Here is a 270,874-nt window from a genome sequence, read left to right on the forward strand (position 1 = left end):
AGGAAACAAAAAAATAAGAAGAAACGACTTAGTGGTTCAAGTAGCTAAAAAGCCCAGAGATGGTGTCAGCTTCAGGTATAGTTGGATCAAGGGCTCTAACTATGTTAATAGGACACAGCCTCTCTTCACCTCTTGGATCAGCTTCCTTCTACGTTTGCTCCCCTCCTCCCCTAGTGGCCAGCAGCAGCCCAGGCTTAGGGCCTGTCTACCCATCCCCAGATGAATGACAGCTTCTCTCCCTGACAGTCTGGCAAAGTCCATGGAATCTCATCAGCTGACTTGGGTATGTGCTATGGAGATGCCATGCTCTGGTTGGCCAAGCCTGAACTCTGGGATCCAGGGGTGGGGGTGACCCACCTGCCTAGGAGCAGGAAAGGACAGACTGCTGTGTACTTGCCGGGAGGAGGGAACACGCCAGGCCTGGGGTGTGGTCCCTGGGATGGGCAACTGTCACAGCTGCCCTCCAAGATGAGGCAAGAGGCCCAGAGAAGTCCGGAGACTGGACATTCACAGGCTGAGAACAGAACAGCCAAGCTGGTGGCGAGAGGGGCTGCCCATCCCCACCAGCCTTGTCTGGGCCTCTTGTCCCCCGCATGTATCCTTTCTCTCCCTGGGGGCATGGCCGGGGCAGGGACATGGGGGCATTGGGTGTGACCTTCAGGGCAGCACCTCCGTCTCTGAGGCCCTGCCCACTCTGAAGAATGGGGGTGAGCTAAGGCTACCTTTTGTCCTCTCACCCTGTGTCCCCCGTTTTTGCCTTGTGATCCCTTTCCGGTGGCCGCTGCCGCTCTCGGAGATAATAGCGAAATCTGCCACCGTCCAGGTTCCTCCGAGGGAGCTGGACGTGATGCTCCAGGCTGACTGCCAACCTGCTCAGAGCACTAGGCTCTCCCTGCTCTGGGTGTCTCGAGGCGGGGGCACCCCCAAAAGGCCTTTCTACCTGGGCATCTGCCTCCCTGCAGACGAAGCGGGGGGTGCAGGGAGAGGGGGTGAACCTGAGGCGTATGCACAGGTGCAGTGAGTGTACCTGAGTGCAGGTCCCAACACCTGCTGCGGTGCCCGGATCTGTGAGAGCAGGCCTGGCCCCAGCTCCCGGCTGCCTGCCGTCATCCAGAGAGGGATCTTACCCCCACTTTCTACCTGTCTGAACCCTGGGGCCCTGGACCAGCGGGCTGCCCCTCCTGAGCCTCACCCCTCACCTGTGAGGCCTGGCTTAGCCACCCAGCTGTGGATCCCGGGCTGAGAGGTCCCCAGGGAACCTTGGCTTCTGTGGACCCCTGGCTTCAGCCCCTCCTCTCCCAGCCCCTTGAGACAGAGCTGCTGGATCCCCCCACCTGACGCCTCAGACCCCATGTATCCCAAACCCCGAGATGGCCTTCCCCAATCACCCAGCCCCTCCTGAAAACCAGGATGCTGGCCGCAACTCCTCCCTCTGCCTCTGCCACCATCGACCCATCACCAAGCCTGCCCTTCTGCCTGCCGTGAGCCTCTCCGGATCGCTCACTCTGCTGCCTGCTAAGGCGTCTCAGCACCTGGGGTGCCCCTGCATGGTCACAGACCTCCCAGAGCCAGCATGAGCTCCTCCGATCCACAGCTCCCAGCAGCCAGCACGGGGTTCCCACCAGACAGACCCAGGGGCCCCTTCTCCAGGGCTCCAGGCTGTCGGCGAGAGGAAGTCCTGACCCCTCAGCTGGCGCGTCCCCGATCACTGCCTCATTTCCTGCGGCTCTCCTTCCAGTCTTTGCTCCCGCCGTCTCTGTCCCCATCCCGCCACTGCCTCCTTGTTCCCGGGACCCTTGTGGTCAGGCCTTTCCAAGGCCTTTCCCTCTGGGGGCCACCCACACGCTGCCCACCCCACACCCCTCCCCCCAGCCCGGGCCTCTCTCTGGCCGCCGCCTTGCCCTGCCGCCTGCCAGAGGGAGGGCCCAGGTCTGGGGCAAGAGAGGCAGGTGGGCGGGGCCCCCGGTCTGACAGACCTCGGCTGACAGATCGGAGGCCTCAGGCAAGCTCTGGCTTCATTCCCTCCGCTAACACTTGTGAGGAAGATAAGCTAGTGGGTCCCGATCCAGCTGGATGCTGGGGCCACAGAGAGGAACCCAGTGCGGCCCTGTCTGTGGTTCCTTCCACATGGGCCCCAGCCACTGTGCCCAAGCCCCACGCATGGCAGGGTGACCAGTGTTGGGGAACACAGGCCCCATGGCAGTAGCCCCTTGGCTGAGTGGGCACCCGGTTTACTCCTTCTGTCCCAACTCTGTCTAAACATGGCCTTGGCCCTGACCACCTGGGCCTGTCCTCAGCGTGCTGTAGGACGAGGCCCACCCTCCAGCGCCTCACCTGTTCCCTTTCTCCCCATTCCCTGGCGAACCCTTACCGTTCTGTTCTAATCTCAAATGTCACTTCTTCCAGGAAGCCTCCCAAGCTGCTCCGTGGCTTTGTCTGCTGCCTGGCTGCGTCCCAGCTCAAAGACAGTGACCATCGTCCCTCCTCCCAGCCCAGAGCTTGGTGCCAGGCTGAGCCTCAGCAAATGTCAGCTACGTGCCTGTGTTTTGGAAGCAGATCTCGGAGGCCAGCTAAACCCATCTCTCATTTCTCTACCAGAGGAAGCCGAGGCCCAGAGAGACAGAACGGTGTACTCTGGGTCACACAAGGAGGCAGTGCCAGGGGTGACTGTCACTTGCGTGGCCACGGCCCCCTCTGCAGCTGCTGTGTCCCCGGGGAGCAGGGCCCTGCTTTGTTTTCCTCTCCCTTACCCATTAATAATAGGATTAAGAGCAAGTTGTTGCCAAGGAGAGAGACTGACTTTAAAAAACCGACCCAAGCACACTTTAAGAGAATGAAAAACTTCAGCCATCAGCACATTTTTTTTAGACCCGAATTCATGAATTTTAACCAAATAGGCACTGGCACGTTAGGTATTAATATATGTGCAATTATGCAAAACCACTATTATGGCTGTAATGAAAATTAGATTCTGACTAGGTGGTGGCGTTCCAGGAGGGAGGCGTCCTCTGGATTCCAGCGCTGTGACCTCCGATCGCTGTTGCCATGGTAACGTGGCTGCCTTGGGACTCTGTGGACAGGAGGCTGGTCCTGCGGGGAAGGGCAGTTGACAAGGCTGGCCTGGCTGGGCTGGTTCGGACCTGCGGACCCCATATCTGGGCCAGGCCAGGGCTGCTCCGATCACCAGGGGGACGTGGTGGCGTGGGCAAGACCAGCCAACCCACAGTGCCCCCAGGCCACCCACATCCTCTGGTTCTCCTTCTTGACTGCCCCTCCAGGGAGGCGTCCCTTCCGTCTTTCCAAAGGTATTTGTTGAGCATATACTACGTGCTAGGCCTATGCCAGCTGCGAGGGTGTAGTGACAGGTCCCTGAACCCGTCAGCCTGCATCTCAGAGTGGGGGACATAAAGAGCCAAGAGACACATGGGTGAGGTCGTTTCAGAGCCTGCCAGTGCCAGGAAGGCTGTGGAGCGGGTGTATGTGTGTGACAGGGAGTGACCAGGGCAGGGGAGGGCCCTTCCATCAGGGTGGTCGGGGACGACCCCCTGGGAAGCCAGTCGTTTGAGCCAAGGCTTGAAGGAGGAGAGCGAGCCAGCCACGCAAACACATCAGCAGCCCTTCAAAGTCAGTAGGGTGGCCGGATAAAATAGGGCACACAGTTAAATTTGAATTTCACAATGAAATTTTCCACTGCAAATAATTTTTTAGTGAAAGTGTGCAGTATTGGGGACATTCTTACACTGAAAACACAATCTGTTGCTTATCTGATATCCAAATTTTTATTTGCTAAATCTGGCAAGCCCATCGGAGAGGGGAAGGGGTTGCAGGGGGCCGCGGGTGGTAGAGGTGGGCAGCTCCCTGCCCCGGTGGCCCTGGAAGGCTGCTCGTGGTCTCCCTGCCAGTTTCGACCCTATGTCATTCTGACCCTGAGCCGGGAATGCCCTCTGGTCCTGTCTCTGCCTGCCCCACCCGTGCGAGGGCCCCTGGGTGCTCTGGTCTTCACCCACCCACCAGCTCGGCTTCCCATTGGACTCCCCTCACTCCTGCCTCCTTCACCAGGCTCCTCGATCTTCAGCCTGCAAGCCTCAACTTGGACGTTGCCACCTTGGAAAATTTCCTGTGACTCCAGGCTGTCCCCACTCTTGGCTGATTCTCACTCAACACCTCGCTGTTTTGTTTGGTTTTGTTTTGTTTTAATTAGCCACGTATATTTTTATACTGTGGTAGCATACATCTAAAATTCACCATTGTAACCGTTTTGCAGTTTCTGCTTAAGCGGCGTTACCACTCACGATGTTGTGCAACTATCACCACCATCCATCTCCAAAATTTTTCGTTTTCCCAAACGGAAACGGCCCCCATGAAACAGCAACCCCCCACCCCTCCCCCACCCTCCATCCCACTTTCTGTCTCCGTGAATTCATCGCCACCAGGGACCTCATGTAAGTGAGATCATATGGGGTTCGTCCTTAAAAAAAAATTTTTTTTTTTAATGTTCATCTTTAAGAGAGAGAGCACACAAGTGGTTTGCACTGATACACCCATCCTGAGGTGGGAGGCAGCCCTGCTGGGCTGTGCCCTCTTCTGGGAGTCGGGTCTGATCTCCCCCTGCGCAGCTGCCTGGGGACCCCGAGCCAGCTTCTGTGCCCCTGGCTCAGGGCAGGGGACCAGGCTGGCAGCTTCGGGGGTGTCCTTATCGTCAAGCCAAGATGTAAGCACCTGGGGGATGTGGCTTTGAGCTTCTCTGGAAGCAGATGCCAGGTGCTGGAGGGAGGTCTCCCCTGGGTGCTGGAGCTGATGTTTTGGTTGGCTTCATTTCGTTCATTTCGGTTTCTTCCTGCCCTGGTCCTTCAGTCTTCCCTGCCGTTCACTCCTCCCTCTCTGTCTCTCTTTGCCTGTGTCTCTCTGTCCATCTGTCTCTCCGGCTGGTCTGATTTCCCTCCATCTCTGGTTCTCTGCTGCTCTCCTTGGCCATTTCCCTCAGATTTACAATGGAAGAAAGCACACCAGGGACAGAGCCCCCGGTCTGGGCTCACGGTCCCAGGCAGGCCAGGGGCGAGTCACGGCCTGGGCCGGCTTCTGTGCTCTCTGTCCTCATACGGTGAATTTGTGTGCCTGCATTTTTGCCTCCTGTGTCTCCTGGGAAGGTATGGGGTTCTTCCTGCCATCGGCCCACTGAGAGACCATGGCCCAGAGTCACCCTCCCTGGGCAAATGAGGGGACAAGCCTGCCGTGCTGGTGTTGAAAATGATGAGCAGTCTCCTGGTCACATAGAGCCATCAGGACTTGCTGGCTAAAAGTAAACCCAGGTAAGCTACTCACCCCCACCCAGGGCATCCTGATTGGGGTGTTCCCCACAAGCACTTCTTCCTGGGAGGATGGCAGAGGCAAAGGTCAGCTTTGGGTGAGGGAGGAGCATCTTCCTACCCAGGAGGCCAGGCTGAGGGTCACAGACCCAGGTCCGGCACCGTGGTCATCTCCCAGAACCAGATGAGCACCTGGATAAAGTCACCAGGAAGGCTGATCTGGCTGGTGATGGGCAGGCCATGGCGTCCCACAAGAGAGGGCTATAGGCAGCTTCCCAGGTGGTTCGCAATGATCCGGCCTCCCAGTCCGCAGGCCCCTGTGTCACCCCCTCCCTTTGCACACGGGCTGGACCTAGTGACTTCTTTCTAACGAATAGCAAATGTGACGCAAAGTCACTTCTTCAGCCTAATGCTCTCCCATCTGAGCTATTTCAGCCAGGTGGCAGGGGTCACTCCAGGGATGTCACATCTTTTTTTTTTTTTTTTATGTTTATTTATCTATTTATTTTGAGGGGGGAGGGGCAGAGAGAGAGAGAGAGAGAGAGAAGGAGAGAGAGAGAATCCCAAGCAGTCTCCACAATCAGCGTGGAGCCCGACGCAAGGCTCAATCTCACGAACCACAAAATCTTGAACCGGAGCTGAAATCAAGAGTCAGGTGTTTAGCCGACTGACCCACCCAGGCGTCCCCAGGAATGTCACTTCTGGGCCACAAAGAGCTTCTGGCTTTCACCTTGTAGGTCCTCTCTTGCCCCGCCTCACTTGCTTCCTCCAATGAGAACTGGTTACTGTGCGATGAGCCGCCCTATGGAGAGGCCACCTGACAAGGAATTGAAAGATGCCTCCTCCTGCCAACATCCACTGGGTGGGGGGGGCGCCCCAACGCCCTCCTGGGTGAGCTCGGAAGCAAGTCTCGTCAGTAGAGCCCGAAAGCAAGCCTGCAGCCCATGCCGACAAGTCGGTTGCAGCCGTGGGGACCGGAGGACCGAGTTAAGCCTTCAGAAACTGTGAAATCATAAATGTGTTGTTTTAAGCTGCTGAACTTTGCAGTAATTCGTTATGTAGCCATCGGCAGCCGAGACAAGTACATGCTGCCCTGCGTTACGAAATCATGTCTTCTATTATGTGAAATTCTACTACAGGCAAATTACTCTGGGAAAAAGTCAGAAGAGTGGTGGCCTCCTGGGAGCAGAGGCAGGACTGACTGGAAAGGGGCCTGAGAAGTCCTTCCGGGATGACGGCAATGTCTTCTGTTCTGACAGGGATATTTATGCTGTGTGGGTACACGCATTTGTCGAAATTCAGCAAATGGCTTTCAAGATGTGTGCATTTCAGTGTATGTACATTTCACACCCAAAGCAGTAAGTGCTAATGTATTTAGGGGGAACTGGACTGATGTCTTCAGTTTACTTTGAAATGCATCAAAAAATAAGATGGACCGATGGATGAATATTGATAAAGCATGTATTATGAAATGTAAGTGGTAGAATTTTACCGGTGTAGCATATGGGTGTTCACTAAAAATTCTTTTCACCTTTGCTGTGTGTTTGAAATTTTCATAGCAAAATGTTGGGAACGATCACTCGCTTAGCAAGTACGGAGTGCTCAATGGGAGAAAATTAGAAGGATAGCATTGTGGGGTGCATAGTAACTCTAATCGAGGTTTGTTTTGCGCTAGGCATCTGATGAGGCTCCTTCACGTGCATGATCTCATTTCATTCTTATGGCCAGTGTACAAGAAAGCGACGATGAGTCCAAATTTACAGATGGGGAAACTGAGGCATGGGGAGACACTCCCTCAAGGTTGTGCAGTGAGCAAGCGGCAGAGCTGGGATTTCCCCAGGTCTGAGTGCTCAGAAGGGTTGAACTGTGTCAGCCTGGGGGTGTCATGACTCTCTGTGCCTCAGTTTCCCAGTCTCCGAAGTAGAGATGCAAACTGCCTTGCGGGTGAAATCAGATAACCGTGGCTACGTCTTTTGAGGCTCTATCTGTGCAGGCTCCGTGCTGTAGCGGAGAGAAGCTTGTGGACGCTTAGGCACGTGGACTTCACCTCTGCGCCCCCTGCTACCCCCACCAGAACAGGTGCACAGTAGGTGTGGCTGCCGAGGCTGGGAGGTGTGGTCGGCTCAGCCTGCCCTCCCTGAGAGCCTGGACTCTTTTCTTCCGAGTCAGCGGCTCAGACACCTGCCCAGGGCTCCTGGGTGCCTCACTCTCACGTGGTGGGTCCCACATGTAGAGGTGAAGTTGCCTCACCACTGCTGGGCTCTGTGGGCCTCACCTCTACCCCTCCTTTCACAAGGGAGGAGGCTGCTCAGTCCATCAGCAGCCCTGGCCTGAGAGGAAAGCCTTCAGGGCCCTGCTCCTGCAAGTATCAGTGCGACACAGGGAGGACTTCCCTGAGTGCACCAGCACCCACAGATATGCATTTGCACAGGGGCTGGACCCAGGGACGGGATGCTGGCCGAGCACCGCCAGTGTACCCGGGGCTTCTCGGCCGTCACTCTCATGTCAGCCTGGAGAAGTGGGTGTTACTGTTCCCACTTCTGTGGTCAGGGATATGGAGACTCAGAGAGGCAAAGGCACCTGATCAGCCAGCTCTAGGGGCTGTGTTCTTTCTGGCTGGCCCCTCGGGTCCTAAGGAGAATGTAAGTGAAAGATAGACCATCCTCGGGGTGCCTGGGTGGCTCAGCCAGTTAAGCATCTGACTTCAGCTCAGGTCGTGATCTCATAGCTCGTGGGTTCGAGCCCCGCGTCGGGCTCTGTGCTGACAGCTCAGAGCCTGAAGCCTGCTTCGGATTCTGTGTCTCCTTCTGTCTCTCTCTGCCCCTCTTCCACTCACACTCTGTCTCTCAAGAACAAATAAACATTTTTTTTAAAAGTTGAAAAAAACAAAAAAAAAACCCCAAAGACTTTCAGGATCACCACAGGTAGTAAATGAAGCTGGAATTGAAATGCAGAGTCTGAATATTTGTTCTTTCCTCTGGCCAGTGTGCCATTGCCTGAAATGCATACAATGTTGGTATAGTCTCCTGCGTTTGGATTATTTTATAGGGTGTCAAAATTAGCATAAACTAGGGGCGCCTGGGTGGCTCAGTTGGTTAAGCATCCGACTTCGGCTCGGGTCATGATCTCGTGGTTCGTGGGTTCAAGCCCCGCATCAGGTTTTGTGCTGACAGCTCGGAGCCTGGAGCCTGCTTCCGATTCTGTGTCTCCCTCTCTCTCTGCCCCTCCCCTGCTCACACTCTGTCTTTCTCTCAAAAATAAATAAACATTAAACAATTTTTAAAAATTAGCATAAACTACATAATAATTTAGTAGTTAAGACAAAAATTTGAGGAATAAGAGATTAGGAGAGGGGCGCCTGGGTGGCTCAGTCGGTTGAACGTCCGACTTCGGCTCAGGTCATGATCTCGCGGTTTGTGAGTTCGAGCCCCACGTTGGGCTCTGTGTGCGTCTCTCTCTCTCTCTCTGCCCCTCCCCCCCCCCACTCTATCTCTTTCTCCTTTGAAAATAAACATTAAAAACAAATAATAAGGGGCACCTGGGTGACTCAGTCGGTTGAGCGTCTGACTTCGGCTCAGGTCACGATCTCGTGGTCCATGAGTTCGAGCCCCGCGTCAGGCTCTGGGCTGATGGCTCAGAGCCTGGAGCCTGTTTCCGATTCTGTGTCTCCCTCTCTCTCTGCCCCTCCCCCGTTCATGCTCTGTCTCTGTCCCAAAAATAAATGAACGTTAAAAAAAATTAAAAAAATAAATACATAAAAAATAAAAAGAAAAAAGAAAATAGAGGATCCTTCCCAGATGTCTGTGGGCTTCTAAGTACGGTAAAACCTCGGTTTGCACGCATAATTCATTCCAGAAACATGCTTGTCATCCAAAGCACTTGCGTATCAAAGCGAATTTCAAGAACCATTGGCTCAGTTGTGATCACATGACGTTCGGCGTCGCGTACGACTCGTGTTGCGGGACATCGCTCGTTTATCAAGTTAACATCTATTAGAAATGTTTGCTCGGCTTGGGTAACACTAAGCCACTCGCGGTCCAAGGTTTTACTGTGTCCTTCACAGCTAATTAACGGACTGACCTGTGTTCACAGCTTTCTCACTGCTCTTCAATCCCCAAAACCCAGACGCTCTACTCCAAACCGTGGTCGCCAGAGGACGGGCAATTTTTCTCTGGAGGACAGTGCGGTGACCAGAGTAGGTCCCCACGGAGGTCAGAGGGCTGGTCCAGGCTGAGGGAAATCGGGGGGTGGCAAGGACTCCATGGGCCCATGTGGCCCCGGGGGCGGTCCCTCGGTGGCAGTGGTTGGAGCGGGTCCGCGATTCCAGCCCGCAGCGCAGGCCTCCTCCTCCCTCTGGGATTCGTGTCCCGTGGATCCTGGGGCAGGACAGGAGGGGAGTCTGAGATGATGGGTTTTTAAGTGGCACTCTGTTTCCCCCAAACCTGGCCTCCTGGGTGGGTAGCCGTGGAGTGAATGCCGGTCGGGCACAATCCACCAGCTTTCTCTTTTCTGCTGCAGATGCGTGTGTGGGTCTCACCCAGAGACCCAGCTGCACAGCACCTTCCCTGAACCTGTCCGTGGCATCAGCCACGCCTGTGACTTTCCTTCTGTCCCCCTCTGGGACGCTCAGAGTTGGCGTCACGTATGAGTCTAACTCCCCTGAGAGACTGACGAAGGACTAAAAGACGGAGACTGTCCGTCAGACCTGTCAGCCTTTGGGAACTGAGAAGCTCTCAAAGCTGGGGTCTGGCGGAGGAGGCCGGGCAGCCTGTGAGAGAGGAGAGTGTGCCCGTTAGTTCCCAGCAGGGACCCTTCCTTGTCCCTGCGGGCAGTGACCCGTCACCCATCGAGGGAAGGGGCCCAGATGCCTGTCCTCTGCCCTGCCGAGTCGCTGTAGACCCTGACCTGGGAACGTCGCCAGCTGCCAGCCCTCGTTCCTGGAGGAGACTCGGCAGCGATTACAGGCTCGAGGCCTCTTGAGGACATGTTTGCACGGCAGGTGGCCCGAGCACGCCAGCAGCTGCCAAGCAAGGTGCCATCTGGGGAGCTGAGGTTTTCCAGCAGAGGGCAGGCCTCGAAGTGCTGTCTGCTGGGGCCCCTCCCTGCCAGGGGAGCCGGGGTCTCCCTAGAGTCTCACTTGCTGCACCCAGAGTGGGGCTCACTTTGTTCTCTGTCCCCAGTGTGCTGGTTGATGCAGCTGGTACAACCCAGCAGGCCCTGAACGGGCCGGGCCGTTGCCTGAGTCACCACAGCCTCTGCCCTCAGCCCCACCGCAGCTGTCGCGTCCTTGCCTGGGGTCACCTGTGTCTGCGTCTATGTCCTTGACGTCCAGGGCTTCCTTGAGAGCCGGGCCGCATCTAAGTGGTCTGGGGACTGCGGCGGCCAGCACAGGGTTGGGGGAGCGGGACACCCTCCTGCTACAAATCGCCTGAAAATGTAGGATCAGTTACCACAAACTTTATTCAGCACATAACTTAGTTTGCAAGGAAGGAAGGGAAAGTCCTGAGAGCCGGAAATGATGAGGGAGCTGACACCGGAAACAGAAGCAAACGCCGACCCTCTGGGGGTCCCAAAGCATTTGCCCATAACAGGAGACTCGGAACTTGAGTTTTAACCGCAACACGGGGAAGCGAAGACATTTTATCATGAGCTCTCGAAAGATTGAGAGTCAGAAGGGAGACCCTCCCCTCAAGCTGGAACCTTCAAAGTGGTATGCTCAGCGTGTGGCTAACCTACAAAGACCAAGCTGCCGGCCAAGAAAGACAACAAGGACACCCCTTTGTCCCGGCGTCTGCAACGTAGGAGATTTTACAGACGTTCCTTCCTGAGAATGTGTCAACTCAGATTGACCTTCACTGGGGATTGGGATCCAGATTTGTAAACTGAGTGGTCCAGAAAACCCCAAGCCAATTAGTGACATAAAGTGGTGTTGGGTTGGCCGGGCCGGGGCACACGGCTGGAGCGTCCCTCCACCCTCTTCTGGGTCCTCCTGGGTCCCCGAAGCACAGCATCAGGCTCATGGTCTCAAATCGCAAAACACAGGAGCAGACAATCCACGATGAGTCATAGTCAGCAGAAACCACGCATGCAAAACTAGATCAAAAGATTTCAGATGTTTGATCAGAACAGAATAAAAATAAGCAAGTTAAAAATGTTTAAAGAAAGAAGGATTGAGAACACAGACAAGGGGGGGAGGGAAGACTATAAAAGTTATCAGAGAGAGACGAGAAAGAGCCAAGTAGAACTTCTAGAGATGAAAAAATGGCATAACGGAGACATGAAACTCGACGGATGGACCGGGTCCCTAGCAGCAAATAGACCTAGTTCCGGAGGGAAAATTAGGGATGACAAGATGGGGCGGAAGCAATGACCAGGATGCGTAAAACAGGACAGAAGAAAATGACACAGGAAATATGAAACGGAGGACAGGAGGTGGGAGCGTTAGGGCAAAAAGAAATGGAACCTCTCTATTTGGAGTTCCAGAAGGAGAAGAGAATGGACGAGAGTCATTGTTCAAAGAGGTAATGGCTGAGAATTTCCTCGCATTGATAAAAGATGTGAATTTCAGTCCGGGAAGCATAATAAATCCCAAGCAAGGGATAAAGAAAAAATTCCACAGTTGGACCCATCGCGGGGATGCAGGCCAGCGCTTGACGAGAAGCCGGAGGGAAGAGACAAAACCACCCCTGAACGGCAGGTGCCTGACAGCACAGAGGCTAGATCTGGAAAGTCGTATCGCCAAATATGAAAATAAACGGAGCAGATCCTAGATCTGCATCAAGTAAAAATATCTTTCAAGAATGAGAAGAAGACACCATTAGACAAAGGCAGGCGGGTGCACAGTTCTCGCAGCCCCTCACGAGAGCCCCTCCTAAAGCACAGTGATGCCTGGAGGAAGGGGGTTCCCAGAGGCAAGAATGGGGGTGAGGATGGTGGGCAAACGGGGAGCGACTTTATAGAGCAATTCTGGTAACGTCCAACCTGGAGGATAAAACGGGTAAAATGTCCATAAGATCCTGGTATTTCCCGTCTTTGGATGCTCGTTGAAGAAATACCAAATATCTCATTCTTTCACAAATGTTTCTGCTTTGCCTGCTCCCCAGATGCACACTGTCAAACTGCGGAATGATAGAGCCATTCTGTGGGTCTCCTGTACCCCAGCCCAGTGGTTCTCACCGAATCATCACCTGGAGGGCTTGTAACCTGCCGGGGGGCCAGGCCCCACCCCAGAGTGACTGATGCAGCCTGAGAACCTGCATTTCCAACAAGTTCCCAAGCATTGCTTGTACTAGACCAAAGGCAGAGGACCTCTGCTCTAGCCTAATGGTCCCCAAGTCTCTCCAGCCTGTGGCAGGGTTAATAATCCTTACTCCTCCAGGAAGCCTTCTGGCATACACACTTTATCAAGCAAGGACTGTTATTTTCATCCGTACCTGCTCAGAATAGAGCAGACGTTAAATCAATTTTAGTTGAATACTTAACTTTGTGAATTTTTTTTAATGTTTATTTATTTTGGAGACAGAGAGAGACAGAACGTGAACGGGGGAGGGCCAGAGAGAGAGGGAGACACAGAATCCGAAACAGGCTCCGGGCTCTGAGCTGTCAGCACAGAGCCCGACGCGGGGCTCGAACTCACGGACCGCGAGATCATGACCTGAGCCGAAGTTGGACGCTTAACCGACTGAGCCACCCAGGCACCCCTTAACTTTGTGAATCTTAAAAAAAATCCCTCCATCAAGAAATTACTGACACACACACACACACACACACCTTTTCTCTTCACCAGAGTTAACACATCTCCTGTACTCTTAGGAAGCCTTCCTGAGTGCTGGCCGTGTGCCAGGCCTGGCCCTGGACCGTAGGTGATCCCACTGCCCCTTGAGTGGGCTAAGTAGGGTTCCCCAGGGGCTACAGTCCAGGTGCTTTTTTCTAAATATGGGGTCTTTGGCCCTGGGATGTTTCTAACTCCCCCTCCTCCTCAGACCCCCAGTGCACCCTGCTCCACTGTCCACACTGAAGGCCGTGCCCCTGAGGGGTTGGTTTAGGGTCCTGAGACAGTCCTTCCTGCCCCTCCTCTCCGCTGAAGCCGTCAGTTGCCTGGCAGGGGGATTAAGCGGAACGCCACGGGCAATTGATCCCAACAAGCTTAAGACGTCCCCGTTCCAGGAGAAGGCCCTGGTGACAGGAGCGGCTGCCGGCTGGCGGGACTCCTGCCCGAGCAGCTGCGAGCCCCTCGCCCGTCAGTGGGGAGGGAGGACGGTGCTGGGCATGTTGGGAGCACAATGCACCCCCACCCCCCACCCCGCGAGGGGCTGGAGTTTCTGGCGCTGCCCTGAGAAGTGCCCAGAGGATTCAGGGGTTGGGGGACAGCAGGGGAGCCTGGGGGTGCCCACGTGGCTGATTTATGAGGCCGGATTAAGAAGACGGATGGCCTGTCCCTTAGCCAAGAAATAAGTTGCTCTGCCAACCTCTGAAGGGCACAACCGTGGAGGAGGAGAACGTGCAGCCCGAGGTTCACGGCAGTAAGGAGGAGTGATGGGTTGAAGCAGCTGAGTATCAGGAAAGATACCTTGGCTGTGAAATCTGTTAAGGCTGGAAGCCAGCTCTGGCAGGAAGCGCCGGGCCTGCTTTCTTGGACGCGGAGAACTGACTGGCCTGGGTGTGGGAGGCACACGTGGGAGACGCGCTCGGCCCTGGGGAGGCTAATCGGATTCAGCCCGAGACCGTTTCTCTGAAGTCATAATTGGCAGTGCGATTGCCCTGCTCTCTCTGGGCCACCTCATCCCCATCGGGGCAGGGAGGGTTCCAGCCGGGGCATCAGGGGGCTGCCGGGGCCAGGAGCAGCTAGGAGGGGGTGCCCAGAGAGGGACACTGGTCTGATGGAGGTGAGCCGCAGTGCAGCTCGGGCCTCGCTCTCCCCTGGGGGCAGCGGTTTGTTCTCCTGACATCCGGGGGGGGGGGGGTGGGGTGGGGGACGGGCAGGCACCACAGCAGGTGCACAGCAGGGCGGGCCTTCCAACAACCTGCCCACCAAGCAGGTTGGTTCCAGAGCCCAGCTGTTTAGGGTCCCTGGCATTTTAGGAGACTGACCTGCGGGGTCGGGGGAAGCACTGGGAAGGCCGACCTCGCCACCCGGCCACGTTCCTGAAAGCACGTCCAGAGATCTCACCCCAGCGCCCTGGGGAAGCACGCTGCACCTTGGAACTTTCCTGAACTAATCACCAGGCTTCACAGGAACTCGGATCCCTGGGCGGCAGATGTCCCCACGCGGGGTCACTTGCTGAGTAACCGGACGGCGTGTGCCAAGGAGAGCTTCCTCGCTGGAGGAAGCAGCCCGTGACTCAGGCTCTGACTCAGTGCCCAGCCGGAGCGGGCACAGGCTGTGCCCGCTCGGGGGCGCCAGGGAGGAGGTGCGGGGACTTGGGGAGCGCGGCCCGCAGGGCCCTCCTCCCACCGGCCAGCCTCAGGCATGGCCTCCTGAGCCTTTGCTGTTTCACTTGGTTTTCATGAAGCCCCGGGAAGCAGGGACTGGTTCTCCCCATTTTGCCACGAGAAGGCCGAGTGTTCGGGGAGCTAAAGTTACGTAAAACACTTGGTCCACGTTAGCCCTTAGTGGGTGTTCTTATATGCCGCCTGCCTTCTGAGCACCGGCATGGGCTGTTTCCCTGGGTCCCGCTCAGGCCACTGGGCTGAAAAACACAAATGTCCTCACGCAAATGTCCCTCTCCGGGGAAGGTCTTTACGGGCCCCTGGCGCAACTCGCTTTGACCGCCGTCTCCCCGGACAGTCTGATCTGGCCTCCTGGACGCGGTCTGGGGTGTCCTGTCCACCTCCAGGCCCCTCCCAGACCAGCAGCTGGTGCCTGCGCCCCTCCCCTCGCTGCCCTCCCCTCCTCTTCCTGGCCTTCTGCTTCAGAACAACCTTGCTGTTGTCTTCGCAACTTTCTTGCTGGCTGAGAGCGGCTTTTGGAACGCGAACCATTCATTTGTGGGATTTTTTATTCACCCGTGAAAATTTGCATTCAACAACAGGGAACAGGGAGTAAGACAGAACTGCAAGTGTGAAGTCCGCCCCCAGAGCAGGTCCCCCGCAGGAGCAGCGGCCGGTCTCAGCCCCGGGCTCCTGGGGCAAGCTCGGGCTCCCCAGAGTCCTGCGCGGATCTGGGGTTAAAGCACCCAGCTGCAGAGGGGATGGGCACGCTAAGCGGCCCCGCACCCGGTAGATTTGTATTCAGGCAAGGCTCTGGGAGGAAGTAATAAAAAATGGGAGGCGGGGGGAGCCTGACACGTCCAAACAAGATTTCTCATTAGTTTGAAAGATGGTCTAGGACCTAGGTCTATAATCAAAAGGATGGATTGTGTCCTGATTAAGTTGTCTGGAACTTGGAAATAGCTCACAGCTTCTGTCCTGACCTTCACAGAGGTCCCCAAAGACACGAGGCTGGAGTCCAAAGTGACTCTGTCCAGTGTGAGGTGGCGTTAAGATCCCTCATTAGCCAGGGCGCCTGGGGGGCTCAGTCGGTTAAGCGTCCGACTTCGGCCCAGGTCATGATCTCACAGTTCGTGAGTTCGAGCCCCGCGTCGGGCTCTGTGCTGATGGCTCAGAGCTTGGAGCCTGCTTCGGATTCTGTCTCCTTCTCTCTTTCTCTCTGTCCCTCCCCCACTCACGCTCTGTCTCTCTCTCCTTCAAAAATAAACATTAGGAAAAAAAAAAAAAGTTCCCCCATTAGCCTCACCCAGCCAATTCCAGGCCCCTGGCCTTCCCAGCCCCTGGAAAGGACCGGAAGGACGGGAAGGTGCCAGGTGGAGGGGCCAGGGTGCCGCAGGGCCCGTGGCCAGTGTTGGGCCTGGCTTCTCCCTGGGCCTCAGGGTCCCCGCTGGGGGACAGCGATCATCATCCTGCCCGTGGAGTGGCCCTGAGGATTCTCTGTGAGATCAGGCCGCTGCTCTCAGCGGACCCCCCACTTCCTCTCTTGCCACCATTGGTGAGAGAGGCCGGCTGCCTGCTGAGCAGCTGAGTCCAGGATGCCTGCTTCCTGCAGGTGGGGGCATGGATGCCATCACCCCAGCCAGGCCAGGTGCCCAGTGCTCAGACAGGCCCTGCAGCTTTAATTGGAGCCGAGAGCATCTCTACCTGGATCCTGGGGAGTCGGACCACATTGAACGAGGAGTCATTTCTCAGCCCAGATGCGTCTTCCTCCTGGAGAAAGGTCTTGAAGTGCCTAATAAACAGTTCAAAAGCAGCTCAGTGTGGCTTTGTCAGTGACACCAGCTACATAAAAATGATAAGGGCCATTTATCTTCTGTGTTTAGAACCTGAAAGCAAGATTCTGAGGACTGAGGCTATATGTTAATAGAATTCCTGTTACCTGGAGCTCACTGGCAGCACCCTACCTTCCAGAAGCAAGGCCTCTGGGGACAGCCTGGAGCCATCATTAGCGAATGCTCCACAAGCTCTTCAATCAGTGACCAGGTTTAATAGCTGTGAGGGCCTCTCCCTCCCCAGGGCTGTCTGAGTGTAATAGCCTGCCTTGTTGCCTGCCTGCTGTCCCCAGGCCTCGTGCCCTTGACTTTTGTTATTGTTCCACCTGTAGGATGAAGCCCACTTCTGTTCTGGGACCTGCCCAGGCCTCTAGTTCTCTATGCTCAGGCCCTGAGCCAAAGGGAAGTGAGTTTCAAGCCCTGAGGACTTGGCTTCCTGTCTCCTGAATGCCTTCGGTGTCCTTCCTCCCTGACATCGGCTGCCCTCTGCCCACTCTCCCAGCCTTCTCTCTGCTCCCCGTCTCGAAAATTCACACTAGCTACAGTACCTCACACGCTCATGCTCCTCCTTCCACTTTTGCTAATGCCGATCCCTCGGCCTGGGTACCCTCCCCTCCCCAACTCCCTGGGCTTTGCTGGATGAGCGCCTACTGGTTTTACAAGACGTGTCTGTAGCATTTCCTCCTCCAGGAAGCCCTCTTGAAGCTGCAGGACGCTGCCTGCTCTCAGCACACTATGTTTTCTCATTGCTTGTTTTGGATCTGTCCCCCATGTCCCATCGCCCCAGGAAGCCAGCTGTACCCAAATACCAGCCCATGAGGCTCCCTGACCCTGTCACTCCCGGGGCACCTTCTCCAGAACAGACACTGACTTCCGTCCAGATGGAGCCTCAAAACTAGCGTGAGAGGTCCATCCTGTACCAGCTGGGACCCTGGGGGAAGGTGGGCGGTCTGGAGGGCTCCAGGGACCTGTTCTGCGGCCTCCCCCCTTGGAGACCAGCTGTCTCGAGGGAAGGAGGGGGCAGCCCTGGGCTCTCTGCTCCAGGGAAAGGGGACTGAAGCCCACCTTGGCTAACAGCCCTTCCTCCCAGATCCCCCTTGGTTATGGCTGCTCTCAGAGGTACCTTCTTACCCCCTGGAGAGGACCACTTGTCTCCGAGGGTCGCTGTCCCCCAGCAAACCCACCTGAGAGTCACGTCATCTTGGTTCTAGTCACATGTTCTTATCAGGGGCCTGAGAGAGGACCCAGGGGCACCAGCATGCGGGTCCATCTGGAACCCCCTTGGGCAAGTAGCTCCCAGAGCCTCAGAGCCCGTGAAGGGTGAAGACAAGGACCCAGATGGAGTCCCTGAGCGCAAGGGTCACATATGTGCCTTGAATGGAAGTCTCGCTTCTACTTGTCGTGGCGATGGGCGGGGACAGGGTTGGGAAATAGCCCACTGGGGGAAAACTTTTTTATTTTCCAACTGATACAAGCCGCAGCCACAATGTGTCCCTCCAAGGCGCACTGTTCCCTTTTCCCACAATGCAGAGCTTCAGAAGGGTAATAAACCACACCCATTCCCAAGCGAGGCAGGTCTGTCTGTCGTCTCTTCGTCATTACCCCGTGGCCTCAAGCTCCCAGCAGAGGACTGCGGTGCAGCCGCAGAGGTGATCTCAGGAGTCAGGGCGCGGCCAGCCCAGCAGCCCTTGGGGGACCCCAGAGAGACACGGTGGGGTGCAGCCTGGTCCTTGCTTGGGTTCCTTCCGTTTCTCAGAAGTGCTGCTGGTGCAACCCCAAACCTCCCCCCTGCCAAGACTCGGAGGGATCCAGGGTGCACACCTAGTTCAGGGAGTTGGGCTGGGGCTTCGACGTAACTTGGTACAAGTGGAGGGAACATGGGATTTGAGTCAGCAACATCGGTGTTGGAAGCCGCCGCACTGGACTCAGTCAGGACCCAATGTGAGACATGACCCTGTCATTTCTTGGCAAAGGATGGACCCTCTCGGCCTCAGTGTCCTGACTGCAAAGGGACAATGGGCTTAGTGCACCCTCACAGGGTCTGGGTGAGGCCCCTGTAAGGGCATCAGTCAGCATTTGCTGGGTGAGCAGAAGGGGACAGCCGGGTCTCTGTCCCAGGAGCCCACAGCCAGATGAGGGAAGCATCATCGTCACTGTGTTGGATCGGAAGGAGCAAACCTCTCTTGACCCAGTTTATTTTATTTTACTATTTTTAATTTTTTTTAATGTTTATTTATTATTGAGAGACAGAGAGACACAGAGTGTGAGCTGGGGAGGGGCAGAGGGAGGGGGAGACACAGAATCCAAAGCAGGCTCTGGGCTCCGAGCTGTCGGCACGGAGCCCGACGTGGGGCTCGAACCCACAAACCGTGAGATCATGTCCTGAGCCGAAGTCGGTCGCCCAACCGACTGAGCCACCAGGCGCCCCTCTTGACCCAGTTTAAATACAGTGAGCTTGTTGTCAGGATGAGGGGGATATCCCGGGACTTAACTGCCAGGAGAGAGGGCATCTCTCCCGGCCTCTCTCTGGGATATTTGCCCTCTGCCCCTCTCTGCGTGCCAGCCCCATGCCCAGGTGACAGGCAGTGCTGGGCCTGCTTTCCCATGACGTAGCCTCGTGGGTAGCTTTCATTCTCAGCCATACCCCCAAGCCCCCAGAACCAGAACCATCTGCCAGACGTCTCATCGTCCCCAGATTTCCAGGACAGGAGTCCCATTAGCCCTGGTCTGATTGGGGTGGACAGGGCCTGGTCTTCTGGAACGTAGGGGGGGACTCTTTTTACCACCAGGGGCAGAACAAGATGTCTTTGGAAGGTGTGTAGGTGCATCTCCAGTAGAGACAAAGAGACCTGCATCGTCGGCTGTGGGAGCCCACGAGGGGCAGAGGCCTTGTGTGTGTGTGTGTGTGTGTGTGTGTTCTAGGGGATCTCACAGAAGAGGAAGATTTAACCCAAGGTCACAAGCTTCCAGGGGCTGGACTAGGCCTTCTGTAGATCCCTACCTCCAGTACAAGGTCCGACTGGAGGAGATCATGAATGAATGAGTGAATGAACCACCATCAAAATATGGGTGGGTTTGGGGCATCTGGGTGGCTCAGTTGGTTGAGCATTTGACTCTTGATTTTGGTTCAGGTCATGATCCAAAGGGATCATGGGATCGAGCCCCACATTGGGCTCCTTGTGGAGCATGGAGCCTGCTTAAGCTTCTCTCTCTCCCTCTGCCCCTCCCCCATTTGCACGAGGGCTCTCTCTCTCTACAAAAATAAATAAGTAAAATAATAATTAAAAAAAAAAAAACCAACACGGGTGGGCTTGGTGGTGAGGCCTATATCAGAGCTCACAGGAAGGGTCCGTGGACAGGCCAGGCAGGGCCAAGGGGACCACCCAGCAGGCCGTGGGCTGACCCCACAGGGAGCAGAGAGCCCGGATGAACTTTGACCTAACAATTCACCTCTAGGACTTCATTCCAAGGAATTACTTGCACAAATACACAAAGCTATTTACTACAGCATGGAAGCAACCTAAATTTCCATCATAATGGGATTGAAACACTGCACACCATGGGGCCCCCCACAGCGGAATCCAGGCTCCATTAGAGAGGATAAAGTGGGTCTGTGCGCCTGGTGTGCAGAGGGCTGCCAGATGCATTGGGAAATGACACACAGTTTGTGTAAGGAAAATCAGGGACGGGCGGGCGGTGTGACCTCACACCGGGATGAAGAGGGTGGAGGGATAGAGGCTGCGAAGCCGGGAAGGGATTCTTACTCACTGTAAACCCTTTTGCTTTCCTCTTTTTTATGTCTGTTTCTGTTAGAAAGCAGTTATTAAACATGGAATATAACAACAGACAAAACTTGTGTGGTGCCTTTCTGGCAGGAAGGGAGCGTGTTATTGCCCTTGAACCTAGAGGTGGGTGACCTTGGTCTAGACTGGGGGCTCAGGCTGACTCCAGGGTAGGGGTTGCAGAGGGAGAGGGATGGGGAGGGTGTGGGAGGGTTGGTCCCCACAGGTGGATCCAGGAGGGAGCAGGGAGTGACAGCAGGCTCAGGGCAGGGGCTGAGGGAGGCAGGAACCCCGGCGGTCTGGCTGGGCCCCGGGCACGCAGATCAGCGCCACAGCAGAAATAATTGTGTGAACGCGAGCAGTCCGAATGGAATCCTGTAAAGATCACCACTGCTGTGATGGGCGGCGGGCCGCCCATCGTGTGTCTTGGGCGGTACTAGGCCATTTTCACATCTGATCTCCCTGACTCCTCTGAAGACGGCGGGTCATGAGCGCTGTGAGGACGCCCACTGTCCAGACGAGGAAGCTGGGGCTCGAGGGAGTGGGGCATGGGGTCTAGGGGACACAACGGGCAGCCGCAGAAGAGGGGACTTGGAACGCGGGACTGTCTGGTGCCAGGCTGTGCAAGTTTTCGGAGATGCTGAGGGCCCCAGACACGCAGCGGACACCAGGGCGAGCAGGCGCAGGCAGGGTCTCGTCTCAGGTCACCCCTGGGGGCTGGAGCCAGCTGCTGCGCGGACCTTGGCTGGTCCTGGTTCTGGCCCTGTGACTGGGTGGCCCGGAGCATGCTGAAACTCGACGGTGGCTCTGGTCGGTGATGGGGATGGTGACTCCTTGCCAAGGCCTGCTTGGTGGGATCTGTGTCTGGGCACCTGAACCCTAGGGGAATGTCCTGACGTCGTGTGGCCTGGGAGGTGGTGACTTTGCAGAAAAGATTCGCCGTTTCCTCTGAAGGTGCCCAAGCCGAGGCTAGGGGCACTGTGATCTTGACTGCTAGGTGCCCTTGAGGAAGGAGAGGTCCAAAGGAAGCAAGGGAGGGGCCTGGGGAGAAGGCCTGGGAGTTCTCTCCCTATGAAACTCTAACCTCCGCCCCACCCTGGGCCACCGAGTGGCTGTGGACATTGGCCTTTGTGTCCAACAGACACAATTGCAGGGAGGGGCTTGGGAACACATGCCTGAGCTGGGCATTTGCTGGGGAATGGGGTCAGAGCATGAGCTGGCAGGACTAGATTTATTTAGAAGAATTTGGTGAATTTGTGATTTTTAATAAAAGTAACTGCAAAGCGGAAAAACATGAGTTCCTCCTGTTCTCACGGTTACCTGCACAACAGTTACCGGCACAAACACCCAGGACCATCTCCCCCGCTCTCCCTGCCCATGGCCACCCCCACCGCCCTGAGATGCTTGGCCATAGTTAAGCAGAAATACGTAGGATTAATTTATTTTTGCTACATGGGCTTGGTGGGATTTACCACATTCAACTAACATTTCTTAAGTACCTACTGTGTGTTCGTACAGCCCGGCTGGGAGGATGGACACACATTGGGGCCTCGCTCCCGGTGCCACATCTCAAGTTCCTCCCGAGGCTTTGAGCACCTTCTCTCTTGTGAGTCCTGGGAGCTGACCCAGATGTCGCCATAGCCTGGGAAGTCCTGTGGCTGGGGCCCTGCCCCCTGCCCCCCCCCCCAACCCCTCGCCTCTCTGTGCTCCCTCCCCTCTCCCCTAACACGCAGGGCCCATCTAGCCCCCCAAGCATCCAGCTCTGCGATGGAAGAAAGCAGTTCAGACCCTGAGCCTGGGACTTCCTAGTGAGGTGAACCCCCAGCCTCAGCCTCGTCGTGTCTCAAATGAAGATAAGAAGAACCAATCATTGGGGGACATACTGGCCCTAAAGCGCCGAGGGCCGTGGAGTCCTTGTCGCTGTTATAAGTGATACGTGGGGAGTAGGGAGCCGAGCAATCTGCAAGCCGAGGCTCCCAGACACAGGCAGAGCGACATGACAGCGGCCCCCGGCCCTCGGCCACCATCCAGTCTTGCCCTCTTGTCCTCCCTCAACCTCTCAGGGGCCAAGCCCGAAGGCTCTCTCGGTCCGCTTGCCTGCCTCCTATGCCACCTTCCCTGCTGTGACTTTAAGAAGCAGTGCCCATCCCCCCAGCCCAGGGGCCTCCCAGCCCAGGATTTTGAAGACATGAGTGTGAATGATGGTACTGGGCCCGCCTGGCTGTCCGCGGGGGCAGGGGCTCCCTCTGGGGTCTCCGGATCCAGAATCAGTCTGGGCAGCTTCTGGAATGGACACCCTTGTTCCACAGTCAGCCCGTAGTCCACACACACCAGATCCTGTCCTTGAAGCCGGCGGGGAGGAGAGCAGGGAGCAGAAAAAGGAGACCCCGCCGTGCGGCTCCACAGCCCCGCCACACGCACTCTGGCAGCGAGGAAGGCCGGGGTGCTGTGGTGGACATTTGTCATTCACTTGGGCCACCCGAACCCAGTCCTGAGCTCCTGAGTCTCAGTGGGGCAGGAGTGGGGGGAGACCCCTTTCTCCTCTCTCCGGCGGCAATAGTCTTTGCTGCAGAAGTGGCCGTGGTGTGACTGCCGGGTCTCAGGATCACTGAGCTCGAGCTCCACATTGGACCAGCCCAATGGCACCATGCGGATGGTGTGGGCGGTGCTTCTGGAAGCTCCAGCCCTCCTACCCAGGTCCTTTCAACGAGACCATTTTTTGCTGACAGTGCAGACCCAGCTTCTGTGCTTATAGCCAAGAGCCCCGATTGGTAGTCGTACTGGGGTTGGCTCGTCCCTGTGCACGGTCCCTACTGACCCTTGTCCCAACCCGACGTGGAGCCTCGTACCTTTCAGTCCTTGACAAATACTTGGACTTGTTTGTTTGGTTTTCTTTTAGTTTTTTTCTTTTTAATGTTGCTTTATTTTTGAGAGAGAGACGGAGCATGGGCGGGGGAGGGGCAGAGAGAGGGAGACACAGAATCTGAAACAGGCTCCAGGCTCTGAGCTGTCAGCCCTGAGTTTGAGTTTGTCAGAACTCAAACCTTGAGATCATGACCTGAGCTAAAGTCTGAACTTAACAGACTGAGCCACCCAAGTGCCCCTGTTTGGTTTTCTTTTAAATGTTTATTTTTGAGAGACAGAGAGAGAGAAAGAAAGAGAGAGAGAGAGAGAAAATGCACGAGTGGGGGAGGAGCAGAGAGTAAGGGAGACAGTATCTGAAGCAGGCTCCCCACCGTCAGTGCAGAGCTCTACTCGGGACTTGAACTCACAAACCATGCGATCGTGACCTGAGCCCAAGTCTGATGCTCAATCGACTGAGCCACCCAGGCGCCCCATGATTTCTTTTCACATATGTGCACACCGCACACCCATGTAATCGTCACCTACATCAAGACGTGAAACAACACCCCACAAGGGCCACTCATGCACTTCCCAGTCAATCCCAGCTGCCCCCGTGCAGGGAACCACTATTCTGAATTCTATCACAATATACTAGTTTTGCCCATTCTTGAAGCTTACATAAAAGGAATCCAACAATGTGGTCTTTGTGTCTGACCTCTTTCACTCAACCTAATGTCTGTTGTGTGTCATTTATTGGTTCCTACTGTATTGTATTTTTAAATCCAAGATAGTGAACGTATAGTATAATAATGACTTCAGGAGTAGAATTTAGTGATTCATCACTTACATATAATACCCAGTGCTCATCCCAACAAGTGACCTCCTCAATACCCCTCACCCATTTAGCCCATTCCCCTACCGCTGCCCCTCCAGGAACCCTCAGTTTATTCTCTGCATTTAAGCGTCTCTTATGGTTTGCCTCCCTCTCTCTTATTGCCTTATTTTGTTGCTTCCTCTTAACCTCTGGGGTGTATTCCGTTGTCCAGGTAGAGCACAGTCTACCCTTTCTCCTATTGGTGGACATTAGACCATTTCTTCTGTCTTCCACAGATACAGTTGCCAGAACCTTCTTGCACTTGTCCTTTGGTAGATGTATGGACTCTTTCCTCTCAGGTATATATGCCGAGGGGGGATTGCTGGGTCATCGGGTAGGCACGTGACAGTAACCAGGGGTGTGCTGGTAAATGTTTCACCACCAGCTCTTTGGGGAGGAAAAAAATCGTGAGTTGTAGTGTTGGCCAGTTCCCACGGTGCAAATCATTTGGTGGCGGGTTTCAAGCTACGGACGGGAAGTCATTACACCCAGAATTAGAAAGAGACGCAGGTCGCCAGACCTCGGGGTCCACGTGAATTGGCTCAGGAATGCCACTGGGCCTCTTTTCCTCAGTAACTTGTTCAACTAGAACAGGGCCTATGATGCAAAGACTAGGATGTGTTGTGCCACCCGGTCCGTGCAGCGCATGTCACACGTTATACTTCCATTAGTTGCCAGCTGTCACCCCTGACCAGTCTTTGGATAGAAGGGTAAGTGTCCACATCTTACCTGAACATTAAAAAGGGAACGTACTGGGGCGCCTGGGTGGCGCAGTCGGTTAAGCGTCCGACTTCAGCCAGGTCACGATCTCGAGGTCCGTGAGTTCGAGCCCCGCGTCAGGCTCTGGGCTGATGGCTCGGAGCCTGGAGCCTGCTTCGGATTCTGTGTCTCCCTCTCTCTCTGCCCCTCCCCTGTTCATGCTCTGTCTCTGTCCCCAAAATAAATTAAAAAACGTTGAAAAAATAAAAAGGGAACGTCCTGAGGCCAGCGTGGCCATGGCAGTTAAGATCTTCAAGGTGAAGGGTGGTGAAGAGCTGGCCCCCACCCCAGAAGTGTCCTTCTGACGCCAACCTTGGAGGATCTAGGTTTTACCGCTATTATTACTTTTTTTAATGGTTATTTAGTTTTGAGAGAGAGAGAGAGGGCATGAATGGAAAAGGGCACACAGAGAGAGAGGGAGACACAGAATCTGAATCAGGCTCCAGGCTCTGAGCTGGCAGCCCAGAGCCCGACACAGGGCTTGAACTCACGAACCTTGAGATCATGACGCGAGCCGAAGTCGGACGCTTAACCGACTGAGCCACCCAGGCACCCCGAGGTCCTACCATTATTAAAGAAAATAGCAAATTCTTAATAGAAACCAAGGCTCAGAGAGCGGGGCCAAGTTGAATGCCACCTCTAAAGCTGGGTGTTTGGAAAGAAGATATCAAATGTCAGAGGAATGAGTCTCTAATGGTGGCATTTCAGTCTCCCCTGCAGGCTGGTCGGGGAGAGAATGGCTCTACACCCCTCAAATGACCCGAAGCTCTCCTGGAAGGCTGGGCCCCACCAGCCAGGCCTTTCTGCTTCATGTGAAAGCCTCCCAATCCCCCCACTGTGCATCGTGGATGGTATTTTATGGGCAATAAAGAGCCAGCCCTCATCAGCTGGAGTGCGTGGAGCCTTTCCAGCCCAGGCACGCCGAGGCTGTTAACCGACACACTGCGCTGAGGGCCCGAGGCCACCACCGAGGGCACATCTGTTCCCAAGAAGCACTCTGTGACAGCCTTTTGTCTCCTCGCCCGTCCTCTCTGCCCGCGGTGGTGGTGCGGCGGGGGGAGGGCTTGACGGAGTGTTCCCGTTCCTTCCCAGCCGCCGCCCCGAACTTCACCTCCTTCCCCATTCTCCTGTGGCTGGCCATCAGGTGCTGACGTGTCCCTTGACTCTCCCCCATTCCAGACATTTCCTGGCTCCCCACTGCCTGCCAGAGAAAGTCCCAGCTTCTGCGTATGTCTTCTTAAAGGCTCTCGCAGATGGTGGACGTGCCTGCTTTCCAGAACATCTCCTGTCACTCACCACCCGGCCCTTCCCTGCAGACGCTCTGCTCATCGATGCGTGCCCTGTGCGCTCCATCGAGTGCGCTGGCCCCACGTGTCACCTGGTGGAGCTTTGCCCGGAGGACTCGGCTCCAACGACGTCTCTTCCGTGAAGCCTTCCAGGACTTGCATGTCGTCTCCCTGTCTCTGGCAGAATTAGTCGCTCCACCCCAGCACGACACAGCTGCCTCCAGAATGGTCCGCTGTGGGGTCATGAGGAGGACCTGTCTCCAGTCTGTCTCCAGTCACAGACAGGTCACCTTCCTTTTGGTGTCCTCCATGCGGAGCGTTGACCCTGGCCCTTGGCGGAAGCACTAACGTCCCCGGTTTATTACATTCAGTGAAGAAACGTCGCTGTGCTTGGAATGACCGCCAATACGGCCCTACCTGAAAGTGGTCCGGGGGTGGGGAGCACACGGTGGGATGCCACTCAGCGTCTTGTCTCCGAGGACGGGTCCCCAGGCTCTCCCGTGGTGGCAGCAGTAAAAGGAGCCTGAGTCTGAGCTTTGCCTGTACCCCGAAGCTGGACTTCTAGAATGGCCTTATTTTTCTTTCTCCGTCCCACCTCCTCCAGTGGGGTGGCAGAGGGGCTGTGTGAAGAGTGACGAGGGAGCGTGGGGCAGGCGGAGGGCAGAGTGGAGCTAACAGCACAGCCCCACCCCCAATGCGGAATAAGTGTGATATTCCTCGAACACTCCCGGCTACCCAAGAACAAAGGAAAGGGGTTAAAGTGCTTGCCAGGGTGATGTGGAAAACTCAGGCAAATGAAAAATTAAATTCCCTCGCTGCCTCTAGCCCATTGCCAAGTCCTTGAAACCAGCAGAGTGACCTCCCTCTAGGAGCTCGGCTGCCTCCATGATGACACTTTGCCGGGGGCCAAAGGGAATCCTGGCTTAACATTATCCGGACGCCCCAGGATCCTGTAAGTCTACTTTAACAGATAAAAATTCCTTTGGAGGGGTGCCTGGGTGGCTCAGTTGGTTAAGCGCCCGACTTCCGCTCGGGTTGTGATTTTGCAGGTCGTGGGTTCGAGCCCCGCGTCGGGCTCTCTGCTGTCAGCACAGGGCCTGCTTCGGATCTTCTGTCCCCCTCTGTCTCTGCCCCTCCCCTGCTTGTGCTCTCTCTTTTTCTCTCTCAAAAATAAATAAGAGATTTCCTTCTGTCCCGCGGCCCTCGCGGTCATTCTGATCTCCTATAAAAAGACCAGAAGGAGATAGCCTTGGTGGTTCACAGCGGGGAGACTGGGATTGGGGTAGGTTTTGTTCCCTTCCTCTGTCTCAAAGTGGTTGTTTTTGCCAGGAGAGTCTGTCACTACCCTCATCTTAACTGAGCCCCGGCTAGAAGCTGGCAAACGCATACAGGAGGGGGGTGAAATCAAAAAGTGAACTTTAGCCTCAACGACGAGTAAGTTCTGCTTTCAGCATTTGGGACCAGGGTGTCATGGGAGCCAGGAGGAGGCCGGGGTTCTGGGGGGTTTGAGTCCTGCTCCCCGACTCGGGAGCGTGGCCTCGGCCGTCCCTCGGCTTCTCGGAGACCCGGCCTCTCACGGGTGACACGGGGCGATCATGCTTATTTCCAGATGTCGCCAGAGGACCAGATGAAGTAATGTGTGGGAAAAACACCGTCCCCACTGGAAAACTAGCGTGTCGCCACTAGTCGCTGAGGGTCTTCTACCCTTTCAACGTGCGCGAGACAGCCACACAATAGCATATCATCCAGCTTCAGGAAGAAGGAAATTCTGACACCTGCTAGGACACGGGTGAACCCTGAGGACGCTCTGCTCAGCGGAATAAGCCTTGTGGGAACAGACCAATGTTGCACAGTTCCACTTCTCTGAGGTCCCCGGAGTAATCAAAGTCACGGACACAGAAAGTAGAATGGTGGTCGCCGGGGGCCGGGGGAGGCGGGTGGGGAGTTCGAGTTGAAGGAGCAGTCCGTCTGGGCAGACGGACGGTGGGGATGGTCGCGCAACAGGAGTGAGGCAGGGAAACTGAAGGGACCCCTCGAAAGACTGCTTGTTTCGCTGCCTCTCCTCTTGCCGGCACCCGCACCCGCACCCACGCCTTACGCGTGGCTTGCGGAACCGCGTGTGCATCCTCCTCGAGAAGGCCGAGGATTTAATGAGCTCTTTGGAGTGTTCCAGCACAGTAGACAATACCTAAGGGGTGACCGGGCGGGCTCGTCACGAACGTTTTCCAAGAGGCCCGACTCACCCAGACCCCCGACTCCCTCCAGGGCATCAGTGACTTACGGAAAACCCCGTCTTTGCTCCCGGCTGCCTGAGAAGACATGTGCACAGGACCACCGTCCTGAACCAAACCCCCAGGCCCCCAGCAAAGACGAGACCCCCTCTCCTCTCCTTCCAGAGTCTCCCGGACACTCCGTCTGCATCTGTACTCTCTCTGCGTCTTCAATCTCTGCTCGCACTTCCTTTCGCCTTACATTTGATTTCTCTCCCGTGCGACGCCAAGGACCCTTTCGGCTGCTCCCGCGGGACCCCCTCTGGGTCCTCGGACCCGCCAGCCTGCATCGATATGAATGTACTTAATGCCACTGAACTGTACGTTTAAAAATGGCTAAAGTGGTAAGTTTTATGTTACGTACATTTTACCACAATACAAAAAAAAAAAAAAAAGTGTGACAGCTACTTTGGGAATAAAAAATGAAGGGATGGAAATACATACTTTATTTCCAGAAAAAAAAAGAGGCGGGGGGGGGGGGTTGGAAGGGTATGTGTCTGTGGGTTTCCTTTAAATAGATGACAAGTAAAATAAAAGGAAATGAGAGAAAACTTTAAAAGGAAGGTTGCCAGCTTACGAAGTTGTGGTTTTTATAGCCTCTAGGTCAATGTCCTTCATTTTGGAGAAAAGCTGATACTGCCTGTAACATTTTTAAAGGTCAAAACAAAGCGGCACGTCAACCCGCTGCCTAAATGCATGATAATAGCAAATTTAAAAATTAATTACAGGGTCTCTCCTGCTGACACCTGGTTCTGGCTCAGCCGGTGCGGGGCCCAGAGGGGCCCCTGAGGTGCCACCGTGTTCAGGAAGCCTTTCACTGCCTGCTTCTATTCTCAGGAGCAGCTCGGCTCCTCTTCACGCCATTGTCCCCGGACAACAATACGTTTTGAAATGAAAAATGTTCTAATTGGACACAAAGGAGACACCTTCCGGATTCCGAGCTCAGACGGGGAATAAAAACTCTACTTAGCTGAGGGCAGAAGGCAAAGCAATTCAGGGACGGTATCTGGGGAACCCTGAATCATCTTCAAATTTCCTAAGCTGCACGGGCACCTTTGAAACACGGCGTCGGTGAAGCAGGTAGAGCCCGGGGCTGGGGGAAAACGCACCGCGAGGCACCCGCGATACCCAAGGGCTTTCCATGTGTCACTCAAGTTCTCCCACCCACCCTGTGGGGCCTTACGGTCTTTGTTCTCCAGAGGCTCGCAGAACTTGCCCAAGGTCATCAGCTCTACCAGCTGGATTCAGCCCTCGCTCAGCCTGGTGCTAAGGAGCAGAGAGACCCAGGTTTCACTTGAAGCTTCTGTCTAGGAGGCCTTAGGTGTTCATTCGCTCGTTTTGCAAACGGGGACAGTTTCTGAATCGGTCAGGATGGCTAGGTTCTGCTGCAGTGACACCATCGGTGCCCGCCAAGCAACACATACCCAAGCTCCACGTCCCTTGCGGGCTTGCTGGGGACTCTGCTCCACGTCTCCTCCCTCTGGGACCGGCCCCCCCCCCCCCCCCCCCCCCCGCCCCGGCTTGGAACCTGGGACTCGTAACAGAGAAAGTCTTCAGCCATGTTTTCAGTGACGGGGCCACACCGAACTTCCGGGGGTGGGGTGGTACGCGTTTTGCCTCGTGCTGGGGAGGTGGGGAACCAAACGCATTTGGTTATCACGCTTATCACAACCTTGCCTCACGAGGTTGTGGTCGGGCTGGACAGAGGGCATGTAACGTGAGGCACTTTGTAAACATCAGGTTCTCTGCAGATGCAAATGACACATGTAAAATACTAATGCATTGTCATTGCTGTTGTTATGCGACACCAAAATCCTTTCCGTCTTTCACGCCATCCAAGAATCAGCCACGACCGCCAGCCCAAAGTCGTGGGAGCCCTTCTCTCCCCATCAGGATAGACGGCGCTGAGCAGCCCCCGGGGGCTGTGACCACGCTCACTGCATTTGACTTCTGCTGTGCTGGCTGTCATTATGTTTTTTTCTTCCTCTGCTGAAGTTTCTATCATTATCCAATCGCACAGCCACAGAAGCATCAGAATTTTAATAGACTCGGGCCCCAGAGCCTGATAGCAAAACATTATGATACACGGCTGCAGATGGAAAGTGCTGGGTCTTTACATTTCAACGGGAGCAGTGTGGATTTCACACCCTTCCATGGGGCCTCAGGGCCCCGCAGGGCGATTGGAAAGCCTCCCCTGGTGGGAGGCCCATTGCATTGGCCCTGTCTTGCTGTCCCTGGCCCTGTCCCAAAGTTATGCCACGGGCTGGATACCAGAGCTTTAGAAAAAACCATCAGGGAAGATTTTGACCACCCCTAACGGTTTCCGGACGTCCGTCCTAGAGCTTTGCGCGTGCGACTGTGTTTATTCTCTCCTTCCACACATTCCCCTTCCCATGCACTTTCCTTTACCTTTCCAGCTGACCGGGTCCCCTCTTTCTCACGGCTCTCCCCTGCCCACCCCACCGAGCTGCTTTCTCTGCGCCCCCACTGATAGCAAGTGCATGTGACGGGGCTGCAAGCACAGACCCTTGGCTTCAGGCCAACCCACATGCAGTTTCCGCCTCTGTCTCTTACCGGCCTTTTGCCTTTGGACAGTTCCTCAACCTCTCTCAGCCTGATTTCCTCAGCACAGCGAGGGGGAGGCGATGCTTAGCTCACAGAGCTGGGGGTGACTGCCAAGAACCTCTGCCTTCCTGCCCTTGGCCCCCACCTCCTTCCCCCTCCCCTGTCACCCCGTCATGGTCAGCCCCCTCACTCCTCGGAGTCTTTCTCCATCCAGCCCCAAGAGGGAGGAAGAAGATCCAGAGGCCAGCTCAGGACACAAGCTGCGTCAGCTTTACGAGTAATAAGGTAAAAATGATGGGGCGCCCGGGTGGCTCAGTCGGTTGAGCGTGGACTGCGGCTCAGGTCTTGATCTCGCAGTCCGAGAGTTCGAGCCCCGCGTCAGGCTCTGAGCTGAGCTGACAGCTCAGAGCCTGGAGCCTGCTTCGGATTCTGTGTCTCCCTCTCTCTCTGCTTCTCCCCTGCTCACACTCTTCTCTCTCTCTCTCTCAAAAAGAAATAATTTTAAAAAGAACATAAAGGTAAAAATGAGAATTCCTTTCTATTACTTGGGCTGCTTGGAATGGGCTTACTTGCCTGTGACTCATCAGAGGCTTGACCAGGTGGGCCCACGACTCAAGGAATTTTCCTTCATGTTGATGTTGAGTTCACTGTACCTGTTCAGCTCTGATCACCCTCTGAAATTTTTATTTAGTTATTTACCGTCCGAGCCTTACTAGCTGGAATGTATGGTCCACAAGAACAGGAATTTTGCTTGTCTTATTCTCCACTAGATCCTAAAAGCCATCCTAGAACCACGTCTCTGGGTGCAGGGTAGTTGATCAGTAAATATTCATTGATGACAAGAGTGCCACCAAGATCTCTCGAGCGTCTACTCTATTCCAGGCACTGTGCTAGGCGCTACGAAACTGTAAGGAAATTGACAATTTACTGCGGCCAGACAGACTGTATTTCACTTAATCTTTACAAGTACCTCATTAAGAGGGAACTGATATTATTTCCATATTGTAAACTAGAGAATGGAGATCGTACACATAGATAACCTGCTTTACTAGATTGTTGTTGCCATTATTTGCTGCCTTCACTTGAAAGCGTTGCTACTTTTCTGCCCCAGTGACAGCAGGCTTGGCCAGGTGGCTTACGAGGGAAGTAACCCTTGCCTGCAGTTTCAAAAGTCATCCTGTGTTTCCACTGTTGTTCTTTCCTTCTGCCACGAGAGCCTGTTCTGTTCTTTCAGCCTGGGTCTCAGAAAAAGGATGGCTTGAGTCAGCCTTGGCGGACTGGCAGCTGGTATTTAACCTGAACGATGTATAAATCGTGGCGGTTGTAAGCCACTGGGAACTGGGGTTGTTTGTTACCACAGCATAACTTAGCGAGCGCTGATCGATACACTGGCTGTAAAAGTTTTGAGAAGGGAAAGCTTTCTTCTTCTTCTTTTTTTTAATGTGTATTTATTTATGTTGAGAGACAGAGAAAGAGAGAGCACGATGAGCAGGGGAGGATCAGAGAGAGAGCGAGAATCCCAAGCAGTTTCCACACTGTCAGTGCAGACCCTGGGGGAGGGGGGTGGGGGTCTCACGAACTGTGAGATCATGACCTGAGCTGAAACCAAGAGTAGGACGCTTAACAGACTGAGCCACCCAGGCACCCAAGAAGGGAAAGCTTTCTACGGTGGGGCACATCTCTGGCTGGTTAGAGATGGCCTAATGAAGAGACGGGCAGACATATGCTACAGAGCTTTACCTGTGCAGGGGCTCTGGCCGCACCCCGTTTCCCCTTTCTGGGTTTATAGCCTCCAAGATGCTGGTGTATTGTTTTCCTGTGCCCACCACGAAAGCAGACATCTGGGAAAGTCACTTCATCTCCCCAGGCCCCGATTTCCCTGTCTGTAAGAGGGAGGATAAGGAGACCCTTGGGATTATTTTAAGGGTCAGATGAGCTAACGTGGGAGAGTGCCTCGCCCTCCATAGATGCTTGTTGGCTGAGTGAACGAATGAACAAATGAATAAATAAACACTTGCAGTCTGGTGCCAAAGAGTGATCTGGCTTATAAAAAACAGTCTCTCTCTTTCTCTTTTTTTTTTTTTGCTTATTACAAAGCAGTCTCCTCAGGGTTGAGCACCTCTGCAAAAGGCGATCAAGTGAGCGTTTCTGAACTTGTAAGATCGAGGCAGCGGGGACCTTGGCAAGGGGCAGCCTTCCCACGAGTGTCATTTTGCAGCAGGCAATAGCTTCATCCCCCTGAGGCAGGGGTGGAGGAGCAGGTGCCAGCCGGAGCCCCAGAAAAGAGAGAGGCATGCTCCAGAGCCCCCTTTTTCTTCTGAATGCTGCTCCTTGGGACGCAGGTTCTCAGGAACAGGGCAATTGATTTCTGTATGGCAGATACAAAGGCCCACACGACACGGGAGCTGGAGAGACACTACGACAGTCCATCAATGCCAGGCATGGTGTTCGACCTGCATCCTTTTCAAAGAAGGCAGCCTGCCAGTCGGCTTGGTACCCCTTGGTGAATTCTGAAAACCCCGGCACTGAAAAATACTTCTCCTTGTCAATTAATCGAGCCACATATTCAGCTCAAGGAGCACATATTTGCTGCAGAACTGCCTGTATAGCAATGTTAGGTCCACTGAACAGTCCCAGGACTATGTGAGATATGTGGGAAATGTGGAGAAGGGCTCATATTTACTAAGCATCTACTAGGTGCAAGGATCTTGTAGATGCATTTCCATTTATAATAACTGAGCAAGGTGGATGCTATCATGGCACAGGTGAAGGAACAGAGGCTTGGGAGCCTGAGGAACAGGCCTAGGGCTGCAGAGCCGGAGGGGCAGAGCCTAGACTCACATCAGCATTGTCTGATCCCCGGAACTGGATTTCCCACGGCCGCTGCTTCCCACGACCCTGCACGGCCGCCAAATGGCTAAACGGTAACACTAGGAGGCTGGCTTCATGTTCTGCTGCGTCGCTGTCTTGTGATGGGACTGGTTTGAGCCAGGTGGGTGCCTGGGGAAGGGGCCGCTTTTGTTGAAATGCTTCTTCACGTGTGAGTAGATGAGAGGCTGTTATGGGCTGAATTATGCCCCCTCGAACTAGATGTTGGAGTCTTCACCGTCAAGACCTCAGAATGTGAGCTTATTTGGAATTGGGGTCTTTGCAGAGGTAAGTCCATTAACATGAGGTCATCATGGCGGGCCCTAACCCAATATGACGGGTGTCCTTATCCAAAGGGGGAATTTGGACACAGACGGACATGCGAGAGGGGAGACGTGTGACGAGACGCAGGGAGGTGGAGGTGCAGGGCCGGAGGGAAGTGTCTGTAAGCTAAGGAATGTTGAGGACTGCAGGCTGGGAGGGAGGCCTGGGAGGAAGAGCCTCAGAAGGAACCCGACCTGCCGACACCTCGATCTCAGATCTCTGGCTTCCGGAATGGTGAGATAATACATTTCGGTTATTTTAAGGCACCAAGTTCCTGATACTTTGTTCTGGGAGCCCTCGGACACTAATAGAGAGACCACAGTAGTGGCTTCTGCTTCCTCTCTTTTGTCGGGGCATTCGGCTGAGACAGGCCGCTTCCTCAGCAAAACCAAAGCCCCGCTGCTTGCACAGCTTGACCTTCGTCACGGGGCTCTGGTGGCGGCTAGTCACACTGAAGATCCCCCTGCAACTCGCCCCACCCTGAGGGGGCTGTGCTGTCCCGGGGGTGCAGCAGGCTTTGCACGGAGCTAGGTGTAGAGACAGAGGAGGGAAACCACAGAAAGGCACATGTTCACCCTGAACGCTGTCCCGTCCCCCGAATTCTGTTAAAGTCTTTAAAATTAGGAATTTTAGGGGCACCTGGGTGGCTCAGTCAGTTAGGCTTCTGACTTCGTCTGACTTTGGCTCAGGTCATGATCTCGCAGTTCGTGGGTTCGAGCCCCGCATCGGGGTCTGTGCTGACAGCTCGGAGCCTGGAGCCTGCTTCGGATTCTGTGTCTCCCTCTCTCTCTCTGCTCCTCCCCCATTTGCACTCTGTCTGTCTCTCTCAAAAATGACTAAACAGTAAAAAATGTAAAATAATAAAATAAAATTAGGAATTTTAACGAATTAATCAATGGCTTATTACTATTCAAGTATCTCCATTTGCTTAAGTTTTCCATGTGGAAAAGGTGATGAGCTAAGGAGCTGGCACATTACTGCTTGTGTTCTAATGTTAAACGGCAGAAGGGGGCCGCCCGTGAACCTCAGCAGATTAGTCATTGAAATTCACCCTTTTAACGATTGTCATTTAGGTGTCTAGACAGAATCAGAGTGATAACCACCCTCTCCCCTTTCAGCTCATCTCAGCAATGTGAGGTGTTCTGGTCTTTGTGTAATATTGTTTCCAATAACTTTGGCTTTTTAGGGGAAGAAGCGGAGATTAATGAGCCACATGAAAACACCAATTTCTATACATTAGAGATGATGAAATATGTTAATGGCTTAAACGGAGCTAATCTACAAGATTAAGACTATAGAAGACAATTTTAAGGCCAGAGACTCCATACTGAGTTTTTGACAGCTGATTAGAATCGTGAACCTTCTCCGTGTTTTAGGGAAGAGGCTGAGGGCGGCATAGCTGGCGGGAGAGGGTACCTCTGGCATCGGAAACCTGGGGGAGGTGTCCCAGCCCCGCTGCTCAGAGCTGTGTGACCTTGAGCGGGTGACTCAGCCTCTCTGAGGCCCCCATTTCTCATCTGCCTAGCTCTCTCGAGCGCCGTGAGACTAAAGAGAGATGTTCAAGTGCTTGCCAACTGCAAAGTGCTCCACAAATGTTAGGAAACGCGAGGCCAAGGGGATTTGAACAGACTGAGCAGTAGAAACCCCCTGAGATAAATAACCCGTAAGCACAGCAAACTCGTGTGTTGTGTCCCTCCTCCTGTAGCTTCCTAAAATACTTTAAAAGAGGAGATCTATAGGCCTCAGGGTGAGGACTTGCCCGCAAACCCCTGTCCACATGGCAGGCGAGAGAGCCTTTGGATCTTTGGTTTCCTAAGCCGCCTGCCAATCCTGTCCCCGAAGGGGGCTGTGCTGGTTAGGGCCATCAGGGCTGCCCTCCCCTTCAAAAGAGCAGGGACAATTTAGAAGTTGGCAGGGCCTTGCTCAGCAGGTGCTGCTTAGCAAATAAGCTGGTGGGGATCTGGGCCGGCCACTCAGGAAGGGAGCAGAGCTCAGGGAGGGTCACCTCTGGCCCTGTCCCCTCCGCAGCTTTTGTGGAGAGGGCTGGGAAAGCCCGTCCTGCCCCTGCCCGCGGGGGTCTCATGGAATCGCAGGCTCCTGATTCTTTGGGGCACACACTAGGCTCGTGCATCTTCTGTCAGGCCCCTTGCCTCATGAACGTAGGACGTTTTGGCTTCAGGTCTCCTGAGAGCCCCGCTTTCAAAGCCTTGGCCTCTTTCACGGCTCCCACGACAGACAAAATGCGTGGGTATCTGCCTGCCGTCCTGCTGAGCTCCACCGACGCGGGCAGCCAGGCCTCCCTGCCTTCCTTGCAGACCTCCCACCCCTATGCCCGCCTCTCGGGCCTCAGATCAGTCCCATCCCTCCCGTCTCCAAAGGCTTTCAAAGTGCCAGCTGACGTGGGTCTGTCATTGACTCGCCCTTCTGCCCTCGTGAAATGGTCTGGCCGCTGTGCTACTTTCTCTCCGAATCGCTCGGCCGGTCTCTGTGGGTCAGGTGCACCGACGCCGTTTTTCCTTCCCTTTGCTGGTTCTCTTAATCTTTGAAATTTGTGCTTTTCAAGCTGTGTATTTATTCTCACGTTTGGCTTAATCTGGTGGGTTACTGTTTCGAGTTCAGAACTCTGTTTTTTGTTGTTGTTGTTGATTTTTGGAGAAATGGGGGGGGGGGGGGAGGAGTCCAGGTGGAACAGAACCAGTTCAGGGTTAATTAAAACCAGCTCCTCTGGGGTTGGTGGTGGCTGCTCCCTGGGACCCTTACCCCGGGGTGTGGGAGGAAAGCAAATACCCCATCTTCAGGGCCAGGGATAATGAAACTACGTCAAGTGCCCCCCACCACTTAAAAAAAAAAAGAGTATGAACACATTACTGTTATATGCAACCAAATACAAACCAGATTTTTTTCTAGAGTTCTTATTGGCTGTTTCTGGGGTGCTCTGCGTGGTTTTCAAGTGCGTGTTATGTACTCCGGAGGCAGAGACCCATGGTAGCCCTTGGAAGTTCTCCACGGCTAGGGTGAACCAGGGACCGGTCCCCACTTAAACCAGGGTGTGTGGCTACATGGCATTTCCCAGGTCTCATTAGGTAAGGAGAAGAGAAATTGGGACAGTCTCTTCATCTCCAAAGTGGGTCTTAACACGTTCTAGCTCCGCTGCAGCCTCCAGACGTGAAAGAAGGCGAGGACAGGCCGGGGAGCGTGGGTGGAGGCAGAGGGCTCTTCAGAAACAGGCAGATCAGCAAGAGAAGCTCCGGGGAGTGGGGTCTGGGGTGGCAGCTTCGGCCAAGTGGCCCTAAGAGTAGGGGGTGACCAGCTGGAGAGCAGGCTGCGGATGGGGAAGGCAAGGGCGGGAGTCAGGAGCTCCGCTCCCCCCAAAGCTGGGGACAAACGGGCTGGGGCTGCCATCCTCCCACACTCTCCTGTCCCAACCGAGGCAGCGCCACCCACCTGGCCACCCTCACCTTGACTTGCGAGGCAGTGCGGTCGCGTGCTTACACCCACCTGTACCCCGAGACGGACCAGGGCTCGAAGTGTGGCTTTGGCCGCTATGACTACCTATGTGACCCCAGGCAAGTTCCTTAGCTTTTCTTAGCCTCTGTGTTCTCCTATGCGACGTGACAACACTAGAACCTTCCTGATAGGGTTGCTGAATTAAAAAGTGCTTAGAACCTTGCCAACGTCCAATAAATGTCAACCATTGTCAGTGTTGTTATTATACCGCTATTAATGACAACAATATTAAACTAGAGTTCTGGAGCTCATCCTCGATGCGTTGCTCTGTCTCATGCCCTGCCTTTCACCACGGCAGGTCCTAGAATGTCTGCTTTCTGCATTTCGCTATGGGTGCTCTGTGTTGTAAGAGTGATGCAGTCACAGTACAGGGGACAATTTTCAACCACAGTGCAACCGCACACACAGATCTTGGTATTTTCTAATGGAATTTTGCTGTTTGAATGGCCGTGGACGCCTGAAGCCATAATTCTGCAGTAATTACCATATCTTTTGAGGACTTTCTGCACCATCAGTGAGAAAACAGAATTTGAAACTACCAAACAAAATCATCTTGAAAACCTAGTTTCTTCCCAGCCAATTTACTCTTTTCTAAGCCTGCCTGCTGATAAAAGGTGGCACATATCCTCTGGCATAACGCTAAGACGCTGGGCCTCCTCAAATTACTTCGTGTTCCGCAAGAAATAAAAATCTCTCAATCCCACGTATCTAAATCCTTTTATCACATCTCAGAATCCATTCTATTAAAAATACAGTGAGACCTCGGAAAAGCGTCCCCAGTATTCGAGCATGTAACTGACTCATCAGGCTGCTCTCAGGATTCACCTGCTCTTCAGAACGAAGGCGCAAGAAGAAGACATTCCTCGCACATCCAGAGCAAACCACTGTCACAACCATCCCATTTGTGGGGCAGATGAGTCACCGGAGTCTCCAAAAATCCCCTACGAAGTCGGTTTTTATCAAGTTAGTGGATGGATTTTGGAAGCCCTTTCGCCCCCAAATTTCCATGACACTTCATTTCCAACAAGATCCATTTACTTGTCATTCAGTCCTTTTCCGGTATTTAGTCAGTTACCGCTACCTAACCGTCACCTACTGTGTCGCTGCATGAAGCAAAACCGCGGCCCTCACCTCCGGCCTGCCAGCTTTGTCCCATCCTCAGGCTCACCTAGTTCATTCCTGCTCCCGCCTTTTGTACATGCTGTTGTCTCTGCCTAGAAAATTCTCTACCCTAACGCCCTCTGCTTGACCAACCCTTGCTCAACCTTCCGGACTCACTTTGGACTTCGTGTTCTCCAGGAAGCATTCCCTGACATCCCCAAATCAGAGCTGCCTCTCCCACTTTACCAGGCGCTCCCACACTATCCCCTGCTTCCTAAACTCAGAAGACTTACACATCACACTCCGCCCACGTCTCTCCCTGTACCTCCACGAAGCTGCGACGCTGAAGCCAGGACCCACACCCATCTTGTTCGCCATGGTGTCCCCAGTGTCTAGCAAATTGCCTACTCGTAACGAGTGCTTATTAAATATGTCAAGGATGAATACATAAGTAATTTGACAATAGGTAAACCGTAAAATATTTTTGTAACTGCCTTATAATAAGAGCCTCAAGTTTCAAGTAAAATACTTAATAGCATTTAATGAAGTATTTTTAATCTGAGATAATTACAAAGTCAATCAGAATATACCCGTTCCTAATTTAGGCCAGGTTTGTTCTAGTCACTTAATGGAGTTGGCTAAATAGAAACTCACGTAAGTGCTTGTTAATTATACTGATTTAAAAAAATGGTTGAATTAAAATATAGGAGCTATGTAAAACCTAGTTAAAACCTGGAGTTACTTTGTGCATGTAAGGCAGTTACTCAAAGGGATAGCTTTTGTTGCCTTAGTTATTTGTGGGGTGTATCTCTGAGTACATTTCAAGGTATCTGACGCAGCACCTCTTGGTAATGGAGGGAAGGAGAGAGGAGTGCTATATCTCTGGAGGGTTGTTTCTTCTCAGTTCTTAGCAATGTACAACTCAGAAATTTCAGAGCGAGTAAAAAAAAGGAGATACTGTATCCTACCATCCCTTAAGAATCCATTTGTGGGTCTCCCAGACATATGAAGCTGTACGTTTCCTTTCCCCAAACTATTCGATTTTTACAATAAAAGCCACCACCACAACAATTTGATTAACCTATCAAATTTCCCCATAACTCTAGGGCTCAGGGTCTGTGAGGACAGGAATGTCTGGTTTTGCTCACTAATGAATCTCCAGGGCCTGGAACAGTCTTACGAGTAATAGGTGCTCAAAAAAAAAAAAAAAAAAAAAAAAAAGCAACAGAGACCTGATAGGTAAATGATCATAGAAGCCACTTTTCTCTAAGGGCATATGTGGAACTGAATCGATTCCAACTTTCATTTTGATGGTGATAGGAGCAGAAATCACCTCACACAGGTGGGAAGTCTAACACGACACCACTCCTTACAACAAAGTGGAACCCAATGGCTACGCAATGAGAATGAATTAGAAATGAACCATCGTTTATGAGAAATTTAAGTCTAGGATTAACCTGGGGATTCTAGAAAACTTCAAGCCACGACCTTCATTTACCTAAGCGGTATGGTGGTGCAACAGCACCAGGCACTTGGCAGTAGTAAAAACAAATTCTTGTATTAATCATACAAATAAATGACCAACATATAATCGAAGATGATCAGGTACACAAGGAAACATACACCATGAGCACAAATCAGCAGGGCAACAGATAACAAAAACAGACCCCTAAAAACTTTAGATGTTAAAATTATTAGAGTACAAATGATGGGAAGTTAAGAAATAGACTTCTACGCTTCTTCATGACAGGAATTAGAATATTTTTTGAGCCAACGGACAACGAACATACCACATACCCATACTTGTGGTAAAATGGTGAGACTGCTTCAGAAAATAGCTTGGCAATTCCTTAAAAAGTTATATGTAAGAGTAACCGTACGACCCAGCAATTCTACTCCCGGGTATATACATCCAAGAGAACTGAAAACATATGTTCACACAAATATTCGTAGCAGCATTATTCACAGTAGCCAAAAAAGTGCAAACAACCGAAATGGCCATCAACTGATGAACCGGTAAACAAAATGTGGTATATCCTTACAATGCAAGATTATTCAGACATAAAACGGAATGAAGTACTCACACATGCTACAATGGTTGAAGCCCAAAAACATCATGCTAAGTGAAAGAAGTCAGACACAAAAAGCCATATAGGATTCCACTTATATGAAATACCCATTAAGAGGCAAATTAATGGAAACGGAAAGTAGATTGTGGGTTACCAGGAGCTTGAAGGAGAAGAAACTGGAGAGGAGCGGCTAATGAGTATGGAGTACCTTTTTGTGGTGATGAAACGGTTCTAGAATTAGATAGTAGTGATGGTTGTACAACCCTGTTAATAAAGTAAAACCACTGAACCATATTTAAAAGAGTAAATTTTATGGTATGTGAATTGTATTTCAAATTTTTAAAAATTGGCAGGTTGCAGTAAAGGGAAATTTATGGCCTTAAATGCATATATTCTTAATAGTTTGCTGGTCAGAACACTCTCTAGTTTACTTACTATATTTGCCAGTAAGAATTCTATACTAGTTTGCTTAATATTCTTACTTGAAAAGATCTGCAAGAAACATGGATGTGTGAAAAGTTTTTTTAAAGAATCTTTTAAAATATTTTAAAAGAACCAAGTAGAATTCTAGAAATGAAAAAGGAATAACTGAATTTAAAATGTAATGGGAGGAGTTAACAACAGATTAGACATAGCTGAAGAGAGGCCTCGTTAACTGGAAGGTAGGTTAGAGAAACATTACCCTGATTCATGTAGTAAGTATGTTGCAGTATCCTGTGGTGAAGTGTCATGATATCCGAACGTTTCTTTCAAATGGTTCAGCAAAATGTGTGTGTCTATTTACCTATCTACATAATGCATATATAGACATAAACATGTTTAGCAAGAGAGGGAGATAAAGCAAACATGGCAACTTGTTAACTATTAGTGAATCTAGACCGAGATTTAGATTTCTATCAACTGTTATGTTCCAAAATTTAAAAGCTGGCAACCCCCACCCCCCAACTCTTGCTCTCTCTCTCAAAAATAAATAGACATTAAAAATTTTTCCAAAAAAGGTGGGGGGGGGTGCCTGGGTGGCTCAGTTGGTTAAGCATCCGACTCTTGATTTCGGCTCAGGTCATGATCTCGTGGTTCGTGAGTTTGAGCCCCACAGCGGGCTTTGAGCTGACAGCGTGGAGCCTGCTTCTGATTCTCTATCTACCTCTCTCTCCCCCTCCCCAACTCTCTATCAAAAATAAACATTAAAAAAATTTTTTTTAAACTCGCAAAAAGGTAGCACTTACAATACACAAAAATATCAAGTATGAAAGGATTAAGTCTTTAAAAAAGAAATAGAAGCCCTCTGTGAGGGAGATTATGAGTTTACTGTGAAGCATTAAGAGAAGACATAGAACATAGAGAAATACCATGCTCATGGATTGGAAAGCTAAACATAAAATTTATGAAAGAAGATACAGATGTACGATGCTCCTAGATTAGAAGATTAAATTTGTAAAAATGCCCCAAATTCATGAGTAGATTTAATGCAACTTTCATCAAAATCTAATAGGGCTTTCAATCACTATATTGTACACCTGGAACTAGTATCACACTGTATGTTAATGAACTGAAATTGAAACAAAAACTTAAAAAAATCTAATAGGGTTTGGAAAGAACTCGGCAAGGTGCATATGCGTATGGAAGAGGTAAGGGTCGCGAAGAGAAACACACTCTGGGCTTCCAACCACTACACGCTGTGTGGTTTTGTTCTACCTCAGTGGTGGCTCCGTCTCGGCCTTATTCATTGATTCCCTAACTTCTTCCTGATCTTCTTAGGCCTGCCCCAGGGCTCAGGCCTTCAACTTCTCTCCACTATTATACTCGCTCCTTCGGCAATTTCATCCAGTCTCGTAGCTTTAAATAACCATCAATTACTAAACCCCACCGCCTCCGTTCCAATCTAGATCTCTCTCTCAGACTCAACTCTTATATCCAATTGCTTATTTGGTATCTCCACTTGGGTTATCTAATGGACATCTGAGATGTAACCTATCTCGAACTGAATGCCTCAAAACTTTTCTCCGTCTGCCACCCTCCTCGTTTCAGTTGATGAGCAATTTTAATTGCTCAGTCCAGTACTTTGGGTTCAGCTGTGACGCTTTTTCTCTTACATATTTTATCCAACCCATCAACCAATCCCTAATCACTTCTCATATACCCTCCTTTGATCCACCACCCGCTCTTATCTGGATAACTGCAATGGCCTTCCAATTGGCCTGCCTTCCTCATCCCGTGTCCCTGCATCCCTCTCTCCCCAGAACCAGTGTGATCATTTTAGAAGCCCAAGATCATTTTTCACCCTAAAACCTTGTCACAATTTTTTTTTAAATTTTTTAACGTTGATTTTTGAGACAGAGAGAGACAGAGCATGAACGGGGGAGGGGCAGAGAGAGAGGGAGACACAGAATCCGAAACAGGCTCCAGGCTCCGAGCCGTCAGCCCAGAGCCCAACGCGGGGCTCGAACTCACGGACCGCGAGATCATGACCTGGGCCGAAGTCGGCCGCTTAACCGACTGCGCCACCCAGGCGCCCCATCTTTGTCACAATTTTTATTGAGGAAAAGCCAAAATCTCTAACGACGGTCTTCTAGAACGTGTATCATCTGGCACTGCTCCTTGTTCTTTCCTCCAGGACCTCAGATCTCCTACCGTCGTGTCCTTCCCTCACTTCACGCCAGCCGCACTGGCTACCTTGCCCCTCCTCAAATATGCCAACCCCCCTCCCACATTACAGTCTTTGCACTAACACTCCCACTAGCATTTCCCTCTAGTTCTTACCCCAGTTAGCGTGATGAAAATCGGCGTGGGTTTGGCATTAGAATATATTTTAGATGTCCCATATTTCTTCAAAATAATCAGGAATTTATCTTAGCGCTTCGTTGGTAATTGTTGGAACTGAGCAATGGGTACACGGAGCCCTTACGCTGTCTTCTCAAATAAGTATAAAACAAAATGAAAGCGTCTCTGGTGGTTCCACTGTGCAGTAGGATGGAGAAGCACTGGTCTATGATCTCCCAACCAGATCATTTTCCCAGAAGTAAAAATTCTAGGGGGCGCCTGGGTGGCTCAGTCGGTTGAGTGACCAACTTTGGCTCAGGTCATGATCTCGTGGTTCGTGGGTCCAAGCCCCGTGTCGGGCTCTGTGCTGACAGCTCAGGGCCTGGAGCCTCCTTCGGATTCTGTGTCTCCTTCTCTCTCTGCCCCTCCCCCGCTACACTCTGTCTCTCTAAAAACAAATAAACGTTAAAACAATTTTTTTAAGTTTAAAAATAAATAAAAAATAAAAATCCTACTTGAAAGGCTGTCTTAATAAATTAAAAGGATACATAGAAGATGAAAAACATCAAGTTTATTTTCCAAATACAACCAAAGTATGCATTTGAATTCACTTTGCAATAAACATTAGCAATAAAAACACCTGTCCCGTGTCCCACCTGTCTCAGCTTAACCCCCCAACCAATGGTGGCAGCCACAGGAAGGGAAAGATTGCTGGTCCTTTGTTTGCAGAGGCTGAAACCTGGCACGAGAGCAGACGGAACAGCAACCCCAGGCTCTGAAGGCCTTCTTACCACCTGCTCATCCAAAGGCTCCGGAAGAGCCATTTGCAGTCTGAGGTCTTGCCACAGCTTCCACTAACGCTTAATATATTTTGAGGTGAAGTCCAGGGTGTGGAAGAAAGAAATTCTCTTCAGTGTCAAATGAAAAACAGTTTGTAGCTGAATCTGAAAATATTATCAAAGGTGATGCTTTTTCCTCTTTAAAAAAGAAACCACCCAAATGAGTTTAGTGGTTTGAAAGATATTCGTTAATAAGCCTGACAAGGAAAAATCCAACCACCACCCCATTTTTGCCAGAAGGATGAGAATCTACAAAAGGCTAACTTAGGTCTTCGGGAGGTGGAACCACATGAGTTCTACCGACAGGGGCTCTCGGGCTTGTTACATGTGATCTGAGGTCCCCTCGGAAGACTGGGGAAGCTGGGAAGACTTTAGCTGCAGACTATTCCCACTCATGCTCACCAGATGGCTATTGATGACGTTAAGTTCTCTTATCACCGTGCTCAGGTCTTCGTGTAGTTTCACTATGGCATTTTTCACCTCCCCTAGGAGAGTTTTAATGGAATCGTTTGTTTCAGGCTCCCCCGGCAGGCCGGCAGGTGTCTGAAAACTCAGACAGGACACAGAGGTGACGTGGTCTGCCCTGGGGGTGGAAGACTCTGCCCAATTACTGGCAGAAGCAGGACGTGTCTGCTCTTTAGCACACTCAGAGTTATCCGGAAGACTCTCCAGCAGATGGAGGTTGTCGTTCTCCTCTTCATCAGAAGACGCTCGGTCCCTAGGAGCAAAGGGGTGGTGAGCCCCGGCCGTCTCATCTTCATCTTTAAAGGAGGCGGAAGAACACCGTTGCTGGGCCAGAGACCGGAAGGAAGGTCCCGCCAAAATGCGGGGTAGGAGATGAACAGACGTCTCCAGAGAGGCTGAGTCGGGAGACGGCATGGATAAAGTAGAAAGGGAGGACGTTCCTTCAGAGGTGGTTGAAACTACAAGGGAGAGAGAGATTATGCAACATACAAACGAGAGTAATGGCTAAAATAATTTTTCAGTGTGAAATCCCCATCTGCAAGGTCTCAACATAAAGATACTACTGACAGTCTCATATGCTAAACAGTCATCATAAGCCTAGATAAACCCGAAGCAGGAAGCAGAGAAAATCTAAAGATGTATTATATACCAACGATGCCATGGAAATGAAACAAACATGGAAGTTATCAATAGTCACCTTGACTGTGAACCGTGCCCGATGTACTTTCACACCACACTTGCCAGAGAGAGCAGAAAAGTAAAGTATTACACCCTGTTCTACTGGCTGGTGGCATTTTAAGTTGGCATTTAAAGCAGAAAGTCTGAGAAAGCTGTAACTTAGATTCCTTCATCCTTTTTTTTTTTTTTTTTTTTTTGTCCCCTACAGAGACCATTATGGTAAAATGAACAACCAACTACAAGTACCTAAAAGCTGTCAAACGAATCTTTTTTCTCTAACTGTTCAAATACGGTCAAAACTGAACTCCAGCCCACCTGAGATCTGGGACACTTGAGCACACGTACGGAATTTTTTTTTTTTTTTTCACCAAGAAACAGTAAGTAAAATCAAAAGCATTCTAAACCAGTTTTCTGTAAAATATTTGATAACATTTTAATTCCCTTTCAGACAAAATCATACTCATTGCTTCTTGTGCACTTCATTTTAAATCGTTATTTCCCGGGGCGCCTGGGTGGCTCGGTCGGTTAAGCGGCCGACTTCGGCTCAGGTCATGATCTCACGGTCCGTGAGTTCGAGCCCCACGTCGGGCTCTGGGCTGATGGCTCAGAGCCTGGAGCCTGTTTCGGATTCTGTGTCTCCCTCTCTCTGACCCTCCCCTGTTCATGCTCTGTCTCTCTGTGTCTCAAAGATAAATAAACGTTAAAAAAAATAATAATAAATAAAAAATAAATCGTTATCTCCCAAACTGTGTGCTGAGGAACGCTGTGTTCCTGGAGATGTAACAAGAGGTTTTGTGAAAACAGTATTTCAAAGTCAAGCAAGACCAGGCGATTGCATGTTGGGCCTCTCGTTAGGAGGTTAACAACGAACATTAGCACATTTAAAGTTCCGAGAAGTCGTACACTAATTTATTCAAGGGTTTTCCAAACTTTCTCGGACACAACTTTCTCTTGTCTTCTTGGAGTATCTATTTACATTCATGCGTGCATTAGGTGGTACGGGTTGGCAGAATTCGGTTTCTTTTTTTTTTTTTTTTTTAATTTTTTTTTTTTCAACGTTTTACTTATTTTTTGGGGACAGAGAGAGACAGAGCATGAACGGGGGAGGGGCAGAGAGAGAGGGAGACACAGAATCGGAAACAGGCTCCAGGCTCTGAGCCATCAGCCCAGAGCCCGACGCGGGGCTCGAACTCACGGACCGCGAGATTGTGACCTGGCTGAAGTCGGACGCTTAACCGACTGCGCCACCCAGGCGCCCCGGCAGAATTCGGTTTCTAAAGTCTTGCAGCTAACTCTAGACTTGCTACTTTCACATAAAAAAAAAAGCTGAAGTCACAGAAAGGGAAATTACCGCTAAGCACACATGACTTCTTATCTTTCTATATTATTTTGTTTGCTTAGAGATGCATGTCCCTTTAAACGAAATTGAACCTCTCCTGTAAAAAACATGGCTGGGGCAGGCGGCTTCTATTTTCTGCTTCAAAGCTCTCTGAGGGCTATCTCCGTCCAGTTTTTAGGAAAAATTCCAATCACAAGACATTTTGGGGGTGACATGAGTATTCTCAGCCGATGGAGCAGCAGGACACGAAAAGGAAAATAGGGACTTCGTCGGCACATGGTCAAGGCAAGACAAGCGCACAGAAGAATCTAGGTCAGCCTTATCCTGACGTTCTGTCCTTGGGTTGAAGAGAGGGCATGGTGGTGACGGGCACGCTGAGGGTGAGAGAGCCTCCACACGTGTGCGTCCTGAGTCACGCCGCTGCTCTGCTCTGGGTGTGCTGTTTGGGTCACAGCTGTCACCTGACATGTCACCTGTCACCCCGCACCATCCTCCCGTGTTGGCTCTCCCGTTTCTATATCCCAAGTCTTTCTCTTTCTGGGTTTACCCTCACCTGGGGATAGCACATTCTCCAGCAGGTCACTGAAAAAGGGTAACACAGTTACGTGAGTCACATGGACGCGATGTGATTACCTGGTTTAGTTTTATGCCAGCGGTTCTCAAAGCGGGTGCCTGGGTGGCTTGGTTGGTTGAGCGTCTGACTTCCACTCAGGTCATGATCTCGCGGTACGTGAGTTCAAGCCCCACATGGGCTCGCTGCTCTCAGCACAGAGCCCGCTTTGGATCCTCTGTCCCCCTCTCTCCCTCTGCCCCTCCCCTCTCTCAAAAATAAATAAAACATTAACGACAACAAAGTGCGCCCCCTGAACAAGCAGCAGCAGCACCTGGGAATTTGTTAGAAGTAAAGTTCTTGGGCCCCATCTCTCTAAATCAGAAACTGGGACTGTGCCCAGGACATTGAGTTTTAACAAGCCTCCAAGGGTGTCTGATGCCTGCTAACGTCTCAGAATCACTGTTTTCTGCTGTGTGTCCACCTTTCTCTCGCTTTGTAGCTACAACTGCTGACTGAGTAGCTTATCATTGTTTACAGTTTGGCAGCTTTGATTCAGGGGCTTTTGCTCATAAAAAGCCACTTCAGCTCTAATTGCTGCGCGCCAATTTACTTTTGTTTCCAAACACGCCACAGCTGTAAGAGACACTTCAACGCTGCACTCCAGGGTGCCTCTCCTGCCCATTTCGTCACCCTGCTCCCACTCACTGCGGAAGGTACTGGACTATCTTGTTAGCAGCCATCCTCTTCATACAGTGCACCCACCAGAGCTGGAGCCAGCCGCGATAAATGGCTGAATTTAAACGATCTCCCCGGGTGATATACGCACGCCAATTAATGCTGCACTTGCTTCAAAATAGCACCGATAAAGCGATTCCAAATGCGGATGTGTTATCTCTGACTTTTTATGCTCGTGAAAACATCAGGCCCCTTAATTATTATATTGCAACTCGAAATTTAAAAAGCATTTAGAAGAACTGCGCTGCAAAAATATCATGACGAATACATTCCTAGAAATATTTTTAAACTCTCTTCGCCTGGAGCTGCAAATGTAAATTTTTCTGTTAGCAGTAGGTCCTTGTTCAGCTAAACACTTCAAACTGTTCACGATAAAACAGGAGCTTTTTATTCTTCTCTTTCAGTTTTCCTATCCGATATATAACGACTGTTAAGTTACCTGTACACATGAATTAAAACATTCTGATTTTAGGGGCGCCTGGGTGGCTCAGTCGGTTGGGCGTCCGACTTCGGTTCAGGTCATGATCTCACGGTTTGTGAGTTCGAGCCCCGCGTCGGGCTCCGTGCTGACAGCTCAGAGCCTGGAGCCTGCTTCGGATTCTGTATCTCCCTCTCTTTCTGCCCCTCCCCCACTTGTGCTGTGCCTCTCAAAAATAAATAAATGTAAAAGAAAAAACTAAAAAAAAAAAATTCTGATTTTGTTCTGTGTTGTAGAAAGTAACAAATGTCCGTAGTAATATTATTTGTAATAGCTAAAAAGACGAAACAACTCAAATATCCATCGGCTGATGGATAGATACATAAAATGTGTTTAAACAGTGGAGTATTAGCCATAAGGAGAGAAGTACTGATTCATGTGACAACATGGCTGAACCCTGGAAACGCTGTGCTACGTCAAAGAAGCCAGACACGAGAGGCACATAGTGTATGATTCCGTAACATGAAACGTCCAGAGTAGGCAAATGCACCGAGGCAGAAAGTAGATCACTGCTTAGGAGGAAGCGTTCGGGGGGAGGAAGGAATGGGGAGTGACTGTTAATGGATACGGGACTTTTTGGGGTAATGAAAATATCCTGGAATGAGTGGTGATGATGGCGCAATTCTGCGAATATACGAAAAGTACTGAATTGTACACTTTAATAGGGTGCATTTTCTGGTGCGTGAATTAGATCTTGTACTTAAAAAAATTTTTTTTAATGTTTATTTTTTTTTTTTGAAAGAGAGAGAGAGAGAGTATGAACAGGGGAGGGGCAGAGAGAGAGTCCCGAGCAGGTCCTGAACTGTCAGCACGGAGCCCAACACGGGGCTCGAACCCACGAACCATGAGATCATGACCTGAACCGAAGCTGGACACTCAACAGACTGAGCCACCCTGGCGTCCCAATCTTGTACTTTTAAAAGTACGATATTTGAAAATTTATTGTCATGATTATCAAGGAGCTACATGAAAAGAAACAGATTTAGGAATAACATAGGATTCGAGAGAAATGCTAATGACTCTGCCTCTAATCACTGATGCTAAACTGTTACTGGGATGACTGGACGATTGGATTAATGCTGAGTCTTCTCACTTACCTACGAAGTATAAATTTGGCTCACTGAATGTAAAAAATCAAATCAGTGTGTCTTTTTGTCTGCACGGAGGCAGGCGGGAGCTGTACAGCTGGAGGAGGTGTTGCTGGGTCCACAGAAACACCACTACTGAAACCCATGGTACAAAAATGGAATCAATGAGATATAAACAAAGGACAGAGCCAGTGAGAACGCTCACCACTAGCCCAGCATGCGAACATATGGATTTTTTTTTCCTACCCCCAAAATTAGAAAGAAAAGTCCAGGGCAGTCTAACACACTTACCCAAACTATGGCTCACGGATATAATGATCTGGCTTCTGTGCATCTTCTATCTTCTTTTTTTCTTTTTGGTATGCATGACAAATGATCTAATGACCTAAAGGAATAGTTTGACCTAGACATAAATAACTTAAAATTTAAACGAAGGGAGAGAAGGAATGGACTGTTCTAGGAACAGAGTTATCCAGTATCAAAAGGTCAAACGAGGCTGCTGCAAATCCATCATTCGGTGAAAATATTAGAACGAGAATATTAACCTATATTAGGTGGCTGAGATCTGCTACACCGTGAGGGTGCAAGTATTTTTAAGTTTACCAAGCTCATCATCTCCAAAGAGTTTTGTAACACCAGACCTGGACCCTTCATATAAACAAATACTTCTTAAAACAATAAAATAGAAAAAAAAAAACACCCCAGAAAGTAGACAGTGTCGTGTCTATCTTCCTTCACCTAGCGTCCCCGGAGACCAGCCATCGATCCTGCCTCATCGTTTCCCGAATTCCTCAACCGCAAGTTACCTGCAGCCATTCCTTTGAGCTGCCCTACTCTGAAATCTTGCTTTCCAAGATTACTTTCCTTCTCGATTCCTTCCAGCCTTCGCATTCCCTTTAACGCATCTACACTTTGGCCTCATCGAGACATCAGGTCCAATAATCTTTTTATTTTCTCGTTATCCGTCACTTGAACCACTTCCTTGCTCCCCTCCTCTCCCCCCACTGCCACGGTTTCTGCTTTATCTGCTGCTAATTCCTAATCCAGGAGTCAGGCAGACCTTTTCTGTCAAGGACCAAACTGTAAATATTTTAGGCTTTACGGGACCTACGGTTTCCATTACAACTTCTCAGCTCTGCTGCTGTAGCACAAAAGCATCCGAAGACTACACGGGGGCCAGTTAGTGTGGTTGTGTTCCAACAAAATTTTATTTGCAGAAACAGGGGGTGACCACATTTGGCCTCAAAGCTATGGTTTGCAACTTCCTGTCCAAATCCTATTTCGATTCAAATATGCTTTCTCATTCCTACCCCCAGGCTGCTCAGCGCTATTGGAGAAAGCACAGATCCTGCAAATTAGGACCCCCACAGATTCTGGCTCTGTCGCTCCATTGTACCAGTGTCTTACCAGCGTCTTCTTCCATTCTCTAGAGTGGCTATTCCTAAATCTCAGCAGACCTTCCACCGCCTTTATACCACTTCCCCTCAGTCTGGGCAGGTGACCTCAGACGATGAGATATGGAGGCCACAACATACAATGTGTGGCACATGAAGGCTCAATACATCGTAATTACTAAAGCCCACCAAACCCATCCCTCACACTCTGACACATCCCTTCCCCTCCTTCCTTACGGGCGCTCAGGGTAAGGTGAGTGTCTTTCTGTTCTGGATTCTAGCCCACTTGCCCCTGACTGTGCCCCATCTCAGGCTAGCCGCCCCCCCTCTCCCCCACCTCACCTGCTCTGCTCTCCAATCTCCCACTTGGTTTCCTTCCCAGCAACAGCCCCTGACGAGCTCCCTGCCCCAGCTTCACCCCTCTCCACATCAATCCTCCACACTCCCCCCACCATAGAAATCAGTAATTTTTCTATAACACATTCAAAAAGCCACTCACGTGGCTTAAGACTTTTAGTGACTTGCATTCTCTTCAAACGGAAGTCCAAACTTCTTAACCTGGCACACACAGCGCTTCGTCATCCGTCCTGGCGTCATTTTCCAGTGCTTTCCTCCATTATTTCTTCACGCACACTCTCCATGGCTGCTTTACTAAGCTGCTTTTGATTCACTTGTCGAATGTTGGGTACCTACCGTGTGCAAGGCACTGTGGTCGGTGCGGGGGCTTCAATAACCAACAGGCAGACGTGGTCCCTCCCTCAGGAAGGCACCATCCCACTCGGGGAGTGGGGGAGACATCAGACAACGTCACGGATATGCAATCACATCCCACTCGAATGGCGGTACGTGCTAGAAGGATAATTACGGGTACCAAGACAACACAGAGTGGGAGGGGGATCTGAAGTAATCAAGGGGGTCAGGGAATCCTGTGGAATCCTGTGGAAGCTGAGCCCTGAAGGAGGAATGCAGCGGGGAAGGGCTGGGTGGGAAGCGTTCTGGTCTGAGGGAACAACAGCGCCAAGCTGGTGAAGCGATTTGGTTTACTTGACAAGCGGAAGCATCACCAGGCTGCGGGGAGAGGCAGAAGCGAGACCGCGCAGGGCAGTGGAAGCCTAGCGACCTTCAGGAACAGGGCGACAGTCCGAGAGGTCTGCCGTCTCAGCGGGGGAGCAGCAGCCGTCAGGTCCTCTGGCCGCTCTGGGGAGAATGAACTGGAGCTCCCTAGGATCTCTTTGGTCCGTCCCAGCTGGGCTCTATTCCTCAGCCTGCAAGGCCCTTTCTGGAAGGATAGGAGTTTCCTTGCTCCTGAGAATAAGCGAGGAACTCCTGGGTCCTTTTGGAAATAACCGGAGTGGATGTGGAGGGTTGGGAGGGGGCTGGGGGCTCGGGGCTCTAAAAGCAGAACTAAAGGGGCGCCTGGGTGGCTCAGCCGGTTGAGCGTCCGACTTCGGCTCAGGTCATGATCTTACGGCTCGTGAGTTCGAGCCCCGTGTCGGGCTCTGTGCTGACGGCTCGGAGCCTGGAGCCTGCTTCGGATTCTGTCTCTCCCTCTCTCTCTGCCCCTAACCCATTCGCATTCTGTCTCTGTCTCTCTCAAAAATAAATAAACATTAAATAAATAAATAAAAGCAGAACTAAAAACATGGAAACTGGGGGTGCCTGGGTGGCTCAGTCGGTTAAGCGTCTGATTTCGGCTCAGGTCATGATCTCACGGTTCGTGGGTTCGAGCCCCACATCAGGCTCTGTGCTGACAGCTTGGAGCCTGGGGCCTGCTTCAGATTCTATGTCTCTCAATCTCTCTGCCCCTCCCCCACTTGTTCTCTCTCTCTCTCTCTCTCTCTCTCTCTCTCCCCCTCTCAAAAATAAACATTAAAAACAAAAACAAAAACACGGACACTGGAGTAAAAATAGCAAACTTTTCTACGGCACTGGCCAGGTCCACATCCTACCCTGAGCACCTGATGTTTGCGAATTCAGGGACCCCCTCCGGCGGCCCCATTCTGTAGATGAAGACAGCGCCACGCAGAGGCCACGCAGCCAGTGGCTGGGCTGAGATTATGAACCCAGGCAGTGTGATCCCAGAACCTGAGCCGCTAACAACTATGCAATCCAGCCATTCTTTGGCCTGTGTTGTGATATATATTACATCTACTGTTTTAAAACAAAATACAGTAGGAAAAGTTTGCTTTAAACAGTTACATGCATTTTAAGAGTGAGAATAAAAATAAAATATACCGCGTTTTATATTTACCCACGTATTTTAGGATTGCCCACATGACTTCCCAGCTCCTCTGCCAGTACCGAAGCTCTCTTTTGATAACCTCAGGCCATGTGACTGAACAGTGCCCTCAGGGCCTTAATTTTGGCTACTGTATTTTTCAGCCCTGGAACTTTGGTTTCATTCATTCACTCTTTTTAAAAAAAATTTTTTGGGGCGCCTGGGTGGCGCAGTCGGTTAAGCATCCGACTTCAGCCAGGTCACGATCTCGCGGTCCGTGAGTTCGAGCCCCGCGTCAGGCTCTGGGCTGATGGCTCAGAGCCTGGAGCCTGTTTCCGATTCCTCTCTCTCTGCCCCTCCCCCGTTCAGGCTCTGTCTCTCTCTATCCCAAAAATAAATAAACGTTGAAAAAAAAAATTTTTTTTTAAATCTTTTAATGTTTATTATTTACTTTTGAGAGAGACAGAGCATGAAGGGGGGAGGGGGAGAGGGAGACACAGAATCAGAAGCAGGCTCCAGGTTCCGAGCCATCAGCACAGAGCCCGGCACGGGGCTCGAACCCACGGACTGCGAGATCACGACCTGAGCCGAAGTCAGACGCTCAACCGACTGAGCCACCCAGGCGCCCCTCGTCTCATTCTTTCTTTGCAGATACTTGTATTCTGGTGAAATTCTCCCTCCTTCCCTCTGTGCTCTTGATCATATTAATCACAGCTATTTTAAAGTACTTATCTTACAATGTCAGTATCTAGCTTCTCTGTGGTTCTGCTTCTGTTGTCTGTTTTTCTCGTGTATTTTAAAAGCCAAAAACTTTGCATGAGAAATTATAGGAGCTCTTAAGCAAGGGCTTCATTGTCTTCTAGAAGACAGATGGAACGCAACACAATCCCTTTGCTCCACTTGGAGCTGGGTTTCGGCATTTGTGAGGGCTGTTCTAGTTCTGGTCTGGTCTCGCCCCTAGATGGGAGTTGTGATGCCTGGGGCGTGGCCTGTCGCAGGTCCCAGTTGAGAGCACGCTACTCACCAGAGCCGCTCCAGTTTGGCAGACCCTGAGCTCCACCCTCTGTCTGTCTCCCAGAGCCGTGAGATGATGAGAACCTTTGCCCTCTAGAAGCTGCCTCCCTTTAGCTTCTTGGCATCACATCCCTAATGTGTGCAACTTAGCAGGAGTAGGTATTTCAGTAAGAAATTGCACAAAGACTTCGGGGCTTTCTCCTCTGTGACTGCCTCTCTTCTGGCATATTCGCCCCTGGAGTCCCTGCCACCTGGGATGCCCCAAACTCCAATCCTATCTCTCAAGCTCAGTAAACAGTGGAGAGCCCAGGCCTCTGATTTTCCCTCAGTTTCCATCATCCTGCTCTGTGAATAGGCAAATGATCCATGGTGGGAAAACTGAGGTGAATGCGGGGCCAACTACAAGTAAACTAGTTTCTTACTTTGCTCACATCATTTCTGACACCAAATGTGGGTTCTGCACACCAAGGATTTCTCTAATTCTCTGGGGACACTAACTGGGTGTCCTATAATTTAACTCCATTCTGGCACTACCCAGAGTTAGTGCAAACACCACAGATGAGAGGCCCAATCCCTCAAGACCGTCCCCCACTTCAGTTGCCACTCACAAGTCTAGGCCTCACATATTTCTGACCTGCCGGCTATAAACTGAGGGATCCCATGATCCCCTCCTCGGGGCCGGTAATTTGCTACAACGGCTCACGGAACTCAGGAAAGTGCTTTGCTTCCTATTACTAGTTTGTTAGGAAGGATACAACTCAGGAACAGCCAAATGGAAAGATGCACCAGACAAGGTATGGGGAAGGGCCCAGAGCTTCCATGCCCTCTCTGGGTGCACCAACCTCCCAGAAACTTCACGTGTTCGCCAACCTGGAGGCCCTCTAAACCCCACTGTCTGGGGATTTTTATGGAGGTTCCGTTACAGAGACATGATTGATCAAATCATTGGCCATTGGTGATGAACTCAACTTCCTTAGAGGTCAGTGGGTGGGGCTGAAAGTTCCAGCCCTCCACTGGCCTGATTGGTTACTCTGGCAACGAGCCCCCATTCTCCAAGACGCACCTCAACATAAACCCAGGTATGGAAGGAAGGGGTTTATTACAAATAACAAAAAGACTCTTCTCACTCCTATCACTCAGGAAATTCCAAGGGTTTTTAGGGAGCTTAGTGCCGGGAACCAGGGATGAAGACCTTATATTTCATATTATATCACAGTGTCACAGTCCCCTTCCTAGGATCTTGACCCATCATGTGTTTTCTACCTCGGTTGTTTTACAGGACTTCAAACCAGCTTTTAATAGTTTTCCAGCTTTAACCAGTATTTTCGGTGGGAGGGTTAGAACAATACTACCTACTTCATTATAAATGGAAGCAAAAGTCCTCCTTGCTCACTGGCTTCAGAGGAACTTCCAGCTAATTTTTATAATTAAGTATACTTGGTACACAGGTAGTGGCCAAAACTATTTTCAATGATCTTTCTGTGGTATTTGTGAAAGAAATGAACTCATAGTAACAACATCCCGGGGGACAGCCAAGCACACAAACCGTCACAGTCATTGTAACCAGTACTAATTGGTTTCCACATCAACAGTCTCTGCAGAACAGCTAATTTGGTGACAGAAGTAAGAATCAGTTTATTTTTAGGCTATTCGATCCCCTAAAATTCTGGAAAGTGCAGCAAGGGGACTGTGCTATCATTCACTGACCTTACTGACACCAAAGTAAATTTCTTTAGCCTCAACATGTTGGCTTCCGTTGTTTGTACTTTTGACCCGAGATTGAGGCAGTTTAGAGTATTTATATTAAAAGCTTTATATTTATATGAGTTAGTAAGCATTATTGTACATAAGAACCAATAAAACGACTCAGTCTTGGAAAAGTGCACAAACAACTTATTCGTTTACTAATTAACTTTAAAGAAGAAAGCATAATTACGACGTAGGCTTTGGTAACTGATAGCCAACAATCTGGATTCCCAATTGGCTTTCTCCTTTACCATCAAGGCCCAAGAATACTGCAACCCTTTTAGTGTTTTATAGGACAGAATGAAGAAGAGATTCCCCACCATTTTGGGGGGGGGGGGGCAATCAGTACACAACACTTTAAAAAAAGGCCGCGTACCCACACATATATATTGTGTGTCTACACATCAATATACATAATAACTCATTTCTTTTTATAAAGTGTCTTCATAGGTAACCTAAACGCCTAACAGGAAGCTCTTATTTAATGCTAGTTCTTTCTAATTTACTCGGAATCAGAATTGCTCAGAACTGGTGCTTCAACAAGTACTTGCGACCCCCAGGGATGAACTGCCTTTCGGCTCTTTGATAAAAGGGGTGCTTTTTCCCAACTGAGAAGTCCCTCTCTCTGGCTTGTATGTTTTAACGCCACTGGATGGAGAGTGAAAGAAGGGAACCAGAAACAGAGACAGAAAGCACAGAAAAATAACAGAAGAACACTTCAGAAGAGCTGTGCGTGTGTGTGTGCGCGCGCGTGTGCGTGCACGCAGACTCACCCCATGTGGTTGCAGTCTTGAGGTTTTCCTCATCCACGTGAACAATGCTGGATCGTGTTGGCTTCTGGCAGTCCTTATTGCTTACCATCTCCTTCACTGGGTCCAATGTTTTGAATGAAGGAGAGACATAGAGCGTCTCTACAGAGGCCTGGTTACAGAAGGTAGAATCTGACTTTGACATCCTTAAATTAGGGCTGACAAACTCTTCCTTATTCGATGACCAGAACGATGGTGAAGTTGTCAATGTGTCAAAGCTTTCTGCAGCTGACTGCTTTTCCAGAGGCATTTGCAAAGGGCTTTCGGTTACGGTACTTGTGATGGTACTGCTGTCTGGTTTCTTGTCCAAACTCACATTTGTCTGCAGAGATGGGCTTTCTTCTGAGGGGGTAGGCACAGCGTCTGTAAAATAACAAGTAAGAACCACGATCAAAAAATACAACTGAAAACACTCTGTTTCAAATCCGTTGCAATTTTCTTTTTTCTTTTCCTTTTTACAAAATTTTTTTTTTTACGTTTATTTATTTTTGAGACAGAGAGAGACAGAGCATGAATGGGGGAGGGGCAGAGAGAGAGGGAGACACAGAATCCGAAGCAGGCTCCAGGCTCCGAGCCGTCAGCCCAGAGCCCGACGCGGGGCTCGAACTCACAGACTGTGAGATCGTAACCTGAGCTAAAGTCAGACGCCCAACCGACTGAGCCACCCAGGCGCCCCTCTTTTCCTTTTTTTAAAGTAAGCTCTACACCACGCATGTGGCTTGAACTCATGACCCTGAGATCAAGAGCCACATGCTCCACGGATAGAGCCAGCCGGGTGCCCCCAAATCCATTGTAATTTTAATAATGGATTTTTTTTTTTAATTTGAGAGAGAAAGAGAGAGAGAGCAAGCAGGAGAAGGGGTCTGGGTAGGGGGAGAGAGAGAGAAAGAGAGAGAGAGAAGCTTAAGCAGGCTCCACATTTGCCTGACATGGGCTCGATCTCTAACCCTGGGATCATGATCTGAGCTGAAATCAAGAGTTGGATGCTCAACTGACTGAGCCACCCAGGCGCTCCTAAATCGGATTTTTTGATGCTATAACAGGATTCTCTATTTAGTTGTTTCTACTTTCTTACTATATTTCTCTTCTGCCTATATAAAGTATACCCCAGCTATTACTGATGCATTAGTCATTTGGTGGCCGCTTCTCTCTCTCTCTCTCCTCACTGAAGCACAAGGAAAGGAAAGCTTCAAATAACTTGTCTTTAAATATTTTTCTCTTCACCCACTTATCTGTCTCTGAAACCACTATATTTTTAGAACCTTCAAACGTTCATCTTTTACAAGATAAACTAGAGAAAATATGCCATATCATACTGGTCTATCCCTACAGAACCCCCAGCTACCAAAAAAAAAAAAAAGGCCCTTTTCCCCTGTAATAAAAAAATGTCTTCTTGCCCTGGTGTCTACACAAAGCCCATGAAAGAAAACCCTGCTTTCGGTAGCAGCCTAATTTTAATAAATCCTTTGTCTATGTGGGAGAAAAGAAGCAATCTTTCAGAGCCGTTGTGATGATTACCAAAATGTAAGGTCCGTCAGGGCGGAATCTTTATCCATTTCATTCATTAACATCACCACAGTAACTAGAATATGACAAAGTACCTGGAGTATAAGGGACAAATAATATTTATTACCAATAGAAGGAATTGAAAGGAGCTGACATTTAAGGTAGGTCTGATATAGGAAGACCTACTGAATCTATGACTTATGAGCCTGGTCCAAATTTCTAGACGCAAACTGTTACCAACACTCCGTGCTAGGGCTTGCTCTGAAGTAGTTTTACCTGAAGTTGGATATGGAAAGAAAGAAAAGTATTTTAAGAGATACAGTTGATGAAGTTAGTGGCATCATGAGGGGGGAATGGGCAAAAGGAAGACTGAGCAGAAGCTCCCAGAAGAGGATACAGGCATTGTGTAATTCACTATCGAGTGTCTACGTATCACCATGCACACCACAACACAGCCTCACAATGCACATTTATACGCCATCATCACCGCTGTCAGGCCCTGAGTTATTACAGAAACACATTTTCATCCACAGTTGGAGGCCAGCCTGGGCGAAATGGCTGCTGGGACGCCATAGCATTAAACAATTCAGGACACGTACCTCACTCCCTCCGTGGGGAGTTCCATTTCTCTCCAACCCTCTCACCTCCAAGCTCTTCCATCTTTTCAAACTGATTCAAGCATCCTGTTCTCTTGCCCTCAACCTGTTCTTTCCTTTCCTTGCCCTCCCCTGTCATTGTCTTTCTCACCATACCTTGTCTGGGGCCCTGTACGTAGTCAGCCTTACACTTCCTCATTCTCACCAGTCCGGCCCCTCCCGGCAAACCGGCCCCCCCGAAGAGACCTTCTTAGGAGTTATCTTTGTGCCCCAGCACTGGAGAGTGTGACCCGTGGGAAGTGTTCAGTAAACGCTTGTTAAGGAGAAGGACAAATAGAAGCACAAGGATAAAGAAAGAGAAAAAGTAGTGCCTTTGTTTTTTAAAAAGTCAAATCAAGTTACTAAAGAATCATTAAAAGGAAGAGTAAATCGGTAGATGAAAATAACTTCTAAAATATCCCTAATTTGCATATGACTGAGTTGTAACTAGCTGGTAAAGGTTTCTGTTAAAGATGCGAATATAGGGGCGCATGGGTGGCGCAGTCGGTTAAGCGTCCGACTTCAGCCAGGTCACGATCTTGCGGTCCGTGAGTTCGAGCCCTGCGTCAGGCTCTGGGCTGATGGCTCAGAGCCTGGAGCCTGTTTCCGATTCTGTGTCTCCCTCTCTCTCTGCCCCTCCCCCATTCATGCTCTGTCTCTCTCTGTCCCAAAAATAAATAAACGTTGAAAAAAAAAAATTAAAAAAAAAAAAGATGTGAATAATTTCCCGGCAGAATGCTAGGCTGACTAGCGCCAAGCACATGTATACCTCACCATGTTTACATAAACACGTTTCTTCAGAGTGGATTTTTGTCAAATATTTTCGCATTGGCTTCTATTTTACATCTGAGAGAAATGGGGGGAAAAGCATTTTTCTATAGTAACAGAGTCACCTTAACACTTAGCAATACGGACAGTAAGATAATTCAGAATGACAATGACTCTCTGATGGAAATATTCATAATAACGCTCAATCTAAATCTCAAAACTGGGATGTATAAAGTCATCTAACAGCCATCATTTTATTTGCTTATTTTCTTATTTTTTTATTTTAAAGTAACCTCTATACCCAACATGTGGCTTGAACTCATGACCCCGAGATCAAGAGTCATATGCTCCTCTGACTAAGCCAGCCGGGTGTCCCTGGCTATTGTGTTAACGTTTAATACAAAAGCTTAACATTATAAAAGAAAAAATTATCTTCAAATTCAACGAAACAAACCAGACTGAAGTCTATCTATCCACTCTCTTTCCCATCTGTCCAGGAGGAACAGTCTTCTGGGTGCTTAGACTTTGGTTTTTAGACTGGTAATCTTTTCAATGAGTAAAACACTATGATCTAAAAGAAGAAAGCAGTATGGAAACCAATTTGTCAATAAATTTCATATAAAAAAATAAATAAAAGAAGAAAGCATGACAACAATTCAAAAATAATGATTTAAAAAAGATTTTTTGATAATGTTTATTTTTGAGAGAGAGAGAGAACGCGTGCGCGCAAGTACGAGCAGGGGAGGGGCAGAGAGAGAGGGAGACACAGAATCCGAAGCAGGCTCCAGGCTCCGAGCTGTCCGCACAGAGCCTGATGCGGGGCTTGAACTCACAAACTACGAGAACATGACCTGAGCTGAATGAAGTCAGTCGCCTAATGGACTGAGCCACACATGCACCCCTATTTTATTTTATTTTTTTTTAATGTTTTTATTTATTTTTGAGACAGAGAGAGACAGAGCATGAGCAGGGGAGGGGCAGAGAGAGAGGGAGACACAGAATCTGAAGCAGGCTCCAGGCTCCGAGCTGTCAGCACAGAGCCTGACACGGGGCTCCAACTTGAGGACCGTGAGATCATGACCTGAGCCGAAGTCAGATGCTTAACTAATTGAGCCACCCAAGTGCCCCTCAAGTTTCTTTACCTTTTTTTTTTTTTTTAAATTTTTTTTTTCAACGTTTATTTTTATTTTTGGGACAGAGAGAGACAGAGCATGAATGGGGGAGGGGTAGAGAGAGAGGGAGACACAGAACCGGAAGCAGGCTCCAGGCTCTGAGCCATCAGCCCAGAGCCCGACGCGGGGCTCGAACTCACGGACCGCGAGATCGTGACCTGGCTGAAGTCGGACGCTTAACCGACTGCGCCACCCAGGCGCCCCGTGTTTCTTTACCTTTATTACCATCTATTTCTCACCCTGCACCCCCAACACTGGACCACCCCCTCCGCTTCTCTATCTACTTAAATCCTATCAACTTCTCAAGGCCTCCACCTCGACTACTTCTGGAAACCATTTCCAATCACACCTACCTAATCCTTCCCTTCTCTCAATAATAAATATTAGTTTCTGTAAACTCATTTTTTTTCCACCTAACAATATGCTGTATACAGCCTATCACACATCGTACTAACTTCCCACATTCTGACTTTAGAGCCTCGACCATGCTTTAGCAGGTAGGAGGTGTGCAAAGGTGAGTTAAATAGGATAATTTATAACTTATCTAATATAAGTGTTATATGTGGATTTTGTGTATAATAATGTACAGTGCATGTAAAGGCTAAAAATTAAAATTAAAGATTAAAGATTTTAAAGAATAAAAATTAAAGATTAATCAAGAAACACTTGTTGAACATCTACTGTTCGCACTGGACTGTATTTAACTCTGCAGGCACATAAGTGGAAGTCATGGTTCCTACTGTCAACGAATGTTAAGATCAAGCATGGATTTCATTTAAAAAAAAATTTTTTTTTAACGTTTATTTATTTTTGAGACAGAGAGAGACAGAGCATGAACGGGGAGGGTCAGAGAGAGGGAGACACAGAATCTGAAACAGGCTCCAGGCTCCGAGCCATCAGCACAGAGCCCGATGCGGGGCTCGAACCCACGGACCGCGAGATTGTGACCTGAGCCGAAGTCGGCTGCTTAACCGACTGAGCCATCCAGGCGCCCCAAGCATGAATTTTATATAAGCAGATAGGTAGATAGGGAGAGAGAGAGAGAAAGAAGGAAGGAATATATATACATATACGTGTATACCTACAAAAGTATATGGACAATAAACACATAGAAATAACTAATGATACAAGTTACCAGTTAAATTTCACAGTGTCTAAGAGGTTGTAGTTTCTCAATAAATGAGTAAACGTGAAGAATAAATGTGTATAATACAGTAGATAATAATACAGTAAATTTGTATAATACAGTAAATATTCTGTATCTGTAGAATACAGTTTCAGATCGGGTTCCCCCAGAAGCAGACTTGGATGCAGGGAGCATCCTGCAAGTCTGAGAAAAAGACTTGGATGCAGGGAGCGGGTTTGGCCGTCGATCCCAAGGGCACGAGTGAAGGAGTGGGCATGGTGAAACAGAAAAGGGATCAAGTCAATAGAGCGTACTACTGACCAGATTACCATGGTGCGCAAATGAGGTTCGATCCTGCGGGGTGCTGCAGGGTTGTCCTTTCAGGAATGGGAAGGTGGAACACGAATGCAGAGACTCTCGCCTTCACTGGCTGAGGGTTGCGCTCACTAGTGCTAAATCTGGGGCATGTCTAGGCGGTCCCGCACTTACGCCGAACAGGTGGTGTCTGGGCTCCAGAGGAAACCCCGGTAGAGGACACTCGCGGTGGATAGGGGACCTGGTCACCAGGGCTGCCGCTGAACTCAGAGGTAGGCCAAGAGAATACGGGGTGGGGGCATTAACAGCATTTGCTACAAGACATATTCATTTCTCAGTTTTCCTTCCCCCATACCCACTGGAATGACAGAAGTGGCACAAAGAGGTACAGACCTAGGACGGCAAATAGAACAGGAGAGAAGAGAGGACAACAGAAGATGGGCGATGTCAACACTGTTGGAAAAGGAACCAGTGACGGAGCGAGGAAGCAAACCCCAAATACCTGCAGAGGGGAAGCCAGTGTGGAGGAGATCAGCTCTTACCACAGAGCTCCAGAAAGTCTCAGGAGTGGGAGGAGGGGGCGGCCTGGAAGGCTGGGACCTTGTGCCTCGTGATTTTGGGGAGAGGACCTTCTTTCGTACAAACAGTGGGAGGTGTTGTTGTTGCCTGGACGTTCAAATAACTGCAGAAGAGTGTGGATGGGCTGTGCTCGTTATTGAGCTATTGTCTCTTGGCTTTGTGATGCTGGGGACGGGGCACCACAAGGCACACCTCTGCTTTGCTGCTTCATTTTGAACTACGGTTTTTCCAGAACTATAGGACCCTACTATTCTTTCTTTCGGTTCTTCAAATTTGCCACGTTTCCTCCTTGCACCAAGCCTTCACCCATGCTGTTCTTTGTGCCCGAAATGCTCTTCTTCTTCTTTATACCCAACTGATTTCCAGTTTCCAAGGTTATGTCCATTAGGTGGACATAGCTCCGTGTTTTCGCTCGTGCTGCTCCCTCAGCCTAGAATGTCCTCCAGCCCTGCCCTTCTCCTCCATCAAAAATGGTTTCATTTGTCCAACCCCAATTGAAATACTACTGCTTTTGTTAAATACCTTTATCCTCCAAGTTAAAAACGAATCCCTCTTTTCTTTGCTTTTGCATAATTCAATGTGAATATTCATATTTTTCACTTAGTTCATTGTTTCAGAGATCAGTCACTCGTTTGACAAATATTTATTAAGTACAAGGACGTGGCAGGCACTCTTCTAAGCTTTGTAACACTAGTAAAAAATGTGTTGTTTATCACTCATTATAATTTGTTTACAGATCCATCGCCTCCAGGAGACTACAAACTCCTTCAGGGCAAACATCTTGATTTCAGCTCCGGTCATGAGGTCATGATCTCAGGGGTTCGTGAGTTGGAGCCCGCCTAGGCTCCTAGGGCTCGGGGCTGACAGCGGGGAGCCTGCTTGGGATTCTGTCTCCTGCTCTCTCTGCCCCTCCCCCACTTGCTCTCTACCTCTCTCAAAATAAATAAAAACAAACTAAAAAAAAAAAATAAATGAAAAGTCTGGTAGAACCTGCTGTACCAAGTGTACTGACAATTCTCATGGTTCATAAGTGTAAGTAACTGAAGTTTACCTTGGGGTCACTCCTCTCCTCCCTGGTGTCACTTTTAGAGATGCAGGGCCATGTGGAGGAGGACTGAGTCATTAAGTACACAACTGGCCCATTGTCTTTGCCTATCTGTCTCTTCCCAGAAGGGCTTCGGGGTAGATGTTTTCTTGGAGCCATATAAAGGATGCACAACATTTATGGAAAAATTTCTGAACTCCGCGGGAACTCCTGGGGATTTGCTGGAGAACAGCAATAAATATTAACTCTATATGGTTGAATACAAAGCACAGAAATGTATACCCTGCACACACTAAAACAATTGTTTCATGAGGGCCTCCCAACTTACTCTGGGAGAGAATTTCTCTAAATTCCACTAAAAAGCCGAGAGGACTACAGAGTGAATTAATTTGGTTGGCTTGCTTTATCAGGTTTCTCATTTTCTTTCAATTTAAAACCTGCATGTCAAAGAGCTTTGTTCTCAAGTATCTGTCTGGCAGACTCCGGGGTGAGAAGCTCAGTATTAAATTATGAGACTGTCCCCGGTTTTCTTTATTGTACAGTGTTTTACACCTGCCAATATACGTGATTAATGCAAAACAGGACCTCGACACATCGGTCATTGTAAAGCTGGTTTGATTACTCTTGATAGTTATCTTTAGGAAGAAGCTTATTCCCTGTGTAAGGCATCAGACTGCAAATTTAAATACAGACTATCACTAAGATGTCTGCAGTAAGGAAAAGGAAAAACAAACCAAACCAACCAAACAAACAAACAAATGCATCACCTCTCCATGCTCTGAGCCTAAGGACAAAAGAGAAGAGCTATGTTGGCGAAGGTACCGAAAATGTTTTTGCTCATTTGGAGACGATGATGAGATCATTTTTGAAAGGGAACATTGGATTTAATTCCGGGTTAAGAGACTTTGCCTACAGGTAGGAATATTCTGTACTGGTAACTCTTTTCTCAATTTTCAATAATTCCCCTGCCTCGTTTCAGGTACTGTAATCATTGCATATTATTTTATATTCCATTATATGGTGACTCTGATAATGGGTGTTAATTCCAGCCCAGCGATTGCTGTGATCAATTCTCCTGCTGGTCTGACGCACGGTATCCAATTACAGCTCCGAGGCGGAGAGCTGGCAAGCGTGACAAAAGGTGGATGCCAAAATAGGTCTTTCTGGAGCTTAAAAATGTGTAGCCGAAGGAGCTTCTACTTTTGCAATTATTTAATCAAAGGACATAGGATCTGACGATAATAGGTCTATTTTGCTAAGAGGCCACAGTTATAAATTATTAATATAGAGGAGTGATTTGAATTGCTCATTAATATATTGGTTTAAAGTAGACAAGCCACTAATTTTAAGGTGGATGTGAAACTTGAATAACATGTTTGACGTGAAAATCTTAATACAGTTTTCTTACAGTGTACGAGCGAAACCTCAAATCATCATAATACGTTAGAACAGCTATATTCTCCCTCTGACCCGTGTTAAGTGCGTGCGCACACACAGATGCAGGCTCTGAAAGTTTCACTTCATCATACATCACTGCGTTTAACTGCAGAATATAGTGTACCCAAGTTTTACAAACAGAAAATATTTTGGAAAGCATGGCTATGAAATACGGCAAGTATATTTACTACTTCTTTCAATATAAATTTGCGATAATGGTTTAACTTCTCATAAGAAAACAGAGACATGGCATATCTAAAGGTACTTTTCTTTAAAAGCCTCTTCAATAGACAACGTACAACTTACAGCTTCTCTTTTAAAACAGGCTCAATCCTTTTTTTTTTTAAAGTTTACCTTTTTAAAAAATTTTTTTTATTATTTTTTTTAACGTTTATTTATTTTTGAGACAGAGAGAGACAGAGCATGAACAGGGGAGGGGCTGAGAGAGAGGGAGACACAGAATTGGAAGCAGGCTCCAGGCTCCGAGCCATCAGCCCAGAACCCGACGCGGGGCTCGAACTCACGGACCGCGAGATCGTGACCTGAGCTGAAGTCGGCAGCTTCACCGACTGAGCCACCCAGGCGCCCCCAGGCTCAATTCTTTAAATCAAAACAAAAAGTTTAAAAAACGATTTAGAAGGCAAATCCTATTATTTCTTAGAGAATACGGTTAATACTGTTAGATTTGCTGAAGACATCTATTCTGTAAAACATATCATCAAATGAAATAAACGGATCATTCTTCAAAAATAAAAAAACGAAAAAATAAGTAGGCAGAAGACTCTCAGGCCATGAAAACGGATCACGGCAAATGGATTATGAAATAGGTACGGGGCGCTCATGATTACATTTTATGCCATAGTTACGGTTCCCCCCATAATAAAAATCCAAATTTCCCTTAATAGAGAATCATTATGGAAACTGAAGCTCAACAGGTCTTTGGGAAACTAGTGCTCATTACCTATCTCAGTGTTTCCTGCTGTTTGGGCTAGAGGTTAAATGGAAATTGGCCTGTGGCACACGAGGGTCTCCTGCTCTACAGAGCCCTCTCCAGGCAGGTGCTTGAAGACCTAAGTGTTTGTGACCATCAGACCGATCCATAGAATGCCAACAAAACCCCACAGGGCACCGGAGGAGAAAAAAAAAAAAAGAAAATAAATTGGTCAGAGGCTCAATTCTGACATGAATGAGATACATGAAACGCTCGAAGTGGTACCTGGCCCACAGATACTCTATATAGTTCCTGGCTGTTGTTATGATGGAGCGGTCTGAAGGCGTTCCCGCCATGGCCGTGACTAGAGGCAGATGGGACCTTGGATGTCCCAGGCACTCTCCCCGCCCCCCCCCGCCCCAAAATTCCTGTATAGGTAGACCACGGGCAGGATGCAGGTTCTCTGTGCCCACTGTTCTTAGAAGGTGGTATTTGAGACCAAGAGAACTGGTGTTCTGTGGAAAGATGATGATGAACAACTGTAATTCGCAAACGTTTTCCCTCGTTAGATGCACAGAACAATGAGAAACTTTTACTTCAATGCAGCGTAAAAATCTTGTCTAAGTCTGCAACACAGCAACGCACCTGAGAATATCATTTACGCTGTGAATTCAGATGAAGTATTATTTCTCCTGAAGTAAGGATGCTCTGTTTTCCACACTAAGCTGAGAAAAAAAAACCCTCACCTATTAAAACTTCGTATATTATAACATATACGTCCCTTTGGAACACACCTTCCCGAATACCTAAAAGGACACGTGCCATTTCTCTGTCCCCAGGCAGGATCGGAGTGTGGTCCTTGTTCTTAGAGCTCTTCGCTTATATTTTTATAATATGACTTACAGCACTATCCTGTAATTTACCTATTAATGTTTCATTTGCTCTTTTTATTCCAGCACCTTCCACATATTTTCATTTGTTCGTTTACGCAACAAATATTGGGGATGGTGCAGTGCCCGAAAATACAAAAGCCACCAGAATTATCCCAGCAAAACCTGTCACCATTGCAATTTGTTGGAATTACAAAACACAGAAGACATAACCATAGATACACTTAATACGTTTAAGGAAATAATACAAGCTTGAAAATATAAGCAAGGAATAAGATTATAAAAACAGACCCAAGCAGAAGATCCAAGTAGAGGTTGTAAAAGTGAAAACTAGAATGGCTGAAATTACAAAAATAGTTGGTTTTTTAAGCAGCGGGTTAACCCTAGCTGAAAAGAAAATTAGGAACTGGAAGATAGGGGCGAAGAAATTATTTAAAAATACGGCACAGAGATCAAAGTGAAAGAAAATCTGGGCGTGAGGGGAGGCGGTATGGCGGATGGAGTGTTCTCCCACTGATGCCATGTCTAGTCAGAGCGCAACCCTCCTTCCGGTCTCTGATGACCCCCCCCCCCCCCCCACTGCCACCACCGCATGTCAGCCATGCTGAATCCCTCAAAAGAGTCCCCACACACACCTGGTGCTATCACACCTCTGGGCTTTTGCACTGGCTGCTCTCCCTTCCTGGCCTACTCTTCTTCTCATCTGGAGGTTGAATTTGATCTACTGATGGGACAAAGCTCCCTCCTCCGAGCTCCGCTCTATTCAGTGTCAGAACAGAGGAAGGGCAATACGAGACAAGTGTCTATCTCTTCCTCATCTGGCCGCTGTTGTGATCATGTATCTCTTGGCAGCTGCCGTTTCTTTGGCTAATGTGGCCGTCCCCGGCCGCTCTACAGCAGGCACCCGAATGCTGGTTCTCTTGTGCAGTGAATATGAGAGGCTCTTCAGTGCACCCTGGGGAGCCCCCTAACCACACCGTTCCCTAATGCAGGACATCCAGGTCTGGTTCAACTTACTCGAACCACCTCCCTGCTGCGCCCTCCCTCCTGGGACTTCCGGTGTTTGCATCTAGCGCCTTGGGCCTGGAACACATTTGACTCCCCGGGGCCTCCGCTCCTCTCCTCTCCCGGGTGACTGACTGCTACTGTAGAGAGTTCACAACTGTTAAGTTCATGGTCTCCACGCCCCCCCGGGGTCCTCAGGAGTGTCCAGGAATCCTTTCTGCGTGTCCTTTCTCTCCCATTCCTCTCAGAGACAATTCCAAACTTTCCCTGCTCTCCTCAAAGCTCCCTTGTCAACTAGACCTTTCTCTTATTTTTAGTAGATGACCTTGTCCCCTCTTCGTCAAGATAAGAGAGGTTTTTCAACTGATTTGCTTCAGCTTCTCTCCCTCTCTTCAGCCAACTGAACCACAATCCACAACCACTCCTCACAGCCTTCCCTTCGGTCTTGAGGGTCTGAGACCCTTCTTATGCCTACTCAGGCCTGTCCTGCCATCTGTGTCACCGAAACACCCACTCAAGTGGAACCTAGTCTCCTTTATTTTAAATATTTCTCTGGGCCTTTCTGCTAGTGTCTCTCTGTCTTGCTCCCCGCAGCCAACGACACTGAAAAACAAATTTATCTTCTCCCTCTGAATTAATTTCCCTCTTTCCTGTTCAACTCCTCAAAACACCACAGTCTGGCTTCCATTCCTACTTCTTGACTGACGCTGTCCTGTCTGAGGACCACTGACCTTTTCCACCGCTAATTCCAATTTCCAGTCCTGGGTCACAGGACATCCCTGTGTCATTGAAGATTGGTTAGTCTCTCCCCACTCTGCACCCCTGGGAGCGATAACGGTGCACAGGACCAGGACCAGCAGCGGAGGTGACCAGTTTCTCTGGATGTACGCTGAACGAGAGCTGCTATGAAAGGAAGCTCGGGGGTGACGCCAAGGTTTGCAGGGATGACGCATCTCTATTCCGGCTGCCTGTTCGTGACACCGTCCTCTTTGCCATTCTACAGGTTCATTCTAATACGTGAGTTTGCAAGTGTTTGTAGTTCTTTATCCTATTTGGTATATATTATGCTCCCTGTATCTTTAAATTCGTGCCTTTCATCAGTTCTGGAAAAATGATCTCCTATTATCTCATCAAAGAGTGCCTCCCACTGGCTGTACAAGACTTCCCGACTTGCCATTTGTGCCTCAGCTTTAAAAAAAATACTTTCCATCTTCTTGGCCTCCTTGCAGCATTCTGGGGAATTTCTTCTGCTACACATTCCAAGTCACTACTTCTCACTTCGGTTTGATCAAATCTGGTGTTTAATCCATCCACATCCACTGAATTTTTACTTTCAAACAAGTTTATTTTTCCTTTCCAAAAGTTTTATTTGGTTATTTTTCAAATGTGTCTAGTCACCCGGCCCTTACTGATTCCATCTTTTTTTTTCCTTTAAACATTTCATACTCAGATAATATTCTATCGCCAATAGTTCAAATCTGAAATCCTCAGAGGCTAAACTTGCTGTCTGCCTCTTTGTAGACTCAGTCATGAAGGCTTATTCTCTTGTGTTTCCGGCGATCACTGATTGTGACATCAGGTTGAGGTTAATCTGTAAGAGTCTTGGGTCTCAGTGGGGCCTCCAGAAAGGATCTGTATTTTTGTCACACCTAAAGCCAGTGCAGCCCCCTTGGATGCTCCACTTAAAGCCAAGTTTGAGGCTCTGCTTCCTCCCTGCTGTGGGCTCCAGCCTGCGGTCTCTGATCTCTGATCGTGATGATGTCAGCATTCGCCTTCGGGGAAAACCTGCCTTTGGAGTCCTTCACACCCACAGCTCCCTGCTCCAATCAGGTTCCAGCTCTTGGGTTTAGACACGTGGGGTTTGTTCCAGTCTGCCCTCGAGATTTCCCTTAGTTCCCACGAACCCAACAATGTATTAAAAGGTAGCTTTTATCCAGAATCTAGGTTGGAGACTCTTCAGAGTATCTAGTCCACCACACTACTGAAAATGTAAGAAGTCAGGAGTATAGTTTTTATCCCATAGATGATGAAAAGCCACTAAAGGCTGTTTTGAAGATTTGTGTGTTATACAGATCTCTGTGGAGATTATGTGGCAGACAGGAGCGAGGCTCGGGCCAAAAGATCGGCGACAAAGGTGTCCTAATAGTGCAGGTGACAGATGACAAGAGCCCACAAACTAGGGACAGAGATGACAGTTAAGATAAGATTATCATAATTTAGTGATTGAATACTTCTGAATAATTGAGCTTTTTCCAAGTTTGTAGGTAGCAGAGGACTGGTAGCTATCATTATCAAAGTATTAAGGACTCCTTTCTGGGTTTTTCTTCTCTAAGTCAAATGAATCAAATACCTCCAAGGAAGCAAAACGCCCTTTTCATCTATATTTATTCAAAGCATTTGACCTTGGCAGGAGCCACACTAAGCTCTCGAGATTTGTAACTGCTGTAGCCCTTTGCTTGGCTTGTCTCAAGGCCATACTGCGTGCTGATCCAAAGTATAAAAGACACCTGCCGCAAACCCTGACTTCCAGAATATCTTCGTAGTGCACTAGTGCTGTCGTCCCTTTCCCATCCCCCCACCACACTAGCACAAGCACGTGCCTGTGCGCGCGCGCGCGCGCGCGCACACACACACACACACACACACACACACATCTTCCAAGAAGGAAACAAAGGACATTTACAGGAGTCTAATCAACCCATCAGAAACCAGGTCATTCATTGTCTACTTCACCCAGTCCTCTCAAGCATCCACACTCCGTTGTAAGGAGGACAGCAATATGAAGAGGAAAAAAATCAAGCGCCACTGTTCACATTTTGTTCAAACTGCTAACTTCAGGGAAACTGAAGCTGTGGTTTGAACGTGTTGGGCATGCTGGACTGTCATCAACAACAAGGGTAAAGAGATGAACCGCGAGATTGCTCTCGGGAGGGTATTAAGGGATTGGGCACGTCTGGTGATGACCTACATTTGAGGTTTGTGGTGCCTCTTTTTTTTTTTTTTTTAATAGTAATGGGATGCTCGGATATCTGATATGCACAGCAGACATACAACCACCATCCAGAAACCACAGTTAGAATTTTTAAAAAATTAGGTGTTTCAAGGAAAGAGAGACTGATTAAAGAAGTAGGAAAAACAATCATCTAAGTTCCAATTTAGTTACTTTAGTGTACTGATATCCAGGATTTCCAGCAGGCAGGGATTTAAATAGATGTCTCATAGGCACCTCAAATGTAACATATCCAAGATGCAGCCCTTAATATCCCCCAACCCGTTCTCTCCCCACCGCCTTTCCCTTCTCACTAAATGACATCACACACTCACTTCCCAAAGGCAGAAAACTAGGGGTCATCCTTGTTCCCAGACTCGTCCTCCCTCCAACAACCAGTCATCAGGAGTCCTGGGGACTGAACTCCAAAATGTATCTCAGATCTGCACACTCTTCTCCATGGCTGCTGCCTCCGCTCTCAGTCATGGTCACTTGGACAGTCTACCTAGGCTCTCCATCGATCTTTCTGTTTCTGTCTCCCCCGCCCCCCCCCCCCCCATAATGCATTCCCCAACAGTTTCTATTTAAGTAAGTAACAAATCAGATTACAGCATCCCTGTGCTTCAAATGTTCCCACTGTGCTCAGAATTCGGTCTGAAACTCCTCCCTCTGACTACACTGTGGTCCCCGGTGACGTGGCTCCTGTCTGCTTTTCTCTGATCTCCACAAGCACCCCCGTCCCCTCACTTGCTTGCAATTCTAGGAGCAAGCTAACCTTTCCTCCTGCCCCTGAGCCTTTGAACTCGCTGTTCCCTCTGCTTGAAATGATCCTTCCAGGCTGCTTCGTCCTTATTTCTCTGTGTAGGGGCTTTCTCTTGCTACCCTGACTAAAGCTTACACGCTCCCATCGCTTCACCGAAGCTCCTGTTCGTTTCCGTAACAGCACGTAGTACATTCTGTAATTACACCTTCACCAGAAGTTCCTTGAGGCAGACAGGGCCTGCCATGCTCGCGGCCACAGCTTCATGCCTACCGCCAGGGTCTGACCCATGCTACAAACTCGTTGAATTAAAACCTGTTGACTTAAAACCAAATTTCTCAATCTTCCCTCCTAGAATTTGACTACTGTTGAGCAACCAATACCTAGTTGCGAGCAGCCATTTTGGTTTCTGCTTCTAAAAAGCTGAACAATCTCTGGGGTTTTGCCCTAATTTAGAGAGTTAGCTTACTAAGTTGGGGTCCGGGGAACCTCCAGCTTTACAATCAATAAGAATTACAGCAATACTCCTGATCAGAATTAAGATTAACAGGGGCGCCTGGGTGGCTCAGTCGGTTGGGCGTCTGACTCCAGCTCAGGTCATGATCTGACAGTTCGTGGGTTTGAGTCCCGCGTCGGGCTGTGTGCTGACAGCTCAGAGCCTGGAGCCTGCTTCGGATTCTGTGTCTCCCTCTCTCTCTGCACCTCCCCTGCTCGTCTTCGATCTCTCTCTCAAAAATAAACAAACATTAAAAAAAAAAAAAAGATTAAAAAATCATGTGGCCTTATTGAATAGAATTCTGTTTCAACAGAGAATCAGCAATATTGAGCATTCCTTGTATGTCTCATTGCATCTTTACCCTGAGGACACCCTGAAGCCTCCACTCTTCTCCTGTCAGCATCTTACCAATTTCTGACTCATCCAGTATTCAGTTCAGTAAAGATGAACAGAGCGCCCACTCTGTGTTAGGCGCCGTGCTAGGAACCGGCGCTAGAGGTATAGTACTGGGAGTCAGAGTGTCCCTCCCCACAAATTGAATCCCCAAGGCCCTTCGCCAAGCATCGTCACCTAAACACGAAGCCATGATGCCCAAGAGGGAGTGTCATGATGGGTCAGAGATGAAGACTTAAATTAAAAGCAAAAGCCAGATAAGCCTGTCGCAGACGGAGTTTGGAGGGAATATTGGTTCAGCCTGTCTCTCCCTCCCTTACCCCTGTAGGCGTCTACCACAGACTAAAGAACCTCTGAGGGAGGAGACGAACGGAAGAAGCAGGAGTTGGATACTGGCAAGGAGGTCTTGTACCCTAAGCCCATGCCGGGCCCAGTCATGGGAGTTGGGGAGGCGAGGGAGAGGCCGGTCATCTATCTATCCAACAAGTAGTTCTCGAGCCCTTATGGTCACCTGGCCACCCTTCTAGGCCCTGGGCATCGGCATCAGCATCAGCATCAGCATCAGCATCGGCAGTGAAGAGAAGAGAAGAGAAGAAAATTCTTTCCCTCGTGCTGCTTTCATTCTGAGCACGAAGAGGGTTTCTGCTTGGGCCCCAGGTGGAGCCTGGAACAGCAAGCGACACTTAGAATCCCCCCATCTGTCTTTACTTCCCACCAGCGACACAGGATGGAAGCAGAAGAACAGAAATGCAGGTGGGGGGTGGGGGGCAACCGCCCAGAGGTCCCCACTACGCGCGAGAGAGGTGTGGGAAGCATCCAGCGGTGTGTCAAGGCTGCGGACTCAGCTGGGGGATCGAGAGAGAGGGAGAGTGGCAGAAGCGAAAGGGCCTCACCATCGGGGCAGCGAGGACGGCGAGTGCAGGGCCTAACAACTTAACTCCAGGGCACTGCTATTAAGATGCCCGCGGACACCGGCAGAACGAGACGTGGACAGAGAACGGTGGCTTCCCCTCAGCAGAAGGCAGTGTGAAGAGGTGCCCATCCCCAAAGCCGCGAGGCTGAGCTGGTCCCCGAAACTCGGATGCCGTCCTCGAGAAGAGGGAGGAGAAAGGGAAATCCTGAAGCGACCGAGTGTAAGGCAGAGATGGCTAAGAAAACAAAATAACCAAGGTTATCTTTTCTGTCATTGGAGAAATTTAAGATGATTTTCCGGCACACTGGAGGTCACAGCTTGAAAATACCGTGCCGATGGCTCAGGGGTGAATAAGAACCACCTCTGCCTTTGAGGGTCTCTTCCACCTCCCAGATGGCCCTCTGTCTTTCTTCACCAGCTCTTTAAACTCCCCACGAAGAAAGTCACTCAGCTCTCTCTGCCCTCCAGACTTTCCTCCCTCTGAAACTCACTAACCACCTTGAGTAACAGCATCTAGAAACCGGGGAGAAATCATCCATGCTGCGCCTCTGGGCTCCTGCCACACCAGAGACAGATCCTGGTTTCAGACCAGACTTGAAGTGATAGGAGAGGAAAAGCTAAATAAATACTCTCTGGACCAGCACCAGTGCTCATGCGCGAAGTTCCCTCTTGACGTCCTTGAGCATGATCGCGAGTTGTATGTGTTTTGAGCACTTCCTGCTAAAAGCAGGCATAAACAGACTTTCTTTAGCTAATGTTACAGTCAAGTGTCAACTAGGGATGAGGAAAATTCTACAAAATTTCAAATGTTTATTTATTTGACAGAGAGGGAGGGAGAGAGCGAGCATGCACATGCACACGTGAGTGGGGGAAGGGCAGAGAGAGAGACAGAGACAGAGACAGAGAGAGAGAGAGAAAATCCTAAGCAGGGTCTGTGCCCCAACATGGGACTCAATCCTACAAACCGTGAGCTCATGACCCGAGCCAAAATCGAGAGTCGGACGCTTAACTGACTGAGCCACCCAGGTGCCCTGAAAATTCCACAAAATTTCAAAAGATGACTCTGATGGTAGTGAACCTCATCAGTGAACTTGGAATACACCCATGGGCGGCTCGTGCTGCCCTTCTTTTGCAAAACTACGATAGCTCTTCTCTGAAGACACTTTTGAAGCGTATGCAAAAAATACAGGCAGAGAGCACTGCGAGGAGGACTGTATTCAACTTAGGAGCGTTTCAATGACCCTTATTTAGCCAACAAATATCTAGTGGACACTTACAATGTGCTAAGCACTGGGTTAGAGGCAGAGAATAAAATGATGAACAAGACACAGACTTCTCTCAAAAAAAAAAAAATCATAGTCAGATCGATAGAATAGAATAGAGAGCCCAGAAATAAACCCACGCATATAATGGTCAATTACTTTACTACAAAGTAGGGGCTCCTGGGTGGCTCAGTCGGTTAAGCGTCTAACTCTTGATTTCGGCTCAGGTCATGATCTCACGATTTGTGAGTTCAAGCCCCATGTTGGGCTCCACGCTGCCCGTGCAGAGCCTGCTTGGGATTCTCTGTCTCCCTCCCTCTCTCTCTCTCTCAAAATAAATAAGTAAACTTAAACAATTTTACTATAAAGCAGCCAAGCATATACAATGGGGAAAGGACAGTCTCTTCAGTATATGGTGCTGGGAAAACTGGACAGCAACGTGCAGAAGAATGAACCTGGACCAGTGTCTCACGCCATACACACACTAACTCAGGATGGCTCAGAGATTTCAACGTAAGACCTGAAACCATGGCACTCCTAAAAACCACGGCACGGCATGGCATTCCTAAAAGGAAACGTAGGTGGCAAGCTCCGTGACATCAGTCTTGGTGAGGATTTTTTAAATTTGACACTAAAAGCAAAGGCAACAAAAGCAAAAGACAAGAAGTAACAAGTGTTGGTGGAGATGTGGAGAAAAAGGAACCTTGTGCACCGTGAGTGGGAAATTAAATTGGCGACTGCACTGTGGAAAACGGTATGGAAGTTTCTCAAAAAAATTAAAAACGGAACTACTGTATGATTCAGCAATTCCACCTCTAGGTAGTTATCTGAAGAAAATGAAAACACTAATGCGAAAAGATATCTACGCCCCCATGTTCACTGCAACATTATTTACAATAGCTAAGCTATGGAAGCAACTTAAATGTCCATTGATGGATGAATGGATAAAGATAATGTCTACACACACACATACTCACACACACACACCATTATTCAGCCATAAGAAAGAAGGAAACCTTGCCATTTGCAACCCGGATGGAACTTGAGGGCATTATGCTAAGTGAAATAAGTCAGACAGGGAAAGACAAATACCATATGATCTCACTTATATGTACAATCTAAAAACCAAAACAAAACCAACAAAACCAGCAAACAAAACAAGCTCATGGATATACAGAACAGACTGGTGGTTGCCAGAGGTAGGGGGTAGGGGGTAGGGGGTGGGCAAAATGGGTGAAGGAGGTTAATAAGCACAAGCTCTCAGCTGTACAATAAGTCATGAGGATGTAACGTACGGCATGGGGGCTGTTAGTTAATAATGCTGTGTTGCATATTTGGAAGTTGCTAACAGAGTCAATCTGAAAGATCATCATCATATTCTCTGCACAAGAAAAAAATTTGTTAACTATGTATGGTGACGGACGTTAACTAGACTTAATGTGGTGATCATTTCGCAATACACACAAATATCGAATCATTATGCTGTACATCTGAAACTAATATAATGTTATACATCAATTACATCTAAATTTTAAACATCATCGTCTAGTTGGTTTGACAGCGGGGAGGAGTCACGGGCAATTGAAACACAGCATCGGCACCGGATCAGCCCAGATGAAAATCAACAACCCGTTTCTGGTGTGTCAGGAAAGGCTTCCTGGGAGACGCAACATCTTTGCTCAATCTTCAAGATTGAAGGATTGAAATCCACACAAATGGATTCGCACGCCAGGGGTGGGGCTTCCCGATGGAGGAAATGGCATATGCAATTCCTAGAGCCAACAAGGTGTTTGGGGCAAGTAGTTCCGCGTCCATAGCTAGACCATCGCGTGTGACGGGGGAGGACGGAGGTGACACGTAAAACTGGAGAGGAACCCAGCTTATCTGCCATGCTTCGGTGCCAGGACTCCATCCTAGGGGAGCTTCCCATTTTAGACATGTCTGAAGTCTCTAGTTCCGTTCTGACCTGACTGTTCTCTCTAACTTGCCTCCCCCAATCCTTTCTTTACCCTCCCTCCACAGTCACCTTCTTCAAGCAAGGTTATAGCACGGCCTTGCTTAAAACACTGCAGAGGCTCCTCACGGTTATTCAGGCACAACTGAACTCCCTCAACATAGATCAGGAGACCGGGCACACGTGCCGGTCTTAGTCTGTTCGGGCCGATATAACAAAATGCCACAGACTGGGTAGCTTATCAACAACAGAAACTGATTCCCCACAGTTCTGGGGACTGACATCCAAGACCAGGGTGCCAGCATAGTCAGGCCCCGGTGAAGGCCCTCTTCTCAGCAGCCGATTGCCAACGTCTCACGGTGTACTGACGTGGTGGAGGGGGCGCGGCAGCTCCGTGGGGTCCCTTATAAACCGTGAATTCCGTTCAAGAGGGCCCCACCCTCATGACCTAATCACCTCCCACAGGTCCCACCTCCTAATACCATCACCTTGGGCATTAAGTTTTCAACATATGAATGTGGGGAGGGGGGCACAAACATCCAGACCGTAGCAACGCCACTGTGCCCAAGGAGCTCCAGGTTTACACCTGTTACCCTGGCATCACTATCAATCGTGCCCCCTCGCGTATCAAAGTGTCTTGGTCTGGACAATAAATTACATGGTCACCTTTTTGATACGACTTTGCCTACCTTTCTCACTCCGTCTGTTACCTGTCCCGACATCCACTTGATCCTAAGACCCTGCTAAATTGCTTTCGGTTTTTCGAGCCCGCCAAGCTTCCTCTTACCCCACACCCTTGGTCTCTTACACAGTGTTCACTCTGCCTAAGATAGTCTCTTCTTTTCTCCTCACTTGGTCTGGTTCCTTCTGCATAGTGGGCAAAATAGTGTGGTGAGCTCTCTTTCAAACTGGGGGTTGTGACCCTTCAGTAGGTTGTGAAGTCAAATTGTGGGTCACGTCCAATATTTAAAAACAAAACAAAACAAAACAAAACTGCCTAGAATAAACTGCCTAGAATAAAATAGAATAGATCGGAGCACATTGCCAAAACTATTGTTTTGTGAAACTAGTGTGTGAGTCCATGGGTACTGGGTCATGGCATAAAAGGCATTTCTGCTTGATCACAGTCGAAAGGTCTGAAACACTCTGGCATAGGTTCTGGCATCAGACACTTTTGGTCTAGATCCTAACTCTGCTCTGTGACCTTAGGCAAGTTACTTAAACTCTCTGTGTGGGTTTTCCTCATCTATCTTGTAAGATGGTATGAAGGTGGAATGAATCGAAATGCTCACAAGGATACTCAGCACACACAAGGTAAGCGTTGGCCATGTTGTCATTACCTATCAGGTTCCAGTTTGGACATCACCTCTCCTAACACCCGAAGTCATGGGTAGATGCCCTCCTGTGTGTTTCTCCGTCCTCCCTATCCTAACATTTACCTCACTTGTCGGGTTGGACTCGATCGATCCCTCCACCGGGAGATCCGTAAAGGCAGGGATCTTGTCTATCATCGACTATCACACAGCACCATGGCTGGCACCTGGTAGGTATTTGGGAAATTTTTGTAGCAGGAACAATTTGCTCCTTTTTGGAAAATGATATACAGCCATTTGTTCCATTCAAATAAAGTCCACTTGGGACTGAGAGCTCAGTCATTCTGATGATGAACCTGTCACCGTACTTTAGATTAAGTCTGATTCTCCTAATTTGCGATGTGGGAGGGGTTATGTGACATATGTATAATACACACACTCGTTAGTAATGTAGAAAAGGATTTAGGCTGGATGGCTTTTTGACCTCAAAATTCCTAAACAATTCAAAAGTCAGCATCTCTTAATCTTTCCTTTCATCATCACAAGGATGAAAAAAATTGGCCACCGTGTGACAAATAAAAGGTGGCATCTTCGAATGTAGTTACATCCTTCCGGTCTTTCAATTATTTAACTGACTTCCACTGCAAATGATTGTGGATTTGCTCTATTCATTCACTTCAATGGAAGCCTTTAATACTTTCATTTATGTCCGTTCTACACGTGTGAATCATGTTTTCCTGTATTTTTGAAGTAAAAAAGAAGAAATGATTAAGTTTAAAAGGTTTTAATTGGATTTCTTAATACCGAGCATATAATGCACAGTTGCCATGTCGATAACCTCTCAAATTTCTATAGTCAGTTCTGTAATTCAAATCACGCGTTGTAATGCTCTGATGATATAAAGCCTCTTTCAGAAAAATGTGAAAGCATACAGCAACTGCCCTCAAAACAGAAGACACTAGTACAATGCATCCAATTCATGAGCAACACACAAAACCCGTATGCAACTGCTCACAAAGCATCGTATATACCTAGAAGTGGCAAAGAGCAGAGCCCAGAGTCAGAGCTCTGCTAATGGCGGACTCACTCTGATACCTGTGGGTGGTCTGGGGGACTCCTGTATCGGACAGTCTCTTACTGAATCAAATACGCACATGCTTCAGATGATGATTAGTGCTACTGAGGAAACAGAGCAGGGAAGAGGCATAGGGAGCGCCAATGGTGGTGGTGGCATGTCGATTTTTAAGAAAGCGTTCAGGAAAGCCTCCCTCGACTCTAACCTTTCAGCGGGACCAGGAAAAAGGGAGAGAGAGAGCGAGATCCACAGAGTGAGACAGCATCGTATACAGGACTACTCAGGCATGGCCTTCAGAACAAAGGGCACTTCTCTGACACCCTGTAAAGGAAGCTTCAAGGCTCCACAAGACGGGACTGGTGGGAGGGATCTATCACGTACAACACGCTCAGGCACCTTCTACTTGTCCTGGAGGGCAGTCCCTTCAGCACGGCATTAAAAAAATGTACCGTGATGGGACACCAGCCTCACTGAAGAGCTTGTAGCGGTTGTCATCTTTGGGTGGAGAGGATCACAGGGATGAGGCAGAGGTGACAGGATTGGTGACAAAGAAACACGTGGGTGGACCTCTTAGGATGTATATGCCAAGAGATTCATGCCCCATACAAATGCCTGCCGGGGGACGGGGAGACTCTCAAAAAGGGGGTGGGCAAGACAGTCTGCTTACTGGCCGTCAATCATCCTCTTTCCCTGGTCACTCCAGTGGCTGTTCAAGAGGCTTTGGCCACGTGACAGGGATGGAGGCCATGCGTGGGCTCCCCTGACATTAACTCTTCCTGACCAAGGTGATCTGGCTACCCAACTGCTGAATGCTCAAGCTGTCGACATTAGAGGTTCCTGCTACACCCCCCGCGCGGCGCCATTTTCTGGGGAAAACAGCCAGTTACCTGGTATCAGCTTCCCTGTACCGGAACTCTCCGCTCTAAAGGAAGCTGCACTTTGCCTTCACAGGGGGACGCACATATCCGGGTGCAGGGTTGCCTCCCCTGCCTGCAGCCCTTCTGGCAGCACCGTGAGTGAACACTGTCATCTCACAAACAACTCTACACAAACCGGAGTCTTAAAAAACAGCAAATGCTTTTCAACTCTTTTTAGGAGTCTAGCAAAATTTCGGTATCAAAACATGACAAAGAGAATATTAGAAAAGATAATCCCGGGTAACTTCACTCCTAGATGTAGAGGTAAAACTCAAACTAAACGTCAGCAAATCAAAGCCTGTGTCTTATCTATGAGATAGTAAGTCATGGCCAAATTGAGTTTATTCCAGGAATTCAAGGTTGTCTTAAGATTTGGAAATTAACTAATTTACAAAATTCACAGCTCAAAGGAGAAAAATCTATAACCATTAATATAGACGCTGAAAATGGAGAAAATTCAATATATACTCGTGATAAAACTGTTAACAAATGAGGAATGGAGATCTGCCAAAATACATATAGCCAACCCGTCTTAATGGCAAAATGTTGAAAGAATTCTCTGAAGAGAGAGACCAAGTATAGGAAGCCCATGATCACACTTTCATTCAACAGAGTGGTTCTACCGAGCATGGTGAAGTAAGAAAACAATACTTTGGCATATGGCTTATAAGTAAAGAAAACAATTTTGCCATCATCCACAGAGGGTACAATTTTCAACATAAAAAACCCAGAAGAATCCAGACATAAATCAGGAAAATTGGTAAGAGTTAATTAAGCAAGGTTACTGGTTATAAAGTCAACATACAAAAATTAATTCCACTCATTTTCACCATCAACCATTAGAAAATGCAATTTATAGGGGCACCTGGGTGGCTCAGTTGGTTATGCATCAAACTTTGGCTCAGGTCATGATCTCACAGTTCATGAGTTCAAGCCCCTCATCAGGCTCTGTGCTGACAGCGCAGATCCTGGAGCCTGCTTCATATTCCGTGTCTCCCTCTCTCTCTGCCCCTTCCCTGCTCACACTCTGTTTCTCTCCTTCTCAAAAATAAATAAACATAAAAAAATTTAAAAAAGAAAGAAAATGCAATTTATAAAATATCTCTTACAGTAGCAACAAAAATACATAAAGTACCTAGGACTAAATCTAACAAAAGATTTGGGGACCTCTATGGGGAAAAAGCATAAATATATTAAAGAAGACTTAAATGAATAGAATGATGTGATGTTGTAGAGGTGTTACCTCTCCAAATTGATTTAAAGATTCGAGACAGTCCGAGACCTTGGGAACAAGCCCCCCGTGCACCTGAGACACTCTTGGCTGGCTGTTATCGCTGTTCTTAAGGAGCAAAGCATCAGCCGAGGAGCAAGTCTAGACGGGTCCAAACTAGTCCAAGGACAAAGGTCACCAAACTTGATCTTTCACCCACTTCCCCCTTATTGTGAGGCTAAAACTCACGCCCAGAGGTGGACACTTAGCTGTCAGAGGAATCATACAATGTGTGAAGCAGCTAACTGTGCCTGCGTGCCCAATTCCCTGTATTGTCCCACCCCTACATGCTTAGATGTCCCACCCCTACATGCTTAGATGTCATTCCTCGTCTGCCTCAGGTCCTTTAAAACTTTCCCTAGCTATTGTTGAGGTCTGGCTCCTTTGTCATGACTGTGTCTCCCTTCAGCTGAAGCTGTTGCCCCAATTAAGCCTGTCTGTGCCTTTGTACTTTGGGTCCAGCCTCATTTCTGCCGTTGCTGGGTCCAAGGACCTGAGTCTGGTAACAGATTGGCAGGGCCAATCGAAACTAATTTTTTTTTTTTTCCAAGAACTTGACAAGCTTTTATGTGCGAAAGTGAAGGATTAAAAGGAGACAAAATATTCCTGACGAGGGAGAAGTGCTCAAAAATTATCACAAAGATAGGGTAATTGAAACTATTTGTGGGTGCAAGAATAGTCACATAACTTCTGGAACAGAATAGAGTCCAGAAACGAATCCATACGAATGGGCAAACTTGCTAAGGATATAAACAGCATGGCAGCTCAGTGGAGAAAAAGCAGAATTTTCAATAAATGATGTGGGGACAGCTGGTTATCCATTTAGCAGTAAGACTGGACTCACGCTTCAACCACACACAAAAACCAACTCCAGCTGCGTTAAAATTTTAATTGTGGAAGGCAAAACTATGACATTTTTAGCCCAAGCAGAAGGAGGCTATACAGTCTTGAGATAAGAAAGAGTTTTTTAAAATAACAAGATACAAAAAGTGCATCCATGAAGACTAAAATTCTACCTCATTAAAATTGAGAACTTCTATTACTCAAAAGACTCTTCACCAAGTGAAAAGACAAGTCACACACTGGGAAGACATTTACAAAATGAAATGTTTAGCCTCCAGAATAGATCAAGAATTCCTACAAATCAATCAAGAAAAGGACAAACAACCAAAGAGAAAAATGGCCAAAAAGACATGAACGGACATTTCACAGATGAGGAAACATGAATGAACCGTACGCGTATGAAAATGTGTTCAATTTCACTATCCAAAAACGGTTTTAGAACAAATGAGATACCAATTCCCACCCAATAGATTGGCAATTTTTCTTTTTCCAAGAATGGCGACCTGAAGGGGTTGGTGAGGACATGGGACAACTAAAACTCTGGAAAACAGCTGGGCATTATCTAGTACGCTTGAAGATGCTCATATTGAACCTTCAGCAATTTCACTTCCAAACATATGCCCTAGAGCAACTCTTGTCCACGAGAACCAGGAGGCTTGCATAAGTATGTTCACAGCTGTTCACGTTACAAAAAAAACCTGGCACCGTACTGACCATAGTAGAGCAGAATGAATACATTCTAATGCGCACACCCAGGAAAATACTGAACAGTATTCGTGAAAACAAATGACAATCCTACACACACGAAAATGAATCTTGAGAACATATTATTGAGTGATAAAAGGAAGTCACAAAAAATAAATTCAAAATGACTCCATTTAATAGGTAAAGTTTAAAATCACGTAAAACTAAGTAACATATTGGGGTGCCTGGCTGGCTCGGTAGCTAGAGCACACGACTCCTGATCTCAGAGTTGCGAGTTTCGAGCCCCATGTTGGTGTAGAGTACTTAAAAATAAAAACTTGTGTGGGGTGGGGGGCACCTGGGTGGCTTAGTCGGTCGGGCGTCCGACTTTGGTTCGGGTCGTGATCTCACAGTTTGTGGGTTAGAGCCCCGCTCTGAGCTCACAGCTCAGAGCCTGGAGCTTGCTTCTGATTCTGTGTCTCATTCTCTCTCTGCCCCTCCCCCACTTGTACTCTGTCTCTCTGTGTCTCTCAAAAATAAATAAATGTAAAAAAAATTAAAAAAAAAAAAAGCTGGGGGCACCCGGGTGGCTCAGCGGGTTAAGTGTCCAACCTCGGCTCAGGTCATGATCTTATGGTTCGTGAGTCTGAGCCCCACATCAGGCTCTGTGCCGAGAGCTCGGAGCCTGGAGCCTGCTTTAGATTCTGTGTGTGTGTCTCTCTCTCTCTCTGCCCTTCATCCACTTGTGCTCTGTCTCTCTCTCAAAATATAAATAAATAAATAAATAAATAAATAAAACACACAACTAAGTAACTTACTGTTTATAGCATAAACGTATGTAGTAAAACTATAAAGAAAGCAGAGAATGATGAACACAAAATTCAAATGAGTGGCCACTCAGAGAGTGAAAGAAAGGGGTGGGATCAGTGAAGCTAAGACAGAGAGTTAGTGAGGGGTAAGTATGCCTACACGCTGCAGGCCAGTATGAACAGCAGATCACGGTGTGCCCAAGAAGGGGGAAGGCAAGGGAGAAGAGGATGTTGTACGGAATGACGCTCCTTCTTTATTTTTGCCTTTGGGCTGAAGCCACTGAAATTATAACATGGAAATTAGAACCATTTGTTGACAGGATAAGTTATGAACTGGACACAATTTATCAGCGGAAATTCAGACTAATGTATTTTAGAGTTTGCATAAAATTGTGAAACAAATAATAATATAAATAATAATAAATAGTAACAAAATAAATTATAAGCCTACTTTATTTGAAAGGAGAGAAAGAGGTCATTTCATCATTGTTTATAATAACAAAAATAGGGGAATAACCTAAGTTACCCTTAATATAATACTGGTTAAGTAAAATAGAATACATTCATACTATCGCATATTATTACAGTAATTGCAAAAAATTAAACAGACCACGACTGGAAGAATGGATCAACAGAACAGAACAGAACAGAACAGAGTTGATAAACAGATACTACTTAGTACAGGTTAAAGAGTCATTTCAAAACAGTGAAGAGAAATAAACTAGTCAATAAATGTTGATTCAACTGGCCGCCCACTGACCATATCTAGAACCCATCACAAATCCTTTAAATCCACATAGATTAAAGCATAACTAAAGCAGGGGCACCTGAGTGGCTCAGTCGGTTGAGCAACCGACTCCTGACTCTCAGGGTCATGGGATCGAGCCCCGCATTGGGCCCTACACTGAGCATGGAGCCTGCTTAAGATTCTCTCTCTCCCTCTGCCCCTCCCCCCGGTTGTGGGCTCTTGCTCTCTCAAATTGAAAAAATAAAAGCACTAAAACAAAATTTAAAAATGGGTGAATATATACTATGAACATGGTGTAGGGAAAGCCCTCTTAAAACAAAAAAATATGTGGTATTTATCTTTCTCCATTTATTTATTTCACTTCACGTTATATCCTGTAGGTTCACCCACGTTGTTGTAAATGGCAAGATCTCATTCTTTTTTATGGTTGAGTAATATTCTTGTGTGTGTGTGTGTGTGTGTGTGTGTGTGTGTGTGTGTCTTATATATTCTTTATCCATTTATCGATGGACCCTTGGGTTGCTTCCATGTCTTGAACATTGTAAATAACACTGCAGTAAACATAGGGGTGTACGTGTCTTTTTGAATTAGTGTTTTTGTCTTCTTTGGGTCAATACCCAGTCGTGGAATTACTAGATTATAATGCTATTTATATTTTTAATTTTTTGAAGAACCTCCATATTGCTTTCCACAGTGGCTACGCTAATTTACATCGCCACCAACAGTGCAATTCTGACAGGTGTAAGGCAATATTTCATTGGGGTTCTGATTTGCATTTCCCTGATGATTACTGATGTCGAACATCTTTTCATGTGTCTGTTGGCCATCTGTAGGTCTTCTTTAGAAAGTTACACAAAAAAAGACAAACGCCATATGATTTAGCTTATGTGTGGAATCTAAGAAATGAAACAAAGGAACAAACGGAGAGAGAAAGAAACAAAAAACAGACTCTTAAATACAGAGACCAGATTGGTGGTTGCCAGAGGAGAGGTGGGGGGATGGAATAGATAAAGGTACAAACTTCTAGTTATAAAATAAATAAGGCACAGAGATGAAAAGCACAGCACAGGAAATATAGTCAATAAGGTTGTAATAAAGTTGTCTGATGGTCACTATACTTATCATGGTGAGCACTACTGAGTATTGTACAGAACTGTCTGATCATTACGTTGTACACCTGAAATTTATATAACACTGTATGTTAATTATACTTTAGTAAAAAATAAATTTACGAAAACAAAAAACAAAAGCTCTGAAGGGAAATAATAATACACTTGACCACATAAAACATCAGACTTCTACAAAAACACCAAGAAAACACAAATCTTCTGTAAAGAAATCTGAAAGACACTTCATAGCCTAGAAGATGCTATTTGCAACATAAATCACAGAAAGGATTAGTAACAGTGTGAAAATTAGTAACGGAAACCCTCGCTAAAAAGGAGTCCGGAGGTTTCCCCAGGAGAAGCTCTCACGCCCTACCACTCTAGTCAATTGCACACAAGACAGAAGAGCAGGACTTGACCTTGAAGGCGCATACTACTGGGAAGAGGAAGAGAGGCTTTCCATATCTCCCTCCCCTCCCAACAACAGCTCAGTCAATGAGAAGCCATTACACTTGGAACTCTCAGTTTACTCCAATGGCCTTTAAGCTTCTAACAGCCTTCCCGACTACTCCTTTTCTCCTTAAGAAAGCGTACGTCTCCTTCATTCCTTGGGCTTGCCTGTATTTTGCCTCAGCTCGTTTGTCCTGAATTGAAATTCTCTTTTATTCCCGAATAACCCTATCTTTTGCTGGTAAGATAAAGGGCAGTTTTGATTCTTAAGGTCAGCGACCTATATACAAATGCTACAAAATCATTGAATTTAAATGATCAACAACACACAAGGCAAAAGAAAAAGACTAAGGATATAAGCATGCAATGCACAGAAGAAGAAATAAAAATATCAAGTTAACACATGGAAATATGCAAATTATACCTACTATGCAATGCAACCTTTTCCAAGCGATAAAAATGTAAGACTTGAAAAAAATCAAGTGCTGGTGAGGGTGTGTGTGAATAAGTAATTCTATATACCGCAAGCCAGTGTGAATCGGTATTGATATTTTGAGGGGCTATTTGGCAGCATTAACTAAAATGAAAATGGGCACATATTATGACCCAGGGATTCCATTTCTAGGAATCTATCTACCCTAAATAAACACTCACATATATGCACACGGCTATTCACTGAAGCATCATTTGTAATAGTGTAATATCGAATAGTGAAATAACAGTGAAATATTGTGAAAATAGTGAAATAATAGTGTAATATTGAAATAGTGTAATAGTGAAAAATATAAAATACCAAACTGTCTACCGGCAGGGAAATAAACTGTAACACCCAGGCAATATAGGAGTTAAAAAGAAAGGCCATCTATAGGATGGCCAAGTGATGTTGCTTTAAGACGTTTCAGAAAAATACAGAATATTCTGAAACAAAATAAAGTCAGTTCTACATACTTTTCAAGGTACATGTATGTGTGCAAATGCACAGAGAAAGGCCTAGAGAGTAACCAACAAATTGATCATAACAGGTAACTCTGGGGAGGGAACTGTGTTGGGGTAAGGGACAGTCAAGGAGGATTTGGACTCTAGCAATATTGTTTGAATTTTTTAAAGTAAGAGTATATTCACTTGTTACTTACATAATTAAAAATAAATCAAACTTATAAAATGATACACAACTATAAATTCAAATCTAAGGTTGTAGGCAAAGTCCCACAGGGACACAGTGAAAAGAAAAATTCGTGTGTAGAAAAGATTTTATAGCAGTAGTGACCTTTGAGCTGGGCCTGGCTGTCTCAATAGGATTTTGTCAAGCATCCATAATTTGGTGGAGGACCGTGGCAGACTGTATTTTCCAAAGATGACTGTACTAACACACACACCCTCCCATATGCTTTTCTTTCAATATGACATTGACACTTGTCCATGGAGGGGTGGGAGTCTATGTTCCCTCTCCCTTGAACTTGGGCAAGATTTTGTGATTGCTTTGATGAACTGAATGGGAAGGAAGTCTCACAGCATGACTTTTGAGAGTAGCCAGCTACTGCCTGGTCCTTTCTTTTACAGGACGCTCACCCTGGGAACCCAGCCACCATGCTGTGAGAAAGCCCAAACTAGCCCATGTGGAGAGACTGCATGAAGAGTCTCACGTAGAGAGAAACTGAGGCCCCCAGCCGACAGTGGGCACCAGCCACCAGACACACGAGTGAACGAGCCTTCAGATGATTCCCATCCCCAGCCTTTGTGTTCTCGGGCCGAGGCCCAAACACACGTCATGAGACAGAGCTAAGTCATCCCCACTGTGCCCTGTCCTAATTCCTGACCCAGAGAATTCCATGAGCAGAATAAATGGTTATTTTATGCCACAAAGTTTTAGAGCAATGTGTTACCCAGCCGAAGTAACTGGAACAAAGACTTTCTAAGGAGAAGAAACTATACAGGTAATAGAATGTCACAGAGCATTGTGAGTATTGGCAGTATTGTGTGATGAGGTTACAGGGGTTGGCTGGGAGCAGGCCATGAAAATCTCAGATGACAGCATAAAAAAATTAAACATGCTATCGGTAGTGGAAAACTACTGAAAGTTTTTAAGCTGAGAAGTGAAACATTTAGATCTGCATTTTAGCAAGATATCTCTGAGACTGGTGTGAAGGAAAGACGGGAGAAGAGAAAGACTCAAAAATAGGAGAAGCTTCTCCAATTAAGACGAGTTCTAACCAAGTAACATGGGGGACTCATCCCTCACTCGACATGTTTTGTGACTTTTTTCCTCTTAAAGGCTTCCTCTGAGCCTCATTTATATTCAATTTCACTTATATTAAAATGTTGGCGGGGAAAACTTATTTCCACACAAAAACCTGCACATGGATATTTACAGCAGCTTTATTTATTATGATTGCCAAAACTTAGACACAACTAAGATGTTCTTCAGCAGGTGAATGGATACATACTCTATCATATCCTATTCAGCACTAAGAAGAAATGGGCTATCAAGCCATGAAAAGACACAGAGGAGCTTAAAATACATGTTACTGGGGGCGCCTGGGTGGCGCAGTCGGTTAAGCGTCCGACTTCAGCCAGGTCACGATCTCGCGGTCCGTGAGTTCGAGCCCCGCGTCGGGCTCTGGGCTGATGGCTCAGAGCCTGGAGCCTGTTTCTGATTCTGTGTCTCCCTCTCTCTCTGCCCCTCCCCCGTTCATGCTCTGTCTCTCTCTGTCCCAAAAATAAATAAACGTTGAAAAAAAAAATTTAAAAAAAAATACATGTTACTGAATAAAAGAAGTCAGTCTGAAAACGCTATCCTGTATGATTCCAACTATATGACTTTCTGGAAAAGGCAAAATTGTGGAGACAAAGTATCGGGTGTTAGGAGGAAGGGAGAAATGTTCTGTATGATACTAAAATGGTGGATACGTTTCTCAAAACCCATAGAATATACAACACCAAGAGAGAACCCTAATGCAAACTATCGTCTTTGATAATCAAGCATTAATGTATGGTCACTGGTTGCAACAAATGTGAGGTGTTGGTAGTGGAGGAAGCTGTGCTTGTTTGGGGGCAGGGGTGTATGGGGAAATCTCTGTACCTTCCATTCAATTTTACTGGGAGCCTAAACCGCTCTAAAAATGAAGTTTAATAAAAAAATGTTGGGCGCGGCAGGGGGGGGATACATGGGAATATCAGATCACAAAAATGTTTTCCTTACTATTCTTCCGAGCTTCTGGATCTGGATCCGTTTACATAAAGCGTATTCTAAGAAGACAGAGCAAGCTGTCTAAAAAATGGTTAACCACTTATAACTAATTATCCATGTGAGTCATATCATCCTTGTACTTACAAATATCACCATAACCCACAACTTCGTGTTCTGTGTTTGTTGAAACATCCTCATCATCGTTCTCAGGACCAGTTTTATAAGAAAATTATATAAATGTAAATGTATAAAAGAAATCTACACTAATAACCTACAGGGTTTTTTTTTAAGTACATTTTGGATATTGGGGATATATACAAGGAGAAAACCGAGGTGCGTGGCCCAAAGATGAGGGAGAAGACGAAACTCGGAACATAAGGAGCCACCTCTGCAATGAGGGAGAAGATGCCTGGATGGATATAAAAGCAAAGACAAATGAGGGGATGAAACATACTAATGAGAACGTTTCATTCTCCACTTGGCAGAAGGTCTTGAGTCCTATTTTTTGAGAAGAGCAAGAGGAAGAATGTATCAAAAATTGAGAGTTTCTGAAAAATAGCGACAGTATGGAGTGGTGCCATGGTGAATCAATCAGGTCTCTCCCAGCAGCAGGACCCGGTTGGAATTTGATAGTGTCATTTCTTGGAGGCCAGTCTGTATCATTTTACACCGTACCCCCTCTAATGTTAATTATTCAAGAGGCGATTAGCCAGTTTGGGGGATCCCATGCATTCTGGCCTAAAGCTTGGTTATCAAAGAGATGTTCATACAAATGAAAAAAGGAACTCAAATTAATTTTTCTGCTTTTTTAAAGCATTCGTAAGAGGTCTGATTGTGGTTACTAATTTTTGAAATGGTGAGAAAGAAAAGAAAGCAAAATAGAGGGAAAAAAACCCACTGAAACAAATGGCAAAATAAGATTATAGGATTATGTGTGGGCTGAATTCATCCATGCTGGTCCCATCCCCCATTATCAAAGTTAAATTAAAGCCCTTATTGCTATATTTCACCAAATAAAACCTGACGAAAAGCAACTCCTTTCCCGGTGTTTCGTATTGATGCTTCTGAGTAAACTTTCTAATTTTTACCCAATTTACCTGCATCGCAGAGGTGACAAACGTCTGCTTGCTCTTCTGATAACCATTTAGTTGATGAGGTAATGGGAGGAGGAAGTGTGGGCAAAACTGGCTTTGGATCATCCTCATAAAATAACATCAGGTCCTTAGAGAAAATAAGAGAGCACATGAAGTTTGAAAAACATAATTAATCCCCCTGCTTCAATTTGGTAAAACAGATGCACGATTCATGCAGATACGCTGTGTCTATATGTGCCAACATAAACCCATTTTAATGGAAAGAACTTAAATATAAGTTACGTATACACTTGGTGTCCACTGAGCGTAGGGTGGTTTTCTACCCTTGGAGATCCTCACTCCTTGATGAAGACATCGAGTGCAGAGTAGCAACGCTTCTGTTTGAGGCATGAACTTTCCCCACCACTCCCTGAGCATCCTTAGGGCGTACTATCTCAGAGGCTGATTGTTCTATTTTACTGGCAATAATAAGGCTACCTGTGTCTATCTTTTTTTCAGTGTTTGTTTATTTTTGAGAGAGAGTACACGAGCATGCGCGCAAACAGGGGAGGGGCAGAAAGACGGCGAGAGAGGATCCCAAGCAGGCTCCATGCCGTCCGTGCAGAGGTAGACACGGGACTCGATCTCACAAACCACGAGATCATGACCTGAGCCGAAATCAAGAGTTGAATGCTTAACCAACCGAGCCACCCAGGTGCTCCTATTTGTACTAAATTTTAGAACTTTAACTTTTTATCATGGAGCAAAACACAGATGATAATCAAACCATGCCGTTAAACAAATCAATGCATGGCCAATCTGGTTTCATTTACATCCTACCAGTCCTCATCGGCTTTATTGTGAAGCCAATCCTAGACACATCATTGATTTCAGTGCCTCTCTCTAAATGACATGAACTCTTTAACACAATTATTATTTTATACCTATAAACTTTCCAACTCCTTAATGTCATCAGTTATAAACTCCTCATCTTTTCAATTTCTCATGAGTGCTATTAAGCAGTTTTTTTTCTATAGCTTGTCCAAGAGAGGATTCAAATAAAGTCCATATGGTGGGATCAGTTGACGTGTCTTTTTCCTATGAACGAAGATCTGTTTTACGGTACTTTAAGGTATAATCAACATAGAGTAAAATGCATAAACCTTAAGGGTACAGTTCGATAGGTTTTAACATTATACCGTATACCTACGTAGCCACATTTCTGTCACTCCAGAAAGTTCCCCCAAGCTCCTTTCCAGTTGGTCCCACCCTCCCACTACCAGTAAACAGTGTCTATTTTCCATCAGTAGCAATGAGTTCGTCTGTTCTTAAGCTTCATATGAATGTCATCATATGCTACGTGCTCTCTTGTATCTGATTCCCATTGCTTAACGTAATGTGTGAAAAAAATGCATCCATATTTTGTGTGTATCCGTCCCTTTTTTTTGTAAGAAGTATTCCATTGTAGGAATATGCCACAATTTGTTTATCCATTCTCCTCCATATGAACATCTGGATTGTTTCCAAATTTCGGCTGTAATGAATAAAGATACTGTGAACATTCACCCACAAATCTTTTTATGGACAAGTGTACTCATTACTCCTGGATATTTACACAGGAGTAGAATGGACAGGTCATAGGACAAGTTAATTTAAACAGTATTTAACTTCATTAAATATACAAATTCATAGAATTCATATATTTAAATATGAATTTAACTTCATTAAATATATAGTATGTAACTTCATTGAAACTGCCAAACCATTTTCCAAGGGATTCGCCCCTTTTTATAATTCAACTTTTATTTTAAAATCATTGTAGATTCACATGTATTAAGATATAATACAGAGCGACCCTATGTATCCTTTACCCTGTTTTCTCTAAAAATAACATCTTAAAAACTGCAGTACATATTATCCAAGATATTGACACTGATACGGTAAAAATACAGACCATTTCCATCATCATAAGGACCCTTCCTGGTACCTTTTTATTACCATAGCCTGCCCCCCACAACTACTAATCTTTTCTCCATTTCTATAATTTTGACATTTGAAGAAATGTTATATACATAGAGCCATACAGGATGTAACCTTTTGGAATTGGCTTTTTTTTTTAACCTGGCATAATTCCCAGAAATTCATCCATGTTGTTTCATGCATTAATAACTCGTTCCTTTTTATTGCTGTGTAGTATCCATGGGATAGATGTATCACAGTTTGTTTCACCTGTCAAAGGACCGTCTGGATTGTTTCCAGATCTGGGCTATAATACATAAAGCCGCTGTGAACACTGTGTGTAGCTTCGTGTATGAAAGTAAGTTTCCATGTTGCTGGGATAGATGTCTAAGAATGCAATTGCTCAGTCCTATGGTAGTTGCATGTTTAGGTTTTATAAGACGCTGCAAACGGTTTCCCAGAGTAGGTTTACAATTTTACATTCCCACTAGTAATATTTGAGTGATCCAATTTCCCCACATTTGCCAGCATTTGGTGTTGTCACTACTTTTTACTTTAGCCATTTTGATATTTCATTGTGTGTTTAAATTACATATTCCTTGTGGGTAATGAGGTGGGACATCTTTTCACGTGCTTATTTGCTGCTTGTATTTGCTGAAGGGACAGTTCTTGTCATTTGCCCATTTTCTAATTGGATTGTGCTGGATTTTTAACTGTTGCGCTTTGAGAGGTTAGTTTTTTAATTTTTAATTTTTTTTTTCAACGTTTATTTATTTTTGGGACAGAGAGAGACAGAGCATGAACGGGGGAGGGGCAGAGAGAGAGGGAGACACAGAATCGGAAACAGGCTCCAGGCTCTGAGACATCAGCCCAGAGCCAGACGCGGGGCTTGAACTCACGGACCGCGAGATTGTGACCTGGCTGAAGTCGGACGCTTAACCGACTGCGCCACCCAGGCGCCCCTAATTTTTAATTTTTTAAAAAGTAGGCTCCATCCCTAATATGGGGCTTGAGCTCAACGACCTTGAGATTAAGCTTCGTATGCTCTACGCACTGAGCCAGCCAGGTGCCCCAAGAGGTTTTTATTTATATTTTTAATGCTCAAGATATTAGTCCTTTGCCAGATATGCGGGTTGCAAACATTTTCTCCCAGTCTGTCACTTGTTTTTATATCTTTTTGTGATGAGGTCTAACTTTTTTTTCTTTTAGGGATCATGTTTTTGGCCAGCCCTAGATCCCAAAGATGTTTCTCCAGTATTTTAAAAAAGTTTTATAGTTTTACATTTTACATTTAAGTCCACGATCTACTTGGACTGAATTTCTATATGAAGCTTAAACTGAGGCCCATGGTTTTGCCTATACCAATGTCCAATTGCCCCAATATCATTTGTCGAAAAAGTTGTCCCTCGTTGAATTCCTTTTGTTCCTCTGTTAAAAATCAATTGGCCATATTTGTGTGGGTCTAAATTCTTGGTTCTCTATCCCGTCCCACTGACGTAGGTGTCTATCTCTCCACACTCTCAACACCACACTCCAATTCCACTCTCTCTTGATTGCAGTAGCTGCACTAGGCTTAATATCAGGCAGAGTGATTAGTTCCACCTTATTCATCTTTTCCAAGTTGGTTTTAGCTGCTCTAGAGCCTGTGCCTTTCCACATAAATTTTAGAATAAGCTTATTATCTGTCTCAAAAAAAAAAAAAACTTTGCTGGAATTTTTATAGGAATTGCATTAAACCCATAGAGTAATTAGGGGCATCTTTACTATGACAAGTCTTCCGATCTGTGAACCTGGTATGTCTTTAACTGACTGGTCTTTAAAATCTTTCATCAGTATTTTCTAATTTTCAGCATACTGATTCTATACATGTTTTTGTTACAATTATACCTAAGGATTTCATTGGGGGGCAGTAATTGCAAATGGCATGTGTCTTAATTTCAGTTTCCACATGTTCACTATTAGTACGTAAAAATGCAACTGAGGAGTGCCTGGGTGGCTCAGTCGGTTAAGCGTCCCATTTCAGCTCAGGTCATGCTCTCACGGTTCATGAGTTCGAGCCCCAAGTCAGGCTCTGAGCTGACAGTGTGGAGCCAGCTTCAGATTCTCTGTCTCCCTCTCTCTCTGCTGCTCCCTGCTCCCTTTCTTTCAAAAATAAATCAAGATCTTTTTTTAAAAAGATAAACAAAATTCAGAGGTGCCTGCGTGGCTCAGTCCATTAAGCGTCGAACTCTTGATTTTGGCTCGGGTCATGATCTCACGGCTTGTGAGTTTGAGCCCCACATCAGGCTCTGCTCTGACAGCTCAGAACCTCCTTAGGATGCTCTGTCTCCCTATCTCTCTGCTCCTCCCCTGCGCTCACCCACTCCTTCAGAAACAGATAAATAAACATTAAAAACAAAAAAGATAAAAATGCAATTGATTTATGTATGCTGATCTTGTATCCTCCATGCCTACTGAATTCACTTGCTGGTTCTCTAAGGTTTTGTCGCCCCTCTGGGATTTTCTATGCAGACAATCTGTAAATGAGGACAATTTTATTTTTTCTTCTACATATCTTTCCTTTTCTTATTGCAGTGGCTGGAACTTCTAGTACTATGTGGAATAAGTCCTGGCCTTGTTCCCGATCTTGAAAAGAAAGCATTCACTGTTAAGTACGATGCTATTGCAGGTTTTGTGTGGATGATCTTTATCAATTTAAGGAAAGTCCCTATTTCTAGTTGCGGAGTTTCTACCATAAATGGGTATTGCGTGCTGTTGAATGTTTTCTCCATCAACTGACAAAAATCCTACGATTTTTCTTCTTTATTTGTTGACGTGATAAATTACATTCATTGACTTTCAAATGTTGAGCCACAACTAGATTAAATCCCACTTGGTTCTGGTGTATAATTTTTAAAAATATATTGCTGGATTCAATTGGATAATTGTTTTTTGAGGATTCTGCCTCTCATTTCATGAGAGATAATGGCTTTTTTTTTTTTTTTGGTAAGACAAGAAATGGTCTTTTTCTGGGGTTGGTAGCAGAGCATCAATACTTGCCTCATAAAATGAACTGGGAAGTACTCCCTCCTACTTTTGAAAGACATTTGTGTAAAAATGGTGTCTATTCGAGAATTCTCCAGTAAAACCATCTGGGCGTGGAGATTTCTTTTTCAGGAGACTTATATTACAAATCCACTTAAAAACAAAATGGTTACAGGGGCGCGCCTGGGTGGCTCAGCTGATTAAGCATGTGACTTCGGCTCAGGTCATGATCGCACAGCTCGTGAGTTCGAGCCCCACGTCTGTGCTGACGGCTCAGAGCCTTCAGATTCTGTGTCTCCCTCTCTCTGCCCCTCCCCCCCAAATGTAAATAAACATTAAAAATTTTTCTTAACGGTTACAGAACTATTCAGGTTCTATTCCACCTTCTTTGAATTTTCGTAGTGTCCGCTTTCTGAGAAATTGTTCTATTTCTTCTAAATCGTCAAATTTATGAGCATAAAGTTGTTGGCAGCAATTCTTTATTGTCCTTTGATAGCTACAGGAACTGTAGTGACATCCCACTTCATCCTGATCTGGTGATCGGTGTCTTTCCTCTTCGGCAGTCTTGCTAGAGGCTTATCCATTTTTCCATTTTTCAAAGAACTGGCTTTTGCGTCAGTCATTTTCTCTGTTAACTGTTTTCCTGCTTTTAATTCCATTAATTTCTGATCTTTATTATTTTCTTTCTTCTGTTTCATGTAGGTTTGTTTTGTTTTTCTTAGGGTTTTTTTTTTCAAGAAACCTAATTATTGATTTTACACCTTTCCTCTTTTCTAATCTAAGCATTTGGTGCTATAAATTTCCCTCCGACCACTACTTTACCTATGCCTCCTATATTTTGATAAGTTGTGCTTCCTTCTTACCCAGTTTTATGCATTTTTTTTTTTTTGCATTTTTAAATTTCCTCTGAGACTTCCCCTTTGGCCTATGAATAATTTAGTTTATTTTCCCAAAACATTTCACGTAAAATTCCTCATGAGTTTATAGTGATATATTTTCAATCCAATTCGGGTCTATTAGGTCGTGACAATCTCTTCTTTCTACCTTACACGCATATCTCCTGTCCCCCACACCGAGAATCCCAGTTCTCAAGAACACCAAAGATGATTCAAATAGAGGATCACGTGACTACTCATTTGATTCATTCCACATTATGCTCACAATAACCTCAGATCAAAAATACCAACATCTTAGAATAAAAACGCCTACCGAATGCAAGGAACATTTGTTTCGTTGTATTTTACATTTTAAAGGATTACTTTCTTTACTTCGATTTTGTTTCGCAATTACGCAAAAATATTTCCAGGATTCCAATGACAAATCTAAAATCACAGTACAATCAAAGAAATTTAGCTTCTATTTCTCCTCCCTACCTTATTCCCTTCTTTCCCTTTATACGTAGCCTTTCCTTCTTTCTTTTTTTAAATGTTACAGCTGATCTTTGCATGTTGCGTCTTTAATATAAACAAGTCGAAAATCCAGGAATGGGCGTAAGCATAAATGGGAATTTACTGTGTGATAGAAGACACTATTCAAGTCAATGGGGAAAAGGTGGATCGTTCAACAAACAGCATTGAACAAACAGCATTGATTATCATTTGTAAAAATACAGATTTAAAGGTGAATCTTTAACACTCTTCATTCATTAAATAATTTTTTGATGGATAGCATTTAACTATCTTTTAAAAATTAAAGCGTAAAAGAACTAGGGTAGTTTTTTACAAAACTAAACCTACACTTACCACACAACCTAGCAATTGCACTCCTTGGTATTTACCCAAAAGAGTTGAAAACTTATGTGCACACAAACACCTACACACAATTGTTCATGGTAGCTTTATTCATAATTGCCAAAAGTCGGAAACAACCAAGATGTCTGTCAGGAGGTGAACGGGTTAATAAACTGTGGTACATCCAGACAATGGCATATTTTTTAAAATTTATTTATTCTTGAGAGAGAGAGAGAGAGTGCACACATGAGTGGGTGGGGGGGGGGGAGAGAGAGAGAGAGAGAGAGAGAGAGAGAGAATCCCAAGCAGGCTTCATGCTGTCAGTGTGGAGCCCGACGCAGGGTTTGAACTCACAAACCATGGGATCGGGACCTGAGCTGAAATCAGAAGTCAGATGCTTAACCAGTTGAGTCACCCAGGCACCCCCAGACAATGGCATGTTATTCAGCGTTAAAAAAAGAAATGAGCTATCAAACCATAAAGAGACACCGGAAACTTAAATGCATATTACTAAATGAAAGAAACCAGTTTGGAAAGGCTGCATACTGTATGATTCCAACCATACGACTTTCTGAAAAAGGCAAAACTAAGGAGACAGTAAAAGGATCAGTGGTTTCCAGGCGTTAGCAGGAAAAGGAATAAATAGATGGAACATAGAGGATTTTTAGTACAATGAAACCATTCTCTACGACACTGTGATGGCAGATACGTATCACCATACGTTTGTCAAAACTCACAGAACACACAGCAAACCTTAATGTAAACTGTGGTCTTTGGATGGTAATGAGTGTTAATTTAGGTTCATTGATTATAACAAATGTACCACCCTGGGGTGGAGGCTAATCGTGGGGGAGGTCACACAGGGCAGAGGCGGGTGAGGTATGCATCGGGTATATGGAAAAATCTCTTACTTTCTACTCACTTCTGCTGTGAATCTAAAACTGATCTAAAAAATAGCTTGTTAAAATAAAAAGCCAGGGTGATATTTAATAAAATCTTAGACTAGGGAAGGTCTTTCTAAGAAGGACTTAAAATCTAGAAGCCGTAATGGAAAGGCAAATTTGACTACTTTTTAATGAAAATTAAAGACTGCTTTAAGGCTGTGATATCGGAGTCATAATAAATATATATTTGGTCTTTGTCCCTGGTGCTGGCCCAGAGCCGCTGAACTCCTGTAATTTCCTAAGTGAGAGGAGTGCTAGGAGCATCTTTTGTTTTAATATTTGGTCTTTGACCCTGGCTCCTGACACAGAGCTCCTATATCACTTGGAATTTTCTGGGAGCTCAGAGTGTCTTTTGTTTTGTGAGGTGACTCTTGGTGGGTTCCTGGACAGCTTCGGGATGGGCACTGGTCACCAGAAAGACCAAGCCATGATTAGAAGCCTGGAACTTTCAGTCCCACACCGCATCCCCCTGGAAGGGGAGAGAGACTGGAGACGGAATAAAGGATCAGTCACGCTCATCTGATGAAGCCACCATAAAAATCCCAAATGTTTGCGGTGCAAAGAGCTTTTGGGTTGGTGAATACAGGACATGGTGGGAGGGGGACACAGCCCAACTCCATGGGGACTTAAACTCTTGCACTAGGGAAACTTCTGGGCCTTGCCCTGTGTGTTTGTACATCTGGCAATTCATCTGTACCCTTTATCACATCCTTTATTATATAATAAAGCAGCATCTGCGAGTAAATATTTCCATGGGTTCTTAAGCTGTTCTAGCGGGTGATCAAACCCGAGGAGGGGGTCATGGGAACCCGGATTTACAGCAGGTCAGAAGTACAGGTGACAGCCCGAGATTTGCAGTTGGCATCTGAAATGGGAGGCGGGGGAAAGGAAGCTTTGGGGACTGGGCACTTAAGCCTGTGAAATCTGATGCCATCTTTAGGCAGACAGTGTCAGAATCGAGTTAAGTTGCAGCACACCCAGCTAGTGTTATAGACAACAGCTGGGTGTGTGGAAAACCCACATCTCTTGTGTCAGAAGTGAAGTGTGACGGCAGGTGTGAAAGGAAAAAAAGAGACAAAGAAAGAGCAGTATGTTTTCCCTTTGCAAAGGCAAAAAAAAAAAAAAAAAAAAGCCATAAATAAAATTAAAAAATCACACGAGGGGCGCCTGGGTGGCTCAGTCGGTTAAGCGGCCGACTTCGGCTCAGGTCATGACCTCGCAGTCCGTGAGTTCGAGCCCCGCGTCGGGCTCTGGGCTGACAGCTCAGAGCCTGGAGCCTGTTTCAGATCCTGTGTCTCCGTCTCTCTGATCCTCCCCCGTTCATGCTCTGTCTCTCTCGGTCTCAAAAATAAATAAACGTTAAAAAAAATAATAAAAATAAAAAATAATAAAAAAATATTTAAAAACAAATCACACGAAAACCTGGAAATGAATAAAGAGATAAAGAAGCAGACAATGAGCTAATTATTTAATAGCCAAATAGCTCTTAGAAACTGATAACAAAAAGATGAGAAACCAAACAGAAAAACGAGCAAAGGAGATGAACAGAGTTAATAATAAAAAAGAAACACAAGGACACCTGGGTGGCGCAGTCGGTTGAGTGTCTGACTCTTGGCTTCCGCTCAAGTCGTGATCTCACGGTTTGTGAGTTCGAGCTCTGCATCGGGCTCTGTATTGACAGGGAGGAGCCTGCTCGGGATTCTCTCTCTCTCTCCCTCTCTGCCCCTCCCCCACTCACATGTTCTCTCTAAGTAAATAAATAAACTTAAAAAAAAGAAACACAAATCCCCAAGAAACATGTGAAAAGTTCTTCCACTCTTACCTGATATTACAATGGAATAAATTAAAACAAATTTTCCCCACCTTTCAGACTGACCAAAAAGTGTACAAGTTTGATAACACTCAGTATTTGCAAAACTATGCTGTTGGTGGGCATAAATCGGTGCAACTTTTGGGAGGACAGTGTGGCAGTACTTTTCAAAACTAAAAATAAATATAATCTTTCAGCGAGTCCCCTTTTAGGACAGCATTATATAAAATGTGTACAAGAACCGCTGTTACAATAGACAAAAACATAAAAATATCCCTACATGATTACCAACAGGGGATGGCCAAATAAGCGAAGATTCATTTATGCATCAAGAATATGCACAGTTAGGGGCGCCTGGGTGGCTCAGTCGGTGAAGCGTCCGACTTCAGCTCAGGTCATGATCTGACAGTTTGTGAGTTTAGGCCCCGCGTCGGGCTCTGTGCTGACAGCTCGGAGCCTGGAGCCTGCAGCCTGCTTCGGATTCTGTGTCTCCCTCTCCCTGCCCCTCCCCCCTTCGCTCTCTGTGTCTCTCAAAAGATAAATAAACATTAAACAATTTTAAAAATAAGAAAGAATACAGCACCGCTATCCATACTGATAGAGAAAGACATCCATGATCTACAGTTTAGCGAAAAAGATGTGGAGCAACACACACCAAATCATTGCATTTATTACATGAATACATTTGCATTTATTACATAAATAAAAAAGATGTCCAAGATACATTGTTTAGTTCGAGGCATGCTGCAGAGCAGTATATACGGAATGAATCCTTAGATAAAAGAAATGCCTGGACACAGAATATTTCCCTCCCAAATTTCTAAGAACCTAGTTGGTAAGGGATGCCTCCAAGGGAAGGAACTGAAGGTGTATAGAGAAGTAAGAAGAAACTTTGTTTTTCACTCTTGACCCTTTCATATTGTTTCAACTTTTTCCAGCAAGTATCTTCCAACTTGAAAAGAATAAAAGTACAGACATGAAAATAAAAAAGGGCTTTTCAGCATAAAGCAATGATGCAGAAACGAAGTAAGGGATGATGGATTAGCATGATTGGAATAGGTACAATTTCCATTTCCCTAACAGCTTTGATGAGTTCAAAGTTTTGCAAATATAATAAATGATATGCTAATAAGCCCAAGGATAAAAACTGTTTACTCTTCATTTAACAAAATAATAAACAGAAGCAGGAGGAAATAAACATTTATCTCCCATCACTTCCAAACTCACAACTAGACTGAAGGCTTTGGTCAGCTTTAATTCTGCGTGAACCAATTCATAGCATCCCTATCTGTTGCTATAGAAACAACTGTGACCAAAAAAAAAAAAAAAAAAAAAAATCATAACCCTCATTGTTGAATCTCCTCAAACAGGAAAAGAGGAAGGTCTCTTGAGGTGGTGAAAGGCTACGTAATAACCTTATTAATTAGCAAATTCAATAATAAAGATTCTGGGCAGTACCTAGAGAGAACACATACCCATGTCTAAGTGCTGTACGTTTAAAGGCTTTCCTGAGTTTTGAAAGTACCACAAGCAAGCTCTGCTCTGCTTTTGAATGCCCTGTTCTGTTAAGAATTTTATTTACTGCTTTTAGATCATCCTCTCATTTGTAGAAAGAGAATAAAGAGATTTCTATTTAAAGTTTTTAGAAGATATTTTTAAGCCCCCTTCATCTGCCTAAGCAATCAACAGTATCATTTCTTCCTCATTCTGTATTAAGAACATGAGAATGTTAATGTCGATGTAGTACATTTGGCAACAACAATTAGATTCACTGTTCAGCCTGGTAGGTTTTGTCTTCTGCCACAAAAGCAGATTTCTGGAGAGGATATATTGGGTCACATCAAATGTTCCTGACAGTAATAAGAGAGATGCTTGTCAGTAAAACGATGATATAGTGTCATGATATAGTAATGCTTTGAGAAAGAGAAATCTAACTTCAAACTTCTTTTGAGAGAAGGGCACCATTTTTTGCTAACTGATATAAGATGCTGAATGATGTAAATCAATTACAGCGGTTTCCTCTAAAGTCAGAAAAAAACAATAATAATGAGAATTTGGGGACTGATACAAAAAAGCTAGGTGGCACTTTATGTCTTTGTTAGGCTCCAAAGCACGTAAGATTATTCAAGTCTATTTTCTCCCTTAAAAGCCATCGGCAGTAAACCAAACTGACCGCATATTTAAAAATAATTTTGCTTGGCGTGCCTGGGTGGCTCGGTCTGTTGGGCGTCAGACTCTTGATTTCGGCTCAGCTCGTGAATTCGAGCCCCACATCAGGCTCTGTGCTGACAGTGCGGAACCTGCTTGGGATTCTCTCTCCCCTCATCCCCCACCTCTCAAAATAAATCAACTTAAAAAAAATAACAATAACAAAAATAATTTTGCTTAATGTCATATCTTTTAAAACGATCGACATATTTTCAGTCCGTGGGCTGTGATGCAATTAGGGAAAAGTGAAATTTTAATTTTATGTACTTTTCTGGGCTGCTAGAAAATCAGGTAAATCCAATACCTAACTGGGTTCAGGGAAAGGGTTGGGAACAGAAGGTCAATAAATAATTCCAGCCACTCTCATAGGAACTGTGGCAGGGAACGCTGAACAAAACAGAAGACCAAACAAGCCTGTTTCACAGGGGAGGAAGAGAAGGAAGTTAAAATTGAGTGTCTACCATTCAGTCATTTCTTCATTAACAAAAATTTGGCAAGTGAAGATTCAGTAATGAGTAAGACTAAAATGGTCTTTACTCTCAAGGAGCTTTCCTTCTAGAAGGAGAAACACACATAAAACAGAAAAACAAACGAGTGATGAGATCATTGTAAATAGTCTTAAATGGAACAGGTTTCCAGTCAAGATGGTTCTGTAAATTCAAACTTTGGGGATACCTTCCCTCCCCAAACACACAGCAACGAAAGAGAAAAATACAAATGTGAAAATTAAAGACACAGGTCATGCTCAAAAACAAGATGAACATCTTCATGCATGAGAGCACAAGTAGAAACACACTGGTATCCAGAATATACAAAGAACTCTCCTAACTCAACGGTAATAAACCATCATCAGTCCAATTAGAAAATGAGCAAAAGATATGAAGATGTATGTCACCGAAGAGAAGTGACGATGATACAAACGAGCACACGAAAAGATGTTCAGCATCATTAGCCATTTGGGAAACATCAACTAAAAACCATGATGAGATATCGCCACAAACCTATTAGAATAGCCAAAATAAAAACAGTGATGCCACAAGTTGGTGAGAAGGCAAAGAAACTGGGTCTCTCCTACACTGCTGGTGGGAATGTAAAATGGTACAGCCAGTCTAGGAAACAGGTTGACAGTTTCTTACCACATTTAGTAGGTACTTAATATACAACCTAGCAATCACACCCCTAGACATTTATCCCAGAGATACGAAAACTTCACAACTGAACGGACATCATGAGCATTATGCTAAATGAAAAAAATAAAAACGATCTCAAAAGATTACATATGGTCTGAATTCATTTACATAGCATTCTAGAAATAATAAAACTATAAAGATAGAGAAAAGATTAGTGGTCGTCAGGGGAGGACGTGGTTGGGGTGTGGGGAATGAGATGGGGTGGATAGCATGAGGGATTTCTTTTGGTGATTACATGAATCTATACTCAGAATAAAATTGCATAGCACTCCCCCTACACACACACACACACACACACACACACACACACACACACACAAATGGAGGTTAAAAAATCAGCTAGTGAGGGGTGCCTGGGTGGCTCAGTCAGTTAAGCATCCGACTTCAGCTCAGGTCATGATCTCACAGTTCACGGGTTCGAGCCCCGCATCGGGCTCTGTGCTGACAGCTCAGAGCCTGGAGCCTGCTTGGGATTCTGTGTCTCCCTCTCTCTCTGACCCTCTCCCGCTCGTGCTCTGTCTCTGTCTCTCCCTCAAAAATAAATAAATATTAAAAAAAATTTTTTTAATTGAAAAGTGAGTTAAAAATTTGGAAACTGACTAAGGTCCGTAATCTAGTTAGCAGTAACATACCAACATCCATTTCCTCATTTTGATGTTGCACCGCAGTTATATAAGATGCCAACATTGGGAGAAGCCGGGTAAAGGGTACATGGGAGTCTGTACTATTTCTGCAACTTCCTGAAGTCTTTTAAAAAGTTATTTTAGATGAGTAGAGAGAGATGGACTGTACAATAAATTAAATACTGTTTATCCACAGGTATAAAGACAGTAAGACCCCCCTCTTATGGTATGTGGTAAAATTCTAGAGGACACGAGGATTTCATTTAGAAGAAAAGATAAGAGAGCTTTATTCTATTAGGATAAAGAAGAATTTCTTTAGGAAGATTTTTTTTAAAGCATGAGCTTTAATGGAAAACTTTCGTCATTTAACCTCATTCTTATTTAAAACGGGGTAAAACAAAAGACAATAAAATTAAAAGACAAGTGTTCTCTTAGAACACAGGAAGCCAGAGAGGACAAGGAAACAAATTTTCCCTTCAGGCCTCCAGAAAGGGAGGCAGGCTGCAGATGATACCTTGATTTTAGCCCAGTGAGTCCTGTGTCCGACTTCTGACCTACAGAACTGCAAAATGACACATTTGTGCTGATTTAAGGCACTGAGTTTGTGGTAATTTGTTACAGCGGCAACAGGAAACGGCCACAATGACTTACCTCTGTTGATTTCCAAACATTCGTCTTGACTGGTGGTGTTTCCTGGGACAACACAGTCCCACTAGGCAATTGGATGTCTTGGCGCTGCTCTTGTTTCAATCCCGCCTTGGAGGCGTTTTCTGTCAACAACAGAAAGCTAAGATTTCAGTTTGGCAAAAAAAAAATCATAATGTTTTTACATTAGCTCGCAATTTTTAAGTTAATTACTCCGGAAGATCCATTTTGTCTGCAACATAGACATCATCTGCGAATGGTCATTTTAATGTATCCCTGTATTATAGTCGGCTCATTCAGGCAGATTTAAAAATACAACTTTGATTCTAGTCTCTTCTACCATCGACAATTTTATTTTACACTTCATTACTTGAGACAGCTTTTTAAAAGTAAGGTACAATACAGCATAGAAAACAGAATTTGAACATTATTCTTAGCAAAGTAGGAATGACAACTAGAATCAGTCTAATTAAGATGTAAAAGAACCTTATTACTGCAGGGCGAATTTCATGTGGTCACATATATGATCTATAGGTTTAGATGATGAGAAACTGCTTTTAAACGAAATTTAAAAAAAATTTTCAACATAAGAGAATATGCCGATGAAAATAAATGGATAGTTCTGCTTATACGTTTTTGCTGAATGGTTTTGTAGTTGCCGTTTTCATGACCTGAGCTGAGGTTGGACACTTAACCGACGGAGCCACCCAGGCGCCTGCCCCTTTTTTGTATTTTTTTTAAACGCTTATTTATTTTTGAGAGAGAGAGACAGAGACAGAGAGCGAGCGGGAGAGGGGCAGAGAGAGAGGGAGGCGAGACACAGGGAGACACAGAGAGGGAGACTCGGACCCCAGGCTTCGAGCTGTCAGCACAGAGCCCGACGAGAGACTGGAACCCATGAACCGTGAGATCATGACCTGAGCCTAAGTTGAAGCGAAACTGTCTGAGCCACCCAGGCGCCCAGCTCCTTCCCTTTCCTAATCAATTTCCTCCCACTTTACAAAGAAAGGCCTAGCCTCTCCCCACCTTCCTGTGTCTCATCTTCCTTTATGCCGCAAACACAAGAACCTCTAAACACCAAACAATAGTAGAAGAGACTAGTATAGGGAATCCTTTTTTATTTATGTATGTATGTATTTATTTATTTAAATCTTGTACGTCTTTTTTAATGTGTGCAAATATATGTGAAATTTACAGTGCTACATATAGAATCCGTGGGTCAAAGGATTACATTTCCAATTTAGACCCAATCTCCAAGTTGCCCTCCATCAACGCACACACTGTGTTATGGAACTTTCAGATTTGTAACAATATAATAAATGGGAAATGGTATTGTTCTGGTTAATGTGTATTTCTCTTACTATGAAGGAACAAAGCTGAGCATATTTTCATATGCTTAAAAGCTGCCTACATTTATTTTCCTGTAAACACTATCTTGAAATCTTTTGTCCATTTTTTTTACTGGATTGTTTTTGTCTTATCTATTTTTTTTTAATTTTATTTTTTATTTTTTAAAATGTACATCCAAATTAGTTAGCATCTAGTGCAACGATTTCAGGAGTAGACTCCTTGATGCCCCTTCCCCATTTAGCCCATCCCCCTCCCACAACCCCTCTCGTAACCCTCTGTTTGTTCTCCTTATTTAGGAGTCTCTTCTGTTTTGTCCCCCTCCCTGTTTTTACATTATTTTTGTTTCCCTTCCCTTATGTTCATCTGTTTTGTCTCTTAAAGTCCTCATATGAGTGAAGTCATAGGATTTTTGTCTTTCTCTGACTAGTTTCCCTTAGCAGAATACCCTCCAGTTCCATCCACGTAGTTGCAAATGGCAAGATTTCATTCTTTTTGATTGCTGAGTAATACTCCCTTGTGTCTATGTACCACATCTTCTTTATCCATTCACCCATTGATGGGCATTTGGGGTCTTTCCATACTTTGGCTATTGTTGATAGTGCTGCTATAGACATTGGGGTGCATGTGTCCCTTCGAAACAGCACACCTGTATCCCTTGGATAAACGCCTAGTCGTGCAATTGCTGGGTGGTAGGGTAGCTCTATTTTTAGTTTTTTGAGGAACCTCCATACTGTTTTTCCAGAGTGGCTGCACCAGCTTGCATTCCCAGGGAATCCTCTTTTAATCAAGGCTGGAAAAACCCAAAGTAAAACTCCACGATTTGTTCTGTTTACGCATGTTTCTTTTAATGGCAACGCATGGCATGAGTAACAGGGTATTTTCGTCCATCCTGGGATGTTTGGTATTGAGACTACTACAGTATGGGGGAGCTGTATTTAACAACTTCCATTTAATGTCCTGTGCTTTTCATCCCCAGCTATTGTCAGAGATGCATCATTCTGAGGAAGAGTCCCAGGAGAGGAAAGAAGGGAAGCACGGGGCCGGGGGCAGGGGGGAGGGCGGCGGGGCACCTCATTTCATCAACCCAACAAACTGACAAGGCTCCATGCCCTCGCCATCTCTCTTAGGAAAAGAATTGAGGAGTGTGAACACAACCAGAGTGTCTATTACATGTCTATTTAAACAAACAAAGTAAAATGTTTTCTAGAGAAAGTCTAAGGGGCACCTGGGTGGCTCAGTAAGTTAAGTGTCCGACTTCGGCTCAGGTCATGATCTTGAGGTTTGTGAGTTTGAGTCCTGCATCTGGTTCTGTGGCTGACAGCTCAGAGCCTGGAGCCTGATTCAGATTCTGGGTCTCCCTCTCTCTCTGCCCCTCACCCACTCACGTTCTGTCTCTCAAAAATAAACATTAAAAAAATTAAAAAAAAAAAAAAAAAGAAGAAAGTTTAAATCTGATTTGGCCAACTGTTTTGACTTATAAGAGTTGGCTTTGCCAGTGAGGTAAATATGGCCGATAGTTTCCAGAAATTGAATGAACCAAATCTGTAGTTCTCAACAGTTGCTGAAATATACTTAAAGCATATGAAACATAAAATAATTGTTTCAAGGGGCACCTGGGCGGCTTAGTCGGTTAGGCGTCTGACTTCAGCTCAGGTCATGATCTCCCAGTTTGTGAGTTCGAGCCCCACGTCGGGCTCTGTGCTGACAGCTCAGAGCCTGGAGCCTGCCTCAGATTCTGTGTCTCCCTCTCTCTTTGCCCCTCCACTGCTTGCACACGGTCTCTCTCTCTCTCAGAAATAAATAAACATTAAAAAAATAATAAAAAAATGTTAAAAATTTTTTAAATAATTGTTTTAAAAATTATATTGACAGGTACATTAGAATTAATATTTTTCTTTTTCCACTTTCTGAGTGTATTGGGTTAAAGTGTAACTAGTATCAGGGTGCCTGGGTGGCTCAGTCGGTTGAGCGTCTGACTCTAGCTCAGGTCATGGTCTCACTGTCCATGAGTTCGGGCCCCACGTCAGGCTCTGTGCTGACAGCTCAGAGCCTGGAGCCTGTTTTGGATTCTGTGTCCCTCTCTCTCTGCCCCTCCCCCACTCGCGCGCACGCGCACGCGCGCGCTCTCTCTCTCTCTCTGTCAAAAATAAATAAACATTAAAAAAAATTTTTTTTTTTTTATAATTTTTTTTTTTCAACGTTTATTTATTTTTGGGACAGAGAGAGACAGAGCATGAACGGGGGAGGGGCAGAGAGAGAGAGGGAGACACAGAATCGGAAACAGGCTCCAGGCTCTGAGCCATCAGCCCAGAGCCTGACGCGGGGCTCGAACTCACGGACTGCGAGATCGTGACCTGGCTGAAGTCGGACGCTTAACCGACTGCGCCACCCAGGCGCCCCTAAAAAAAATTTTTAAGTGTGACTAGTATCATTAATAGTCACCTGATAACTTTTAGTAAAGGTTTTTCGATATTATTCTCAGAAACCGAGAAAGTAAATTACCCCTAATGACTGTTTAACAAATCTTTTTCTAAGTAGGTTGTTTCCAATTCTTTGCTTTCAACAACACTGAAGAAAGACCTAATCAAGTTAACAGTTGACAAGAGATGAAAAACATTTTTATAATAAATCAATATATAATTCTGGCATGTTGCTTGAAAGGAATTCATAGAACGGAGTGACAATGCTGTAGTAAATGCTGCTTCTGTTCCCACCTACAATTTTATGTGAACAAGTGTTCCCAGCATTTCCACCTATAAAAATGTAAAAGAGAAACAGAATTTATGCTGAACCTTGCTTATTTCTAGCAATAAGCAATATATATTCACGTGTGTAAAGAAAGAATTCCACGTATCTCATAGAAACATGTATTTCCAATAAAACTATTCTTTATGCTTAGTAAGTATTTATAAAAATTTATAATACATTTATGTGGTTTGGGTTTTGATCAATTGTGTACTAAAAGTAACTGTAATGACAAGTCAATCTAGAAAGAATACTTTACCACTTCAAAGCCTCTGGCCATAGAAAATTTAGAAAAATAATTTCCATTTCCATACATATTTAATGTAGAGAAGACTTTCAAGCATAACAACACTTTCTATTAGGATGGAGTCCTATGAGGGACGTGGAAGAGAAACATGACTTCAAGGAGTAAAGGGAATGATGCAAAACTTCCAACAGTTAAAGACTTCGTGGTTTCTCTCAAATGAACGACTGGAGGTATCGATCGCCAAGAGCATTTTAGATTCCTTTAGCTACACGTGAAAGCCTCAGGGGACGATTTCATTTTGCTCTCTTTGGTCTTTAATCTCAGTATTTTGAATCCTGTCCTTTGCAGTTACTTAGTGTACAATTTCACATGCCAGCTTACCGGTGAACAAGGACGAATGTCATTTTTCAAAATCTTTCAGGGGCTATCCAAGAAAAATAGCTTGAAAACCAATGGTGTAGGATGCGGTGATCCTTGCCTTCAGAAAGTTTACAGTCTGACTCGGGAGAGAAGTCTGACATACAGACTTATGGGAAACAACCAGAGGAAGACAATACCATGCCAAGCTTTCTTAAATTAACTAACTTTAGGAATAGACATCCTACGGGGGGAAAAAAAAAATCTGTGTGCCCCAGAGTAGTCAGAACATGCCTCAAATAGGAAGTAAAATTTGAACACGCCTTTGAAGGATGGCTGGGATCCTGGTGAATGTGAATGAGAAACGATCCTAAGCAGGAGGAACTATGCGGGCAAAAAGGAGCGAGTATGATACATGCCAAAGATACCGAAGAAAGAATAAGGACTTCGCAATTAATCGTTCTTTTAATTTTCTCGTCACTTCACATGAACATGAATAATTAAGATGAACTTATTTGGGACTTGGAGATTTTACAATTAATACTGGCAAACAGTAGTGGTTTGAGGCTTAGATCATCTATGTACTTTCATGTGATTCATCAGAAGCCACCTTTTTTTTAAAATTTTTTTTTAACGTTTATTAATTTTTGAGACAGGGAGAGACAGCATGAACGATGGAGGGTCAGAGAGAGAGGGAGACACAGAATCTGAAACAGGCTCCAGGCTCTGAGCTGTCAGCACAGAGCCCGACGCGGGGCTCGAACTCACGGACCACGAGATCATGACCTGAGCCGAAGTCCGATGCTTAACCGACTGAGCCACCCAGGCGCCCCAGAAGCCACCTTTCTTATCACTCTTTGAGTATTGAGCAATAAAATTATCCTGGAAGTGATGCGGACTTAGGTTTAGACATCACAGAGGTAGATTGATAACAGTTGCAGGAAGTCAGTTTTGAAGTAAAATATGAGGAAAACTGAGTAACAGCAAGAACTGTGAAAGAAAAAAAAAACACCTTGACTATCTGGAGATGCATTTCAGGCTAGAATAGTTAAAATATTACAAACTTATATGAAATAATCTTCTAGGGGCAAGAAGAAATGTAGTTGGAATAGAGCGAGTCTCGGGAAATTCGTTCAGAAATTGTTTTAGCATCAGCGCAACACTTCAGCTGGAAGTGACGTGTGCTTAACTGAATTAGGTGACTGCACAACACTTATTTCTGGGTTTTCGCAAGCAAAGGGAAAGGGAGGACACATTTAGTCCCGGAGCGGCGATGAAGTCCCTTTGATCTCATACGCTCTGTATCAATTGAGACTGTGAAGTCACGAGCCGGGAGGACTCGTGTGTGTGATTGTGAAACCCCAAAGGAAGAAGGGAAGGCACGGAAGCAGTGATGCTATCGGCTCTTTGGAAGATGAGAGGTTAGATACCAGGGCTGGAGGTGCCGTGAGGAAACCATCGAGAGAGAGGCGGTAGATTTCATGAGCCTGTACCGCTCAGATAATACCGCAGAGCAGAACCGGCAGACCCCGTGGTACTTCTTAGATGAGATATCGAACTGACATCCAAGCCATCAGACATTCACAAGGCAACGGCACATTCTGGAACTGGAAGGCTCCACAAATTGAGTAAATTCCCCAATTGTTCCACTTATTATTTAGCATCTAATAAACGTTGCTGCTACGGATTGACGGTGTCCTTTCGATCAGTGTAGGTAATTTAAGTAAATTAAGTCATTTACTTAACACAATTAGCTTTTAAAAAAACAAAAAAAAAACAAAAAACAAAAAACAGAACAAACGCACCCATCAAAGAAAATGCGCGGTGGGCTAACAAACTGGTAAGCTATGGAAGTCTCGTGGTGATTATGTATCTAACTTTTGCAGAATCATGAGTCTGGAACCTTACCAACTTCCCTGTCTTGGAGCATAACTGCACTTAAGCATCTGCAAGTGATTGATACTTGTCTTAATTCTTTCAAGTTCCATTTTATAGTCATTTCAAATGTACACAAAAAACACGGCAAGAAGAGTACGAAGAGCTCCCATACTCTCTTCGGCCAGGTTAACCAACTGTTAACATTTTGCCCCGTTTGCTGTATAATTCTCTTTCTTCATGCACAGACACAAATTATGATACTCCTATGTTAAGATAGTACATTGAAACGGCAACACAGTTTCCATCACCCAAAACTGAGTAAGAGGTTTTTAAAAAGTCGCAACTAGGGGACCCTGGGTGGCTCAGTCAGTTAAGCATCTGACTTCAGCTCACGTCACGATCTTGCGGTCATGGGTTCGAGCCCCGCATGGGGCTCTGTGCTGACAGCTCAGAGCCTGGAGCCTGCTTTGGATTCTGTGTCTCCCTCCCTCTCTGCCCCTCCCCTGCTTGCTCTCTGTCTGTCTCTCTCTCAAAAATGAATAAACATTACACAAAAATTTTTTTTAAGTCAAAACTAATCAAAAAATTTTACAACAGCAATCTAACATGGAAACAGATATAACCGAAAGTAGTTTTTAAAAGGAAAATAACTGCTGACCAAGGTGATAGGGATGAGTTGCAAAGATTCGGAGATTTCTCATCACTATCCTCATGTCCGGAAAAAGGGGAAGTGAGTAGACAATCCTTTTGTCCCCTCCTTATGACTGAGAAGAGGTGGAAACGGGTAAAGAAAAGAAAAAAAAAAGGTGTAACAGAGTGAGTAAATAAAGACGCTGACGCTTTAACGGAAGCGAAAACTACCGTTTCACGCCGGACTGGGCGGATGATCTGAAGCTCAGGGCGGCTCTTGCCCCCTTGGCACCGGGACCTATTTCCCAACTAGACAGAACGAGCAGGGTCCTGTGCAAAAGGCTCAGAAGACAGAGCAGAGCCCAGATCCCGCTAAACAAGATCGCGCGTGGCCTGTTGAAGGCTCCCCTTCCTCGCTGCTGCAGAAAAAAGGGATAAAATAAGAAACAGCACACAAACTGCAACTTGGTGGAGAGAACAAACTGGTCTCGGTCGTGGTGGGAAGCATCGAGAAATCGCTAAGTGTTATCTGAGCAAATAACTGCCAGGCTGTATGTGCTGGACCTGTATCGCCTCGTTTACTCCTTACGACAATTCTACACCAGACACTCTGTCGGCCCTGTTTTACAGAAAATGAAACTGCAGCACAAAGGCTGAACGAAACGGCATGTCCGAGGGCACACAGGCCACACAATCTGAGGCAGGCTTCAAATCCAGTCGGTCAGGTGCCAGGACCTCAGTGCTTCACCATTACTCTACACTGCCTTCAAACCAGACTGCCTCGGGGCGCCTGCGTGGCTCCGTCGGTTGAGTCCGACTTTGGCTCAGGTCATGATCTCGTGGTTTGTGAGTTCAAGCCCCGCGTCGGGCTCTGGGCTGGCGGCTCAGAGCCTGGAGCCTGCTTCGGATTCTGTGTCTCCCTCTCTCTCTCTCTGCCCCTCCCCTGCTCATGCTCTGTCTCTGTCTCTCTCAAAAATAAACGTTGAAAAAAAAATTTTAAAAACAAAAACCAGACTGCCTAGAGGGAGCTGCCTAAGCAGCAGCAAGATGTGAAGAGAGGACCTGGGAACTGAGGACACACATTCCAGGAGGAAAATAAGAGAAGAGGAGAAAGAAGGGAGGGGGAAGCAATAAAGAGAGAGAGAGGAAGATGGCATGCCAAAAATAGATTCCAAATGCACAAGAAAATATACTTCAAGGAACAGAAGGACATTCCTCACAATATGGCATTACATGGTTTTTCAAGTTATTGTAATTGTGCATTTTCACATATTTTATTTTAGAATTGTTGCTACTGTATCACAATACAAGGTTGAGCATGCGGAAAAACGTCTCTCGGCCGTACGTGTTTCCTCCCTCTTTTTTTTAGGAAATGCTTTCCATATCTGGCCCCCCCCCCCCCACCCAGTTTTCAGTGAGGCTGTCCTTTTCTCATGGATTTGTAGAAGTTCCTTATATATTCTGGATAATCCCTTGTCACTTACATATGTTAGAAATGTTTCTCCTAGTGCGGGACTGTCTTCACTTTCTATATGGTGTTTTTTGATGGCAAGATAATTCTTAAATTTAATAAGCCTTGTTAGTTTTCTGTTGCTGCCGAAAATTACAACAAACTTACTGGCTTAAGACACAACAGCCATTCGTTATGTAGATCAGCAGGCCTGGCAGGCTTGACTGGGTTCTCTGCCTTGGGTCTCACAAGGCCAAAATCAAGGCGTCAATGAAGCTGGACTCCTATCTGAAGACTGTGAGGAACAATCCACTTCCAAGAGCATTCAGGTTGTTGGCAGAACTCCGTTTCCTTGTGGTCGTACGACGGAGGTCCCCCTTTCCTTGCCGGCTGGCCACCGGGGATCAATGGGTCTCCGCTTCTAGAAGCCACTTGCGTTCCTTATCACTCCATTTTCTAGCCAGCAAGGGTGCATCAAATCCTTTTCCCATTTGGAATCCGGGACTTCCTCTTCTGCCTTCAGCTGGAGAAAACTCTGCTTTCAAATGGTTGGTGCGATTGGATTAAGCCCACGTGGACACTCCCTTCGTGACGTACAATGTAACATAATCATGGAAGTGATACCTCTTCTCACTCACAGGTCATACCCACCCTCAAAGGGGAGGAGATTCCATAGAGGCACAGGTCCTTGGGGCTTATTCTCAGTCTTCTGCCTACGGCAAGAGTCAAACTGACAAATGCTTTTTCAATAGCTTGTACTTTTTTGGTAACGTTTAAGAAATCCTTCCATATCCAATGTAAAAAAGATATTCTCCTTTCCTTTTTTTTTTTTTTTTAATATGTTTATGTACTTATTTTGAGAGAGAGAAACAGAGCACACGAGGAGGGGAGGGGCAGAGAGAGAGGGAGGGAGAATCCCAAGCAGGCTCTGCACTCACAGCAGATGTGGGGCTCGAACTCCTGAACTGTGAGATCATGACCCAAGCCAAAGTCAAAAGCCGGACGCTTAACCGACTGAACCACCCAGGCGCCTCCTCCTTTATTTTCTTCTAAACGTTTTGAAGTCCTTCTTTTTCCCCCCTTCCTTTAAGTCCTTAATTCCTCTAGAATTTGTTTTTGTGCACGGTAAGAGGCAGAAACCTAATTTCACTTTTTCAATATAGGTAAATAATTGCCCCACCATTATTTATGAAGTGGTTCACCCTCTCCCCACCAATGTGAAACACCACCTCTGTCACATATGAAGAGAACCTAGTGGTACAAGTCTGTGTGCTGGGTCCTCCAGTTGTCCCGCTGGCCCACGCACCTATCCCCACATCCATACCACACTGTCGTGATTACGATTGCTTTAGTCTCGTTATCCAGAAAGGCAAGCCCCCCCATCTTATTCTTCTTCACGAATGTTTTGGATATTCTTGATAGCTTTTTTTTGATACTCCAGATAACTCTGGGAATCAGCCCATTACATTCGATTTTTAAAATCCTTTTTGGATTTTGATTACAATGGCACTGAATCAGTGGTTCTCGACGGAGGGCAATTTTCGTCCTCAGGAAACATCTGACAATGTCTGCAGATATTTTTGGTTTTCACAACAGGGAGAGATGTGTGCTAGTAGCATCTGGTGGGTAGAGGCCAGGGATAATGCTAAGCATGCCACACGGCACAGGACAGCCCCCACAACAAAGAATTATCTGGATTAAAATGTCAGTATCACCAAGCTTGAGGAAAACCTCCACTAAGTCTATGCGATTTGGAGACAATTGATATTCACATTTTTGAGTTTTTCAGTACACAAACATGAATATCTTTCCATTTGTATAGGTCATCTTTCACATATCTCAGTTAAGTGTTATAATTTTCAGTGTATAGATCTTGTACATCTTTGTAAACGATTTATCCTTAAGTAAGTAATGATTTTTTGCTATTATAAATGGTATTTAAAAAAATATGTTTACTGTTTGGTGCTGATACATAAGAAAATATAACTTGATTTATATATTTTGATATAACAGCCATCCATCTTGCTAAAACTCTCATTATTTCTTTTTTATTTCTTTATTCATTTATTGATTTATTTAGAGAGCATGCATACATGTGGATGTGAGCAGGGGAAGGGCAGAGAGAGAGGGGGAGAGAAAGAATCTCAAGCAGGCTGTCACCACAGAGCCTGGTGTGGGACTTGAACCCATTAATGGCAAGATCATGACCTGACCCCAAATCAAGAAATGGATGCTTTTAACTGACTGAGCCACCCAGGTGCCCCTCTCATTATTCCCAATATGTCTATAGATCCTTCAAGTTTTCCATATGAAAATCCTATCATCTCAGAGATATTTTTATTCCATTTCGATACTTATGCTCTTAATTTGTCTCACTTATTTTATTGTGACGGTTAGGGGCAGTACAAAGCTGAACAGAAGCAAAGAGAATGGGAACATTTTTTTCTATCTGATTTTAAAAGGAATACTTCCACGCTTAAATATATGAAAAATTTTGATGTGCGTTTTTAAGAATCAAACTTAATTGCATTTGCTAGAAAAAGTGGTTTGTGTAATACAGATTCCTTGAAATGTTAAGACTGGCTTTATCACAATCAATTATAAAATCCATATTTAAGAAAACATTTCATTTATTTATTTGTTTTTGGAGAGAGAGTGTGTGCTCGAGTGGGGGGGGAGGAGCAAAGGGAGAGGGAGAGAGAATCTTAGGAAGGCTCCACACCCAGCACTGAGACCGATGGTGGGGCTCGATCTAACAAGCATGAGATCATGACCTGAGCTGAAATCAAGAGTCAGACACTTAACCGACTGAGCTACCCAGGCGCCCTTAGCTGTCTGTTTTTAAAACTTAAAAGTTAGACGTTACTATTTTACACAGAAAGTGTTCATTTTATTTCATATACATACTTATTATTTGTTAATCACTCCCTCTTGCATTTCCAACCATTAGTCTGGAATAATTTTCCTTTTTTTAAAAATTTGTTTTTAAAGGTTTTATTTATTTTTAAGAGACAGAGAGAGAGAGACAGAGTGCGAATGGAGGAGGGGGCAGAGAGAGATGGAGACACAGCATCCAAAGCAGGCTCCAGGCTCTGAGCCGTCAGCACAGAGCCCGACGCGGGGCTCGAACCCACGAACCGTGAGATCATGACCTGAGCTGACGTCGGACGCTTCACCGACTGAGCCACCCAGGTGCCCCTGGAATAATTTTCCTTCTTTTTGAAGTATATACTTTCACAAAGGTCCCGTGGTGGTAAGCTCTAGGTTTTTTATTTACCTGTAAGTGACTATTTCACCCTTATCTTTGAATGACAGTTTTGCTGGGTACATAATTATAGGCTGTTATTTTCTCTCAGCACTTTGAAAATGCTGTATCACGGTCATCTTGCCTCTGCTGTAGCCGAAGAGGAGAGGTTACCGGCGTGGTAACTGTCATTCCCCTGCAGATGTGTCCTCCATGTCTTAACACTGTTTCAGTGTTCTCCTTTGGACATAGCTTCCAGTTCACTAAATTAAAATTTCGATTTCAGTGGTTTTTCTCATTTTTGTAAGTTTCCATGTTTCAAATTCCTACATTCATTCCTAATAATCTTTTTTTTTTTTTTTTTTTGAAGTAAAATAGTTCTCATTTTTAGAGTTTGGTTTGGCCCAAGGAGCCAGGCTATTGCAGATACAACTGACGTTTGAATAATTAGATTAATTTAGAGAAGGATAAATCCAGTTTTGACGTTTGTGCTTGTGTGTGTCTTTTTTTTTTTTTTTTTTAAGACTTCATTTTTCAGGGCAGTTTTAGGTTTACAACAAAATTGAGAGGGAAATACAGAGATTTTCCATATGCCTTTCCCCTACACGTGCATAGTCTCCCCAAATCAACAGCATGATTGTATTCTTTCCTTATCTAAATACTTAAATACATAGCTATTCTACATCGTGTATCTGACCTTTCTACTACCTACAATATTTGGGGGACTAAATAGGCTACTCTTTTCTTTCCTGGATTGGTGACACAGATTGTGAGCTCACTGTCTGATCTTAATTGGTGGGAATCCTGTGGGACTAACTCACGAAATGAGCTTTATTCTTCCAAAGAAAATTACCTTGAATCACTTCAGTGCCCTCTCGAGGGTCCAGGTTCTGCACAGCAAACCGAGGCTTTCCTTCACAAGGCTCAAGTGAGGCCCAAGACTGTTTTTCAAAAAACCATTGACAAGCGCCCTTAAACACCTCTACCCCTGCAGACACCTCCAGTGTCCTACAGGCACCAGCTCCAAGCCACTCTGACCCCAGCTCACATGTCCTGCTCTTATTTTGTTTATTTAAGTAATTAATTAATTTAAATTCTTGGAAGGCAAGGTCTTTGGAGACTTCCCATACCTCTAGTGAGGCCAGAAATGTCTCGGTGGTTTGTCATCTAGGGTCTTTGGTTGTTGTGCAATAAACGGGTTTCTAGGAGTCCCTGGCAAGTCTAACCGCCAGGCGTAGGCCTAAAATATTTTTCAGCAAAAACAATTGCATCTCGTACAATTCCACTTTTATAAAAATGATTTCGGGGCGCCTGGGTGGCTCAGTCGGTTGAGCGTCCGACTTCGGCTCAGGTCACGATCTCACGGTCCGTGAGTTCGAGCCCCGCGTCGGGCTCTGGGCTGGTGGCTCAGAGCCTGGAGCCTGTTTCGGATTCTGTCTCTCCCTCTCTCTCTCTGACCCTCCCCCGTTCATGCTCTGTCTCTCTCTGTCTCAAAAATAAATAAACGTTAAAAAAAAAAAATTAAAAAAAAATTAAAAAATTAAAAAATTAAAAAAAAATTTCCCTCTAGTTATCCATTTTCTAAATGTGTATATGCACAGAAAAATGCCTAGAATTTATGGTCATCTGATACGAGTTATGGCTATTTGGGAGGGAGGGGATTGGAAGTGATTGATTCTTCAGTACTTTCGAGTTTGTATTGTTTTTACAAGAATAGAGTGATTTTTCTGAAACAAAAACAAAAGAAGAAAAGTAACCAGACTGGAAGTAAATATTCTAAGATGTTAGTGGTGGTTGGTTTGGGGTGACAGAGATAAAAGTTGCTGTTATTTTCTTTTTTGTACATTTGTTTAAGTTACAAAAAAAATCGCTGTTTGACATTCATCGATGCAGATGATTTAGTAGGAACTCCCATTTGGACCATAAGCCCTGCCGTCTAGACTGTATGTGACAAGGCAACCAAGCGTGACTCCAGGTCAACTCCGTTAGTACAAAGTTCACTGTAGGAAGCAACACTAAAACTGGTGTTTTTGCTTAGAAAAGCATGGCAAGTATTTTGAAGTTTGGCTTTCGGTCCAACAGGAAACAAAAATGATTTTTCGGGCAATATTTCCGTGATGTAGAGGGCGATTACATTTAACATAGACCAGAGTAATCCTTCTCTGATACAAGTTCCGTCGCAAAGGATAATACCACTAAAGAGCTCTTTATGGAGGATCGGATGACCAACACAGGGAATGCTCCGCTGGTCTGGTTGCAAGCAACACCTCTGGCGACAGCTTTTTAAATTATCACCTCTAAGGAAAGGACGTAACCCTGAGGCTTACAGTTCAGAGAAGCTGAGTTATAAGGGTGCCTATACAGTTTTCCGTCTTGCTATCAGGCAACAATTATCGTTCAGTTCGTCTCTTCCTCCAAACAACACAATCACCTAAACAAAGACTATCCAAGCTATCTACCACAATGAAAACTTGGGGGAAACATCTAGGAAGAGAAGAAAAAGGAGTAGAAGTAGTAATGTGTGTTTAACACCTTCTCCAAAGTACCTTTTCTCCCTTGCTAATTTACCGCAAAGAAGCTCGGCACAGCTGTTTCAGCTCTAGATCCTAAAGCCTGGGAATCAGATTTCTAGCAATGCATTCAATTTCACATTTCAATGGAACTAAATAATTTGGAGACATCTTTAAATACATCCTGATGGAAATTTCCCTGTGTGATTCCATCACTTGCCTCTCTAGCTTAAATGTTAGTCGTTTTCAATTTCTCTCTTTCTTCTCCAATACATCACCTACTTACCCCATTTCCTCTCTCTATTCTCTCTTGAAACATTACCTTTCCTTCATTTCAATAACCCGAGAGCAGGATGCTGGATTAAAACAACTGTCTCTTACAGAGCTTCCCTTCAATTCGTATCGCCTTCATTTCTACACAAAGCAATAAGAATTATCTGCCACAAACAGCTGTTTTCAGTAATAAGAAAGCTAAGTTCTGTGACTAAGCTAAACATCCCTTCTGTTCTTCAAGGCCTACAATGGTTCCTAGTCGCATCAAATCGAAATTTCCAAATACCACTCATTATGTCCTTTACGAACGGTGCTGAGTATTCTCAGTGATCTGTCCACATTTTTCTACATATTCAAATTTATGGTCTCGATTCCATTTAGTCTGACAGCTATGTATTAGCATGATTAATTTGTTTCTTGTTTGTATTCTTTGCCACTACAGTAGGGACTATTTACTCTTCCCTGTATTTATTCTTTCCTTCTTCCTTAACCACAGCTTCTCTATCTTTCATCGGAGCACATAGCTGTCCCGTATAAAGACTACATTTTTCAGCCTCTCTTGCAGCTAGCAGTGTCCATGTGACTAGATGCTAAACAACATGTAAGCCAAAAAGGTTATGAACAACTTCAAGAAGTGTCCTTAAAGGGAAGGACACTTCCAAGAAGTGTCCTTAAAGGGAAGGAGTATTCATATTTTCCATCTCTCCTCCGTCCTACTGGCTAGAATGCAGATGTGATGGCTGGTGCTCCAGCAGCTATCTTGGATCGGGAAGTGGAAGTTCCATGCTGAGTTTGATGGAGCAGTGAGACAGAAAGAGCCCTGGGGCCCCGACATCATGAAGAGCCACATCAGTCCTAGAATATCTAGTTGTTGGTTCTTTTTAGAAGAAAGAAAAAAAAATCCTTTTGTGTTCAAGCCATTCACATTTTTGTGGCCTCTTCTACTGTCACTTACGGGAATACCTAATTCTGATAGATCCACCTATCTCCAAGTCTTCATTTGCTACGTCTTCTGTCCCACTAAAAATGCCCCTCCAATTTATTTTCCTACCTCCCTCCCCCACCCACACACACCAAATTGTCAGTTTCCTTTCCTCCTTTAAAATACAGCTTCAGATTCAAATGCCTACATGGAAATGGCTAGTATTGCTAAGCTTATTTAATCCAATTACTATTTTTTTTAAAGTTTTTTTTTTTTCCAACGTTTATTTATTTTTGGGACAGAGAGAGACAGAGCATGAAGGGGGGAGGGGCAGAGAGAGAGGGAGACACAGAATTGGAAACAGGCTCCAGGCTCTGAGCCATCAGCCCAGAGCCTGACGCGGGGCTCGAACTCACGGACCGCAAGATTGTGACCTGGCTGAAGTCGGATGCTTAACTGACTGCGCCACCCAGGCGCCCCTCCAATTACTATTTTTGAACACAAACACACACATCTACATATCCCGTGTGTATATGTGTATACATGCATAGTGATGGATAAATGAAATTTTTAGATAATTTAACAGATTTTTAATAAATTTACCACATTTTTACATCCATTCACTACTCACTTGAAATAGTACTCTCACCACAAATTCATTTCAATGATGCCATCATCACTAAAACTCTTTTTGAACATTTTTTTTAAAAACGGACTGAAAGTCCTCACTCGATATAACCCCCAAGACAGCAGATATACATTCACTTTGCTTCCCAGGCCTAGAACAGTGTCTGGAACACAGTAAATACTCAACACATGCTTGTGATATAAAAAAAAAAAAAAAAAATTAACTGTAGCAAAACTTCATTTAAAGGTAGACAGACTCTTTAAAAGTAGTCAAAAGGCATTCTGAACTCAGTTTAGTGAATAAGATGGGTCAGAAAGCTATAAAATATCATTTGGGGTTAGAAAAAAAAAGCAGTGATGATAATGCAATAATACTTGATTTCCTTGGATGAATCATAAAAATGGCTCAGAGTTCAGCTGCTTCTGTAGCAGTTGACTCACTTCCTAAGCTTCAGTCAAGTATGCCAAACTTATTCCAGTTTCAGAACTGTTTGCACCTGCTGTTCCCTTTGCCTGGAACTCCCCAGATACACGTGGATTGTTTCCTTCTTCATTTGAGTCTCTGTTTATATATTCACCTCCTCCAAAAGGCCTTCCCTTACTCTTTGACCTAAAGAAAGTCATCTTTATCGCTCTCTGTCCCTTGATACTGCCTTCCTCTTCTTTATAGGACGTGTCACGAACGTAATATTTTAGATCTATTTCATTTATGTGTGGTTAGTATCTGTCTCTGTCACCAAAATATTTGCTCCATGATGAAAGGGACTATGTTTTATTCACTGCTATAGCTCCAAATTTCCACTTGATAGCCAAATTTCAAATTTCAAATGTTCAAATTATTTGAACAGTAATGTAAGTTTATAATAAGAGAGAAAGGGGGGATTCCTGGGTGGCTCAGTACTTTCAACATCTGACTCTTGGTTTCGGCTCAGGTCATGATCTCACGGTTCATGGGATCGAGCCCCACATTGGTCTCCGTGCTGACAGCATGGAGCCTGCTTAGAATTCTCTCTTTCCCCCTCTCTCTCTGCTCCTACCCTGATCACACACTTGAGCTCTCGCTCTCTCTCTCTCTCTCAAAATAAATAAATAAACTTAAAAAAAAAAAAAGAAAGAAAGAGAAAGGAAGCGAGAAAAGCAATGGAGGCAGGAAGACCAAGAAAGGTTACAGAAATAGCAAAAGGGGTGAAGACTCTGGGTGAGTTATAATTGGCTGTTTTATTCTGTTACTCCTTTGTCGTATTAGTTTGAGTTGAAGGCTTCCATGAGAAAATTGCAGAATGGGTCTCCATCTCTCCTAGAGGTTTATTTCGAAGGAACGGCTAACCTAAAGAAAGAGATTCCACTATGTTTAGAAGCATGTGGATGGCATTTACTAGCCTTTCCTGCCTTTCCACATCTCCAGGCCACACAGATACAAACCGAGTGAACATTCGAGAACTCCTGACCGAGTCGGAGAAGTACTTTCGTGATTTTTAGCAGGATTAGTCTGTGTTGGTATTATTATTCACACTTTTAATTTCCATACGTAACTGACATTTGAAACATCTGTTCATCCTGAACACCTGAAGCTCTTTCAGGATCTTGCTGAATCAAGTTACATGATAAAGCCAGGAGGCAAGCCTCTGAAAATACTTTTAATTCCATTCTACTCCTGCTACATCCCTCACAAAGTGTCATCCCTTTCGAGTCACGTTTCTTTAACGCTTTTGCTTCCTCAAACTGTCCATTCCTTATACAAAACTTATCGGCGGGGTTTGTGCCACAGAAGATCAAACACAATGATATTCCGTTACATTTTAGTAAATTTAGTAGAAAAGATCATTGCATCTTCCTGCTGATTTCTATCATAACATCACAAAGAAATCCCTTTTTTTAATGTTTATTAAAAAAATTTTTTTTTACATTTATTTATTTTTGAGAGACAGAGAGAGACAGAGCACAAGTGGGGGAGGGGCAGAGATAGAAGGAGGCACAGAATTCGAGGCAGGCTCCAGGCTCTGAGCTGTCAGCACAGAGCCCGATGCGGGGCTCGAACTCAAGGAGTGTGAGATCATAACCTGAGCCGAAGTCGGACGCTTAACCGACTGAGCCACCCAGGCGCCCCTGTTTATTTTCTATTTTTGAGAGAGAGCAAGGGAATTGGGGAGGGGCAGAGAGAGGGGGACAGAGGATCTGAAGCGGGCTCTGTGCTGATGGTACACAGCCCGATGTGGGGCTCAAGCTTGCAAACCATGAGGTCATGACCTGGGCCAAAGTCGGACGCTTAACCAACGGAGCCACCCAAATGCCCCCAAAGAAATCTTTTTTAAAAAGTTTGGTTCATATTTAAAATTTTAGCCCAAGGAAAGGGTTATATAATACAAGGTACTGTCTCATAATAGTTTTAGAGCACTTTCAGAATTCCGAGGCACATTTAAGAAAATGTCAGTTTCTCGACCGGTAGGAGCAAACAGCACAAAATGCACAGACACCCAGACCCTGAGTCTCCCGTTTCAGTGATGATCAAAATCTTAAAGTGAATCATGATGCCAAATAAGTAAGTCACTACTTGAGTACCCTTCAAGCCCCCAAATCCCATTTTATGTGAATCCCAGATAATTGCATTCAGAAAATGGTCATACATTTTTCCACTGAGTATTATTCTTCGTCTTTGTTTCGAACAGCATGACGCCTAATGCAGTAATGGTGGCACTTATATTATATTAACACCTCAGAACTAAACCCCAACGTTTTCTATTTTTTCATTGCTCTTAAATGATACCTACTACATTCGGGGCCAACGTTCATTATACGTACTTGTATTACGTTGCCTTGCAACCTTAAGAAGCTTACGTTTCCTCTCCAAGGCAGGGATTTCTGGTGTGTGGGCAGAGGCACATACTGCTGGGGTGTTAGCCGTACCAGGTAATCTTTTAGGAAATGTCACGGAGTGGGAGGTTCGCTGCCTCGTCCGACACGCTGCCTCCCTCTCTCTGTGCAGCAGCTCTTCATCCACCAGCAGTGTCATGACTTGCTTAGACTTTTCCCGGATATGATAACCTGAAAAACACATTTGGCTTTGTGTCGGTAAGAAAATACGCCTTAGGGCGTCGAGGACTTTTTATTCTAAAGAAAACTGGGGGGGGGGGGGGGGGGGGAAATGTAAGCAACGTAAGCAAAGTGAAAAAAGATCTGTAGCAAACGTACAAGGAAACCTAAGTCCCGTGGGAATTGTCAGTAAGTGCCCTTTTCTGATACTTTAAGAAGTAAACGAGTATATGATTAAATCGTATCACCATATTGACATGAAATTCTGCACTTTATTTTTTTAATACTTATTCATTTTTGAGAGAGAGAGAAAGAGAAAGAGAGAGAGAGTGAGCTCGTGGGAGCGGGGGAGGGGCACAGAGAGAGGGAGACACAGAATCCGAAGCAGGCTCCAGGCTCCGAGCTGTCAGCACAGAGCCCACGTGGCGCTTGAACTCACGAGCCGTGAGATCATGACCTGAGCCGAAGTCAGACGCCCAACTGACTGAGTCACCCAGGCACCCCGCTCCCCGACATTTTGCACTTTAAATATGCTATTTCTTTTTAAAAGCAAGACATACTCTATAATCAAATTATATAGGTGTAAAAGAGGAGGAATGAATTAGACCTAGATTTGCTGACCTGGATGTGTGACCATGACATAGAGCTAAAGATTTAAAGTAATATGCACGGTATGATTCAAATCTGGAAAGCACAGGGGAAAATCAAGCATTATGTATGTATCCAGGAGAGAGAAGTAGAGAAATATATGGATGGCTGGCTGGATGATGGATGGGCAGGCAGACAGCCAGCTGTGTACCCACAACATTGTTAACATCCGTTACGTTAAAGGGGTACAATCGGGGCGGGAGAAGAGTAGGGAGGGCAATCAGATTTTCTTTGACATAACATCCTATCAAAACAACTTGATGCCATTAATAGAGTGCCAGACGAATAGTCTAAGATCAGAATCCTAACCAAGACGCTGTCCTTAACCATCTGTGTGACTCTCAGGTCATCTGTCTGGGCTTGAGGTTTCTATGTGAAAACCAGGAGAAGGAGATCTATTCAGTGTAACTCACAGATACAAAAGTATACCTGTTCGAATATATAGTATCGTTACTACAATTCTCAACCCCCTCCCAGGAGAAATGATCAAGGAAAATCACTTACCTTTCCACATCTTGAGACAAACTCGTATTATCTCCTGTCTTCCCAAGCCTTCTTCCAGAAGTAAAGTGAAAAGTCCCTAAAGAGCCACTACTACGTTCATTTTGGGCTCCAAGTGTGATGAATTAAAGTGTTAATGTATCCAATTATAACTTACTAGTAGTAGGAATAATGAGAAATGGTCAACTGCATGGTGTATGCAGACGAAAGAGGTCAACACGTTCTGGGCCAGTCGTTTCATTAAGGACTGCTAAGGACAGTGTCGGAAACCTTTGCTCAAGTGGCCATCTTTTCCAAGATTGTTTTAGCTACGCTTTTTAAAAAAATTTTTTTTAATGTTTATTTATTTTTGAGACAGAGAGAGACAGAGCACGAATGGGGGAGGGTCAGAGAGAGGGAGACACAGAATCCGAAGCAGGCTCCAGGCTCTGAGCTGTCAGCCCAGAGCCTGACTCAGGGCTCGAACCCACGGATGGCGAGATCATGACCTGAGCTGAAGTCCGCTGCTGAACCAACTGAGCCACCCAGGCACCCCTATTTTATCTACTCTTAATCTCACTTCTTAGTCACTTCTTCCTTCCAAACTTCTTTTGTAACTGCTGCGAACCATATCGTTCTCAATACCCTTAATTTCCTATGATTAACGTGTAGCCCATAAACAACAAAAAAACCTCACGGTGTTTTATGCTACCACTCTGTCGCACGACAGAAGCCTGCTGTGACTGTCAGCCTCTGGGGACAGGCGACATGCCAGACACTACTTTCCCCCGGAAAACTGCCACAGCTTTGTTTGGAGGAAGGGGTGAAAACCTTCACAAACTCATCTCCTTCCGCTTACCCTCTCTCCCTCTACCCTAGCGACCCCGACTGCCTTATTCTTCAATTACACCAGGCTCTTTATCTCCTTCAAGCCCTGGGCTAGCTGTCGCTTCTGCCAGGGACTCTGCATGGATAGGTCCCCAATTCATTCAAGTCTCTACTGAAATGTCACCTCCTCATAGAAGCCTTCCTTCTTCCCACCCTCTCTAAAATAATCCCATCCCCATCACTCTCTATTCCCTTACCTGTTTTATCACCACCTGCTATTGGTATACACAGGTTTGCACACACGAACACACACACACACACACACGCACACACGCACACACGTTTACTTGTTTACTGTTCGTTTCCTTACCTAGAATACAAGCTCCATGAGGGCAGAGAACCTCATTCACCCGGTATCTCCAGTGGCTGGAAGAATGATTGGCACATAACAGCTACTCAGTAAATAGCTACTGAGTAAATGAATCGATAAAGGAGCAAATTCCGAAAAGTCTCAATATTCGCCTCTCTACAGTGCAAACAGAACCAGAAGGGTGACAGACACTGAGCGCCAACTTACAGGGTAGCTGCCTGAGAAAGTTGCTTGGCCTGAAATAGTTTTTTGCGACACGCCTAACTAGAAAAGGGCAGAACTAGAAGTTACGGGACAGACGGGGATTCTTTGACCTGGAGGCTGCGTGAATTGGCGGGACTTAAAAGCAGCTGCGAAAGTTCAAAGGTCCGAGCAGATCCGTGAAGCAGAAAGCCAGCCACGATGACGAAGCACTTCTCCCCGAAATATCAGGGCTCCTCCCTGAGGTAGCAGTCTACGGCCCTGGGAGGGTCAAGCCACAGTACTCCACTTCTCACTCAAGGCCGCCCACGGCCCTGGCTACCTGCCCACACCCATCCTTGAGATGCTGGAGGGCAGAAACCCGGCTGTTCTCAAGTGTTAAAGTTGAAAAAATCCAAGAACCCAATAAACCGGCTTCAAGGGTGAATTAACTAATAACAATGTTAATAACAGGATGGCATCTCCTCACTGCTAAGCAATGTGTTTCTGAAAGGAAAGGGAGAACATAGTACTAAAACAGAATTGTACTGGAACAGAACAAACGTAGGCAGCACCTGCTCTGGGTCTGAAAGAGAGAAAGAAAAAGCAGGGGGGAGAAGTTGGGAGGGTGAGGGACAGAGACAGACAAAGGGAGGGAGAAAACATGGAGTCTCTGAAAAGAGAAATACGAAACAGATTGATACCGAAGGATACGTCAAGATGTAGAGCTTGTTAGAAGAGGTGAAGGGTAAAGTAAAAATGAAGCTACGTTCCGTTTTAACAGGCATCTTTGGGTTATAAGCGACAGAAACTCAATTTGAACCGGCCGTGGGCAAAGCAGGGGTTGTGACTGGGCCTCAGGCGCAGGAGAGGCAGAGGCTGGAAAAGTACCAGCACGCTTTTTCCGTCTCCCATCCTTTCTTCTCTGTGTGTAATGCCTTCATTTTCTCCTCTTGCAGACTGGCTTCCTCCACCTGAATGTGGACATAGCCACAGATAGCTCTGGACTCACGCCTCACACTGGGCCACCTGAGAGGCCTCCCTCTTCCTTCATTCAAATTGGAAAAATCCAGGAGAATGACGCTGCTCGGCCCAGCCTGAAAGTCACATGCCCGTTACCTTGGCCAGAGGGTGGGATGCTACCACTGGCAACCCCCCCATCAGAAAGGCATGGTGGGACGAGGGGAGAGTCAACAGGACAGAAGAATGAACGAACAGAAAGCCAACCTGCGGAGGCTTCCCAAACTCGAGGCCGAGGCCAAGGACATACAAATCACTAGGGCGACCAAGGGACAGACCAATATCCAAGGATAGTCACTTATTCACTTATGCAGTATTTAATCATTTCTTGAACGTTTCAGTTTCAGGAATTGTCTAGAAGCACAAGTGAGGACAAAAGAGACGAGATCCCCACACGAGCTACTTCCAGATAAAAATAAAAGCTCTAAAGGAAATAAAGAACAGTGAGGTGCTGAACATCAAGCCGTGGTGAAGGGAAGGAAAGTCGTACTGGGGACGTAACGTATCATCTGAGCCTTGAACAGCAAGGGAAAGCCAGCTGAGCGGACATTCAGGCAGAGGGAACCACCCTGATTTCCCTTCTTCGGGAAGCCTTCTACTGAGAGAGAGCAAGCCCCTCCAGGCTCACCCTACACATAGGCGGTCGAGCCGGGTTTCCACGCAACTCTCATGGCATCTACCCTTGTCTCTTACAGCATTTGCACGGTTTGCAATTGCCTATTTATTTGCTGAATGTCTTGTTCCTCCACTAAAGCATAACGTCCATGAAGGCCAGAGCTATACCTGTGTGTTAAGATACTTCAGAAGTGTCTGCGAAATAAGTGAGTGAACGTGCTGAGGAAACATCTTCCAGATGCAGGGGAGGAGTCTCTGTAAATTCACAAAGGAACATCACGTAAAGGGATTTGGAAATGTGGTAGATTCAAAGATGCCGGGCAAAGAGATGCACCAGGCTTCTAGAAGAACATGCACTAGGCTTGGAACAGTGGTCATAAAACATCTTAACGCCCCTCCCTCCATACCTGACCCACTAGCCAATCAAAATTTACTCTTCCTCCTCCATTTCTTTCTCAGTCAAGTTGATCTCCATTCTAAGCCTGAAATATGAACTTTCACCTCCCCAGATGCAGTAACCCGTGTCCACTGATGGTACCCACTAAATCTCTCCCCCCCTCGCTGTGTCCCTCAGTTCAGGCTCTGCTCATTTCCTGCCCGCGGTGTTTCGAATTGTTGACTTATCTGGAGTCTCCCTCACCATCCGTGCTCCACAGTGTCTCCAGGGGCGAGGGGGTGTGGGGTCGGGAGAAGCACCCCCAACAGTGTATCTGATCAAGGTATTTTCCAGTTGAAAAAAAAACCCCTCGGTCAAGTTGGCACAGTAAAGTCAAGCTTCAAAGTACCCCTCTGCTCCGCAACAAATACAGAGTGCTAACAGACACTGCCAGGCCCCAAAACAAGAGAGAAACCTCCACAAACCAGAAACGGACGAGTAATGGAAGGGTGGTCAGCACGGCTGAGGCCTCAGGGCTGCGGGGCTCTTGATCTGGGAGCCAGGAGTCCAGCTCCTCACGTGTTAGGGGACCAGAGCCGGCCTTACTCCCTCTTTGATGTTAGGAGCTATCCGTGTTTGTGAGAGCCTGGGAAGAAAAGAAATAGTAGGGACAAAACCAGCGGCTAATTGTTTCCTGGGCTGTCACTTATTTGTAGCTGTGGGTCTAGAAGCTAGAAGACACGTGTGCAGCCTCAAGACTGGGAACTAAACCGAGTCACCGCCACCAGCATCTAAGACATCCCGGTTCCGTCACAGGGCACGAGCCCTGAGCTTCCTTTACAAGGGCTGCGCTGGGGGCTCTGAGGGAGCTGGGTGGAAAGAACCGGAAAAAGCAACGTAAAGGGGTAAACGTGAACGGTGGGGGAACAGCCTCTTGGTCAAAACAAGGCAGAAAACTAAAATTCCAAAATAGATTTTTTTTTTTTAAATGAAAGATGGCTGATAAAAGCAGCCATCAAAACGTAAATTCACAGGGTGTCTGGGTGGCTCAGTTGGTTCAGCGTCTGACATTTGATTTCGGTTCAGCCCCGTGTTGGGTGGCGCTCGGAACCTGCTTGGGATTCTCTCTCTCTCCCCCTCTCTGCCCCTCCCCTGCTCGTACTCGTCCCTTCTCTCTCTCCCCCTTCCCCCCCAACATAAACTTAAAATAAACTTAAAAACAAACACATGCATTCACTCCAAATGAAATCAACGTTCTACAGGATTCTATAAGATCTTCTATAAATCAATATTCTATATTGTCAGATGATTTTAAAATCCTAAACCAAGATTTTTAAAATAAATACAATTAAGAGAGATTATTACAGGAGTCATATCCGCAACAAGGACTACGCGAAAACCACAAAGGACAGATTGCAAGGTCCTGGTATTTACCTAGAAGAAGTTCCAAAAGAAGAAAATTAAGGTCATCACAAAAAAGCAATATTCAGAGCAAAAAGAGCTAGGAATTTTACAGAAAAGACGTGAATCCTCACATCAAAAATGATCTCCAGGGGCGCCTGGGTGGCGCAGTCGGTTGAGCGTCCGACTTCAGCCAGGTCACGATCTCGCGGTCCGTGAGTTCGAGCCCCGCGTCGGGCTCTGGGCTGATGGCTCAGAGCCTGGAGCCTGTTTCCGATTCTGTGTCTCCCTCTCTCTCTGTCCCTCCCCCGTTCATGCTCTGTCTCTCTCTGTCCCCCCAAAAATAAATAAACGTTGAAAAAAAATTAAAAAAAATGATCTCCAAAGACCAAGCGGGATAAAAACAACAACAACAAAAAAAAAAAACAAAAAACAAACCTATATGGAGAGACACTGGAGAAAAACAGAAGACCGTCTAGGATAATGAGAAACTCTCAAAAGCTACCAGTCCCTTCTTCAGACCTACAATAGCCCGCTGGCCATTCAGTCAGCACTCATTCGGCACCTGCGTCGAACCAAGTGAAGAAACAGAGATACCAATAAGGTCATCTCAGTCCTCCAAACCCCACAGTCCAGTGAAGACGGACACCCAGATGGCTCTTACAGCAGTGTGTTCAGCAGACGTGTGGACAAGGTACAGTGCATTGGCAGAAACCGCGGCAACGGCACGGAAAAGCCCTTCCTGATGGTTGTACTGAGCATTATTTGGACATGAATATACACTGCGGGAAACAAAATTAATTAAAGGCAAAATATGCCAAGGACTAACAGTATTAGCTAAGATTAACTGACGATTTACTATGTGCCTGACTTTCAGACATTATCTCACATCCATCCGCACGAAGCCCATTTTACAGGTGAGACAAGTTTACGGGGAGTAAAAAAACTCTCCAAAAGTCATAGACTTAATAATAAGCTGGAAGGTAGAGACTGGCTCCATAAAAATAACAAAATGCAGACTTTTATTTCTTTGACTGAATTCAGCGCACAAATGTAAGCTTTTTATTTGATGACAAGATGGAGAAGAGAAGGATTGTATTGACACAGCACCGAAGTGCTAACCTGGTTACTCTCCCTTGTTTGTCTGCCCTGCTCTGCTGTCCATGTGCATACAGGAAGCAAGGAGGAACGTGGGAAGACTGGCCGGACAGGTATATTTAAGTTTAAATAGATTCAAGGTTTGTTTCTTGCTGTCGTGATTACTAACACCTACATTTGTTGAAAAGGAGCGAAGGTTGACCCAAAATACTCAACTGTTTTAGGTATAAAGATTTTGTTTAAACTCACAGTAATATAACTTAAAAAAAATTTTTTTTTTAATATTTATTTTTGAGAGAGAGAGAGAGCATAAGCCAGGGAGGGGCAGAGAGAGAGGGAGACACAGAATCCGAAGCAGGCTCCAGGCTCTGAGCTGTCAGTACAGATCCCGATGCGGGGCTCGAACCTGAAAACTGGGAGATCATGACCTGAGCTAACATCGGACACCTAACCGACTGAGCCACCCAGGCACCCCATCATAGTAATATAACTTTTAACTGTAACTTTTAACAATAGCAGAACAGGCTTATGATGACCTAAGGCCTGCATGTTTGTTAAAAGAAATTCATGACTTCATCAAAACTACAAAAATGTTGGTTATAGGAAATCACATTTGGTCAGTGGCCTTGTGTTAATGAACCCACCTCTCTGTAAACGAGCACAACTCCGTTGCATTAGCTAATCAACCCACCACCATCTATCAGGTGGGTTCGATGGTTAGAGAATTTGGACTCCTGTTGTCTGACCGTTGTAGAGAGAAAACCAAGTCTGATGAATTTGGAAGGTACATCACGCACCCCCCCGTGCCGCGTGCTTAGCCACTACACCACACTGCCTGGGATTTGCCCGTCTCATGCCCCCACGTTCCTTCCCTCCTGTACAAGAATACCCTCAGATTTGACTCCGCTTTTGGAGCCTTGACATAGCTGACCAACATCTAAATCAATTCTTCCACGTTTTTAGATATTTTCTTTCTCTTGAACTCACTCTTTCCAGAGATCTTGCCTCTATTTAATTTATCACAGTCACTTTGAAAGGGAAATCCCAATCATTCCTTTTTTCTCCTACTTGCCCATGTTCCGTCTTTCTCTAAATACGCGCTTTCGCCTTTCTCCTCTCTTCTCAGAGAACCTGAACTCAAAAAACAACCTCCTCAAAAACAACTGATTTTAATAACTTATAAACTAATATAAATATAAATAAATGTATTACAGGGGCGCCTGGGTGGCTCAGTCAGTTAAGCATCTGACTTCGGCTCAGGTCATGATCTCACAGTCCATGAGTCTGAGCCCCACGTCAGGCTCTGTGCTGACAGCTCGGAGCCTGGAGCCTGTTTCGGATTCTGTGTCTCCCTCTCTCTCTGCCCCTCCCCTGCCCATGCTCCGTCTCTTTCTGTCTCAAAAATAAATAAAAACATTAAAAAAAAAGTTTAAAATAAATGTATTACATCTTCCAGAGAGTTTGCTTTTTACATTTTAGTTTGTATCTCTCAACTCTGGCGTACGAGGCTTATTAGTTCCTAATGTCACTCCAAGACATTTAATTTTCGTGAGCAAATGGGTAGCTGATTGGGAAGGGCCAGTCCTTGAGGCCTGAACAAAATCAGCCCTGGATATAAATGTGAAGGGTCTAATTTCCCAAGTTGGATGACTGATAATGACAGTAGAAAACAAAAAAGGCAGTAACGTCACCAACACACGCTACTTCTAGTAAAACTGCTTAACACAACTTTTTAACAACACTGAAAAGCTGTCTTTTTAAAATGTACCTTTCAAAAGAAATCTAGCTCGAATTTAAATATATGAGTGTGTGTGTATATACAATGGCCCATTTAAATGAAATCAACTGCAATTTCAGGACTTAACTAATTGAGAATAATGTAGTAAACTTTAATGCACACGTTTCTGAGAACCTATATCGGTTTTATAAAAGGAATACCATAATTTCTGTAAATAAATAATTTGATGGTGTGAAACACTCAATTGGGTATTTTTCAGACCCTTTTAATTAAGTTTACTCTAGTAGTTCAGTGAAACTCTGTTAGGATATTTTTTAAAACTCAATTAGGAGAGGCTGCCTAGCATAATAATAGAATAGGACCAAAGAGTATTAGAGTATTAATCATGTTCAGTCATTAATTAAATGTGCAACCTTACCTAAAGAACAATCTGAGCGTTAGCGCCTCATCTGTGTCAGAGAGATAATACACATCCTTCATTCCTCATACAACATAAGGTGTTGTCAGATCACATGATATACCATACATGAAAATGCTCTACGGGCGCCTGGGTGGCTCAGTCGGTTAAGCGTCCAACTTCAGCTCAGGTCATAATCTAATGGTTCATGGGTTCAAGCCCCGCGTCGGGCTCTGTGCTGACAGCTCAGAGCCTGGAGCCTGCTTGGGATTCTGTGTCTCCCTCTCTCTCTCCCTCTGCCTCTCCTCTGCTTGTGCTTTCTCTCTCTCTCTCTCTCTCTCAAAAATAAACATTAAAAAAAATGAAGACGACTTTGGTTAAATATACACCTGCCCTATGACCCATAAATGCCACTCTTAAGTGTATGCCCAAGAGAGCTGAATATGTACGTCCACAAAAAGCCTTACATAAGGATGTTCGTAACAGCTTTACTCATAATAGCCAAGGACTATATACACACCAAATGCTCATCAACAGAAGATAGGTAAACAAACTGTGGTATATAAGTTATATCTCAATAAAGCACTGTTAGCGTTAAAAATCTATTTTTAAAAGGAATTTATAGTGAATAAATGGGAATTTTGTTGTTAAAGGAATCGACTTTGACACTTGTATTTTTTATATTCCTAAAAGAAAGTCAGTTGTTATAAACCCGCTAAAAGTATTAATCATCCATTCATCTAATATCTATTGAGTGATCCCACCCCCAGGCATGTACTAAGGGCTAGGGACAATGCTCTTGCCCTTTAGAAATTCACAGTTTTGCAAGAGATACAGGCATGTATATAAATGTGCTCTGACAGAGGCATGACAGAGGTATAGAGGCATTGTGCACACAACGGAGACAATGTTCTACTCTACCTGAGAATATCAAGGAGATTCAGGACTATCAGCTGGAGACCCTGAATCTCCTGCAGGAACATGGCCCCCTTCCCGATGAGTTTGAGCCTACCTTGCAATGGGCCCTAAATCTAAGAGAAAAGAAACTGGCCCGATCACGCCAACTGTGTCTAGCTAGGTGCCCGAGACCATAAAATTAGATTTGCGTGAAGGATTTTTTTTAAGCCATGATTGCCACCAGACTATAAGGTATACATTTCTTGTACCATCTTTGACCTAAAACAACTTAAACAGATGCAAAAAAGGATAAACTTTTCAGTTCCTGTCCCAGATTAATGAGCAGAACTAGTTTCGGTCTCAGGTCCTTCCTGTGTGTCCCACCTTGCCACGTGTAACTAGTTAAATGCGCGATCAAGTCTGGAGACACGACACAGGTCGACAGGGTGGAGTAGAACATCACTCATTCAGTCCGCCAGTCATTCAACAATGTATTGTAGTAGGTGAGAACGTGGATTCTGGAGCCAAAACACCGAGCTTATAATCTTGGCTCTGCCGCTAACTAGCTGTGTGAACTAGCTACTCAACCTCTTTCTACCTTACTTTCCTCCTCAGTAAAATGGGGCCAAAACCGCAACTGTCTCAAAGGGTTATTATGAAGATTAAATGAGTTAACATATATGAAGTCGTCAGAAGAGTCTTTGTCACATAGTTAAATGTCATAAACTTGCTTGCTAATATAGGGGGTCCAAAAAGTTAGGGAATACAGGAGAAAACTTATTTTTACATAGTATGCTAATTACATTTTACGTGAATACATTCACTGTTCTTCTATAGATTCTAGACACTGTTTCAGGTAAAGTACCTCTAAATTTAAAGCAATGTGTCCAATTGTCAACCTAAAAAAAAAAAAAAAAAAAGAACTACAATAAATACAAGACAGAGTGTCCCCCAAAGTCTGGAAACACAGTGAAAATCGTGTATTTATTATAAATTTTTTCAGATTAACAATTAGACTCATTGCTGTAAGTTTTCTTCATCTGAAAAACTGTCTGGAGGTTGAAGAGAGACACTGGGAAAGTCATTTGAAATGTTAACAAACTATTTGAAAACAAGTTTCTCCTGCTCCCCAAGTTTTCGGAGTTGTTTTCTCAAATTTTCCCCCCTGTAGCCAACGGGAATACTTTCCAAGACCCCCAGTGGATGCCTGAAACTGCAGATACTATCAAACCCTACCTGTGTTTTCTTCTACACACACATACCTATGATGGAGCTTAACTTATAAATTAGACACAGTCAGAGATTAACAACAACAGTAATAAAATAGACCAATTATAAGAATATACCATAACGGAAGTTATTACATGAATGTGGTCTCTCTCAAACTATCTTATTGTACTCCACTCACTTTTCTCCATGTGATGATGTGAGATAAAACACCTACGTGATGAGATGAAGTGAAGCGAATGATGGAGACACTGTGTCATAGCACGAGGCTACTACCTGCCTTCTGAACCACGTATCAGAAGGAGGCTCATCTGCTTCCGGACGATAGTTGACTACGGGTAACTGAAACTGTGAAAACTGAAACCACAGATAAAGCGGGGACTACTGTAGGGACGCCTGGGTGGCTCAGTTGGTTAAGCACCCAACTCTCGATTTCAGCTCAGGTCATGATCTCGCAGTTCGCGAGCTCGAGCCCCGCATCGGGCTCTCTCTGCTGTCGGCGCAGAGCCTGCTTCAGATGCTCTGTCCCCCTCTCTCTGCCCCTCCTATGTGTGCTGCCCCTCTCTCAAAAATAAATAAACATTAAGAAATGGGGGGGGGGCTACTGTAATACTATTATGAAGTACTGAGCATGAGATGTGTGATAGCTGCTGTTGTAATGTTGGAAATAGAGCATGGGCAAAGCAGACATAAAACATTCCTGCTCTCAGGGCACCTGGGGGGCTCAGTTTGGTTAAGCATCTGACTCTTGATTTCAGCTCAGGTCATGATTTCACAGTTAGTGAGTTCGAGCCCCACACTGGGCTCTGTGCTGACAGCATGGAGCCTGCTTAGGATTCTGTCTCCCTCTCCCTCTCTCTGCCTCTCCTCCCCTTGCTCTCTCTCTCTCTCTCTCAAAAATAAAATAAATTTTAAAAAATTAAAAAAAAAATTCCTGCCCTCATAAAACGTAGGTTTTAGTAGGAATAAATAGACAATAAATAATAAAATAAAACATGCCCTATGTCAGATAAGAAAAGCTATGAAGAAAACTAAAACAGAAGGTGGCTAGGGCCTATCAGTGCAATTGTGGGATGGGGCTGATTTTTCATAAATAGGGTAAATAAGAGGCCTCACTAAAAAGATGACTTTCTCAGCGGAGATCTGAAGTACGTGACAAAACAATGCAGGTATCTGGGGATGAACACTCAGGCAAAGGGAACAGCAAGTGTAAAAGCCAATCGTGGAACACCCCCCAAAAGTCTTTTTCTATAATTTCTTCTATTTTTATCTTTTTTTCTTTGCCTCTTCTTGACAGCCTGTATCTCAGGTAGGATCCAGCTACAGACCACTTGGATCACTACAATTTCTCTTCCGTTAATTTCTCAATACAAACTTCACTCTCTGCTTTTCTTTTCTGATACAATAAAATCATTCTCATTCAGTGGTTTTTCAGGTATCATACTTCCTATCTCAAGTCTTTTGCTTTTTTTATGACTTCCATTCAATAAAAATTTACTGAGGTCTAGTACGTGCCAAGGCCTGCTGGTAAAAAGATGATTATCACATGACATGTACCTTCAGAATCTAGTTAAGGATAAATATATACACACACACACATACATAAAGTGGATAAAATATACTGTAAAAAACACCTCGCTGATATTATGAATAAAACGCCACAGCAATTAATTCTTCCCAGTAAGCAAAAGAAGACACAGTCGGAGATACAGAGGAAAAGCCTCCTGAGCTAGGATCTGATGACTAAGTAGGAACTCAACAAACAGACAGCAGGAAACAACTAGTACAGGGAAGAAGAAACATCTTAAGTATCAGCACAGAGATGTGAAAGCAAATAATACATTAGGATGTATTAGGATGTATTAGGATTGTATTGCTTGGATGCAATGTGTTAGCTTAGAAGACTAAGGAAATAAGAGTAGAAATGTCGATTGGGAACATGCTAAGAGGCCTGACTTTATCCCAAGAGCCAGTGGCTCCCAAATTATTTTGACCACACACCCTATCAGTCACAAAATGTTATGCATATATCTATATCTATATCTGTATCTATCTATCTATATATATATATACACACACACACACATATATACACATATATATGTGTATACACATATATACACATAGATATATACACATATACACATACATATATACACATATACACATATATATGTGTATACACATATATATGTGTATATGTGTGTGTGTGTATATGTATGTTTCTATATCTATATATATATACACACACACATATATACACATATATACATATATACACACATATATACTCATACATGTATATATGTGTATATATGTGTGTGTATATATACATATATATAAATATATGTTTGTTTACGTATAAATTATGCCAATAACTACTATTCTAGTATATTACACTCATTAGGAAACAAATACAAAAAGAGAAATGTGTAAAATATAAAGATGTAATAGGTAATATTTTCCTCCAACAGAATTATTTTTCACTAATTAATATCTACTAACTTAAAGAATACTGTGTGCCAATGTTACCAATCAATAACCACTGTCACTTCCATAATCAACAAATGAATATACGATGCTTCTGTTGACAATTCAGTTCTCACTTGCATTTTTCTTGCTCTCTTCATGCTACCAAGTCATCAAGAATATTTTCAAAGCCCAAAATAGTATACATGTGCTTACTTCTTTGATCTTAAGCTCAGCTGTTAAGAAATCTGAAAAACCTTTACGATAGTGAATTTAAATATATCCAAATATACCATACCTTATAAAAGGTATAAATGCATAAACAAGCTTGCTTACAATTTCATGCTTATCTACTTTATCTCTCAAAACAGCTCACAAACGCTTCAGCGTAGGGGCTGATCCTCTCTCTTTCCACTTAAAAAAAAAAATCATCATAGTGCTCAGCACAGTGATAAAATAGCTGCTCCGTAAAGTACAAAAATGATTACATTCCTTTCACTGTTATCCAAAATATTAGGCCTTTTTAAAACTTAATTCTTGGGGATGCAAACCTTTAATCAGTATTTTATTTTAATTTGTAATGATTAATTTAATGCTCATAGAAGTTGATGCCTTCACAATTTTGAGATTAAGAAGCCTAGCATGATCAAAAACCAAGAAGATGTTCTCCAATATCATCATTAAACGTCACACCGGACCTTAAGTAAACACTTCAGAAATAAAGAGGATACACACCATGACCGAGTGGGATTTATACCAGGAATGCAAGGTTGGTGCCCATATGGAAATCAATCGATGCAATACACCGTATCAACAGAATAAAGGAGAAAAAACACATAATCATCTCAGTAGCTGCAGAAAAAGCATTTGACAAAAGTCAACAGCCTTTCCTTATAAAAACATTCAACAAACTAACAATAGAACTCCAGTGGCTCAGTTAAGCCTTGGCTCAGGTCATGACCTCACCGGTTCGGTTTGTGAGTTCGAGCCCTGCCTTGGCCTCAGCCCCGGGCTCTCTGCTGTCAGCCCAGAGCTTCTATCCCCCTCCCTCTGGGCTCTCCCCTGCCTGCACGCCTGCGCTCTCTCTCAAACTAAACATTAAAAAACAAAACAACTCCATCAACCTTCTGATAAAAAGCATCTATAAAAACCCACACCTAACATCATACTTAATGGTGAAAGACTGAAAGCTTTCCTCTCAAGATCAGGAATGAAACTGATTCTCACCATTTCTATTCAATGTTGTACAGGAGGTTTTAGCCAAGGCAATTAAGCAAGAAAAAGAATTAAGATGCATCCTCATCGGAAAGGAAAAGTAAAACTATCTCTATGTGCAGATGACATGATATTGCGTGTAGGAAATCCTTAGGAATCTTAAAAAAAAAAACCAAAAACTATTACAGCTAATAAACAAGTTCAGCAAAGTAGCAGGATACAAGAGCAATATACAAAAATAACTCGAACGGTTGTATTTCTATACATTAGCAACAAGTAATCTAAAAATGGGATGAAGAAAATAATCCCATTTACAATAGCACCAAAGAGAATAAAATACTTATGACTATATTTACCGAAAGAAATGTAAGCCTTGTGCACTGAAAACTACAAAAGATTTATGAAAGAAGGCGTGGGGCGCCTGGTGGCTCAGTCGGTTGGGCAACTGACTTCAGCTCAGATCATGATCTCGCAGTCAGTGAGTTCAAGCCCCGCATCGGGCTCTGTGCTGAGAGTTCAGAGCCTGGAGCCTGCTTCCAATTCTGCGTCTCCCTCTCTCTCTCTGCCCTTCCCCCGCTTGCACTCTCTCTCTGTCTCTCAAAAATGAATACACGTTAAAAAATTTTTTTAAAAAGAAAGAAGACCTTAAAGGGAAGATATCTGGTGTTTGTGGATTGGAGGAACTGATGTTTGTTAAGATGGCAATATTCTCAAAATTGATCTACAGGTTCAGTGCAATCTTGATAAAAATTCTAGCTGCTTTTTTTTTTTTTACAGAAATTAACAAGCGAATGCTAAACTTGATAGGGAAATGCAAAGGACCCAGAAAGGCCACAACAATTATTGAAAAAGAACAAAGCTGGAGGACTCACCTTTATTTCAAAATTTACTACATAGCTACAGTAATCAAAATAGTGTGGCACTGGCATATAGACATATAGATCAGTAGAACAGAATTGAGAGAACAGGAGGTGCCTGGGTGGCTTAGTCAGTTAAGCATCGGCCTCTTGGTCTTGGCTCAGGTCATGATCTCATGGTTCATGAGATCGAGCCCCACATCGGGTTCCACACTGACAGCACAGAGCCTGCTTGGGATTCTCTCTCCCTCTCTCTCTCTCTCTCTGCCTCTCTCCCGCTCATGCTCTCTCTTTCTCAAAATAAATAAATAAACTTTTTTTTTTTAATTGAGGGTACAGAAATAAAACCTTACATCTATGGTCAACTGATTTTTATAAGGGTGCCAGTATAATTCAATGGGGGAAGGAATAGTCTTTTCAGCAGGTAGTAGTGGGACAACTGAATATCTACACGCAAAAGAATGCGACTGGAACTCTACTTCACGCCATACGCAAAAATTTAGATCCAAGATCTAAATGGAAGAGCTAAAACATTGAAACTCTTCGAAAAAAACATAGGTGTGAATCTTCATGACCTTAGATTAAGCAATGACTTCTTACATATGACACTTAAGGCACAAGCACCAAAGGAAAACAGACAAACTGGACTTCATCAAAATTTAATCGAGCAAGTAAAAAAGACAACCTAAGAATGGGAGAAGATATTTGCAAGTCACAAGAGAGAGGTCTTGTATCCAGAATATAAAAAACTCGACACATAAAAAGAAAAGAAAAAAACCCCACCAATTAAAAATGGACAAAGGATTTGTACAGCCATTTCTTCAAAGAAGATATATAAATGGCCAACAAGGGCATAGAAAGATGCTCAACATCATTAGTCTTTGGGGAAACGTAAATGGAAACCACAGCGAGATACTACTTTTCACCTCCAGTAGGATGGCTCTAATCGAAAAGATGGACAAGAACAAGTGTTGTCAAGGATACGGAAAAACAGGAACCCTCTTACATTGCTGGTAAGAATGTAAAATGGCGCGGCTGCTAAGGAAAACCAGTTACTGGTTCCTCAAAAAGCTGAACATTGAATTGCCATCCGACCCAGCAACTCCACTCCTAAGTATACACCCAACGGAACTGAAAGCAGAGGCTCAAACTGACACTTGCAGGCTTTTGTTCATTGCAGCCCAATTCACAAGAGCCAAAATGTGAAAACAACCCAAGAATCTACCATCAGATGAATAAACAAAATGTGGTATGTTTATACAATGGAACGTTATTCAGCTACAAAAAGAATGAAGTTCACGTCAAGTATGTGAAATGAGCCAAAAACAAAAGGGCAAATACTATATGATTCACTTCCATGAGGTACCCCGAAGAGGTGAATTTATAGAGAGAGAAGGTAGATTAGAGATCAGCAGGAGAGCTTTATTGCCCAATGATTATGGAGACGCTTTTTTTTTTTTAAAGTTTACTTATTTATGTTGAAAGAGAAAGTGAGCACGGGAGGGACAGAGAGAGAGAGAGAGAGAGAGAGAGAGAGAGAGAGAGAGAGAGACTTCCAAGCAGGTTCCACACTGTCAGCATGGAGCCCAGCACAGGGCTTGAATTCACAAACTGTGAGATCACGACCTGAGCCAAAACCAAGAGTCAGACGCTCAACCAACTGAGCCACTCAAGTGCCCCACAGTTAATGGAGTTTCTGCCTGGGGTGATGAAAGTTTTGGAAGTAGACAGTGGCAATGGTTGTGCCACACTGTGAATGTAATTAAGGTCACGGAATTGCATGCTTAAAATGACCAATTTGGTTATTTACATTTTATCCCAATTTTTAAAAGTTAACAATATACCTAAAACCACAGGATTGTATACTTTAGATGGGTGAATTGTCTGACATGTGAATTATATTGCAATAAAGCTGATTTTTAAAATGTGAAGAAAAAAAGAAAAAGAAACGAGTTCTCAGGCTATAAAAAGGACATGGGAGAATCTTAAATGCAGACTGTCAAGTAAAGAAAGGAGTCTGAAAAAGCTACATCGTATATGATTCCAATTACATAATATTCTGGAAAAGCCAAAACTATAAAGACAATAAAAAGATCAGTGGCTACCAAGGGTTCCAGGCAGGGGAGAAAGGAGGAACAGGTAGAACACAGGACATTTTCAAGGCAGTGAAACTATTATGATCCTGGAGTGGCAGATACACGACGTGCGTTTTTCAAAACCCACAGAACAGAACACCAAGAGTGAACCCTACGGTCAACAAAGGACTTTAGCGAACGTGTTAATACTGGTTATTAGTCAATTGTTACAAATGTGCCACACTAATGCGAGATGTTAACTGGAGAGGCAGTGTGTGCGGATGGCGAAGGGTATGTGGGAACTCTGTACTTTCTGTGTAAATCTGTAAATCTTTTCTCTAAATCTCAAGCTGCTCTTAAAAAAGGTCTCTTCTAAAAATGTATGCTTCACACAAAGACTGCACTGAATTGTATCCTTTTCTCATGATTCATAAGACTATTCACTTTAAATGCTAATTATAATTTTACATTAGATGGGGAGGAAATGCTTGGTTTTTTTAGCATTACAGAATACCAGACGTTTCCAAGTCATCTCCGTTTGGTATTCCCCATAACTGTTCCCTACTTCACCTCCTCCTCCACCCCCGACAAAATTATTTTATGACCTAAATTTTTGTATTCCTATACTTCCATCTAGATAGTCTTTGAGGATTCTGGAGCCTGTGGAAACGCTTCCTTACATTTATGACTAAATTCCAGTCCAATTATAATTGTGAATTACAGTGACCTTATTACACCAAGCTGCCATGCTTCCTGTCTTATTCACTTTGTTCATCTTCTACGAGCTATCGTTCTATCGGGAACCTTACGTGTGTTAGTTTTACACATTCCTTTGAAAGAAAATTGCTCTCTCAGGCACTGAAGAGTCAACACAAAGTCTTGTGGAAACTGTAACTGTCCCAGAAAAAGGGAGCTGATACATTTGAGCATAACTTTCCCCCAGCTCCTGCTTCAAAATGATCCCTTCCCAAACGTCTAATCTTTAGTGGCACACCATACACATTTCTTTTACCTTGGTCTTTTCCAGCTTCGTCTACGTGTTGAAAATCTTTTAGTGTCTGAAGTTTACAGAACCCCTCTCTGCAATGCTGGATAACTTTCTTTGATCCATTCTTGATGAGATAATCCATGAGCGTAAGGGATTTATACACATGACGCCAGCTCTTCCCATGGTCACCGAGTCTCTGCCACAGCATATTCATAATCTCTGACAGAGAAATTGTGTTGAAAGTCAGGTCACTGATATCTAACATGAGAGAACTCGAAGGACCCCAAGGGTCATTGGAAGTTGCTTCCCTGACTTTTATTTCGGCATCTGAGTAATTCTTCATGAAGTTTTTCACTTGCCTCCTGAATGCCATCGGTAAGAAGTTTGAAGGTGGGATGGGGGTGTGAGCAACGGAAAAGGAGTTCATATAATTGGTTTATAAAATTGAGAGGTAACTGGCCCCCCGTTCTGCTGCTCCCAAACACAAATGATTAATCTCCATTTTGACGAGGCATCAATTTCCTGCAAAGCAAAGCACAAAAAATAGGTAAGTGAAAGCTTTTCTGAGAAGTCTACAGAAGACCAAGTCAGTGTGAGAAATCTAGTTTTACTTAGAAATCAGCCCCTCACTTACATGAGCCAGAATTGAGGGCACTATATAAAATTCTCCTAGGAGCTGTATGGGAAAATCTCTCACGAGGGATTGGCCCATATTATGTGAAGAAATATAGGTGGTGTTTTTAGTCCTAAACGTTTCTGCAGAAAATTTTCACTCAATCACTCAACCTCTTTGGCCAGAAATAAAATTATCTTAAAGCATTACATGGACAGTGGGCAAGTCAGTTTAAGAAAATGGAACTTGGGGGGCACCTGGGTGGCTCAGTCGGTGAAGCATCTGGCTTCGGCTCAGGTTGTGATCTCACGGTTCGCGGGTTCGAGCCCCGCGTGGGGCTCTGTGCTGACAGCTCAGAGCCTGGAGCCTGCTTGGGATTCGGTGTCTCCCTCTCTCTCTGCCTGTTCCCTGCTCGCTCGCTCTCTCTCTCAAAAATAAATAAATAAACATTAAAAACAAAGAAAATGGAACTTGTGCTCTGACATCTCATGCTTAAAACTTGTCTTGTATAAAACAGTGTGTCCCGAAGGTAATTAAGACGGTTAACGACTGAGTCTTAGCGTCATCAAGGGACCCCGTGGTTGTATTCTTCTTAGAACTACATACAAGTCACTAGAATCAGATCTAAATATGTTCTGCTTTCTTGTTAATCTGAAAGTAGGGAGGGTTGTGGACTATTCACCCCTGCACCTCAGCAGACTCCACATCTAACTCAGGGTACCCTCAACCAATGTGTAAGGTTAATAAGGTCAAGGAAAAGGTTAAATTACTTTCTTTACTGGGCTTCAGTAAAGGAAGTATGTGTTTAGGACTAAACAATGTCAATAGTGTAATTCAAATGGGGGTAACAACGTCCCTAAAACCTGGAGTGATTATCAGTGGGATCTGTCAGATCCCAGAACAAGGGCGCACAAAGCGTGCCCACTGAGGTTGACACAAAATACAATAAAACCTTAAACGGTTTTAAGGTTTTGAGATCTGCAGCCCCACAACCTTAAATGATGCTTCTGATCAATTCACAGCTCACATGAAACCATTCCCTTCCCCCTTTGTCATTGCTTTGCATTAAGGTGGGTCAGTTGGTTTGCATTTTCCCTGGTGATTCACCACCGATGGCCGCCGAGATCATGTACTAAATTGATTTCGAGCCCTGACAAGCATCCAGAGCCAGTGAAGCCTCAACGATCTGTAATCAGATTTTACTAGAGAAACGGCACACACACAAAAGAAAAACATTAAAATCCATAACAAATTTGTCTTGTTTTCAGTGTTGTTTTTCTTCCTGGACCTTCACAACTCCCAGCTCAGGTTTGATCAATTTCTGTGTGTGTATTTAAGGGAGACATAAATTTTCAGAAGCAAACTAAATGAGTTATCCCTTCTTTTTCAAAAAATAAGAGAAGGGGATAATCAACTTTTTTTTTTTTTTTGGTAAAAGTACAACACATCCTCAAATAAGCAAGATAGAAAATGTATCAGTTTAATTAACATTTCTCTAATATTAACATTTAATTGACCATCATCAACCCTAGGAAGAAAACAATAAGTTGTGTGTTTTTACAATTTTCTGATTTTCTCTCGTTTGCACTTCAAACACAGGCATTTTTATCTGACTCATTCCTGCAGCAAAAACCAGATTTATAATGTGTTTCAATATGCTATTAAAATTTTCAACCATGAGGGCTTTCTTCAGTCAATGCAGAGATGCACTGTGACACTGGCTTAGAGCAACAAATATTGATCTGTTTCCTCACAAGTCTATTAAAAAAAAACCAAAAACCTGTTAGATTCATAACCTGCTGATGAACAACAGTCATCAAACATGCTCGTTTTTCCTTTTTTTTTTTTTTTTTTGGCTAGCTACCTATCTATATTTTGGAGGAAGAAAATCCTAATTTTTTAGGTTTTCCTATATTCTCTAAATTGCATTTGAAAAATGCTTTCTTAAATAAATTTTCTGCCCCAGGAAAGTATCTAAATAATTAGCTTCAATCCAATAGGGCAGTTTAAAATGGATGTGCTTGACATTATACTGAAATTAAATACATTCCCCACCATTAGTAAAAGCCCGAAGAAAAAAGTCTGGCTAGGTGAATTACTATCATTTTACGAATGCATTAGTACTTTATGACACGATCAGAGAATATGTAAGACACCATTCTGCCATTGGTTTCTTTTCAGATTAACAAGTTCAGTTGGTGTTGGTTGTAAATTGTATGTTGGTTTTATGTGTTTTAGACACCGGACTACATGCAAATGTTCAGTTTCCTCACACCATCAGAGACTTGAGATAGTAATTACGGTGATATGACATCTGAGACAGAAGTGATGCCTGAGAGGGTAAATTTACACACCTGAATTTTGGTCGTCTGGCTACCCTAACCCCTAGAATACTTAGAAACGGAGGGAAGTAAGATACTCTATGTCACAAAGCTGGGCCACCTCCTCCGGGAGGCCTTCAGCAAGCACACTAACTACTTAGATCTTCCCAAAGACTCTTTCTACACCAGATTTATTTCCTTCATGGCACTTACCACGGTCTGTACTTGTGCACTTGTCATTTGCTTTCTTCACCACCAGACTAGAAGCTCCGTGACGGCAGGGACCATGACCACCTTATTTACAAGGCAGTATAATCCTATTGCCCAACAGGTACCTAGAACATAGTAGATACTCGAGAAACAGAGTATCTTATTGGAGGTGTTGAGTGAATGCCCAAATGACTGAGTGACTCTGCTTTGGGATAACCCTGCATTGGTCCCACAGTTTTGGATTATAAACATGATATTTAGAAAAATATATTAAAGTCCTGTAATTGTCGAGTAAAATCCTAGAGTGTGAAAAGCAAATCTTTTCAAATTAATCAGTAAGTATTTCTTGAGTATCTACTATTTGTACTGCTTTGTGGATGACATAAGAAATCTAAAACATGATCCCAACATGCAAAAACCAGTGTCTGGTTAAGGGGCTTTTTTCCTTAAATAATTCCAAAATAAACAACAGGATGAGGTAGAAAACGTCTCTTGGTTCTCTTTTTAGAGTTACCCACTTCCACAATGCTTTGGCAAACGCTGTTTCCTCCCCCAACTTTACCTTAATCACAACAGGAAATCATGTAAGCTATCAAGGGACATTATGGAATTCAAACCCAGGGTTTTTTCTCAGACTTTTGAAGGGTAATGCGGTGCCTCTACCATAAGTCACATGATAACCACAGTAAGGTCAGGGGCGGGGGGGGGGGGGGGCCGCTCGGAACAAACAAACATTAACATGACCGCAAAAACTTGTTCATATTGGGAATAAATAAAGACAAATGGCTCGCTTCAATTCAGGTCTTGCGGCCAAATGAATTGAGGGAAAAACTGGTCTTCAAAACTCTTCGGATGTCAGAATCAAGAACAAGGGATTGAGAAGCCGAAAAGGACTATACCCGACGACCTAGGACAATAACAAGGGCAGCATCGAAGAGGCTGAGCGCAAGCGGCATCTGGAAAGGTGCATTTAGGGTAGTGCCACGAAGAGAGTGCTATAGGTTCTGCCTATAGACTTAAGTTTACCCAGGAGAACAAAAAAAGTTCTGGACAAGACTGTCATGGGTGAGTGACTACAGAGAATACCAAGATGGCATTAGGAGGTGTTACCGTTTCGATGGGAAGAATATGGCAAGAGGCAGAGAAACCAACTTTTTGGAGCCCTCCTGTATGTTCATTAATTCAATCAACTGTTAGCTTTCTAGTTTACCATGCAGCAGACTCTATTCTAAGAAACGGGGGAAAGATGCACAAGACACAGACCCCTCCTGGAATAAAGGGCTACTCTTTTTCGAATGCTCACAATGTACTCACACCTCACATACCTCATCTCATTAATTAGGGTTCCAAAGGCCTGGATTTGAGGTCCTGCTCTGCCATTCCCTAATTAAGGCTCAACAACTTCTCTGAGCCCCTGTTCCCTCATCTGCAGCATAAAGAATAATCACCACACAGAAAGAACTGTCGAGAAGAAGAAATGAGATGCTCCAGAAAGAATTCTGAACATGAAGGGTGAAGGCTGAGAGACAATCAACTTCCTGTAGACGGGGTCTTTCCTTGGCATCCATTTCTTCATTCATTCAACAACCACTTCAGAACGACCACTGCGTGCAACGCAGGCCCTAAGTCACATGGGGCCACACGGCTGAACCGGCCCACTGACTGCCGTCGGAGAGCACACAGTTTACTTGGAGGGGAAGGTTGGGCCGCACAGAAGCTTCTAGAAGGAGGGCGTGACATGATGGCGTCACACAGCGGGGGGCCTTCCCTCACGCAAAGCATGGTGGCCTCGGCCCCCTAGCGCCCATGCCCACACCCGCACAGCGACGGCACCGGCCTGGGACAGGAGGCAGGGAGCAGCCCCTCCATGCCCGCCTGCACCCACAAACGAGAATCCACTACCTGAGGGGAAGATCCAGCCACCAGCGTCGGGGCCTTTTTTCTGCTCAAAATCAAGCCCCTCGTTCCCAGGCTGATCGCCTCCTGCGGCCGGGCGCCAGCGCCCATGCCTTTCCCCACTTCCGCTTCCTCACTTCCGGCCCCTCACTTCCGGCTTGTGGGAGGTCTGGTGCCCGCTGCTCCCAGGGCGTCCAGCAAAAGGGACGGGAGGGGTTAAAATGATCCAACTTGGGGCTATCAAGTGGCATGAAGGCAAATGTCTTCATTTAACAACCCACGGGGCTATGCTGCTGCCCTATTCCTCCTTTCAAAGAGAAGTTTTCACAATTTGTGTTACCGATGTATTTTAACTGACTGGATCCGGCACCCGCAGCTGATCTCCACCTCAAAGGAGTGTAATAATGGTAGTTTTCCAGGGATGAAAAGAGCAGTGTGTGTGATGGGCAGTGACAGAGTGCCTCCAGTGTGGGCTTCGGGTACCGCTGACGCGCAGTGTTGAAATATTCGCCCGATCTTCAGGGAGCGCCCACTGCGTGCCAGGGATCCCGCTAAGCTGTAAGGACGTAAGGACCCAGAGAGAAAGAATGAGTCCAATGCTGCCTGAGTTTACAGACTAGTGGAGGTGACAGGCACCGTCACAGAGGATTGTGACAAGGTATGTATCTGGTAATAAGAGAGGAGAGAGCATCTAATTCTGCCAAGGCGTATTTAAGGGCAGGTTTCACGGAAAGCTTTACATCAGAATCTTAAAGGATGACAGGGAGTTCACTGGATAGACAAAGTGGAGGAGCCCATTGGAGGCAAAGGACACATCATGTGTAAAGACTTGAAAGCTGAGAGAGCCTATTATCTTGGTCAGACCGCAAGTACTGCAGTTCCTGTGGCTTCTCAAAGGCTATTTGTGGAACAGCAAAGGTAGATGAAATGGCAATGGAAAGTCAGGTCATGAAAGACCTTGTCCACACTGCTAGGTGATCCTACCTGGTAGGCATTGAGAATATAATCAAGCCCATGTTTTCAAAGACTATGCCAATATTCCACCAGGATGGAGGGAATAGACTTAGACAATAGCAAAATTCTTCACAGATGGAAGTAACTTTGTTTTTAGCTCCTACGACTTCAATCATAATTATTATTTTAACAGATCTCACGATCAGTACTGACACGTAGGTAGGTAATTATAATCTAAAATGGCAGGAGATATGAAAGAAGCTGGTGTGTTTATAACATTGCTTAGCTGGCTATCATTTAGAGGAGTGAGGATAGTAGCCAGGGGGAAATTAAAAAGGTAGCCTAGAAACAGATTGTTCAGGGCCTTGAATGCCATGCTAAGCTGTTATTCTATAAAACAGTGGGGGACAAACAGCAAGTATTTCGTATAGTGAGCGATAGTTTATGAAGATTTTTTTTCTAGGCATATCTTATGTAAACTTCAAAGGAACTCTGAAAAGTAGGTATAATTATTCCATTTTACAAATGAGGAAGTTGAGTTTGGGGAACATGCATTCATTCTACATTATTGAGCACCTGCTAAGGGCCAGGCACGATGTTGAGCTACGGGAATACAAAGAAGTAATAGTCTAATTAAAAAGACAAAAATAAATTAGCAATTATAATAAGTTGCTGTGATAAAAATGTTTGGGGAGTAAAAAGAGGATTTGTCTAAATCTACATAATTAGAGAAGTCTTCCTGGAAGAGGTGAACTTGAGCTGAGTTTGAAGGAACAAATAGGTTACACAAATTGCCCAGAGATATTCAACTAGCAAGCTGTTGGGCTGGAACTTGACCCAAATTTTCAGCGTCCAATCTATGCCCTTTCCTCTACCCCAAGGACCAATTTTTGGTCTTTGATGTTGAGCTCTATTGACATTCTTTTTTTTTTTTAATGTTTATTTATTTTTGAGAGAGAGAGAGAGAGACAGTATGAGTGAGGGAGGAGCAGAGAGAGGGAGACACAGAATCCAAAGCAGGCTCCATCCAGGCTCTGAGCTGTCAGCACAGAGCCCAATGTGGGGCTCGAACTCATGAGCCGCGAGATCATGACCAGAGCTGAAGTCAGACGGCTACTGACCTAGCCACCCAGGCGCCCCTCTTTTTTTTTTAATATTATTTTCAAGTAATCTCTACACCCAATGTGGGGCTCGAACTCACAATCCTGAGATCAAGAGCCACATGCTCCACCGACTGAGCCAGCCAGGTGTCCCTCCGTTGACATTCTCAGTCACAAGTCTACCTGTTGCAGTTTGAAAAGGTTGGATCCCAGTTTTTCCTTTTCAAACCCATTCATTTCCTCCTTTTGGAATGGATCTTCGGATGTCTTTGAAAGGGAGTTGATTAGGCTCAGCAAAACTGTAAAGTGTTCTCTACCTAGTGGAATTAACTTCATTAAAGTGACATAATGTGAGAGGCCCTTCTCTGCTTTCTTCCATTTGGGGGCACCATAATTTAGGTGCAGTACTGTAGCTCACCAAATACACGGTTTTACAATTATGACTTGGTGTGGTTTTTTTCCCCCCTGAACTTGGAGTTTTGTAAAAGTGAACAGTTTCCTTCGCTTGGTTTCTAGGATCTCGTTGCTTGTCATCTCCTTGGCTGGTTCCTTCTCATTTCTCTGACCTCTCAACTTTGAAGGGGTCTGTTCTCTATCAATATTCATTCCCTGGGTGGCTTTATCCACTTTCATAAATTTAAATACATTCCATCTCTCTCAACAACTCTCAAGTTTTTATCTCCAGCACTAACCTCTCCTGACCTCCAGACTCATATCTATCTTGACATCCCCACTGGTCTTTCTCATAGACATCTCAAACTTAATATGTCCAAAACCAAACTTTGGATCTTCCAAGCTTGTTCCCCCAGCTCAGTGATGACACATCCTTGCTTCTCACTTCTCAGGCCACGAACCTTGGAGTCACCATTGACACCCCTCTTTGTCACCCAGACTTCACATCTTATCATCAGCTCACCGTTAAATGCAGGGTGGCCACCAAGTGTGGGTAATATGAGGTTGGTAGGTGATAAATGGTTCATCAATGCCACAGTGTAATTCACAGTAAAGTAATAATATTGATGTTTCCAGACTTTGTGGTCGCCCTGTATATTCAGAATTCACACATTTCCCACCACCTCCACTCTCTACCACCTGTCCTAAGTTGCTGACTTCTCTTGCCAGGACTTTTGCAGTAGCTTCCTAACTGGTCTCCCTGCTTCTCCTCTTGCTCCCTTATGATTTAATCTCAACACAACAATCAGAGTGATGCTTCTAAAGCCTAAAACCCAAGTGAGATCATGTAACTCCCCAGTTCAAAATCTTCCATCGGCTCCTATTTGACTCAGAATATAACCATGACCAGCAAGGTCCTATGTGTTCCGGCCCCTGCTCTCTCTCTCACCTCCATCCTGACTCCTCTCCTCCTCCCTCATTGTATCAAGCTCGCTCCCACCATAAGGCGCTGCACTTGCCGGTCCCTATACCTGCAAAAGCTATTTCCCCAGAGAGCCATCAGCCTGGCTCCCTCACTTTGTTCTGGACTTAGCTCAAACGTCCTTTGATCTCCCAATAAATTTGCAACCCCCGCCCCCCCAACATCAGCTACACTCTCTCTAACCCTTGCCTCATTTTATGATTCTCTATAGTAGTACAACCATCTGATATATGTAATTATTTCTCTGTCGGCCAGAAGGTAAGATCCAGGAGGGCAAGGACTATGTTTGGTTCCCTGCTGTATTCCCAGCACTTAGAACAGGCCTATTGCAGAGTGGGTATTCAAACTTTATTTACTGAATGAATGGAAAGAGAATGTCTGAATCTGTACTACTGAATGAGAAATACACCCTTTACCATAAAGGTAAGTTAAACATAATTATGTACAAGAAATTCTGATATTAACAATGACCCCTCAAAAGGAACTGCTGAAAATTTTTAAATGAGTATGGTTTTAAAAGAAAATGTCTCTATTATGGAGAAGTCCAGATTTCACATATTCTTGAATCCTCCCAATTTTGCTGATATTTTCGGAGTGTCCCAGGATTGTGCCAGCATTCTCGCATTAGAGTCTTTATTCTTAGCTTCTGCCTTTGCACTTGCTCGATTACAGAGCATCCATGAAATAGATCAGTAGAGTGGCCTCACTCTCCTGTCAGTATGCTCTATAACATGTCTGTTGATCATTACTTACTATTGAAATAACTTCTCTTTTTTTGAGATTTTCCTGTTCTGCATTCCGTCCCACACTTGTAAGGGAAAGGGTTCTATTCTGCTCCCCGAGGGGTAGTCCCCTGTGGAAAAGCAGCTTCCTCATTACAGTGCAAGCTGAAAACACCCTGATACTTCCTACAGTATCCACTTGTCTATCCACTTGTCTTTTCTCCTTCCTTCCCACTCTCACTGTTCAACAACTTCGAAACCACTGACTTGGGATAGGACTGTGACCAGAGGATTTTGGTGTCGCAAAACTGGCTATGAAGCTACTGGGTAGAATGATGGAATCCAAAAAGGTCCTTAGACCATGAAGACTGAAGAACACTAAGGCCAACGTTGAGATGTTTATTGTTCTAAAGTCCGTGACCTGCTGTTGCCTTTAAAATTCTATCTTAATAACCTGTGGAAATAGTGGGAACTCTGATCAGACACAACTTGCATTATTTAACAAGCTTGCATTAACAAAAAGAAAATCCTGGATTAAGGAGTTGGGAATAGCAAATGACCTCCTTTAACTCATTCAATAAATATTTGTTGAGCACCTACTGTGACCAAAATATGCTGATGATTCCAAACCAGATTCTTCTTTTCTATTTCAATAAAATGGCTGAGCAGTTATAACCAAGGAGAACTCCCCCTCCCAAAAAAAGGAAATTTCAAACAAGATTTTGGTACAAGGGGGCGAAAAGTTAAAAAAGGATATCATCTCATAATGTAGCGTGAGTCTAAATTTTAGAACTCCGAACTGAGTCTTATTTTTCTTATTATTTTTTTATACTTATTTTTATTTTGGGGAGAGAGACAGAGTATGAGCAGAGAGGGGCAGAGAGAGAGGGAGACAGCGTCTGAAGCAGGCTCCAGGCTCTGAGCTGTCAGCGCAGAACCTGACATGGGGCTTGACAAACTCAAAGAACGTGGGGCTTGAGATCATGACCCGAGCCAAAGTCGGATGCTCAACCAACTGAGCCACCCAGGTGCCCCCAAACTGAGTCTTATATGATTCCCTCCTTCTTAGCCTTCAAGGAATTAATGCTAGGAAGAGCCTGTGAGCCAACATTTTCCTCTTTCTCTTGGGCCTAGTCCCTAAACTCTGACTGGTATCACGTAGCAAGTAGCAACGTCTCTTATTTTGTGCAAAGGTGCAGCGTTGGCAATCCATTTTCTAGCAAGAGCAAAGGGAGGAAGAGGCCTTCACAAGCTGCACTTGGTATGGGAACCTACTGGGGGGGGGGGGGCATTGTTTTTTGGTTTTTTTTTTTTTGGTTTTTTTTTTACAAATTTTAAGGTTAGAACAAAGGAAGCTAAAGGTGACAACAACCTTAGGTCAGTGAAAAACCTTTAAATCCTAGAAGTCCTTTAGCCCAGCCAACTCAGGAGAAAGGGAAATCTCAAAAATCTAAGTAACCAGTCCCAGCTCGTGCCTGACTGGCAAAACTGGGGTTAGAACTAATCCTGGCTCAAAACTGCTGCTTCTTTTTCTTTCTTTCTTTCTTTTTCTCCCCCCATTAAGGGTAATGTTACGGACTAAGAATAATATTATGGGCTGAGTGTACTAAGAAAGCATTTTTCGCTGGGATTTTAACTTTGTGAGTGATCCCAGGGTGATATTAAATAAGTTCCCCGAAGAAGTCCTAATTTTTCTCTGGATTCTTCAATGTACTAAGAGAAAATGGGAGCTTTCCTTCAGAGCGGCAGCAGCTTTGTTGATGGATCATCTCTAGGATTAGAGATTTTCTTATGTGAACATAATTGTTCGGGGGGGAAATTGTTAAAATTGAAACCAAGCAAAAAGAAGCAAAAGTGTTTCAGAGAACCTCCTGCATTTTAGTTCAACTCTGGCAGCAAGAAAACAAAACCGCATAATCTAAGGCTCACGCCCAACTCTCTGTAGCCCTTGTATCTGCTAGTTCCTGTGTGGTTTGCCTACAGACTACAGGGCTAACGGGGGGTAGTTTGGAGGAGGGAGTAAGAAATAAGGCAGAGAAGGAAGCACTATTAATGGATCTGTGAGCTTGTACCCTGTTTTAATGCAGTCCTTGGAAGACACAAGGTGGACCTGTACTCTGACATGCAGTAATTTTGACGTGAGACTTCACCTTCCTTCTTGCAAGAGAGGATTCTATTAACTTGGTGTCAAAGCCAAGACATAGACTCAACCTCTTCTCTTCAAAAAGGTATGTCATTATACAACACCGGGCCATATACTCTAGAGATCTTGAACAGTTTTACAATTTGCAGCATATTCTCTGTGAGTCAAATTGAATTAAAATGAATCCCTTGGGCTCTCTAAATATTGCTTTTTCACATTGTGGTCCATCAGCAAAGGTCTGTGAATCTTTGGCCTTCTCAATGCTTCTGGTGATGGGGTTCAATTTCCAGCAAAGGAACTTGTTCCTTACCTAGCTCAGCACACAAAATTCTCCACTAATTGGCTTCTGAGCCACCCCAGGGAGAGACTTGAGACCCATTACAGAGGTGAAATCCTCCCTTTCCACAGTCAGCATTCAATCCCTGTTGAAGGTGGGGGTGACGGGCTGCGCAGAAATGAGTGAACGTTGGCACGATGGGGCCAGGATTGCTGTCTTACTTACATTTCTATTTCTCTTAATATTTATCTTCCCTTTACAAAGAACACCACTTTGGATTTCTTTACAAAGAGAAAACTTTACAATGAAATAGGTTGTGAGAGAATATCGTCAATCTTTGTCTCTTTATTGATAACTAGCGCCATGTCCTTAGGATGGTGTCCAGTTCAGGCATCGAGTCTGAAGACAAACTCCTTTATGTTCTCTGTCCCAACTGCTCCTGAATATGCGGGTTGAGTATACCCACCAAGGATTCCCCTAACTTAAAAATACCGTGTTTATGTGCCTGGAATGAGGCCTTGTTACTAGTGTATGTGTAACTTCATCTGCACGGTACTGAAAACACACATCCCCAGATAAATTAAGAGGGAAATGTTTAGGGTCTAAAAATCCAATGGAAAAGATCGCATGTGCTCATGTTATGTCGTCTGAGGGTGGGAATCCTCAGGCCGAAGCATCTTTTGTTCTACACAACTGCATTTATCATCGACTGATTCGTTCTTTAGTTGGGTCACCTTTTTGTTTGTTATTTTTGGTTTCAGAAAGAACATTTAATATAAGCAGATTCTGCTTATAAGCAGACCCAACATTGTCTATAAAACTTCATGTTTATAACATAATATGAAAGCAAACCTCTTTACAAAAGGATCCACTGTTAAACAAAGAACACCATGTAAATCTAGAGCCATCTAAGTGCATTTAGATTTCAGGTTTGAAAAATGATTATTTGGACTCTTTTCAAGAACTCTGTTTTTTGTAGACAGAGGCCTGTGTCATTGAATAAAACTACCTTTTTAGACTGGACTTGGAGTGTCTCTCATGTAGTAAACAGGAATCTTATTTTCCCTAAATTGTGATAGGTTCTTTTTTAAAATGACTTTACTGACACAGAGGGGAGGGAGGCTATCAATTTGCTCAATATCAATATGAGTAATACCTCCATTGCTTATATGATATTCTTCTGAATATCTTCTGCATCTTAGGTCCTGATGAAATTCCTTTCATAAGCCTAATTCAGTTGCTCTTCATAGAGCCTACTTCATAGGGATACTATAAGAATAAATGAGTTCGCACAGATGTTAAGTGCCTTGGGAAAAAGGCACTATGAAAATGCAAAATTATATCATTGTGGATTATTTCTTTGAAACTTGGTCGTTGTCTTTCCACTTTTATATAAAATATATATCCCTTACTGCCTGAAACCATCTCCTTTAGAACCACTGCCTTCTGGAAGAGGTGAAGTTGATCTCGATTCCCACAAATTTCATGATTCTCAGAGAATAATACCAATTCTTAAACAAGTAACAGTTAGTTGCTGCTGGATTCGTCCTAGGGATGTAAAACAAATTCAAAATTTGGTCAAGAATCTTTGAGACCTAAGGTATTTGAATCAAAAGATGGGGTTGATTGGCCCCCATTTTGTCCATTTTGAGTATTTGCTAAAGCATATCTTGATCTGTAAAGGATCAACACAGCCTCATGTGTCTCCATCTTTCTCTCCCTGTTTCTTTCTTTCTTTCTTTCTTTCTTCCTTTCTTTCTTTCTTTCTTTCTTTTGCCTGCCACTTTAAAATTCTCAGGAACAAAATAAATTTAACAAGTAAGCATTACAAACATGTATTGGGCATTTGCTATGTATTAGACCCTGTATTAGGCACTGAGCTCTCTTCAACAATGTTAATATTAGGTTTCAAGAAGCTTGAGCCAATAGACAGTCAGTAAGCAATTTTTTAAAACACTTTTCTTTTTAAATATGCATTCACTGACAAACATTATAGAGAATGAAAAGAAATTATTACTAAGTACAGGAAGATAAAAGTCTTATATGCTCTCCAAAGACGATGTAAGACATTTTATGAAGAAAGTGAGGGAAATTGTCCAAACATAAAGAAAAGTTGAAGTATTAGTATAACGAATACCTCTAGACTCGCCTGCTAGGCTCACCAACTGCTATCTTTTTACCATATGTGTTCCATCCTTTTGGATTTCTTTCTGAAGTACTTGTAAGTTGCAGACAAAATGACACTTCACTCCTCAATAATTGGGTACACATCTAAGAATAGGGACATTCTCCTATATAACCACAATACTAACATTATACCTAGAAGATGAATTCTAATTCCTTAATATCATCTAATATTTAGACCGTATCTAACCTTCACCATCTGACCTCCAAACACCTTCTGTACCTTTAAAAACAAAGTAGGATCTAATTTTTATAAAGAAAAGCACATTTTGCAATCGGCCTTTACGTCTTCTTGTTTAACAACTGGATTTTTTTGAAGAGTTAGACCAGTTATCTTGTAGAATGCCCCATGTTCTGGATTTGTTGTTCCCTCATGGTGTCATTTAATTTACTCCTCTGCCCCCTGTATTTCCTGTAAACTCCAAGCTTTGACTAACACATTGATTAGATTTCGAGTAAGCGTTTTTTACAGGCTGTTCCATATCACATCTCATCAGGAGGCACATAGTGCCAGGTTGTCCGTCCATTTGGGATTCTCAGTTTGATTATGGCTCAAGGTAGCGACCTCACTCCAGGGAGCTCTCGTTGTAAAGGTACTTTCTCCACCTTTGCAATTAACGAGTTACCTGAGGAGGTGACCGTTGGTGCTGGGGTAGCACCTTAGTTCCCAACAAACTTCACCTGATGGCATTAGATGATAATCCTTGCCAAAATCAACTCTTCCACTGAGGGATCGTATCCATGTTTTGTATACTTTGAAGAAGGATTAGACACACAAATTCGTCACTTTTAGCAGCAATAGCAGGCATTATTAAATGTATACATTCAGGCAGTAACAACTACAACAACGATAATAAGGAACATTTCCTGGGTGCTTGCTGTGGGTTTGGGGCCAATCCTCCAGGTACTACCTGGGCCAGGTGGGACAAGCTAGTCTTTCTGTGCCTTCATTTCTCAAGTTACAAAATGAGAGGAATAACGGTACCTATCTCATCGCATTGTTTTGGAAACTAAATATAGTTGACTCTTGAACAACACGGGTTTGACTGCACGGGTCCGCTTACACTTGGATTTTCTTCCATAACTACAGTACAGGACTGTACATGTATTTTCTTTTCCTTATGATTTTCTTAATAACATTTTCTTCTCTCTAGCTTACTTCATGATAGGAAGACAGTGTATGACACATAGAACAAGCAAAGTTGGTGTAAATCGAGTGTTCATGTTATTGGTTAGGCTGCTGGTCAACAGTAGTCTATATCAGTAGTTATGTTTGGGGGGAGTCAAAAGTTAAATACAGATTTTCTTTTTTTTAATTTTTTTTTTAATTTTTTTAATGTTTAAGAGAGAGTGCACACAAGCGGGGCAGGGGCAGAGAGAGAAAGGGAGAGAGACAATTTCCAAGCAGGCTCCACGCTATCAGTGCAGAGCCCAACGTGGGGCTCGAACCCATGAACTGTGAGATCGTGACCTGAGCCGAAATCAAGAGTTGGACGTTCAACCAACTGAGCCACCCAGGCGCCCCTAAAAGTTATACACAGATTTTCGATTGTGTCCCAACCTGCACACTGTTCAAGGAGCAACTGTAAATTATACATGTGAAGTCCCTAAAATGGTGTCTTTCTGAAGACAGGCACATTTAATGAGAAGTGACACAAATGGAACCAAATGGGAGTCAGTAACAGGACCTCACGCCACCCCCCCCCCCAGGTTTTAAGTCCTTGTAAGTAACTGAAAATCTGGGAGCCAAGATATATTTTAGGTTTTGTTCATCTGAATGATAACAGTACATTAAGCATAGATGAGGATACTTATTGCGTTTACATAGCTTAAGGCTCTGTATGAGAAACTTTCAACAAAAGATGTCACTAGGAACTGAAAAATATAGAACCATGAAGGAATAGGAAGGAAGCAAACAGAAAGGAATAATACAAGAGGGAAGTTATGAGTCCGCAGAGCCCTGGGGCAGGAGATGGTATTTTGATATAGTCAAGAGGGGAAAAAACTCTCTCTCATTTTCCACATTTCTGTACTGTATAAGATTTTACCACTAAAACACAGGAGGATAGCCATTGTCAAATTTATAAAAGCTCCCACTGGATTTCTTTATGGGACGACGGATGAGTCTTGCAAGTAGGTAACTTCCCTGGTTGGGTATCTCATACTCTCAGATATTCCAGAAGGCAGTCTCTGCTTCTGAAACAAAGAACTGTATGCAGAAAAGGCCTGAAAACCAGTGTCCGGCCCTGTACCTTCATCAGCATTACAAAAGGGTTCCAGTCCTGTCTTCTCCACTCCCTCAATTGCCCTACAGAAAGCTCTCAAGTGTAATTTTCTAAAGAGAACTAAGAATAAATGAGAAAAAAAAAATCCAACATTAATAATGTTTTTATGCACTTCGAACACAGCCATTGCTAAATTGGTTCTGCCTTTTTATGTTTTTTAATGAAAAGCAGCCTAATTGATCAATTGGTCATGAATAATACTTTTCCATTTGTTTTTCTCCACGCCGCCCAGCCTTCCAGAACCACGGGCGTAATGCGGCAGCCTACAAATGGTTTATGATTTGTGTCTTTTGTCTAGTGCTTTATGGGAAAATACTGGAAGCAAACTGCTGAGAACTCAGTAGGAACTCAGTAAATAATAAGTAGATAGTTCACTTATTAAATATGGCTTTAAAGAAATCTCTTTCAGATAACCAGGAAATATTACAAGGGAGGTACACAAGTAGGAAAAAAAAATAACAAAATCCCTGGTTGATTGGTCATTTGCAATTTCTATTCACTGGGGAGACTGGGTAGCTGAGTGGGTTAAATGTCCATCTCTTGATCTCAGCTCAGGTCATGATCTCACAGTTCCCAAGTTCGAGCCCCACATCGGACTCTGTGCTGACGGTGCTCTGCCTGCCTGGGATTCTGTCTCACCTTCTCTCTGCCCCTCCCCCACTTATATACACTCTCTCTCTCTCTCTCTCTCTCTCTCTCTCTCTCAAAATAAGTTAATTAATTTTAAAAAATTTCTATTTGTCATTTTATAGGCCATAGGTTTCCCGTCTTTTATGGAGCAAAATGTGAGGTCAGATTAGCTTTCCTCCCCTGAATAGATTTATGTTCTAAAAATACGGATTATGGAATCTCCAAGGCCAGCAGGAAAATCTCAGCCATACATTAAATACATGAATACAGTCAAATTTGAATACGTCAAGCTTTGAAGTTGATCATAAATACATTGATATCCATAGCACATAGATTCTTACTGGCAGTGGTAAGGTAGGGGTCGGAAGAGAGTGTCAGCCACACATTTAGAAACTGATGGAAGCCATAGAAATTCCTCAGGGAGATTAAAAAAAGGGGGGGGGGGGTGTCTAGCACTCATCCATATGCAACTTTATACAGAATTTCTAGTGTTCCATGAATTCCCCTGGAGTCTACACATATATTCTCGACAAGAAAATTTTCCTTTATCTGAAGTTATTTTATCCTGAGCCCTATAAAGTCTTTCAGAAGAGTGTGCGCACATTATTTCATTTGATCTTTGAGGTAGACACACCACATGTTTTACCTCCAGTGTTGCAGTGTGGGAAAAGCAACGCTCTAGAATTTAAGTGACTCTCTCAAGGTCATTTTGCTAACATCCGCCAAGACTTAAGACCAAGGCTGTGAAGTGGATACGCAGGGCTCCTTGTATGACACCGGTCCGGGCACAGCATTCTGGGGACACAGGAACCCCTGATGGGCTTCTGGAGATCTGAATGCTGGCTCTCCTAGAAACTACCTGCGTGACTCTAAACAAGGCCTCGTAATCTCTCTGGGCCTCAGTTTCCTTCGCGGTCAAGTGAGAGGTTAGACCATGTGCTCCAAAGCCTTTTTGGTTCTGGTGCGAACTACTTGACCCCCCTGGGTCTGAGAACAGAGGGAAATGACCTTTTCTGCCATAGATGGCAAGACCTTTCACCCTTCCCTGGAGGTCACACAAGCTGGTGTCCAGGTCACGGTGGGTCCCTTTGCAATATCAAATCCCGTTAGAAGCTATAAACATAATAGTGTTTTTGTGGGCTGCTTGCTCATTGTTCGGCCGGTTGCTTCATTTCCCTGCAGGGCTGACTGCCTCGCAGCGGATTTGCTCTCTGTGCTCTGCCTCAGACAGACATCCCGCGATTATTTATTATCCCTCTTGGTTAGTTCCGAGTATAATATGGAAATAAATAATGATGATGGACTTATTTGGGGCTGATAAACCTTATCCTTCTATAAAGGTTATTCCTCTTGAAAGACCTAAACCTTCCATCTGATTTTTCATTATTAAGGGTTATTTCCTTTAATGTCCCTGAAATGTGCTTGGAAATCGGAGACCCGTGAGAGGCCTGCAGCGCTGAACACAGAAGCCCTGCAAGTAGAAAGGATGTGACCGAGCCTTTTACTTGGGGAGATATCTGGAGAATCTTTGGGTCCGTGTAATTAGGACAAATTCGCGTTAGCATTTGTTTCCGATTTATAAAAAATGTCTGTCGCATATGCTGCCAAGGACACAAAATCCATGATGTAGTCCCAGCTTAATTCTGAGTCTCTCTAGGAAGCTAAAACAAGCAGAAAATTCTCATGCTCCCTGTGTCAGTTGCCAGACAGACCCTGAGAACCGAAGGTCTGCTCCGCGTAGCAGGAACCGCCCTGCTCTAGGCCTCTGGACTAGTCTGAGCCTAGTACTATCGACAGGGCTGGGCCGGCCACCTCAACCATCAGGAAGGTTGCCACAAATCTTTATTTGTGGTGACTAGCCAGAGACACGAAATCGGGGGCCCTGTTGCTCACTCCTTTTGCTTTGTGAGTTTTCTCAATGACCTTCAGGCTGGCGAATGGAGTTCTAGCACCTTCGTACCGAGAAGTATATAATTTGCTCAGTAGCGTGTCAGGTCATTGACTGTGGGAAGAAACACTGTCCAGCGATGAGAGCAGTCTGCTCTTTGCTCCTATGTTCTGTGCTCTTTCCTCAGCTTTGTGGATGACCCACCGTGCCCTATCCCCTCCTCTGTCCTTGAGTGAAACCACACCATTCTTCAACCTGCTACACAGGACACTTGGGAAGTGACATGCATTGTTACCCCGAAAGCACTTCTCTACCTCTGACATAATATGAGTATGCAATATCTCATTTATAAAATGCATAAGATGGTGCTTTCTTGTGTAGTCAAACTCCTTTTATGGCATTTCTATCTCTTAGACCAGTATTGGTAAGTAGACTACTAATTCACTTCATCAACTAGGTCTTGTATGATGGTGACACTGGTACCTGGTAAATACCCAAATAAACAAAGAAGGAGAAAGTGTAAAGTCAAAAAAATGCCCTAGCTGGAGAGCAATTCCTAAGACCTGGAGCCAGGCAGATGGTGCTCTTAGATAGAACGTTTTGGTTTTTTTCCAGCACGGATACACAGTTTTTATTTTTTTTTTTTTTTCAACGTTTATTTATTTTGGGGACAGAGAGAGACAGAGCATGAACGGGGGAGGGGCAGAGAGAGAGGGAGTCACAGAATCGGAAACAGGCTCCAGGCTCTGAGCCATCAACCCAGAGCCCGACGCGGGGCTCGAACTCACGGACCGCGAGATCGTGACCTGGCTGAAGTCGGACGCTTAACCGACTGCGCCACCCAGGCGCCCCTCACAGTTTTTATTTTTAAATGCAAGATGTAAAGGGCCGCCTGGGTGGCTCACCGGGTTAAGCGTCTGACTCTTGATTTAGGCTCAGGTCATGATCAAGCTCATGTAGGGCTCCGTGCTGGGCATTCTCTCGCTTAACATTCTCTCTCCCCCTCTCCCTCTGCCCCTCCCCTGCCTGCGCAAGTGCACACGCAATCTCTCTCTCTCTCTCAAAAAATAAATGAATACATAAAGTCCATTAAAATGCAAGATGTAGGGAAAAGTAAGATTTACTGCTCAGCCAACTTTGTCAGCTCAAATTATTTCATGAAGTGAAGGGTCAGTTAGGTGCTATTATCATCAAGAGAACAAGCTGTAATGCTCTGTCATATAGATGCTATAAAAAATTACCTGTCTGGTTACTTTAATTCATCTTTGGGCCACCATCAGCAGACATCCCCTCAATCCCTAATTCACGACACCCAGAGCTACCAAGAACATTTAGGGTAATAAAAACAAAAGAAAATGGTTCCTTTCCCCTAAGGAACATACAAGCTGTTAGGGAAACTGGGCAAATGAGAACCACGGGGCCCAACTCATGCCGAGGAGATAACAGAGCAAGTGGGGCAAGGAGGACTTTGTAGAAAGAGCTTTCTGGAGGAAGTGCACCTGCAGGAGAGGGAGGTGGCTTGATGAAGAGGCATAAGTGTATGCACACACTTGCATCCTTCACAGAAATCAGGGGAGGAACTGGGTCTTCTTCGCTGATGACCCATTTATTTTATCCATTTACTTATGTTAAATGACAATCGTTGAGAAGGCTCTCATGGTTTGTTTGTTTGTTTTTTCCTGGAGGAGCCAGAAATGTTACTTCTGCCACTAGAAACCGTGCCTCGGGCTCTTTCCCCAGATAGCCCACTCTTCTCTCACTTCCAGTGATGTCCCTAAATCGTCTTCTTCAAACGTTGATATCCTTGGTTCTTGTGACTCCTCTCCCATGATGGGATTTTGCATCCATCATCATTCTAAGTGCCCACCTCTGACGGACTCCAGTTGAAGGTCCCGCCTAGATCGTGGTGCCCAGAATGGGACAGAGCGCCCCAGGAGCCATCTGGCAAATGCAGAACACCACAGAGTCATTGCCTCCCCTGCTGTAGGCCTTATATTTCTATTAACATGGCCCAAGATTGTATTAGCCTTTTTGGCGTTTGTGTCACACTGCTGACTCATACCGAAATTGTGGTCAACTAAAACCCATGAGTTCCCATGCGTTACTATTAAGCCAGATCTTCCTTATTCTCTACTTACGCTATTAATTAAACACATACACACACACACACACACACGCCTAGGCACAGAGGTTTAAATGCAAGGACATTTATCTCTACCGTACTAAGTCATATTGATAACAACCTATCAAAATATTTCAGGGGCGCCTGGGTGGCTCACTGGTTAAGTGACCGACTCTTGATTTTGGCTCAGGTCATGATCGCACGATTTGTGGGATCAAGCCTCGCGTCAGCACTATCAGAGCAGAGCCTGCCTGGGATTCTCAGTCTCCCTCTCTCTGCCCCTCCCCCGCTCCTGCTCTAGCTCTCTCTCTCTCTCAAAATAAATAAATAAACATTTAAAAATTATTTTAGAGCTAGCAAACTGTCTCCCAGCAGGTATTTGTTGCTGGCATAGCTAGTCTCATGTTGGATCCCCCAGAACAGGTCTCAAAAAGGATCAGGACTTCATTATCTTCTTCCTATCAGTGAATTGTCTGCAACCCTGGACAAATCTACATCCTTAGATAAGTGAGCCTCAGTCTGTCTGACTTGGGAAGAAATGTGAACAGCCATTTCCTTCCCAAGGATGTACAACAGTGAGTCCGCTGTCTACAAAACTCTAAGTACAAGTTCCTTAGAGGCATATCATGCGAGAGGAGGAAAATGTTATTTCAGGCTCTCAGCAGCTTTTGGAAGATTTGGGTATGCTTACCACTGTCCGTTATAGTAAGTAACATTCATTGCAACTGTTTTAAACCTGTAGCTGAGTGGTCTGATTTGGGGCCGTGGTAATTTCTTGTGATGTCAGTACAGTTTCAGTGCAGTTATTTGTGATTTGAGTAAACATGATAAGGTGTATCTGTTTGGTCGCAAAGCTTGGTTTAAAGCGATTCTTCTCTCTCCATCCCCTCCCCAGCTGCATCCTTACCCCAACCTCTTCCGTTAGTAAAATAAGGACTTCAAAGACCTTAAAGTTTAGGTTTCTGTCAGACCTTTGGAAACCCCTAAAAGTCTTACCAAACTAGCTTAGCAGATCATAGGTTTTCTTTCCCGACCAAAGCAGAGAACTCACAGTAACTTGTATAACATGTCTAATTTCCAGCTAATCGAAATGTTGCATTTCAAAACTCACACTTGTGAGCAGTTTTTTTTTTTTTTTTTTTCTTACAGAAAGGTGCAGGGAACATCCGCATTTTCCTAATCTGTCACTCTAATGCAAATTTTAATGTTGCTCTCATGACTTTGTAATCATTAAGATTCAAAGAGCTCCTCCCCTCCCCCTCCCCAGTGATTTTGATCTATGGCATCGCTATCAACTATTCAAACACCAGTGTTGATTCTACCTAGGAGCCTGTTAGAAATGAGGGTCTCAGACCCTGCCTCAGAATCGCAATCTGAACTTTAAGGAAATTCCCCTGGTAATTCTTATGCACAATAAAATATGAGAAGAACTGCCCTACGGTACAGCGTTTTCACCCCACTTTACCCAGCATCCGTCTTGTATCATAATACAGTTGTAAAATTGCATTTCGTGTTGATTAAGAATTTAGAGTAGCTAATTAAAATTTTACCAGATTTAAAGAGTTCATACACATCCAACTATTTCTCAAAGTATATATCACTGGCTTTAAAATACTCTTGACTTTCTGAGTTGTTGTTGAACAGGGGTTGTCAACAGAGAGCTATTTGATATCCCCTCCCTGCCGGGGACACCTGGCAATTCCTGGAGACATTTTTCGTTGTCATAATTTGGGGTGGGGGATGCTACCAGCGTCTGGTGGGTGGAGGCCAGCAATGCTGCTAAGGATCCTACATTGCACGGGACGGCCCCCTTAGCAAAGATTTAACCAGCCCCAAATGTCAATAGTAATAATGTTGAGAAAACCTGTTACGGAGGTATATAGTTTGTAGGTAAAGAGTCAGACGTGCAACCATACATTACACAACTCCATGGGAAAATGGAGCTTTGTGGTATGTCACAACACGGCCAGAGAACAGATAGGCTGGCAGTGGCCTGAATGATGATGGTAGGGACATGGGAGGAAGGGAGCAGGGGATCCAGCCACAGGTGAAAAGAGACATCTAGAACACATGGTCACCAGTGCTCCGTGCACAAAGACAGCCAGCTTTAGGGAACAGGGATGAGGTTCAGAGACGGGACACCAGAGATGAGCCGGGGGGAGGTTGGAGAGACACAAAGCTTCAGTCCTAGAGTGGATACTAGATATGATCCCCAAATGATGTTAGGCCTGGAAAACAAGAAAGGATTTCAGGTGTTAGCCTCGGAGGACACAGTGGATTTCAGGTAAATCCAGTAAAACAGGGACTTAGGAGCAAGACAAAATCCCATTCGCTAGAATTGGGACACCTCTGAGCCCGGCTGCTGCAGGGGGTGACCTGAGGCAGAGTTAGCCAAGCGTTCAGCCACAGTGAGCTTCTTAAATCCCTCCCAACCGAGAAAAGGCTTAGTGCTGAGTTTACAGTATGGTAGACTCGCAGGAAGGGGTCAAGTGCTTCCAGCTATGGAGAACAGTAGGCAAGGATCAAGCCAGGTCCTGACACCAGCTGGTGAAAAATCATGGGAGAAGAACTGCAACAGAGCTTACAAGGTCCTTGGGGTCATTTCCCTGCTGCACCGCACCGAAATCATTTCAGAAAGATTATCTACTCTTCAACTGTAAAATTTCCAGAGAAAGATGTCTTAAAGATCGTGTTGATACCTTATAATCCATCTCAGTCAAGCTTCTTCGCCATTCCTAAGCCCAAATCCCCTTCGTGAGATGTAAATCGGCCTTCTTTCATCCAACCAGGGTGGCTATGTGCTAACATTCAGTATGCTGAACAACCCAAGAATGGCCGTACCCAGCCTTCTCTTTCCTAGGGTAAAGGATCTCCATTGGATTAGGATCCTCTCCCCAACCTCTTAATCCCTTTGATATTGTCTGGAATCCTCTCCAAGTCCTGCCTGCTTGTGATAGTCACCACCAAAATGTATTTAGTAAATGTATACTGCGTGCTGACTGCCCCTTTGACAACAGAAGGCAAAGAAGAGAGAATCTAAAAAGATACATGTTGGGTTTTGTTGGTTTTCATTAGCCTCTTTTGCCTCTCGAAGGAGTTGTCATTCTTTGCTGAGTTCATAGTCCGGTTGGGGTGAGAGTCCTTAGGCTAAGTTCCACTGCAGAAAGTATTCTGCAAATACTTTCACTGTGACCCTCACCTGAGGACAATAGAGTACGCTGTCATATAAAATAGCTCCGATGTGAATTTAGCTGTGAATAAAACTGGGATAAATGCATTTGTTCAGTTCCAGAGAAGGCATTATACTGCCATGTGGATTTTGTTTCAAATGAGCTGCAAAACAAAATTCTTTTCCACAGAAAGGGATTTGTTCAAGTGAATTCGCTCACTTTGCTGCGGCTGGATTAATTTCATTTCACATCATGTCTCTAAGTAGAAAAGTAAACTGATTTGCATCAGGCTAAATGGATATGTTGATGTACCCAAAGTCAGTAAGACTCATTCCAACTAGATTACAGCAATCACGGTGTCCTGGTTGTTTTAGCTTCTACAAAGTAGTTGCCAAAGCGCGCTGCTTCGGTATGTGAGAGGCAGTTTATAAAGTCACCATAGATGGAGATGGTGCAGAACGAGAGACAACACAGAGGCATCAAAAGAGATGAGCATTTCTCCCTTCCTCCAGGTTGACCCACCCTTTCACTCCTCGATGTTACAAAAGAATATTCATTGTATTCTGTACCCGTGTTCTAAAAGCCACCATTTTATATTTTTGAGTTGTGCTGTTAGCACTGCTCAAGATACACACCCAACACCCACTCGTGGTGGCACGGGTATTGACTATGGGCTTGCTGAGTGTTCGGTACTGTGCTAAGTACCACCACCCACCCCCTAATGGACCGCTACCCTACACACTCTCCATCCTCTCTACCTTCTGCATCACTCATTTCCAAAGCCACAATCCCATCATCCTCCTGTGACTCTCCATCGCTATCTATCTCAGGACCCTTTCTTTCATTTCTCCCAAATTGCTGACTGTATCCTGGTGTGCACTTCTAACACAATAAGGCTGCTAGTGGAAATTTTTCTGATTTCTATAGCTAGTAGTTTCTATAAGTAGTAGTTACTTTCAAAGGAAATAGCTTGTGGAGATGAGCCTGCGGTGTCACAGGGCTGTTATGTGGATCAAACGCAATAATGTGGATAAAAAAGCCATTTATAAATTGTAACATGCTCTCCAAAGGTAAATTATGACCGTATTACATGATTTTAGGGTTTAAAAAGCAGCTGGACGATATATAAAAATTCAGTAAGACTCAGTAGCACAGTTGGAAAAGGAAATGAGAGAATTTAGGGCATTGACCTCCCCATCAATAAGCTAGAGGCCCCTCAACGTCTTTTACAGCCAGAGCACGCCCATTTTGTTGAGAACATACACTCGGTTCCAAGAACCATGTCTGCTCACCATTCTGGAACAAGGCCTTCCCTCTTGCTTGAAGCTACCCCATCCCCCACATAGCCACCTTCCTAAATCCAAGCCAGCCTTGAAGGGCTAGCCCCAAACCTGCCCCTTCTTCCTAGTCCTTCCCCAGACAGAATCAGTCTTCCTCCCCAGCACTCATGTCAGCCTTATTTATGAGGGGTTCGATCCCCTCAAATAGACTGTGACATGCTGAAGGGCAGGATCCATGCTAGCATCTGCCAGGCCCTCCCCTCAAAGTAGACAACTCAAAGTAGAGTTGCCAGAGGCTAAAAGGGGATTCCAGGGACCAAAAATGGCCTCCAAAAAAGGTTTTATCCCCAGAGACTGGTCTCAGACATGGAAATATTTTCACTCACGTAACCCATCTAAAATGGAACAGGGCCTATTAAAAAGAGTCGCAAAGACTCCATACGTGGTGGGGTCGTAGAGGCTTTTTATTACTCCTCTTTGTCCTTTCCTGTACATTGCAAACTCCTACTTTGAAGTGAGTTAAGTAACTTTTATTGGCACCTGATTTTTAGCCCTGAAGTTTTCCTGTAATTTAAATTATAAAAATCATTCTTCACTTCCAGCTTAGTTGTATTTTCTCTACTGAACATGGTCCCCCTGAAATTGTTAGTTCTTAGACTATGCTTCACACAATGCCAGATTGCATCGCACCCTTATTGAAAGGATCTCCTTGTGCAGAGTGTGTGTGTGTGTGGGGGGGGGGGGGGGGTTCTTGGAGGATGAAAAGCACCAGTTTTTAGCACATTAAAAAAAATCCTTGAGCTGTTTTGTTATTTTAATACTTTATCTTTGGCAGAGCAGAAAGTCTTTTTTAGGAATTATCTCTAAAACGATTAGCCATATGACTATTGCCAAGTACGTAATAGGTGCTCAATAAATATTTTAAAAATAGATTAAAATACTATGCACTTCGAAATGAAAGATAACTTCAGTCCATCTAAAACAGAAAGCAACGGGTATAGTTTCCGATCGCTCCTCTTTTGTGTTCATTAGAAATCACAGAGGGGCACGTGGGTGGCTCAGTCGGTTAAGCATCCGACTTTGGTTCAGGTCGTGATCTCGTGGTTCCTGGGTTCGAGCCCCACATGGGGCTCTCTGCCGTCAGCACAGAGCCTGCTTCAGATCCTCTGTCCCCCTCTCTTTCTGCCCCCCCCCCCGCTTATGCTGTCTCTCTCTCTCTCAAAATAAATAAATAAATAAACATTAAAAAATTGAAAAAAAAAGAAATCATAGAAAAAGGGGAAAATGGGGAAAAGATCCAACACCATTATGGACTCTGCACTGATGAGAGCAGATGGTAATTTTGTGGATAGCGGTTTGATGCGCAATTATTTGAGGGATTTATTGTCATCACGGTTTAAAGCTGTGTCGTTACTGTATTACAAGATTGGCCCAGAGCCCTCATCTGATACCAAACTCTCCAGCCTCACCTCTGCTTTTTCATCAGCAGTCCACGCCCCGCTTCTGTCAAACTCTGTGCCGCGGTCCTGGCACGGGCCCCAAACCTAAAACTCCAGCCAACTCCTTAACAACACACGACCTCCCCTTCACCTGCCAGATGCCTCTTGTTCTCAGACACTGCACCCTGAAATCGGGGGCTTTCAATGAGTTAAAAAGGGAAATATAGAATTACCTCGCTCTACCAGTATTTTAAGTGTTCTTGTAGACTTAATGAGAGCTCTTGTATAAAACCACTTGAACTCTTTCTTAAGATACGCTCATTTTTTTCTCTCTTTGATTGAGCTGTTGACCTTCTGGATATAGGACCAGCTATTACCTCGAGTATGTTTGGAACTATTCTTGCCCTAACCATTCTAAAATGTAATTAGCATTACAACATTATTGTAGGAACTCATCCCCTTGGGCTGGGATCTCATTAGACAGCACAGACCGAGCAGACTCGTGCGTGCCTCACACTCAGGGGGAAAGATCTCTAAGAAAAATCCATGGCATTGGGGGGGAAGTTAAAACTGGTGATTTCGTGAGCCCTCTCTTGCACATCTCTTTGATTTGTCTAAGGATATAAAGAGAGAGAGGACTGTGGTTCTTCTGTTTGAAAAACGAAAGCAACTCTGTTTTCTCAGAGTTCTGCTTATGCAATGTGGCTGTTCTCACAGCTCTGGGTCAATCAAAACCCTAAATAGCGCATTTTAGAACCCTGGCTTCTCCCTCTAAGAAATGCATCTCATTTTAAGGCATGATCCCATTCACCCTTGCAGCCACAGATGTTATGGGGAATGAATATTTTCCAGGGGGTAGGTAACAAATAGGGGAAAATTGAGGCCCAAGCAGGTGTAATACTTCATGGGTTATTCACACTCTTCCTTGAACATTCTCCACCTCTCCCCCATAGAAGATTTTTATTTTCTGCGTTGAAAATCATTTCATGCTGCCTGCTCGGTTATTTCAGTACGTTTCCTAACTTTTGGACCAATTCCAACTGTTATGAAATCTTATATGAATAATAATGAAGCTCTTCATTCCTGGGGATCCTGAAGGTTACCATTTTCGGTTCATCGCAGGGCGCTTTGGATGCCTCGACCGAGTCCTAAATGATCGGAACCTTCAGGAGAAAGCTTGCCTGATTCTGCCATTCACCTCCTTTATGAGTCTATAATGCGTTTTAATGTGCAGAGATAAGTCACATAAACAGTCATTTCTCATTATTATAATAACACTTTTCCTTAATTGCAAAAATATATCTGACCTGAATTTATTCTTGTCATGGCTTGTGTGCACAAGCGGAGTCTTGTTTGCCTCTACATTATATTAATAATGTATAAATTAGCTTCCCAGTGCTGCCCAAATAAGAAACAGAAAGGATTTATCTAAGTCATGAAACATGAAATGAAGCTAACACTTTGTTAATTATATTTTAAGGGCAGTCGTGGCATTAGGTAGTGTAACAAAATTTAGGCCTAATTTTTGAGAGAAGATAACAGAAACCCCACTCAATTAACAAAACATTTGTTTAGCACCGACTGTGCACAAATTCTGAGAGGCAAAAGAGGCTAAGACAAATAAAATTGGCCAATTCAGTTCTATAGCCATAGCTAAAAGGCAATAAAGGGCAAGGTAACATAAGTGTTTTGATTCAGTGTCAGTTAGCTTAAATATATTAAATTGAACCATATGATGGGGCGCCGGGGTGGCTCAGTCAGTTGAGCCTCCAACTTCGGCTCAGGTCATGATCTCGTGGTTAGTGGGTTCGAGCCCCGCATAGGGGTTGCACTGAGAGCTCAGAGCCTGGAACCTGCTTCGGATTCTGTGACTCCCTCTCTCTCTGCCTCCCCTGCTCGAGCTCACGCTTGTTCTCTCACTCTCTCTCTCTCTCTCTCTCAAAATCAAATAAACATTTAAAAAAACTTAAGTTGAACCGTATGAAATTGACAATGTCTGACCATTTTTCACCCAAAGAAGTGGCAATTTCATACGATTCAACCTCATATTAATGCACTCTTAAAACGTACCATGTCCTAAAACATTAGACTGTTCATTTTCTTTCTGTTTTTTAAATTAAATTACTCATTTTAAGCTGTCATTATTAGAAAATCAATACAAGGTAAATACAGGTCAGAGATTTTACTCCTGTTTTTTTAATTTTTATTTTTGTAGACTCAAAATTAACATAAGTTTGTAGTTTTAAAGTGTCTGATTATATTAGATATTTCTCTTTATTTGCTTTAGAGTCACGGACCCTGCCACCTGTCCTTCCATTCAATTTTTCATGCCATTCCCACTGTGATCTTCACGCAAAACCATCATCTCCGTTCCCTTCTTTTCTGCAGAAGCGGATGTTTGACTGCAGAAAACTCCACTTTTTTGAAATATTTCTCTATAGCGGATTAAATCTAATGTCCAGTTTGACCCAAAATTATAGGTTCCCAAGAAATCAAAACAAGTTGCCATTCACGTATGCCACTAAATCCATTCTTCTAATTCCTTCAACATTTAACAAATAGTTACTGAGCACCTATTTTGCACAAGCATTGAAACTGGTCCTCTGCCAAATATGAAGTTGTATCAACAAAGATGTGTGCATTAATATAAATACAGATTTAATGCTAACTCAATACCAGGCACTGCTCCAAGCACTTGACATGTATTAATCTATTGAGCCCTGCCCAAGGGGGTGGGTACCATTGTCATATCCATTTTGTAGATGGGGAAACAGACCAGAAAAGTTAAGTGAGCTTCTAGAACCCAAACCCTTAACCGAGGCACCGATAATTTATCTAGTCATGGTGGGGGACCCATGTTAAAAAGTAAGTGTTTCTCCCAAACTATGGCCCCTAAAATCTGACCAACTCCCAGAGCCTGCAGATGCCCTAAAATAGTAAGTACCAACCCAGGCGACTCGTATACAACATCAGAAAACATTTGTGCCTAACCTAATGGGTCTCCTCCCAGCTCAGGACACTGAAGCATGCCCCCTGGAGGCCCTCAGCACACCCCGGGACACACATGCTGACCTACACATTCCTGCAGAGTCACATCTTAACCCAAATCTTATCACAACCCTGCCAAAGGCCAGGCACTATCAAGAAAATGTTCACCCTTCTTCCGTTAGGCCCCATGTGTGAACACTGATAACAGATCTAAATTCGAAGAAAATCAACAGAAGTCATCTCAGTCAACCTGAAAAGTGTAGTGACTCATTCACACCCTTTCACAGGGCTCCTACTGGGCGGCCCTGGTTCCCCGGAGCAAGCCTCCAGGCATCCTGCAGCCGGGGCACAGCACGAGGACCCGAGGAGCCTTGACTTCCTTGTGCTCAGCATCTGAGTTGCTCAGCAAGCTGCCCCTGTTCTGTGCTGCCCATGACCCCCCTGCTTATGTCCCCAGGGCAGGCTAAACAAGGTTGTCTTGGAAAAAAGAACAGAGGAGATGCTGACTTTTCAGCCCCAAGAGTAAATTCCATCACTATGGAGCTAAAATCATAACATCTAAATTTGACTCGACTGGTGTCTGCTCTTATAAATACACACATGTGGATGCTTAAACCATGTGTGCGGACTGCCAACAACAAAACTAAACACAACATCTCATTAGAAAGACGAGCTGGTAGACCAACTCACTAGAACAAAGAAAAGAAAAGCAGGTACTCCAATTTCACCAAACACACACACACACACACACACACACACACACATTGGTGTAGTGAAGCCCATGAGAAAACTAGTTGCCCTGGCAATGAAGGACAGTTTACGTGCTCAAGGATTTTCTTGTTCAAATTTAAAGGAGCCACAGGAACTTACTGAGCTTCCGTGGGCTAAGTTTTAGGTCTCCGTCCTGAGACGATGGTCTGTCTGGCTTCTATTTCAGCCTCTAGTAAAGCCGTAAGCAGAGTAGGTAAGAGCAACAGCTCGGGGGCCAGGCGGCCCTGGCTGGAGCGTCAGCACCGCCATTTCCCAGCTGTGCCGCCCAGGTGAGTTACTTAACCATCAGTAATGGCGCCTCCATGTCCTCACCTGTAAAATGGGAGAGATACATCCAAAAAACGGACCTGCCTGGGTTTGTTGTGAGGATCTGGTGAAATAACACATGGTAAAACATTTGGAACGATGCCTGGTTCTGAGCAAGCCTTCCACAACATGTGAGTTATTTGCAACAATAACTTGAAATGACTTCCCGCATCCCACCTGAAACTGACTTCTTTGTTTTTACCGTAAGTCTCCCAGCACTGTAATCTCATTTTGTCTCCTTTTGTGTGCATGCAGAGGGAGGATGTTTAGCTGTCCTTGGAATACAATCTCTCCTTTCATTAAGAACCATTATTAAGTCTCTTTAAGTTTCTCTCCTGCAGTAAATGATCCAGATGACTTAATCATTCTGCTTTACATGCTTTAATCATTTATTTGAACTTCTCAACCATCCAGATTTAGTACACACAGAAATATCATCTAGGAAACGTTGGTTTCAAAATTCCTTATCATCTGCAGCCCATGAGCTCAAATGTTTAAAATCCATTGTTTGTAAGAGCAAACTAAAGGTCTTTACCATATTAGTCAGTTGGTTTTCCTCTGTCACATTGCCACAGTCACCTCATTCTCATCTGCATAGCTCAGCACAGGCCAAAACAGAAGAGACGGAAGGTCATTCGTTCATTCATCAAATGTTTATCGAGGGCCCACTATGTGCCAGGCACTGTGCTGTGCCATAAAATTACAAACGAGACCCTCTCTACTTGGAGAAATTTACAGCTTAGGAGGGAAGCTACAGAAGGAAACAAATCATTGCAAAAATCTTCCATTAAATGATGTAGTTGACTGAGAAAGTGCCAGGATACCCTTGGGGCAGAAGGGAGGGAGAACTCAGCTCTCCTTGGTGGGTCTGGAAAGGTTACACAGAGAAAGTGACTTTGGAACCACGTTATCGAGTGGCAAGGATTGGAGAAAGGAGGAGGAGAGTCTTTGGGGAAGATGGAACACCTAGGAACAATCTGAACGTCATGTCACCCGGGAACCTTCCTTGGTGCTATTATGACTGGGGCCTGGGGTCTAGGAAAAAGACAGAGACACAAGGCTGCCCACCCTTTGGAAAGTCAGTAGGGAATGTCAAAGTCACGTGTAAAGAGTAATCTATGTATTCTTTACTAGTTATTTTTTAAAATACCTCTTAATATATGTGACATATATGAGCTAAGATAATATTCACGGAGGAGTCTTCGTTTTTAATTTTCTAGAAATTAATTTTCCAAGTACAATAAAATGGTAGCATTATTTCCATTATTTATGCCTGGCACAGTATGTGTCTTCTTACTTGTTTACTTATTATCTGACCCCCCACCCCCGGCCAGAAGACAATCTCCACGAGGTTAGGGACTTTGCCTCTTTTGTTCACATCTGCTTCCCCAGCACCTAAAACAGTGTTTGATTCATGATAGGTACTCAATAAATATTTGTGGAGTAAATGAATGAATTTCCATGTGGGTAAAAAGAAACAATCATATCCTTTGCTAATGAGGAAAGAGAGACCCTGGGACTTAAAACGGTTTTTCATGAACCGATCCAATTTGCAAAACTGGAACTGAAGTTTAAAAGCTATTTTTCTTTCTGAAGCTCTGCTTCTGGGAAAATCACAGCTGCCAGCTTAGATGGTGGTTTTAACTGCCCGGTTACAAATTCTGCACAGTTGTACATATTGGCAGAGCTCAGCTTCCTTAAATGCTCTTGGATCACTAAGGAAATGGTGATTTTCCTTATTGACTTAACGCCATTTCTTCTTTTGTGAAAAATCCCATGTGCTGCTCAATGGAACACGTACAATAAAAACCAAACATTGGGGGCCAAAAATTAAGTGAGTCTCTCGTGTTCCTCTTCAGTCGTGTGATGCTAAACCATTTCTACTTTCAAGCTGGAGGGTTCGACCGTTTTCCCTTTTAAATTTAGCAGAGTGATTATTCCTCCTGGTGGATTGCATATATGCGCCTTTTGATCTGTGAAATAGCTCGTTCCTGGGTGAACTTTAAGCTCTGAAGGAATGCCTGGAAAATACTGTTTACGAATCCTAGCAGAAATGTTTCACATTCTCTTTACTCCAAAATGGTGGCAGCAAACCACTCTCTCCAAGATTTTTCAAGAAGAGGGAAAAAGAACTTCGGGCCACAGCACTGTGGTAACAAAATGATGATCATCCCTCCCACGGATTTTACTCAATGGTCTCCTAGAAGCTATAGTGCAGGAAAGCCATCATCAGCAATTATTTATCACGAGCAGGATACTGAGCTAGGTCCATAGACTACAAAGAGGGAGGAGGCTTGGTTCCTACCCTCTGGAGCTGACAAATTAGCTGGCGAAGTAAGACACAAACCGCCAAGTGAAATTCACGGTCACTAATGGACAACATAGTGTCACACAGGATTCCCAAGAGTCCAGAGATAACCAGACAGCGTCCCTAGAGGAGATCGTCTTGACTTTGAGTTGGACCTTTAGTGGGGGTCTGGAGGAAGGAAAAGCAGGAGGCAGGAGGGTGGGAGGCAGGCGCATCAACAGGCAATTATAAGGCACTGCCATGCCTTGTAGATGGTGTCACGTAGGCCATGCATGGACGCCATTGCCGGGGGCCCCATCTGGCTGAGGTGAAGGTGGTAGCAGGTAGGGTACGGGACAGATTGGGGACGGCCTCGGATGTCACTCTCAGAACTTAGTGCTTGATTCTATAAGGAAAGAGGAGTCATCAAGCTTTTGAGCAGAAAGGATATAAGCTAAGCAGTGCTGCAGAGAAATGTAATCAAGCGGGGATCCGTGCTGTGCATTTAATTGGGGGTTCTTCAGAATTGAGATAATGAGACCCTGACCTAGGCTGGGGACAGTAAGATTATCTCCATCACACGGTACATTCCTGTGCATACTTCTTAAGGATTTCTGCCGCATCGCACTCAGTATGCCTGCCTATCTCTGTCCTGTCAGACAGCGATGCTGTGATACTGCGTGCTGCTCAGAGGTGGCCTCATTCCTTCAGAGCCCCACGGTTTGCACAGGGAACAGGCCCAGGTGTGGTCTCTGCACAAACCTCAGAGCCCACAAAGTCCACATCCTCAGTTTGCTCATACAGAAGCCAGCTCATGAGTGACGGGTGTGGGACATGACGGGATCTCCTTACTGCACTTCAGCAATGCTTCCAAAGCAGGTCCAAAGTCTGCTTTGGGGTGTGTGTGTGTCCACATTCTGGCACCATCCAGAGGAATTTGGGTCCTACCTGAAGTTGAAGCTCCTTTCTTTACTCCACCCAGACCCCTTCCCTCCAGATCCTGCCTGGGCTCTACTTTATTTTTGTGAACTCCTGGCCTCGGCGCTTTCCCCAAACGCCCTCCAGCTTCTAGCCCTCTGCTCACACCCTGCTCTTTCTCGTGTCCTGCCCTTGACTGTGCCACCCCTTTTGGAGCGCTTTACAGCCCCAGCTTAAGCCTCACCACCTTCAGGACACCCCTCCACATACACCGCTGTCTCGGCCCCTGCCCTAGGTAGACCAAGGTCTCTCTCCTGAGAGCTCCGCGCTACCTTGCCCGGGGCTCTCTCGCCGTGTCCCCGTGGTGTCTTACAATTGCCTGTTTACCTGCCGGGCTCCCACCCTTCCACCGTGAGCTCCCTGCGGCCAGGGACTGTGGGTACCCGTCACTGAACACCCAGCATCTAGCACGTACTAAGGCACGTACTGGCACTTACTAGGCATTCCAATGCCTGATGAACGAATGAATGAATGACATTCGCCTTGCTGGTGCATTCATTCATTTAATAAACATTTAGGAAGCAATTGCTTACGATCGGGACCGTGGTCGTCAACATTGAAATGTCAAAATATACGACGGCACTCAAGTTCCAAATGATGTGTGCGTAAATTATGCACGTGGAATGAACATGCACACACAGCAAAGACTGCCTCCGTCGCTACAAATACCAAAGCTAGCAAATGCAGTAAACTGTGTACCAGATGTCCCTGAAATTGACAAAGAACCGAGAACCAAAAATGACAGTTAGCTCCATAAGGCCTATAGAAGAAAAACGAAAAGAGTAAAAGAACAAAAGAACCTCCAGCAGAAGGAAGTGGCTATGGTTTTCTTCTATGCACTAGAGCTGGGGGTGGGGAGGATTTCTACAAGCATTCTATGCTGGGCAGGTTCATGTAAGTCTGAGTTCCTGAAGGGTTGGCTCTTAGGAGCTGTTAGGAAAATTCATTGCCATGCACGAGTCAGGGGACTGTTTTTTATTCCACCGGAAATTGTTAATGGGGACTGCATTAGTGGCCCCTTATTGTTCTGCCTGATGGAGAGACAGCAGGTTCACCCAAGCAGTTCTGGAACCCTGATCGCTGCCAATTAGGGGAGTATTGTCTGGCTGACATCATCAAGTGAGTATAAATATATTTATTGTGATTGGAAGGGGGAAGGGAGACAGCGGAAAGATTGAGGCAGAAGCGGCCACCCCTTGCCTGGCTCCAGCCTGGATCAAACTGAGCATTTCTGTCACCACGTGCTCTCGGTGAAAGTGGCCACTGGCTTCCTGAGGCGGAATTCACAGTCGAGAATTCAGGACTAACTAGAATTGTTTTTCCCAGAAGGGGCCCTGTCTCTCCTTATTTTTTGCTCCTCCCTCCTTCCCCTTTTTTCATGTTCACTTCTGTGGAAGCTGAATAGAGAAGAGAAAACCAGATGCTGCGTCGATCACATTTTAATTCTGCCCTGTCTGCCATGCTACCCCCACTTAGCTCATCCACAGTTCAAAGCGATCGCAGACAGAACTCACTCCCCTCTCTGCCTCCCTGACGTACGAGTCTGTCTGGCACGGGGTTTATTTCATTGTCGACCGTGGAACTTTTGTAGGAATATCTGTCATGTGTCTCAGAGCTGGGGTTGAAAGACCCTGATAAAAATAGTTTCCTGCAGCGGACTGATATGGGAGGGATTTCTCACATCTAAACGGCTAAAAAAAGGAGGCACGTTTAGTCACATCTGGTGACATTCTCGTCTGACTGGAGAGCAGGGTCTGTGTAAGCATCTGCACAGATTTAAAAACGCAGGCTGTATCCCCAAACAAATGGCTTGGTCGGATACAAATGGCCGAAACACGTTGTCATGGGGAAGGTCAACAAAAGCACTGATCCCTGGGCTGAATTTCAATTCTGGTCAACGCAGGGCCAGTCCGTCCAACCCATGACTTTTGTTCTCTCATCCTTGACTATCAGATAACAGCATTTATAGAGCCGACTTGATTTCAGCTCTTTTCCTCTGCACTTGACCTGTGAGTGCTGCTCTGTTCTTGGCACCTGCGGGCGGGAGACCCTTTCCAACGGCTACCACAGAGTAAGGAACCCCTCCCCCTCCCCCCCCCCCCCCAGTTCTTTGTGTCCTGTTTGTTCCCTGCAGCCCATAGTTCTTCACAACTGCAAATTGCTCTCAGCCTGTCTTGACTTTGACAGGAACGATTTTATTACTGGTAGCACGGATATGACACATGACAATATAAGGCAAGGTGTAGATACACGAAATAAATTTATAGAGATCACTCAGCCTGAAGGCATCTGACCACCCTTATCCAGCCTGTTCCTGCTAAATTCTTCCTTCTTCAGCTGTTCAGGAATTGCCAAGGCCGACTGTCAAATTCTTTTTACCCAGCTACCGGAAAGAAGTATTTTGCTGAAATTTCAAGTCTTAATGGACAAAACACTTCATTTTTCTGTTTTCTACCTCTTGCCAGATGTATCATGTTTGGAGAACCAGAGCTCATTTATCTCCCAGGGAGAAAAAAAGTCATTCCATATTTACTGGTTAGCAAATTACCACTGAGAGTAAAAATACAGAGGAACTCTCACTCTGTTAATTAATGGGTTATTCGCCTTGGCTGAACCCTGGCTGATGGACAGCCACTGTTCCCTTCAAGTTGGCTTAATTTTCTCTCGTTGGTTTTTGTTTCCTTGAAGCAAGAAGATTTCTTGGTTCTTTCTTCGTTTGATTCTGCTTTTGAGGACTGTGCCTGTATCCTTTGGGTCTGTTTGTTTTGTAGGCCGGTCCAATTAAACCCCTAGCATTTATTGAGGAACCTGTCGTATCGGGTACTGCGGATTCCTCTGAAATCCTCCCGGCATGGAAGTTGGATGGAGTCACTTGTGCTAACTCTCCTAACCCATTGGTTTTCTGCTGTGTAGATGGGGCATGAAATAGCCATCTATCAAGAGATAGCACCATGTCAGAAACTGAGGCTGGGTTCTGTAGTCACGGAGACCTGGGCCATACAGCAGTGCGATTTGGAGCACCTTCCTGTCTCTTCTGAGTCCTGCAGCCCTCGCTATAGATCCTGATGGGAACAGCAGAACTGTCTGTTCTTCTGTTCTTTGCTGTTCTCCATAACAAGATGGAGCCAAACAGGCAGTGAAGAGTCTGGTCTGACCACGTGATGTTGGTACAAGTTACAGACAGCTGTAAGAAGGTATTTGGGGCCTGGGCATTTAGGTGGCATTTACTATTGTATTTGACGCGTGCCACTTAGTTACAGGGATAAACCCTCTTGAACACACATCAAGTTCTGGACCTGATGGGGCATTAATTACATCTCACCTCATTTTGATTCTTTTTACTCAGGGTGCTTCCTACTAGGAAATGATCAAAGAAAAGCCAAAAGTCCCCTTGATAGCATTACGCCAATGTCTGTTTCCTGGTGCTGATACCATGCCATGGTGACGTACAATGTCACCCCCATGGGAAGAAGATGAAGAGGACAGGAGACAAATTTTTGCAACTTCCCGTGGGTCAATAATTATTTCAAAATAAAAAGTTTAATGAGAGAGAGAGAGAGAGTATGGAATGGCAGTTGGAGAAATGGGTGCTCGTGTTGGTTTTTACTTCCTGGCTGAACAAACATTTACATTTTGTTTGCCTCTTCCTCCCCTTTTTTGCATCTCGATCTTGTGAGCAGTCAGCCATAAAAGGGCTCATTTTTCTGTAGAAGAGAAAAAGGAAGCAGAGGGGCCAAGAGAAGCCCTGCCAACATTGGGTTTGAAGGCCTACTTCCTGTCTTTCCCCACTCTCTTTACCTACACAAACTTACCTTCTGCAATCACAGTCCCTTCGTCCTTCCTTCCCACTTGAGAGGAGATACCCACAAGTGAGCCCCTCCACCTACACGAGATGTCCATCCCTTCCTTGTGTTTCCAGAGCTCAGTCCTTGTACATAATCGCCCCATGTGAGTTCCTTCTAACCCTGGTTTAATAACCACCTGTCTGGCAATAGCTTCCAACTTTATATGTCTGCTCAGACTTTTACGCTGAGATCCACACCTATGTATCCAACCCCTGACTAGGAATCTCCACCTAGATGTTTCCCAAGCCTTTCAAACTCCTTCCAAATTATCTTTTTCCTCCGATGGTCCCTTAACTCTGAGAATGTTATCACCGTCTACCGTATCATCAACAGCAGAAATGGGAGAGCCATTCTGGACCCACACTGGTCAAATATGGTAGCTGCCAGCCACGTGTACTATTCAGTACTTCAAATACGGTCGGTGCAAATTAAGATGGGCTGTAATTATAAAGTACACACCAGAGTTAGTCCAGTAAAAAAGAATGCACAATATTTCAGTAGTACTTCTTATTGATTTCATGTTGAAATGACAGTATTCAGGATATATTGTGTTAAATGAATTATTAAAAATGAGTTGTTTTTTTTAATGTGCTACTGAAATATTTAAAGTTGCATATGTGGCTCACATTTGTGGCTTGCGTATTTCGGCCGGAGAGCGCCGCTCTAGACGCCTTTCTGCCTCTCAGCCACCGCCAGTTAGTCGAAGTAATACACCAGGGACAACATTAGTGAAGTGCACAGGCTGAATTTGAATTCTGGCCCTGCCGTATCTTGATACACGTGAACTTGGGCAATTTTGTTGCCTCTTTGCTCCTGAGTTTCCTCATACGTCAGATGGGTATAATAACAGGACTTACTCCTCAGGATCTTGCAAGTGTTAAATGAGATAACACGCAAAGCACTTACCCTGGAATCAAAACCCAATGTCAAGAGAAGGAGCACAGTCTCTCACTGTCAGATTTCAGGCCCTCACCGTTTCTGACCACTGCATTGGTTTGGCTGTCTGGAGTTCCACCTCGCCCTCCAGTCCTTCATGCTGCACCAGACTGAACATTTCCGAATGCAAATGTTAGCAACCCCTTCAGTGATTCCTCCTCACCCTTGGCATAAAGTTCAACATCCTTGGCAGGCTGTGCAAGGCCCTTCATGATCTGCCCCCCCCCATCACCAATCCCATCTCACGCCAATCCACTATGGTTATAATGAACCAGATGGTCTCCCCAACTCCTATTTACATGGATCGTTCCCTCCATCGGTGATGTATGTGCCCTCGACCTGTCTGCAAGGCTCAGTTTATTTGTCATCTCACTCGGGAAGCTCCCCCTTGTCTCTCCTGCACCTGTACCCTTCCCAGGGGGGTTAGGAACTCTCCTCTGGGCTCCTCAACCACTTGAGATTTGGCTTAACTGATCTCACTTGCTTGGTCAACTTGTGTGTCTTTCCATCAAGACCGGGAGCCCGCTAAAGTCTAGGACCGCTCTCTAATCCACTCTGGATCCCCACGGAGCACAATGACTGGCACAAAGTGCGGCCCAGTAGATGTCTGCTGAGCGAATGCATAAAGCATAGGAGATAGTCCCGAGAGAGGTAAGGAGAGTGAGAGCCCGGTGAGGTCAAGCAGCAGAAAACCTGAAGACCAGACTGAGGAGAAATCACCACTCCTCGGCCATGCAGACAGAGTTAGCAGAGAAAAGGGTCTGGACAAGTAGTCAGTAATGGAGGATTAGAAATAAAAGAGAATAAAAAAGAGAAGATCAGGAGGGGAACAGAACCCCATTTGGTACCACTGGGGGTTCAGTAGCTTCCTCTACCGTGGCCAGGAAGAGGCAAAGCTCTAGAAAAGCACAAATCATATTTAAAAATAATAATAATAAAAAAAGGATGATGTATCAGCAACCAATTCAAGGATTATTTGTCATCGGGACTAGAGACACAGATAATATAAGTAAATGTCAACCTGGTGACTATGTGACAGGACTACTAATAATTCACTGGGGCCGGTGCCCAGGAGGTTTTTTTTACTGTGGTGCAAATGCCAAGCGTGGAAAAATTTGACAAGTTATAGATACGAGAGAGCAGATAGTGAATTTGAGAATAACGATGTGAAATGCCAGAATAATCACAAGAGAAGTATCTGAATACGTAAGAAGGCTTAGAGGATTCCTGCTTTAACACAAATATGGATTACAAGAAAATTCACTTACAGAAACTGAAATTCCAATCTATAAAACCCACTTATCAAAACACATAGTATTTCAGAACGCATAACAGGAGGAGCGTGCTTTTTGGCCCACACAACATTGAAAGTGGCAAATAACACACGAAAGGCAGAGAAAGTGGGAAGTATGACATTTTGTGGCTCCCTGCATATACGAATGAGAGAATATATGCTTCTACATGCCAACCATAACGTTCACAGGAACACCTAAAGGCTCCATTCCAAGATGGCGGGTCTCATGCCACAGATCGGCCCGCTCCCCAGTTTTTATGTCAGAGACCTAACAGGGCAAGCGTTGTGTGATGTGAAGGGCAGCAGAGAGAATGGACAGGACAGGGTGGAAAGGTCAAATGATTGCTTGCCATTAATCTTAACAAGGCACCATCTACCACTTTGAGATTCTTGTGGAGAAGGTAAACATTTGGGATATACTTACACTAGAATATTTGTCTGAAATTCAAATGGAACCAGGCATTCTGTATTTTATCTAGCGACCCTACTTAGTGAGGGCCACATTTCCTCACTCCTACTTTCCGTGAGCCACAGCCCGTCTCAGTCATTGTTAGCTATTTTGGAATATGCACAAAGTAGCGGGAGCTAGCAAGCACAGAGTGCCTCCTATGTGCCAGGCACCATTCTAAGTGCTTTGGGTGGCATTTCAAGTATTCAAATATCTTCACTAGAACACTAGAAGGCAGGTATTATTATCACTCCTGTTCTAAAGATGAGAAAACGGAGACCCAGAGAGATTAAACAACTTTCTCAGGATCACCCAGATAGCTGGTGGGACAGCCAGGACTCGAATTCTGGTAGCCAAACTCCAAAAGGCCAGGTGCTTGCCCACCTCACTGAATGTGGCGGCAGCACCAAGCAAGGGGTAAATACGCCGAGTCCCCCAGAAGAACAAGAGAGGAGAAGAGCATAGGGTATGACAAGGGCAGACCCCGAGTCAGGTTCAGAAGGAACAGTTGCAGTTAGACCCGATGCCTTTGTTTACGTTGGAAAAGTGTGCCCCTAACTTTGGGCAGACGCAGCCCCACATCAGGCCTCAAAGTTTGATAGAAGAGCGCCGGTTGGATTTTAGCCCCCACGGCAGGCTGAGCCACAGGCCCTTGTGCAGTAAACAACCTGCACAACGGTACATAGCAACCTGAGTCGGGTGACGGAAGGAAGACCGCTGCAGAGGTGAGGATGGAGAGGGAGTGCTTGGAGAATAATGAGAAGCCATTTCCTAAGGCATGTGTGCATGGGTGTGTGGTATTCTGAAGTCCATTTGGACTTAGATCCCCGTGGGATGGGGAAGAGATTGCTGAAGACCTAAAATGGGGGAGAGGGTGAATGGGGGCATGGTAGACAGCAGCCTAATTAAAAGACATAAAAAGGGGATGCCTGGGTGGCTCTGTCGGTTGAGTCCAACTCTTGACTTCAGCTCAGGTCACGATCTCACTGTCGCGGGTGGAGCCCCGCATTGGGCTCTGAGCAGAGCAGGGAGCCCGCTTGAGATTGTCTCTCTCTCCCTCTGCCCCCCTCCCCGACTTGCGTGAGTGCTCTCTCTCTCTCTCTCTCTCTCTCTCTCAAAATAAGTAAATACACATTAAAAAAAAAAGAAAAGACATAAAAGGAAATTCAACAGGCTAGGAAAATGGACAAGGAGTGGGGAACAGAAAACACAAAAGAGGGAAAGTGAGTGAAAAAGACAAATTTCTTCCACGTTGCATTTCCCTGAGTATGGGCCTGAAAGAGAAGCTGACCCTGCTCTGGTTTACGTTCTTTCCTATAAGGTTATTAGAGCACCACGTAACGAAAGGGCCACCGACGTGTCCCAGTTTGATCTCAGGAAGGCATTGGGGTGCACTTTTCATGAGCTCGCAGGGAACAGAATGAAGAAAACCATGGAGAATGGTACGGAGTCAATCCTCAGAGTGCGTCGATGAATACGTCCGTGTCAACCTGGAGGGAGTCATTCAGGAAGAAATTGAGCTCGGAGATCACCAGTTTGCCTGCGATCACACAGCTGGTGGAGGAAGGAGCAGGACCCTCGCCCAGCTGTTCTTGACTCCAAAGCCTGTGTTCCGTTTATTACAGAGTAGAGGCCACAAAGGCATTAAGCTTGCTTGTACGGAAAGAGTCGGGAGAGAAGCCAGAGTGGGGGAATATAAATCCGTGCCCAGACAATGGCGATGGACTGAAGACCTGGCCAGTGGCGAGGCCCCAAACAAGATCTAAGCCAAAAAGACGACGTTTGAACCTCACGTTTTGGCTCCCAAAAGCCTCTCGCAGAATCACAAGTGGAGAGGCCTGGTGTGGCCCCTCTTCACGCTGGGGGACCCTGGTGCTTTTGTCCTCCTGGTTTGCTGTGGAACCCCGACGGCCGGCAGTGTCACGCGTGGTTAAAGCTCTGTCGTGCGGCTGCAGGGATCAAACGTGTCCTTCCGCTCAGCCGGCCTGAGACCATTTCCTTAAATACTGGGCTCAAACCTATGTAACGCATTTTGAGAAGAGCACTGACAGACGGTGGTGTTACCTGAAGGAAATGACCGGAAGAGCGAGGAGCCTGAGCCCAGTCACCCGGAGGGTGGTGGAGGACCCAGGGACAGTCACAAGATTTTGAGACTTGTGAGAGTCCTCTTTATACATTCCTTTTGTTTTGTTTTTTTTTTCTCCTTAGGGAAGGATTCAAAATGAAAATTACAGCGAGACATTTGCTCCAATATAACCAATGCACCACACTGTTTCCAATTCAACCTCCCCTCTGCCCATTCTCTGTCATCTCAATAAATTCGAGAGAGACCGGGTCACGTCCAACTTTGAGAATCTGAGGTTTAGGGCATCAAAACTAGCAGTTAAAAAGAAAGAGACTACTTGAAGCAAAGCAAATACAGGCGTTCCTCAGTTCAAGCAAACTCAAATTATGACCTACATTTCCAAAAAAGATAAGAATAATTGGTAACTATTCATCGGATGGAAGTGAGGCGCATTAGCATCCCTCCTACTGACAGCTTTTTAGTGCCTTTATGGGGCGACTGGGTATGTAGAAATGTAGTTACCTCCAACTTTTGAGGGATAGACTTATCAAATGAAGCAAAGTAACCTGTTATACGGGTTAATGTCCACTTTTGCAAGCTTTGAGGCCAGCGAATTAAAAAATGACCCGTATTCCAATAATAAATAGGGGCTTGGGAATATAAGTAAAAGTGACAAGAAGATTAAAGCACTTGTGACCACACAGTCATCGACTCTGCTTTTGTGCTTTGCCCAACTAAGAATTAAGGTAGCACTAAATGCAGACTGAGGGAAAGGAGAGAGGGTGCTGAGCGCGGGCTGATAGCATTTGGGAGCAAAGTTGCAACCGTGGCGACGACAGGGCCAGAAGACGGAGGTTTTCAAATATATGACAAATGAGCCAAGCGTTCAGAGCCCAAATCAATAAACACAAACATGAAGTGAACAGACGGGAAGGGAAGGAAAAGAGAACATGAAGGCACCATAAAATGCCGGTGATACGTTTGAAGAGAAATCATGATGTGAATAGAAATTAGGAAGTGAAGGGGGAGTTGGGGAGAAAGGAGAAGCCTGGGGATTTGTAAAAGGTCTGTCTGTCTCTTCGCTGCCCTCCACTCACATCCACCACCACCCCCCCCCCCCGCCCTTCTTGTAGGGCTCGTGGAATAATTTCTGATTCTGGGGGGCAGGTATCTTTCATGCTCCATTCTTGTTTGGACTTTGCCAGCGGGATTCATGGTGTTTCTGTAGACAATTGTTATTGCTTTAGGGAACAATCAGGATAAAACAAGGAAACAGCAAGTGATAGCTCAGCCTCGGGAGGCGGCAGAAATACCGAGCTTGAATTTTGCGGGTGTGTGAGAATTGCTCCCATCAATTTCTTGGCTGAAGGACAGCCACCCAGGAAGGTCTGGGGGGCCCTGAGCTCGTTGGTAATTACCCTGAACTAGTGCAGGACTTTCCACGTTTGCTAGGACCGGCAGAGGCACCGCGGTGAAGGAAAGCGAGCACAGCCTCGCCAGCCAGCAGACTTGCACGGTAATCGCCGCCCTCCGTTTCCCAGCTATGAAACGGGAGTGGCGGTCGGGTAGCGCTAGGAATAACGATCACAATCATATTAATGTAGCAAAGTGCAGGTGAGGCCCTTGGCCCATGGTAGACCATATGGATGCGTGGAACTTAGTCTCAGCCGGTTCTGGTCTCTGGACTTGGGTGAGGCATGGTCTGTGTGAGCTCCCTGCGTGGCTGTCCTGGGGCTTCCTTTACAGATAGCAGTACAGTCACTGAGCTCCGGGCAGAGGGCAAAGTTTAGAAGCCAAATCGGTCTTCTGTTTCTCAGCCTTCCGTTTCGCCACTGCCCTTTGGTTTGGGCTGTCTCTTTACTTACAGGATTGTCTTGATTACAGGACGTTGTGTCGTACCTTCTGCTGTTGCTGCAGCCGGGACTCCATAGGGAGTAGAGAGAAGCTAGCGCTCACCTGGGGTTAAGTGAACAAAAATGGAGATTTAAGAAGCCGGACAGTGGTATAGGCTTGGTGGATTTCTAAAAACGATTTGGAGACTGTTTACAAGAAAGGGAAGTAGAGGGGCGCCTGGGTGGCTCAGTCGGTTGAGCTCAGGTCATGATCTCACCATCTGTGAGTTCGAGCCCCACGTCGGGCTCTGCGCTGACAGCTCAGAGCCTGGAGCCTGTTTCGGATTCTGTGTCTCCCTCTCTCTCTGCCCCTCCCCCACTCACGCTCTGCCTCTCTGTCTCTGAAAAATAAAAAAACCTTAAAAAATTTTTAATAAAAAAAAGAAAGGGAAGTAGATAGGTGAGATGCGAAATGATGGGAGAAAGAGACACTGAACTATCGAATGCCAAGGATGAGCCTATCCCTGGCGACACTGGGAATGAGGATTATTATCTGAATTCTTGATGCAGAACCTGAGGGGGGGTGGTAAGTTTTCCCAGCGAGCAAGGAAGCAGCCAAACAGATCTGAAACCAGGTCTCTCTCTGACAGCCAGGTCTGTGCCTCGCCACTGTTGCTGGCAATCTTGCCTTGCAGAGAATGGCAAGTTAGGAAAAAGAGAATAGGATTTGCTTGAGTTTGATAGAACGTAGACATTACGCTTAAAGAAAAGGATTTTTTCTTACAAAAAGGGGGAGGACGAGTGAAATTTTACGTAACGTGCTTTGAACTTGGAAAATAAATAAATAAATAAATAAATAAGAGGGGCACCCGGCTGGCTCCGTCGGTCGGAGCGCGCAATTCTTGATCTCGGGATTGTGAGTTCAAGCCTTCCACTGGATGGAGAGATTGCTTAAAAATAAAATCTTAAAAAAGAAAAGAAAGTTAAGTTTGATAGGCCAGACTGGTGTGGATTACAGAAGAGTAGGCTAATAAATAACCAGAAGGAAGAGCAAATGACTCTTTGTCCTGGGCGTCACTTGTCTTGGCGCCACTGGGAGGGGCAGGGGAGGGGAGGGGACATGCACAGGGACACTCTCCTGATTTGTCTCCACCTTCTCCTCCCTTCCCCTTGCCATCCCTCCCCACCCAAAACCAAAAAAAAAAAAAAAACAAAAAAAAACCTTAAGCAGGAAAAGAGGAGCTAATTAAAAAGGAGGAAAACATCCTTGAGACCAGTGAAATCTCCCTAATCCACAGTGACAGGCAGGGACCTACAGAACAGCAATTTGATTAAATAAGGATATAAGGGATTTAGAGGGACTCTCCAGTTGTGTCAGGTTTGTCTGCACGTCTTTGAAATATATTTATTTGGCTCCCAAAGCTAAAAACAAGCTGAGGAGATGGTTCCCATGGGAAAATATTTCCCATGGAAAATTGGGAGCCATCTCAAGGCAAGGCCAAAGGGTGGATTGAGACCCTAAGAGGTTGGCAGAGGGTCTACAGGAGGTGCACTGGTAGAGAGAGCATCCCAAGGTCAGGGTGGGTGAAGCCAGCCTCGCCGAGGGGTAACAGACTGCTGTCCCAGACGGGGAGGAGAGAACGGTACACCTCTCCCGCCCACGTCTCATCTCTCGCTCCAGGACCCGCTGCCCGTGAGTTACCTGTCATCGGAGACAGCCCTGTGGCTGCTTCCAGCCGAGGTGAAACAGCCAGAGGATGGTTGTCACGTAGGAAACACACCTGCAGGGAAGACGGAGCACACCCTGGGGGTTCTTCCTGAGCCACTTCCTTGTGTCTTCAAGACTTGCGTCAGCAGATCAACCACCGAGGAATTAATGTTCTCGGACGGGCCGTGGAGGTCCCCTCTAGCTCCCTGCCGGTCATGCAGGGGGATTTGTGCCTTCCTAGGGCTTTGGAGGGGGAAATAATGAGTCACCTAGGGACAAGAGGAAAATAAGAACGTCTCATGTGTGCAAAATCATTTAAAATGGAGGCTCTTAGTACTAAAATCTCAGCCAACTAGCCAGAAATGGTTTAGTGGGGTATATTTCACTTGTCTTTGCTTACTCTGGTTGCCATAAAGTCTGAAATGTTTATGTCCCTTAGAGAGAACACCTGTGGAAACAGGCCAGGTCCTCCAGAGAAGGCTGTTTATTCCCCTGAGATCCTGAACCTAAAGAGGAATGGTCCTGCGTCCCTGGCTGGGGAGGTCTAGAGAAGCATGGGAGCTGTTGGTTGTAAATCCTTGAAAGCAGAGGCCCCTGACGGCCATTCCCAAGTACATGGCTATCTATCTGCAAGCTTGGTGCTGCCTCAACTCCCACTTAGCCTCTACACGTGGCCACAGATCCGAATCTCCAGAGAAACCAGAAGGAGGATCTCACTAGAATAGGATTTGAGGGTTTCTATTTTAAAGGCTCCAGAAGATGAGTTAGAAGTAATTCAAGAGCAGGCACAGTAAAGAAATACGCATGCCTTGTTGGACCTTCAGCGAGAAGGCTAACATTTTCAACATGGCCAGCTGATTAAGAGGTATTCTGTAAGCAGGGATTCCGCTCGTTTAGAATAGAGCACAACTGTCATTTGAAAGCCCCAAATGAGGAAAGGCCAGCCCTTGATCTCTTGGCCAGGCTCAGCCTTTTTCTTTCCTTTTTCTCACTTTCTTCTCCAAAAGAGATGGATTTGGGTCCCTAGGAGAATATTTAAGCAATAGCCAGCAGGTGAATCCTAAGGTCGTTGTCCCTCCTAAGCCTACACATTTTCAGGAAGGGCCATCTATGACCTTTCTCAGCGTCCTGGTCCGACATCTAACGCCCAAGAAAAGGCAACTAAGGCAAAAAGGCTCCAACCACAGCTCTAGAGTTCAGATGAAAGAAAAACACACCGTAGGGGTTTCAACACGAATCAATAACCTAGACTCAAAAGTGGGAGTGAGGGTCTAGTCACTCTGAGAGGAGCAGAAACACCTTTCCAGGAAACTCAGGGAATTTAAGTGTCAGAGAGCGAGTAATTGCAGATGGCTTCTAGCTCTTTCCCGGCAAAGTAACTCATGTGCTGTAGGGGCTTGAGACTCGTTGAAATGTTAAAGTTTACACGCCTTAAAACACACAGGAGACAATGAGGACAATCACCAAACCTGCCTAGATAAAGACTGCGGGCACTCAAGATGGAAAAAAAAAAAAAATTTACGGGATGGAATCCACGGTTTGGGGTGCACCATTGCCCTCTATTGGATTAAATAAATCAGACCTCTAGTGTGGGAGTATGTTTTATTATCTCCGGCTGAGTTTGCCAAGAAGTCAGGGCACCTCCGAGTGGAAAATTAATTGATCCTTGTAAATGGGTCCTCTGTCTGCTGCCCCTTCCCCGAGGAAATCAATTACAGTTATAATTCTGAGGGCAGGTTGCTGATCGCGTTTTCATTCACTCAGCGTTTCCCAGGTGCCTACTAAGCACCGGTTCGATACGGTAGGGAATCTGAGGATAAATGACAGCAACCACTCCTACCATTTATTGAACGCCTACTGTGTGCCGGCGTCTTTATACGCATTAACACCCCTCTGGAGTCAATGTGGTTACTCCTGGCTAATGGATAAGCAGGACGCTGGGAAAGTGAGTGACACCTCTCGGATTTAAATCCAGGCCCATCTACTCCTAAGCCCACACTCCGTCCACTAAGCTACAACTCTTCCCCTCCAGAAGTTTACAAACTATTAGGGGAAGTAGGATATACATATAAACACCTGTACCCGGGGTCCACAACGTATAGCCAGTAGGCCAAATTCCACCCATCACATGTGTTTGCCCATGAGCCAAGATGGTTTTCACATTCGTAAATGGTTGGGAGAAAAAAATCAGGAGAAGAAGAATACTTTGTGGCATGTAAAAAGTATATGAAATTCAAGCTTCGGTGTTCGAAGTGTTATTGGAACCCAGCTACACCCATTCCTTACCGTTCTCTCAGGCTGCCTTCGGGGCTACAACTGCACGACTGAGTGGTTGTGGCAGAGACTGTATGGGCCGCAGAGCCCAAAATATTTACTCTCTGGTCCTTCCAGAAAAGGTTTGCCGACTCCTACTCTATACTCCAAGGTGAAATGTTACATATCAATAGGAGAGGCTTGTAAAAAGCGTTCTGGGACTTAAGAAGAGGGGAAACTAACATTTAACCCACCGGTGGGAGGTGTCGGAAGGATCTACAGGTGTGCTCTGTTTTAAGACTCAACACATGAAAACCCAGCATTTAAAACAGATAAGGTAAAAGCAGTTATTTGCATAACAAATTTTCCTTTTCATTTTGTAAAGGGATTCACCATGGGGTTGCTTTATAGAGTGAGCCTCTATAATGCATGCTAATATGATTCCACTTACAAATACTCTATTCCTAATAACTTTCCGAGAACATATCTATTGTGTACCGTGAGGCTTAGCTATAATCTTTTTTTTTTTTTTTCCTGGGAGTGTAAGGTTTCTTACTGCTGAAAAGTAATGGAGCTGACCTTGCCAATTCAGCGGGGAGGGTAAGCATTCTGCGTTACCTTCTCATGGTCTCCAAGAGGGGCTTTGCCTGACAAATGGAAGAAATGCCGTGGGTTCCAAGTCTCTGCATTATGTGAAATTAACCCGCCGGGAGAATTTTACGTTTTTAGCCAACCTCCTCTTGGTAACTGCAGTTAAAGTCCTCACATGTAAACTCATCACTATTCTATCGCTTCATTTCATACACAAGATGCAAATTAATAAAAATCACAATATTTATAAGGAGCAATGTTTCTCTCTTAAAAAAAAAAAAAGAACACATTAGCTTAACTGAATTACAAGTGCAAGTCATATCATATTTAAATTAGAGCTCTCCCCCAACAAAATAGGAAGTGGTGTTGCCAGTTCAGTATAGGACCCAGTTCCTTCTTTCTTCGGGTCCTGAGCCTGAATCTTCCAGCAGCTTTGCGGTGTTATGCAATTGCTCTTTTCAAGAGATGCATAAAACGGAAGCCGCGGCTATTCATAGCCAACTTAGGAGGAGCTGAAATCTTTCAAGAAGTTTCTTGCCTGGTACCATCTCGACAGTAACTACGTGTTTCTGAACACATCCAATTAATCTGGATTTCACAGGGCGGCTCTTTTAAAGAGCCGTCTTGTGGCTTTTGTTTTCATCCTCTGTGGTGACTCTATCTAAGAAGTGGACATACATTCCTGGTATCTAAGCCTGAATGTTTTTCGGGTGTTTTGGTGGTAAAAGAAGCCTAAATGGAAATGCAAGGGCAGAGAAAATCATGCGTGGGGAAGTCCTGTGCCGCCAAATGGCGTAGATCTGTGTCGCGGGGCTGCTAATGGATATTGTGTGCAATCCATAAAGGGACAAAGTGAGAGAGACACAGAGGGAGGGTGAGAGACAGAGCCAGCATTAAGGGCAGGAGCCCTGCATGGCTCTGAGGCAGGAATCCTGGGCAAACGGCGTCGTCAACGGGCTTGCGGTGGGTGGGGGATGCTGATGGAGGTGGCTTGACTGCCTCCGGAAACTGTCACCTCAAGTTCACATTCTCCAGCAGGTAGCTTTGCAGCCATTTCTGAAGCTCAGCGCTGGAAGGAAACGCACATTTAATCTGTCTGTGAGGTTCTTTAAAGAGATGTCTCTCTCTTCATCTCCCCCTGAGGTCAGGAGCACGGTAACTGCACACAGTAGCTAGAAGGCTCCATTGCGTTCTTGAATTCCTGAGGTGGCCAGCATCAATCGATGCATCATGGAAGGTACTGACTATAAAACAAATGGACAAACACTGAGCAAAATATGGTAGTTCAGTGTTCTTCTTCCCTGGTGGTAATTCAAAAGTTTTCGAAGTTAATACTAATGGGTACAGACAAATGGGATATAAATTTCCATGCATTTTTATGACCAAACAGAAGCCCAAGCCCTGGGGGGGTGGCCCTGCTATTAGGGAAGCAGGGAGCAGTAAATGCAAGGGGAGAAATTGCAAAATGCCGTGATTTCAACGAGACTAGAACACTCCCACAGGCCCCCCTGAACGTCTCCCTCCTACCAAAGAGCATCTGAACAGATTTCATTTCACAAATGGAAATGAGACGCAAACAAATTTTTTCAAAGTGATCTCATTAAAAGTGGGCCTGGTTTCATTGGGTTTTCAGAGCCAGGATTAATATTATAAGCTGGGGAGTTCTGTTATGCGCCCCGGGGGGAAGGCAGAGAGAGACCTGGTGCTTCAGGAGCAATGCTGCCTCACCTCCTCACGGAAGTTACGCACGGCCAGCTTGGTCCAAGCGCCCAGGCCGGATCCGAGTTCCATGTAACATAGGAAAGATCTTCCCAAGCTCAAGGTCATATCTAGAGCATGCCTTGGATATTTTTTGCATCCCTAATTTATGTGACTTTCTAATATGTTTAGCATTTGCCCTCCCCTTGTCTCCATCCTGCTTATTAAGGTAAATTTGCATAGAAATGGGATCTTAGATTTCAGGACCATTCACCTGACACTTGATCTCCTGAGGTGACCAGTATCTGTGTCAATACCATGAGGGTGACCCACAGACACCACATCTCCCTGCAAACTCAAAGCAAGGCCTTAATTAGGGGAGGCTTTTCATGTTAAAGCCAAGGGGTGAAGCAAATCAGCAAAAGCATTTAGCACTCACTAAGGAGGGCAGAATACTCCTTCCTGTTGAGTGGGCCATCCTAGGTCACAATTTTAATTTGCCTTAGATGGACAGATCCTGAAGAAAGGATACAAAAAGTATATATCTTTGTTGGGGGGGGGGGATAAATTTTGGCACACAGTTAACTATGACATTTTGCTTGGGCTCCTGAAATATTTTTTTGCCCAATAGCTATCTTTCAGATGGGTAATCGTCATCTCTACAAATTACCTTTGGAAGACCAAACAAATGTGGAAAGTCAGAGAAACGGGTCACTTGGCTGCCATCACTGTGGCAGTGGCTTTAATCCCCTGATCTCTGCGTGCCGCACCCTCCCCACCGGGCAGCCACCTTCCTTAGTCACCTAAATCTTGTCACTTGGGTGGAAATTCCCACAGAGAGGGTGATTGTGGTCCTGGTTTACTGGTCACTGAAAGTCATTAGGTGTGAGTTCACTGACGTAAAGGGGTTCAGACTTTGGCACATTCTGACAAACGCAAATGCCAAACAACAGCTTCCAAGACTGTCCCAACAGCGAACTGTCTTAGCACAGAAACAAAGGACCTGCAGGTCTTGGAGAATAGGCATCAAATTCCAAAGAGGAAAGTTCATAAAAGATGGGAGAAATCAGGAGAAAACTCTTCTGTCTTTTCTGTTTTTGAGCTCTTTTTGGCTAGGCTCCCTTGCTGAGGATAAATTCATTCAAATACAATTATTTTAAAGACAGAAAGACTACCTAGTTTTATCTCGTGCAACATTTTGCGTCTATTGTTTAATTTTTTAAAAATTTTTTTCATCAAATTATTTTCATCAAAAATAAATATTTTTGACAGAGAGAGAGTGCGAACGGGGGAGAGGCAGAGAGAGAGGGAGACACAGAATCAGAAGTAGGCTCCAGGCTCCGAGCTGTCTGCACAGAGCCCGATGTGGGGCTCAAACTCATGAACTGTGAGATCATGACCTGAGACGAAGTCGGACGCTTAATCGACTGAGCCACCCAGGCACCCCGCGTCTATTGTTGAATTTAATCTCACATCCTTATAAGTTGAATCTTATGATCTCCACTTTACAGATAAGGAAACTGAGACTCCAAGAGGTTTAGTTATTACACAAGAACATACAGCTATTCACCAACAAAACCAGGACTCTGCTCTATGACATCCCCCGTCTCCTAAAACAACAACAACTGTATTTCATTTGTAGGCTAACTTTCTTATTTTACACAGGCCTTGCGTATTACTGGGGGTGGGGGCATTTTAACTCAATTCAGAGGTATTATAATGGTATCTTTCAAAATGTGCTTGGCTTACACTATAATAATGCAATAAGGAATCTGACTAATCGAGTCCCCTGACTCTAAAGCCAGAATGTTTTCCACTCTCAAGCCATGTGGAAGGATGCTAAGTTCCCCACTGGCCGATGCCGCCTAATTCTCTTAAATGATTCAGATGTAAAAGAGAAAATGGCATCTGTCTAATTAACACCGCCCGGTTAGATATAGCTGCCAAGGGACAGCCTCAGGACGATGTTTACAGAACAGTCTTTCCAGCCCCTCGGGCCCCAAGTTAGAGATGATAGTGAATCTTCAATCCTTATCAACCAGAAGCAGAGATGCCCCAGAGATGGTGACAGGCCCGGCAGGCAAAGGGAGGCGAAAGGGGAAAGGTGCTGCTGGCCTTCATTTCCCGCTCCTGGAGCTTGGGGATTCAGGGAACGATGGGAAGCAGATCCCACAGGCTCCCTCCCGCAGCAAGTCCACAAAAACAAAAGCCCTCCCTGTGAACCTGGGTCTTCCTCTCAGGCCCGGAGACCTTCGGCCAAGCGCCTACCACCTGCTAAGACTGCTAGGTGCCCGCTGCTCTGAGCCCTTCCCTGGACAGAAAGGCACAATAAACACATTACCTCTCTTCCAGCTTCACATCACAACATGGAAGCCATTGCCAAGTTTGACTTCACCGCCTCCGGCGAGGATGAGCTGAGCTTTCACACCGGAGATGTTCTGAAGGTAGGTGACGTGGGGCCCCGGGGAGCCGCGGGGGAGTTTGGGTTACTCTGGTCTGGTCACTGTGTTCATCGAACAACCCATGGCTTTGTTTCTTTTCTTTTTTAAGTTTATTTATTTATTTTGAGGGAGAGAGAGAGAGAGAGAACGAGTGGATGAGGGGCAGAGAGAAAAGGAGAGAGAGAGAGAGAGAGAGAGAGAGAGAGAGAGAGAGAATCCCAAGCAGGCTCCACACTGACAGTGCAGAGCCGGATGTGGGGCTCAAACTCACAAAATGTGAGATCGTGACCTGAGCCGAAATCAAGAGTCAGATGCTTAACCCACTGAGCCATCCAGGTGCTCCCCCCATGCCTTTGTTTCTTCAGAACTGCATGTGGTTTCTTTCAAAAAAGAGAAATTCACCTCAATCAAAAGGGTTCCTTCTGAGCTCCCGGGTGCCAGTTACCAGGGTACACGATGGAAATAAGTCACCATCCTTGTCCTGTGATACTTGTGGTCTGGAGAGGGAAAGAAATCCATCCAAAGGGCTCTTACAGATGTTCTCGTCTAAGTGCTCAGGGAGCACAGGTGAGGGAACAAGGGATCCCACTCGAGAGATGGGGGGGCAGGAAGCTGCAGCAACACCTGTGGCCGGGGAATGCAGGGAACGTGGCTGGACGTTTACCGGAAGCTCAGATGTAAGCAAGCCCTTGTGGCTTCAGTGAGCACTGTGAGGTTCAGTGTCGCCAAAACTCAACCGAGGGTGCAGGCTGGAGACAGCCGGGAAAAGATGACTGGAACAGACGTGGGCCAATGGAGGCCATGCACACCCCGGCCGCTCGGGGACGCCTTCAAACCTGCCTAACACCCACACTCGAGTTGTTGTGGCTACGTGCAGAGACAAAGTGGCCTTGGACTTCCACATTCCATGCATCACACTTGCAGGCTTCACATTTTAACCCCGATTTTGAGCAAAAGCAGAAGCCCTTCTGCAGGCCATCTGGGGAGTCTGTGATGCTAATGCCCACCCCGCCACCGGCCTGGCCACAGAGCACCCTCAGAAATCCTGATTCCTGCTCCTCAGCAGCCGACATGGGCCTTCTCAGCCTGCACAGCAACACTGAGGCCACCAGTCTCGCCCCTAAGAAGTATATTTGCCGTAGTGAGAGCCTTGTCAGTACGTGACGGGGTGACTCAGAAAGTCACTTGGTTTGGGACTTGAACACCCCCAGTATTCGTCCTTCTAACCGCTCTCACCTTGCAAGCTCTAGTAAGATAGCTGTGAAGGGTGTGCCTTCAATGCTGGAGCTTCTCAAGGTCAAAACGTCACCTGGGCCGCCCACCCAGGGAGAGGCGACCTTCACTTCTGTGGGATCTTACCAAGGTCACAGAGACATCTGCCACACGGTGAGCAGTCCCTCCCTTCTCTCTGGGATATTGTGACCATGTGATTATCAACCGCTATACAGGGTCCTCGCTCAAAAGAGGCCAACGGGCCAACTCCCACCCCTCATCGCCCATTGCGAACAGAACCCAATATCTTGCTCAAGAGTTTCCTATTCCTCAGAAAAGCAGAAAGAAAAAAACGTTCCTCAACTCTGCTTCTCAGTCCACCTCCTGATTTCTTTCTTCTCCTTGGCTCCCAACACCAGGAAGAGTTCCCTGTGCTGGTGCCTCTACTTCCTCACCTCCCACTGAGTCTGCTGGAACTTTCTGGAAACTGCCTCTTACCCTCAACACTCCCTTCAAGTCCACCCGTGATCTCCTTAATGTATCATAGCATGACACTACTATAGCGCCTGTAGGTGACACCGTTAGCTGTCTCTCTTCTGCATCTGACTGGAGCTCTGCCTTGCTCCTCAACATTACTCTGTCCTGAATATTCTTCTTGAGATCTCTCAAGCAATCCCCCGCCTCACGAGAGAGGAGTCTGGTGAAGTAAAAAGGAGCAGGAGTTTAGAGCCAGAGAAGTTGGGAGTTTGAATCCCAGCTGACTAGCTGTATGGCCCTGGATCAGTCCCCTGCCCCTCTGAGCTTCACTGTCCTTCATCTGCAAGCGGGGACCGTAACTATTTTGCAGGGTTTGGGGAAGGATTAGAGGTAATGGCCCCGCCTCAAAGTGGATGTTCCGTGAATGGTTGCGTATTCCAGTATTGCCCATTCCTGCCACCGTTCAGACCATCGCCACAGCCCCTTGACTGACTTCATCACCTCCTGTCTCTTACTCCTTCAATCATTCTACGTACTAGTCTTCGGAGGATCTTTCTGGGAAAAAAATCAGGTCAGATCACCTCCTTGCTCAAAAACATTCAGCGGTTCCCCATTACCAGTTGATAGAAAGTTAAGCCACCTGGCCCCAACCCGCTCCCCAACCTCCCCAAGCTCTCGTCCGTGAACACGCACACATACATACACGCACGCACACATACATACACGCACGCGCACATACACACACCCTTGTGTATGTAATGCCTAGGTCACGCTGCAATATATACACCGAGTTTCTCGCACTCTCCCCGTACTCCAAATGCCTTTCTCCTCCACAGCCATATTTGACTACCTCTGCCTCGGAACCCTCACTAATCCTCCACACCCCCTATGGCCCCAGCAAAATGAGTCACTCCCTCTTTAGCTCTTCCACGGCATGGCAACACACGTCATTCAAGGTGCTGCTGATCTCCCCACCTCCCGAGACGGTTATTTATGAGCAGCCAAACCCCTGTGCTCTTACGAACACTACACCCACCTCCCATCACTGCCCTTACCCTGTGGGATCCTGACCGCCCGTGCATGTGTTGGCTATTCCACTCGCCAAAGCTCTGTGAGGGCAGGGGCCAGGTCTGCCTCAGTGTCCAAAACAGCAGAAAGGTGACCCTCCCTAATATTTGATGAATGAATGAGTGGTGGTTTCCTCCATCTAGGAGCTCCCTGAGAGCAGAGCCAAGCCGGTTCATCTTTGTGTCTTCCCAGCAGCGCCCCCCACGCAAGTCACAGCCCCAAATAGGTGCTCAGCGCAAATTGCATGAATTGTTAAATTGCATTTCTGCACGCTCGTGTAGAGTTCCATCAGAAGGGCAAACCTGTCCTTTTCAAATCCTGTCCCTTGCAGCTGTGCTGATGGAAAGAAAAGTGGAGAGGGGATTGTTGGCCGAACCCCACAGCATGTCTCTATCATGGCGGTCAGTAGCCCTGCCCGTGGGTCTCTATGTATGACTGCAACATCTGCCCCTCCGCTCCAGAGATGGGTAAAAAGCCCCAAGATCTTGCAATTGCTTTCCAAAGCAGCTCTTGACCGCCCCAGCAATTTACTCCTGGGATGCACTTTCATCCTAGACTTTTCGTGCTAAAAGACTAAACAGACTTTTTCACTAAAAGGTACAAACAATGTCTGGCGAGCTCACCACCAGCTAACCCCCTCTAGACTGTGAGTTCCCCAGGACACAGGCCTCAGCTTCTTCATCTCTGTATTCCCAGCACCTAAGCGCAAACAGCAGGTGCTCACTAGATGCCGATCAAAGGACGATGAACAAGATGATGGACGGGGAACTCTGGCCGAATGGCTCGATCCAGCTTCTCCTGTGACGGAAATATTAGGAGTCAGATAATTTTATGTTCATGCCTCAACCCCTTGGACCTGCAGCTCTGTGCGGCCCCAGACTTAACATTTTCCCTCTTAAATCTGCCGCTGTTTAAAAAAAAAAAAAAAAAAAAAAAAAAACCCAGTCCATTTCCACCTGCTTCTGTACTGTGTCTAACTCAACCCTGTTTCTTCCTACTAAAACAGTGACCTGAAAGCATGAAGAGTTAATCCTATGTAATTAACGGCAATACTTCAGATTTCTGCTATGCCTCTAAGAGCTATAATTCCATCCAATTTTAAAATTCTCCCAACTGTACATTTTGTCCTCTTCCCACGTCTAACTTATTCTCAGGCCATGTAACCCAGAAAATTATTCTCGTAGGCAACATTATACGAATTAACATACAGTAAAGTGAAGTGTAAAACCTCGTGTGTTCAGGCTGAACCCCTTGCTCGAGTTTTCATGATGGGGACAAGAGATAGGGGGAACCGAACAGACAGAGAGATGAGAAGAACAGGAAGTATGGGGCCCTGGGCCAACAACGGCAGAAGGAAACCACCTCCCCCCAAACACTCCTCTTTGCAGAAAATGAGATTCTTTTAAAACCTTGCCTTCTATACGCCATAAAAAGCCTGTAAATTCACCTCTCTGGGAACACGATCTTAGGCAGACGGAGCACCAGGTGGTGGGGAGAAATGGCCGCCATCGTGGGATAATCTTTCAGTTGCTACAGGAGGTAGATGGGTGTGAGCCACAATGACTAAAATTACAGCTGGTTTCAGGTCAGAGAACAAAGTACATAGTTGGTTCTTACCGTGATGAGCCAATTTCCACATGGCCTCTTTTACCTTATCCCCGCTCACCTTCGTATTTGACATGTGCTACCCAGCCCAAACATCGCACTCCCATGTGATGGGAGAAAGGAACTCCAAAGCCATACGTTGAGGGGTGAAGGCATGGAGTGAAATGTCCTTGTGTTCTCTGTGTGAATCCCGGGCACCGGTGCCGGGTTTCCAAGTGCTTTTTTTGACCTAGATTTTTCTGCTCCCCCCACTCCGCCCCCTCCCGGCATACACATACCCATGAGTCCTTAGTGATACCAGCAGTCATATTTAATGATAGAAACTATAAAGTTTTCTGTCCTCAGCAATTCTAGAACTCAAATATGAGACACACTTTTATTTCTTCAGAACAGGTGATTAAATTCAAAACATACACATATAACGCTTTAAAGAACTTATAAACCCTACTATGTCCTTCGGAGCTGGAGGTCTCCCTCCCAAGAATACCACATTTTGCAGAATTGTGTTTTAAAAAATTTTTAATGTTTATTTACTTTTGAGAAAGAGAGAGACAGAGGGAGGGAGGGGCAGAGAGAGAGGGAGACACAGAATCTGAAGCAGGCTCCAGGCTCTGAGCTGTCAGCAGAGTCTGCTGCAGGGCTCGAACCCATGAACCACGAGATCATGAGATCACGACCTGAGCCGAGGTCAGACGCTTAACCCACTGAGCCACCCAGGTGCCCCTTTCAGTATGCACTTTCTGAAGGACTCCGAGGTACCAGAGCTCATCTGATCCTCACATCAGCTCGGGAGATGCTAGCTGGTTGTCACTGTCCCCATTTATCAGATGGCTAATTGACCTGTGGAAAGTCACACAGCGAGTGACAGGGCCAAGCTGGAAACCAAGCCTTCTCAATTCCAAACGCGGAGGGCCGGCCCCTTTCTTCCACCCCGGGGGTGATATTCGAAGTATCAGTTACTTCGCTGTCTTCATCTCTGCTCCTCTCTGGGACAGAGAAACCCATGGGACCGAGACTTCAACTCCACCTGCCGTAGGACGACTCTGAAATCCCCAATGCCAGCCCCGACCTCTCTGCCCAGCCCAGACACACATCTCCAACGGCTCACTGAGCTTTTCTCCTCAGACTCAGGGGGCAGCTTGGATTCACCCACATGCACCCACATGCAATCTGAAGCCCACGGGTTTTGCCTCAGACCTGCTTCTCCTCATGTATTAGCAAAGCCATCACCACCCACTCGGTCTCCCAAGGGCGAAATCCGGAGCCCTCCCAGAGTCCACTTCTCCCTTGGTTCCAAGAACAGTCACGAAATCCCGCACACTTTGCTTCCAGGTTCCTCTAAAATACCTCTTCCCTTCCCAGGATGGCTGCACTCCCTTCCCAGACTTTCCCCTGCCCAATCCGTCTTCACTTTCTGACGCAGGGCTCTTTCTTGGCTCTAATTCTGGCTGTGTTATGTCCCTGCTCAGAATCCTTTAGTGGTTCCCCATAAATTTCAAGATGGAAGCCCAGACTTTCCAACATGGGCTACAAGGGCCTGTACCTCTGGTATCCCCTCGGCCCCTAGGGCCACAATCTAACCTCCCTCGGGACGGAAGCCTTTCATTCCCAGAATGCACCTCACTTCCTCTCATCCCAGAAGTTCCTGCACCGTCTGACTTTGCCTGGGTAACTCCTTCCGTTGCCTGGGCAACCCCAGGGCCTCTCCTCCAGGCAGTCTTTCCTGCCCACCTTCTGCTTTCTCCTTTAGTGTAGCATGTCTATCTGTTACGGAGTCTTCAGCTACAAGAAACAGAAACTTAAATGCGGCTTAAACAATAATGCAAATTTATTACTTCTCGTACAAAGTCCCGAAGCAGGAGGGCTCCAGCGTGGCTAATTCAGTGGTTCAATGACACCGTTAAGCTTCTTTTCATTTTTTTGCTCTGCCGCCTTCATTATTGTTCAAGTCCATGCCGCCCGCTTTAGAAACATTCTCAGTGGGGGATGGGGGCAAATATTTGTCTTTTAATAGCGAAACTACTATTTTCTGAAATAACCAGAAGCCACATAGAGCCGAGTGGTGAGTCATATGAGTAATCAAGGGAAGTGATAGCATTTGGGGTCACAGTCAAAGAAGGACCATACAGTAATGAGACCGAACTTCTGGTTTTGCTTGTGATCTGGCTCTAAAAGCAAGTTTAGAAAAGGCATCCCAGACATGTTGAGTTACGTCCAAATTGTTTGTGAAGCACATGGAGTGTGAACACAGAGAGTTACTGTTTTCAAAGCTGGCCCCACTGGATGTTTAAGTTTTAATTTGCTTGTTGAAAAAAGAAAAAAAGGAACAAATTAAATTTTTAAAAGGTTCCTGGTTACCTAGCAGAGAAGAAAAAAACCATGGAGTGGCCGCTCTTGCCTTCCCAACACCTGCTCACATGAGGAACTTCAGATGCTGAGATCTGGGACACATGAGTTTCCAACATATAAAGAGAAAGGATTGCAGAGAGGCCCCTGAATGCTGAGTCTGGGAGGTCACGCCATGGTGGCGTCCCATGTGTGGATGGCACTAGGGGACAGAAATTAGCTCGGGGTCAAGGAAGCCAAACTCTAGAGACAAACCTGTTGCTCTCCCACTGGAGCACCTGTGTTGTCTCTCTGGCTTATTTCCCTCTAAATCCAAAAGGGTGTTCTTTGCCCCGCAGCCCCTTTCTTCTGCCTCTTGGCGTCCTCCCTACAATCTTTGTCCTTCCTTCCTTCTCTTCCATGTAGATCTTAAGTAACCAAGAGGAGTGGTTCAAGGCGGAGCTTGGGAGCCAAGAAGGATATGTGCCCAAGAATTTTATAGACATCCAGTTTCCTGAGTAAGTATTTCCAGCCTGCTGACACGGGCCTACCCACTCACACTCCCCTTACTTTTTCAGCAGTCACTAAAATTATCCATCCATACCCAAGACACTGTCAAAACCGGTTGCCTCTGGAGAGGGAATCACAAAGCTGAAGGCCAGGGTGGGAGGGAGATTTGCATTTCACTGCATTCCCTTTTGAATTTTATACCATGTGCATGTATCGCCTATTTTAGGTTTATAAGCTAAACTCATCTATAACCGCAATCACAGGGTTTCCACAAATTCCACCGGGGGCGCTGTTGGCCACCCGTGTCAGAAGCTGCCTCTTCAGAGCGAGTCTTTTCTCCCAACCTCTTCCACCCTCACTAGGGACCCCACACAGCTCCCTGCCTTCCCTAAACCGTGCTCAAACCAGTGAGAACAATCAGAGTGGGGGGAAGAGGAAATTCCCTTCCTAAGGAGGAAACAGAAAAATTGAGATTGGGTCTCGTTTGTCTCAAGAATTGACCACAAAAGTTAGATAGAAATCTAATCTGGTCCGCGAGTCACAGTCTAGCCCAAAGAGCAGAGGTCTGTTAGAAACCCCAAGCGGTGTGGGCGACCCTGTGAACCAGGACTGACCACTGAACCGACAGAATGACCACTGACCTCAGCGCTTGATGTTGCCCTGTAATCTCCTCAATGACCCCCTCACGCCTTCTCGCTCCTTAAGCCTCCAGCCCCTCCCCCACGGCACTGTTGACTCAGGGTCAGGGTCACTGGGACGATCTAGCCACCGGAAAAGCCCCTCTTGCCCATCCCCCCACCTGACTCACTGCATCCACCCACCTCCTGCAACTTACTGGGACACTGCCTTTCCTGCAGCCATTTGGGAAGAATCGTCTGTGCCTCTGGCAGAAACTCTCCCCTCTCTCTCTGTCTCACATCAATTCTCTCTTCCTCTCTGCTGGGTCACTCCCATCCACAGAGATGCTGCAATGTCTCCCGTCTAACGAAAAAAAAAACCAAAAAAACATTCTTGATCCCAAGTCCCCTTCCAGCTACCACTCCCCTTCTTCAAAAGAATTGTGTGCACTCTTATCTCTAACTTCTCTCCTCCTACTGAAACCTTTTTATCAAGGTCACAGTGAACAACTGGGTCCACTGTCTCAGCATGGTAGAACATAAGTTCTGTGGCAGCAAGAGTTCTTGTCCACCTTGCTCACCACTGTATCCCAAGTGCCCAGAAGCAGGTCAGCGCATAGTAGATATTTGATAAAAGCTGTTGAATGAACAAGTGAATAGCTTTGGAATGATGCGTAATAACGTACCCCTGCCCACTCGTTTAACTTATAGCGTGTGGACGTTTTTTGCAAGTCTTGAAGTCACGTGTCAAACCCCCATCAGAGGATAAGTGTGTACTTTCTAAACGATCTCCTAACTGCTGGCTGCCTCTTCCAAAATATTTCCATTGAGGTATGGCTGCTGAGGAGCGTGGCCCATTCCTCTGACCGGCCCCATTACATTTCCTGCACAAGGCAAAAGCTGTGGCGCGGGCAGTCCCTTGTTCAGCCCTGCAGCAAAGCACGACAGATATCCTGGCAGGATCTCTAGGCAGGTGACCACCAGAAACCCTCTGCTTCCAGCCCCTCGGAGCCCAAAGAAACTTCGCCTGCAGCACCAGGTCTGGAATAAGGTGCTCCTGTCTGGAGTCTAGGTTCCTAAATTCCAGAGAGCGTAGAGAATTGCTCACAAAGGAATCCAAAGAGTGTGGGACATTCACCTTAGGGGGACGCACATACTAGCCTTCCAGGGGCAACAATGGAGCAGCCGCCTTGAGGAAATGGGGCCAGTCCCTCGTAGGGCTGCTGAGTGATCGCAAACACTCATTTCGCTCTTGTGTGGTTGAGAGGTTTCTGGCCACCTGCCCTGAGGCTGCAGCTACTGTTTGCCTTGCCTCTATGGCAGCTCTTGGCCTTCACACGCGCTCTGCCGCCTGCCGCGACACTTAGAGGCTGCCTGCCACCCTGACTGTTCCCCTGAAAGTGTAGTTTCTCCCCTGTTTCTTCTTTTCCACCATAAAGATTATTTTCCTGGATTGGGGGGAGGGCCCCGGAGCTGGCTGTGTAGACGCTGCTCTCTGGTCGCTGCTAGCCTTGCTCCATGCCACCCGGATCATGAGGGCCCCTGGGCTCTCAGGGGGGCCCAGTGAGCTCTCAGCCTGGGGGAGAGCCCACGGCTCCCCAGCTCCGGTCCCCCAGCGCCTGAAGGGGCTCCTGTCTTGCTGGCACATCATCTGTCCCTGCAGCGCTCTTTCCTAGTGACATCCCTCACATAGCTGCCAGCAGGCGGCCGCTTCCCGCAGCGAGTCACTCCCACACTGTCCCATTTTGGTGCAGTGGCACATTTCCATGATTCAGGTTTTCCAAGCGAGAGAGAGGGAAGGAACAAAGGGGGTGCGTCAGGGGAACACTCAATTGCCTCGCCTGCAAACCGCCTAGAGCACGTGTTTGGTTTTAGAGGCCCCGGCCCCCCCTTCGGCCTCTTTCTGCTCTCTACTGACCAGAGTCCCCGGCCTCTGTCCCTTTGGCTCATCTCTTCTCCCCTTCCCCTCCATCGCTCTGGCAACTCACCAAGATCCTCTGGTTTTATCTCATCTAATAGATGGTTTCACGAAGGCCTCTCCCGACACCAGGCAGAGAACTTACTGATGGGCAAGGAGGTTGGTTTCTTCATCATCCGGGCCAGCCAGAGCTCCCCAGGGGACTTCTCCATCTCCGTCAGGTACTGGCCACCCCCAACCCAGACTGCTAAGGCCGTGAGGTGACCTCTTGAATGTGACCTATTTATTGCTCAGGAGCATGGTGGCCAAGGGGCCCAGGCATCTTATCAACTGGGATGCCGTCCATTTCCTTCCGATGACACATGTATATAACTCTTCGGTACGCTGGTTTGTGGCCAAATTATGTAGATGTTCATCTGCTTCCCCTTCCAGCCCAAGTGCTTCTGGAAGGACAAGATTTTATTCTATTTCATCTTTGTGCCTTTAACAGTGCCTTGCACCCAGTAGGTGTTCAATGAGTATTTGTGCAAGGAAGCGGGGCAGGAGAGGGAAGGGAGAATTCCCAGGTGTCCACATCTGTCTTGAGGTTTAAATCTGAACCTTTTCTTTAACTACTGATATACGTCGGAAGAAGGCTCCGAGGACAATTAAAATCCCAAGTCACTGCTGTAGGGGACAGAGGTGGTTGTACGTGGTGGCACAAAAGGAAGGGCCACGTCAACACACTGTAATGCAGCAAGCTGACAGCAGCAGATGGGAGCCGAGGAGGGCTGGGGTGAGGGACGGTAGCAGCAAAATCTCACTCGTGTGCATGCCCGGGAGGAAGTGAGTCAGTCCAGGCATAAACATGACACAGCCCCACACTCAGAAACCCCAAGTCTGAGCACACTGCGTGTGGTCAGCCTGTCTGGAATCGCGAGTCCCATATCAGGCGTGGTGGCCACATGTGAAAGTGCATAAATTAACACTGATTTCCATGCAGGAGGAGACGTGTGCGGTGGGACCGCCTGTCAAGTTCATTGACAGGAAATGTTGGTTCAGATTGTTCAATACGCTTTGAAAGGCATACAGCTTTAGTGCTTTAAGCGCATAAATCCAATCTCAGGTAATGAACTGAGGCCACTTTACTCTTTAGAAAGAATGGATATTTTAAGGAATAGGTAGGAAGGACTTACAAATAATGGGTCAACCATTCATATGCGCGTATGCCTCTAAAGTGCTCAAAAATAGCTTGGTCTCATTAGCTTTGCCCTTGCAATCTTACTTAAACTCTTAATTTTCCTTAACTAAAACTTTTTTTTTTTTTTCACAGCTTAGGCAGTAGTAAATTTTAGCTCAGGCCTACACTGATGTATCACAGATTCTAAATTTGTCAGGTTTTAATGCAATTTTGCTCTATTGATAAATCCTACAACCAAATCTCTTTCTTAAGGGCCCCGATTACAGACTGGACCCCGGAAATGGTTACATTGAAGGGCATCTCTCGGTGCCTTTGGTTTGCATGAAGTGGACTGTGGCTTTTCAGCTAGAAATCATGGTTTATATTTCCTCCACTAAGGTGAATTCTCCAAAACGGTCAGCCTTGACTTCTGCCAGTGCAGCTCCTTGTGAATATCGCCATAATCATGATTATATCTCTTGCAGAAATGTGGCATAATATATTCCAAAGCAAATCATTTTCATTTATTCATACATCTGCTTTCTGTCATGCAAAGATAATTAAGAGCTAATTGTAGTCCTATCACTTAGCATTTGTTAAGGGTCTGAAACACTAGGTTTTAGAGTCTGGAGCCCTGAGTAACACCCTTTTCTCGGCCCCTCTCTGAACTTGACACATTGGTGCAGCCACTCTCTCTCCATGGGCGCACATGACCAGCTGCAAGTCTGACATCCAGTCCTCTCAGCTCATGAGAGAGCAAGGCTTAATGTTTCTCTCTCTGTTTCTTTGACTAAGAGGTGGTAGATGAATAATTATATCACAAGAATATTTCCTCCTCCACGCACAGATGTGAGGAGTAATGACTTAATGAATTAAGCCGTGTGGTGTTAGAGTGAAGAAAGCATCTGTTAGGGGCCACCTCCAGGGGGAAGGCCGTGAAGTGATTGCAAAGTCAGTTCTACCCCAGAGCAGTCCAGCAGAGGTCACTGCGCAGGCTCACCTGGCTCTGAGCAGAGCCCAGCACATAAGAGGAGACTGAAGATCAGTCAAAATTCCTGTCCCCTCTGAACATGGACCACTGATTCCATCCTTAAGAAACCTGCGCTAACCTTCCGAGGTATCTTTACTCTCCAACTCTCTTTAAATTCGTGACCTTTCTGTTGGATCAGGCAATTCGTATCATTAGTTTATTTTTAGACATAAATGTGTGTCTGTTTGACAAATAAACTTGACATCCAAAAGAGAAGGACTTGGTGATGGAGAAACACTGAGGAATTGAGCTGTTACTAATTGAGCTATTAGTAAAGGCCAAGGTCCCCCTTTCCAGATGAATAAAATCCAATTTCCTCAATCCTGGTACAAATATTTCCAGCTGGTGCTAAAAGGTGCCGATCTAAAAGAAGTTAGCATGTGCACACGGTGTGACAGGCCCAATTCGCTAGACTGGAATCAGAGAGCGAGGTTCTTGCCTCAGCTCTGCCACTCACTCACGGTGGCCTTGGCCAAGCCCCCGCCATCTCTCTGAACCAGCGTCCTCCTTCATCTGTAACGTGGAGACAGGGCTAACCAATCTCAGAGGTCCTTTACAATGAAAACACCACATCGCTATATAACTTTTCTCCCCTAAAAGTTCAAAATCTTCTGTAACCTTACTTATGTAAAACGTAAACCAAGACCAAGAGATCGCCTTTATATAGAGAACCGATTGTGACACATTTCTCAAGGTGGTCTCTTACTGTCCAGAGCTAGTTTATGGGCTTAAAGGAGCTGGTTCAAAGTATTTCTGATAATGGAAAGGTCACAGGGGTGAAAAGCCCTCCCCTCTGAGTCTTGTCAGAGTTCTTAGCATAGTACAGAACTCAGGGATCGCCACGTTTCAAACAAACATTGTAAAGAGTCCTTAACCTTGTAGTCATTAAAGCACTCAGAACATTTTTTTCTTTCCTTTTTTTTTTTAAAGAACTTTTTAAAAAATATTTATTTTTGAGAGAGAGAGAGAGAGTGTGCGAGCTGGGGAAGGGCAGAGAGAGAGAGAGAGGGGCAGAGGATCTGAAGCAGGCTCCAGGCTCTGCGCTGACAGCAGAGAGCCCGATGCAGGACTCAAACCCACAAACCGTGAGATCATGACCTGAGCAGAAGTCAGACACTTAACCAACTGAGCCACCCAGGCACCCTGGAAACATTTTTTTCTTATGAAAGGTCGGCTCCAGTGTCAGAAAATAGATTATCTTCTGCTGATGTAAAAATCCTTTCTAATGCAGCCTGTGTCCTGAGCGGTCCCTCCCACAAATCTCCCCTTAGAATTTAACTGAGCCAGCCCCACCTGCCACTGGATGGGCAGGCACTTGCGGTTCCATTTCCTGCCCAAACAGAACTCCGGCATCCCTGGAGGCAGTCAGTCCTGGGGGGTGGAGACATTGTCGTGATGTAATATACAATGTGGATTCTCCTTGATCTGTAGGCATGAGGATGATGTTCAGCACTTCAAGGTCATGAGAGACACCAAGGGTAATTACTTCCTGTGGACAGAGAAGTTTCCATCTCTAAATAAGCTGGTGGACTACTACAGGACGACCTCCATCTCCAAACAGAAGCAGATCTTTCTGAGGGATAGAACCCGAGAGGATCAGGTACACCTCAGACCCCGATCAGCCCAAGTCTGGAGATTTTAGGCAACATGAGTCCTATGTGACCCGTCAAGGCAATGCATTTGATGGGCATGTCCTCTGAGTATTCTGGAAGACAGAATCTCAGATCTGGAGGTCAGATCTCAGTTAAACCCTGTCTTAACACTTCCTAGCCATGTGACTTAGGAAAGTTGTCCAATCCTGAGTTTACTGATCCGTAAAACCAGAAGGTGGTGATACCTAGCCCACAGGATGGTTGTGAAGGTTGGAGAAGATAATGTACCCCCTCCCCTTACGTCATTCCTAACAATGCTACAAACAACACTCAGCAAACATCAGCTCTTACCTGTAGATACTTTATTTTGTTATTATACATACTACTACATCATAGCTTTCAGCCTAGCTTAGGAGTTGTCCAGAGATGAAGGCCAGGGGGCCACACACAGGGATGTTGGAGAGCAGCCTGGAGTCTAGGACTAAGGCAGTGGGGAGAGCTTTGTCACAGGAAGGAGGGTGGGGGTGTTGGAGGAAAAAAATTGACCTGGAATTCTTGCTCTTAGAACATTATGAAATAGAAATATTTTAATAAATTATTTTCTTAAGTTTATTTATTTTGAGAGAGAAAGAGAGAGAGCAGGGAAGGGGCAGAGAGAGAGAGGGAGAGAGAGAATCCCAAGCAGGCTCAGTGCTATCACTGTATGATCACAAACTGTGTGATCATAACTTGAGCTGAGGTCAAGAGTCAGACGCTTAACCAACTGAGCCACCCAGGTGCCTCTAGAGTATCATTTTAATAGAAAATGCATCAGACAAACCTAGCTTTAAATCCTGACTTCATCACTAACTGTCCTTGTTGCCTAGCCAAGTTAAAAAACCTTTCTGAGGGTCAGATTTCTCATCTGTAGAGTGGAGAGAAAAGAATACCTCCCTCCCTGGACTGTTGTAAGGATTAAACAAGACAGTATAGTGATAGCACTTGCCATAGGGTCTGGACAATAGTAAACACCAAGGAAAAGTTAAGTTGCCTCCTGTAGGTAAATTCACCGCCCCTCCCTCCCCCCGCACGCACACACACACATTATAAAATATCTTTCAAAGGAAATGACATGGTTATAAGAAAGAGGGGGGTATTATACGAAGAAGCCTTCTCTGGAATAGTTGAAATCCCAGAAAACAAGTTATCTGAAAAGGCATTGAGACTTTCAAAGCAACACATGCCCTGGGGAAGTAGAGAAAATCATTTCAGGTAATTGGTTAATTGTAAGCTTGAGAAGTGACAGTTCTAGGAAAAAAGGGTGTTCCCAGCAAGTGCCCATAAAAGTTCAGAAAGAAAACAAAGGTTAACTAAAGACCTTGTGAGTTATTTTAATCAAGAAACAGACAGAGGTATTAATTTACTAGGATGTGCATGCAGAGTTAAAAGAGTTAGCATAAAAGTGCATTAAACTAGATTAAACGAGTTCATATTCGTAAAGCACTTAGAGGGGCGCCTGGGTGGCTCAGTCCGTTGAGCATCCAACTCTTCATTTCAGCTCAGGTCATGATCCCAGCGTCACGGGCCTGCTTGGGATTCTTTCTCTCCTCCCTCTCTGCCCCTCCCTCTGCTCAAGGGCACACACTCTCTCTCTCTTCAAACAAATAAACTTTTTTCTTAATTAACAAAATAAATAAATAAACAAACAAAGCACTTAGAATAGCGCCTGGCATATGTGAAGCCCAGGGCCCTGTGTAATTGTTAAATAAAAATAACCAGAAAGGACCTCTGAGTCACAAGGTTATGGCCGCATTAAGCAAAAAGCCTTGCTCCTTCCCAGCATGCCCAGCGGCAGGCCTGGTTTCCATGGTGCTGCAAGAGGGTTGCTGTGTGGGTCTCTATCACCAGGCTATAAATGACAGTTAAAAATCACGCAAAGTCAATAGCAGAGCTTATCGGGAGGGCAGGCTGTCCCGTGGTGTGGCAACACGAGATAAGGAGGGGTGGCATTGTGTCAGTGAAACAGAATATTTAGCCTGATTACACAGAGGAAAACAAGCCCGCTAGGAAGGGACTGACTGGGTAGCACGTGGAAAGTGAACCAAAGGCCCGAAATCCCCAACCTGGGAGAATCTGAGAACGTAGAGGCCACTTCTGAAACTGCGAGGGCCCGAACTGTCACCGGTTGTGTTTAGGCTGCCCGCCCCCCTCCAGCTGTTTCTTGGAGCTGTCTCTCCAGCAAAGTCTGGAAACAGCTGCCAGAAGGGCGGGGTGGGGCCGGGAGATTCGGGAGGAGGATGGAACCACATCACCTTCGTGCTGTCCCAGGGTCACCGGGGCAACAGCCTGGACCGGAGGCCCCAGGGAGGCCCCCACCTCAGCGGGCCCGGGGGAGAAGAAATCCGGCCGTCGATGAACCGGAAGCTGTCGGATCATCCAGCGCCCCCTCCCTCGCAGTACCCCCCGGCACCGCCACAGCAGCAGCGCTATCTACAGCACCCCCACTTTCATCAGGTACCTCCAAACAATGACGTGGGCACAGCGAGGTAGGGAAGGGGAGGCTCAGGCCACTTAGTGTGGGAAAATTCCCTACAGTGTCACGTACAACCGTCCGTGCCTGGGGGTCTGTCGTGGTCCTGGGACTGTGGGCGGGGGAGGGCCATCTGAGGCCCGGCCTCATCAGGGCTGACGAAGTTCATAAAGACCCGGGACCTCCCAAATGGCAGAAATATGATAACGTGATGTAGGAACTGCTCTTGGCAAAGAAGTCTCTGTGAATTCGTTGGCTCCCCGCCTGAACACACATACACACACGCACGCACGCACATTCTTACCCTGAGGATTCAGCGAACCGTTGCTCCATTTTCCTGTCAGCCCCTTAACCCATCTGGCTGTGGAGATCCACAAGAAAAGCAGTTTAACACCCACAATAGAGCCTTGCTTATTTATTTATTTATCCCCTGCCTTGTTCCAGATGGGATTTGGGGCCGCTTACCGAGACGGACAATACAGCCAGATAACATCGTTCCTAAATTCCTCGGTAGGGCATACTAAGCCCTTTGTGAGCCGTTTCCCCAGCCTCTCTCCTGCAGACTCTCCCCAAACCTCCCCACCCCCCACCCTCCCCACTCCTGGAGCAAACACACATTCCAGCAACACTGCACTATCTTTAGTTACCGGAATGATCGATTGTGTTTTCTCTCATACCTTGGGGGCTTTTTATATGATGTTCCCTTGGCCTCAAATGCCCTCTCCTGGCTGATCCTTCTCCTCCTCTAAGCTGGAGGCCAAGGATCACCTCCTCTAGGAAGCCTTCCTTGATTACCCTGGCAGACTCAGACATTCTCTTTACACTTAAATGTGTATGGTTTCCCCTCTAAACTGACCCTCCATGAAGACAAGGACCTTTTCTTTCCAGCTACAAATCCCCGGTGATTAGGACAGTACTACACACGGGGCAGGTGCCTGATAAATATTCTTTGATTGAATGAATGAAATCTGGCATGGTCTTCACAGCCGAAGGTCCCTTTGCTATCCTTCCACCTCACCCCACCAGCTGGGGCTTATTGTCATCAGCAGCAAGTATTCTTGGAACAGTGGCTGTGTCCATGGCATCTGAGCGAGGCGCGGGGTTTGGGGGGGGGGGTGCGGGCTGAGAGGGATGTGGTGCGGTGACAGGGTCCTCCGTTATATGTGTTTCTAGGAACGCCGGGGAACCAGCCTTGACATAAACGACGGGCACTGTGGCGTGGGCATGGCCAGCGAAATGAACGCCGCCCTCATGCACCGGAGACACACAGACCCAGTTCAGCTCCAAGTGGCCGGGGTACGTGAACCTTCCCTCTCTGGGCTCAGTGAAGGCGGCAAGAGGGGCACTTAGGGAAATGGTCGGTCCTCCAGGAGAGACACGCTGCTGGGAGCTCAGAACGGAGGTGGTGGGAACCCAGCAAGTGAGGGCGGAGAGGTGTCCCCGGGGCAGAGCCGATCCCGGTCTGTCGTCGTCTGGCCGCAGGGCCTTGCCCTGTCCTGGCTCCGGCTCTAGCGGAGGGAGATCTGTCGCCTTTTTCGTTGCGATCCATCTGCCTCGGTCGCGCTAGCACCGTGGGCTGTCAGCTTGGGCACGCTGCCATCCTCTCTGTCCCCTGAAGACAATAAAAAGACCACGTACCGATGTAGGGAGAGTAGTTGTCCAGGATTCTCTTGGGGCCTCGGAGAATAACATCTCCGCGAGTAAAAGTCCTGAGTCTCGGAGTTCTGATATCGTGCAGCGAGGTGTGCTTGCAGCTCCGGCGGGGTTTGGGGCGTCTCTGGAGAGCCACAAGCCAGCCTCCAGGGCAGACTGCTCACGGAGGACTCTGTCTGGCCGCAGAGCCTCCTCCGTGTGACCGTGGCTCCCAAGGCCAGCCCAGCCGCCCTGGCTCGGCAGGACCCCTCTGTGTTTCCCCGACAGCGAGTGCGGTGGGCCCGGGCGCTGTACGACTTCGAGGCCCTTGAGGACGACGAGCTGGGCTTCCGCTGCGGAGAGGTGGTGGAGGTGCTGGACAGCTCCAACCCGTCCTGGTGGACCGGCCGCCTGCACAACAAGCTCGGCCTCTTCCCCGCCAACTACGTGGCCCCCATGATGCGATGAGCCCCTCCCGGTGGGGCCCGAGGCTTTCGTCTGAAGCTGCCTGCAAGAGAGGGGGCAGAGGAGAACAGCTGGAACTACGTGTACATCCGTGTATATGCGTGTGCACACACACGTGCCTATGTGTACGTGCATTCGATAATAGTAATTTATTGGCAATGCGGTCGGTTCATTAGTTGATATGAAAGGAAGTCAGGTGGAGAATTCTATTCGTACTTGTTTTTCTGCTCTCCCCTCAGCGGGTGTGTGGAAGGCAGGGGGAAAGTTGGGGTGGGGGGGGCAGAGACATGAAACCGAAGTTCTTCCTGTCCTTAAGATGGCACCGCTTCCTCCTGGTCTTGGGACTTTCACTGAGACTAGCCGAGCAGAGATCCACATCCCGGCGTTAGATGCAGAACAACAGGGTGGAGCCGGACTCGGTGGGGCCACGTTTTGGCTTTACCTCCGAGCCCCGCTCCCCTTGAGGTTTTGCAGGGCAACGTCCCTCCTGCGCGACCAGGGTGGGCACTGCTGGGCTGAGACCAGAGGAGCAGCCACACGGGACTGGAGCAGCGGGTGCCTGGAGGCCTGGGCGAGGCTGGCCTCCTGCCCCGTGCTCAGCGGAGACCTTCGCCTCCCTCGCCGGAGTGCTCCTCAGCCCTGAGAAACAGAGACGGTGAGGAGCCCAGCACTGGCAAATGGCGGGTTTTTCACAAATCCCCAGTGGCTTGCTTGGGTGTCACCTCTGTTTCCCCGGATACCAAGAAAGCAGCATCTGACATTCTGTAAAGTGCTCGGAGAAGCCCTGGCTGAGAATGCGGGACTTTAAAGCCATTGTTTTTCAAGTCCCAGGGTGTCTCTTTGGGTCTCTATTGGTTTTCCGTTGTCCTGAGGATGCTTTGCCCAGTGGCAGAGAGGGAAGCCCACTCCACAAGAGCATTGACTAGCAATTGTTGATCGGTTGACTGATTGACTGAACTTGACCCTGGGAGGGAGCCGGCTTTGACGGGAGCTTCCTGTTGGATCTGGCCGTAGAGTCATTGCTGGCATCCTCTCTCCAGCCTCGACCCAAGAGCTGCACCTGGGGAGAGGGACCCCATTGCCCCTGTCTCTCCTGCCACCTCAAAATAGAATTATGTTTCCTTGGGCTCAGCTGGGGGTGTGGAGCACAGGCTGGCCTGGCTGGGGAGAAGGGACCCTGGAGAAGGAAACAGTGTTTTGGTGGAGCCTGGGAGCAAACACGTCTGTGCCGAGAGACCTGAGAAGAGGGTGTGTGTGTGTGATGAGGCCTAAGTGACAGGCCGGGTGCATGTGTTGGTGAGGGAGAATGATGGGGGGTGAGGTGTGCCTGCTCCTTTGTCTTCTTCCCCAGCCCTTCTTGCTCTAAGGAGTGATGGGGGCAGCCGTTATCGAGGGTGAAAGGAGAAGAAGAAAGAGTGTCTGGCTCAGGAGCAACTGTGGGGGTTACACAGGCTGCGTCCCTTTGACTCTGAATGCTACGATTCTGCGATCCCTCTGTTGTCTTTAGAGAAAAAGGGGAAAAGAAGGCACTCCACGGCGAGTCTTGGGAGGAAAGAGAAAATAGCCCGAGAGAGGCAGGGGGAGTCAGGTGATGGTAAGGAACATCTGGCTCGCAGCCTTTAGAAATCAAAGAACAGAAAGGAAAAGGTAGAGATGTTTCAAAAGATCAAGGAGCAGCGTGAGACACAAAGGGAGGGAAAGGGAGCAAGATGGTAAGTGGGACAGGCGAGGAAGACGTTGGAGTAGAGTCAGCAGGCCGGCCGGCAGCTGACAACCAGGGGAAGGAGGGATCCAGCAGGTGGGGAAGGAGGAGTTACAGCAGAGCCGTGAACGCCACGGAAGGCAGGGACCAAGACACCACAGGAACGAAGAGGAACGAACAGGGAGAAAGAAAAGCAAGGCAGAGAAGACCTAAAAGCTATTTTGGTGCTAGGTAATGTGAACATGTTACAGTAAATAAAAGCCAAAAGTGATGTTTGATTTTACAGTATTTACAAACCATATGCTTTAAACAGCCCACAAACCTCATCCATTTGTCTGATTATGTGGGAGGACCAGCCCCAGTGAAGAGAGAGGGAGCTGATTTGGTTCTGGCCTGGATTTTGTGCCTTGAAACACGTCTCGAGAAAGCAGTGATACGCCCAGGGCCCTTGTTTGGCCAGGCTGTGTCCCGTGTCTGTGTCACACTCCCCTCTAGGGACGGGGGTCACTGGCCTGCAGAGGTTGACCGCACAGTGCGGGCAGGGCTTCCAGAACCCCTGGAACTGGATGTTCTGCTCCACCCCGGCCCGAGTCTTTAATTGAGGTGCTAAAACAGCCTTGCCCCTGCACATCACGTGGCTCAATGCAGAAGGAAGCAAGAATCATCCTAACCACCCACAGGGAGCTAAGGCCCTTAGGGACCAGGCTAAGAGGACAAGGACCAAACTATCCATATTGGGGGGGTTGGGAAGCAATGTCCCTGGGCCTCTGGTGCTGCCTGGAGGAACGCATGAGGAGCTGCTCTCTACCTGACAGCATTTCCAGTCCACTCGGCCCTCCTTCCAGCCACAACACAATCAGGGAAACAACACCTTGTCTGTGACTTCAGCTGAAATGCTCTGCATGACCTGGGGGCAGGGAGCTTCCAGAGAAAGTCTAGTTCTGGCTGAACCAGTTCGGTTTTCCTAACGCCCTGCTGAGGCTCGCTGCATGTCAGATGTCTGGTACCTGCCACTGCCCACCCGCTTTCAGATGGCCTTAGGCATCTGATCTGAGGCAGCGCTTCTCAAAATTAATGTGCCGGTGAGTTGCCCAGGGAATGTGGTAAAATGTAGGTTCTGATTCAACCCTGCATGTCTACCAAGCTCTGAGGTGATGTTACTCCGTCCACGGACCACACTTTAAGTAGCAAGAGCAAAGAACTTCGCAGCTAAAAAGCTACAAAAATCTAACTAGATCCCTTTTCTCGGGATATTCGGGCACTTCTCTGTGTTGCTCACAAATAAGTCACTCTGAGCAGAGACAGGACTCAGAACTGTCATTATGACATCATTCCTATTTGATGGCCGGGTGACTTTTGTCAGCATCTTCATCTCTACCAAAAATCAAGCAACTTTAGGGTGAGAGGCATCCAGATGAAATACAAACAGGGGTTGCCCCGTAGTGATTATTTTATTTTATTTTATTTTATTTTTAAATTTTTTTTTCAACGTTTATTTATTTTTGGGACAGAGAGAGACAGAGCATGAACGGGGGAGGGGCAGAGAGAGAGGGAGACACAGAATCGGAAACAGGCTCCAGGCTCTGAGCCATCAGCCCAGAGCCCGACGCGGGGCTCGAACTCCCGGACCGCGAGATCGTGACCTGGCTGAAGTCGGACGCTTAACCGACTGCGCCACCCAGGCGCCCCCGTAGTGATTATTTTAAAGAGAAGCAGAGGTTACAGAAGTTGTGAAACGTCTTTCTCAGGATTCTTTGAACATAAAATGGACTCGCATCAGGTGTGGTCCTGCTCGGAGGCAGGGGGATGGTCCATGTGACGGGGGCACTGTCAGATCTCATTCACCCAAAGCGAAACAGGTCACAGTGGGCACTGATTGGCATGAGCAAATACTTGCTGTTTGCCTTGTCTAAAGTTAACTCTTCAGCCTGTGTAGACCAAAACAAGGTCACAAGAAAAACATATTGTCTCGATCCTACTCAGGGTCCTCCACGTCTCTCCCAACACCACAGCTGTGCCACCATCACCTCTCCCTTAGGCAACTGAATAAGCCTTGACACGTTTCTCCCTGCATACTCTCTCATCCCCAGTCCATTCACACAGATGCCAGAGTGATCTTTGTAAAACACAAGTCTGATCACGTCACTCCCCTGCCACTGTGCTTAAATTTGAATCCAAGTCCTGATGTGGCCCCGTGAGGTCTCGCATTGCCTCCCTCTCCAGCCTCCTCTGCACCCCTCCCCTCCTGGCTGCCATGCCTCCACCCACTGGCCTTCTCTCGGCCTCCAGATGCCCAAAGATCGGTCCCCAAAGCCTTCATACCTCTTGTTCCCTCTTCAGCTTAAACGTCACTTTCTCAAATTGTCCTTTCTTGGCCTTAATCTAAAAGAACCCTTCCTATTGGATTATCTTGAGGTTGCTGGTGCTTTCCCTGATTAGCACATATACCAGTCTGTTGGACTATTGGACTGTAAGCTCCCTGGGGGCAGGGATCATCTCTGTTTTGTAAACCACTGTAGGTACAGCGTGTAGCACTGTGCCTGGCACACAGAAGGCTCAACAAGTATTTGTTTCATGAATGAGCAAGTGAAACCTGCCTCATGTCACCTAGCATTCATTCTATAACCCAAAGGTCCTGGGCCTTATGGACCTGTAGGTGCAAACAAAGTGATATTCACATTGATGCCCAAGTTACAGTAGCTTTTAGCCAACGGCCCTCAAGATCTCCAGTTACTTCCTAGAGTCCAAGGGAGGGAGGCTGGTATCTCTCATGTGTTCAAGCATCAGTCAGCTAATGTCTCCTACTCTGGCCATGTTCCATTGTCCCTGAACATCTTCTGCAGAAAGTGTCTTTCCTGATGCTGCCAACCTACTGTGCACCTGTCTGCTGATGAAATGGCCCAGTCCTTCAGGAAACCAAATCTGCCCTGCAGTCCACGTGGCAAGGCAGTCATGGAAGAGGAAGCGTGGAGAATGGCCTGTACCTACTTCTGAGTAGCCCTTGTCCCTGATCCCCGGAGAGGCACTTCCTAGGTCAAGGGACCCTCACAGCTCATTCCCTTCTCACCAGAGCCCTCTCTCCATCACACAGGACAAAGGAAGCCACCTTCCCCACCATCTCTCTTGTTTGCCTCTCTCCCTATTGCCCCTTCCTCCTTCAGCTGAAAAGAAACGCATTTGTACCTGTTTGTTTGTGCAATAGATATCACCTAGGATGCCAGGGGACATGTACCCTGTTGTACAATCTGGGCTCAGCTCTAATTCACTCATTAAACCAACTATTTATGAAGCATCTCGTAGGGGACAGACACAATCACCCAGTGGGTCCTCCACATCTCTTTACACTGCCCTCTGTCCACATCTGTGCCACAGTCACTGCCTCATTTCAATCCTCTCTTGCTTCTCTCCCAGGCAACTGTAATAGTTTCAGAACCGGTCTCTCCACCTCTGGGTTGGCCCCCTCTAATCCAGCCCACTGACTACCATTGAGATCGTATTAACATGCAAACTTGATGACATCAGGCTTCTGTTCAAAAGCCTCCAGAGGCTCCCATTAGCTTTCAGGCTAGAGTTTAAACTCCTTGGCTTGGCACTAATGACATTTTGTGATCTGACTGCTGCCTGTTTGTTTAGCCACAATGCCCATCTCCCCTCAGAATGAGTCACGTTGTCTCAGAACTCAGGGTTTTCCCATTCGGTTCCCTCTGCCTGGAATGCCTCTCCCCCACCTTTTTGTCTAGATCAGTGGTGTCCAATAGCACTTTCTGTGATGATGATGGAAAAGTTCTCTATCTGCTCTGTCCAACGTGGCAGCCTCCAGACACTTGTGGCCCTTGAGCATTTGCAATGTGACTGGTGTGAGTGAGTTAAATAGTGAGACATGGCAAGTGGCTACCTTATTGGGCAGTATGGATCCATGCAACTTCTACTCACTTTGAAATACTTAGCTCAGGGCTCAAGTGGCCCACTGGGGTGCCATCCCAACTTCATGGCTGCTGAAGATGTTCCTCCTTCATTTTCCTATAAGCATCCTTGTTGTGCTTCTATCCCGATATTCAGAACTCTGTAATATGGTCAGTGATTCATTGAGCCTGCCTCCCCCACTGGACTGAACATTTTTTTTTAATTTTTTAAAAGTTTTTATTTATTTTTGAGAAAGAGAGAGAGAGAGACAGATCATGAGCAGGGAGGGAAAAGGCAGCAGAGAATCTGAAGACAGAATCCAAAGCAGGCTCCAGGCTCTGATGTGGTGCTTGAACTCATAAACCACGAGATCATGAGCTGAGCCAAAGTTGGACACTTAACCAACTGAGCCACGCAGGAGCCCCTGAACATTTTTGAGTGCACAAACAGTTCACCCAATAAATGGTTGATGCAGACATGCATTGGCATACTGATAAATGTTTAACAACTGCTCTCTGAAGGAAAGCCCTGATTTGTCACATTTGCCGGTTCTGTGTTGTGAATATTCCTACCATGTGTCAAGAGTATGAGAAGACAAGCCACAGAATGAGAAAAGATATTTACAAAAAAACCTACCTGATAAATAACTGTTATCCAGGGGCACTGGGGTGGCTCAGTTGGTTGAGCTTCCAACTCTTGATCTCAGCTCAGGTCTTGATCTCAGGGTTGTGAGTTTGGGCCCCACAGTGGGCTCCACACTGGGTGTGGAGCCTACTTAAAAAAGAAAAGAAAAGACAAGAAAAGAACTGTTATCCAAAATAAAGAATTCTTAAAACCCAATAAGAAAATGAACAACCCAGATGAAAAATGGGCAAAAGGGCTGAACAGACACCTCACTGAAGAAGATATTAGATCACAAATAAGCACATGAAAAGATGTTCAACACTATATGTCACTAAGGAAATGCAAATTAAAATGATGAGATACAATGACACAGCTCTTAGAAAATCTAAGGTCCAGGGGCACCTGGGTGCTCAGTTGGTTAAGCGTTCAACTCTTGATACTGACTTAGGTCATGATCTCATGGTAGTGAGATTGAGCCCTGCATTGGGCTCTGTGCTGACAGCATGGAGCCTGCTTGGGATTCTCTCCCTCTCTCTCTCTCTCTGCCCCTCCCCTGCTTATGCTCTCTCTCTATCAAAGTAAATAAATAAGCATTTTTTTTTTTTGTAAATCCAAGGTCCAAAACACTGACAACGCTAAATGTTGGTAAGGATGTGGAGTAACAGGAATTCTGATTCACTGCTGGTGGGAACGCAAACTGGTACAGCCCCTTTGGAAGACAGTTTGGCAGTTTCTTACAAAACTAAACATAGTCTTAACATATGATCCAGCAATCATGCTCCTTGGTATTTACCCAAAGGAGCTGAAAACACATGTCCACACAAAAACCTGGACATGAATGTTTATGACTGTCTCATTCATAATTGCCAACTCTTGGAAGCAACCAAGGTGTCCTCCAGTAAGTGAGTGGATAACTAAGCTGTGGTAGATCCAGACAATGGTACGGTATAAAGTGCTAAGAAGAAATGAGCTATCCAGCCATGAAAAGATATGTAGAAACCTTAAATGCCTAGCACTAAGTGAAAGAAGCCAATCTGCAAAGGCTACATACTGTATGATTCCAACTATATGACATCCTAGAAACAGCAAAACTCTTGAGGCGGTAAAAAGATCAGCAGTTGCCAAGGGTGAGGTGGGAGGAAGAAAAGAAGAGGTGGAACACAGAAGATTTTTAGAGCAGTGAAACTATTCCCTGTGATACTATAATGGTGGCCATATGTCATTACACATTTGTCAAAACCCATAGAATGCACACCACCAAGAGTGAACCCGGAGGTAAACTATGGGCTTTGGGTGATAATGATGTGTTGATGTAGGTTCACCAGCTGTAACCAGTGTACCACTCAGGTGGGGGTGATTGATAACGGGGGAGGCTACGCACGTGTGGGAAGTGTAAGGAAACTCCGTCTTTTGCTCAATTTTGCCGTGAACCTAAAAGTACTCTAAAACAAAGTAAGTCTATTAAAAAATTAAAAAAGAACCCCCCACCGTGGCTGATTTCAAACTACCAACAAGACATCAGTGAATCCGGAGCAGGGATTAGATGTGCACAGTTGGCTCTCATGAGCAGAGAGGAACCAGACTCAGCACCACTGCCTGAATGAATGAATGAATGAATGAAGTGTGCTAGGCACTGGCAGTGTAAGAGAAGCCTTCAGGTCCTTCAGGAAGAAGTCTATTCAACCTTCAAGAAGCTGGTCCTGTAGTTGCAGGTTCCGTTTTAGTTCCAACGTAGGAGACAAAGAACCAAGGAGTCATATCTTTGACTTACTCAGCGAGAGGGACATTTGTCTCCTTTGGGTCTTTTACTTTTAATATCAAGCCTTGTCCAGGCATCTATTGAGCGCCCCACTCAGACTGAGCCTGAGGCCACGAAAGCAAGAGTATCCATCAGGAGGATGAAACCCTGACTTGAAGGATCTCAGGCAACAAGGAGTTTATATCGCATACAAGGCCAGAGGTAGGGCAGTTCCTGGCTTGCTGAGTTCAATGGTTCAACGATGCCATCCTTTGAACATCAAGGGTGTCTCTTCCTAGTGGCTGTTGCAGTACCAGACATCCTGTGCGGACTGACAATGTCAGTTTAAATTTGTGAGGAAAACCTTTCCCAGAAGTCATATGGCAGCCATTCCCTCGGATCGGATCCCATTGGCATGACTAGATCACATGCCATTCCTAAACCAGCCATTTCCAAGAGAATGAGACCACCGTGACTGCCTTAGACCAATGGAAGGGACCCTGTAGGGGACAGAACCTGAGAACCCAGGCAGAGCCCTGCCCTAAAGGAGGAAGTGGGTGGGGTAGGGTGACAGTGGGCAATGACCTTCAAGACCTAATCTACAGGAAATGTTAGAAGAAGATGCACAAATCTTATGACCAGGGCATTCCATAAACGTTTCTTGGGATAATTAAGGAACAAGAAGGCAAAGTGAGGCAGCACAGCTCCTCAGCTTTCCCCTTGAAGTTGAAATGCCTACATGGACACACACACACATACACACACGCACGCTTCCATCAGCCCTCCGCAATGGATTCCCACGTGCGTATTAAGCCAGCATGTTAGTGAGGACAGCTGCCATGCTATTCACAGAAACCAGAACCATACATAGTGAGGCCCTGGGTCTGCTCTGGGGACAGAGGCCCCGGCCAGCCAGGTCTGTGCCACAATCCCGGCAATATCACTGATGTTGGCGTGAGACTTCTCCACTCAGGGGCTTCCGGGTTTGCCTCTATCCAGGGTCATTTGTGGCCACGTTCTGACGTGGGCAATCCCACCACAGCGGGACTGAATTCCCCAGGGTGGGCAGCACATGGTTCCTCCCTCCCCCTGCTCTGACCTGGTTATGGGGAGTTGCTAGGTAACGGCTACGCAGCCTCTGCTTCCCACGCTGGAGGAGGCTTGGTTACCATGGCAAGTCCAGATGAGGTGGGGGATGCAGGGGAAAGGGAGCATTGGCCGGGGGGTCCCTAGCCTGGACTCTGGGCCACTGGACCTTCAGGAAATCTCTTCACCCCTCTGTGCCTTGTTTTCCTTGCCAGTAAAATAAAGGAGGGGCTAGGTCTCTTCTTGCTCTAAACCACTGATGCGTGCAGATGGCATATACTAAATAGACACTGATCCTCAGACTCCTTTTAGGTAAGAATGACTCAAGACGGGCGCAGAAAAGGAATGGACTGAGTTGTGTTTAAGATAAAAGAGAGAAACTAGCAAGCCTGTGTCTCTAGTAGGACAGATAAAAGTCATGGACATCCTCCCTTCTGTTGACAGTAATTTAGCTTCTGAAATTGATACTCACGAGTCCCTGGGACTCCCTGGGTCCTTTACTGAACCTAGACTTCCTAAGGAAGTCCCATAATGGGTGTGTCGCCTTAGGGTACCTGGCTTGCTAAAGGCCCATCCCTGGGCTCTGCTGGCTTTTCTGTCCCCTGGAGCCATGTCACAGGCCCAGCCCCCTGGGGCCAACTCTTGACTTGTGGAGCTCTGCACAAACCTCTAGGATTGGCTACTTGATCCTGCCCTTGATCTGAGCCCTGGCCCCAGCCTCTTTCATTCCTGTAGTAAGATCCCTAGCCAGGCCCAAGTGCTGGGACGCCTGTGGTACCCAAGTTCTCCCCTCCCCGTCTAGTTCATGCCAGTCCCTTTCCAGAATCCAGATCCCCACTGCTGGAGTCTCTTAGCACTGGCTGCCATCCTGCCTGTGGACACCGGCTGCCGCTCTGTTCCCTGTCTGTGCTTCACCCCCTTAACCCTCCATTGGCCTTATGCCGGGGCCCCCGAAGGCAGCTGGCTCCCTGGGACCACCACCACCATCTGATGTCCATTGTCACAGGTGGCCCCTGTGACCCCAAAAGAGAGGTTGGGCCCTACCCATTCCACCTCCAGCAGCTGGTCTGCTTTCCACCTTCTTCCTCGGACCCTGCCTCCAGTTCTAAGTCTTGGCAGCTCCTTATCCTTCCCCTGCCACATACACAGGAAGAACAGGGGTATGTCTGAGTGTGGCCCAGGGTGCTGGAGTCCTATCAGGGAACATCCTCCACACCCACTCAACAGCTGAGTTTCCCGCTTCCTGGTCAGGAGCAGAAGGAGGAATCCGTACCTTGTATGTAGGGTGTGAGAACGAATAGGGTGTCAGGGCGAGTGGCCTTTCAGCCGCCAGCTGTGATTTGGGGCACTCTAGAACTTCCTGGTCCCGTAGAGAAAGTACATCCTTGAACCATGTACCCCAGTCCCCCCTCCCCTCTGGCTCTCCCCTACTTTCCCCTGCAGGCAGTGTGGAAAAGTGGAGAAAGCCGAGCTTTGATTCAGGCACACCCGCGTCTCTGTCCAGGCTCTGCCACTGACCGTGTGAGCCTGGACCAGTTACTTGACCTCTCGGAGCTAAGCTAGAGAACCAGAGACAAAAGCACTAAGTGTCATGAGACATAAACACAGTTATAGGAACGGCTTGGTGAGGGCCTAGCAAATAGAGGGCGGCCCCACTACACCTTCCACTGTGGCAGAAACAGCCTTCTTCGCCCCACCCCACCCCCAGCGACATGTTGTTGCAAAGGCCTCCTCTCCTTTGAAACTTGCCCGTCCTGTACTCAGCCCTCCTCAGGGCGAGTCTCTCTGCACCTATCACACCGATAGCCTGCTGAGGTAGTAAATCAACTTTGGGAGTAGACCTTGCCCGCCTCCTTCCAGGGGATGGCTGCCCTGTAACAGCGGCCTGCAAGGGACAAAATGCTGAGGGTTTGGGCCAAATAAAGGAGGGATTCTTGAAGGGAGAATGGGGCCGTTACTTCCTCTGGCTGCTCTGCCTGCCTCCAGGCTCTCTGCTTCTTTACACATCACTCCACACAGATCAGGCACCTTCTCTACTAAAAACTACCCCACCCCCACCCCCGCCACCATTTCTGGATTGAGGTTCAAGCTGTCTCCCAGAGACGGGGCGGTGAGAGGGAGGCAGGACCTCGGGGTTACTCTCTGCCCTGAACCCTGCAGATTCCTCCTTTGCTGACTCAGCTTGCAGGTCCCCCACCTGGAGTCTCCCACCCTTCCTATTGCCCCCTGTCCATGTCCTAGCCAGCCTGCAAGGCCAGGGAAAATGCCACCTCCTTCACAAAGCCCTCCTGGATTCCACCCTCAGAGAGTAACTCTTCCTCTGCCAAACTGTCGTCTCCTGACACGGCTCTTCTGGCCTTGCCCTGGAGAGGTGGCTGGGCTCAGCACCTGTGCCCTGCGGTCTAGTCCCCAAAGACAGGGATGAACAAACACTACGTAAGTCATTCCAGCCCAGGTCCCTTGGTTGGGACCGGAGCTGTTTTAAAATTTGTCTAAAAATGTTTCAGACACACCCCAGTTCCCGGCACTGCGAGCTCTTGGGAGGGGGAGGCAGTTCGTCAGCAGCTCCGTGCCCTACGGGGGTGAAGATTGCTCAAGCCGCCCCACGCTGCCTGCACCGCCTGGCAGGGCATGCCACTTCAGGAGCTCTGTGCCACTACCAGGAAGAAGTGAGAGAAAACCCCATCCCTTCCCGTGACTTCCTTCTGAACCCCTCCCCAGCCTTAGAACTGGAGCAGCCGGCTTTCCCATGTTGTTGGAGCACACCAGGGGCTCTCTCTGCCTCTGGCCCGTCCCCTGCACTCTGCCAGGCACATCCCGCCATTTCCCAGCTCACACACCATCTGTGGCTCCCAGCTGCCAACAGAGCTAAGTTCAAACTCACCCTGGAATTCAGAGATTCAAAAACGTTCATGAGGCAACCTGTATTTCTGGCCCATCGCCTCTCCCTGTCCTTCCCCCATCCCTGCAACATGCACATGTACATATTCCCATATGTGTAGTCACATGCACACACACATGCACACACATGCACACATATATACACGTGCACATGTATACACACCTACACATGTGCACACAAACACAAGACCAAATACACTTACACACACACACTGTAATCCAAATTAATTTGTCAGTTTCGCCTGTATTTGCCTTGATCATTACACTCATTTACTCATTCATGTATTCGTTCATCCATTCAACATTCCCTTAGTGCCCTTATGCAAATAAGAAGGGTACGATTTCCCTGTTTCTCCTGGGAGTCGCTGCTGCATCCAACGCTCCGCCATCTCCTCTGTGTGTTTTAAGTCCTATAAAGCCCAGCCCAAGGTCCACCTCCCTGCACAAGCCTTCCTAGCTTCTCAGCCCTGGAGTAGCTGTCCCTGCATTTGAGTTCCTATAGCCATGCCATGTAAAAGAACTTTCCGGGCACCTGGTTGGCTCCGTCGGTTTGTCTGTTGGTTTCGGCTCAGGTCATAAACTTGCAGTTCATGAGTTCTAGCCCCACATTGGGCTCTGCAATGGCAGCACGGAGCCTGCGTGGGATTATCTCTCCCTATCGCTCTCTCTCTCTCTCTCTCTCTCTCTCTTTCTCTTTCACTCCCTCTCTCTCTCTGCCCCTTCGAAGCTCGTGCTCTCTCTCCCCCCCCAAAATACATAAATAAACATTAAAAAAATAGTCTGTGATTATGGAAATGTTCTATATCTGTACTATCCAGTATGATAGCCATTGGTCCCATTGGCTACTGAGCACTTCAGATGTGGCCTGTGTGACTGAGGAACTGAATTTGCCACTCTAGAAACTCTGTTTTTTAAAGATTTTTTTTTTGTTGTTTTTTTAAGATTTTTTTAAAGTAGACTCCATGCGGGGCGTCTGGGTGGCTCAGTCGGTTAAGCATCGGCTCAGGTCATAATCTTACTGTTTGTGAATTTGAGGCCTGTGTAGGGCTCTGTGCTGACAGCTCAGAGCCTAGAGCCTGCTTTGGATTCTGTGTGTGTGTGTGTGTCTCTCTCTCTCTGCCCCTCCCCCACTCACGCTTTGTCTCTCTCTCTCTCTCTCTCTCTGAAAAATAAACATTAAAATTTTTTAAAATAAATTAATTAAAATAAAGTAGACTCCATGCATAACGTGGGGCTCAAACTCATGACCTCTAGATGAAGAATCATATGCTTTACCATCTGAGCCAGCCAGTCACCCCTAAATTTCTTCCTTTCGTTTAATATTGATTAACCTGTTTTGTTTTGTTTTTTAATGTTTATTTATTTTTGAGAGAGAGAGAGGGATCGGGGAAGGGGCAGAGAGAAAGGGAGACACAGAATCCGAAGTAGGCTCCAGGATCTGAGTGGTCAGCACAGAGCCCGACATGGGGCTCGAACTCACAAACCTCAAGATCATGACCTGAGCAGAAGTCGGATGCTTCACCGACTGAGCCACCCAGGCACCCCAAGCATATGACTCTCGACCTCAGGTTCATGGGTTTGAGCCCCATGTTAGGGCATACAGCTTACTTTTAAAAAAATGCCCACTATGTCATGTACCTACCACACATATCAGATTCTCTCTCTCTCTCTCTCTCTCTCTCTCTCTCTCTCTCTCACACACACACACACACACACACACACACACACACACACACAGTCACACTGTGAAACAGAATGGCTAAAGAAGGATCCTATTCATTTGAAATCGCGTTTTGCATTCCAGGCTCTTCTTGTTATGTTCTTACTGTATGCCAGGGGAAATGAGAAAATCCTATCCAGTTTTAAGAAGGTATTCCCAGTCAGTTTGAAGTAAAATCGTGGTGGAGGAGTGGGGGGACCAGGGCAAAAGTCCAGCACTTAAGGTACAATACCTGGGAACTCCTTGATGAAGAAGACCGTCCTGCCCTCAAGGAACCTCCCACCTGTGGGGGGAGACAAACCATTACCATACAGAATTTGAGTTTAACTGAGGCTAAGCATGAAGTGAGGGCACTAGCCCAGACCTGGAGGGCCAGGAGACACCACGGATGGAGTGACCAAACTGAAGACTCAGAAAAGTAGCTGGTGGCCTGGAAAGGAAAGCATCTCAGCACGGGGAGCTCCCTAAGCCAAGACACCACATGTCAAGGAAGGGGGAGTAGATGGAAGGAATCTAATTGGTTTGGACCATAATGGTGGGCCATAAGTGGCCACAAGGTGTTTGGGCTTTAGTGTATGGGTAGTGGGGAGCCCCGGAAGAGTTTTATGCAGGGGAATTATCCTTTATATTTGCATTTTGGAAGGGATTTGAGGGGGAGAAGATTGAGTTAGGAGGCTCTTGCAAAAGTGTGGGGTGGTTGGGGGAGCTGGGGTTGGGTGGCAGTGGGGATGGAGTGAAGAAGACTAAAGAGAGAACAGAAGAAGCCTCTTCTGGCCTGGTAGCAGTGAGAGAGGGAAAAGAGTCAAGACCCATGCACGTTTCCCACTTGGGCAACCAGGCAGATGGTGGTGTCATTCTGGAGGAGAGAGATCCAGAAAGAACAGTGGGGGAAGGGGGTTGAAGAGAAGTGGTGTGGGTTCCTTTGGAGACTTCCCTGGCGGTGGAGGTGCCTGGGAGGACGTCCAAGTACAGATGACCAACGGGCAGCCGGATGAGCTGGTATGGAGTCATGGAGACTGTCCTAGAGCTGAGATGGAAGCATGAAAATCATTCCAGCCAGGGAGAGGTGAGACCGCCCTTGGAGCGTGGGTGGCCCAAAGGACAAGAAGGCCAGAGATGAGCTCTCGGGGACACCAGCCTTTGAGAGGTGGATGAAGCAGCCTGGGAAGGAGTGGCAGGGAGGTGCGGATAAACCAGGGAACCCGAGCGTCTGGGAAAGTGGGGGCAGTTGCAGAGTGATTGGGGAGAGGAGCCTCTATGCTTCCAAGGTTGCAGACACAAAGTCCCCAAGTCTGGAAGTTCTGGGAGGACAGGAACTTGCCTAGTGCCCAATCAGTACTCAGCAAACCATTCACGAATGAAAAGATGAAGCTTTCAGTAAGTCATGGCTGGCCGGGGAGAGGCCTCGCTGTGTTCCTTCCTGTGGGCCAGCAGAGCTGGTCAGGGGTGAAAACTGTTCATTTAGCTCAGTCCTAGGGTCTGTATCCTCCTCTCCATGGTGCCAGCTCCAGCCACCTCCTCTTATTCTCTCATCTTCTCTGGGCATAGGCAGCAGGCACGAAGGGTCCCCAAAGGGTCTTTTTTAATGTTTATTTTTGAGAGGGGGGAGGGGCAGAGAGAGGGAGACACAGAATCCAAAGCAGGTTCCAGGCTCCGAGCTGTCAGCACAGAGCCCGACGCGGGACTCAAACTCACGGACTGTGCGATCACGACCTGAGCCGAGGTCGTTCGCTTAACCAACTGAGCCACCCAGGCGCCCATGAAGAGTCCCCCATGTTTTACAACAGGCGCTCATGACACAAATTCGCACCGAGGAGAAAAAAGTCAACCTTGGAGAATGGTATCTGATCTATCATGAAGTGGGCTATTTTGGGACTCGAATTACACAGGAGGGCTAGACACGCACAGAGATGAACACAGTTACAATTAGCATTAACTACAAGGTGTCGTATCTTTGCTGCACACACAGCTGGCAGCCGGCAGCGTGCCCTGGGGAGAGAGGAAGGTGAACGAGTGCCAAGATGGGAGGGGGCAGCATCTGCTGGAGGAGGAAGCAGCATTTCTCAGGAAGGCACAGTCACCTTGGGCAAAGTGGCCTCCGATATTGGAAGTGCCAGTTTGACAGGCTCCCCCTAGCTCGAGGAAATTCCAGACCCAAGAAGGAGGGACTGGTACAGGGCCAGAGGCTTTCTCTTAGGGTGTCACCGCCTCATGGACCATCCCCAGACACAAAGTAGATAGAACCTGTGCATAAAAGGAATCAATTTCCCCACGGTTCAGGCTTTTTAAAAATCTCAGCGAAAATGCACGGAGTGTTTGAAGGCCTGGGGGTCAGGCTTCGAGGACAGGTGCCCTAGAGTTTCCACTTGCCAGCTGATAACCTGGAACAGGTCGTCCAGGGCCTCAGTTTATTCGTCTTTAACACCCCTCCGGAATCCTTCTTCACAGTCTATTTCACCAGATTAGGGCGGATCAGATTAGATGATTATATGGTAAAATGCCGTCTCTGAGAGCAGCCAATATCCCCTGCTTCGTAAAGAGAGCTGTGGGGATCTGACTCCCAGCTAAACAAGGCAGAGCCGCCAGGACGGCTAGCTATCATGTCTGAATCCTCTTTTTTAATCCCCAGTGGCGAGCATGTTATCTAGGACACATTCACAACTCAAAAATGTTGGTTGAATAAATAAGTCATTGGTCCCTAAAGGGGAATATTACAAAAAGACCACAGCATGCTTCATATCAGTTACAACTAGGAAAGATTTTTTTTCCAGTGTGAACTAGTACTAAAATATTCTGTTCTGATTCTAACCTCTGTCCAATTCCAACTTATATCACGTAACATTTGTGTAAGACACAAACCAGGTCTTAATTTTTTTTAACGTGTATTTATTTTTTGAGAGATAGAGACAGAGCATGAGTGAGGGAGGGAGGGGACAGAGAGAGAGAGAGTCACAGATTCTGAAGCAGGCTCCAGGCTCCGAGCTGTCAGCACAGAGCCCGATGTGGGGCTCGAACTCACGAACCACGGGATCATGACCTGAGCTGAAGTCAGACGCCTAACCGCCTGAGCCACCTGGGTGCTCCAACACAAAGCAGGTCTTAATCATTGCATTTTGACAGGAGCTCTACGTGAGCAAAGACCTGGTTTTGCTCAGAGCTGCACCATCATACCTAGAACAGAGCCTTGTGCTTAGTAAGGCTCAGTAAGGATTTGTAAACGAATGAACGGTTTCTAACCTGTAACACCGTGCTAGGCATTCAGCAAATATTTGTTGATTTGTTGATTTGATGATTAAGCAAGGAGAACACTGTCTCTTACTAATGCCCCTTTCTAATATTCTCAACTGAGGTGGTATAGCAAGGTGGGTGGGTAGGCAAGCTCTGGAGTCAGATGATCTGGGTTTGAATCCTGACTCTCCTACTCACTAACTAGGTGACCTGGAGTAAGCTACTGAACCTCTCTGTGCTCCAGTTTTCTTACCTATAAAATGGAGATGATAGAGGGGTCTACATGGCTCAGTGTCCGACTCTTGATTTCTGCTCAGGTCATGATCTCACACTTCACGGGATCGAGCCCTGAGTCAGGCTCTGCTTTGGCAGCCAGACAGCCTGCTTGGGATTCTCTCTCTCCCTTTCCGTCTCTGCCCCTCCCCTGCTCACTCACTCACACTCGTGCTTTCTCTCTCTCTCAAAACAAATAAATAAACCTTTAAGAATAAATAAAATGGGGATACTAATAATTTTTTAAATAGGGTCACATGAATTCATTTGGAGGATCCATCAAACATTTAGCACAGTGCCTGGCACATAGTATTGCTGCTGTTTTTTAATGACCATATCCGTCTCTTAATAACCTTCCCTCTAGCTACAGAATAAGTGCCTCCCCTCTAGCTACAGAATAAGATAAAAAAATCAAGGTCCCCACAGTTGGGCTCCAATGTCCCTCTCTTTCCAGCCCCATCTTCCCACACTTTAGCGCTAACTACGCTTTCCTGGCTTGTCTGCTAGGCTAGACACTCCACTAAGCAATAGGTACCCATTCATTTATTTCCCTTTTCATGAAGGCCTGTAAGGGAGGACATTTGATTGCACATATTTCACTGAAGATGTGACCAAGGCTCAGAAAAGGGAAGTGACTTTCCCAGGGACACACAGCTTATCCCAAGGAAGTGAGATTCCATTCCAATTCCGCCCTGACCTGAAAGTTCATGCTCTTATTCCCTGGACTCTGAAACCTTTGCTATGCAAAGTGTGGTCTGTGAACCAGCGCTACCAGCGTAACCTGGAACTTGCTAGAAACGAAGAATCTCAGGCCTCACCTCAGACCCACTGAATCAGAATCTGCATTTTCACAACAAGATACCCCAGGTGATTTCTATGCCCAGGAGTTGGAAGCACTGTTGTAAACCCCTTTCTAGGGGCGCCTGGGTGGCTCAGTCAGTTAAGTGTCTGACTTTGGCTCAGGTCATGATCTCGCAGTTTGTGGGTTTGAGCCCCGCGTCGGGTTCGGTGCTGACAGCTCGGAGCCTGGAGCCTGTTTCGGATTCTGTGTCTCCCTCTCTCTCTGCCCCTCCCCCCACTCGCACTGTCTCTGTCTCTCTCAAAAATAAATAAATAAAAGAAACCCTTTTCTACCAGTCAGACACAAATCTAATTAAATCAGTACTAGATCTCATTTAATCCCAACAACTATCTGGGAGGTATCAGGAGGTCAGCATTGTTATCCCATTTTGCAGAGGACACTAAGGCTCTGAGGGTTAAGTATCTTGACCTGAAGCCACATATGCCTGATGTCAGCATGATGTTCTGTCCATCTCCCTCTGCCTGGAGTGTCTTCACTCCCTCTGTCCCCTTGAAATCTCATCCTTTAGACTCTATTCAAAAACCCCTCCTGCTGAGTGAAGCCTCTCTTATGCACATCCCATTGGGCAGATTAATGATTCCTTCCCCCATAGTCCCTGCAGCTCGCGATGCACATACCTTTCTCTTGGCCCTAATTCATTCTGTTTTAAAGAACTATGTGCTAAGTGCATACTGCATGCCAGGCACATGGCGGGCGTTGAGTAAATGTCTGTGCCCAAAGCACTGCGGCTTGAGTTGATCAAAGGCTTGAGTTGATCAAAGTACTTTCGTCACACCTGTGCTATCCTCCTGGGCATCCCTGTTCCTCCCACCTACGCCCACCCCCCCCCCCCCCCCCCCAGCTCCCCTATGCCCCTGGAGCACAGTCTGGCATCTCTTAGTGCCTCAAAATCACTAGGAAGCAAACTAAATGCCCTCCATTCTAAAGGTGAAATATGTTTAAAGATTAATTAAGAGTAGAATGCTGCCAGGAGTGAGGCCTGGGCAATTCCTAAGGGTGCTAAGGTGATAGGCAGCTCACGACCCAACACCACCAATCTTCGGGCTGACACCACGTGGCAGAATGACCAACTGTCACAACAGTGGCAGCTATTTGAAAATCTAACCCTCATTTTCTCACACCATCAAAGGAAGGCCCAGAGATAGTAAGCAACCTCTTCAAATACCCAGGGGTTTAAAATCAGGTCCTCAGGAACCTTCTGTCATTTCGTAAGCAGAAAGGGCGGAGGTGGCTGAGATGTAGGGCAAAGATCTCTGAGACACAGAGAACCCAATAGTCCCCATGCACTGCCTCTCCTTTTCTGGGAGGCCTGGTAAACCACGTGCTTCGAGGCCTCAATTTCCTCAGCTGTAAAAATGAGGGGGTTAGGCTAGTTTCTAGTGCTTCTTCCAGTTCTGAGATGCTGTGCTATAAAATGGGAGAAATGTGAACCTTTGGTTGCTATGATCTGAAAATATTTTGAATGTGGAGAATCAAATTGTACAGCAGTGCATGAACAAAATAATATGTTAATGACTAAGAAGATTGTATTTAATCCAATGGGAAACAGCAGAGCAGCCCGCTGCTGGTGATGTGTGTGTGTGTGTGTGTCTGTGTGTGTGTGTGCATGCGCGTGCGCGCACGGCTTTTTTCCTTGAGCTCAAGCATGTACTTTGAAATCACTAATACAGTAATCAGGCCTCTGGCAGCCTATCTTGCCCAAACACACACACACACACACACACACACACACACACACACACACACACCACACGCACACACACATCACTTCACATTAAAATGGGGGACATTAGATCGCTGCTGCTTACATCCTTGCAGTATTTGGATTTTTTTTTTTTAAGAATTTTTTATCGTGGTGAAGGTGCTGTATTGAGAGCTTCTGGAGCCCTCTGATCTCAGAACTGGGACATGCATGTGGGTCGGGAGCTGGGGGTTTTATTAGCATTTTGCTTTTGCACACCGACTGCCCCCCTCAGCCGTCACAATCCCGTCTGGTTGCAGGGCCCCCAGACCCTCAACGAGGGGAGTGGTCAGATCCACCGCCCCAGAGGCACCCGGGCCAAAGCACGTGCTCGCGGCCATAACCGCGGGGAAAATGAACGCGCGCCGCCTGCTACGTGTCCGGCCGGGCGAGGCGGCGGGAAGGGTTAGATCGCCACCGAAGGGTCGGGGCCAGGAGGCAGAAGCGGGCCAGAGGCCTCACGTGCGTCTAACTAGCACACACACCCCCCCCACCCCCCCCCACCCCCCCCCCGCCGCCCGCCCCTGCGGGTCCCTGCCCACCCTGGAGCCCCGGACCCGGGTCGGGCCCAGCAGGCCTAGGCCCCGCCGCTTCCCCTGGGAACCCCCCAGGCCACCTGCCGGGCTAGCTGGCCCGCAGGCGGAGGGCGCGGCCGCCCCTCCCCACCCGACGGCCGCGCCCGCGCCCCGGCCCGCGCGGATTGGCCGACCTCGCGGCCAGGTGAGGCAGCCCCGCCCCTCGGCTCCAGGTGCGGCGGTGGGACCGCGGCCGCGGCCCGGGCCGGGACGGGCGGCCGAGGCGCCATGGCCGAGTCCCAGCTGAGCTGCCTGGACGAGGCGCACGTGAACGAGAGGGTGACCGAGGCGCAGGCCGCCTTCTACTACTGCGAGCGGCGGCGGGCCGCGCTGGAGGCGCTGCTGGGCGGCGGCGAGCAGGCCTACCGCGAGCGGGTCAAGAAGGAGCGGCTTCGGGACTTCCTCTCCAGCCAGGAGCGCCAGGCCCTCCGCGCCGCCTGGAGCCCCTACGAGGATGCCGCCGCCGCCGCCGCCGCCGCTCGGGGCAAGAGCAAGGCCAAGGCCAAGGCCCCGGCCCCGGCCCCGGCCCAGGCCTCTGCGGAGCCCGGAGAGTCCCTCGCCTACTGGCCCGACCTCTCCGACACCGAGGTGCCCCCGCTGGACCTGGGCTGGACCGACACCCGCGTCTACCGTGGCGTGAGCCGCGTCACCCTCTTTACCCACCCCCCCAAGGAGGAGAAGGCGCCCCACCTCAAAGAGGTGGTCAGGCAGATGATCCAACAGGCACAGAAGGTAGGCCGCGCCCCCGCCCCCACCCCCACCAAGTGCAGCCCCTTGGACCAGGCCCAGTATCAGAGGCAGGGCCTGGGGCAGGACTTCCTGACCACTCCCAGGAAAATGGGCCCAGAACCTTCCCTTAAGTCAGGGGGACTGGTGAGGCCTCTACAGAAGATGGATGTGAACCTTGGTGAATTAGAAGGTGCTGGACAGTGGTTTGTCATCATTATTGCAGTGTCCAGAGGGCTGGCTTTCCTCTGCCCTGTGCTTTTACTTCCCTGTCAGGTTCCTCTCTGTAGAGAAGGGTGGGGGCTGTAGGGTTTTGTGGGAAAGTGGGCCACTCCAAAGTCTTGATAATAACCCACGTGAGGCCCTGGGATTTACAAAACATATCTTAGGCCATTTTTTCATTTGGTCTTCAGTCATCCGGAGGAACTGGGTAGTGAGACTTGTACACCCCTACCCCAGCCATGCTGCTCTGAGGAGGCCCCCCAGAGTCAACGGGGGCCTGGCATTCACACCCCCTGGGGACCAGTACTAGAAGTCAAGCAGCCAGGAATGAATGAAGAAATGTATTTTGAGCACCTGCTCTGTGCCTGGCTCTGTGCTGGACACTTTGGACTCAACCGCTGAGGGTGGGGGGAAGCTCTCACTTATCGTGGCTGCTCTGCTTGGGGGTTGAAAGGAGGGGGATGTTCAGAATGGCCGGTTGGAATACTGATGGGCCAGTAGGTTGTGGGGCAGGGAGAAAAGTTTAATCTTTACTCTGTGCCCTTGGGTAGGGGCACCTGGGTAGGGTTTTTAGATAAAATATAGGACAGCCCATTAAATTTGAATTTCAGATAAACAACAAATCATTTTTAGTATTAATATGCCTCAAATATCGCATGGGGCATATTGATATTAAAATGTTATTTGTTTACCTGAAATTCGAATTTAATGTGGCATTCTGTATTTTTATTTGCTATATCTGACCCCCCCACACACAGAGATTTGTTAAGAAACACCAGCAGCTTAGGGGTGCTTGGGCGACTCAGTTGGTTAAGCATCCGGCTCTTAGTTTCAGCTCAGGTCATGATCTTACGGTTCGTGAGAGCCCCACATCAGGCTCTGCAATGACTGTGCGGAGGCCTGCTTGGGATTCTCTTTTCCTCTCTCTGCCCCTCTCCCCTCTCAAAAAGTAAATAAATATACATTAAAAAAAAAAAACAAAACACAGCAGACTTTAGTGCCCAATTCAGAATATACAACAGGAGTGACTTGGGTTCACCATTCTAATTCAACTCAATGGATGTGGTTGGAGTCCTGTTACCTCTGGAGGCTGAAGTGGCCTGGCAGGGAAGACTAATCTAGAAAGACCAGTCCTGGCGCTTCTCTTCCAGGAAGAGGGATGCTTCCTGGAAGAAGGAAGGAAGGGTTAACTTTCCCATCCTCCCTAAGAAATTCCTCCCTATCTGCCTGAGCTTTCTTTGTATATTGCATTCTGCAAAAGAGAAAAGCCAGTTTGAGAAGAGGAGAAAGGACCAGAATGGCAGTGCTAGGCAGCAGGCTGCAGCTGGCCTAAGGGGTCAGGTGTCATGATGGGATACTAAAAGCCTTGATTTGTTAGCGCTTTATATGGGCCAGCCACTCTGCTACTAATTTGCTTTCATTTTCTCGTTTGCTTTTCACAACAACTAGGCGAGATGGGTATTTTCCTTATTTTTTATTTTTTTAATTTTAGTTTTTGGTTCAGAGCAGTATTTGCCAAAGGTCACACAGCTAGTAAGTGGCTGCACCAGGATTTGAAAGCCAAAGTCCTTACTCTTAACCACTGTGCTACCCTGGCCTGCTGTCTGATGACATTGCAGCAGGATTGAACCAAGCAGCTTGAATGGAGCTAGCCCCGTCACAACCTGGGGGTGTGTGCCCTGTTACCAAAGGCAGAGACAGGACACCTGCCCACTGGGGCTGCTGGTCCCATTGGGATGTCAGGAGTCTCCTGTGTAATGCAGTGTTCTTAGCTCTTTAAATATTTAACAACAGAAACTTTAACAATTGTGAACACATCCAATATGTACATATTTAACTAGTCGCTATTTCCTGAGTGCCCTGTGTGCCAAGCACTAGCCATAGAAGGATTTAAGCTGTGGTCTTTGCCCTCCAAGAGTTAACTTAAATGCCGAGGGATGTGCTGGAAGAAAAAAGCGTTTTTGAGCCTGATGTGCCTAATCTAGGAGGGCTTCCTGAAGGAGGCGAATTGCAGAGTTGAAAAGGGGAAAGAGAAGGACACTGGAATGGGCAATTTCTCCGATAAGGAATTTAGGAGCAGGAATGAGAGATTTTTCCTTCAAAAGAGAAAGCAGCTCTGGCAGGAGGAAAGGGCTACCCTGGTGGGAGCTAGGTACCGTGTAGGGCCTGGGTCGAGGATCTGAGTCCAAAGCAGGTGACCAACCCCCTGGAAGAGGCAGCTTCTGACCCTGCCTGTGCCCACCCAACTCCCAGGCCTTCTGGGCCCCACATATTCGTCTGTGCGGCACCTTCTTCTCAAAGACCACGTGAAATAGGCAGGCCAGAGAGGTTGGCCTGTTTCACAGGTGAGGAAACTGGGGCACAGAGGAGGAAAGGAGCTTGCCCAAAGGCCATGTTGTTGGTTATGGAAAGACCCAGATCCCTGGCTTCTGCTCTACAGGCTACACCCTCTGACCCCTGTCTGCTTCACCCTCACCCCAGCTGGTTTACACTAGATTCTTCCCCCTTCCTTTTCACCCTGAGGCAGGGAGTTTCCTTTGTCTCCAGGGAGAGTCAGCCTGCTGTGAGGCCAGAAGGGGCAGCCAGAGATGGTTAGATGAGGGTGACTATGGAGGGGATGCACGTCCAACTGTGTCCCAGACGCTTTCCTATTTTATCTCATTTAATCTTCAGAATAACCTCGTGAGATGCTGTCATTTTTACTCCTGAATGACAAACGGGAGTGGCTGGGACATGCCCGCAGCCGAAGACCAGTGAGGGTTTCGAACCTGGGCCTCAGAGATATGGAGAAAGGAGCCTAACTAGGGGACACTTTGAAAATCTGATGGGAGGTGGGGCGGGGGGGGGTGGTGAGGCAGAGGCAGTGAGGACACAGCCCAGTGGGTGGAGGTGTGGCCCGGGAAACTGGGAGGACGGCCTTGGAAGCAGCAGTCAAATTACCTGCTCTCTAGGCCTCTGTGGATGGAAGAAGGCCCTTGGGGCTGTGCTAGATAGCTGGCATTCAAACATTTGGCCCTGTTTACCTTTGGGGTGGGGTTTTGTTCCCTGCTGTTCTTTCCCCCTTGAGTGATCTGCTTGTTTTAGTGTCACTGAACGATGGACTTTGCTTAAACTACAGGCTGAAAAGCTGCCTTCAGGGACTGAGAAATGAGTCCCTAGCCTGTCCCACGGTGGCAGAGATGCCCAGGGGAGATGGCTACTGTGTGGACTGCTGCGATCATCTCATCGTAACTGCAGAGAGCTGAGGGGAGGGGCGGGGGGGCGCGGTCGACTTCGAGCAAGACCACGTGTGGACCGGGAAACTTTTGCTTCTTATCTACAAGGGCAAAGTGAAAGGACCAAGCAGGTGCAGTTTGGATGGCCTAGTGATTTGGGAGGAGAGTGTTCATCCGATCATGGGACAGATATCTCCAGGTTACTGTGTGCTAAGCACTTTAGTAGAAAACAGACACATAAAACGCACCCCTGCTCTTAAGTAGCCTAATGGTCCACTAAACCATCATTAGCGTATACAGTTGGATGCGTGCCTGACAGCGGGCGTGGCAGCAGGGGCAGAAACCCAGGCCCAGGTTAGGGAAGGGCCTTTGATGCCGGGGCCTGGCTACAAGCGTGTCTGAACGCAACAGGAAGGCTGAGGTTGCACCTGCACTCACCCATCTTTGCACCCAGGCTCCCCCGTGCCCGGTGGTGTCCATTTTTGAGGCTTCTGGGTGGGTTTAGAGAGATTGCCTATGCTTCAGGAATAGAAAACTTACCGGCCCCCCCCCCCCCCAATCTCCTGGACTGACCCTTGGCCCTGCACTCCTGGGCCCCGCATCCAAATGCATTTCACTGCCTACCACAACCTTTGAACCTCAATCATCATGTGAGGCAGAATATTATCTTCATTTCTCAGATGAGGCCTCTGAGGTCCAGAAGGGTGAGAGGACTTATCTTTAGACCAAGGACAAGGAGATTATACAGCCTCCCCAGGTACCTGGTCAGGGAAGATGACAAACACAGCCCAAGAGAGGGAGGCTGGTGGCCTAGGCAGCTTTGATTAACCAGCAACTCTTCATTCCTGTCACAGTAAGAGGACCAGACCTGCCTGGTTGGTGGGGGGCAGAGGGCTGTGAGCCACAGGCCTGACCTTACCCTCCCCTGCCTGCTGACAGCTCTGTCCCCTTTCCCTCAGGGCCCGGCTCAGGCGCCACCCCTTTCTTGGCACTTTATCAAATTTTCAATCCAAAAGTGACCTTTTTGTTCTCAGACATGGCTCCTCGTTTGTCCCGCCTGTGTGTCTGGCACACGGCTCACTTTGGGAGAGCCCATTTTATCCCTGGGGGCCCAGAGCTTTGGAAGAGCCAAGAGTCCACCTTCCTCCTCTTGGTCTGCCTCGCTGGGCCTCAGCCGTCACAGAGGGCCAGTGATGTGTATGAGTGGCTGGCCACCCATTTCTCTCCATCCCTCCAGCAAAGCAAGTGTCTAGAGAAGTCCCCTGCTGAACTGCACGTTACCCAGGGGATTCCTTTAATCCCCATTGTCATAAACTGTCCGGCAGCAGAGAAAAGAATGCTCTAAACTGGGGGGAGGGGCAGAGGGATTTGGGAGAAGGCACCAGAGCAGGAGATGTGTGGTTTGCCAGGTCAGCAGCTTGGTTAGAGGTCTGGGCAGCTGATGGGGGTGAACAGCTGGGAACACATGACCTGGGGGTGTGGCAAAGTCTTGGAGTCTCTGGCTCTCGGTGCCAGGAGCCTCGCCTTTGCAGGTGGCAGCCTGTGCCGCTGGGTAGAGCCCACTGTTGGCCACTGTTCCCCTATTGGCCTCAGCCGGTGCCTCCCTCATTCAAGTTCATCCAGTAGATAGTACTGAGCACTGTCTCGTACCAGGCCCCATGCTTGGCATTGGGATATAGACGTGAAGCAGATGCAAAAACAAAAAGAAGTCTGCCCCACCTGACCCTTCTTCCTTACACATAACCATTCCGCACGGGCTTTCTTTCAGAGCCCCGGGAAGCTCCTTGTCCCACCGAGGCTGGTGGATAATGGTGCAGCTGCCGCTCCAGGGGCTGGCTGAGTGCTTCACAGCCCTTCCGGGATCTTGCCCCAGCCTGTCCCGGCATCCCCGCCAAGCCCTGAGCTCTTTGGCCATTGGATTCTGAACGGATTCTGAATGTCTCTCCTTTATGCTCAGTCACTGATCCCGGGAGCCAGAATTTCTGAGCAGTGGAGACCCAGCTTCATATCAGGGTCAAGGACAGGCTCCTAAGTTGAAAGGTCTTGGTTTCTCTCCAGATCTGGCCAATTACTGGCTGTGTCCGTTGGGTAAAGCACTTCTTGCTCTGGGGCTCCTGACCTGCAAAATGGGAGGATAATGCCTAGATTTCTGGATGGTTTTGAAAACCAAGGAAGTGGGGCGCCTGGGTGGCGCAGTCGGTTAAGCGTCCGACTTCAGCCAGGTCACGATCTCACGGTCCGTGAGTTCGAGCCCCGCGTCAGGCTCTGGGCTGATGGCTCATGGCTCAGAGCCTGGAGCCTGTTTCCGATTCTGTGTCTCCCTCTCTCTCTGCCCCTCCCCCGTTCATGCTCTGTCTCTCTCTGTCCCAAAAATAAATAATAAACGTTGAAAAAAAAAATTGAAAAACAAGGAAGAAATTTGTGTGAAAGCTAAGGATACCAGTTAAGTATTCCACAAAGGTCAATTGTTCTGGAAAGTAACTGCTGCCTTCTCTGTCTTCTCACAGAGCAAGGGAGGGACGTGTGGCCGAATTTCCTCCCAGGAAGTGGGGGTGCCGCAGCCAGCAGATGAGTTAGGGGAGTTAGGAGTCACCTCTCATTGTTGGGGTTGGGCATCCTGTGCAGGTGTACTTCCCGTTTTCCTCCTTAGAGTGAGAGAGGACCGGCTTCCCACTGTCCCCCAGCCCCCTGCATTTACCTGTTGGCTTTGATTTGGTAGCAGCTGTTTGTGGGGCTGGGGCATCTGAGTCCTCAGCCAAAGATCTTCTCTAGGATCTGCCGTGGGCAGAGACAGGACAGGATGGTGCAGAGGTGCCCTGGTTCCTATACGGGGGATCCCCGAGGGTGTTCCCCTTGCACTATCATCCAGAAGGGCTGGCTGGCTGTGAGACCCAGCCCAAGGAGCCTGAGGGCAGTCTGGAAATATTCCTCAGAACTAAAGCTTTCCTAGGTGGGCAGTAGGGCACAGGGGGACAGACCATGTTTCTCTCTTTGGAGAAGGAGTCCTAGGCTTGGTTCCTCTGAAATCTGACACTTTGGGTCCCTGAACCTCTGAGGACGGGTGTTTCCCAGGGAGCTCAAAGGTCGAAGATGGGGCCTCAGTAAAGGGGGGCCTTCTTCATGACCTTCTCTTGGTCTTGTGGGGAACAGATCCAGGTTTATCAGGCTCAGTCTCAGGAGACCAGGCCACAGCCAAGGGTAGGAGTACCCAGTTGGGATCCAGGAGCCAGAGTGTCCTCATTCTTGCCCAGGTTGTCTATGTCCTTGCCCACTAGGTGACCTTGGGCACATCATTTGACCTTGCTGGGCTTCTGTCTCTGCATCTCTGAGTGGGGATAATTCTTGCCTTCTAACTTTCACAAGATTGCTCTGAGACTCTAAAGCAAGACTATGAGACAGCGCTTTGAAAAAGAGGAGTAATGTATGCAGATAAAAGGGATTTCTATTAAGAGGGGCTAACATTGTTGAAAGATAGGTGCTACGCTATTTCCTTTAATTAATCCACTCCTCAACACCTCACAAGGGAAGCGCTATCTTCCCCGAGGCGCAGGGAAAGTACAAGATCATGGAATTCATAAGAGGCTGACTGGGATTCCACCCAGGTTGGAGTTCAAGACTTGTGTCCTTCTGCTACAAATGCCATTACCCTTGGGTACTGCCCTCTGGGGCCACCTCTTCCCTCTAAAACTTTCAGAAGCAAAGTGTATTTGTTGCCAGCCAGGCTCTGGGAAGCTCACAGACTAGTTTGGAGACGGACAAGTACACAGCTGCTAGGTGCTCTGACCTACGCCGAGTGGGTGAGAAGGTTCTCTCCACTTGGAGATGTTGGGGCAGGCGTCACCTGGAAGCTGAGGGTAGGTAGCTTCCAGGGACCTAGATTGTCCTCTTTTTTGTTTGTTTTTTATATTCTTCCATTTCTTTAATTTAATTTAATTTTATATTTGTTTGTTTGTTTTTAAATCTATATCCAAGTTAGTTAGCATATAGAGCAATAATGATTTCAGGAGTAGATTCCAGTGATTCATCCCCTGTGTATCATGCCGAGCTCATCCCAAAAAGTGCCCTCCTTAATGCCCCTTACCCATTTAGCCCATCCCCCCTACCCATAACCCCTCCAGCAACCCTCAGTTTGTTCTCTGTATTTAAGAGTCTCTTATGTTTTGCCCCCCTCCTTGTTTTTATGTTATTTTTGCTTCCCTTCCCTTATGTTCATCTGTTTTGTATCTTAAATTCCTCATATGAATGAAGGCCTATGATTTTTGCCTCTCTAATTTTGCTTAGCATAATACCCTCTAGTTTCATCCATGTGGTTGCAAATGGCAAGATTTCATTCTTTTTGATTGCTGAGTAATACTCCATTGTCCTATATTGTCCTCTTAATGGCCCCCTGGGACTTGTGACCTCACTGACAAGCTGAGACCTCGATGGGGTTCCCAGCCAGCACCCCTAGTCCTTCCACACTCTCACCCCTAGCGTGCTGCCTCACCTTGGCTGGTGGCCAGGTCCACCTCCCTTTTCTCAGAATGTACAAGGCAGAGCCTGTTCTTGGGCAGGATTCCAATCTGGGGGGGCAGGTGGGGAGCAGGGCAGAGAGCAATCGAGCGGGGTGGGTCCTGGCTGATTGCCTGCCTGTGCTCCTGGTGGTGTCCTGAGCAACCCCCACCTCTCTGAGTCACTCTAGCGATCCCTGCTAGATCCCTCCCCCACCGCACCTCGCCTCCCAGGTGCTATGACCAGTCAGCTTTAGCCGGCTTTTCCTTCTCTGAAATCCGTGGAGTCTGTGGACTTGCTAATGATCCCAGAATCTTAGCCCTGGAATAAAGCCTATGGCTTTTCTAATTATTAGTCTCTCTGGCCCAAGTTTCCAATTATCTGGAGGCTCTTCCTGGCACTGCCTGTATGGTGGTCATCACTCTGTTGGGCCCCTCAAAGTACTGCCTGGGCATGTGGGAGGCTCCAGATAAATATTCTTTTTGTTCTCTTTTCTAGCAGTGAGTCAGCAGATGCTTGGGGAGGTGGCAGGGATCAGGGTGCTTTACCTTTTGGTGGGTCTCTGAGGACAGACTATGAGTGTTCTTAACTCCCTTTTCCACACATTTGTTCATTCATTCAATATGTTTTACTGGGAACCTACTACATGCCAGGTTCAAGAAATATACAGTGGAATAAAACGTGGACCCTGACCTTAAGTCTAATGGAGCTAAAAAGACAAGCTGTAGGGCATTTGGGGGAGGAGTCGATAGCTGTCATTTGGGCACTTAAATGTCAGACATGCAGTGCCAGCTCTTTAAGAATATATTATTTCATTTAATTTTCACAACAAGCCCGCAACTTTCCATTTTACAGATGAGGAAACTGAGGCTCAGAGAGGATAAGGTCACACCGCTGGTAGCTAGCGGAGCTGGATGGAACCAAGTCTGATTCCCACGGAGCTGCAGGGGAGCAGAGGCCTCCCAGGAACTGACAGCGGAAGCAGCCAGTCTGGGAGGGCGGGCAGGCCAAGGGCGGGGTCGTGCAAGGCCAGAGGCCAGGGAATGCATGGATTCACTTCATTCCCTGCACCCCAACGCCCTCCAGACAGCACTCCCCAACGCACCCCTCCCTGCACTCTCCATGTGCCTCTCTGGGGAAGCCCTCCCAGGTAGCATCACCTGGCAGTGGCCACAAAGTTATCCTTTCTGCTGCTCAGAACCTCCCGGGTAAACTGCCAGTTCCAGTTGCCTTGCCTTCTTGGATGATCAAGAAATACCTCAACAGGTACTTTCCAGTCCTGCCTGGCTCCACCCACATATTGTCTAGCACTCAGAGCTCCAGACCAGCAACCCAGGCCAGCAGCTGATCCTAAAAATCATCTGTGTATCTTCACCGGAATTTTTTTTTTTTTAGCAGCTGATTTATCTTCCTAATTATGTTTAGCTTTAAGCTAATGTTAAAACGAGCTTGTATTAGATAATTTTCACTAATTAACACCAACTTAATGCAGGGAAGTCATCCCAGAAGCCCGCCGTGGGGCACGGAAAAGCTGGCCTAGGATCTTAAGAAGAATTGCTATGCTTACTCCCTAGCGGGTCACATATGGTTCTTCACGGCTGAATTAGTTGACCTTGCTCACGTGGGTACAGTCTTTTCTCTGTCTCTGGAGAGCCGGCCTGGGTCTCCTTTGTATTGTCCCCTTCATCAACTTAGTTTGGGGTATGGGTGTTGAGAGGGAGACGGTCTCATAGGGTCACATCAACAGGGAATGAGTCCCAGTGGCACAAGCAGGGAGACATGACCTGCGGGGTCGGGAGCAGAGCCTGGCACAGAGGCCGGGCGGTCTGGGAGAGGAGGCAGCCTGGCCGGGTGGAATTGGGCTCCTGCGGCTGCCAGTGCATCCAGGGAGCCTGGTGTTTAATGACGACTAATTAGTGAGCTCGAAACAATGTAACATGGCTACAGACAGCTGGGAAGCTTCAGCTGACAAAGCGCACATGCCCTGCTGGCGGAATGGGGGCAACTTGGCCTCCAGGCGGAGAACAGGGCTCCTTCTGGTCTTGGCTCTGCCCTCTTGGTAGGCCAGGGCTCTGGTCCAGACTGCTTCCTCAGCATCCCGAGGGGAGCCCCCTACTCCGGAGGTGTTGTTGGAACATTCAGTGTCAGGTCCTGGATTGGAAGGAATGACAGGTCTCTGCCCCCACCCCTCAGGTGCTCAGGACAGACACAGGCCTGAGCAGACAAGCATCTCGGGGAGGGCAAACACCGCCCATCCTCGGGACTGAGGACAGGAAATGATCCTGGGAGGGCCTCTGGGAAGAGTGAATTAGGGCCCTCAACAGCGAAAGGGCGGTCCAGTCACCGCAGGGATAGGGTGGTGGCAGCATGAGTTAGGGCACGAGTTGTGCAGGGGGTGGGGGTGTGAGGGGGTTGCTGGTGTGGTTGGAGAACGTAGAGCATCTGGTGTGGTGGGAGTTTATTGTCAGGGGAGGGAATGGGTTGGAAGCACGTGAAGGGTCTTCAGCTGGGCTAAAGGCTTAATTCTGTAGGCAGCCTGGGGCCAGCGTTTGAGCAGAGGAATGACATGTTTCGGGTTGTGTTGTTGGGTCCACCTGCCAGGAGGGAGAGGGACTGAGAGGGACTGAGTGAGCTGTATCCCATCAAGCTGACCCTGAGCACCTACCGTGTGCTCAGCGAGAAAGGGCAGGGCCTGGCCATCCGGGGGAATCTCTGCATTCCTGTGCTTCCTCACAGGAACCGTGGGGTAGAATTCAGAGGTCTCGCCGCCAGCGTGGGATCCCTGGCTCCAAAGTCTGCTTGTCCCCCTGCAATACACTCTTGGACCAGGGATTTAGCAGAATGAATCTGGAGCCCAGGGTGGGGCAGGGCGAGGCCAGGCAGTGTTCCCCTGTGCAGGCCTCCCCTGTTGGCTCCGCTCTCCTTTTACCCCAGGGAGCTCAACACAAAGCTTTCTTATTCAGTCGTTCACACCCTACGTGTGCTGAATTGGTGATAATTCCAACGGAGCCTGTTGAAGCCTTGATGACAACAATAAGTCTGGTGTACCCAGAGTGCTGAGAGCCCCCCCCCCCCCCCCCCGCCATCCCCGAGGGAGTTTCTGTCCTGCCACGGCACGCTTGCAGGGCTGCGTTAGCCCCTATGACCGTGAGATTCCCGGGGACCACTTCCAGGTCCTCCCTACTCAGGCGGTTGTTGCTTACGGTGTTCCCGCTGGTCCGTGTGCAAGTACAGACACCCAGCACTGCTCGAGGAACGGTGCACTGTACAGGCTCTTCACTTAATTGAGCTGCCCTTCCCCTCAATTAGCTCAAGTTCTGACCTTTCTGCAAGTGTAGTGTTGTCTAGGCTTTAATCACCACCCCAGGCTGGGCCTGCTGGGCATGGTATTGAGCAAAGGAAAAACATCTCCACCTTGATGTCTGAGCCTGCGGGCGGCTCCTGGCGGCCGGCTCCCTGGGAGCTCGGCCCCCCCCTCACTGGCTCTCTCCTCTGTCACCCCTCCTCTGAAGTGGTGGCCCCTTTGTTCAGGGTTCAGTCTCTGAGGAGAGAAAACGGCACCAGTATTTACCTACTGCTCACAACAGGCCAAGCGCCCAGCTCCTTGAGCCGCCCACATTATCTCACTAAAAACCCAGAACAACCCGGTGAAGGCATCACCTCCCCGTTTCAAAATGAGGAAACTGGTGCTTAGATGAAATGACTCGCTCAAGGCCGTACAACCAGTAAGACTTTCTGCTTCCAGAGAGCAGATTCTCTTGCAAACAGCAGTCAGGCCATCCACCACCTGCGTTCAGATCCCCTGCAGGGGAAGGGTGTTGCTAAAATGTATTATTTAAGGACCCGCTGGATCCGAATCTCTGCGGATGGGGCCCTTGAAGCTGCACATTCAACAGGCACATCCCCGTCCCTAACCCACCCCAAATGACCCTTTATACGCTGAAGTCTGACAACCACTGTCCTGTAGACCTTGGTCCCTCTGCGGAGATCAGAGGAGACTGCTGGCTGCCCGACCCAGAACTACCCTCCACGGGAAAGGGAAGGACTGCTCACTGTTCCCAGACAAACTGACTCCCCTGGGCTGCCAGACAGAGGGCCAGCTGCTGCCCTCCCTACCCCAAGGAACCTTAGGGCTTTAGGTGTGGGAGTTAGCCTCCTTCACCCTATAGTGAGTTTAATGACCCCTCGTAACCACGCAGCTTTTTGGTGGGATTTTGTGAGCATGACCTCATCTGAACCTCCCAGCAGCCCTGGAAGGTAAACGTCAGGCCCCAGGCTCTCATGTAATCAGTGGGAACCTGAACGACCTCTGTGCCTTGGTGGGCTTCCTTCCTTCCTCCCTCCCCAGAAGAACATGACCGGCAGCTGGCACCCCTGCAACGAACAGGCCTGGCCTGTGCCCCTCCCTGCCCAGTGCCTACAGCTCCACGTCAGCAGAGCCCGGGGGGGGGGGGGGGGCGGGAAGCAGTGAGGGAGAGAGTGGCATTGTCCCGCTCTACTGAAGCATCCTGGTTTTGTGTGACTGCAGGTGGCCTGGGGTCCCAGCCAGAGTAGATCCGTGCCCAGAGCTGCCCTGTCCCCATCACTTGGTGAGAGGGCCGGGAACAGCTTAGTGCTGTAGGGAAGCTCAGGACTGGGGTCAGGCCCAGGCTTTAGTCCCATCTCTGCCCAACAGAGTAAATTCACCTTGGAGCCGGGCTCTAGCTGTAGAAGTTTCCTTCTACCTCTGAGATTCTTTGCGTCTGAAATGTCCTTCAGTGCGGGGGCTAAGTACAGAGGTGCAGCCTGTGCCCGGCACACAGGTACAACCGAGAGGCTTTGCGGGACTGACACGCAGCCCAGGCTCCACTTAGGGCCCTGCATCTCATTACGCGGAGGACAGGCTCTCTTTTGTAATTTTCACGAAGGTGGCTGCTCTACGTGCTGGTTGCAGCCCTGCTTCCTGGCCTGATGTACTTGGTGCAGACTTCTACCCCTACCCCTTGGTTAAGAACTGTCCTCACTTACGGACTGGCTGCTCCTTTACGATCTTGGGTGGGTAGAACAGAGGCAAAGAGATCAGACCTTTGAGCTGTGGCTGAGGTGGCAGTCCTAAAAGGTTCCAACTTCTTTCCCCTTCTCTGCACTCCTGAGGAAGATCTTTCTTTTTTTAATGTTTATTTTTTATATTTATTTTGAGAGAGAGTACAGAGGAGGGGCAGAGGGAGAGGGAGACAGAGAATCCCAAGCAAGATCTGCCCTGAAAGTGCAGAGCCCGATGCGGGGCTTGAACTCACGAACCATGAGATCATGATCTGAGCTGAAACCAAGAGTCAGATGCTTATCTGAGCCACCCAGGCATCGCAGCCCTTGAGGAAGATCTTTAACTCTGCCTTCCAGCAAGATGATCTAACCAAGAATATTGCTCAGTATTATTTTTTTCCTCCACCCCAGTGCCTTGTCATTAACGAAATAAAAGAGATAACTATAAAGCTACATCTGCACCCCACAAGTACATTCAGATATTCACTTCACAAACACAGAGAACTGACCTGGTGTTGAGACAGCCCCCGAGGGTAGAGATTCTGAGGGAAATCAGATGGTCCCTGCCATCCAGGAGCCACAGCCCAGTAAGGGACAGAGCCGGTCAGCAGATGTTACAACAAAGTGTCGGACCTCTGACTTGCCTGGAATCCAGTGTGGGCAGGAAGCAGGGAGTGGCAAGCATTGCTGGGTAGGGAGAAGTTCGAGAAATTCTTGCCTGAGCCTCGAAAGCTGCATAGGAGTTTCAAAGGGGTATGAAAGGAGGAGGAACAAAAGAACTCAAAACTGCCTGATACGTGTAAAGGTTCTCAAAAGAGAGTGGGGGGTGAGGGAGATGCAACTTTGCCCCCCGGAGACACTTATCAGCGTCTACAGACATTTTTGGTTGTCGCCACTCTGAATGACACTACTACCACCATGCTGCTAAATATCCTGCCATGCACAGTACAGCCCCCACAACAAAGAAATATGGGCCCCAAAAGGTCAATAGTGACACTGTAGGGAAACCCTGTGCTACAGTAATTGTAAGGACAGAGGTGAGGTGGCCTAAGATGAGGCTGGAGACGAAGAAAGGGGCCAATCATAAGGCCCTTCAAGTGCTGAGCTAAGGAGGAGGGAGGGCTCTGGGACCCACTGGTTCGTGAGGCCATTGTCTGGGGGAAATCCCTGCCCTGGAGAATGAATTGGAGCACAGAGACTCATAGGAGAGACTGGTTAGGAAGCTGTTCCAGAAATTTGGTAGGAAATGAGGGGGCCTGAGTGGGAGCAGCAGTGCAGTGGGAACAGAAAGTAGTTGACCCAGAGCAGGTGCACGGAGCAGGTAGGACCTGCTGGACTTGGCGACCAACTGGATGTGGTCAGTGGGGAGGAGGAGGAGGCCTCACTTGGGCTTCTGGCCAGGGTGACTCAAAGGATGTTGATTTTGGAAGTGCCCGTGGGGCAGGCTGGTGAGATCCACACCACACAGCTAGACTGGGTCATCCAAACACAGGAGGGGTCTTGAGAGGAGCTGCCTTGGAGTGCCTGGGGAAGGTCGGGTCCTTTTTGGAGTTTTATTATCTCACGGTAATTAGGGAATCCAGACAGAGCATCTGAAAAGCTGGCAGTTTAATTAAAGGCAAATGACAGATAGAGGGAGATTCTGAGTCTCCCTAACCCTCCGTGATCCCCTGTCCCTACGCTGAGGCAGGATATCGGAGGAGGAGATGTTAAGCTAACCAAACACCTGATGAGCAGTATTGCAGCCTCAGAGCCTCTTTGCCAGTGCCTGCAACAGCTTCTAAAAACTCCTGCCACCTCAAATTAACCTCTCTCTCTGGGTGCTGCACATCAGTGGGTAACCAGGGAAAGGACACTGGGAACCTGCTGGGGGCAGAGGTGACTTTTCTCTCCTGATGAAATCTGCCTCCCCGGGTTCTGAGCCTGTGACGTCCTTCTTTTAAAATCCCATTTTCCATTGGCACCGGGAGTCTCCAAGTTGGGTTTGGTGCAGAGGATCACGTGGCCCGTTAAACACCACGGCAGAGAGATTTGGGAGCTGGTGTTCCTGGGGTTGAAGCTGAATGTCAGGCAGTGCCCGCAGGGACCAAAGCAGACGGTAATTATCACCTCTCCTCCACAACGAGATTGCAGGAGTCAGAGAGCAATTGATTTCTCTTCCCACTACAGATATTTCACTGTTTAATTGGTAGTGACACAGATGGCTGGCTCTCACCAGGGTGCCGCAGACCAAGCCTCCTGAAAGGGGGGGGAGGGGCCCCGGGAATTGTGGTCCGTTCACATCACATCCTCCACTAGGTGGGGGTGGGTTGCCATGAGGGCTTCCAGCTCCCTGCTTGCTTTTGCAATTACGAAAGGAAAGCAAGAGTGTGAATCCAGAAGCACCTTAGAGCCAGTCAAGCGCTCCCCAGCGATACATTGAGGGCTGCCTCTGAGCTGGACACTGTGCACAGCTTGGAAATGAGCAACGGCCTCCGGCCTCAGATGGCACTTGGGACGTAAGGTATCAGAAGCCCTGCAAGATGGGGGGAAGCGTGTTCTGATGCAGCAGAGCCTGAAGCGTCCAGTTCAAACCCTCCATGATCCAGCCCAACCCTGTTATACTCACCACTCTGAACTGCTCTGGGCCAACTGGTGTGTGTGTGCGTGTGTGCGTGTGTGTGTGTGTTGGACCTCCAGTACAGAGCTGCCATCATCAATCCACAGAAAGTCCCTTCCTGTTTTTACTTTCTCCCTCATTCCTTCCCCCCTGCACTGATAGCCACTCTAATGTGCTCAGAATACATCCCTGCACATGTCTGTATCCTTGAAAAACATATGCAGCGTTGGGGAGCCTGGGTGGCTCAGTTGGTTAACCGTCCGACTTCAGCTTGGGTCGTGATCTCGCAGTTCGTGAGTTCAAGCCCTGCATCGGGCTCTGTGCTGACAGTTCAGAGCCTGGAGCCTGCTTCACATTCTGTGTCTCCTCCTCCTCTCTCTGCCCCTCCCATGCTCAGGTTCTGTCTCTCTCTGTCTCTCAATAATAAATAAAGTTTATATACATATATATATATATATTTATATATATATATAATGTATATATATATAAAACATATGCAGTGTTATTTTATGTAGTGTACTTTTATTTATATAGTTGGTATTAGGCTGTAGATCTCATCCTCTGACATCTTAAATCAAATTATCCATTTCCAAAAGAACTATCCAGATTCTGCACTGGAACTAGTATGTTGCCTCTGTTGGCTACCTAGTACTCCGCGATGTACATTCCTCACATTTTCCTTACCCATTCTTCTGGAGATGGACAACGAAGCTGTGGCCAACTCCTTGCTATCCCAAAGAAAGCTGCAGTGAATATCTTTGTTCCTGCCCCTTTATAGAGTATTGCACAGATCCAAGAGATCCAAGAGTGGCATTGCTGACTCGAGTTATGCACCACTTAAATTTTCCTTAAATCCACCAAGCTCTGCCCACTGCTCTAGGGAATAGCTGCACCCAAGTCCCCTCCCACCAGCAGTGCATGAAGCTTCCCCTTTCCTCACATACCAAAATTTAGGATTATCCAGATTTCTCATTTTTAGTTAATCTTATAGTTGTAAAGCAGTATCTCTCTCTCCCTCTCTCATCTCTTTGCTTTAATTTGATTTTTTCTCTGATTACTAATGAGGTCTGTTTCTCTTTATATACTTATTAGCCATTCAAGTATCTCCTCTAGGAATTGCCTGTTCCTACCCTTTGCCCATTTTTCTAATTAGTTCCTTGTCTTTTTCTTGCTGATTTGCAGGGATCCCTTGTAGAGTATTAATTCCTTTTGATCGTAAACATTGCAGTATCTTTTCCCTGTCACCAGCCAGTTACCTTTGTCTACAGCATTCTCCTAGGAACAGAAAATCCTAATTTGTCAAATGCATTATTTTTTAAATTTCATTTGCCTTTTGACTTGTGCTTTTAGACTCTTAAGAAGTACTCTTGGGGAGCCTGGCTGTCTCAGTCAGAAGAGCATGCGACTCTTGATCTTGGGGTTGTGAATTTGAGCCCCATGTTGGGTGTAGAGATTACTTAAATAAATAAAACTTAAAAAGAAATACTCTTACCTATCTTATCAATTCCTTTATTGGTTTTATCTTTCCCATTTAGGTATTTAGCATAGCTGAAATTCACCTTTATATATAGCGTAAGGCAGGGATACACTTTTTCTCTCCATAGTAAGCCAATTTCCCAATAACATCTGCATAGCAACATCCTTTCTCGACACTGAATTGCGATTCCACCTCTATCAGACTTAAAGTTTTATATGTTTATAACACATAATTGTTTCTGGTCTCTCAGTTCTGTTCCATTAGTTTGTTTTCTAGTTCCTTCCTGCCTCAGCACCTCAATGCTTATTACTATGGCTCAGCAGTATGTCTTACTATCTGGTAGTAGAAGTGTCCCTTCTAGATTTTCTTTTCAAAATTGACCTCACTATTGTAGATCTTTAGCCTTCCCTGCATCGTAGAAGTATTTGAGTTCTTCAAAAATAGTTACTGGACTTTCACTGGAATTGCGTTGCATTTTATTAATATGGGGAGAATTCGATTTTTCAAACATTGAATCATATTATCCATGAACACAATTTTATCTCTTCATTTATTCACATTTTTAAATATCCTTGAATAGAATTTTCTAAATTTCTTTTCTAAATTTCTTTTTTTAATGTTTATTTGTTTTTGAGAGAGAGAGAGTGAGTGGGGAAGGGAGAGGGACAGAGAGAGCGGGAGAGAGAGGATCCGAAGCAGGCTCTGCACTCACAGCAGTGAGCCTGATGCGGCGCTCAAACTCACAAACCTGAGATCATCATGACCTGAGCCGAAGTCAGATGCATAACTGTCAGATGCTTAACTGACCGACCACATGCCCTAAACTGCACTTTTGGTCTTATTTTCCCCTCCCCTCTCCTTTTTTTAGTTGAATGACACTGTAGCAGAAGAATGCTGTTGGTCTTTGTAAGTTTTTCTTATATCTGGAAATCTTGTTAAATTCTCCTGTTAATTCTAATAGTGTTCCTCTGCATTTTACTGGGTTTTCTGTAAAAATATCATCTCCACATGCTGGTAGTTTTGTCTCTTCTAATCCTTCTATCTCTTCTTCCTCTCTTCCTTTCCTTCCTTCCTTCCTTCCTTCCTTCCTTCCTTCCATCGCATTGCATTAGTCAGCACCTCCAATACTTTCTTCTCCACAGCAGTGGTGACAGTATTATTGATGTTCTCGAGACTTAAAGGGAATGTATCTAAAGTTTTTCTGTTCAGCATGTCTCATGTGGCTTTTTTGTAGATAGCCTCTATCAAGTGAAGGAAGGTCCCTTCTTCTATGCTTGGTTTTTTTGAGAATTTTATTCACAAGCAGGGATCTCATGTTATCAAATACTTTTTAAAAAACTATTAAAAAAACTGTTAATATGTGATTTCCCCTCCTTGACCCCATGAATGTTATAAATTAAAACAACAGATTATCTGATGTTGAATCCTCCTTACATTTCTAGGATAAAGCTTACTGGATTGTGCTGTATTATGTTTAATTTGCTTTTAACGAATTAACCATGTCACCTTCATTTTCAAATTCATCAAAGTATAAATAGTCCTAATATTCTTTTTACCATTTTTTACTATTTCTTAAATAGTACGATTTCTTTTTTTTTTTTCTTTTAATTTTTTTTCAACGTTTAATTATTTGTGGGACAGAGAGAGACAGAGCACGAACGGGGGAGGGGCAGAGAGAGAGGGAGGCACAGAATCGGAAACAGGCTCCAGGCTCCGAGCCATCAGCCCAGAGCCCGACGCGGGGCTCGAACCCACGGACCGCGAGATCGTGACCTGGCTGAAGTCGGACGCTTAACCGACTGCGCCACCCAGGCGCCCCAATAGTACGATTTCTTAAAAAGTAAATATTGGTATAGTTATTTCTCTTTCTTCACTCCGATTTTATTTGCATTTCCTGTTTTTGTCAGTCTTGTCAGAAGTTTGTCTCTCTTATTTGGTCTTTTTAAAGAACCAGCTTTTGATGTGATGTCTCTAAGACATTTTACAGCTGTCCCATCTCTGTAAAGCCTGTATGGTGCAGTGAAGGGAAGACTCTGGAGTCAGAGAGACTTGAGTTCAAATCCCTGTTCTGCTACGTGCTAACTCTGTGACCTTCGGCACATTATTTAGCCCCTTTGCATTTTCTTCCTCATCTGTAAAATGAGAACAGTCCTCCTCATGGTGAGGATCAATTTAGAAAATTTACTTAAAGAGAGGTGACTAAGTGGCTCAGTTGGTTAAGCGTCCAACTTTGGTTCAGGGCATGATCTCACGGTCCATGGGTTTGAGCCCCATGTCGGGCTCTGTGCTTGCTGACAGCTGAGAGCCTGGAGCCTGCTTTGGGTTCTGTGTTTCCCTCTCTCCCTGCCCCTCCCCCACTCATGCTCTGTCTCTCAAAAGTGAGTAAACATTAAAGAAAAAAAATTTTTTTTTAATTTACCTAGGGGCGCCTGGGTGGCTCAGTCAGTTGGACGTCCAACTTCGGCTCAGGTCATGATCTCCCCGTTTGTGAGTTCGAGCCCGGCGTCGAGCTTGGTGCTGACAGCTCAGAGCCCGGAGCCTGCTTCAGATTCTGTGTCTCCCTCTCTCTCTGCCCCTCCCCTGTTTTTGTGCTCTCTCTCTGTCTCTCAAAAATGAATAAATGTAAAAAAAAAAAATTTAAATTTACCTAAAGCATCTGGAACTGTGCACAGCATATTGAAAGTGTTCAGTGATGTTAGTCTCTGTCCTCAGTGCCTTTGTTTATGCTGTGTTTTTTGCCTGAAATGCCCACTTTGTAGGCTTCTGCTGGCCCACATGGAAGTCTTGTGCAGATTAGGAAAAGGCGTCCCTTCCTCAGGCAGGCACATCTTCCACTCACTCTGTCAGCCCAGAGCCCATGTGCAGTGCACAACCTGCGTACCCATGCACGGCAGCTCTGTCCACTTGCCTGCTTGGTTTACCTCCCGGTTCATTTCTCATTGTTCCCGAGGCTGCCCATTCTTCAGGTTTCAGCCTCCTTGATGAAGCCTTTCTTCTCCCTTGGCTAGAAGTAATCACGCAATCTCTTTCCTTCCCTGCCTCCCTCCACTCCTCCTTCTCCCCTGCCCCCACCAACCTTGAACTCACATCACATGTCATTTGTACATGTCTTAAGGCATTTATCTCATTTCGCCTCACATTTTAGTTATTTTGTGCAAACGTCTTATCATTCGAGGGGATTAACAACCCCTTGAAGTTAGGGATTATAATTTGTCTTTAGATCCTCCCTCTGCCTGTGAAGCTCAGTAAATGTTAACTGACATGGATGATTGAGTATGAAATGTAGGAGCTGAGAATAGTCTTAAATAATGTTGTGTGAATGGTGTGATGGGGACGGGGGGATGGTCTCTAGAGGCAGAGGTAATGGTAGAGCGCATGTGAAGGTGGTGGGATGAAAGGTACTACTCACTGAGCTTACCATGGGCCAGTACTGTGCTAAGTGCTCTCATGGTTCATCTCCCTAAGCCCTCACAACAAGCCTTAGAGGCAGGTGCTAGTATTAGCTGGGGCACTGATAAGTCAGTGGCGGAGCTGGTACACTAGGCCTGTTCTGTGTGACTTCAGAGTTGGGGCTTTCAATTATGACTGACAGACTCCCTCAACCATACAGCGATTACCGTTTATTTAGGACTTCCTACATACCAGGCACTGTGTTTGATGCTTTATGGACGTCATCTCTAATCTCCGTGGCAGATGCGTAAAGTACAGGGTACAGGGTATCCCCGCTTTGCAGATGAGGAAACAGAGGCTCACCAAGGTTAAGTGACTTGCCTCAGGTCACAAATATAGGAAGTTGTTATAACCAGATCTCTTGACCCCAAAGTAGGCCCTTTCCCCTGCTTCACACACACAGTGCTTGGGGTCAGCAAGAAAACCCCGCAGCTGGTGAGGAGACAGGTTTGCATAGGAAAATGGAGGAAGCTAAGGTTAGAAAGGCAGTTCTGCCTCGGGCCACAGAAGGCCTCACTTTCCAGGACTAGCTTTTAGAAACCAAGAGTCCTGGGCTGTGACCTTGACTCAAGGGTCGTGTCGCATGACCTGGCCACTTGGAGGCCAGGGGAGTTTGAGCTACCTGGAGCCCTGCCTGGATCTGCACCAAGGGGAACATAGAACTTCGCACAGCTATAGGGAGATCAAAACAAACCAGGCCTGCAAGGAGGTGGGTGTGAAAAGATCTACAGTCCATCCCGTGCCTCTCAGTGACCTCGTCTTCTTCTGCCTACTTGTTTCCCTAGGTCACTAGGACCATCTCTCCTCAGCCTCCTAGATTGCCCTGATCTGGCTTCAGAAAAGCTGCCGGAGAATGCCCAGGGTGGGATGGTGGAGATTTGTCCAGGGAGAAGTACAAGTAGCACAGCCTGGACCCCCAGGCATTTCTCAGAGCACAGAGCCCATCTCCGGGCTCAGACGTGCTCAGAGATGGGTAGGGACGTGGAGAACCCAGGAGTGGTGCAGATGGGGTATTTGACTCTTGGCCACCAGTTACCCAGGCCCTGCTGGCCCTCTCTGGGCCACACTGTATCCCTGTAGTTGTGGAGTCACCACGTGCCTCACCAGTGCCCTTCCACATCCAGGTCATTGCTGTGGTCATGGACCTCTTCACTGATGGTGATATCTTCCAAGACATCGTGGATGCTGCGTCTAAGCGCCGGGTCCCGGTGTATATCATCCTGGATGAGGCAGGCGTAAAGTTTTTCCTGGAGATGTGTCAGGGCCTGGAGCTTGCCGACTACCGTATTCGGGTAAGTTGTACCACAGGGGTAAGGGTGAAGGGTGGGGAGGAAGGGCAGGAGGTGAGATAGAGCCTGCCTCTCTCTCTTCCTCTACTTCTTCCCCAGTTCAGGGACACAGATGAACATCAAGACCTCAACCCCTTTCTTTCTGTCTAAAGCCTTGCCCTGTGAATTGATAACCCTAAATTATATGCCCAGCTTAAATTTTATCTCAAGACGGTTGAGGCTAAAGAGGCAGCTCTGGCCCAGTCCTGGGGAGCTCACGCTGCAGAGTCACTGTCAGGGTCAAAGCTAGGACTGTGATTCTCTTCTGGGGAGCTTTTGGAACAGGAAGGAAATACTCTGGGCTCATCCATATTCAAAGCAAGATTTGCTAATTTCCTCCTGCTCTTCAAATGGGGTTCCAGTTCTAAGGCTGTAGAAAGTAGAGTCTAGTATAGACAGGAGTCAATAAGCAGGGTTCCATGAACAAGAGGGTTCTTTCTCTGCCCACACAAAACCTCAGAGGCCCCCAGCCTGAATGACAGTGCCTTTCTCTTCTCAACAGAACATCCGTGTCCGCTCTGTGACAGGTGTTGGCTTCTACATGCCCATGGGGAAGGTCAAGGGGACCCTGTCATCAAAGTTCCTAATGGTAGATGGTGAAAAAGTAGCCACTGGATCTTACAGGTGAGTTGGGCCAAGACAGAGAATGGTCCAGGAGGTCTTTTTTTGTGTAACAAATATACAATGTGGAAGACTGGGCTGGAGTCTCCATAGTCATGGGTTTAAGACACATTGTCTGATCTAATGACAAGAGCCTCCTGGCCAGTCCCTTCCTTCAAAATTTCTGGATACTGGATTATTCCAAAAAGAGGGTCAACTCTTACTGGGCATCAAGAACGGTCTGCTTTTCATGGTCCACAGCAACGGGTTGCATTTTGAGGCTAGTTGTTGGGACAAGTAGGAAGCAGAATGGACCAGATCTGGGAAAGAAATGTGAGGGTGTGGTCTCTTTTGCCCAGGCCCGTGGTACCAGCAGGATGAGTAAACGCTGCAGTCTTCATTCTGCCAGGAAGCTCCGTAGCTACCAACGGAGATCAGAAGTGACATTGTGAACAGGACAAAGAAGCCCACTTGGGCACAGCCCTGAAGGCCAAGCCTTTGCAGGTGCTTCCCACGTAAAGGGAATCGTACTGGGAAAAGTAAGGGTTGAAGCCAAGCAGCCAAATTCTGCCATCAGGAAGTATGTCAGGGTCCATTTGGTCAAGAATGGCAAAAAAAAAAAAAAAAAAAAAAAAAATCACAGCCTTTGTGCCCAGTGGTAGTTGTTTGAATTTTATTGAGGAAAACGATGAGGTTCTGGTTGCCGGATTTGGTCGCCAAGGTCATGCTGTCGGTGACCTTCCTGGTGTTCACTTTAAGGTCGTCAAAGTAGCCACTGTCTCTCTTTTGGCCTTTACACAAAGGCAAGTAGGAAAGACCAAGATCGTAAGTCCTGCTAGTGAAAACATGACAATAATAAATTTTCACAAGGGGTACCTGGGTGGCTCAGTTGGTTGAGCGTCTGACTATGGCTCAGGTCATGATCTCACCACTCGTGAGTTCAAGCCCCACATCAGGCTCTGTGCTGACAGCTCAGAGCCTGGAGCCTTCTTCTGATTCTGTGTCTCCCTCTTTCTCTGCCCCTCCCCTGCTCATGCTCGCTCTCTCGCTCTCTCTCTCTCTCTCTCTCTCTCAAAAATACATAAACATTAAAAAAATGTTTTTTTACTTTTCACATGCCAAAAAAAAAAAAAAAGGTAAGGGTATGGTGTGGAGGCAATGTCTCCCAAATTCTGATTCAGAAATAAATTACCAGGAACACGAGAGACTATATCTCAGCAGTCTTTGCCCTCCAAGTGTACTAAAATCTGGGTGAGGAAAGAGATCTGGGCACAGGAAACAATCAACAAATATCATAAGTCCTCTTACATGGTTAAAGTGTAGTGGTTTGCAGACATTAAGTGCTCTAAAAACCTAGAGAGGAGCTAATCATGGAATTATTGGAATGATATTAACAATAGCAGCATATCACTTATTAAAATGTGTGTGCCAGGGACTGAACTAAATGTTGTCTACATGGTATCACACCTGAGCCTCACAGTACCTTTGTGACCGTATGTCCTATGAGCCCCACATTACAAGGCATACAAGGGTACAAACCAGGTTGGTGGGAACGCAAACTGGTGTAGCCGCCCTGGAAAACAGTATGGAGACTCCTCAAAAAAGTTAAAGATAGAACTACCCTATGACCCAGCAATTGCACTATTAGGTATTTATCCAAGGGATACAGGTGTGTGGTTTCAAAGGGGCAGGTGCACCCCAAAGTTTATAGCAGCCCTATCGACAATAGCCAAGTATGGAAAGAGCCCAAATGTCCATCGACAGATGAGTAGATAAAGAAGATGTGGTGTGTATATATACAATGGAATATTACTCAGCAATCAAAAAGAATGAAATCTTGCCATTTGCAACTATGTAGATGGAACTAGAGGGTATTATGCTAAGCAAAATTAGTGAGAAAAAGACAAATATACGACTTCACTCATATGTGGAATTTAAGATACAAAACAGATAAACATAAGGGAAGGGAAGCAAAAAGAATATAAAAACAGGGAGGGGGATAAAACATAAGAGACTCTTAAATATAGAGAAAAAACTGAGGGTTGCTGGAGGGTTGTATGCGGGGGGAATGGGCTAAATGGGTAAGGGGCATTAAGGACACTTGTTGGGATGAGTACTGGGTGTTGTACGTAGGGGGTGAATCACAGAAATCTCCTGAAATCATTATTGCACTATATGCTAACTAACTTGGATATAAACTTTAAAATATAAATAAATAGATAGATAGGTAATTAAATAATTAAATGATTAAATAAATAATATGTATCTAGGAAAAAAAAAAAAGAAACCAGGTTGGAATCCCGGCCTGACTTCCCATGCCCTTGCCTGCTTTCCGCATTTGAGGCCAAGACCTGGAAAAGAGGGAGGAAAGATGTGGGTCGGTAGAGGGAAAGCACCCCAGCGAGAAGGCCAGGAGCTGTCTCCCACCGGCCAGCAAGGCGTCTGGCCTCAGCGGTAGATCAGGTTGGGGCAGGGGCAATGGGGTGTTGAGAGGGACTGCCAAGGGACTGCTGGCAGGGCGAGGCCACGGGCTGGGCCTACCTGTCGTGTTTTTCTGTCCCCACGTTCCCAGGTTCACCTGGAGCTCCTCCTACGTGGACAGGAACCTTCTCCTCCTCCTGACGGGGCAGAACGTGGAGCCCTTTGACTTGGAGTTCCGGGAGCTGTATGCCATCTCTGAGGAGGTGAACTTGTACCAGGAGCTGAGCCTGGCGGGAGGTGCCGGGAGGCTCAGCCCCAACTACTCCTCCACCGTGGCTCGCAAGCTGATCAACCCCAAGTACGCCCTGGTGGTAGGCAGCCGCCATCCGCCGGGCGAGATGATGCGCTGGGCCGCCCGGCAGCAGCAGGATGCGGGGGGCGACCCCGAGGGGCAGCAGGAGGGCAGCAGAGGCAGCGAGGCGGCCCGGCGCCTGGAGAACTTCCTGAGTGACCTGGTCACGCTGGAGCAGGTGCTGCCCCCCGTGGAGCCCGTTCCCTCTGGAGAGCTGATTCGGAAGGACGGCAGGGCGATCTCCCACCTGCACATGGACCTGAAGCCCAAACCCCGCGAGGCGCTTGTCCGAAACGGCAAGGGAGAAGCCGCCAATGGGGAGGCCACTCCGGCCAAGGAGGGCAAGCGCTTTAGCAACAGGTTCTTCAGTCGCCGGGCCAAGAGGCCCACGGCACCCAATGGCACAGCCAGCTCCCTCTCCACCGAGACCTTTGCGGAAGTGGAGTTTGTGCCGGGGAAGAAGTCCAACGAGGGCTCCAGCGCTGACATCTCAGGTGAGCCCTCTGCCCTCTGCCCTGTGCCCGGTGCTCCCCGGGCCTCCGGGCCTCGTCCGGGAGCGGTGCCTCCCATCTGCGGAAAGGCAGCTTGCTGTATGCAGAGAGCGGGAGCTCTGAGGCCAAGACGGTCCTCAGTTCCCACCCGACCCTGGCCTTTCTCTGCCTTGTGATGGCGAGCCTACCACCACGGGCCCGGGGTCACGTCCTCTTGTCTAAAAGCCGGGAGGGCACCTGCCTCGCTCAGCCGTTCTGAGGACAAAGTGCTCAGAGCAGTGCCGCACGTGGAGTAGTCTGAGAGCCGGCGTTTCTAGTACTGGAGGCTCGGCAACTTTCTCCTCTGTCAGGGAAGAAGCAGGCACAACGCAGCTGAGTGGCCTGACCCACGCCTGACCTCTGCCTCTGAGTCTAGGACTCGTTCTCGAAAATGTGTTCCTTGCCAGATCACCTGTCCTCACGATCCAACCTGGGCAGACACACCCTGCCCTCCCTGTGCCCCACCAATGCTCTGACCCACTTTCCTCCTTTCTGTTTTAAACAGTTTGACTTGGTTCTTCCCTGTGCTTATTTGATTAGTGGTGTTTGCCATGCTGCTTACATTTGGGAGAGATCGTTCCTGCTGGCAGTGTCTCTCTGGGATCCCCTAGAGGTCTGGGCCTTTATCTTTCTCCAGAGCAGTCTCCGGTATGGCCTTTCCAGAGGCTGGTGGTGACAGCCGGGACCGCTGCTGGTACCTTTTCTCACGGCAGCGTCTTTGAGTCGAAGGGGGCTCCATGTTGGGATTTCTCCTGTGGCCGGGATTTCTCACTGCAGCAGTGAGCCTGGCCTCCCACCTGGCCAGGTAGCTGATGGTGGGACCTTGCCCTGGGCGGCCCGAGTGCTTCCAGGACTCCTGTGCCCCCCCCCCCCAGCTTTGACCTGTTTGTGGCTTCAGCGTAAGAGTCACAGCTATCTTCCCCTCTGCTGATTCCACGGCCCTGCTACAGAAACTGACCCTCAGTCTGTGGTTCTTAAAGTTAAGACAGGCCCGGGAGTCTCTACAAATTTGGGGCACAGCAGGAACGCCAGTGCCATACTTCCACTTGGCTGGGAAGCATTTATGGGGCACCTGCATGTGCCAGGCCCTTCGCTAGATGCTTTCTCTCTCACTTGGCCCTCACAACAACCACAGAGGGGGCTGGCGGAAGCTCGGACAGGTGAATTAGGTGGTCCCAGGGCACAGTAAGTGGTAGTGGGGCCAGGACTCAAACCCAGGCCAGGGCCCGTGTCCTGTCAGGGAGGGGTGGCTGCCCCCCCACACCCATCCCATTCCCTCCTGGGCTCCCCGGCGCCCCCAACACCAGATGCTTTGCTGCTTTGCACCTTTTGTTTAGAGAGAGGGTTGCCATGGTGAACACCTGGCAGGGAAGGGGAAGGAGGGGCAAGCCCAGCCACAAAAGGGCCATTTCCCAAGTCCTAACTGGAGGTGAAGCTGGAAGTGAAGCTGAAGCTTCCTCTCCCTTCAGCCCCTCACCCTGAGGTGTTGTTTCCATAGAAACACAAGGCCCATTGCCTTGTCCCTCCCTGCTGCCTTTCCTAAGTCTCAGCAGCCAGTTCCCCTGCTTGGAGACTTGGACGGTCACTGCTGCCGCCCTCTGAGTGTTTGCACGTGGTGCCCGGGAGCCAGCCGAGCACGTGCAAGTGCACCCTGGGGAAGCTTCTCTCCTGAGTGCCCGCCACACGGCACATGGTCAGGAAGGCCCCAGGGATGCCCGGAGGATCACACTGGTCCTTCTCTATCCTTCAGAAGAAATACGGACTGGCCTCACGCAGCCCAGCCTCTGCCCACCTGGCTGAGTATCCAGTTCCCAAGGGCCTGAAATTCAGGTTGCTAATGAGACCTTTCCTCTCCCTGCTGCTTGCTTCCCTCAAAGGCAGAGGCGAGAAGCCGGACTCCTCTCCCCAAAGGCCCTTTTATTGTCCTCCAGCCTCCCAAATGTTTGGCTGCATCTGGACTGTCCTAGTGCCTCGTCTCAGGCAGAAGCTAAGTCACTAGGACTCTGTGTGCCGGAGGGTGGTGTTCCTGACGTCATGGGGCCCCCAAGGCTGGGACTAGTAATTTCAGTACTCTCGGAACATCACCTGGGAAGGAATCACTTTAGCTTAGGGCCCTCATCTAAGGAAAGGATCCTTTTCCTACAGTGAACATGCAGAACATCATCAGAATAGACATCAATGTGGGATCTCAGCTCCCAGTACTTTGCTCCCCATACCCTGGACATATCCTTTCCCCTCCCTGGGGCGGTTTCCTGTTCGAGAAGAGGAAGAGTTAAGCCAGGGAGGGTTTCTGAGGTCCCTTTGAGCTCCTGATTCTGACTGTCTGCTCTCTCCCTGCCACCCTCTTGTCAAGGGAGAGCCTGAGCTGATGGACAGGGTGGGTGGAAGAGAAAAATAGAAAGCTAAGTGCTGGCAGCCTGTAAAATTGCTTGGTAAGAAGTATATAGTTGTCAAACAGCATGCAAATGTTTGCAAGCCCAAGTGTGGCCCTTGGGAGAACCTTTGGAAATTCCTTCCTTTAGGTCTGGGGATCCAGGTGGGGGGGTACATGGGGTTGCAGCCCCCACCCCCTTGCCTCGTGGTGAAAAGGCTCATTGCGCCCTCTACTGGTGGAAGCTAAACTCCTTTTCCTTCTGGTTTTTCTCTCAGCTGAGACCTTGTTTCTGTGCTGGATGCACTTAGCACCTTTTCCCAAGCCTGCCACCAGTGTCCATCCAGGAGCTTGGGACAGGGCCTCTGGGTAGAGATCCCAATCTCAGGGAGCAGCATTCACTGGAGAGCCTTATTAAAACCCAGTGAGGAGGGGTACCTGGGTGGCTCAGTCGGTTGAGAATCCAACTTCGGCTCAGGTCATGATTTCATGGTTCACAAGTTCGAGCCCCACTTCAGGCTCTGTGCTGACAGCTCAGCACACCTGGAGCCTTCTTCAGATTCTGTGTCTCCCTCTCTCTGTGTCCCTCCCCCACTAATACTCTGTCTGTCTCTCAAAAACAACAACAACGACAACATAGGAGTCTCTACCACTGGCCTGGGCTCAGGAATCTGCATTTTAAACAAGTGTCCTGGGTCTATGTGGGGAGTCCCCAGAGCAGCAGATTATGATGACACTTGGACAAAGCCCTGCTCTCACGAGGCTACCAGCCTAGGAGAAGAAGTTCCAGGTGATGTCCTGGGGCCACTCCCAGCCCCTCCAGGAAGATCATTGGGAAATGGCCAACACTCTTGACCATGGTTAAGGGAAGAAAGGCACAGACGTTCCCTGAGCAGATGCTGGGTGGATACATGCTAAGTGCCTTCACACAGAATTCACAACCATCCTGCCTGATGACATCGTTTCACAGACAGGAGGTGCAGAGAGGCAAGCCTCTATGTCCATGGTCATGCAGTGAGAAAGGGCATTGTGATCTCTTGCCTCCCAGGGCCTTGCACAAAGCATCCTGGTTATCTCTGGAAAGTTAGGGTTAGTGCCATTTCCCTACATCTTTAAAGATGTTTTGGAAGGGGCCAGAGGCTTCTTACACAATGGATTGTCCCCCTGGTATCCCACCAGTGGAGAGGAAGAAGAGAGTGGCCATTTACAGCCCAGAGTGCCTCTAGGTCACCAACCTCCAAAGTCCTCTTGCCCATGCTTTTCCCATAGTTCTCTGAGGTGACTGCAGCAACAGTTGCATTTCTAGAACTCTCCTCGATTCCCGTGATTCATGCATGGGGGAGCCACCATAGCTGGCAATGTGGTCTGGTTCCTAGTGCTGTGGCTGCTGGGCTCCTGGATTTGGGACTTCAGGCTCTTCTGGGTCGCCCCCAGGAGCTGGAGGTCTCAGATATCTCTCTGGGAAATCTGGGCCCCTGTCCAAGATAGAAGGGTGGGAAAGTGCTTCTGGGGTTCCGAGCTCCATAAGGAGCCTGTGGGCCTCCAGTTCCAGGATAAGTCTACTCAAGAGCTGTCTTATGAAGAGAGAGTTTCAGAATTCAGTGTCACTCTTGAGGCGCATGGGTCATGCCCCAGCTGTTGCTGAAGGTCTGATTTGATAAACCCAAGCTTGGTTACCAGCCAGGGCCCCAACCACACAGCAAGGTGAGGGGAGCCAGGTGAGCATCCTTCGAGGAACCGATCCTGCTCAGTTCTGGAAAAGAGGCAAGCATCCTTATTCTCACCGGCATATGCCATAATCCCTATGCCCCTCCAGGTTCTCTTGGGCCTAGCCAGGGCTTTCATCACCATCTAGGTGAGTGAGGGCATGTACCTCACCCGGTCAGTATCTATTGATGCCGCTATTATTGTTAGTATTGGTCTGAACCTTTAAGTAGCTTGCCGCTGCCTGGTCATACGTTTTACTCAACAAGTACATATCTACGCAATGTCTGCTGTGTGCCAAGCACTGCTCTAAGTTCCTGGTACAACAGTGAACGAAACAAGCAAAGTCCCTGCCCTTACGGAGTGAATACCGTACTAGAAAGAGAGGGGCAGAGGAGGGCAATGACCCTTTCATAAAGAGTCATTGGGAAGGCCTCTCGGACAAAGGGACAAAGGGGTATTTGAACAGAGACTTGAATGAAGGGAGGGAGACAGCTGCGTGGACATCCAGAAGACGAATCTTCCAGAAAAGGGGAATATGAAGTCCTGAAACCCATAGGGAGGTAGAGCCCACGGGTCCTTGGCTGGTGCCCCAGGTGCCTCCTCCTCCCCCACACCTACTTTCAGTCTTACTACAGTGTTATCTCCCTTTGAAGTTTGACCTTCCCTTTGGGCTGCCCATGGCCGTTCATGTTTTCTTCCCTGTGAAGCTGAGCAGGTCTGATTCTCCCCAGTGTCGCCGAACACCTGCACGTGGTGGGCTCTTAGTCAATGGGCACTGAAGGAATGACACTGAAGGAATGACGGAACACAGAGAATTCACCCTCAAACCAATTTCTCTGTCCGAGGCATGCGAATGAATCCTGTGTCCAAAGAACCTCTGCAGGCATCTGTCAGCTTTCTGGAATGAGTGGGAAGCACACCCAGGCAAACTTGGGCTGTCGCCCCTGCCGCTCCCGGCTTCTCTGAGCAGGAGGGCAGGAGCGGGGGCAGAGCTCAGTCTTAGGAAGCAGGCTCCTCTAAGCCACACTCCTGCCCCTGCTTCCTGATGCAGGGATCGATCCACTTACCTGCCTCTAAAATGCTGCTGCCTCAGGGGAGGAACTCAGCATCTGCTCAGTAGGCCAAGCACATAAAACAAGCCACTGCGGAGAGGAAGCCGGGATGGCTGTGTCCATTGCCGCAGCAAGGGGACTGCGGGACAGCAGCAGTAATCACTTGGGCAGAGCTGCATCAGACGCGCCCGGCTCGGAAGATGACCCATGCTCCTTGACCCTTGGAGCCCTCAGGGAGGGGACGGCACAGTCGTCCTGCTCCCCTCCCTCCTCCTCTAAGCCTTAAACGCCTCAGGCTTGGTCTCCCAGGAGGCCAGGCAGGACCTGTAGCAAGTCCTGAGGAGTGAGTCCAGTCCACACAGACCAGGTGGTGGTTAGCCTGGGAGCGAGGGGGGGGTGGAGGAGGGGGGACTTTGCTGCAGTCGAACCTGTTCAGTGTCTCCCTTGCTAATGGCCCAGAGAGGAGGCAGCCGCCACCTTAATTAAATTCACAGCTGGAGTGATCTGGGAAGGTGGTGTGAACGCAGGGGAGGTGACCCTTGCAGTGTAGAGAGGGACCGGCAGGAAATAACTCAGCAGCTCCCACCTGGGAGGAAGACAGCCAGCGCCCCTGAGGACAGAGGCCACCTCAGAGGCCAGGGCTGCCTCCCAGCTCCCTGCTTCCCCCGCAGCTCCCACAGCAGAAATCCAGCCAAAGGAGCCTCGGGCCTCTGCTTGGGATCGTAAAGGAAGCAAAAATGGCTGGAAGGGGTTCGGGAGAAACGGGCTTCTCTGGCCAGGAGAAAAACAGCGTTCTCTCCCCCTTTCCCCTCGGTGAAGTGCGCTCCCTTATCCTCTGTTCTCAAAACCACCCCTCTGAGCGTGTGGTCTGTGCCACGGTACCTGGCTCTCAGTCAGCCTGCTGACCCTGGTGGCCCCTTCCCGGGACGCCTGCTCAGTGGCAGGAGCTGACGCTGGATGTGGAGGGCTGTGGCGGCTGCCGGCCCTGACTGACTCCGGGAGCTGGTGGCCCCCTGTCCCTCACTGTAAGGCAGGGCTAATGCTACCTTCTCCAAGTGCCGCCGCCCAGGCGGGATTACCCGAGAGAACGACTGGTTGTGCTTTGTAAGCTGTGAGGCTGCAAACAGTATTAGCTTCTGGCAAACTGCCTCCTGGAGAGACTTTTAAGTCATTGACTGTAGCTGTGGATTAGGGTTCTGGATCCTTCCCCCGCCCCCACCGCTGAGGTCAGGAGATGGCGGATCCCTTTGATATCCCAATCAGTGACAATCTAGCTGAGACGACCAGACCAGACCAGACCAGACCAGACCGGGAGAACCTTTCCTTTTGCTTTCCTGGGGGTGGGGGGGAGGGGGGCCCTACTGACTCCAGATCAGCAGCTTGGCAGGGAGACAGTGACCCCAGCCCCTAAATTTGAGGCTTGAGCTGTGCACAGGAGAGGAGTGGGAGGCGAGTCTGCTGAGCGCTTCACTTAACGTCCTCCTTCGCCTGTGTCCCTTGTCTCTGCAGGCAAAACGAATCCCAGTCCTTCCAAGGCCAGCAATTGCGTGATCTCCTGAGCCACACAGGCCAGCAGTGGGCAGGACCTGTGGATGCCCCAGCCCTGTCCTATGGAGAATACAGGTCAAACCCTGCGCCAGTTTGCACTTCGGACCCTTACTTGCTTCCTGCCCAACAGCCTCCATCCTGGCCTCAGGGACCCTCAATCCCAGATTCGTGAGAGTCGGCAGCACATCAAGACAATCACACGCCACCGCCGTGAGACTGTCGCCGCCGGGCAGGGGTCACTCCTTCTTGTTTACATGAAGTGGAAGCTTGACTAATGTCTGCTCTCCTTTATGCCAGACCCCCTCCCTCCACTGGGCCAGCCTTGCCCTGCAGGTCCCCAGATGGGGTGAGCCCAATGCGATAGGGTCTCCAGGGCAGCCCCGGCCCCCTAACTTCTCCTTCCCCGGGCTTCCTGGTGCTTCTGGTCCCCCAAGAGGCTTGGTGGGATATGAGGGAAGAGGATGGGGCTCTGAGCCAGGGAGCCAGTCTTCCCCAAGTCTCTGAACTCAGGGTGGAAGGGGCAGCTAGGGCAGCCGGGGCACCGGCCGCTGTCACCCTCCCAGCCTGGTTCCTGCAAGGCTCCCGTACTAGACCCAGAGTGAAATGAGGGGAAGGCCTCTCCTCAGCCAGTGCCAGGAGCTGACTCTGCCATTCAGAGGGCTCTTGTACTGCAGTCTCCTTCCCCTCCCTCCCTACTGTCTTAGCAGTCTCCGCGCCAGTGGTCCAGACCTCCTTGGCTATTGCCTGCTGCAAGCACATACGGGGGTTCTTCTAGTGCCTTTAGCTGGGGCTGCTGCTTCCCTTTAATGTGCCTTGACTTGCAGCCCAGGGCAGGGAGAGAGAGCTTGGTTGGGAGTGGGAGGCTCAAGCAGTATGGGAGGTTGAGCCCTGCAGACAAGAGCGTTTGTCCTTTCCCCCACCCCTGAGATAGCCCTCAGCCCCCTTCACCAGCCAGTGTGCCTGCTCTAGTTACGGTCCAGCCAAAGACCGGCCTTCGTCTCCTGCCAAAGGACAGGCTGCATTTAGGAGCCTTAGCCTCCCCTCATTGCCACAACATTGGCCAGGGACAGCAGCCTAAAGTCGCACATTGCCCCCTCCCCACTTGTGTGACTGATGGGGTCTGAGGAGAGATTTCTGGAATGGACAACAGAGAAATCGCCAGACTTCGGGCTCTGAGAGCCGACTGCTGGGGGGCCCTAGCCACAGGGGGGGCGGAGGGGCCCCGCATCGCCCAGTGGAAGCGCCCCCAGGTGGCCTCTTTCAGCCTCTTCTGAACCAAACTCTTGCTTTGTGTCTTTCCTTCTGCAAAAACCCTGGGGCACCAGCAGCACCTGGGGGAGGAGCCCAGATGCTTGCTTGAGGGAGGACACTGGGGGCACTGAAGCAAAGCAGGAGGTGAGATGGCCCAGTGCAGTTGTTGGAGAACCTGGCCTCTTGTGGTAGGAGGGGAGGGAACAAGGAAAGGAAAGGTGAGCCTGGTTCCCAGGGGCTCCTCTCTATCTTGAGGCTAGCTTCTAGGGTGTTGGGTGGGGGGGCAGGGGATCCCCAACCCACCTCCCTGAGCTTCTATGAGGATTAAACACTTCCTGGGAAGTGCTGGCAATGTGGCACGTGCTTGTTCTGGAGGGGAAGGAAGGGAGAGAGGAAACCGGGGGAGTGGAGGGTGGTGGTAGGGGGACAAGATCGCCCTTGGTGGGGAGAGTAGACGCCTCTGGGGACAAGGCAGGAGGCCCGGGGAAGGGACCAGCTCCTAAGGGCTCTTCCCAAGGGCTTCCTGTCTGTGCCCAGCCCCCCCCAAGAGAAGCTGGCCTACGGCACCCCTTCCCCTCTCCTGACCCAAAGTGGGCCCTGTTCTTTCCCAGGCCTGACATGTGGGAGGATCCACACTGGAAGCTCCCACTCACTGCAGCCTCGAGCCCGGCCTGCCCTTTCTGCCTCAGTTTCCCCACGTGCCAAGACGGGATCTTCTCACTTTCTTCATAGGCACGGAGGTGGGAGAGCCTGAGGAAGCACCACCGTATAGTGGGCGGAGGGCTGGCGGCTGAGGCGGGACACCTGCCTCCACCACGGCCTGTCTCCTCCTCCCCTTCGGAGGTTTGGACAAGATGGCCTCTGAGCCCCTCCGGCTGTGAGGGCCTTGGAACGAGACAGCAGTCCAAAGATTGCTGGGGATCTTGAAGCACTAAAATGAGGCTACTGGTGTTCGCTCCTCTGCCCAGGCCCGGCCCACTCTCCGTTCTGCCTCTGGGCTTCTGGCTTTTAGTACATCTGCCGACTGCTCCAGCAGTTGCACACACTTGGCAACGTATTCTCCCTCTCGCCTCACATCTCGAGGATACATCTGGCATTCTCAGATGGATGATAAGTTCAAGGGTGGATCGTGCCCTTGGTACCCACGCTGCAGCATTCACAGTGGGAAGGCCTCCGGGAGGGGCAGGGATGAAGCAGGACTCTCAGTATGGGGCCCTCCCACACCCCCCCCCCCCCACCACCAAGTTGCCCACTCTGCGTCCAGTTTCCATAGGCTGAGTGCCAACAACTGACACAGCTCCTTGGGCACGCTGACCTCTGATGAGCAGAGGCAGCTGAGGGCCGAGACCCTGGGGTGGCTGCCACCTGGATCCTGCCACGTGGGAGCGGGGAGTACAGGACCCCTGCGCAGGGCTGAAGGCTCCCCCTTGAGAGTCGGCAAAACTTCCCAGTCTCCTGTGCCATGTGTCCCCTGGAGATGGTTAGTCCTATCCCTGGTCATTCAAGGGTGCTTTCAACACAGCCTCTCCTAACAACACTACCTCTGCCTGTGTAGAACTTAATAGAAGAGGCAAAAAAGGTGCCCTTGAAAGTGGAGAAAACAGTCCAGAGAGGGGAAGTGGGCCTTTTTTTTTTTCTATGATGATTTTCTTTTTAATTTACTGAGCCCCTAGTATATGCCAGTGACTGTGCCAGATGCTTCAGTCACCTGCAGGCTTCAAACTAAGAAGAGCTCAGGAAAGAGCTCTTGCAAAACTGTTGCAAAAACTTTTTCCTGGGCATTTGGGGCTTGAGCTTCCCAAAGTCGTGTGATGAGCAGCCCGGGCCTTATTCCCATTTTTCAGATGAGGAGGTACATGGGATTGCCATGTCACCTAAAATGCAGATCTAAGCCTGCTCCTCTAGCTCGGGGCTTCTCACCTTCAACACTGGGGACACTTTAGAGCCACAAAATTCTCCATTGGGAGAATGACACATTGCAGGACGTTTACAGCACCCCTGGCTTCTGCGTACTAAATGCCAGTAGCACCTCTCCTCATGAGGCAACTAAGAATGTGTCCGGACGTTGCCAACTGTCCCCAGGAGGTGAAGTCACCCAGTTGAGAAAGACTGCTCTGTGTAGCCTTAATGCC

General features: G+C 47.0%; 3 protein-coding genes, 1 non-coding gene and 1 pseudogene across 12 annotated transcripts; 4 read left to right on the forward strand and 1 right to left on the reverse strand.

The window, feature by feature from the left end:
• The first annotated feature begins 27,104 nt into the window (after positions 1-27,104).
• Positions 27,105-27,189, forward strand: TRNAG-UCC (transfer RNA glycine (anticodon UCC)). Its single transcript has one exon. It is a non-coding gene; the product is annotated as a tRNA-Gly (tRNA).
• A 16,938-nt stretch (positions 27,190-44,127) lies between these two features.
• On the reverse strand, positions 44,128-148,316 carry ENTHD1 (ENTH domain containing 1). Of its 6 annotated transcripts, XM_047865402.1 has the most exons (8): positions 148,239-148,276; positions 146,006-146,127; positions 142,883-143,380; positions 123,749-123,991; positions 104,723-104,841; positions 90,608-90,731; positions 56,897-57,295; positions 44,128-45,338 (listed from the first exon to the last, which is right to left on the reverse strand). In XM_047865402.1, the coding sequence occupies exons 3-8, from the start codon at positions 143,283-143,285 to the stop codon at positions 44,737-44,739; spliced, it is 1,890 nt and encodes a 629-aa protein (XP_047721358.1). In that variant the 5' UTR covers positions 143,286-143,380; positions 146,006-146,127; positions 148,239-148,276; the 3' UTR covers positions 44,128-44,736. The 6 variants fall into 6 exon arrangements, with proteins under 6 accessions (XP_047721358.1, XP_047721357.1, XP_047721360.1 ...); XM_047865401.1 differs by lacking the exon at positions 146,006-146,127 and having other exon boundaries at positions 148,239-148,316; XM_047865404.1 differs by lacking the exons at positions 146,006-146,127; positions 148,239-148,276 and adding an exon at positions 147,905-148,019 and having other exon boundaries at positions 123,785-123,991.
• A 152-nt stretch (positions 148,317-148,468) lies between these two features.
• GRAP2 (GRB2 related adaptor protein 2) lies at positions 148,469-216,012 on the forward strand. Of its 4 annotated transcripts, none has more exons than XM_047865407.1 (9): positions 148,469-148,556; positions 154,137-154,277; positions 195,820-195,911; positions 203,022-203,113; positions 205,742-205,861; positions 209,261-209,429; positions 211,729-211,914; positions 213,104-213,226; positions 213,770-216,012. In XM_047865407.1, exons 3-9 carry the CDS (start codon positions 195,834-195,836, stop codon positions 214,028-214,030), a joined length of 1,029 nt encoding a protein of 342 aa, XP_047721363.1. In that variant the 5' UTR covers positions 148,469-148,556; positions 154,137-154,277; positions 195,820-195,833; the 3' UTR covers positions 214,031-216,012. The 4 variants fall into 4 exon arrangements, with proteins under 4 accessions (XP_047721363.1, XP_047721364.1, XP_047721365.1 ...); XM_047865408.1 differs by lacking the exon at positions 148,469-148,556 and adding an exon at positions 153,272-153,310; XM_047865409.1 differs by lacking the exon at positions 148,469-148,556 and having other exon boundaries at positions 153,952-154,277; positions 213,851-216,012.
• An 18,527-nt stretch (positions 216,013-234,539) lies between these two features.
• On the forward strand, positions 234,540-269,089 carry FAM83F (family with sequence similarity 83 member F). Its single transcript, XM_047868448.1, has 5 exons — positions 234,540-235,112; positions 256,707-256,874; positions 257,413-257,534; positions 260,083-260,777; positions 267,453-269,089. Exons 1-5 carry the CDS (start codon positions 234,609-234,611, stop codon positions 267,500-267,502), a joined length of 1,539 nt encoding a protein of 512 aa, XP_047724404.1. The 5' UTR covers positions 234,540-234,608; the 3' UTR covers positions 267,503-269,089.
• Positions 257,618-258,339, forward strand: LOC125171224 (40S ribosomal protein S23-like; annotated as a pseudogene).
• Positions 269,090-270,874: the final 1,785 nt, after the last annotated feature.

The sequence above is a fragment of the Prionailurus viverrinus genome, chromosome B4, assembly GCF_022837055.1.
Source record: "Prionailurus viverrinus isolate Anna chromosome B4, UM_Priviv_1.0, whole genome shotgun sequence".
Lineage (NCBI taxonomy): Eukaryota > Metazoa > Chordata > Mammalia > Carnivora > Felidae > Prionailurus > Prionailurus viverrinus.

What these genes read in the sequence shown, in the direction of transcription:
- GRAP2 (XM_047865407.1), top strand. Translation starts at nt 195,834, where the DNA reads ATGGAAGCCATTGCCAAGTTTGACTTCACCGCCTCCGGCGAGGATGAG. An exon ending in GACTTCTCCATCTCCGTCAG is followed by an intron (nt 205,862 to 209,260) that starts GTACTGGCCACC and finishes CTTGATCTGTAG; the next exon opens with GCATGAGGATGATGTTCAGC. An exon ending in TTCAGCTCCAAGTGGCCGGG is followed by an intron (nt 213,227 to 213,769) that starts GTACGTGAACCT and finishes GTCTGGCCGCAG; the next exon opens with AGCCTCCTCCGTGTGACCGT.
- ENTHD1 (XM_047865401.1), bottom strand. Translation starts at nt 143,285, where the DNA reads ATGAACTCCTTTTCCGTTGCTCACACCCCCATCCCACCTTCAAACTTC. An exon ending in ATGTTTGGAAATCAACAGAG is followed by an intron (nt 90,732 to 104,722) that starts GTAAGTCATTGT and finishes ATTTTCTCTAAG; the next exon opens with GACCTGATGTTATTTTATGA. An exon ending in TTGTCACCTCTGCGATGCAG is followed by an intron (nt 57,296 to 90,607) that starts GTAAATTGGGTA and finishes GTTATTTTACAG; the next exon opens with ACGCTGTGCCTACCCCCTCA.
- FAM83F (XM_047868448.1), top strand. Translation starts at nt 234,609, where the DNA reads ATGGCCGAGTCCCAGCTGAGCTGCCTGGACGAGGCGCACGTGAACGAG. An exon ending in TGATCCAACAGGCACAGAAG is followed by an intron (nt 235,113 to 256,706) that starts GTAGGCCGCGCC and finishes TTCCACATCCAG; the next exon opens with GTCATTGCTGTGGTCATGGA. An exon ending in GTAGCCACTGGATCTTACAG is followed by an intron (nt 257,535 to 260,082) that starts GTGAGTTGGGCC and finishes CCACGTTCCCAG; the next exon opens with GTTCACCTGGAGCTCCTCCT.